The following is a 246,405-nucleotide window of genomic DNA, read 5'->3' as shown; positions in this document are numbered from 1 at the left end:
CACACGCCAACATCAGGTCTTGAGGAACAAGTTCCACCCGCCCCTCCCCCAGCCCCCTGGATGCCGAACCAGAGCGGCAATCACGAAGCATGAAGGCAAGTGACCAGCGCACGCTCACATCTGTTGTTTTTCTTAAGTGTGCTCCTTTGTCTCATCAGGGTGGAAAAAAAACAAACCGGAAAAGTCTTGAAAGCTGATTAGCTCCAAATCTACTTTCGGAAAGAAGGCCAAAGAGTTGTGATTTCAAATCTTCTTTGCTCCGTTGCCAAGCTGCTCTTTGACGTCTTCATTTAACTTGGACGATCATCTTTGCACACAGGCCCTTGGGTTTTCTGTGCTGCTGTTTTTTCCTGGAGTAGGGACCTGTTTCTTCACGTGTGCAAAGCTCTTGCCCTCACACACAAACTTACAGTACCTTGGGGGGGGTCTCCATCACTGTGCCCCACGCAAGTCCCTTCAGCAAGCTGCTTACTGATCTCCAGCCTCTGTGGAAGGAAGTGTGCCAGCATATGCATTTCCCTCCAGATTAATATGTTTGTCTAAAAAACTCAAAATTCTCGCCCAGTTTTCATATTTTAACACACACAGTTTTCCTGTACCTTTTTTTTTTTTTTTTTTTTTTTTTTTTGAGACAGGGTTTCTCTGTGTAGTCCTGGCTGTTCTTAAACTTTCTCCACAGTCCAGGCTGGCCTCGAACTCAGAGATTTGCCTTCCTCTGCCTCCCCACGTGCTGGGATCACAGGCGTGTGCCATCGCACCCGGCTACTCTCACATTAAAATGTTAGGAAGAAGTTCCTTCTGGGCTGCTGCTGTTTGCTTTTCAGACTCTTATGCCTTCCTTTACTTGCTTCTCCATGTTTTCACTCACTCACATGTTTTCACAACTGGGCGTTGTGTCCCAGCTAGAAGAGTGAACATGCACTCGGGTCTTTACTTTCCTGGAGTCTGCCATAGACCCCAGGCTGGCCCTGACCTGGTCTGGTGCCGCCCTGTGCCTGTCTGGTCTCATGGCCCCTGAGACTTTCCCGGATTGCTGTGTCAGTTCAGGGGATCTAAGGACTGGAAAGTCCCTTTTTGCTCAGTTCACAGTTGTGGATCTGGGGACAGGTCAGCTCTTAGTACTTTTTGAGCACCTACTGTATACCATGGCACAGTGTGCAGAAAGGAGCCCCGAGTGACTCTGCCTTCCTCTGCTGCGGAAGGTGGCTGGTTCCCCTTTCCTGGGCTTGCATTGTCGGGGGAGGGTGCAAGCTGGACCCCTCCTAGCTGCCTGCTGCATGTGTGGCACTGAGGCTGCTCTGCCTGTCTGACCCTGCCATGGCAGCCTTCAGGTCTCATCCTGCTTCTTGGGAAGGTGAGGAATCGATGCTGGGGCTCTGTTTACACAGGCCGAGAGTGGCCGGGCACTTCATCTGAGAGCGTCTGAGAGCGTGTGAGTGTGTGTGAGGCCACGGTGCTGTGCATCCGGGAGCACCCAGGAAGAGCCATGATCTCCCAGCAAGTCCTGTAAAGAAAGGTCAGAGGACGCTGCCTGATGCAGGATTTCAGTCAGCTTCTGCCTCCTTGTGGCTATTTCTGAGAAGCTCTGTCCATTTTAGCCATTTTATAAAGTGTCTTATATATGCAAAAAAATTATTTGTGTTTGTTAATTCATGCTTTTACTGTTAAGAGAAAGAATATTCTGTAAAGAAAACATCCTTCAGGATAGATTTGGGGGCATCCTTTTATGTTTTAGTCTGTTCTTTTCTGCCTTATTTGAATTTTCTAACTAACACCTAAGTGTAGAGGCTGGTTCTCTTAGGTCTAATACATGGAAACATAAGCAGATGGACTTTTGTGGGTTCAAGACTACCCCCCCCAAAAAAAAAACCCTTCACTGAGTGTGCGTGCTAGTACAGAGGTGATTCCACTTTCCTTCCACTGTCTCCCTTCACTTTCTAGGGCCAGGCGTTGTGGTGTGCTAGTTAACCAAAGCATTTAAGAAGCAGACAGGGGAATCTCTGAGTTGAGCCTGATCTACAGAGCCAGTTCCAGGAGAGCCAGGGCTACACAGAGAAACTGTTTCACACACACACACACACACACACACACAGACACACAGACACACACACCAACCCAACCCAACCAAAGAACTTTACAAGCATGTTATTGCCATGATAATGCTATTATAATATGCAATTAAACATTAATTTTTAAGGAATTGTATATAAAGATAGAAGAGGCTGGTAAAATGTCTTAAAAGGCATTTAGCTGCTGCTGAGTCTCATGACCTGAGTTCCATCCCTAGCAAATTTGTCTTTCCTCCACATTAGTACCACAACTAAATAAATGTAAACACACACACACACACACACACACACACACACACACACACTGTGTCTGGCTTATGTGGCACTGGGGGTGGAGCCCAGGGCTTTGTCAGACTTCGCAGTATTAAGCCTTGCTCTCAGATGGATCGCTTTAGAAGGGAATTGCTCTGTGAGCGGGGCGAGGTAAGCTGGGCTCCTGCCAGATGCTCAGATGATGGGGACCTGGCAGAGCACGCCCTCACCATCTGTCACCACGTCAGGCTCCAGCTCAAGCCTGCAACACTGGCTGGCCAGGATGTGGATGTCTCTGATGTCTGTGATGTAGAGGAACCCACACTTCTGCCTCACTGCTGTCCTTGGTCATATCTGAGATCTCTCACCAGGGAGAAACCAAACAGCCAGACGACATCGCTGTAAGCTGAGGCCGAAATGGGCTAAGAAAACTTGCAGAATGGAGTTCAGACACCCTACCCTGACAGCCTCAAGCCATCTGGTGATGTCAACCAATTCGGAAAGAAAATCTCCGGCAGCGCCAGCCACCCAAATGTGAAGATAAGCCTGCACGGGAGAGTGCAGTGGGTTTCTGGGAAATTCCTGGAACCGTGCAGCCTCTTCTAGTGGCTCACGTGCATTTTTCTAAGATGGCTTCTGACAACACCACAGGCGGCTGCTCCTGTGAGGTGCCAGCCTAAGCCACTGCCTGTCCTCTGGTGTGGCTGTTATCTGATGCTGTGTATCTGAGTGGGAAGCCGCCGCCTCCTCCCTGGCATTCACAGATGTGTCTTCACGCTGTGTACGCTATTTCCGGGGTTGAAGATAGATTACTCTTCTCTGATTCATTCAAGTTTATTTTATTTTAAAAAGGAGAAGACCTCCTTCAGATGGCTAAATTCCCCAGAATTGTCGAGGCCTTGCTCTTGTTCTGCTGAGGGTCTCTCTTACCCCAGCCCTACTCTGAGCTGGGAGTGCCTTGGGCTGTCTGTCTTTGCAGCTCTGAGAGTGCACCAGATGGACCTTTGAGGGATGAAGCTGCCTCTGATCACAAACCCAGTTTAGCTAGCACACTCCTACAGCTTCAGCTGGAGGCTGCCTGGATGAGAAGGGCCGGACTTCTACAGAGTTCAGGCTCCAGGAAGTCAACTCATCACCTGCCAGGCGTGCCTCTCACCACCACCTTGTCTCCACCCGTGTGGGACACAGCCTGGGGGTTTGCTGTGCAGGAAAATGCAGCCATACAAATGACTGGTTTATGTCCTATAGGTCTCACGACAGAGAGGTAACTAATTGTCATTATTGTCTTATTGTCTAGGTCAGATAGTGCGTCCTGCTGCCTGAGCACCTGCCGGCCTAATTGCCTGATAGACTAATTGCCTGGGTTCGAACCTCCATGTGACAGTGAGTGATCTGGAACCCAGGGCTACCAGGGGCATGAGCCTCGGGACAGAGGACTGCACCCGGAACACAGGGCGGGAAACAGAGACTGGGCCTGTGAGACAGCTCAGCTGGGAAAGGCACTTGCTGTCAGCCCAGATGTCAGGCACCTGTGCGGTAGAAGAGAGCTGACTCCTGAGAGCGCTGCCCTCTGACCTCCACGTGTGCGTTGTAGCGTGTGCATGCCTAACCCCCCCCACAAATAAAAAATACATATTAAATAAAGGGAAAAGAACAGAGGAAAGGAGAGGCAGCACACTCCCAGAGATGGGAGAGGGCCAGTGAACTGAGGAAAAGCCGCAGCCAAGACGCTCACGACCCTTCCTGGGTCATGCTTTCTCCACACATTCACGTATCACACTGTCTGCGCATGCTCTGTTTGCGTGCACGCAGCGTGCATGTGGCATGCAGCCAGGGAGCCCCACTCTTCTGTTATCAACTGGCTCCTTTCACATGCTCGGCTGCATTCTGTTTTCTCCGCTCCCTCTTTCCTGCCGCACCTGCTGCTGTGGCTCTGGGCTGCCACCTGAGCTGTCTGTAAGGGTGAAATAAAAACACGTTTAATCCCAGCAGCACGCAGCCAGCTTTTAGGAAGCATTCAGCAGCCTTCTTGTTACCTAATCAACCCCTAGGCGGGTCCTGTATCCCCCAACGTGACTTCTGAAACTCATCGTCTTGGAAAAAGTTTTCCGCTTTGTCCTCTGAGCTCCTAAAAGTTTTCCGCTTTGTCCTCTGAGCTCCTGGCTGCAGATGCACACCTGTAGATTTTAGCGTGCACACTACGTGTAAAGATGATGCGTGCATTTGTGTTTCTACACACAGAGCCACTGCAGATCCGGCCTGTGATGCTACAGGCTGGGGGCTGAGGCCTCAGGCGTCACCCTGTTCTAAGGCTGCCCCGTCATGAGGAAGAGCAAGACCTTTCCAGCAGTACTTAAATTATTGACAGAGCCATGATCTCCTTGCTGTACGCTCAGCGAGCCTTCGTGTGGAGACTTTACACACTCAGCATCCGGAAGGAGCATCAGGAGCGGAGGGAGCAGCTGGGCTCACAGCACCGTCCTCACCGTGAAGCTGCATTTTGGGATGGCTGTCCCTCACAGAGGCTCCTCCCCCCGTGCCGTCCTGCATCCCCGTGGCTGATCAGAGCCGGGGTGGCCAGAAGCAGGAATTCCCAGAAGAGCAGCGGTGACACGGATGCTGGGGCCTGTGGCTCCCTCGCTGCTCAGGCCGAGCACCAGCCCCATCCTGCTCCCCGACCTGTGAACTTCGTGGTTTCTCAGCACAACTCTGTGACTCTGTGCCCTTAATGTGAGTTATCCTGGTTGTGGTGGTTGCAGTTGAGAACCCTCACAGACACAGTCCCGGGGGGGGGGGCGGGCGGGGAGCATGGCGACACTGGCTGTCAGGGTGCGACAGCACGGAGACTGGATGCGTTACCAGCATCTCAAGATGAACAGGAGTGCCCCTCCGCTTCCCAGTCCACTTCTCGGCTCCTGGACCCAAGAATCCAGGCCGCCACGTTGGAGGCTGAGTTCCGGATCGTACAGATGACCCTTCCGGGCACCGTGCTTCCCTGGGCTGTAATGGAGACGGCAGAAGGCCATCATATGCCAGCCAAGGCCAGGGACTTAGCAGAATGTCATATGACAGACCATGCATAGCATCATTTTTTTTTTTTAAGATTTTATTTATATTACATATATGAGTGCTCTGTCTGCATGTACACCTGCGGGCCAGAAGAGGGCACCAGCTCTCATTATAGATGGTTGTGAGCCACCATGTGGGTGCTGGGAATTGAACTCAGGACCTCTGGAAGAGCAGCCAGTGCTCTTAGGCCCTGAGCCATCGTCCCAGCCCCAAGAGACCAGATTTTATTAAGCACACAGCTCTGCCCTTCTGCGGTGGAAGTGGTTTGAGGTCAGCAGGCAGCCACCAGGAAGCTGGCCGACCACCAGGGGGTAGTGCTGTGTGGGAGGCTGTGTTGTTTTTGGCTGGGCGGGCTTTGGTGACTAGAGATCTACCCCACTGAGCCCACCTCTATCCCACAGCCGCCATGCCACCCATTCGCGAACCCACGGGGTAACAACAGGGTGACTGGAGAGAGAGGCTGGCTGCTGTCCTCAGAGCGTGCCATCCATCTGCTTGGTCACTGAAGTCCTCTCTGAGGTCACCTCCCGGCAAGCACTTGCAGGACGCCTTTACACGGGAGTGCATATGTGAGCATGTGTGCGCACAGGTGCTCACGAACAAAGTGGCAACTGAGTTTTAAAGATCTGATTCTGGTAATATGGTAAGTTTTAATAATATTTATTTTCATTCTGTGCCTGTGTGTGTCTGTGTGCCTGTGTGTGTGTGGGGTGACAGTGATGGCCGGAGAGGCTTTCTGATCCGAGCTGGAGGTACACACGGTTGTGAGCTGCTCGGTGTGGATGCTGGGAAGGGGAACGCTGGTCCTCTGCAATAACAGCATGTGTTCTCAACTGCTGGGCCGCCTTTCCAGCCCCTCATTTAAGACAGTTTTTATTATATCCTGCCTGTACTTGGGTGTGGGTCGGGCATGCCTGAGAGTGTTCTATGGCAGGATGGCCATAGAACCATGTTTACTGGGAGTAGCTGCCGGGGAGGAAAGCGTTAAGTTGGCTCCAGATCACAGCCCGCGGTAGAGGGCGGGCAGCCAGGGCCCAAGGCAAGCCTGCTTGCTATTCCACGAAGCATTAACTCCAACCAAGAGCTGCCAAGGAGGTACAGCAGGAACCGCGGAGGGAGCGTGCCAGCTGGCTGGTGGATGGATGGGCTCCGGTACCTTTCCGGCAACCTCAAGGCCTGGGTGATGGTGCCGCCCACAGTGGGCTGGGCCTTCCTACACCGGTTCTCACAGACCTGTTTCAGGCCGGTCTGATCTAGGTAGCCATAGCGAGGCTCTCTTCACACATGGTTCTAGGCCGCAGCATGGACAGCTAGGACACTGGCAGTGCCTTTTCAACCCTGTTGACCGCTGCGCTAAGTCCACTGCTCATGTCTTCAGCAGCCTCAGTCCCACCCATCTGTGCTTCCCCACAGGCCCCTGCTGACCGGCCATGTACCCTGTCCCTCCTCTCTAGGGCCCTCTTCTAGCTGTCACAGGTTCCTCCTCTCCTGCAGAAATTCCCCTGCTGCTCCTGCTCCGCCCACAGCCAGGCCTCCAGGCCTCTGGCTGACTTCAGTTTGTGGCTTTGTTTTAGCCTCGGGGTCCAGAGGCGAGGTTATGAAGGGCCTGGCCCCTGACTGGCACGTCCTGTACCCGCTGTCCCGTAGCAGGTGCTTCGCGAAGGGGCCAAAGGGAAGGGAGGAGGGAGGTGGGCCAGCTGCGGGGCTTGGCACAGGTCGCTGGCTCTGCGCTGCCAGCGCTGTCCAAGTCACAAGTCAGGTTTGAGCAGCTGCTCCCCCGTCCCCCAACCCGTCATCTGCCGCTTTCCCTCCCTCTTTGCCGGACTTGGCGGGAAGGAGTTCCCCTCTCTTCTCCATCCTCCCTTCCCCAGGCTCCGGCAAGCGCCTGCCCCATCGCACTTCCCCTCTTGGTTTCGCCCAAGCGAAAAGCAAAACTTTCTGAGCCCTGCGGTCTGGGAGCCGCGAGGGGCGGCGCGCGCGTGCAGGGGGCCGGGGCTGGAGAGGAAGCACGTCCTGGCCCGGAGGAAGGAGCCTCCGCTCGGCTCGGGCCCCTCGCCCGTTTCCCACCGCCTCCCGCGGCAGCCGGCGGCACGATGCCGGGCGGCGGGGCCCGGGGCGCTCCCACCCACGGCCGCGGCGCAGGTAGGGCCCGGGGTCTCAGCGGGGCGGCCGCGGCCGGCCCAGGTCCGGGCGTGGCTCGGTGCGCTGGCGCAGGGGAGGGAAACCGAGGCAGGGGCGGGCGTGCGGGCGGGGGCGTCTCCAGCACGCCCCTGCTCTGGGCCCGCGGGTGTCTGGTGGCCCCGTGGGCGTGCGCTGCGCCCGCGTGCGGGTCGGTCCCGGGACTCCCTGCAGCTAGCCTCTGGTGGACGTCGCCCATCCTGGGGCACGCAGGGCGAGGTTGGGAGAGGAGTGGGGTACAGAGCAGGCCCATCTGCGGGGCTGCTTGCTGCTCGCTGCTCGCCGCCCACTCCCGACCGTGGACTGTGACGCGCAGGGCCGCGCAGGCCGAGGGCAGCCACTCCATTTCCCCTACGAGCTTGGGCCACCTGCCAACCCGCGGTGGTGACGCGAGTTAAGTGGGTGGCAACAAGACCTCAGCCACTCGCTGTCAGAAAACTGGCATGATGGCCCACGCCTCTAAAACCAGCGCTTGAGAGACAGAGACAGGAGGACTGCAGACAGTTGCTAGCACAGCCTGGGCCACTAATGAGACTGTCTCAAAAACTAAAATCAAAACTGAAAAACAACAACAACAACAAAAACAAAAACAAAAAACAAACAAACCCAAAACAACCCCAAACAAAAAACAAGCTTGGAACTTTGCAGTGCTGAGGGAGAGAAGGATTTAGCGCTTCTTTAAGACGCTAGAGCCTGAGTTTACTCCTCTGTGAAAGGGATGCTAACCGCCAGCCTCCCTCTCTCCTTAACTGGGTTCTACGAAAATGCAGGATTGGTGTGTGTGTGGGGGCGTGGGTTCGAGTCTCCTACACCCCCGTCCTAGATTGGGCATGCCTCAGTTTTCCGATATGTAAAATGGAGTTGATTTCCCTCCCTGATCAGCAGGGCTCGTAAGGGGCTTAATGTGGTTGGGGAACATGAAGCCCTGGACCCAATATCTGAGACACAGCAAATCTCAAAAATCTCTTAGTTGCCTAGGCTAGCCTTAAACTCACTGCATACCCCAGGCTGGCCTCCAACTTTCTGTCCTCGGACCCCCAAGCAGTGGGATTGCAGGTGTGCTCCACTCCACAGGGGCCCTTAATTGTTATTTTAGTTATTATTATTTAATTAGTTCATGGAGTCCTCCCTAAACCCGTGTGGGGCTGATGTTACAATTCTCATCGCCCCTTGGCCACACCAAGGCCCGTAGCCATCTGTGTAGTCACCTGCCTGCTTCCCCCACTGTTAAACAAGGGTGGAGGCTTCGAAGCCAGGTGCAGGGGTCTCCAATAAACGGAAGGCGCCAGGAGGAGCCGAGGCTGAAAGGAGGCCTATGTCAGATCAAAGGCAATACAGTATCATGTCTTTATTTCTGTCTTTTATATCTATCTTTATCATCTGTCTATCTCTGTGTCATCTGTCATCTATCATCGATCTATCTATCCATCCATCTATCTATCTCTCATCTAGGTCTCTAAACACGTTAAGGCAAGCAGGCAGACACTTTAGTACTAGAGATAGGATTATACCTCTAGTCTGCATTTTTCATTAATTATGGACCCCCCAAAAAAGAGTAAATCACAGAAAGAACTTTGTTTTTTCCTCAACATAATATTTTTATTGATTATTTGGAAATTTTATACAATGCACCGTCACCCTTGCTTCCCATCCTTCCCAGGTCCACCCTCCCACCCTTGTGCCCAAACAAATAAACAAACACACCTAGCCCAATGGTTTTGCTTCTCTACTCACTGGAGCATGGTCAGACTCCCGGTGGCCAGCCCCTTAAAGAAAACTGGGTCCCTGCACCCCCACAGAAAACTTTGTAAACATTTCAATTTCATCTTTACTTTTATAAGGTTTTATTTTGTGATATTTTCTTGCAGAACAATGAATATGAAAAATTATCAAGTAAAAAAGGTATTAAACTTTGAAAGAATGCATCATGAGATCTTCGTCCAAATCCCACTTAGGGTCTAGTGATTACTTTCTTTAACATTTGAACTTGCTGGGGACGGGAGGATGCCTGTGAGGTGGAGATTTTCGGGCAGTTACTGTGCAGGGCTGAGCCCTAGAGCATGGCTGCAGAGACCACAGTGCTACCCAAGATTCGGGGAGGGGTTTCAGAGAGGAGAGCCAAGGCTGGGGCTCTGTTACAAAATTAATTCCTCCTAACTCTGTTTCTGAAACGAAGTCTCTCCTGTTGATTTCTGTTGTTTTCAAAAGCAACATGCGCTCATTGGAGGAGGAGCAGAAAGCCTCTCAGTAGTACAACCCACCTTCCATTAAACCCTGGACTGTCAGCACAGCCTGAGGCCTCTACCCCTGCACTCTGCTTCTGTGCTGTGCACAGCGATTCACAAGTATTTAAAGATGATGGACACTGCCGCCGTTTTCAGTAAATGATGGAAGTGATACTTGCTCTTTGCTCAAACATGAAGATGTTTAAGTAGGAAAAAGCCAGTGTCCTGCACTCAATAAGACATCTTCATTAAAAACAATTTTGGTTAAAGTTTTTGCTGTGTGTATGCCTGTATGTGAGCACATGTCCAAGAAGGCACCAGGTCCCACAGAGCTGGAGTTGTAGGGTGATATTAGGGTGCTGGGAACTGAACTCGGGTCCTCTGGAAGAGCGGCACATTCTAACTGCTGAGCCACCTTTCCTGCCCCTAAAAACAAGGTGGTCATTTTGACTGAAGAATCGTTAGGGATTCAGTTGTAGATGGCAGGATTTATTTGTGGGTTCAACTTGATATTAGACCCTTGGAACAAAGAGATAACAGTAACGCTGACGTTGGAAGGTCTAAAGATTGGCCATGTGACTGTGTGAGTGAGAACAGATGATGTTCTAGGTTAGGGCACCAGACAAGAATTAGGTTCTTTCTTTTATAAGAACGACGATATCGATGTCACCCGCTCTGTTCTCATGCCACCCTGGCTCAGCCCATGCCACCCATATGCCTTGGGCAGCCACTCTGGGCTGGGAACAGTCCTCTCCTGGCATGGCTGGGCCACCTTTGGAGGTCATTTGTCCTTTTGCACCCTTTAGTAAGGATGGCTTTCATCTCGGGGGAGTCAGCCCTGCAGTCATTGGCTTGACTCCAGTGGCCCTGTGGGAATGGCTCCTGGAATGGCTTCGGGACAGTCCCTCTGCTTCGTTTTTAAAGTCCGGAGTCAGAGCCAGCCAGCTGCAGTTTTGCAGCCCGCTCTCCCCAGACACACTAAGCAGAGGAGGGAGGGAGCCGGGTGCCAACAAGTGAGAGACTAGTGTTTGGGAGGTGGTCAGGGGCTCACAGGAGTCTCTCTCCCTTTCTGCCTTCTCCGTGGGGGACTTGCCTTTTGTCACAGCTCAGGAAGTGGGGCTTCCTCCGGCCTGCAGGATCCCTGCTCACTGAGAGCAGGAAACAGAAGGCCGGGCCACTGCTGGGCAGAGTGTTAAGCTACCAAGTCAGGAGGTAGCTCACTCGGTAAAGTGATTGCTGTGTTTGTGAAAGGCCCTTTGTTGATTCCTTAGAAGGTGCGTTGACAGAAAAAAAAATAAGAAGCCAGGTGTGGAAGTGCATCCTTGCAACCCTCACACTGGTGACTCAGGGACGAGAGGATCCCTGGTGCTTGCTGCTCAGCTGAGCCAGTGGCTCCAAGTTCACCAAGAGGCCCTGGCTCAGAAAAGAGGTGGAGTGTGACTGTCACCTGGTGTCAACGGCTTGCCCCTGCACACACGCACGAACATTTGCACACACACTCGTGTATGCGTGTGCATGCACACATATGCAAACTCCATGAATTAGGTCAAGCTTCTTGTGTTCAGTGGTAGGTAAGACTCTGATGTCCCCATTCAACAAGTACAGCTACTGATAAAAGTGTGTGTGTCTGTGTGTGTGACTGTGAGTGTGTGACTGTGTGTGTCAACATCTTTCTATGTAAATCAAATCAATTTCTCTTGAACTCAAGATCTTCCCGACTTAGGTACCTGAGTGATGACAGTGTACTGAGTGAGCACAGCTGTGCCCCCCTGTGCCGTGCATTAGGAACTGTGCATCTAGATATCTGATTAGGGGAAGACCCAACATCCACACTGCATATATTAAATGCACTAGTGATTAACTCCAAGTCACTAATAACACATCAATATTGCACTAAGGAAAGAAATAAAAGCACCTCCCTTTGGAGTCATTTAGACAAGAGTGAGTCCAGATTTAAATTCTTTTTTTTAAAGATTTATTTATTATTCATACAGCACTCTGATTGCATGTGTGCCTGCAGCCAGAAGAGGGCACCGGATTTCACTATAGATGGTTGTGAGCCACCATGTGGCTGCTGGTTCAGGTCCTCTGGAAGAGCAGCCAGTGCTCTTAACAGCTGAGTCATCTCTCCAGATTTAAGTTCTTCACTTCATGTTTCCTGTCTCTTCGTCCTCTGTTTTATGAGTCTGAACTTCAGTCGGCCTGGAAGCTGCCTGTGGATCTGCTGTCTCTGTCTTTCCTCCCTTTGTCTGTCTGTCCCTAGCAAAGGACGTCACTTTGTCTTTATTGAAAGCAGGGAAAGCATCACATGGGGAGGAACATGATACTCTACAGAAATCTTAAACAGTTTTTTTTCCCCACAAGGATTAACTCATTGGCTCCACCCAGTCCCAGCTGACTTAGTCTGCAAGCGCCACCATTTGTCAATCAGCACGCAGAAACGTGCATTTTAGAATCTTGCTTTCCACCTCTGTACTTGCTGCTTCCAGCAAATGGCGCACTTGCGTTATCTGGGTCCTGGGCATGGAAGAGTGTGAAACTTAAGGTTTCGGCTGTGCACGAGCATGGGCTGGAAGAGCTGATTCCATGGGAAACCCGAGGCAAGTGCATTGACTGTTACGTGGCTCTCTAAAGAGCAGATTACCCTGTGCACAGTGGTGGCAGTCTGTTCTCGGTGACCCGAAGGTGTGCCCTAACTTCAGCTGCGGGTCCATCAAAGATCCGCCTGCCTCTGCCTCCCGGATGCTGGCATTGAGGGTGTGCCCACCACCATCCACTAGACGCTCTGTAGACCTGGCTGGCCTTGAACTCACAGAGATCCGCCTGCCTCTGCCTGCCAAGTGCTGGGATCACAGGCGTGCACAGGCATGTGCCGCGCCACTGCTGTTGTAGAGTTCATGCCGGGGATTAGACGTCAGGTTTGTTTTTTTTTGTGCTCTTATCTGCTGAACCACTTCACCCCCTCACCTCACATCACTCTGACATCGTGACGTTATCATCTACAAAGGCTGGAGAGAAACAGACCTGTGTGTTTTGTTGTTTGTTGTTTTGTTTTGTTTTCCCCAGAATCACTTCTCCTGCATTCATGGCCATTTCAGGGTGCATATTTGGATCAAACAGTCATTTCAATGAAAAAAAAAATGAACACAGTCTGCCGTTTTAACCTAATAGTCACATTTTCTGGATGTTACAATTTGGGATAATTTAAGCACGTTCTTTCATACATGTGCTGCATGTACATGCTTAAGACAGCTCAGATGATATATGACAAAGGTCCTCAGGAAGTGAAATGGAGTTATCCTCTATCGTAACTGCTCTGGCTGACTTTGGCATGAATGGGTGTTGATGGTGCCCTTCAGACTTTGTTTCTTTCTTTAGTGGGTATAGGGCCTTTCTCCCGACATTCCCTTTACTTCGAGTATGCGTGTTTAAGGTCAATCAAGGAGGCAGCAGTTTCCAACGGATCTGTGTGAGTGTTTCAGAAGAGGGAGCACGTTATTATGACATACAGAGGGGAGGAAGCATGGGTCAGAGAGGCACAGGGCGGCAGGGCAGAGCGTCCCAAGCCGGCTCTTACCTGCCAGTCTCCTGGCATCCTTGTCCCATCTCCCACCAAGTAGTTATTTACCAGGAAACACAAAGTTCCGGAATCTCAGGAGCTTCAGAGGACATGTGCGGAGTGAGTGTCATTCAATTGTCACCTAAGTCCTTGGATGCCTGGTTTTGTAGCCTAAGTTCCTGCTGGGATGAGCTGGGCCAGACATTGTGCCTCTGGGGGGTATATAAACTGATGACAGGACTGCCTCATGGTATGGCTAACGGAAGGTTTTTATTGTAGATACAAGGGAGAGAACAGCCAGAGGCAACCAGAAGAGTCCAGAGCCCAGAGAGAAAGAAATAGACTGAATATGGTTAGCTGAGAGATAGGGAGGAAGGAGAGAGAGACACATACACACAGAGCCATACATACAGAGCCATACATACATACATACATACAAACAGACAGAGGGAGACAGACAGATACACACAAAGAGATAGAGAGAAAGACATACACACATACATTCATACATACATATGTGCAGACAGACAGACAGACACAGAGAGTGAGACAGAGGAAACAAAGAGAGCACAGTGGAATAGCAGGGTTATAAGCCCAATGAGTGGCCGAGGGGCCGGAAGTACAGGAGCTGGAGAAGTTTAGGGTCGGGAAGGAGGTGGGAAGAGTGGGACGTTGCAATGCGGACGGAGCCTGGCGGTGCAAAGGTGCGAAGGTGTGTTAAGAGGAGAGTCACCACAGAGAGCCGTATGTCCCTTCTGCCAGTGAAAAGGGAAATGGGTCTTTCGGTAGAGGGGAGCGGAATTCACAAGTGCCCACGGAATGCTGGCTTTTGTCTGACCACCAGAATGTGGAGAGATGGAGTTTCCTTTGGACCCGGCAGAGCAGCCACGGTCAGGTGAAGAAGTCTTTGGCTGGCCGCCTCAGTGTTGCAAACAGTAGCTCAGGTGGGGATGGCAGGGGCTGATCACACTGACCAAGGGCTGTGGAGCAGCCTGCACTGGCCTTGTGGAGACCCCAGAACCAGCAGAGCTTTGCTGTTCTCTGTGTCGAATTTTGGTCTGGACGTCGTGTGGCTTTCGCCCCTGTGCGATGGAGTCCGTATAAAGCCCTCTACCAGGGTGCCCACTGTGTGGTGAGTGGGCTTCTCCGGGCAGGACATCTGCAGGTGCAACTTCATGCCTACAGAGGGCGCCCTGACACTGAAGACGGTCTGGTAGCCTGTCAAGTCTTTTTTTTTTTTTTTTTTTTTTTTTTTTTTTTTTTGGGCCTTTGGGCCACAGGATGGAAATGAGCACACTTGGAAGGTACTTAATAAAACCATCACTAACTGCTGCCAGCGCAACCCTGGCCCTGCCTTCCTGCAGGACCCACCGGCTCTGCATGCGTGTTTGGAGCTGGTGCTTGTGAGCTGTTAGCACTTCTGTGACCCTGGCAACGGGACAGCTGAGTTGGCCCGTGCTCAGGGTGTTCCTTCTGCCCTGTCAGAGGTCCCTCAGCGCAGAGAAGGCCAGCTTGCTTCCTGGAACCCCACAGGAGCCACAGTCAAAGGGCTTCTTGTCTCAGCCACAGAAAATCCACAGGAAATGCCAGCTTCAGGGCAGCTCTGCATTCTCATTGTGCCTTCAGATCTGGCCACGTTTCGCCCCTCCCCACCCCTTTTTGAATGAGGCAGCAACTAGCTTACAAACAAACAAACGGAACAGTGCTGTTTCAGGCGGCCAGGGGACTTCCGTCCAAGTTCTCCCAGCAATGAAAGGAAAGAGCCCTAGCTTCCGTGTGCCTCCAGGGACCATCATGGCATTTGCACAAAGCTGGCCTCACAGGAGGTGCTCACTGGCTGTGTGGGTGGGGAAGAGCAGTTTGATTCTCTCCCTCTGCATGCTGAACATGGCATGCCTGCTTCCTAGAACGGTCATGGGGATGACAGGAGACAAGATATGACAGCAGTCACACAGTAAAGGTGGGCTGCAGTTGGGGACTATGCCGAGGAGGTCTCACGTGATGGGGCAGTGGCCTGGGGACACCCTCTTCTGAGGGGCAGCTTTTGGGGTTTGACCAATGGTTCCTATGAGGCAGCAGTGCCGTGTTGACACGGGGAAGGCGGCATTGCTAGCTCAGCTGGCGTAGCCTCTTGCTGCCTCTGAGCTCACTGTGGTCCCAGATGGGTCACCACACTTGCACCTCTGCCATCTGACCGCCCACTCTGCAGAGCTCCCGTGGCTCTTCCATGATCACATAGGAAAATATCTGTGATGGTAAATGTTGGTTGACAACTTGGTGGTACCTAGACTCACTGGAGAGAAGAGACAAGCCTCTCGACACTTGTCAGGTCTGGACACTGTAGGAAGGTTCACGTGGACAGCACCATTCCATGGTTTGATAGGAGAAATTAGCTGAGCGCCAGCATCTCTCTCAGCTTCCTGACTGCAGATGCCATGTGACCAGCTGCCTGGATCCTGTCACCACACCTTGCTGTTTTCATGTACCGTGCCTGTCCTGGCTGACTTAAACTGTAGACTTATAGCCAGGCTTTTGGACACTTTATTTGGTTCTTTTTCCTCCCTCCCTCTACCACCCTATCCCTTCTAACTCCCCAAAACTATGTGGGAGAGAAAGAAGGGGGAAAGGAGTTTCAGTATCTGCTGATTGGGGACATCGAGTTCCTGGAGGCAAATTTGCTCTTTGTCTTTAATGTATCTCCAATGAGCGACCAGCGTTCCAGCATCCAGCAACAAGAGCAGCAGCAGCAGCAGCAGCAGCAGCAGCAGCAGCAGCAGGGAAACAGCAGTGGTCCCCTCTCTTGGGGCTCTGGCATCTGTGCACTCTCTGAAGAGTCCCCAGAATTCCAAACATAAACTAGTCTCAGCTGTCCAAATCACACCCTTGCTAGAGCATGTGGACAGCTTGAAGCCCCATACCCCACACCTGTGATCAAAACAAAAACATATTCACATGACATTTCTATGTTTAAAAAAAAAAAACCCAAAATTCTCACTGCATCAGCTTGACAGTCTAGAGTCACCTGAGAAGGGAGTCTCAGTCGAGAGACACTGCCCTCAGTCGAGGGGCCTGTGGTATGCCTGCGAAGGAGTGACATGCTTGTTAACTGATGTAGGCCCACTGTGGGTGAGGGCATCCCCTAGACAGACAGCCTTGCTTGTATAGGAAAGCTAGTTAAGGATGAGCCTGGGGACCAGCCCGCAAGCAACCCCCTCCACTGTGATTTCTGCTTCAGGTTTCTGTTTGATTTCCTGCCCTGATGGACTGTGAGCCTTAACCTGAACTCAGCCCTTCTTTCTCAGGGTTGCTTTTTGTTACAGCAACAGAAGAAAAACGAGAGCGCTGACCTTTCAACCCTTCAGTTTCGTCTTTCCTGTGGTCTGAGTTCCCTCATCCTTCTGCCTTCCCTCCCTCCTCCCCTAATGATAGTTTCAGGAGGCAGACTAACAGTTCCCCAAAGATGCTTGTTTCCGAACCCCTGGCATCTGTGCACAGGTTCGCTGCATGGCTTGAAGGAGCCTGGAGGGTAGATGTGGTTAAGTTTGAGACTATGGATTTTTGGATGTGTCTCAGATCACCTGGGTCCATCACCTGGGTTTACCAAAGCAACTGTGGGTGTTTAAAAGAAAGACAAGGCACAAGAAAAGGTCAGGGATTTGAAGATGCTGAATGGTGGTGTTGAGGCTGAAGGAAGCCCAGCACAGAGACGCCAGAGGCTGTCCCAGGCTTCCAGTGCGAGGCTTGCACTCTCAAACCCTGTCCTCTCTTAAGTTGTTCCTTGTCCGGTTTTGGTCACAGCAACGGGAAAGGCTGCTTGATAACTTCACCTGAGGGCACCCAAAGCCATCTCCTGCCAGGCCACCTTCTCTGCCAGCTGCAGGCCTCAGTCAAGCCCACCCAGAGAAGCCCTTTGTTATGTGAAGGACATGGCAGCCCTCTGTGGAGGGCCTGTCTGGGAGTCTCTAACCCCTGACAGAGTCTCCAGGTGCCAGGAGAGAGCCACATGTCACTCTCACTTCCCTAAGGAAGGTGGCAGGCCTCAGCTTGCCAAACCCTAGGGAGTCAGGGTGCAGCTGCTCACCTCCAAACCTGACCCCAGTTTCTAGAGAAGAGTCTGGGTAGCTGCAGACCCCACCTCCCTGCCCCAAATGCCGGCTCTTCAGCACAGACCAAGATCTGGCTTATGATTTGCCGCGAACGCTAAGCAGTCTCAGCTGAGTCATCACGGCCTCCAACCCCAGAGCTTTTCACAGCTCCTCAGGCCCAGGGCAGCGAGGCACTCTTGGTCCTGTAGAATGTCTGCCATCTTGTGTCATGCAGCCTCTGCCACAAGGAAGAGAACAAAAGCCTGCACCCCCTCATCTCTCCAGGGGGCTATTTTAAGGCTGGGCTAATCAGGAGAGACAGATGGAATGCTCAGAGAACGCCGGCGAATTTCAGAGTTAATCTGATTAAAGAGCATGGAATCTTCCCTGGTACACAAACAAAATATGACAATCAGTGTCCACCAAGAGACCTGCAGCTAGTTTTTGGCCTCGTCACTTGGTTTAGCATCTGCCAGCATGCTGCAGAGAAAACTGAGAGAAGATCCAAGAAGGAACCCCCACCATCGGTGCCCCACCTATGTGCTTTGCACACACGGGTGGGCCTCTGACAGTTGAGTCACCAGAGGCAGAGGCAGGAGACTGTCTCCAAGTAGAAGGAAGGAGGAAGACCGTTAGTCTCGCTTACTGTCTTAGGAGGTCTGTAGCCCACGGGGTCTAGGACAGGAGGCCGTGGCTACAGAGGCGTCTCAGGAAGACCTTTCTCTTTGACCCTAAGAACAGCTTCCTTGAGGAGGATTGCCATGCAGTCCTGTGTGTGGCTGGGATGATTCCTCAGTGGACAACACTGCCACACTTAATGTGCCAGGGTGAAGAGCGGAATTCAGGCCCTAAGCTCACCACGCCCACAGCGCAGCTCTTGGGAGATGGAGGCAGATGCTCCCTAGCTAGCCAAGGTGAGCTTGGGGATCAGCAAGCGGACCTTACTACGGAAAGTGGAGCATCTAGAATCCAGTGTACCTGGACCCCCATGTCCACACACCTGGACATGCACAGGCACATGAACACATGCCTTACACATTTGCTGCATACGTCTGATGAGCTGGGGCTGTTTACACACCTGTGCGGTCACCACCATCAAACCCACCTCCTCCCTGAGTTCCCAGTGGACTCCTTTATTGTTGTGTTAATTCCTTGGCCATTTATTTACTGGGAGAATGTGTGTGCATAGTTGCACATGCCACAGCCTGCATGTGGAGGGCAAAGGACGACTCCGAGGAATCGTTTCTCTTCTTTCTGTGGGCTCCAGGGAGTGAACTCCAGTGGTCAGGCTCGGCCGCAGCCCCTCCACCTGCTAAGCCATCTCACTGGCTGTCAGTGCTTTTTTCTTTTGGTGCACATTTATCACAAGGTCTACCCTCTGAGGAAACATTACATTTATGCTCGTGTTGTCAGCTGTGGGCGTGAGCTGTGTGCACAGTGCGGTGCTTCTGTTTTTGTTTATAAGCCTTATTGGTTGTCTTTTGGGGGTGGCTGGAATGACCTGTTATCTTGCTTCTTGTAAATACTGCTTGGGATGGTTCTATGCGTTATCTGAAAGCAATTTCACTTCCGGTGCTCACTGCTGTGTCAGTATGGGTGGGTGTGTCCCCTAGTACTCTAAGAGATGATCCCAGAGTCACACGTGTGACCTGAGCACCATCGTTGCTTTCTCATGCTCTCTCTCCTGCCAACGAGAAAGTCTCAGCTTCGTGACTAAACTGCTTTTGTGCTGCACATTGTGTAGTCTTTGTTACACTCTAAAGTAGTGAATGATTGTTCTTTCCCACTGATGGTATCATGCACGCACACACACACACACACACGTGCACACAAAGAAACCAGTGATTGACTTTATTATCTTCCCTCTCACTCTCCACTTTAGTTTTTGACATTATGCCTCTCCATGAACCCAAAACTATTGTTTCAGCTAGACTGGCTGCCCAGCAAGATCCGGGGTCCACCACCTCCGCCCTCCCATGCTGAACTTCAGGTGTGAGCTGCTGCACAGGGCTTTTTAGTGGGTTAGGGATCCATGCTCAGGTAGCCATGTTTTCGCAGTAAGCACTTTCTCCACTGGACCATCTCTTTGGCTCCAAACCATGAGAATAGTCTATGGGATGTATCTATCAGGAAGGAACCCATTTCAGCCAAGGCTGAAAATACTGTTGGGGGCGGTGCTCAGCTGTGAGAAGCGCCTGACGTGGCCAGGGGCAGATGCCACCCATGCCCAGGACACAGCTCGGCTTTGCCCCGAGGGACAGGTCGTCGATCCAGGCGCTGCCCTTTGAGGGGGAGGGCAGCCACTGTTCCTGTAGCCCTTCACTTCTCTGAGGATGGTACTCAGGTGCCCTGGGAGTCTTTCCTTTTCAGGATATGCCCTTCCAGGTCCTTCTCAGGGATCCCCAGCGATGCCCTGCACGGGGGCCTGACCCTCTTCTCTCTCATGACAGCCATTCCTCGTTGGTCATGCGGCAGGTCCTATCTTTTCTTCCATCAGGGAGCGATTTCTGAGACTGATAGATGGGGGCTGAGGGTCTGAGGAGACAGGAGTGGCCAGACCCCAGTGAGGCAGGCTCCTGGGAAGTCAGGACAGGTACACAGCGAGTGCTCAAAGCATCGTTTTCTCACAAAGCTGTGAGCACAGTTCCCAACGGGAGGCGGTGGGGAGGGGCCAGGTTGGAGAGTTGGCCCTGCGCCTTGAGGCTTGCCTTCTGCATCCTGCGGGCTGAAATAGTCTCCCTTACTAAGGAGAAGCTGTGTGCGGAAGGCTGTGTGGGTCCTCCACGGAGGCCAGCTGCACAAATACCGTGTCTTTTGTGAGCTGGTCCATGCTGTCACCATTACACCTTTCACAGAGAGGCCTGTCCTGTCTTTCACTATGACCTTGGGTCACTGCCTGATCTTCATACCCACAGGAGCCATGGAGAACGCCTGTGGTTGCCGCAGCTTCCAAAAGTAAAGAAAGCTTAGTGGCCTGGCCTGTCTGCCCGAGCCACAAGGACAGTGTCACCCAACACAGATGACCACTGTATCTTCAGAGTGAGGCTGGCTTCTGAGGCCCGGAAGGTGTGTGGTGAACGACCTTTGTGGCAGATGCCAGCTGGAGGGCTCTGAGCCGATTTAGTTAAGTTTAGTTTGTTTGTTTGTTTGTTTTTTCTAAACAGATTTCACTCTGCAGCCCAGGCGTCTTAGAACTGAGGTATCTAAGGCTGGCTTTAAACGTGTGGTGATCCTCCTGCCTCAGCTTCCCAACTGCTAAGATTACAAGCACAAGTGATCCAGTTTCAAATTTAGCTCTGACCCTGCCCACCTGGACGTGGTATCCGAGCCCCAAGCCGAGGGCCCTGTCCCCGGAACTGTCTTCAGATGCCACGGGCTGCCCTAACTCTTATCTGTGCAGTGACTGAGCGTCTTTAAGACAGAGCTCCCGAGAGAGCCTCATTGGTCAACTAATCTGCACCAGTGTTCAGAGCACTGGAGACATTTACGTTCACCTGTTTATAATAAAGGTCATTGAAGGACACATGAAAAGAGACACCCAGGGTGCCCTGTGCGGGGAGTGCCAGCCTTTCTCGCGCTCTTAGAGGGCCTGTTCTCTAGGAACCTCTGTCCTGTCTTTTAGGGCGTTTACAGATGGAGTGGGGGCTGGGGAGATGAGCACTCGCTGTGCTGGTGCAAGGACCACAGCTCAGCTCCCCAGAGTCTACCCAAATCCTGGGTATGCATGCTACAACCCGGGAACCCCTGCATGGGGGGGGGAGGTGGGGGGAGGGAGAGATGCGGAGCCCCGGGCAATCGGCTTCCCAGACTAGCTGACTGGCAGACTCCAGGTTTGGTGAGACATTCTGCCCCAATATATAAGGTGGTAAGCCATAGAAGGCACTCATCATTGGCTTTAAGTCTCCACATGAATGTGCGCACACACTCACACACACACACACACACACACACGCACACGCACACGCACATGTACACACATTGTCAGCATGCACAGAGAGAGTGTGTGTGTGTGTGCGTGGGCGCACGAACACGCGTGTCCGTGTACATGTGTGCGTTGGGGATCTGATCTGAACTCACGCACTTTATTGGCTCAGCCGTCTCCCACCTTCTGTTTGTGTCTTTTGAGACAGGGCTTATTCGATAGCCCAGGCTGGCCCTTGACCTCAGTGACCTCCTGCTCTGTTTCCACGCGCTGAGCCTGCAGCTATGCACGAGCCTGCTCCCCAGCTGTCCCTGATCCTCTCGTTGAAAGGGGCCTCTTGTCCAACCTTGCTTGTTCTGTCCCTGGCCTCTCGGAGCCTGCCACTCGGATGTCTGTGGTTGGGAGTTCTGCTCACGATGGGTCACGATGATAACTTGGGAGTCACAGTGGCCGCTGGTAAAGTGGCCTAAGGTTGGGCAGAGGTCTGAGGAGGGGGTGAGGATGCGCTAAGGACGGTAATGACGCACACCTGGGAGAACAGCAGGTGGCCAGCCATGAAGGACAGCTTGGGTTGCTGTGGCTTTCTTGGCTTGGATGTGAAAACTGCTTGTGGCCCAGGGTGGCATAAGTCTTAGGTGCGAATACTGCACCCTGTCTTCCCTAGCCAACTGAGGAAGCTGCCTCAGGTCCTCCCAGCTTGCTTTAACTGCTGCCGGCCAGAGGCTCTGTGGCCCCAAACTCAGGGTGGGCGTTTGAGGTGGTGGCTGCCGGCTGCGCCTACTGCTGGCATTGACCTGTCAAGCTTTTGCCAGCCTGGGGCTGCTCACAGGCGCAGCCGGGCTGTGTTCTGGTTTGTTTAGCTCAGCAGTTTGAGGCTCGCTTCAAGAAAGGCTGGCCTTAGTTGGTTCTAAGCCACTCCATGAGAACACGCTCCTCTTAGCTCTGTCTGCCCTCACACAACCCCGTCTGGGGACATGGTCACGTGAGGTGACCGTCGCTTCTCTCCCTATCTTTTTACGTCTTGGGTTTTGGTGTCTCCTTAGCTGAGCTACCATGTCCCTTTCAAGCCAAGGATCACTTTCTTTAGCAGAGACCAAGGCTGGGGATTCAAGCAGGCTGGTTCTGCCCTGCCTTCTCCATGGTCTGGTCCCCTTGCCCTACAGAGGGGGCTCTTCTGTCTGTCTGTCTTTCTTGTCCTGGTCTGCCCTCCTGTTTTAAGCAGAGATTTTTGCTGGCCTAAGATATTTATTGAGGAGAATCCCATTCTGGCCATTCACCGTCGTGACGTTTTCTCCTTCCGTGATCCTCGTGGTGATTTCCTTTCTCATCGCCGTGGTGGAGTTCAGGGAGGGAGGACTTATTTCAGCTCCCAGCCGTAGAGCACAGTCTAACCTGTCTGGACGGGAGGGCCAGGCATTGGTGTGAGCAGCTCCTGGCTGTGGCTGCAGGAGGGACAGGCCATTTGCTTACATCTAGGCGATCAGGAAGAGACTGGGGTGGGAGTGTGCAAACCCACACTCAGCTCAGCTTCTCGTCTCTGCCTTTTCCATTCAGCCCAGGCTCCCAGGGGCTGCTGCTCTCCTCCTCTCACTCAGTCCTCTTGGGAAGCCCTCATGGGCATCCAGGGCATGCTTATGAGGGGCGCAGACATCTTAATCTGCTCAGGTTGACATGAGGACCAGCCATCACCCCGAGTGAGGGTCCTGTGTCCACAGAAGGGAACTCGAGTCTCTTCCGGTAAGGACGTGTGGAGTAACTCACAGTTTCCGCCTCCAGCCATCGTGGCTGTTCCCCTGCGAGAAACACGTTGCTCAGCTCCTGCCCCGCCGTGCTTAACTTGGTTTGACTGGGTTGCTTTCTCCAGAAGTAGCCTTTTAAATCTCATTGCTAATTCTGTGTGGCTGTCGGATGACACCTGATGTCCTTAACCTAGAGGGACAGTTTGCCAGGGAGGGGCAGTCCATTAGGAGCCTCTGCTGGAAACTGAGCAGGCTTGAACACGTTTTCAAGCATCACCAGAGGTCCCTGTGCATTTGGACCCATGGCTGGCCTTCTCGTCCTCTGCTTTATTTATTTTGTTTTAGCATCTGAGCCTCAGCTTTTCCCCTTGTTCAAGCGGGACAGGAAGCAATGCAAACGCCCTGGAAACAAGTTCCACCCATGCTCCTGCCTCAGATGGACACTGAATCCTTTTTCTCTTTCCCCCTCCTGCCCCTCCCCCTCCCCTCATCTCCTTTGTCTCATAATGTAATCCAGGCCTGCTTCAAACTCACAATCCACCTGCCTCAGCCCTTGGCGAAGCTGTGGTTACGGATGTGTGCATCAGCACCTGGCTTCACACTGTTCTCGTTTTGGGCAGTCTGCTTGCTCTGGAATGTTCCACCCACTGGGCTGCCATGTCATTCAGCAGCCCAGCTCCTGGGGAGCCACTGGACCCCTGCAAAGACTCGCCCAGGCCATGGAGACTGCTCAGCGGCCACTGGCAGCCGAGCGAGAGCGCTGGTGGGAGAGCACCCCAGGCTCCAGACGCCTCAGATCCCGGAGCAGGAAGCAGGAAGCAGGGCAGCGGAGAGTACTTGGCCTTCCTCCGGGGTCCACATGGGAACTTCTGGTATCCCTTGAGCTTTGTTGCCAGGCTGGGTGTGGCCTCCAGTCTCTGTGGAGACCCCACTGGAGACAGGCCGGCCAGAGAGGATGCCGCCCCGTGCTGAGCCCCTCGAGGATGGCGCTTTACATGGCTGCCGCCAGCTGTGGCTGAGGCTGTGCAGGCACCGACGGCCCCAGGAAACAAACCTGCCTGCCAGCCCTGAGGCCGGCCTGCCTCGTGGGTCTGGGGACGGTGGGGCACCCCGAGTCCTGCTCCACCAGTCCCTGTCCCCATCCTCGCCCCTCCACTGTCACCTCTCTGGAGGGGAAAGGTTGGAGCCTTTCTGCTTCTCTCCCAAGATAAGCTAGGTAATTGAAAATGTGCCCACGAGCGTAATCTCCAAATTGGTGGGTTTAAGGCAAAGCTGATTAGAGGCTTCCGGCTGTCAGGGTGGGGACAGAAAATCCTTCTTTAAAAGATGCGGTCGATGCCGAAGAGCTGAGGACCTGGGTGGGCCTCATGTGGCGGTGTGGACTCTGTGCAAAGAGCATGCGTGGGGGCTGCGGGGATAGCGTGGTCGGTGGAGTGCAAGCACGAGGGCTTGAGCTCTGTCCCCGGAACCCGAGTAGTCAAGAGGCGTGCGCAGCCGTGTGCAGCTGTGGTCACAGCGCTGGAGAGGTGGGGCAGGAAGGTCCCTGGGGCTCGCTGGCCTGCTCGTTCCAGGCCAGTGACTGATGCAGTTTAAAATAAAAAGATGCTCAGCACCCGAGAACAGCAGCCAAGGTTAAAGATTCGTCTGACTTCCCCTTGGACGTGCAATATGTGAACCTGCACATGCACGTGCATACATACATGTGAACCTGCACATGCATACACACATGTGAATCTGAACATGCATGTATACACACATGTGAATCTGAACATGCATGCATACACACAGGTGAATCTGAACATGCATGTATACACACATGTGAATCTGAACATGCATGCATACACACAGGTGAATCTGAACATGCATGTATACACACAGGTGAATCTGAACATACATACACACAGGTGAATCTGAACATGTATACACACAGGTGAATCTGAACATACATACACACATAAATCTGAACATACACACACACACTGACTCTCAACATGTATGTATACACACATGTGAATCTGAACATACATGTATATACACACGTGTGAATCTGAACACACATGATGGTCACAACACAGTGAGGGCGTGGTGCCCCTGTGTTCATTTGCAGCAGCTGCCCTGTGTCTCACGGTGGACAGGCTGCACGTCTCTCCCTGGTATGCCTCCTCTGCCCCCCTGGCCTCCGACTGGGCTCTGAGATACACAGAGAGGTCCAGGAAGGCTGGAGGAGGATTTCAGCAAGAAACCTCCGCTGTGTGAACACGGAGGTCCCAGAGCATGACAAGTGGTGTGGAGCTGGATGCAGGATGCACAGAGAATGTGCATTCGTGGCCTTGGGAGCCAGAGGAAGGTGGCAGGAGAGGTGTGTGCAGAGGGACGGTGCCGCCTTCACGTCTGAAGCTTGCGTTTCCTAAGATCATGTGCACGCTGGGGGCGGCAGTGGGGACAGGCGCATCTTCCTAATCCTCTCCTGAGAGAAGTTAGTAAGATGAGTAAGTCGAGGCCCGGGCACGGGGCTTCATGAGGGGTCATGCTCTCGGGTCTCCTGGCGTCCTCCGGGGCTGTGTCTGCCCCTGGGGGCAGCAGCTCTGGCTCCCAGCCCACCCTGGCAGATGGCCCTGATCTGAGAGCGTATGTGATATCTGTCTGGTGGCAATGACTGCAAGAGCCACGGCGTCTCATTTAAATAATTTAACCATCACAAACTGCTCTGCCCTGGGTGCTGAAGCCTTTGGGATGAGCCTGGTGGAGCTGGTGGTGTTTCCATGGTGTGCAAAACAGACGGCTGTATCCAAGGCCCACTTCAGATGTGGACACGGAGGCATCCTCGCACACCTGCTCTGAGGGTAAAATTTAGTGCTTTCTTCAAGATGACAGCATATAGAAGCATCACAAAGGCAGGAAGAACCAAGAGCTCTTAGAACTAGTGCGCGCGGCTTGAATGTAAGGGAATTCCTGGGAAATTTGCCGGTGAACATCTTGAGTACTCCTGTTCTCTCATTCCTTAGGTCTCCATGGGAACAAACTCCTTATCTTCAAGCAGCATGCAGGTTAACTGAAGGCTAGTCCCCTGCCTCGGTATCTCTGTCTCCCAAAGCTGATGGTGTCCAGAACCAAGCTGTTCTGTCTACTGAGTTGTGCTTTCTTAACAATGGATGAACGTGGGAGTTAGGCATTGGCTGGGAGACATCACAGCTACTTGAGAAGCAGAGGCAGGGGGATTATGAGTTCAAGACCTGTCTGGGCTGCAGAGTAAGTTCAGCTTGAGCAGCTTGAGACATTGTCCCAAAGTTTCCAAAAGGTGGAAGGGTCTAGTGTGTAGGTCAGTGGTGGAGTGTTCGCCTGCACACACGGAGCTCTGAGGTCCACGCTTAGGCTTGCAAAGGCAACCAACAGAAGCACGGGCAGAGGGCAGACATGAGAGCGCGTGTGGTCTCACTGCCGGTGACCCTGGAGAGGGAGATTTCTTTTTTGCTACAGTTATTTATTTGTGTGTGTGCACCAACACACGCCTATTAGAGTCAGTCCTCTCCTTCCACGTGTGTGTCCCAGGGATCAAGCTCAGGCTGTCAGGTGGCAGCAAGTGCCTTTACACACTGAGCGATCCTGCCGGCCCTACACTGACAAGTTTCCACAGGCATGAAGAGGTTGTGTGTTCACTGCTCCAGTCGTTGGTGTGAACCTTCGAGAGCAGGGCCTGAAAGCGGCGGACTGAGGTCTCACGCCCCAGCCGACTTTCCTCAGAGCATCAGACGGTTTACATACGAGGGGTAAGACTGCACCTGGGTAAAGCCAGTCACCGGGACCAGCCACACGTGATGAGAACATGTTCTTCCAGAGGGGCACACAAACAACCACACCTAGGCGAGCCTGCTCCCGCCCGCACAAAACACACTCCAAGACCAATTCCATGCTTTGGAGAAATTGGGGTCACAAGACTCTTGTGTTTTGGGGGTTTTCTCACCGGCACTGAGAATTCCCCTCATACCACTCAGTTTGGGGCTGTGTTCTGACAGTCGGAGAAGACAGTTAATTGTGTTAGTTCATATCAGCCCAGCAGTCACAGCGCCCACCCAGTCACACCTCAGCAAGCTGCTGCAGCTCAGCACCTCGATGGCCCCACTTCAGCCTGGCCTCCCGCAGGCTGACTCTTCCTCTGTCCTCACACGCCTGCACCAGGGGCCAGAGCTGGCACGGGGAAAGGGCATCCAAACACCTGACAGACATATACATTCACACACACACACACACACACACACACACACACACACACAAGTCCTTTCCTGACAGGACCGATCCATGCTCTTGGCAAGCCATCTTTCGGGTCAGGCATTAAGACGGCCATGGGCCTTTGATGTGGACTTAGCTCTGAGCATTATGAAAATGAAGCACAGAGCAGGGGCTCGCTTGGAAGGCGCTGCAGCCTCCAGGGAAGAATTGACACGCGCCGCGCTGATGGTTTGTTATTTTGTTAATAAACACATCTCCAGGTTGCCGTGCAAAGCGGGGCATTTACCGAGCCCCGCAAAGGAGCTCTTGCACAAATCCTGGCCTTAGAGAGGGAGGGAGAACGTTGATGATGTCTAGTGCAGAGGTTCTTTTGTGAGCCCGGATGCTGGAGCGGGCTGCTCTTTGCTCAAGCGCAAACATATGGCCAGAAACCCAAGTTGCTGAGTTGTTGGGAGATAAGAGCAACAGAGAGGGCGCCTTCTGGCTCATCCATATTTCATTAGGCAGCAGTTAAAAGATTCATCAGAGACATCCATCTGCAGCCAGCAGCACTCTTGGGGGGCTCAGAGAGAGGCCGGATTTCCCGAGCAGCACTTTACACATGCGGCGGAAGGAGGCCATTTATGAGAATTAACAGCTCAGCAGAGGGGGGCTGCCTGGGTAAGGCCGGTGCAGCGCTCACTTGAGGAGTGCAAGCGTTTGTTCTGAACCTGATATATGTGGCATGGCTGGGGCACAGATGCCGGGGGCATGGATTTGGGTTGCCCCGAAGGGCGCATTTTTCATGGTCACACAGCGAAACATCAGAACAGCTGTCCATCCAGGCTGATGAGATGCTGTCGGGGTGTGAGGGAGGGGATCAATTTGGCTCTGGATCTGTAACCTTCCAACTCCTCACAGCCATGAAGGGCTCTAACAAGTCAGTCAGTCTTGCGGAATCTTCAATGTGGGTGTTGTTGTTTTCCAAGACAGAGTTTCTCTGTGTAGCCCTGGCTGTCCTGGATCTCTGTAGACCAGGCTGGCCTTGAACACACAGAGATCCTCCTGCCTTTGCCTCCTGAGTGCTGGGATTAAAGGCGTGCGCTACCGCGCCTGACAGGTGTTGCTCTTTTAAGGGAACTTGAACTGACCCCTGTCGAGCAGTTATAACCCTAACTCCAGTCAGTGCTCCAGGTCTGAAAGGGGAGGATGCCAGCCCCAGAGCTGGGTCAGAGCTGGGAGCTCTTTCTTGGTCAGGGGAGGGCAGGGACCAAGGGACCATGAGGTCATGCCACGGGACACTCTAATAATTATTTTGGAGGAGCAAAGATAATCTGAAGAGACACTTCTGCCCCTGTCCTGGGCTATTGGGACATGGTCTCCGGGGATTGGGATTTCCCTCCCGCTGGGAAAACAGGCTTCCAGATGGACTTCCAACTCTTGAGCAGACTTGGGCTCTGGCTGTGCAGAGAGAAAGCAGAACAGTGTTCACCAGAGTCTGGGGGAGGAGAGGGTGCCAGTCTGTTCACCAGAGTCTGGGGGAGGGGAGAGGGTGTCAGTCTTTGATGGAGACCATGTTTCAGTCTGGGAGATGACAGATGGTAGCAATGGCTGGACAGTACAGTGAATGCACCATTGGATTCAGCATTTATACATGGCAGGAATGGAAAACTTTGTTGTGTGTGTGTTAGCACAGTAAAAAGTCCTGAACACATCCTGTAGAAAGTTAACTGAAGCCTTGGAGTAGACTAGGAGAAGCAAAATTCCAAGATCATGCTCTGCAAAATGTTCTGTTAGGAGTTAGCAGGTAACAGTTAACTGGATTTGACTCTTACCCTTTTTGGTGGTCATCTCTGGGAGAAGAGAGGGAAGCGTGTGACAGCATCACTTCTCTCTCAGTTCTGGAACCTTCTTTTTGGTTATCGTATTAGTCAGGGTTCTCTAGAGAAACGGAACGATAGAATGACTTTCCCCTGTAAAAGCAGATTTATCTGAGTGGCCCACCGGCTGTGGTCTGACCGGCCCAGCAATGGTTGTCTCCTGGTTGAAGTCTAAGAACCCAGTAGTCGCTTAGCCCACAGTGCTGGTGTCTCAGAGGCCATCCGTGTGCTTCAGAATCCCGAAGAAACAGGCTCTTTCGCCAGTGAAGGACTGAAGCCGGCAGGGAGAGTGAGGGCACGAAGTCAAAGAGCAACAGCGTCTTCCGAGTCCTTTCTAGGACGCCACCAGAAGGGGCGGCCAGGTTAAAGGCGGAGCTTCCCAGCTGTAACAGTCCAGTCCTCGCAGGTGTACCCAGGATCTGGGGTTTGGTCCCCACAGTTCCCCATCCTGGTGAGCCAGGTTGAGGATGCACACGGTGCTCCTCTGCAGGCATGGGCGCTGGCAGAGCAGTTTGCCATTTTATTTGTAGCATTTCTGTGCTGTAACATTAAATACTTATATTCATTTTTAAAGTATGTATGTATGTGCTGTAGGGGGTTATGTGCACATGAGTCCCAGAGTCCAGGAGAGTCCAGGAAAGGGCATTGGATCTTCTGGGAATGAATTTACACAGTGAAAGCTGCTGTGAACAGGGCACTGAACCCAGGTCCTCTGGAAGAGCATCCAGTGCTCTGACCACTGAACCATCTCTCCCATCCCGCATTCTTAACTGCTGAGCCAGCTCTGTAGCACCTCTGTCTGTGATGTCGATAGCAAGGTAGGAGCAAGCTTTTAGACATGGCCTGATGTTTCCTGTCACTTCGGGTTCACGCTGAGTGCCCATCACCAAGGGCTGAATGTGCAATCCTCTCCCCAGAGCACGGCGAGCTCCATCCGTGTCCCCAGCAGACAGTAGACAGAGAGCTCCTCAGTCCTTGCTCCCCACAGGCTCAGCTCCTTCCTCTGCTCTGCTCCTGTGAGGTTTTTATTGCGGTAGCGTGGACACCACGCTCAGCCCACGATGAAGGGACCCTCTGGCACAGGTTCCAGTTCACCTTCTCAGGGCAACAGAGGGAGAAATAATTAACCTCTTTATGTTCTTAACGCTTTTAAATGTTGTGGTCAGGTAAAGGCTCCTCTGTGTGGCCACAAACTCAGTGGGTGTTGGAGATAAGAGAAAGCCACTGTGCTTAGCACCGAGGGCTGACAGTTCAGCTTTGGCCAGCTGTAGGCCAGGGAACACAGCCAACCCCATCTCTTGTCCTGTAGTTCTTTGGCCAGTTCGAAGCTCTTGCTGTCGTTGGTCTCAGCAGCACAGGCGCGGCCTGCTGCTTTCTGGGTCATTTTAACTGTGGCTCACTGTTTGCAGCATTAGTTCTTGGATTTCGAGCTGCCTCCCTGGGAACTCACCTCCTCCCCGAATCATCCACCTCCCTCTCCCAACGTCCTCTCAGCCAGGGGCTTCAGAGACTTGTTGGGCTGTTCAGAGAGGCCCTTTAATGTCAGGGTTGGTTTCAAGCACCTGTGTGTACCTTCTCTTCAGTCCGGAGCCACGGGCTGGGGGATGTGGCGGGAGATGGGTTCTGCCCGGTGGTTTGGTCTGGGAGTGGAGGCAAGGTTCTGCACTCTGCTCCCTGGAATCATCTCTTCTGGAGTGGGAGGCTGCAAAAGAGGCAGGTCCAGGCTGCCCTCCTGGCTCAGCCGTTCCCACCTGGACAGAACAAAGCTCTCTTTGGTTTCCACGGCAGGGTGAGCGCATCTGTTTCCTGGCTACCCCACGGAGAAGCCCGCACTTTGGGCCTCACTCTCACGGTGCCTCTCTCTCCTTCCTGTCAGGCTGAGCCTCTTTCCGGAGCTGACTGCTTAGAGTAAGGAGGAAGTGGCCTTCTCCAGCTGCCCTTCCTCAGCTGCAGGCCACAGCAACCAATGAGGTCATGTTTCAGGAAGGATGTATGAGTGAGAACTGATTTGTGGTCCCAGCAACTTCAAAGACTCCCTCAAAAAAAAAATGGCAAAAATGAAACAAATAAAAGCAGGAAACAAAAAGAAAATGTGTGCGTGTGTGAGAGAGAGAGAGAGACTGTGTGTGTATGTGTGTGTCACACTTTGGTTGTGGAAGCCTGGAGATCTTCCGAGGAACCTGACCTGGGCCCTGCGTAGGTTTTTTTTTTCTCCTTCTAGATCACTCCAGGATTTCCTTCCTCCATGTCAGTTGAATGAGCACCTGTGGCTCCTCAAAGGGGGATGGGGCAGATGAGCTTGCAGTTAGCTGCAGAAATGGGGTCTGCTTGTGCCCACTGTGTTTGAGAAGTGTGTGTGTGTGTGTGTGTGTGTGTGTGTGGCCTCTGGCATGATAGGTAGATGTGCTACCATGAAGCTATGTCCCTAGCCAGGCAGACACTTTCTATGGCTGGTCTTAACCTGTGGGCAGAGGAGCTGTGGCCCTCCAGACTTACACAGCCACGGCTAGAGCAGCTGCGGCCTTGGGACCCCAGGAGGGCCATGCTGATAAGACACCCGGCCTTTGGCAAGAGCCATCTTTGGTCAAGTTATTCTCCACCTAGTTCTGTTCTTTGAACGATGTGAGAGCTACGTAATCGAAGGTGTTTGGGCTACAAAATAAAGAGAAGTTCTTTAGCCCGGAAGTCGATGCTAAGCTGTCAGCCTTTTCCCCTGGCCCCTGTGGCCAGAGCTCAATATTCTCTGTAAAGTGGATTCCTGGCTCTCCAGTGAGTCTCTTGCCTGTTTTCCAGGCCGGGGGATGGACAGCTGTCCTTCCAGGGCCCCCTCTGCTCCCTCTCGAATTCTGTAGCCTGGTGGGTGCTCGAGGCTGGTGGCCTTCGAGACTGTGGTGAGCATCTTTCCAGGCGGGTGACAGTGAGCGACAGTTAGGGTCCCCAAATGATCAGCTATGTCAGCTACCCCTGGGCTTTAATGCCCCAAATATGCTGTCAGGAAGTAACGGGGAGCAGAAATCTGTGTCTTGATGGCCTGTGTTTGAAGTCATCTTGGGTACTGGAAAGGAGAAAGGAGGAGAAAGGGTGAGCTTGGAGGAGGACAGGGCTCAGGGCTGAGCTGGGCTCTGGGAAGTCAGATGTGTGATCTCAGGCATTAACAGAAACTTCTGATTTGATTTTTCCGTGTGTGTGTGTGTGTGTGTGTGTGTGTGTGTGTGTGACGGGATCTGTCTGGGACCTGGACCTTGCCAGTTCGGCTCGGCTGCCTGACTAGAGAACCCTCGCTCCCTCACTCTCCTGTTTCTCTCCACCTCCTGGGAGCTGGGGTTGCAGGTGTGCATCACCACACCCAGCTTTGTGTGTGTTTGTGACGTGCTGTTTGTGAGTGCGGTGTGTGTCCTCGTTAATGGGAATGCATCTCTGAGTGTGCCCATGACCGTGTGCACATGGGGATCAAAGGTCAACACTGAGTGTCTCTCCTCATCTTTAGTTTGTCTTTTTTATTTTATTTATTATTAATACTGTACTCTTCCTGCATGTGTGCCTACACACCAGAAGAGGGCACCAGATCTCACTATAGATGGTTGTAAGCCACCATGTGGTTGCTGGGAATTGAACTCAGGACCTCTGGAAGAGCAGACAGTGCTCTTAACCACTGAGCCATCTCTCCAGCCCTCCTCTTTAGTTTTTAAGAATGGTTTTTAGATTTACTTTATTGCTTGTGTGTGCTGTATTTTCTGCATTTATGTATGTGGACCACGGTAGTGCCTGGTGCTCGGGGAAGGCAGACTCGGGCATTGAACCCCTGGAACTGGAGTTACATACGAGTACAGGCTTCCATGTGGGTGCTGGGGACTGAATCCTGGTCCAATAAGTGGAGCAGAGGCTTGTTTACATCCTGAAGATGGTGTTGGGGGAGACCTGCCGTTGGCATTTCTGTTGGTGTAACATGTGGCTGAACAAGCCTGCTCTTCCATTCCATTCTCTGAAGTTGGCACCAGCGAGGACAGTCAGTACCTACGGCAGCCACGGCCGCCAAGCTGGCTCTCCAGCCAGCCAGGTCATGGCTGCGCTCTGGCCAAGCTCTGAGGAAACCAGTTCCTGTTCCAAACTGTTTACACGGATACTCACCAGACCCGTCTGCATGGGGTCCTTCTGATGACCCTTCACTGAGGAGGAAACTGACTACACAGGGAAACTGAGGCACAGGGAAGCTGAGTAGCCTGTGGTCGGTTATGCGGTCGGCAGGTGACAAGGGCAGGCTGGGACCAGACTGTGAGGGGGCAGCGTTAGCTGCAGTTGCTATTTCTGCAGGGTAGCTAGGTGAGGACATGGCCCCTGTCGTCCACACTGCACCAAGGCCACAGGAGTGCCCTGGGAACGTGGGGACATGGCTAGTTGGGTAACACAAATTCAGGTGTCATTCAGGAGGCTCGCTTTCCACGCCCTCCCCTGGAGGGACGTGTGGATGTGGCCTTGGCACTAGGACAGCTGCTGGGGAGATACCAAGATGGTGCCCAGGACCTGAGCGGATGCCTGTCAGACACGCAGTGGGCCGCAAGCTCTGCCAGCACAGGGCTGTCCCCTGGGCTGAGCTTGGCACCCGGGGAGGAGCCCCAGCCTTCTTTTAATTTTTTAAGACAGGTGTCTGTAGCTCAGGCTAGCTTTGAACTCCTCGCTCTCCTGATCTTTGGGCCTTCACGTCCCGACTCTTACGGGAGCGTCCCACGGTACCTGGCTTGGGAGTTTCCTGCTGCGTCTTTGATGGGTGTGCTCACGGATGGCCTGTGTGTCTGGCACGTTCTCCACACACACTTCTTATGGCGTCAATAACGGGCTGTTTTCTTCTCTCCCCCCAGACGGTGGGCATGGCTCAGTGCCCGCAGCGGCCCCTCAGAGACGGCGGCTGACGCGGAGGCCAGGCTACATGAGAAGCGCCGCCGGGGCCGGGATCGGGTTCCTCTCTCCAGCAGCGGGCACTTCATGCCAGACCTCAGCAGGGCCGTCGGGCCGGGAGTCTGGACACTGTGGCCTGGACCCCGACACCGGGTGCCAGGGCTCACTGGTGGGTGGCCCCTCTCTCAAGGGCTCACTTGCCCCTGCCGTGGCCTCTGCGGGCCCCCCGCACTCAGCCCAGCGCTCCATGAGAGGAGCGCCAGCGCGCTTTGCGGCTCATTCCAGAGATGACGGCAGTCTGCCCGGGAGGCTGACCGGGCCATGCAGGCCCGGGGACGGAGGGTGTTGGCAAGAGTGTTTACCTTCAGGCAGCTCCAGGTCCCTGGGCCCTGTCATCCACGCAGCCTGGAGCGAGGGATCGAGGGCCCCGAAGACCGAGAAACGTCCCCCATCACCGGGGTTGAATGGCCCCTCGGACACCCCAGGCCTTCCCGGCTCCCAAGACCCCTTCGCCTCCAGCTTCAGCTTCATCCGCCTCTCGCTCGGTGCCTCGGGACAGCGCGGAGAGGCAGAAGGGTGCCTGCCACCCAGAGAGGCCGAACTGCTTCACCAGAGCCCCCAAGGGATGGCAGCCGAGGCACCCGACTCGGGGCCCCACGAGGACCCCCGACCCCTCCGGACCTTCAGTCTTCAAGCTACCCCAGCCTCGGCGGACTCGGCTGAGGGGACAGGGAGCCCCAGCGAGCCGGAATGCCGCCTGGTCTCCTCCCGGGACACTGGCCTCTCTTCCCAGGATGCCAGTGGGGCGGACGCCCCGGGCGGCTGTGCCTGGGCTGCCCGTGGGTGGCACGCCTTGCTCAGGGACTGGGAGCCGGTGCTGCAGGGCTGCCTACGGAGCCACCGCCGGCAGCTGGAGGTGCGTGTCCCTCCGCAGTCTGTAACCCCAGCTGGGGGGGGGGGAGGCAGGGAGCGGGCCGCAGGGGGGGCAGGGAGCAGGGGCCGGTGCTGGTCCTGGGAGCCCTAGGGACTCCAGGGATGGCAGACTGAGCCGACATGGCAGGTCTGTCTCTCCAGGAGTTCGATCCCCCAGGACCCGGATGGTGGAAGGGGGGAGCTGATGGCTGTCACAGCCCCTTGACCCACAGTATAAATATGATAAGACACGGGAGGGGGTGAGGGACGGTCTGCTCAGGTTTGGAAAGGGTGAGAAGTTAGGGAGGGGGAACTCTGATTGGCCCCGACCTTCTCCGCCTCTTGCCCCATGGACTGTGTGGCTCCTCCTACCGAGAGACTGTGAATGTGTGTGTGTGTCTGTGAACATGTGTGTGTATGTGTGTGATATGTGTTTGTGTGATGTGTGTGTGTGTATGTGTATGTGTGTGTGTATGTACAGGCATCTGTGTATGTGGTGTGTGTCCATGTGAGGGTTTGTGTGTGTAGGCTGGAGGACAATCTTGGGTGTCATCCTCACTTGCTGTCACAGTGCTGGGGCACACTGGTTGGGCCAGCGGCTGCAGAGATCCTCCGGTCTCCTCTTCCTCGAGTGGGCACTAAAAGCGTGGGTCGCTGTGCCCAGCTTTGTGGGATCTGGCGTTGGGCTCAGGTTTTTGCTGCAAGTGCTTTGCGCGCCGGTCCACGTCCCGGCTGCCAGCGTCCGCGTTTGGAAGCGTCAGTGTTTAGTGCTGGCCACGGCCCTGTAGGAAGTTCTTGGGGGGGGGTGCTGGTGGCTCCCACTTCCTCATCCGTACCTCCAGCACTCCACCTTCCTTTCTGCTCCCCTTCCTACACTTCCTGTGCGGGGCACAGAACTAGGGCCTTGTGCACGCTAGGCACAAACCACTGAGCTACCTGCCCAGCCCAAGACAGCACCTTCAAGGAAGGAGGGCGCCGCCCTTCCTGGATGGCCAGGCTGGAGACAGCTGTGGCCCATGCGCAGCCCCCCGGGGGGCTTTGCGCTGAGGGGTAAGAGCAGAGGCCGTTGGCCTGTAGCCTGTTTCTTCTCCCTGTAGCTCTCATTCGGAGAGCATCGTGGGATTTGTAACATCCTAAGTCTTTCTGGTGGTTAATGATTAAATTATGCTTTTTGTTCAAGTAACTTTTTTTTAAAAAGGAAACATGCATTTGGCATTTGTGTGTGAGGTTTTTTCCTCTTCTTTTTTAATAAATAGTTTAAATAGAACTTTAATAGTTTAAATAGAACTATTTCACTTTTGAAATAGTTTTCTTTTTAAAAACTGGCATTGCTGGGCTGGAGAGATGGCTCAGTGGTTAAGAGCATTGGCTGCTCTTCCAGAGGACCCGGGTTCAATTCCCAGCACCCACATGGTGGCTCCCAACTTTCTGTGTCTGTAAGTCCAGGGGAATCTGTCACCCTCACTTAAACATACTTGCACTCAAATACCAATGTACATAAAATAAAAATAAATAAATTTAAAAAATGCTATTGCTTAGGGCTGAGAGCTGGCTCATTGGTGAAGGGCACTGGCCGCTCTTCCAGAGGACCTGAGTTCAATTCCCAGTTCTGAATTGGGCTCTGATGTTCTCTTCTGACATTCAAACACACATACAAATAGAGTGCCCATATGCATAAATCACATGAACAAACAAATCTTTAAAAATGGTATTACTTTTCAGGGTTTCGAATTTTTATTACATTTTGAAATCTGTGTGCATGTGTGGGTCGGTAGTGCCTTTGAGGTAGAAGTCAGAGACAAACTTGAGGAAGTTCTGTCAGTCCTGGCTCAGCAGCAAGGGTCTGTCCAACCATCTTGACAGACCACATTTGAAGCAGTTTTCAGGTGCTCTTAGATTTCACAAAATGAACTGGAATTTATTTGTAATGTATTTCTTATACGTAATTTCTGATATCTAATTTATTTTTTATATTTCCCCTTCAAACCAACACAGGTCACTTCCTTAAGCTTAAAACTGCAGAAACTTCAAGAAAAAGCCATCGAGGGTGGTGATTACGATGAAGGTGAGTTTGAATCTGTGTCTGCTCTCATCTTCCTCCCTACATCTGTCTGTCTGTCCCCTCTTCTCCTGGGTGCTGTGTGGTTGACTGCTCTGAGAGCCTGTGCCCTGGCACAGCTGGCTGGCCCGCCCGCCGCCCTGTTGGTCTACAGATTTCAAAGCGCATTGGAACATCAACCTCTCAGTGGCAGGTTGAACTTTCTTGATTGGCCGGAAATAGGTGGCGAATCTGCTGTGTAGGGGGCAAGCTGACTTGTCACCTGCCTGCCTATAACTCACAAACCCGTCAGGCACACGCCATCGCGGGTGCTGTGCTTAATGACATGGGGCAACGGGAGAGAAGAGAAAATGCCTGTTTGTGTTGGGATGTTGGTGATGACTCCATCATGGGCTTTCTTGTGTGTGTGTGTGTGTGGGTGTGGGTGTGTGTGTGTAACATCCTACTTGTTCTCTGTCTTGGAGAATGGTGTACAATAATTGTATGAGCCTGAGCACATGGGCGGAAGCTACAGGGCAGCCACATGCCCCTGATTTCTGTTTCTTTCTCCTTTTATTGTTGTCCCCAAGAGAAGGATGTGGTTGGCACAGAACAGAAAGCTCCATGCTTTATCTCATCAAAGTCACAGCAGGCTCCCCCTGTGATGCCTCCTGGGGAGACCCCTAAGGACTCTGATTTCATCTCTCCCTTGCCATATTTCTTTTCTCTGCCGCAGGCTGGGAAGGCCTTGGGGTGGGGAAGGAAAAATACCTTCAGTGTTTGTTTAGGGTCTTTTTTTCCGGAAGACACGTCCAGCTTCATTACGTCAATGCTTGCCCATGAGTGTGGGGGCCGAGGAGCAAGAATGAGATTTCAGGTGAGACCACTGCTCAGACCCAGGGGCATAGAGCAGAACTCTAGGACAGGGCCGAGAGGGAGGGTTGCCCACAAGCATCTTCCGTGTTGTTCCTGTGGGGATTTCTCCCCACAGTGCACTGTAACGGTGCTTGTCGCTTCACTAACAAAATGAGTATGAGACCAAGGAGCAAAAATACTTTAGGGTTTTATCTCCCCCCCCCCCGCCGTGTGTGTGTGTGTGTGTGTGTGTGTGTGTGTGTGTTTAGTCATGGGTGCACAAGTGTGTGGAGGCCAGAGGTTTTCTGGGAACTGAACTTGGACCCTTTATAAGAGCAGTAAGTCTCCTCATTGCTGAGCGGCTTCCCACCCCCCACACCTTAGGTAAAATGTGAATGTTAAGTGGCGATTACTCCAGTAATCCCAGCGCTCAGGGAGGCAGAGGCCGGAGGATCTTTGCGAGTTCAAGGCCAGCCTGGTCTACAAAGTGAGTCCAGGACAGCCAGGGTTACACAGAGAAACCCTTTCTCAAAAAACCAAAACCAAAACCAAACCAAACCAAACCAACAACAACAACAACAACAACGACAACAACAAAAACCTTGAATGCTGTGGCTCTCTAGTACTATTTCTACATTTAGATATATTTAGACGTGTAAACGCTTGTATTGCATCACAGTTGGTTCCGTATTTTTATCAAGTTGCCTACAGTGTTTAGCATAGTGGTCTGCTGCTCTTCAGGTGTGCACCTCGAAGCTGAGGGGTGAGGCAGGGCGCAGCATGGAGCAGAGGGGAGGGCAAGGCTCTGCAAAGGAGCCAAGAGGGCTCTGCAGGCTGCATTATAGGGCTGAGGAGCACAGCAGACTCCATGAAGGCTGCAGCACGGGGCTGAGGAGCACAGCAGACTCCATGAAGGCTGCAGCATGGGGCTGAGGAGCACAGCAGCCTGTGCAGGCTGCAGCATGGGGCTGAAGGGTGTATCAATCTCCACAGTGAAGCCGGGGCTGCTGCAGGCTGCTCTGCACAGAGGAGCCGAGGGCCACGGCCCAGGCCACTGTGCAGGTGAGGGGTGGCAGCTAGTGCCACCTGGGTTTGTGCTAACGTAGCCCATGGTGCCTGCACAGGGGAGCCATCCAGGATGCGTTCACACAAAAGTGTATCTCCAAGATCGCCTTTGGGCCGTGTGAAGCAGTGCACGCTTGTTCCAAGGTGCCTCGGGTGCTCATTTCCCAGACACTTTGTCCTGCTCTTCTCCAGAAAGCAAGATGCCACATGGTTTGAGTATGAATTGTTCCGGCAGGTTTGTGTGTGTAAGACTTGTTCCGCAGCTGGTGACACTGGCTTGTGGACTTTCACCAGGTGGAGCCTCACCGGAGCAAGTGGGTGGCTTGGGTCTGGAGGTTCTACCCTCGTCCTCCCTTCTGCTCCTCCTGACATTTTCCTGCTTGCAGCAGTAGTGCGACCTCACACTTTTCCGTTGCAGAGAAGAGCTGCCCCCCCGCACGCCTTCCATGAGGGATTGTCCCCTCCGACCTGAGGCCCAAGCAGCCCCCACTTTGCTGAGTCCTTTCTGTCTGTGTTTTTGTCACCCTAACTAGCTAATACACGAGGTAATCGTTGATTGGTGTCTGATGGTGGCAGTGTCGGGAGGGTTTGTGTGTGGGCTCTGGAAAAGCGCCCTCCATTAGCCGAGCCCCGCGCATATTGGAACAAGGAGCTGACGGGGCCGCAGCCTGCAATTGAAGTGATGGATTGGCAGCGTCTGCTGGCTCCACGTTCTAACTGCTAGTTTTGCACAAAGTGACAGAAACAATTAACTTATTCAATCCGAGATCCTTAAAAACCACCTCCATGAGCTGTGAAAACTTTGGTGATAATGGATGTATGTATTTGTTTTCATTTTCTGTGTGTTTTCAGTTGAGGATTGTGAAAATGAGTTCTGAAGTGTGTAGCGTCTCCCCTGTGTGTTTGGATGCAGAGGGCTCAGCAAGAGCAGTAGAGCCCTGGGGTTGGGAAGACTCAGGGTGGCGAGCAGCAGCTGCCCTTTGACCTGCCGTCTCCCCTTGGGTGCCTGTAGCTCTGGGATAAACAGGAATGATAAGCTTGTTCCTGGGCGTGGGAGGAGAGAAGGTGATGGCGCTGTGTGTGAGGGGCCTACAGCCCAGTACTGGGGAGGATTGGCTCCTTTCTTCTTTTGCCCCATCTGTGTTAGGGGCTTCTGAATAATCTAAGACGGCGCTTGGCACCAGGACCAAGGAGAAAGCAGGGCAGGATAATTCGGCCTCTTACCTTCCATGTGGCAATAAGAAGCTCATTGTACATGATCTGATTTCTTTCAAGATGCAAAAATAAAATTGTAAATGAGGTAAAGGCAACTATATCCTAAAGCATGCGAATTACAGTGAAGCGTTTGAAGTTTGAATGTTCTAAGCATCTTAGTGGATGGGGTTTTCTTCTATAGAGGGTGGACTTCAGGATCTTGTTTTTCTCATTATCTTGGTGGTGCTCTGTTAGATGACATTGGATGACACCGAGGAAATAAAATTGTACTCTGCTTGGGCTTAAGGAAAACCCAACATTAATTATTGACCTAGTTAGTTTTAGTTTTAATTGTCAGCCTAGCACAGACTAGACTCACCTCACAGGAGAGATTCAATTGAGGAGTTGCCTAGATCAGGCTAGCATATGGGCATGTGTGTAAGGAATTGTCTTGATCAAGTGTCTTGTTACATGATTCTGGAAGGTCCAGCTCACTATGGTTGTGGTTCTGGCATGTAAAAGAAAGGGAACTGAGTATGAGCCTCTGTGAGCGGGCAGCCGGCAGCATTCTTCCATTGTTTCTGCCTCAGGTCTTACTTTGACATCCCTCCACAAAGGACTGTGACCCGACAGCGTAAGCCACATAAATCTTTTTCTTCCCTGAGCTGATCTTTTTCTTCCCTGAGCTGACTCTAGTTAGAGTGTTTAGTTACAGCCACAGAAAGATACTACAAAATGATCGCATCTTTGTGTGTCTGAGATGGCGACTTACAGTGTAGTGAAGGCTGATTTTGAACTTCTGACCCTTTTGTCTCAGCTTGTGTCATAAAACAGCTGGGATTACACATGCAGTGCCATAGCAGGCTTGATTATCCTGGTTTGAAGCTAGAGGGAAAAGATGGAAAGGGACAGGATGAAGGTGGGACCCGGATGCAGATAGCACTGAGGGGGTGGTGGACAAGCTCTGTCCCGGGACACTTCCCAGGGACCTCTGCCATTCTGCACACTCTGGCCTAGTGAGCAGCGAGAGGATAATGAGCCATCCCCGAACCACCACTGTTCCCTTTAAAACTATGACAAACATGGCAGCCATTTCCTCTAAGGAAAGCGATGCTGCAGTGCTTTGCCACTGCCTTGGCTCTTTGTACTGTACCATGGCTCCCTGGGCAGCTTTGTTTGTAGGACTTGCCCAGGCATTTGTATCCCATCTAAAAAAAAAAAAAAGAATCAGCACCTTCGGAGCCAGCCCTCAGTGGTGCTCTCCCGTGTGTCAGTGACCATTTCCGCTGGGCTGGACATGGTCTGAAGGTCGTTTTCTGCTGTGCTCTCTCCCAGGTCTTTGGTGTGGGGATGTGGTTACGCTAAAGGCCCTGTCTGTGATGGTCAGCTTCATTGTCAACTTATTCCCAAGAAGTCCCAAGAACCACCTGGGACATGGGCCTCTGAGCAGTGCCAGCTGGCATGTCAGTGGCAACACACAGGAAAAGCCCTTTCCCTGATCTGCGTGGGTCCCTGGGCTGTAGGACTCCAGGCCCTGTGACGAGCTGTTCTGACTCGGGTGTGCAGCAGCCCTAGGGCCCAAGCCTGCCTGCCCCATGACTGTCTCGATACAATGTTACCGTGCGCCCTAGTCAATACAATGCTACCGTGTGCCCTTTTCACTACAATGTTACCAGGCACCCTAGTCAATACAGGGTTACTGTGCATCCTAGTCAATACAATGTTACCGTGTGCCCTTGGCTCAATACAATGTTACTATGTATCCTTTTCAATACAATGTTACCATGTATCCTTTGCGCAATACATTGTTACTGTGAACCCTTTGCTCAATACAATGTTACCGTGACCCCTTCCTTTGCTCTATACAATGTCACCGTGAACCCCTTACTCAATATAGGTGTTACTGAGTACCAAGAGGAAAGGCAGACCTAGCAGTCACGGTGGTAAGGCTCCTGTTCAGAGTCAGGACAGGTTGAGGAGTAAAATGAGAAGCAGCGAAGAAGGAACTGGTACAGTCGCTGACCATCTCTGAACCCCCAACCCCACGCCACACTGGAGACACTCACTGGACAGTTCTGTTACCTCCCTGCCTGGTTGCCCAAGAACTGTTTATATTGGACCCCAGTTCTTGACAGTTTCCATAAGTAAGACAAGATCTTAGGTTGGTGCACTACTTTTCTTTGTAAGCCTGGGGGCCAGGATGCCCATCCCAAGACCCCAAGGCTGTTTGTGCCTGCCATGATACTGTGGCTCCCCACCATCTTATCTGAGCTCATGTCTATATGCTGAGCTCCTGCTGCAGCCAAGACAAGCAGGGCTTCCCTGGGCCCTCCACCTTGCTGGCCTGTGAGATGAGACAGCTTGGAAGTTCATGTGTCTTCCTCCTCGTCTCTCTTATCTGTCCTTCAACCTCAGCATCCTTGGGTCTGCTGATTCACTGGTCTCCCCACAGGTCCCTGCCTGTCTCACCTTATCTTTTATTTTTGTGCCCTACCTTAACATCTTTTCCCCTTCCTGTCGCAGTTAGGCATTCTATTGCTGTGATGAAACACCATGACCAAAAACAATCTGGGGAAAGTGTTTGTTTGGCTTACACTTCTGCACCATAGTCCATCAGTAGAGGAGTCAGAGCAGGAGCTCAAGCAAGACAGGAGCTCACGCAGGGCAGGAACCTGGAGGCAGGAGCTGAGGCAGAGGCCACGGAGGGTGCAGCTCACTGGCTGGATGTTGTAACTGAGGTTTCCTCCCTGCCCCAGCTCCTGAAATAATGACTCTGAGACTTATTATTTATGAATAAGTGCCTAGGCCATGAACTTTGGCCTGTTCCCCGGGTAGCTCATAACTTAATTTACCTGTTTCTTCTGTGTAGTCCGCATAGCCGGTTACCTCTCCTCAATTTCAGGCATCTGATTCCTCAGAGCCCCGGTGGATCCTCTACCTCTCTATCCCAGAGTCCATCTCTCTCTACCAGAACTCTCGCCTCCTATTTCCTGGCACCAGCTTTTCATGGACAGGTGATACTTTCACAGAGTACACGGAAAGTTTTCTCTCTACACGGTTTCAGTACTTTCAGGTCAATATACTTAAAACCAAACAGCAGAATCTGGTTCTGGCCCCGCAGCAAGCTGTATGGACTGGTAGAGATATTTCAAGCTCCTTAGGCTTTGATTTTCCCAGGTGTCAACTGGGCAACAGGGTCATTTGGAGAGTTCTCTCATGCAGCATCTGGTGTGTCCGTAGCGCCTATTGGGATATTGTGGAGGGTTGAGTAGAAGGACTCCCACACTAACAGCAGCCAGCAGGTTCGAGTACACGGGAGTCAGGGAGTGGCATTACCTGAGAGGGATTAGGAGGTGTGGCCTTGCTGGAGGAAGTGTGTCACTGGGGCTGGGCTTGGTGGTTTCAAAAGCTCAAGCCGGGCCCAGTGCCTCTCTCTTCCTGATGCCTGTGGGTCTGGATGTGGAGCCCTCAGCTGCTGCTCCAGCACAGCGTCTTCCTGCCATGCTTCCTGCTAACCTCTGATGAAATGCTTTCCTTGGTAAGAGCAGCCATGGTCATGGAGTCCCTTCACAGCAATAGAACACTGTCGCCATGGTGACAGACTTTTGGGAATCTTTTTGGAAAGATTTAACTCTGCAGAGAAGGCTGCCCAGAATGGAGGAGGCGCCGTCCTGTGGACTAAATAAAAAGGAGAAAGCGAGCCGGGCACCAGTGTTCCCCTCCCCCGGCTTCCTGACTGTGGAGTGACAGTGGCGTGGCCAGCTCCTCACACTCCTGCTCCCCCCCCACGATGCAATTATCCCCTTGAACTGTAACCCAGAACAAACCCTTCCTTCCTTTCATTGTTTCTATCACCCCCACAACAAGAAACACCTACAACAGATTGAGTTAGACGTAGCCCAGGCCTAGAAGACCTCCGAGGCCTTAGGAGACTATGAAGAGAGTCTTGCCACCCTGCTTTTTTTTCTGCTCAGTTTTACTTGTGCCCAGTGGCCTGCCTCACATAAACCCAGAGAGCCTGGCCTGATGCTAGGGAGGAGGAAGAGAAACCAGGATGCTGTATGAAGGGGCCATTTCACATGTCACAGTAGACAAACAGGGTTATTTTCTGTCATGTCAATGGATTGGTGGGGTGACCTTTCGAGGCTCATGACAGCGGCGGGGCGGAAGGGACAGTTTTCCACTTGACCTTTATACAGTGTGCCAGCTTGTGCCGTGCTTTGGAATCCATTGTTATTGACAGGCTTGACAGAGCATGGACTTGACAGGAGCTTGCCGGAGGGAGCTGGCTACCAACGACAGCCCTGTCAGCCTGGGAGCGCAGGAAGGACCGCCTCGTGAAATGATGGCTTCCCCGACTCGCTGCACGCTTGGTGTAAATTAGTTCCTTGGGGAGTCTGTTTTGAAGTGAGATTTGCTCATAATGAGTTGTAATTGTCGAATGCTTGGTTCTTCGGTGTCACCCCCACTAGCGTTGGCTTGTCACCCCATCTGCCAGCTTTCCTCTTCCTTACCAGGGGCGTGGCGGGATGCTTTCTTCTCTTCCTCTGTATCCCTTTATTTTTGCTTTTTTTTCTGAGGTCTGCTCACTTCCTGTAGTTTCTACCACGGGGGATTTCCTGACAGCCCATGTGAGGGCCAGAGTGTGAATTCTGCTTCTCTTTTTGAACTGCTTCAGGGTGAAATAGGTTGTGGCCATGGACTGTGCTCTACTGCGCTCAGCAGTAGATCTGAACTCAGGTCTTCATGCTTGCAGTGTGATTTAGCAACGAGCCATCTCCCAAGCCTGTATTCTTCTCCAGCTTTTGATAGATACCGGCCAGCAAGGATGCTGCCTCTGCCCTGCGCGAATCTGGTGTGTAACTTAGCATGATTGCAGAAAAGAGTGCTACTTGGGAGAATCAAAGCAGGGACAGAGCTGCCCTCATAAATGCACGTGAGACCTGATCTCCAGCAACATAATTTCAACCGTGAAGCCCCAGCTCATGCACGCCTGCCGTCTGAAACAGAATAAAACACTTGAGCGTAACAAATGCTCAAGAAGAACAGGAAGAAAGCTTGGGGTTTCTACCCCACCCAGTGTTACAGAGCTGGTTTTCCTTGCTTTGAGGACACCTGGTGACCTTGGCCTTAATTCTACAGTGCTTAGCTGCCACTACCTCCTATTTTCTGTTGCTGACATTGTGCCAGTGCGTATGAAGAACCTAGTCAGGCATGGCTCTCACTGCCCCTTTAAGGACTCTTGACTTCCAGGTGGCTCAGGACCTAGGAGCCATGGAAACCCGTGCTGTACTCACCTATGTGGGCTGGAGGGGCTGGGAGCCGCAGGAGGGAGCACTTATTTTCCATATGAGAAACACAAGCACTCGGCAAGGCCAGCCATCCACCCCCCGCCGTGTGATGGTCCTCTGGGTGTTTGCCACATTGAATGGGTGCCAAATGTCAGAGGTGCCCCACAGAAACAACGTAGGGAGAAAGGATTAGTTCCCCTGGCCCAAGGCTTCTGGGGGTTTTGGCCCATGGTTGTCTATCCCCATCTGTGTGGGCAGAACATTACAGGGGTGGGAGCAGTGAGCAAGACAGAAAGGAGCTGGAGACAAGATCTTCATAAAGACCATCCCTGTGGCCTCCCCAAGTTCCTAAACCCCCAAAGCAGGGTCACCCGCTGGAGTCAAACCCCAGAGAGCTGTTCTTGGTTGTCAACTTGACTACAAACCCCCAAACGGAGGGCACACCCGTGAGTGTCCATTATTTGAAAGTTTTGCTTAATTTGAAGTAGGAGATCCACTTCTAAGCCGGATTTTTGAAGTAGGAAAACATACCTTTAATCTAGACTAGATTTAATCTAGGCTGGATTTGAGCTGTGAAAACTGAGCTCTAGTCTGGGGCACAGTTGGAAGCCTGTGTACTGACGTGGAAGAAGGAAGCTCTAACTCTTTGCCCACTTGCAAGTCTGTTCCTTCACTTCTTTGGGATTCTAGCATGTACTGAAGACCAGCTGAGATATCCAGCCTTGTGGACTGGGCAAGCCAGTGAGCCTCATTCCTTTATGACCTCTGCATCAGCTCCTGTGCCCAGGCTCCTGCCCAGTTCCTGTCCTGGCTAATAGCAACAGTAGCCCCAACTAAGGCAAAACCATAATGCCTCTGAGGGGAGTTAATCTGAGTCAAGAAGCAGGCCCACTAAACAGTCTCTTCACTCGTGCCTCTTTTGTTAGTTTATTTTTTACAATTTATTCATTATATATCCCAGTTGAGGCCCCTCCCTCACTTCCTCCCAGTCCGACCCACCCTTCTCCTTTCTTCCATCCCATTCTCCTAGTCCACTGAAAGGGGGAGTTCTCCTCCTCTGCCATCTGTCCATAGTTTGTTAAGTCTCTTCAGGACTGCCTGGATCTTCTTCCTCTGTGGCCTGGCAAGGCTGCATCACCAGGGGCCAGTGATAAAGAGCAGGCAACCGAGTTCATGACAGAGGCAGTCCCTACCCCCTTTATGCGGGAACCCACATGGAGACTGAGCTGCAAATCAGCCACATCTGAGCAGAAGGTCTAGGTCCTCTCCATGCATGGGCCTTGGTTGGTGCCTCAGTCTCTGCAGGGCCCCTGGGCTCAGAATTTTTAGCTTTGTTGATCTCCTTGTGGGGCTCCTGTTCCCTCCATGTCCCTCTATTGCACCCTCCCCCCTTCTTCCATACAACTCCCTGCACTCTGCCCCAAGTTTGGCCATGAGTGCAGCATCTGCTTCAATCTCCTGCTGGGTGGAGACTTTCGGAGGACCCTCTAGAGCAGACTCCATTCTGTTCCCTCTCTTCCACCGCTTCTGGCGTCTATCCTGTTTGTTGCTCACAACTCTGACACCTATGGTTTAAAAGGTGTCTGTCGGGAAGTTTGGGGCCATAGGTCACACGAGATGGATGAGTGTTGATAGTCTCATATGTGAGATGAGTACACTGAGCTTAGAGATAAGAAATCACCCAGAGATTGTGCACTCAGCGGTTTGGATCTAGGACTCAGCTCTGGGTCTGTTTGTTGAGGAGAAAAATCACCTTTATTTTCTATTTTTTCCCCATACCAGAAGACTCTCCACAGAGGCAGAGGAAACACACACTCACTTTCACCACTTGCTGGATCTCCAGTCTGAGGTCTAGTTCCGGAAGTACCTCTGGCTGTTCCTGCCATTGAGGCGTGAGGCCAGAGGCCTGGCTGCTGTCTCTCCTCATGGTTCAGGAGTCTTGTGGGTCTGTTCTTGGGGTGACATGAGCCCTAGGCCTGAGGGCCGGGGCTATGCCTCCCTGCCATGGGGGCCACTGGAGAGGGTACAACGAGCTCCAGAAAGGGCATTCAGGGTCCCTGCAGCTGCTTTTTCTCACGATGGCATTCCCCCCTGAAAAAAGTTCCCACAAACTTAGTTTAATTTATCCAACTGGTATGGGGCCCTGAGAAGCTGGGTGGGTATTTCTTAACTAATTTTCAGGGGTGTCTGTGCTGTTTGGCTTCTTCTGGCTGTTTACAGAGGCCCTGCTTAGAGTCAGCTCAGGTGCAGGCTCACAGCATGCTGAATCGTGGCCTTTGGTCTTTCTTGCTGTTGGCTGTCGTCCTGTGATTTCTATTAACATCGCTCTGGCACTGAAGGTCAGCGTTTTACTTGCACTGCGGTGCTTCCGCCCAGGGAGAGCAGCTTCCTCCTATGGTATTTCTAGAAAGTCCCAGTCTAGCATGCCTCCTTCCTTCTCATCGGATTTCATTCTAGCTGGAGAAGCTCAGGCTATGGAAGTCACTTAATCCTTTAAGGCCGTTTTATTTGGCCATTGTGTTAGTGTCAGCTCAGCACGAAGCAGAACATGGGTGTGCTCCGTTCTCTATCCCAGGAAGGGAGAGCCCTACCGAAGTGGCCCACGTTACACTTTACAGTGATGGTGGCGGAGGCTGGCTAGTGAACCCTGGTCTCTTCAGCTGGGTGAGAGATGACATGCTAAAAGCTACTCCACAGAAGGCAGTGGGATCTGGAGAGATTACAGGTTGTGAGGACCAGCCATTAAGCGGGTGGATGAGCCTGTGGTTTTCAAGCACTGATGACCAGATGTGTCTGCTAATTTCCTATGAAAACACCAGCGGAGCAGATTGCTCATGAAAAGTCTATTCATAGGAACTAATTGGATGCCATGCTCAGTTTAATAGGAAAAACAGTGCAGCCATAGCCCATGGAGGGAAATAATGAAGAGGACTTTGGCTTGTTCCAAAAATAACCCCAGGGCCAGGAGAGTTTCCGCTGTCAGCCCCAAGTCTGGAATGTTCACGGAAGGAAGCAAAGAAGCCAGAGAAGTGACACTTGAGCTTTCTACGGTGACATTTCCCAGGGTGATGGTGAATGCAGAAAGGGCCCATGAGGGACTGGCTAGCCTTGAACTCATGGCTGGGGTGATCACAGGACCTTGGGGAAGGTTGAAGGCAGGTCTAGTACTCAGGCTGTGGAGAACTCGTCACTTAACCTCATCCTTTGGGTGTACCTGGTAGGGGTCTAGATTCACCATGAAGAATAGGGGACCTGCTGCTCCATGTGGTGGTCAAGAGGCTGTGAGGGCTGGTGTGTCTTGCCTGCCTCTCTCCTCACTGTGACCAATACAAGTGACTTGGGGGGGGCTTGTCTGGCTCTCAGTTTAAGGGGACACAGTCCCTCCTGGCAAAGACAGCTTCATGGGAGATGGCTCCACGGCATTGGGAGTGTGCGTTTGTGACCCCTCAACTCCTCACATGCTGAGGGACACACCGAGGTGGCCTCCTCCCCAGTGACCCCCTTCCTCCAGCCCAGCCCCGAGTCCTAAAGGTTACACAACTTCCCAAAGCATTGTCAACAGCTGGAGGCCAAGAGTGACAGTGTGGTTGCTTTCCCGTTCCACGAGGAGATTTGTGTGTGCCCTGTCACGTGCTGCTGTGCCCGTAGATCGCTTACTGAGTCATTCACCACAGGTTTGCTGTCTGAGCAATGACGGGGTGTTTACCAAAGCACAACTAAAACCGAGACTACAAGATAAAGTTTGTGCCATGAAGGAAGGTCTGTTACTACATTTCAGGCGGGGGTGTCTCTTGCAGATTGACATAATTTGATGAGTGTGTGTGTGTTTGTGTATGTGTGTGTGCCTGTGTGTGAATGCTTCACATGAGCTCACCAAGTGGCCAGGCTGACTTCAGAAGGTAGTAATCCTCCTGCCTCAGCATCGTGAGTGCTCGGATCACAGATGTTGGGTACCATGCCGGGCTCCCATTTTACATGTCTACATGGCTGTGCAGAGTTTCCATCTTATGTCCTCTGTAATTTAGAAGAGGAGCCAGCTCTGGGTCACGGGCTTGTTTAGAATGTTCCCCATTCTAAGTTTAGGGATTAGGGGAGACTTCAGAAGTGCACTGTTGGAACCCAATTTTAAAACAGTATCAGCCCCCAGACTTGCTTTGCTTTTATTACCTGTCAAGGTTATGCTAATTTTGTGCATTCAGAGGGCTGTGACTTTCACAGAACTTTTGTTCACTAGCAGTTTCCTAAAGCTTCCACTTTAACAAGCATGGAGGGGCCACCAGAAGATACAGTCTGTTTGGTTTTTCCACAGACTACTTTCTTAGGTTATCTGCTGAATTTGGCATAATTTTAGTGAGTTTAGAAAGGCCCCAGCACTTTCAAGGCTGAGGTAGGAAGATCATGAGTTAAAGGCTAGCCTTAAGCCTGGTCCTAAAAACCCAAACTAATCGACGTCATAATCAACGATACCCATCAATGACAAAGGAGAGGGTCTTAAAGCTAAACTTCCTACCTCCTGCCCTACTTCAAGGCAATGGCCATGGTTCCACTGAGGGTGTCCACCCATGGCCTAGGACAAGGCTGGTCACCTCATACCCCAAGGCATCACGGTTGGAAGAGCCCATGGCAGAGCAAGGTTCTGAACAAGACCAGTCAGGACGGCCTCCTACATTAAATGGCCTCTTTAGAACTAGACTTCGGATTCATTATTCCACCACATGAGTGCCTCGGAGCCCTGATAAGCCATGATGTCTGCTCTTGCCACTGTGGTCCTGGGCTGCCCGGGGCATATGGACTTGACGCTCCATGAGGAGGTGTCTTCAGGGGTAACCATAGCAACACGGGTAGACTGGACTGATGATGGTGCAGCTGTTGGAAAGCAGCTCTGTGCGTGTGGCTTTCCAGAGGTCACATCTGCTTCCTCACGACCCACCTCTGGCATTTAGAGCACTCATAAATGTGCCGACCACCAACTTTGGCCTCTCCTGCAGAGATGTCTTTGTTAGCAGTGTGCCACGTGTCCTTCCTGGCTTGTTTCACTGTGTTGGCAAGTGACATTCTGTCTTTTCGCTTCTCTCTGTTATAATATTGGAAATTACCCAAAGAATGTTTCGGATTCTCTGGCAAGGTCTTTCGGCTCTTATGTATCACCAAACATAGGCAGAAATGAGGGCAGGTGCAGGCACACCATCTCGTGCTTCGTGGTGATGGGGCTGATGGTAGCACTGGCACAACCAACGGTAGTGATGGAGAGGTGGTGTGAATGACCTGACTGTGGTGGTGGTGATGGCGGGGTGATGTGGTGTGAATGACCTGACTGTGGTGGTGGTGATGGCGGGGTGATGTGGTGTGAATGACCTGACTGTGGTGGTGGTGATGGCGGGGTGATGTGGTGTGAATGACCTGACTGTGGTGGTGGTGACGGGGTGATGTGGTGTGAATGACCTGACTGTGGTGGTGGTGATGGCGGGGTGATGTGGTGTGAATGACCTGACTGTGGTGGTGGTGATGGCGGGGTGATGTGGTGTGAATGACCTGACTGTGGTGGTGGTGATGGCGGGGTGATGTGGTGTGAATGACCTGACTGTGGTGGTGGTGACGGGGTGATGTGGTGTGAATGACCTGACTGTGGTGGTGATGACGGGGTGATGTGGTGGTAATGGCGGGGTGATGTGGTGGTGATGACGGGGTGATGTGGTGGTGATGACGGGGTGATGTGGTGGTGATGACGGGGTGATGTGGTGGTGATGGCGGGGTGATGTGGTGGTGATGGCGGGGTGATGTGGTGGTGATGTGGTGGTGATGACGGGGTGATGTGGTGCTGATGACGGGGTGATGTGGTGGTGATGGCGGGGTGATGTGGTGGTGATGGCGGGGTGATGCGGTGCTGATGACGGGGTGATGCGGTGGTGATGACGGGGTGATGCGGTGGTGATGACGGGGTGATGCGGTGGTGATGACGGGGTGATGCGGTGGTGATGACGGGGTGATGCGGTGGTGATGACGGGGTGATGCGGTGGTGATGACGGGGTGATGCGGTGGTGATGACGGGGTGATGCGGTGCTGGTGACGGGGTGATGCGGTGCTGGTGACGGGGTGATGCGGTGCTGGTGACGGGGTGATGCGGTGCTGGTGACGGGGTGATGCGGTGGTGGTGACGGGGTGATGCGGTGGTGGTGACGGGGTGATGCGGTGGTGGTGACGGGGTGATGCGGTGGTGGTGACGGGGTGATGCGGTGGTGGTGACGGCGTGATGCGGTGGTGATGACGGGGTGATGCGGTGGTGATGACGGGGTGATGCGGTGGTGATGACGGGGTGATGTGGTGGTGATGGTGGTAGTGGTGGTGGTGGCGGTGGTGGTGGTGGCGGTGGTGGTGGTGGCGGTGGCGGTGGTGGCGGTGGCGGTGGCGGTGGTGTTGATGACGGGGTGATGTGGTGTTGATGACGGGGTGATGTGGTGGCGGTGGTGGCGGTGGTGATGACGGGGTGATGTGGTGGTGATGACGGGGTGATGTGGTGGTGGTGGTGGCGGTGGTGGTGATGACGGGGTGATGTGGTGGCGGTGGTGGCGGTGGTGGTGGTGGCGGTGGCGGTGGTGGTGATGGTGGCGGTGGTGGTGGTGGCGGTGGCGGTAGTGGCGGTGGCGGTGGTGGTGTGGTCATGGTAACACTGGTGATGGCGAAGCAGAACTGAGGTGCAGGGATGACAGAGTGTGGACACCGAGGAAACAGTGGAGAAAGCTGTCCTTCTGCCTCAGAAGGTTGCCACTGAAGACGCCTCCATTCCAAGCGTGAGCTCGACCCTGAACCACGTGTGCAAGTGACCAATGTTTCTAGCACCGGGTAAACATTCTTCAGAGATCACTTTATAGCTTTGAAAACCCGAGGGCTCGACAAGCTGCGGCCAGTCACCTCACCAGCGTCCTCAGTGCTTGGTATTTAGTGTAAGAATCTTGTCTTTGTTTGTTCCGTTTTTGTTTTTTTTTTTTTTTTTTTTTTTTGAGAGAGAGAAAGAGGGTTCTCTGTGTGGCTCTGGCTGTCCTGGACTCACATGTAGTTCAGGCTGGCCTCAGACAGAACCCAGTCTTTTATTTGCACTATAGAGGTGAGGGATGCTGCCGAGAGGCTCAGGAAAGCCGCTTTCCCAGAAGCGCTCTACCGGACTGATTTGTGTGTTTCCTGATCTCTGAAAACATCTGCTAGGTGTGTTGACAGCATGTGTACACACACACACACACACACACACACACACACACACCGCTTGCTAGCTTATGACATACCCAGGGGCATGTACCTAGGGGTCTCTTTAGTTCTACCATTTTGGTCACTCACAGTGTAATTGTTTTGCATGATTATATATATATATATATATTTTTTTTTTTCTGGGGGAGCACACATGCTTCACAGTACACATTCTGCTGAAATATGTCAGTGCAAATCAATGGCCATGCCTCAGGAATGAGAGAGGCATCGGGCATGGGGCTGAGTGAGAGAATGGCCGCCGCAGCCTCCCCAGAGGCCAGCTGCCCCCTCATACCCCGTTGAGATGATTTCCCAGGCCACTGCTCCGTGCCCTGAGCTTTGGAGAATACATTTCCCGAAATTCCCCTATCTGCTCACCAGAGGGATCTTTGACCCTCAGGAGCCAGGCTTACTGTAAGCAGCTTAGCGTTAAGAATTTGAGGAAACCAAATCTCCACACTTACGCAGAAATCAAAGACTAGTAGAAGAAAACCAGCAAGCTAATAACTCCCTGAAATAATAAGCAGCTTGGGATTTTACAGCTGATTTCATAAGTGGAGAAATTGAGATAAAAATCACTCAATCACACTCACTTCTGAGCTCTTAATTCTACTCAGGTTGAAAAAAACCATGGTTGTAATCACAGAGCACAGGGAATACAGACATATAATCTTGCATCCTGTTTTTATCCTGTAGTGTTAAACTATTTCCACACCGCTTTTTCTAATTGCTCTATATCACAAGTGGAAAGACCAAGGCTGCCTTCGCTTGGCCCCTAGAATTGGCTCCAAGGATGCTTTTGCTTTAATGAGTTTGTTTGTTTGCTTTGGCTGTTCAGGACGTTCTGTGAGAAAAAGGTACAAAGAGTAGGAGGACCGCCGTTGGAGTGGTAGGTGTTGGCACGGAGCTTTCAGACGGAGAGGTCAAGATTTGACATGGCCACGGGGCAGCAGCCCCCCAGAAAGAAAGATGAAGTGTGTGTGGGGGGGGCAGAGCATGGAGGTGGGAAGGTTCCTGGCTTTAGTTTTGAACCTCAAAGCTGTGCAGCTGGTCAGGAGACGGTTTCAAGTGTTCCTTGAGCGTCAGTCTTTCATTTGCAGAGCGGGACTCACACAGCTGCCTTGGGGTACTTGAAGAGTTAACTGTTACAACTCACATGTGGGTCTGCTTATGACATGGTGGCTGTCTTTCTGTCCTGTTCCAACAGAAACCCAGATTCATGTATTTATGGAGCGTTTATACAGCACCTGCTGTGTGCCTGGCTCCGAGCTAGGCACCAGTAAACAGGTGGTTATCACTCAGCCTGCCAGATCTGCCTGCCATGAGGGGCCAGACAGGTGAGCAGGGAGACGAGAGCCCTGTGTGGTGGGGGTTTAGGAACAGGTGACTCCAAGGAAGTTCGTGGGAAAAGCCTAGGGGCTCTGACACGTGAAATGACCAAGGTTCAAATCCACCATTGCTATACACCCACTTTGACACCTTGAGCAAATCATTCAGAGCTCTGAAACTGGCTTCCTGCATTTGTAGTCGTACTCTGCAAGCTGCGGAGTTCAGAAACAGCACACAGATGTCAGTGTGCATGCGTTAGACGTCCGGAAATGCCTACTGTGCCTGACATCTGCAGGGCCCCGGTGACCGCCAGTCTTTATGAAAATGACCCCAACAAACTCCAGTATTCTGAAACGTCAAAGACTGGCTCCATTGTGCTTGAGATGGTCGGAAATACATCTTATTACAGTCTAATCCTTGCAAACTGGCTATCTGCGTGTGATATGTATGCTAATGAGAGATAGAATATGCAGCTCTCAAATTGCATTTCTTGGCCATTATGTAAAAAGCAATGGAAAATGACTCCAGAAGATGTTGATGGCTGCAGCCTGAGAGGCCCCATTGGGTGGAGACTGGCCACCTGTCTCCAAGAATACTGTTCATATTATGTGTCCTGTCATTCCATGGACAGATACGTAACAGGAATCCAATCCACTTAGCCCAGTGTCTTCATGGAAGGTCTCTGCTTCCTAAACACTTGTTCTCATATTCATTCATCTGTTTTTTTGTCTTTCACGGTGTCTCTGCAGTGCGGCTTTAAAGCAGGTCCATATTTCGGATGGGCTGAGGGTAGCAGATGACCCTCATTAGAACTCATACATTCATGCATCTTGGGGTTAATCTTTCTTGTCCATTTAACGGGACCTAGAATCATTCTGTGAGGACATCTCCAGAAAGCTCTAACGGAGGATGGATGATCCACCTTCAGTGTGGGGAGCACTGGTCATGGTCTGGGGAGCTGGACTTCATTACAAAGAGAAAGCGCTCTGAGCTCGGGCATTCCCCCTTCTGCTTCCCGATTGTGGATGTCCTGTGGCCTCAGGGCCCTGCCACCTTTCCTCCCTGTAATCAATGAGTTATATAAACTTTTTTTTTGGGGGGGGGCAAGAGTCAGGTATTTATCACAGCAACAAAAAATTAACCATGATTATAAAATTAACAGCAATAAGAAAATTAACTGTTAACACTTCAGTGACACTAACAATTCTCTTCAGAGTGAGAGGATGGCTAGTGCATCTGACATGAAATCCTCTCTGTGGTGCTCGTAATATTCATGCCTGGGGCGGTTTTGTCAGCCAGCATGCATTCTTTAGTGCCTGATTTTTCTCACTGCTTCATGACACCTTTTTTGATTAATTTTGAATTTGATCATTTATTTTTGCTATTCAACTCTATTTTCAAAGTACAAACAATATTTCTTTTTTATTTTAAACTACATCATTCCTGTTAAATTCTTGGCCAGCTGCATTTATTTGGCACTTGTGTGTGCAGCATACTCCTTGAAATGATGCCCGGGAGCTACCAACTGAATTACATTTACCATGTCTACATGCTTCAGATAGCAGAGTTAAAGGAAAGAGGAGCCAAGGTGTCTTAGTGTTCTGTTGCTATGAAGAGGCACTCTCACAAAGGAGAGCATTTCATTGAGGCTGGCTCACAGTTCAGAGGTCTAGTCCGTGATCATCATGGCAGAAGCATGGCGGCACGCAGGCAGACGTGGTGCTGGAGAAGGAGCTGAGAGTTCTCCGTGCAGATGCAGCAGGAAGAGAGAGACACTGGGCCTGGCTTGAAGATTTGAAACTACAAACCCCACCCCCAGTGACATGCTTCCTCTAATAAGGCCACACTTACTCCAATAAGGCCACACCCCCAATCCCTGTCAAGTTTTGAAACTATTCAAATCTATGAGCCTATGGGGGCCTTTCCTATTCAAACCAGCACACAAGGGAAACAAGCTCCGTCTCCTTAACTGCTGGGCTAAATGAAGAGGAGGCTTCAGAAAGCCACAGCAGGAAGCTGGCTTGTCTATTTCTAGCAAAGATAACTTATTTTGAAATCCCTCTGCTTGTATACGGAAGTCACAAGTTGAACTCACATTTGCTCCTAGTTCCATGTCCCTGACTGGACACACAAGCCATTGTAAGTCTTTTCCTGGCCACTGGATGGCAAGCTATAACCATGATGCCTCATTACCCTCCAGGACCAAGACTGTGTGTCCTTAAATAAGAGTTATGTCCCCAGGCCACTGAGCTGTAGCCTCCAAGTCATAAGGCCAACTCTGACACAGTTCTGGTGTCCTTTAGGAAGGAATCTGGGCCTCTGGAGAAGAGTCTGCTTCACAGGTGTAGCTCCTGTTTCACTCCCAGCCCCAGAGACCCCTTTCTTCTCCTCCCTCCCCTTCTTCCCCTCCCTCCTCTCTGCCTCCCTCTCTCCCTTTCTTCTTCTCTTCCCTCCCTCCTTTTTCCTCCCTGTCCCTTCTTTCTCCCTTTTTTCTCTCATCCCTCCTTCCTTTTCTCCCACCCTCCCTCCCCCTCCTCCCTCTCCCTCCTCCCTCCTTCCCTTTAGGAGTGCAGTCGCCTGCAGCCTGACCTTGGGTACTCGGAGAAGAACTTGTCCTACCACCTTTAACTTAGGTGCATCCGATGCTCCCGCTCTGTCCGCAGGGGCCTGCTAGACTGATGCTGTGTGTTCTCTGTGTCCAGTCCTACCCTGCATGTCCACCATCATCGCTGACATGTGGGTTTTAGGCTTCACTACCTCAGATCTATCATTTCCTTTTGGAACCGATACATCTTGTAGCAGGATTACATTACCATTTCCGGGAACCTGCTCCCTGCTTCCTCTCACCACAAAGCACTTTGTCAGCGCCATGGCCACACCACAATTTGCTACAAGGGCATGAACCTGACCATCCTTACCATGTGTGCTTATTCTCAAGTTCTTGGTATCTGAGTTTCCTCAGGAGGCCCTTGTGTTCTGTTGACACATCCTCCATCTTCCAGTGCTTTCTAACGCCTGGTATAGGATGTTTTAGAACAGCCCATCGTGCTGCTGCCTCAGCCCCAGGCCAGCAAAATCTCCAGAGCTCCACTTCCTTCCTGGAGGATGATTCCTGCAAGCCAGAGGTGGGCCTGCTGTGCTCTTCACTCCTGGGCTGGTGTTTCTTCAGGCCTCTGAGCGGGACAGCTGGAGCAGACACGGGAATGTGTGCATGCGTCATCCGTGTGGTCTCCATATCTACTTCGAGTCCGAGTATTAGAGACGAGGGGCTCCTTATCTATGTGTATTAGAGATGAGGGGCTCCTTATCTATGTGTATTAGAGATGAGGGGCTCCTTTCTAGGTTTCTGTGATGGGTGCAGGGGGTTCGAGGTGTAGCAAGCATGAAGCCAGAATCGGCTCCACCCAAGAGGAAACAGCAGGGCGAGTCTGTAATACTGCCATGGGGGGGTCGGTTCTGAGCATGCTCAGACTAAGATCATGACTGGAAAAGAAAAGTGACAATGGATGTTGTGGTACCTGCCTTTAACCCCTACGCTCGGAAGGCAGACGGAGGTAGCCCTCTTGTGTGTTTGAGGCTAGCCTGGTCTACATACTGAGTTCCGGGACAGTCAGAGCTATGCAGAGAGACCCCAGAAAGAAAAGTCCCAAACCACATATGTGAAAGATTGAAGTGCCAGGCTGCCAGCCTCTGGGTATGCTCAGTTTGCCCAAATTTAGCTAACAACATGGGGAGGGATACGGTTCACTCACAAGCAGAGGATACCTGAACATGCCCGGCTTGTCAGGTCGCTAACTTGCCAGCACAGCGCAAGTCCTTTCTGCTCTTCTTCCCTCCCTTCACTGTGTAGCCCAGGCTAGCCTCAAACTCCCAGCAGCCTCCCTCCTCAGCCTCCTAACTGCTGCAGTTACAGTTGAGCAGCACTGCGCCGGCAACGCTGGCACAAGGCAGCTGGACATGGAGGGAGCTGGGAGTGTCAGCACTGTTAGGAGAGTGAGCAGGGAGTGAACACAGGCTGAGCACAAGGAAGGCTCCCACCAGAGACCCCCGTGGGAGAACACTCAGACCGAACGAGGCAGGAAAGCCTCAAATAGGGCTTGAAACACTTTCTTCTCTTGTGTTTGTATGTCTGTATGTAGACACGGTGTGTATGTGTGTTTGCATCGTGTGGGCACATGTTCCTGTTCATGGATGAGTGCGCTCACACACGTGGAGACTGAGGCTGAAGCAGGGACTCTTCCTCTATTGCTTTCCACCTGATCCATCGAGGCAGCATCTCTCAGTGGGACCCAGAGCTCAGCCACACAGCTAGACTGTCAGCTTGTTTGGGGACCCCCTCCCCCTGTCTCTGCTCACATGCTGTGTTACAGGCGGCCGGGTGTGCCCACTGGAGTTTATGTGGTCCTGGGGAATTGATGCTGTGGACCCATGCACTGTTAGTGGCTGCGACGTAAGGTGAATGAATGAACAGGCCGGGGCCTCCGGACTCCCCTTAACCAGATGCACTTGGTATGTGAGCCTTGCGGTGGCAGGTACAGTGACACGACATCGCTCCTATGGATGCAGAAAGCCTGCGGCCGGGAGAGGTGAGGCGCTGTGGCTGGTGAGGAACCTGGTTGTGTCCGGGAGTCTGCAATCCTCGATGGGCAGGGCAGGCTGACCTTGCCCAGTGGCTCAGGAACTAGCCAAGAGGGAGCTGGGGTATCAATAGAGGAGGGGGACACTTTCCTGTCTCTGTCAGAGCCTGACAGAGGACCACTCTGTCACCAGCACTGGGTCACCTCAGGGCTTGGCCTGAGAGCTGCAGTGACCTGGTTGGTCTCAGCTTCTTCCCATTTGGAGAAGCTCCCCACAGGGCAGTGGCCGGGCTGAGGAGTGTTAACTGCTTCATCACAGCCCGCCGCTGCTCATTCCTTGGCTCCTGCTTCCTTGAGGCCAGCAGCAGATTTCCTCCATAGGTTTATGTGGCTCTGGTGCCCAGGCCCCGTCTACCCTCATCCCCCTTGGTTTGCTCACTGTGAGTGCTGCTGAGACATCAAGGCGAGTGTCACCCAGGGCTTCTGCTTAGTACAGTTCATCGGTGAAAGGAGGGGCAAGCAGGGCAGTCAGCGAGCTAGCTGTCTATACAATTAGGTGCAGAATGCCAACCGGAGAGGATGCCAGCCAGGAAGTGGCACCTGATGGCACGGTTAGAGCCCAGGACACCTGAGAAGTTGAGAGAGTGGCCTAAGTTTTGATGCCAGAGCTGAGCACCCAGATTCCCTTTTCTAAACCCAGAAGAGAACGTCAGATGGTGGAGCCCTCCAGGGTGAGTGACGGCGTGGAGCAGAGCTGAGCCAGGACGTTCCTGCTGTGTCCCTGCATCTGCCTTTGAAATTCTTCACAACGTAACTGTTTTGCTGGATTAGCCTGTACCTTTTAGGGACCCCCACCTAGGACTAGGGGACAGTTTGGAACATGGCAGAGGACCAAGGGAGGCCAGGCTGGGGTTGTTAAACACAGCACGGGCCTCCCACAGCAGTGGGAGCTACAAATGCCAGCCAGGCCTTCGACATTACATTAACTGATGTACAGTCACGAAGCTTAATGCTCTGTTTAGATTATGTTGGTTAAATCCTAGGTCCTTAATGTAGAGATTATCATTAACCTCTTTTTTTTTTTTTTTTTAACAGCCAGGAAACTGGAGCTTAGAAAGGTTAAGTAATTTGAAGGTCAGACAGCTGGGAGCGGCTAAGCTGGGAGGTCAGCTCGGGTTTTCTCCCCTGCACAGCGGACCTCATCAGAACTGCATTAGCGTGTATTATTTTATAAGCACGTAACTTAAGAGTTTTATTGATTTTTATAGCACAACATACAAGGTATTGAGAAAAAGCCATGTCCTTCACATCCTTGCTAAAGGAGGGGGGCGTCTCGGTGTGGTCTGGGGGACCCTGCCCCGCCTGGGCCACAGAGAAACGAGTGCTGTGTCTCATGAACATACATTGAAAGGCGTGTAGGACCACACTGCTTGGAAGACGACACCAGTAGCCCCGGCAGGCAGTGGTGACGAGGGCGGTGTGGACGGAGCCCAGCTGCTTGGGACTTGGTCCTGGAGCCCCTTTTCGGTACCCTGTGACAGCAGGACCCTGGGCACATTCCTAGGATGGTTAGTCTTTGTCTGCTTGACTGGATTTAGGCTCACCAGGAGCTAAGACTCTGGGTGTGTCTATGAGGGTTTTCCAGAGAGGTTTAACTGAGGAGGCAAGATCTACCTGGGCGCGGGAGGTCCATCCCTAGGGCAGGGATTTTGGTTTGGATAAAAAGGGGAAAGAGCAGCATCTCTCTGCCTCCAGACTGAGGATGCCATGAGAGCCAAGCTCTAGACTGCACCCATCATCTCTGTGAGTCCAAATACGTCCTTTCTTCCTGTGTTGCTTCAGCCTCGTGTTTCAGCAACAAGTGATGGATTCTTCCGAAGGTCACGTGGTGCGTTTATGGGAAAGCCACTCACAGATGGGGACTTTCTCCAGATGCTTGCTCGTTCACTGCCTTCCCTTCACCTGGGCGTGTGTGGGCAGAGGAGCAGCAGGGAGAAGGCTGTATCTGCTGTGACTTAGTGTAACTTGGTCTGTGAGGAGAGGCTTGATTCACAGGCCGAGCTTCTAGCAACATATCAATGAATCAATCAACCAGTTCTATTAATGTAGAATGGACTTCATGGCAATGGTCTGCAGGGCCCTTCGGATATGCAGTGGCATCTTGTGAACTGTAGTGACCTAGGAGAAGTCTCTGGAATGTTCTTATCATGTCACAGCAAGAAACACGTGTACAGGACAGAGAAGCAGAACTCAGTAAATACAGCCAGTACCGACCGTCTGAGGTCCTTTCTTTCTATAATGGCCTGGTGGAGAGATTCAAGGTCACAGGCACCTGGTGAGGACACCGGGATGCGAGCCCTGAGGGATGGGACTCGTCACTCATTCATTTACTGACTCATTTATTCATTTAGAGACGCGCTGAAACTTTCTGTGTAGACCAGGTTGGCCTCAGACTCAGAGAGATCTGCCTACCTCTGCCTGCACCATGCCTAACTCCACTGTCTTATTGATTTTGCACACATACCACAGTGTGTGTGTGTGTGTGTGTGTGTGTGTGTTGTAGGACAATGTGTGTGGGTTGGTTCTCTTCTTCTACCATGGGGGCTGTGGGGGTTGGGCTCAGGTTTTCAGGTTTGGTGGCAAGCTCCTTTTTCTGCTGTGCCATCTTGGTGACCCCAGGATAGAGTTTAGATCAGTCTTACTTTTCCTCACATATAGCTTATTCATTTCATTTATTGTTTTGGAAGAGGCTCTTGCCGTCTAGCCTAGGCTATGCTTGAATTAAGGATTCCTGTGCCTCAACCTCCTAAGCATGGTATCCTGGTTCAAAGATGGCTTTATAGGAAACTTATTATTATTGTTATTTTAGGAATTGATTATAAGAGTAAGTTCTCACTAGAAGGGATTCTGATATGTGTGGCTTGTTTTTAAGTGGTTTTATCATGATCCCAATTCATAGCTTGTCTGAGGTGACCTGAGGCCATTAGAACAACCTTAAGACCTACAGAGGGTTCAGTCACCTTTGGCACCGGGATTATGAATACTGCTCTGTGTCTCCAGGGCCTGTGATGGCTACAACTTGATAAGCAGTTTTTATTTCTTTCTTTAAAACTGAAATTTTGTGTTTTTGAAAATGTTGACTTCGGGTGTTGATTTCTCCAAACCATATCTTTTAGTGCTAGGGATTGTAGCTCAGCTGGTGGAATGCTTTCTTAGCATACTGGAAGCCCTGGGTTCGATCCCTAGCACTGGGTAAATGGGAGTGCTGGCCCATGGCTATAACTGTGGAACTTGGGAGATGGAGGCAGGAGAATTAGAAGTTCCAAGCTGTTCTTAGCCACAAAGAGAATTCCAGGTTATCCTGGGCTCTATGTCACCCTTCCTGTAAAGCCAGCCAGCCAACCAACCAACCAACCAGCCAGCCAACCAACCAGCCAACCAACCGGCCACCCAATGAACTAGTCAAAACCTGCTCTTTTAGAGTCCTCAAGATTTGTAAATTTCCCCCAAATGATCACCACGATTTAGACAAAAACCTACCAGTTGCTCTCTTGGTGTGGGGCATAGTCACAACCATGAAGGCTGAATCACAGCTTTGCCAGCTGAGAAAGGAAGCCAGGGGAAGGTCTCTGGAGCCCTGGAGAAACCAACATGCCTGGAAAACAGCCCTCAGCATGGAGGGGCTCAGGCAGAGCTGGGCTTGGGCTGAGAAGAGATAGGGAATTACTTTCCTGAGTTTCACGGTCTCCTCACTCTTTCACCTCTTTGGGTTTCCAGCAGAGACACTGAGACAGAGATTGGAAGACCTGGAACAGGAGAAAGGCCGCCTGCCCTGGGCCCTGCCTTCACAGCAACCCGCCCTTTGCAGCTTCTTGAGCTACCTGGCAGCACAGACCCGGGCGGCCTTGCATGGAGCTACCAAAAGGTGAGTGCCTGTGGGTGCCACGCGTGGCCTCCTCTTTCCTGCTGCCATGCAGTCCAGAGCTGGGAGGTCCGGGCAGGAGTTCTTTGGATGCTGGGGTAGTGGTTCGATTCAGAAGGAGGTCTAGTGAGGCCTGCTCTCTGAGAAAGAAGCTTGCTTCACTGACGGGAAGAGACTAGACACGCAACGGACGAAGCACAAAGACTGTGGTCCTCCAGTCTGTATGCTGGTGTGTCTGGGGGAACTGGGAAGCCCGTGGCTGTCCAGGCTCTGCCCCATGTTAGCTGAGTCAGCCAGCAGCACGTGGGTCCCGGTGCTGGCACATCTGAAAAATCCTGAGACTCACTGCTCTGGCCTATCTGTGTCCCTGTCCCTTGGGTAGAGCCTGAGGGCGAGTTGGCATTTTTTGACGTGAGGATTTAGGTAGGCGTCTACACAGGCACAGGAAGTGGTCACACACTGCCCGTGGCTGCCCACTGCCAAGAGGCCTCAGCAGCCACAGCACTGCATGCCTGTTCCTGCCAGGTGCCCATGACATTGTACATCAGGTTTATCTTTGTGTCTCCCTGGAACCTGCTTTGGTGAAGAGGCAGTTACCTCTGTTTCTGGGGTGACTGAGCGTGTGGTTCCACTGTGTCCTTCTGTAGAGATACACGGACCTCACAGCATGCTCTCATGGGGAGGTCCTGCCTCCACACTTCCGTCATCTCATCCGACAGGAAGGCGTCACCTCAGTTCCCCTTCCTGCCTCACAGGGGGCCCTTCCAGCTCCTCTCTTCTCCTCGGGCTGTTTCTTGACCTAGACTCCCATCTGCTCTTCCAGGGTTTGGAGTTTCTATGTCCCAAACATTTGCACAACAGTTACTAGGTGTTTCATAAGTAACTCACTTCATTTTATCATTTTGGTTTTATTAGCTAGTGAGACAGAGCCTCATCTACAGCCCAAGCTGGCCTTGAACTTTCAGTCCTTCGGCCTCAGTTTACCAAGTGCTGGGATTATTGTGGTTAAGCTTGCACGGGCGCTGGCTCTGTTTGCTTTCTCGCTCTGTGTAACCGGTGCTGGGCTTCTGCCACTCCCCACTCTCTGGCTATCCTTCAGCTTGACCGTGTCTTCAGCTCTTGTTCTTTGTGTCCACGCTGTGTCCAGGCATCTGATCTCATCAGTTCTTAAGCCTCCACTCACGGTTCTGTTCTCTCTGTCCTGCCGTCAATGGCCATCCTCCTGCTGCTTCTGAGGATGGCCTCTCTCCTGTGTCCTTGCATGACATCTCCACCTCTGCTAGACCCCGCATACCCTCCGGTGTGTCTCAGACACGCTCACCAGGTATCATTTTGTGTGAGGATTCCTCTCTAGCCCTCCCTCTCTGTAGAGTGCTGGCCTGGGGCTTCCCGTGCTCAGCAATACATTCATTAGAGTCATCTTTTTGTCCTTGTAGAGGTACTGTGATTTCACCCTTACCTCAGTAAGCTTATTATTGGTGATGGTTGGTTTTGGCTGCATTAGGAGAGGTCTTGGGCTGGTGAAATACACCCTTGGAGTCTACGGGGGCATTTCCAGAGATGACTGACACTTGGGACAGTGATCAGGAGAAGGAAAGGCTGAGGACAGAGCTCACGCGTGTTCTTGCCTTCCCCATCTTCCTGCTGCTGCTGCTGCTGCTGACATCAGACTCCAGATTCTCTGGCCTTTTGACATGGACTCAATACCAGCAGCCCTCCAGGGAGCTTCCAGCCCTGATTCTGCTTTGTCCAGCTTTGTGGGCTGAGTGGTGACTGTGTTTTCTGCCTCTGCAGCATGCAGATAGCCATGCTTGGGTTAGCCAGCTCTGAATGTGTAAGACAATCTAATTCTGTTTTTATAGCACATGCATTCTCTTGGTTCTGTTCCCCTAGAAAAGCCTGCCCCAAACACTCTTCTAAACCTTGTGCCTATGTTTATGATGTGCAAATAGATATGTATTTTCATGTGTGTGGGCACTCACATGTTGTGTTTCGTGTGTGTGTTTGTGTGTGTGTGTGTGTGTGTAGAGTCTGAAGTTAACACTGAGTGTCTTTCTCGATCGCTCTCTACTTTGCTGAGGTGGGGTCTCTTGCTAAACTTGCATCTCATTGATTTTGGTTAGTCTAGCCAGCCAGACTGCTGGGGGACCCCATATCTTCACCTCCTGAATGCCGAGATTACAAGTGGGTCCTGGGATTTGAACTCTGCTCCTCCTGCTTGTGCAGTAAGCATTTTGTCCCCAAGCTGTCTCCCCAGACCCACTCTCTTCAAACGGGAACTCTACCGAAGCTGTTCTCCCTCTCCTGATGCCTCCCCCTCCTCATCCTCCCTCCTCCTCCCTCCTCATCCTTGTCTCCCAGATGCCTTGCTCATGATCTCCCCCTTCAGCTACCTCAGAAACACCCCCGTCCCCTGACCCGCTAACCCATCGGCTGCTGCTCTGGCCACACCTCTCCTCTCTGTCTTTCCCACTTTCCAGCCTCTGCCCCAAAGCCTTCCTCTGCTGGTTCTTGCTCAACCCTGCAGCAGCCTCTTGCCCTGCTGGCTTTTCTGACTCCACTCTTGGACCTCATCCATCTCCCACAACACAATGAAGAGAATCCTGTTGGAGGCAGTGTCTCCTGGGCCTTCTGGGTGGACCTTGTGCTCTGAGTGTGACTCTCCCAGCCTCTGCAATCCGGCCTTTTCGGCGCCTGACCTCTGATTGGTCCTCTCCAGCACCAGCTGTCCACACAGCAGGACCTGGCTCAAGTCCGCCATCTCCCAGGGGTCCTGCTGTGCATCCTTCAGGACAGGGAGGCCACCAGCTTCCCTACCTTCTACCAGTCAGTCCCACACCTTCCTGAGACCTCCAGCAGTGTCCTGAGTGACAGTGTCTTGGGCCTGAGCCTTCAATCTGCTACCTTGAAGGATGGCAGTCACCAGAGGAGGCCTGCACTGCTCCCGGCTCCAGCTGGCTGGTGCAGGAGTTTCCTGTGGACACATGTTTGCACAGTGTACAGACATGCATGTGAACATGGGGAAGGAGGAAGAGAGAGCCGGAGAAAGAAACTCCCTTCAGTCAGGGCTTCGTTCTGACGCCCCAGACCAGGGCTGGCGGCGGGAACTGGTGTCCCACCCATCTACTCCTCCTGACTGACACTGCCCTTCCTGCGCCTCATCAGGAAGTGAAGAACCTGTCTCCCTCACTTTATTTTTTATTCCAGGCTTTTCTTTCATCAAACTTACCTGTCTTGCCACTTCCATAGCTAGAAAATGACTTGACATCTGCTTTGTTGTCACAATTTTACAAAGCATGTGGGCGTGGCTACACAGCTAGTAACATTAGAGCCGGCCTTTGCCTGCGCGCTCTAGGGCCTGCCCAGTTTGTCCTCCTGGAGGCTCCCCAGGAGACCGCGGCTCCTGCAGTCCTCACGATGGCCACCAGGGCGAGCTGGCCCTCCTGATCCTGGTCCTGAGTCCAGGAGAGGAAGCTGTTCTGCGTGCTGGGGACTTTTCCTGCAGAAATAAACTAGTTTAGTTAACACGGCTGGCTTTCGACTCCAGTTAGTAACTCAAACCGGCACCTCTTCACTTTTTGGGGGTGGAGCGTTTCTTCGAGAATCTGGTGAAAGCAGCTCTGCCAGGGCTGTGTCATGAGCTGATCAGGACTGAGCCCTCTTAGTCACTCTGGCCGTGGGAGACAGGCCCTCAACCTTGTGGGTTATGAAAGTTTAGAGTAGTATTTAAGGGGATGCGAAGAGCCCCGGAGCCTACCAGCTTCTTAATTTTAATATCACATACTTTTAAAATTACTGTTCAACTTCTTCTCCTTCTCCTTTTTAATTTTTTGAAACAGGTTTTCTCTGTGTAGCCCTGGCTGTCCTGAACTCACTCTGTAGAACAGGCTGGCCTCGAACACACAGAGATCCTCCCGCCTCTGCCTCCCTGCGTGCTGGGATTAGAGGGGTGCATCACTGTGCCCCGACACTGCTCGGCTTCTTCAGCCCCACCCCTGCCATAGATCAGCAGCAGAGCCGCTGCGTGCTCGGCAGAGGCCCTCAGCCCTCCATTGCCTCTCTGCTGTCAAGCTGGCCGTCGGCTAAGGGCCTGTTCCTGGTGAGGCAGGGGCTTTGCGCTTTTTTGCAGGATTCTCCACCTGCGCGCTGCGACCTCTTTGGGGGCTGAGTGACTCTTCCACGGGGGCCGCATGTCGGGCGTCCGTCACGCCGGGTGCTCACACCACCATCCACAGTGGCAGCAACATCGCAGTTATGAGGTTGTGGTCGGGATCACCACAGCTTGAGGAGCTGTATTGGGCTCTCAGCTTCGGGAAGGCCGAGAAGCACTGCTTCCCGGTCTGCTAAGCCCGCTGTCCACTTTGCTACAGTGTCCGGGGTAGATGGCACAGACGCTGGGCCACTGCCACTGCCTTCCCCCCACAGCCCTGTCCCTCTGAGATGCCAACCACAGGCCACAGCCGCAGCCTTGCCTGCTGTCACACCCCTCCCCGGCTGCCGAGCCATGTCCCCGGCACGCAGGCGGCAGCACGCTCACTGTCCTCTGGTCCCGCCTCCCAGCTCACACTCTGGCTTGAGCCCACCTTGTGCCTCAGCAGCTGCTGCTTTCCTGTGAGGCCCCGCTTCTCTCACGGGTGTGAGCATCATGGTCAGGACACAGCCACGATGGACGCCCGTCAGCAGGAAGCCGACACAGCTCTGCTGGGAGCTCATGGGTGCTGAGACAACCCACCATGGGCCGTGTCCACGCGCCACGCTGCTCAGCTCCCCCATGTCTGTGTAGGAAAGCCGTGTCAGAAGGAAGGTCGAGGCAGGCAGATGCGGGTGGCACGGAGATCCCACCCCATCTCCCGGGTCTCTGCGGCTGAGGACAGTCACCTTTTCAGAGCTTTACCTGGCTTCCTCCACCAGGCATTCTCTGACACTCAGCTCTCAGTGTGACTGAAAATCACAGGGGAAAATTTCACCCTGATGAGGAGGAAGAGGAGAAGGGATATTTTTCTTTCCTGGGAAGGTGGGTGTGACTATAAGCCAGAGGCCGTGGCCACCAGCGTCCTGGCCTACAACCCTCTGGACAGTTTTGAACCATGTGGCTTTTTTCTTTTAGAAAGTTCCTGGCAGGGCCTCCTTTGCCCAGGAGTGATCTGGTAGATCATGCATTTTTTTTTCCCCTGGCTTTCCCCACTTTGTCTCCCATTCTCTGGTGTCTTTGGTGGTTTCTCTAAAAACAACAACTCAGATCTGTGCCTCAGGCCCAGCTGGCAGGAGAACCAAAAGGGAAGCAGGCCCCACTCTTCCCTCCTGAGGTGACCCCCACTCTTCCGTCCCGAGGTGCCGGATTTCTGAGCTCTTGAGGGAGCAGGACAGACTGCTTCCTCTTTGCTCCAGGAAGTGTCCTGTCTCACTCTGATGGGGGTGGCAGGCAGCGGAGGGTGGTGGCCCCGGGGCCTCTGTCTGTGCAATGGCTGGTGTAGGCTCCTACCCCCCAGTGGACTTAAGTGAAGAGCTTCTCGGCCTGTTGTCTTCAACTCTCATTTCTGACTCCAGAACAATGGGGAAAATTCTACTTCTTTGTCACACCACGGTTAGAAGTTGAAGGAAAAAAATTCTTTTCTCTTAAGAGTGCTCAGCAACTGTGGCAGCTGACTGGTAATTTTCTCATTTCTACCTGCTTCCCCCTAACTGCATAGCATGGGGCATCTCACTGGCTCTTCACAGCTATGGGCATCCACACTGGCCACTCTGGTCACCTAACTGCATGTGTGTGCGCGCGCACGAATGTGTATGCACAGAGTATCTTTTATCAGAGACCTTTCTCCAGAGGCTAACTTAAAACATTAGGGAGCAGTCTGACAAAGAGAAAACCGAGGGACAGGGAGGACTTCCAGTCTTGCCAGGACAGAACAGCCAGATGCCCAGCTGCTGCCTGTCTGTTCCCCTGAGGCGGGATGAGGGAGTTAAGTGTGGGCAGCTTGCTGCCTGCTGTTCCTCTCTTCTCCCTTGAGCACACAACACTTTGATTTCAAGTGGGTACCATGGCGGAATGCAGAGCCACAGGGCACGGTGACCCTCGGCTTGGAGTGAGCACACAGGCAAGAAGGGAAACTCGCAGGCCGTTCTGGGGGAATAAAGATGTTGTCTGTGCATTCTCCCGCTGTTCTCTGCGGCTCATTGTCAGATTTTACAGGTGCTTTTCATCCCTTCAAAGATTGATGGGGAAGAAACCAGATAGGAAGACCAAGATTTTCTCACTACTGGGCAGGTCCTACTGGGCACCAGTCTGAAACCCTGGGTCTGAGAGTGGGGTCTTAGACCACAGGCCCTCCCGTCCCGTCTGCCACCAAGCACTGATGATCACATACTGAGAACTAACACATATAAAGAAGAGTGTGTAGCAGAGAGAGAGTCCGGGGACCAGACATGGAAGATGGAACCTGTCCCTGCTTCATGCCTGATCGATGTGTCCCGGGCCACCCCGGCTCTCCCTGCACGTCGTTCCTGTCCCAGAAGTAGGAGCAAAGAGGCAGCATTGTTTAAGCCCAGGACCTCTTCTTACGGGTTAAGTGACGGCTGTGGTGAAGCATCCTGCACGGGTTCCTGGCTACGAACATGGAGCTTCTCCCCGCGGCTGATTTTTCAGTTCTGTGTTGACTTCCTACAACAGCTCTCACCTCAGCCCAGATGGCACCAACTCAGAAAATTCGAGGAACTGTAATACCAGCATCTGCCGAGCGAGTTGGGAAATGAGGAAGGGGAAGAAAGAAGAATCTAGCTGACGCAGCGGGAGACTCGATCGAGGCGACTCCTCTGTTTCCAAGCCTGTGGGTTCTTAATCCATCCAGCCGGCGCGGGGGGCATCAGCCCAGGACCAGGACAGCTGTCTCTGTCTCACACTCACTGCAGCCTGAAGAGCCGGCAGCAGCTGGGAGCCAGCCTGTGTGTTCTTTTCACAGCGTTGGGAGCCCAGGGCGCCTTACGACCGTGACAATGGGAGAGGGTCATCAAGCCTCCATGTCACAGCCACGTTCATCCGTGCAGCAGCGTGTCCATCAGACAGCGCCAACGTTCACTTTACTGGTGCGTGTGTTAGGATGTTGGAGGTCCCCGGCAAACACCTGAAGGACAGGGCGTCTTACCATATCCCCAGGTAGTCGGTGAGGTTCAGAGGGCAAAGTTCTCATGGTGGCCTTGACCTCTGTGAACTGTATCCTCCCTGTCTCCGCCCTGGGCCGTCCTGGGAAGAGCCCCGCAGGGGACTTTCCTATGGGAAGAGGCAAAGGGAACAGACAGGCCTGGGCTGTCTTGGAAAGTGCTGAAGTGTGGGTTTTTATGCCAACTGGACGCAGGCTAGAGTCATCAGAGGAAGCTTCAATCAAAAAATACCTCCATAAGCTCAGCTGTAGGCAAGCCTGGGAGGCATTCTCTTAATTAGTGATTGATGGGGGAGGGCCCAGCTCAGTGTGCGTGGGTCACTCCTGGGCTGGCGGTCCTGGGTTCTATAAGAAGGCAGCTGGGCAAGCCATGGAGAGCAAGGCTGCAAGCAGCACCCTCCATGGCCGCTGCCTCAGCTCCTGCCTGCAGGTTCCCACCCTGCGTGAGCTCCTGCCCTGACTCCATTGGTGAGGAGCAGTGCTGTGGAAGTGTGAGGCGAGTGGCCCCTTTCCTCCCTCCGTTGTTTCGAAGCTGCAGTAGGACTAAGTATGGCAGCTGTGCCGGTTAATTTTAACTGTCAACTTGACACAAGCTAGACTATCTCAAGGAACTGTCTAGACCAGGTTGGCCGGTGGGTGTGCCTGTGGGGGATTGTCTCGCCTGGCACTTGGCGTGGGCGGCACCATGCCCTGGTTGGGCCCTGGGCTGTGCAAGAGTAGAACGGGCTGGCTGAGTACTGAGCACACAGGCAGCATGCATGGAGCATTTCTTCCTTGTCTGTGGTGTGCTGCTGCAGCAGCTTGAGGCCCTGCCTTGACTTAAGCTGAAATAACCTGCCTCCTCCTTCTGTTGCTTTTTGGTCAGACTGTTCTGTCACAGAAGGAGAAAGGAAGCCAGGAGCCAGCCTGGTCCACATGATTCTCTCTGTGTGAACAGAGGTGTGATGGAAGTTTTGGTTTCTTTAAAAGCTCATTGTGTTAGGTAAATACATTTTGTTTGTTTTAATCTCAAGTGTGGGGTTTTAGTTTCGGCTTTAGTTTGTCCAGAGCTGATAACTGTCTCCTGCAGGGCTCCTTGGTCTTTGTCAGCTGGTAAGGGCCTGCCTCGTGCAGCACAGAGAGGGGCGTGGTCTAGGACTCTGAGGGATAAAATAAGGGAGCCCAGAAAGGTGTGGCAGTTTGAGAAGACCAAAGACAGATGATGTGGTGGCCGGGAGGAGACAGCCAGCCAGAAACATTCCAATGCAGGGGCTTGGAGGAGACTGCTCGCTGCATTTGCTGTTGATGGAGATTGGTATAGCCCCGAAAGAACCCATCGACACTGAACAGCAGTGAGAAGTAAAGGGGTCTACAACCCTTCTCCACTCTAACCTTCTCTCTCTTACCTAGGGTTAAGGGGTTGGTGGAAGAGAGGTGGAGGCTTAAATACCCCAAATAAAATAGAGTTTAAAAATTAGGGTAACCCGATCTCCCCAGACTTGGCATCTTTATTAGCAAGCTTAATGTAATGTCTTAGCATGAGACTACAATAAAACAGCAATATTTACTATAGAGAGTGTCACACACTCTTGTGGGCGCACACACACAAATACACTCTCCCATCATCATCAGTTTTGATTTCTTGTTAACATATTCTTTTTGTTTACTCTTAATCAGCACACACAGTCAAGGGGTTCCTTACGGCGTTTCCACACACATTCTAGTTGATCTCCCCATTTGCTCCTCCTCCCTCCCCACATCCCACCCTCATAGCCCCCTTTTGGTATCACATGTATTCCGTCTCCCCAGGACTCTTACCTCCTCTCTCTGGTTTCCGGGCTCTACCCACCCTTATGTCAGATGACCGTGGCTATCAAGGTCATTCAAGGCTGTGGGGTCTGGGTCAGACCCCTGGCTGCCGGTGAGGTCCTGTGCTGTGATGAGCTGAGGAGACACCATCCCAGTCTTGCTCTGGAAGTATCAGGCCAACTTTCTTGTTGGGACCCTCATTTCCTAAGTCTGGACGTGGGGCAGTCACCCGCTTTAGCGCTGAGGCCTTTCACTTGCTCCTCAAATGGAGTGCGCCTTCCTTGCCAGATCAACTTTCTGTTGATACTGCTTCTCCCCTGCTCTGTCTGTGTGTGTGTGTGTGTGTGTGTGTATGTGTGTGTGTGTGTGTGTGTAGAAAGAGCAAGCCAGCCTAGTGCTATGCTCTTGACAACAGTCTGTAGCTTGATGGATCTTTTCTTATGTGCACAGGTGTGTGTGTGTGTGTGTGTGTGTGTGTGTGTGTGAGAGAGAGAGAGAGAGAGAGAGAGAGCAGAATGACAGGAAGTAAGCTGCTCACAGCTTAGGGTCTGTACTCACTGCCTCCGTCCCTTGCCTGTTTTTGTAACAGAGCACCTGATTCTGGGCATAAAGTGGAGGAGAACTTGCTTGCCTCACAGTTTTGGTGTCTGGGAAGTCAGAACAGTGGGGTGTGAGCCAGGGACCTCCGGGCTGGATCCCATGGGAGGGGAGGAGAGAGGGAAGTAGGAATGTGCAGAAGACAGGAGCAGAGGAGCCTTCGGAGCTGCTGACAGCTCACTCTTGCAACCATTCAGTGCCCTGAGCGTAAGAACACACAACTCCATCATTTATTTATTTACATTTATTTAAAATCATCATAGAAAGTATTAGGCTTCATTATGGCATTTAAAAAAATTGCATTTGTTTCTCCCTCCTTCTCTTTTTTACACCCTCTCAGGCCTAAAGCACACATGAAGTTCCCATTCTGTCCCTCTGATCAGCATTGCATTGGCATGTGCCCCTGGCAGGTGACATGCAGGGCCAGCCTCACGGGGGAGGTCAGAAGCTGTGTCTGAGAGGCAGCCCCTCAGAGAAACTCTGCTGAAAGGCCATCCTGGACTTCTTGAAGCCAGGCCTGGTGGCACAGGCCCGTGACCTCTGAACAAAAAAAGCAAGAGGAGTGGATGAAATTGATGTTAGCAATGTATATCTGGGCATAAATATATGTATTTTACATACACACACACACACACACATGTATCACATTTATATTCAACCCTGCATTTCAAAATATCATTTCAACACATAAAAATCTCTCGAATGTATGACCTTCCACTCTTTGTTACTTGTTTTTGTGAGCCCCTGTAGCCCAAACTGTCTTTGAACTCACTATGTAACTAAGTGTGACCTTGAACTTCTGATCCTGCCTCCACCTCCCAAGTGCTGGGATTACTGACAAGCACCACCAAGTCCTGATTGCATGATGCCAGGGCGGAAGGAACCCAGGGCTTCTCCCATGCCAAAAGAGCACTTTCCCTGGCCACACACAGAGCTTCTAAGTTAGATGTGCAGTTGATGCTTCCGGCACAGTTTAGTCTGGCTAACTGTGTGCCAGGTGCCCACAGCCAGGTGCCCACAGCCAGGGTGGCCACAGCCAGGAAAGCACAGGCTCGACAGATGCAATCTGATTGGGGAGAAAAGGCCCAACAGCAGCTGAGACAGAAATGTCCGTTAGGGACCCATCCCTGCGAGCACCCGGACGGCCTGCGGCTGCATGCTCTGTGCAGTCTCTTTAAGTATGTGTGTGCCTGGGCACGCCTCTTTCCCCACACTGGTACCAATGCACATCTGTCACTTGAAGGTCCTGCAGCAGTGACCCAGCGGCCCTACCTGAAGGAGAGCCGAGGACCGCTGCCCAGGACAGCCTGCCTGCATCCGTCACCAGGCGGGACTGGCTTCTTGGACAGAAAGAGCAATTGCAGGTGAGTGGTATGGGGTCATCTGGGGAGGGTGTGGTCCCTTCTCACCGGAGGAAGTCGGAGGCAGCGAGCAGGTCCGCAGTGCAGGGACTCACAGCAGAGGTGGTGGAGGGGCGCAGGGCGTACAGGGCTGTCCTGCGCTGGGCAGGGCTGCAGCTGCGCAGCCTCCTGAGCTCGGGAGCGCCCAGCTCCGCTCTGTCTGTGGCACGCGGTGTCTCTCTGTGGGAGTTCTGGCTAGGGTGCACTCTGGGCAGCGACTGTGGAGGGGCATGGCTTTAAGTCTGGCCCAGCTCCGAGGCTGCATCTGTGACGGCAGCAGGTATATGGAGCCGTGCTTGGCCCACACAGCGCTGACATGGGGCCGGGGAGCGGCCAGGGTGAGCACTCTGAATGAGGCTCTGAGGTGAGACCAGAGCCAGAAAGGGGCTCCAGGAGTCCTCGGAGTCCTCCAGGGCAGGGACTGACCGGCGGCAGGATCTGGGACTGCTGGAGCCGGGCCGGAGCAGGAACTGTAGCAGCGAGACACACTGCAGCAGGGATTGGTGGGCTGAGCCTCGAGGTGGACAAGCCGGCAAGTCCGATTCTGAACATCAGCTTTGAGCCTCCACAGGAGTGCAAACATACACAGGAGTGCAAACATACTACACGCACGCTCGCTCTCGAGTACACACACACTCGCACACACACACACACGCACGCACGCACGCACACACACACACACACACACACACACACACACACACGGAAACAAAATTAACAAAAGAATAAGCTGTAGCATCACCGTGGGAAGGAACTTACAGTTCCTCAAACCTAAAGACAGACTCCTTAGGATCCCGAGACCCACCGTGGCCACACACCAGGAAGGCCTGGGCTAGCTGAGACAGCCCAGTGCCCAGCACTGGGTAGACGAGCAAAACGTGGGGTGTCCTGCCTCTCACCGACAGAGGGAGGACACTGCACCACAGGGCACAGCCGCGTGACTGCAGAGGACATGGTGTCGAGGAAGACAGACTGTCAAACCCTATGCAGAAGAGGTGTGTGAGTGTGCGTGTGGGTGTGAGCAGCTATGCGTGTGGCTGTGGGTGGGTGTGCAGGTGTGAGTGGCTATGCATGTGTGTGGGTGGGGGTGGGGGTGGGGACTGTGGGGGGTGGGGCTGCGGCAGAGCAGGAGGGGGAATGTGTGCCGTGGTGGAGAGAGCATGGGAGACTCCAGGAGCAGCGAGTGGCAGGGAGGGATATGGGGTGTGGGCGTGCTCACTCGCAGAGCCTGATGGTACAGACACACCCCTCCACATTAAAGTGGCTCTCCACCTCGCACCCTGTGTTCAAGCACCTGCTGCTTGTTTATTCATTGCTTGGGGACGGACGATGGTCAGGGATTAACATAGATGCTGGGTTAATAAAGCAGTGCAAATTATATGCTTGTGTGTGTGTGTGTGTATGTGTGTGTGAGCATGTGTGAGTGCTTGTTTGAATGTGTGTGTATATACACACATATATATGTGTATATATGTGTGTGCATGTATGTGAGAGTATGTATGTGTGTGTCTATATTTGCGTGCATGTGTGTGAGAGTGTTTGTGTGAGTGTGTGCATATGTAAGTGTGTGTATGTGTGCATGTCATTCACTGGGCTTTCTCCAAAGCCCTTGGCCAGCACCTGCTTGAGAGGCAGGCAATGTTTGCCTTCCTGCCAGCTCATCGGAAACACGAAGCTGGCATGGTTTTTGCAGTTCTGCAAACCCCTGGAATTTGCCTGCCTCAAAGGGTGCGGCGGGTGTGCCCGGACCGCGGTGCCTGTGGGCCTTTCTCATTTAACGGTCCTCATCATCGCAGAGCGGGGTCACCCTGAAATCTGTCCCTCTTCTCCGCAGAGGGAGATGGAAGGCCTCCAAGCGAGCATGTATGTGCTACAGGCGAAAGAGCAGCAGCTGAGCCGAGAGTTGGCGGAGCAGGAGTCGCTGCTCCGGTGGCACAGCCGTGACCGCGACGTGACGCCCCTGCTGGCCCGGCTGTCCCCCAGCCAGTTGCAGGAAGTCAGCCAGGCGCTGGGGGAGACCCTGGCCTCTGCTGGCCAGGCCCCTCCTTTCCCCGTGGAGCCGCTGGAAGCCCTCAGGAGGTACTGGGACTCAGGGAGTTTCCTACTCTACCTCTTCCACCTGTGGTGACATGACTTTGCTGTCCTTGGGTCGGCTTGCTGAGCGCAAGGGCTGGAGATGTTAGATGTTAGAGTCCCTGCAGGGTCAGTCCTGAGCACTGGGAGTGATTCAGTCCCCTCAATCCTGTCAGCACTGTCCCCGTCTCCAATAGACAGCTTCCATCATCTTGGGGGCTGGCTTGTCTCTCCCTCCCTTTCTCTCTCCCTCTCTACTTCTCTTCCTCCCTCCTTCCCTCCTTCCCTCCCTCTCTTCCTCTCCTCCTCTCTCCCTCCCACACTTAGGAGTCAGTCCTATAGAGATTGTGACACTGGCTTTTGCTGAAGACAGTCATCTGGAGAGAGACAGAGGCCATGTCAATCAAGGGAGAGGGCGTGACACTGAAAGAGTGTAACTTGGGTCGGGGAGCAGGGAGGTGCTCAGGATTCACCACACAGACATGAGGCCTGAGCGGGGAGCAGTGGTACAAACCTGGAGCCCCGATTCCGGGGCTGCACACTCAGGAGCCTCCCTAAGGCTTGCTGGCCAGCTAGCTGAGCTGACCCGATGAGCCTCAGGCTCGGTGAAATGAGATGAGTGTGATCAAGGGAGATTTCTCACCATCTCTCTCTCTTTTATGCTTGTATGTGCATTTGCATGTATGTGTGTGTGTGTGTGTGTGCGCGCGTGCGTGCATGTGTGCCCACACCCCAAGAACAAACAAACAAAGCAAGAGGGCACCTTAATCAGTGTTTCTGCAGGGACACAGGACGGGAGAGCATTCCCTGCTGGGTGAGGATGGCTGTTCGGCCACCGTGCGCCTTTTCGGGTTGTATCTATTATGCTGTCTGTTTTACGTCCGAGAAAGCTAATAACTTTAAAAAAGTTCGTAATTTGCCTAAAGTCTTAACAGGAAGGAAAAACAGATGCTCAGGGTTCTCAGATCTGGTCCAAAGTGAATCTTTCTTGTGTTTTACACTGTGGAGGGCTTGTGAAATGAATCTACGGGGTCTCACTATGTAGCCCAGGGTGGCTTCTAAATCTCCATGTAGTTCAGGCTAGCCTTGAACTCAGGATTCCCCTGCTTCTGCCTCCCAAGTGGTCAGATCTTCCTGTTGTTCCTTGGGGGTTCAGATGTCATTTTGGGGATGTATGGAACACGCTCCTACACATATGGAAAAAAGTGCTTCTGGGTGGGCGGGGACGATGTGGGGGGGGATCTGCGGGCCACTGTGCTCCCCCGTGAGGTCTTCATTCTGTGGTTCCTGGACGAGCTGGGGGGCACTCGTTAGTGTCAGCCAGCCTCGGGCTTGCGGCAGTCCTCCTGCTTCAGCTTCGAGACTTCCGGGATTCATCACCACACCGGGTACCTCAGCTGGCAACTCTTGTCACTCACAGGCCTGGCAGCATCCATGGAGGCCAGCTGCAGACCGGAAGTGCTTTCTGGCCTCAAGCAAGTGCAAGGCTGGGGAGGGTCCTTTCGGGGTGAACCTGAGCAAGTGCGAGAGTGAGGGGCCTTCTCCCATGGGTGAGTCATGCCTGGACTTGTGCACAGGCACTGAGAGTAGGGCCTCCTGTCACCCCAGCATGCTGCTCAGGAACCTGTGCTGGCCCGAGGCCAGGGCCTGATGGGCCTTACAAAATAGTCTTTGAGAATTTCACGATGGGTATGATGCATTTTGATTGTGCCCACCACTTCTTTGTCCCCTCCAACTCCTCCTGGAACTCTTCTTTCCAGCTTCATGTCCAGCTTTTTTTTAAAATAACTCCCTAAGTTCAGTAAGCTCTGCCTTAGACATGTGGGCATGAGGTCATCTGCCAGAGCATGGCAGCCTAAGGGAGGCCACACCCCTAAAGAAACAGACTCTTTCCTCTTGAGCACCCTCCAGTTGTCAGCAGCAAAAAGGGGACATCTGCAAAGCACCAGGAGGATGGGAGGTCACCAGCAGGAAGCTGACAGGACACGGAAACACGGAAGCCATGTGAAGTGCCGGGCTCACGGCAGACACAGCGACAAACACTGCTGAGGCCGTGGAGAAAACAGAGCCCTCATTCACTGTTGGCGGAAGGGCGGACTGTGCTGCCACCGTGGGAATTGGCGTGGAGGCTCTCAGGAAACTAAATAAACACTGCCCATATAACGCAGCTGAACTCCCCGAGGCATTGCCCCAAAAAGCGGCCTCCCGCCACAGAGGTACTCGCACATTCTTGGTCATTTCGGCTGTGTTGATGGTGGCGGGGCCATGGGGTAAGCCTGAGTGGCCAGCACCTCATGGGTGAATAAGGAGCAGGCGACACAGTGGTCGCTGTCTACTGCCATGTTAGCTGAACGTCCGTTGGCTTTTATTTGGCTGTAAAGAAAAGTTAAATTTCAAAACGTGTAGGAAAACGGAAGGAACTGGAAAAGGTTAAGAGGTGCTGCAGAAAGACAAACATGCCTTCTCTCCTGTTTGCTTCTAATTTTCATACGTTTGCATTTCTGTGGGAGTGAGGGGGCAGAGGCCAGGAGCCTGGGAAGGGGCCCATGGCAGGGGTTGGGTAAGGAAGGGCAGTAAAGTATGTGCACCGCAGGAAAGGTGGCTGTCCCCCAGGTAGATGTGTTAGGTATGGACAGACAGCAGCAGGAGGAGAGTGCGGCCCGCGAGGCTGTGGGTGTGCCCTTCTGTAGGCCTCAGAGAAGGTGTGGAGTAAGTGGCACGTGGCTGATGGGCAGTCTACAGCTCAGGCCTAGGCGGAGGCTAACTTCTGGGTGGTGGGGTGGCGAGGGTCCTGTGCTCCCAGAATGCATGAGCCTGGAACTGTGAGGATCAGGGCGTGCTTGGTTCGGATGTTATAGGGTGGGGATGTGCCACCTTTGGCTTTCTGAGATCCTGGAATCTGGTGGCCTCGCCCTGCAGATGTCCTTTGGGGAACAAGGATGGTGGCACCCGCCGTTCTCCAGGAGCCGAGGCTGTTAAGGGCTCCAGGTAGGGGCATTTCCTTCAGAGCAGTCCTGAAGAGGAAGCTGCTGGGTCTGAACAGACCCTTGCCCAAGTTAACTAATGGGGGTGGCTAAGGGAGTGTGGCAAGGAAGGGTTCCAGCAGGGGCTGAGGGAAGAGTGGGGGCGAGGACGTTGACAGGGCAGAGTGTGGGCCTTGGCAGACTAACAGACTAAGCTGGGCCTCTACCCTCAGTAAGGTAGTTACAGAGACAAATAATAATGAAAGCAGAGGAAGATTGATTCAGCGTGGTCCACTGGAAAGAGGAAGAGTGAGGAGCAGTGACCCCCAAGTCCATCTGGAGGGTCCTGACAGGAGGGAGCATGGCTGAGCAGGCTGGGCTGGTCAAGCCTGGGCCTGCCCATCACTGACCGCCATTCTCTCAGCTCCAGTCTGCCCTGCAGGGCGGGACTGTCAGGTTGTCAGAGCTGGGTGACGTCTTTCTAGGGGACAAGCTCCCTCTGGCTGCTTTCAGCCTTTTTCTTCCTCTCCCAGTGTGGAATTCCTGATAACGGAAATCTGATGGCCAAGGGAAGGGACGCAAATGCCTTCCTCAGCATGTTGTCATTCCTGCAGGGAGGTTGACAAGGTGGGGGACTTTGCGGAGCAGATAGGGGTGGGGAGAAGCCAGCAAAGCAGCCTGGATGAAAACACCACGTGCTGATTAAAAATTAAATTTCAGAAGAGTTAGGATCTGGCCTGAAACCTCAACAGCTGGGCTTGAAAACAAGCTCCAGTTGTCTTAAATAAAAAAATTTAAAGAGATTTATTCAGTTTATTTTATCTGTATGGACGTTGTGCCTGCACGTGTATCTGTGCTCCACACGCATGCCTGGTGCCCACAGAGGTCAGAAGAGGGCATTGGTCCAGGGAACTGGAGTTACAGGCAGTTGTGAGCTGCCATGTGAGTGCTGGGAACGGAACTCAGATCGTTTGCAAGAGCCGCAACGGCCCTGAACCACGAGTTGGCTGTCCAGCCTCAGCGCTGTCCTCATCCCGCAAGGCTTCCTTTGAGGCCGATACTGGGAGGAACTGGTGTTCACTGCATCCCAGACTGGCTCCATTCACGCTGCAGGTTATGGACTGTGAGGGTGGAGCAGGGTGGCGAGGGGTGAGGAAAGGAAGGGAACAGGAAGGAGGCGACAACTCCCACTGTCTTCTGAGGGCTACATCTCTGCATTCTGCCTATTTGGCCCACGAGGACGGTGTGCTGGTTCACGCTCACTGCTCTCCGGTGCTGCCTGCTGCCCCTCCCCAGCCTGGGGTCCCCGGTAGCATGCATCTGGCTCCCTACACAGCCCTCTGGGGGTGATGGCAGTGACAGCAACAGCAGGCTGGCGGGCTTTCTGGCATTCTCCAGGGCTGCCTGGCTGCTCGCGCCAGCCTGTGACTGAGTTCTTCGTCGCTCAGCTCCTGGGACGTTTCATGCTTCGTGTGAAATGTGTTCTGGCAGCTCACGGATGACCTGTCTCTGGTTGTGCGTTTGGAGGAAACATGTCGCGTCTTTTTACAAACTGTTGGCATAAACTGTGAAATGCTGCGATCCCGATTATAGCAAATCTGGCTGGGTTTCGCTTGGACAGTCTGGATGCTGTAGCACAGCTGGCGGGGGGAGGGGTCTGGGCAGAAGCCAGGCCTGCGGTGCCCCTCCCCCCTTAACTGGCTGCCCAGGGGCTCTGCTGTGAGAAGGCGGGCTGGGCTGGGGGTGGGCGATGCTCAGGGTACCTCGGGCATGGCCGTCATACTGAGTCAGAGCCGCACAGCTGGCCTGGGCCTTCTTGCTGGTGGGGTTTGAATCAGTAGAAGTCAGCATGTCCCAACTGCCTGGAAACCAGTTGGTCATCTCTGCCCCTCACGTACACACCGTGTTAGAACGGGGAGGCCTGGGGTGACAGTGAGGCTGGCGTTGGAGACAGGCCCCTCAATGGGGAGCTGTGGTGGAGAATTCCTAAGATGGGCAAGTGAAGCCAGTGGTGCAGGAACATTCCCCAGGGCTGGGGGAGGGGCACCCACCTAACGAACTGAGCAGTGTGTCGGGGCAGCCTCAGCCAAGGAGCAGTGTGCAATCTGTGTCCCCAATTCTGGAGGCAGCTGGTGGTGTTTAACCTTCACTTCCAGGCTCTTTTTGTGTTCCCTGCCTCTGCCGCCACCTGTCTGGCTTGTCAGGGACAAATGGCCTCTCCTCCCAAGCCTTCAAGCATCTGAAATCACTGGGAAGAAGATGAACTTTCTTGATACCATGACTATGTTCAAATAGAGTCTTCCTCCTTCCAATCTTCCTCTCTTCCTCCCTCCTCCTCCCTTCCTGTCTCCTTTGTTCCCTCCTCTCTCCCACTATTTTGTTCTTCCTTCCTCTCCTGCTCTCTCCCTCCTTCTCTCCTTCCCTTTGCTTGTCCCTTCTTTCCTCCCTCCCCTTCCTTCTTTCCTTCCTTTCTTTCTTCCTTCCATCTCTCTTTCCTTTCTTCTTTCACTCTTTCCTCATTTTCTCATACATGAGTTCTCTAAGAACTCGTGGGGTAGGTAAATACCTGCCAAGAAAGTAAATGTGGCAACACAGTCATGTACAGGAACATTAAGTCTCGTGAGATAAAACCTTTGGCATCGGGGGCTGTGGTAGCCACTTTTCTGTTGTGATAACAACAGAACACAAGCAACTTAAAGAAAAGGGGTTGATTTTAGCTCATCGGTCCAGCGGGTAGAGCCCATTGTGGTAGGGAAGATGCGGCAGCAGGCAGGGACAGGAAGCCGGCGGGTCACATTTCAGCCACGCACAGGAAGCCGAGAATGAGGACAGGAAGTAGGCGAGGCTATAAACCTGGAAGCCCTCCCCCATAGCAACGCACTTCCTCCAGCAACGCTCTACCTCCTGAAGGCTCTATAACCTTCCCAAACAGGAAGGGCGACAGGAAGAGGGAGGGAGGAAGAGGAGGAAAAACAAAGGAAATATAGGTTAAGCAAAAGAGACTAAGGCACATGACAGCAGGCTCCCCATGGGCGCCTGAAGGAGCCCTGACCTTCTGTCTGGCTCTAGTGCTCCCCAGCCGAGGGCAGGGGCAGCCACAGAGGGGTGGACGGTGATTGAGGAAGACAGTGCCAACCTCTGGCTTCTGAGGCGTCTGCGCACATGTGCACACGCATGTACACACACCACACTTACACACTCAAAGGAAACAAAGCTGTGATTTTGGTGAACATGGATCTAGAGAAAATCATGCCTGAGAAACGTTGAACCGTTTACTAGTGTGATGGCGGTACAGAGAGGCTACCTGGGTGTGTGCACACATGGCTGTATGTATGCTCATGTTGTGTATCTTTGTGCGTGTGTTTGTACATGTGTGTATATGTGTGTGCATGTGTGTATACATGTGTGTGCATGTGTGTATACATGTGTGTGCATGCATTTGTGGGTGTGTGCGTGTTTCCATGTGTTTGTGCGTGTGCTTGTGTAGTGCCTCCCTCCCCAGTTTGTTATTCCTTCAGGAGAGCTTATGTGTGTCTGTATCTTATTAAAAAAGGGTTCATGACCCAGCACTGAGAAGGCAGAGGCAGGCGGATCTCTGTGAGTTCGAGGCCAGCCTGGTCTACATCGTAAGTTTCAGGCCAGCCTGGTCTACATCGTAAGTTTCAGGCCAGCCAGGGCTACACAGAGAAACCCTGTCTCAAAAATTAAACCATAAGAAAGAAAACGAGGTCGTGGCCCCGCTTTGCTGTGTTGGCAGAGGCTTCATGAATGAACCCCAGGGTAACAGTGTGGCATCACCCTGGGTCAAGTTCAGACGCGAGGGCTTTGGAGTTCAGAGGAAGAGCAGGAAGGGGGCAGACAGCGAAGGCGCTCCAGAGCGCAGAGGAAACAGCCGTGGTTCTCAGCCGTCCTGACTCCGGGACCCTTCCTACCGTCACTCCTGCCGGGGGACCCCAACCATATTTTGTTGCTACTTCATTCCTGCAATTTTGTCTCTGTTACGATCTTAGTGTAAATATCTGCTGTGCGGCCCCACAGGGGTTGCAGCCCGCAGGCTGAGAACCGCTGGTCCAGAAGGAGGCTCAGGAGTCCCAGCAGTTCCCGGCCTGGTTCACCAGGACTCTCCTTTCTCCCCCCTCCCTGGCCAGCAAGGCCAACATGCCCTGGAATAAGCTGTCCCTTACTGTATGACTCTCTAGTTAGTGTGTGCTGATGATTTCCACCAGAGCCCCGTGAGGGGAGAGCTGCTGTCACACACACAGGCATGCTGGTGTCTGGTGGCGTGTGAGGAGCCCTCTCTGTGCTTCCATGGGTGGCTCCCCCGTCTCTGGGGGCACAGGTGGGCACGTCTGTCATTGCTGTCAGCAGTAAGGCAGCCCTGTCCCCCAAGGAACAGAGAGGACACAGTCGCCAAGGCTGCCCGTGGACACTGCAGACGCCTGCCCCAGGAGCAGGCCTCAGCCAACCAGCCCCTGACGAGACTGTTAGTAACAGCCCTGCTACCTCTGTGCCCCGCCCCGCCCCTCAGTGAGCTATCCCAAGTCTGGAGGAACTCAGGGCACCTTTGTCATCTGTGCCCCACAGACCTGCTGGTGACGTGTGACATTCTCAGCAGCGAGGACACAGGGTTTCGGGAGGGAAAAGGCCAAGTGGATAAATCCTGATTTCCTCCGGCCGTCTCTCCTGTCACTTTCTGACCCGCCTGTCCTCCGAGGAAGGCTGAAGGACCGAGCAGTAATTGGCAAGGTTGTTAATGCCAACAGAGTCCCATTTCTCTTCAGTTCCAGACCCAAGTAGCCTCCATGCTTAGCGGGGCTGTCCCTGTGCCCTTTCTGTCGTTTCTCATTTGCTTTGGGAACAAGCTGTCATTCTTAAACTAAATTTTGCTAAACAAGGACAGTTGTGGAATTGGGGCATGGGGAGAAAAAAGAGACAGGGAAGACTTGGGACAAGGACATTACACTCCCTGTGGCTTTGTGCAAAGTCAGACTTCTGCACAGGCGATTCTGGGGATGAAGCTGTGTGCTGGGTGTGTGGGGTGTGTGTGTGCTGGGTATGTGTGGGGTGTGTGCTGGGTGTGTATGGGGTGTGTGTGGGGTGTGTGGGGTGTGTGTGGGTTGTGTGCTGGGTGTGTGTGCTGGGTGTGTATGGGATGTGGGGGTGTGTGGGGTGTGTGTGGGGTGTGTGGAGTGTGTGCTGGGTATGTGGGGTGTGTGTGGGGTGTATGGGGTGTGTGTGGGTTGTGTGCTGGGTGTGTGTGGGGTGTGTGGGGTGTGTGTGGGGTGTGTGCTGGGTGTGTGTGAGGTGTGTGTGGGGTGTGTATGGGGTGTGTGTGGTGTGTTTATGCTGGGTGTGTGTGAGGTGTGTGTGGGGTGTGTATGGGGTGTGTGTGGGGTGTGTGTGGGGTGTGTGTATGCTGGGTGTGTATGGGGTGTGTGTGGGGTGTGTGTATGCTGGGTGTGTATGGGGTGTGTGTGGGGTGTGTGTATGCTGGGTGTGTATGGGGTGTGTGTGGGGTGTGTGTGGGGTGTGTGTGGGGTGTGTGTGGGGTGTGTGTGTGCTGGGTGTGTGTGAGGTGTGTGCTGGGTGTGTGTATGCTGGGTGTGTATGCTGGGTGTGTATGGGGTGTGTGTGGGGTGTGTGTGGGGTGTATATGCTGGGTGTGTATGGGGTGTGTGTGGTGTGTTTATGCTGGGTGTGTGTGCTGGGTGTGTGAGGTGTGTGTGAGGTGTGTGTGGGGTGTGTGTGGGGTGTGTGTGGGGTGTGTATGGGGTGTGTGTGGGGTGTGTGTGAGGTGTGTGTGGGGTGTGTATGGGGTGTGTGTGGGGTGTGTGTGGGGTGTGTGTGGGGTGTGTATGGGGTATGTGTGGGGTGTGTGTATGCTGGGTGTGTGTGCTGGGTGTGTGTGAGGTGTGTGTGGGGTGTGTGTATGCTGGGTGTGTGTGGGGTGTGTGTATGCTGGGTGTGTGTGCTGGGTGTGTGTGAGGTGTGTGGGGGGTGTGTGTATGCTGGGTGTGTATGCTGGGTGTGTGTGAGGTGTGTGCTGGGTGTGTGTATGCTGGTGTGAGTGGGGTGTGTGTGGGGTGTGAGTGGGTTGTGGGTAGGGTGTGTGCTGGGTGTGTGTGTGGGGGGGGTAGAACCACTGCACTGAAACACAACTCTCCCCTCCTTCCCTTTCTTATTCCTTCCTCCTGACTTCCATCCTTCCTTCTCCTTCATTCTCTTCCTCCTTCTTCCCTCTATCCCTCTCTCCCTCCCTCCCTTTCTTCCCTTCTTTTTTCTCCCTTGGCAAATCAGTGAGCAGATTCTGAATAACAGTCACGGTTAATCTTCACGGAAACTGAGGGTTCCGTGTGTATGCGTTCCCTGTGCTCCAGCAACAGCGGCGGTGGGAGGGCCTGGTGGGTCTCAAAGCAGCCTGGAGGACTCCGGTGTTGGAGGCCTCTGGCTTGCATCCTCACATGGGTTCCTCTGGGCCTGCTGCCTGCCCTCCTGCCCTTCTCTCCCCCTCACATTCTACCTTTCCTTTTCTTCTCTCCCCCTCTTCCTTCTTTCTTCTTCTTTATGAGCGTGCACACGCTCGCATTCGGAGGTCAGAGGTCAATCTCATGTGTTTTCCACAGTAGCCATCCACTTTGTTTTGTGAGCTCAGGCCCCTCACGGAAACTGCAGCATGTACTACCACACCTGGCTTAAAAAAATCTCATTTTATTTTTATTTTACTTTGGGGGTATAGGTGTTCTGACTATGTGTTTAAAGTACGACATACATGCAGTGCCCACGGGGGCAGAAGGGGGGGCCAGAGGCCCTGATCTGGAGTTACTGACTACTGTGAGCTGCTGAGTGGATACTGGGAATCAAACCGGGGTCCTCCAGAGAGCTGTCTCTCCAGCCCCGTGTTTGTAAACACCTGGTTCTGGGAGCTAAACCCGGGTTCTCACACTCGTGTGGCAAGCGCTTCAGCAGTATGCTGAATGTGTGGGGAGATGCTCAGGCCCCTCACCAGCCAGCCTGTGGCTGTTGTCTCCGGCTCAGCTGCTGTGAGTGAAGACATGCTTTCAGCACAGGAGAGGGCTCTGGGTGAGGGGCTCCTGAGCCTCCGAGGCGTCCTGTCTGATGGGGAAGTTCACGGTTCCTTTAGTGAGAGAAGGTCTCACGTGGCCCGGGCGGGCCTCAGATGTGTTGTGATGCCAAGGGTAATCTTGAACTTGTGCTCCCCTTCCTCCCCTTCCAGGTGCTGGGGTCACCGCGCCCAATCTGATGGGGCAGTTCCCGTCCGTGGGGATCCATATTCAGTGTCAGTGAAGCAGAGGGACAGGCTTTGGTCAAGCTCACCTGGCCTCGGTATCCTCAGCAGGTGTGACTGCTCCTGGGCCCACAGTGTGGCTCCCAGCGTCACGTGTGGGTGGAGTTAAGGTGACTCAGGTGACTCACGGAGCTTCAGATGCTCCTCTCAGCCCGGCTCCTCCGGTGTCTGCATTGCGCTTTGGGTGAAACGCTGGTATTAGAGCGTCTTACTACTAAAAATAGCTTGAGAACTGCTAGTGTAACACACATGAATGAGTCACAGCCTCCCCCTCCACACACACACTCCCCCTCCCCCCCGCTGCTTCCATTCCGAGTTCCCCTGGGGATACAAATATAATGTTAATATTAGCCTGAGCAACACATAATTAGGAAAATAAATCTACTGAAAAAAGTAACATAGCATAAATTAAATAAATTAAATATAAATCAGACCAGATATAAAACAATGCACTCAATTACCCGCATCACTGCCTCCTCCTTTCATGCAGATATTGGAGGTGAAGCTCATTCTCCTTCTAGGTCAGGGGCAGGTCAGGGCTCGGAGCGATGACCTGAGTCCACCCCTGGAAAGATGGCGCCTGGCCTGCTTTTCACTGGGGCTGTGGGACATTTGGCAAAGATGCCCTCCTTGAGGCCGCTCACTTTTAGACTCGGGAAGGGAGCCTGCTGTCCGTTTCAATATGTGAATCCATGAGCTAGTTTCTCAAGTGTTTGGGAACTCTTATATTGTGCTGGCAAATGCTCAAAGGTTCTGTTAGATCGAGATCCACTGACTAAGAGGGTGTGAGGGTGTGAGCTGAGGTGTGAGCTGAGGGTGTGTGTGAGGGTGTGAGCTGAGGGTGTGAGCTGAGGTGTGAGCTGAGGGTGTGTGTGAGGGTGTGAGCTGAGGGTGTGTGTGAGGGTGTGAGCTGAGGTGTGAGCTGAGGGTGTGTGTGAGGGTGTGAGCTGAGGGTGTGTGTGAGGGTGTGAGCTGAGGGTGTGTGTGAGGGTGTGTGTGAGGGTGTGAGCTGAGGGTGTGTGTGAGGGTGTGTGTGAGGGTGTGAGCTGAGATGTGAGCTGAGGGTATGTGTGAGGGTGTGAGCTGATGGCTGGGGTGCAGTTCAGTTGGTGGGGTGCCTGTAGAGTATGTAGCAAGCCCCAAGTCTGACCCCCGGCACCACAAAAATCGAGTGTTGTGGTGCTCTCTCGTAATCCCAGCACCCAGGATCAGGATTGCAAGGTCACCCTGAGTCATACGGTGAGCTCAAGGCTGGCCTGACGTAGTTGAAACCCTGCAGAAAAGGCAAACTGTTCTGCCCCTCTCTCCAGCACCAGGGGTCTGCCCTGTCTTGCTGTCCGCATAAGCTGAGAACCAGGCTCACCTTCCCTCACAGTGTCTCGTCTCCATCTAGCTGGAATGCTCCAGGCTCCCCCTGGGCCTGTCTGCACCCACATTTGCTGCATGATGACTCCTGCCTCACTCAGGGGAGGCTGTTGCCATGTGCCTCACGCCCGTCTATGCGCACTGTCTCTCTGGGCGATTTCACCCCCACCAGCGGCCCTCCCTCTGGTGTGAGTTAAAGCAGGAGTGCCCGGCAGGAGTGCACACCAGTCTCCGGGAGCGTGCAACCCCAGCTGGGCTGGGCTCCAGAAACCACAGATGTGAAGACGCTGACCTCCCCCAGCGGTTCTCATCGCTGGAGAAGAAGCCTGCCCCGCCTCTACTGATGGTAGCTTACCCCTTAATTATACTTCGCTTCCCCACTGTGGAAGATTTTTCTGGACCTCCCCACCCTGGCACACACGTGGAACCTGGACCCTGCCCTCCTGCAGGCCACCCTGTGTGGACTGAGCACACTCCTTGCATCTGTCACACTGTCTTGTCCTCCCAGCAGCTGAGAGCGGTTGAGAGCAGGAGTTGTGTCTTGAACTCTGGCTTCTGGATGTCCGGCTGCTCTGAGGTGTCGGGAGAGTGAACGGGGCACAAGCAAATGATGGCGGGCTCTGGGCAGGATGTTCTCATTCCCTCGGTGCCTACTCCCCGAGGCCTCTTCCTTCCTTTGTGATCCCCAGCTCTCTGCCGGCACCCGGATACCACAGTATCTTCCAATGGCACCTGCCTGATGTCGTCATAGTCAGACTTCCATCTTCCAAGCACTCTTGGGGCGTCACACCACTGAACTTAGAAAGCCCTGTGCAAAAGCCAAATGAGTTCCTGTTGCCAAAGCTGGAAGTGCCTTAGCTTGGGGCGTCATAGCAGCCATAGCTTCATAGTCCACCACAAACATTCTAAACATACATAGCCATGAATGTCCTCTACACGACTGACAGTCCCCTTCCACTGCTGCGGTCAAGCGAGCCCCGGCACATCGTCCTGTAGACTTGACCCTCGTCCTACTCATCTCTGGAGTAAGGGTGGCCTTACTCATCGCCCCCCCCCCCCCCACTCTCTGCTACCTGACACAACCTGGAGTCGCTGGAGAGGAGGTGGCTGCAACTGAGGAAATGCCTCCATAAGATCCGGCTGTAGCCAAAGCTGCAGGGCATTTTCTTAATGATGCTCGTCATAGTCTCACACGTACACACACACACACACACACACACACACAGGTTTGCCCGCTAAGGGTGCTTCTGAGCCCTTCTCCTGAGGGAGCGACCCAGCAGACGGATGCTGCCCACATGGAAATTATGCCCCGCCGTGTTTTAGGGAGGCATTGCCTGAAGAAAACAGTACGTGAGGAGAAGTTTGGAAAAAGAAGGCGCAGCGGAGACCCACAGCCGCTGTCCAGCCTTTGACCTTGTGGCAGATGTTGTATTCTATGGGTTCATGCAACAGACTCTGAAGACTATCCCGTAGTTTTAAATAGCTGGATGGTTTGCGTCGGGATGATCACTGCCCTGCTGGGCCTCAGGCTGGACACTCCTGGGAGAAGGATCACCGGCTGCCTCACGCAGCTTGAGAAGTGTGCCGTGTGTGTGTGTGTGTGTGTGTGTGTGTGTGTGTGTGTGTGTGTTACTTTCACTGAGGCTCGGCACAGGTGTGCTGGCATTACGTCTGGACTGGTTGACATGCCCGCTCAGATGCCAGCCTTTCCCTGCCAGTGTGGCCCACTCCTGTAGGTTGCAGGGCTCTGGGCTTTCTGTTCTGGGAATGAAGACAGACTGTGTTTGCGCAGGCTGGCAGGATGTCCTCTGTGTAGACCAGGCTGGTTTTGAACTCACAGAGATCCGACTGCCTCCGCCTCCCAAGGGCTGGGATTAAATGTGTGCTGCTGTGCCTGGCTTGCCTGTGTTTGTCACAGGCACAGAACTCACCAGGCAGGCTAGGCTGGCCGGCCGTGGGCCTCAGGGATCCTCCTGTCTTCACAGCCCCAGTGCTGGGTACAGGTGTGTACCGCTGTGCCCACTTTTTCATGTGTGTTCTGGGACTGAACTCAGGCCCTCATGCTTCTGTGGCATCCGTATACTGTTGGAGCCATGTCCCCAGCCCCTTAGAACAGAAAAAAAGAATTTATTTATTTTATGTACATTGGTGTTTTGACTGCATGTATATCTGTGTGAGGATGTCGGATCTCCTGGCCGAGGACTTACAGACATGAGGGTGAGCTGCCGTGTGGGTGCTGGGAATTGAGCCCTGGTCCTCTGGAAGAGCGGGGTGGGGGGTGGGGGATCTGCTTCCCAGCTGTGTGTCGGCCCAGCCAGGTGTCACCTGCTTCCTGCTCCTCCTCAGCTCTGTGGGTGATGGGAGGTCCACCTTGGTGCCGAGAAGACCAATGTTGTGCTTCTTCCAGCCTCCGGGAGCGGACAAAGTCACTGAGCCTGGCTGCTCGGGAGATCACTGCTCAGGTAGGCCCGCCCTCCCCCATTTCCTTCTGACCCAGTTTCACATCCGTGTCACCAAGGGCTTTAGAGGAAGCAGGCTTGGTGGAGCTGTTCCCCGGGCTGTGGCAGAGAATGGGAGCCGGATGGGGGGTGGGGGAAGCTGCTGCCTCCATGCCGCTCTGGCGGGCCTTGCATTCAGAGAGTTTGGTCCGGAGTCTGGGAAGGGGTGGTGCTGGTTGCATTGAGTGTTTTTGTTTTAAAAGGCTCTTAGAGCTGCCGCAGTGGCTCACAGCTGCAGCCTCAGCATCCCAGAGGCAGAGGTGGGAGGATCAAGGGTTCAAGGCCAGCCTGAGCTGTACAGCAAGCTGCTGTCACGAACAAATGAGTGAACAAACAGGAGTTTGGGGGTGGAAGTGCTGTGCTTCTCCTGGAGCTCCAGCTCAGGCTTCTCAGAAATGGAACTGGTTTAGCAGCTGGAGGGATTGCGTTGCTTTTAAGTTCTTCAGATCATCTTGCTAATATTATCTGTCACCTGTATGAGTTACTTTTCTCACCCTGTGATGAAATACTGGACAAAAGCAGCTTAATGCAAGAAGCACAGTTTTGGTTAGCAGTGTAAGGGCGGTGTGTCCCGGTGGGGAGACAGGGCTGCTGGGGCTTGGGTGCTGGTCACATGGTGTCCACACACAGAGGCAGGGAGTGAAGTGCTGGAGCTCAGCTTACCTTCCTTCACGTGGTCCAGGACCCCAGCTCATGTGGGGTCCACATTCAGGGTGTGTCTCCCGAATCTTTAGCCCAGGCACAAAGTCATGTTCAGAGATGGTCTCCTAGGTGATTCTAGGTCCTGACAGGTTAACATCACTCTTAGCCAGGCTCGGGAGGCAGAGACAAGCAGATCTCCGGTCTCCAGAGTGAGTGTCATGCAGTTGAAGGCTACATGCTGAGACCCTCTCCACAGACAAGCACCCCAGTAAATATTAACCACCGCACTGTCTGCACCTTCACAGCAGGCCCTCTCCTGTGAAGCACCTTGGTGCTCCCCAGGTGGAGTCGGCTGATGCCACCACTGTGTCCTGGCTGTCAGATTCAGTGGTTCACGCCTGGCAGAGCTGTGGGACCAGGTGTCCTGGGAGCTGCCCTGAGGCTCTCTGATGGACACCTTGACATGAGCGCACACCGTCCCGGGGAGCTGGAGTGTCCACGCCAGCCGAGAATGCAGAGCAATGGTTCCTGAGCAGAGCCTCTGACCTGGGAGGAGTTAGCTTGAGGACCAGAGAAGGGAGAACTGTGTGCTGTCAGCTGTGACACAGTCCCTGCACTGGGGAGGCGGGCAGAGGATCCCTGAGGCATGCTGGCCGTCAGCCTAGTGGAAACGCTGAGCTCAGGGTTCAGTGAGAGGCACTGTCAGAAAAATGTGGACAGCAACTGAGGAAGACACCCAAAATAGACCTCTGGCCTCCACACACATGCACACAGACACAAGAACATACGCACACACTCACACTCACACATGCACGCACACACTCAGAGAAGGCAAAGCTTGGACCCTTGCTGGGAAGCATGCTGAGTGTCTTAATCTGCACTTCTGCTGAGGCTGCCATGAGCTGTTAGTAAGGTTGTATGTTTTCTCCTTTTCTTGTTTGCCTTTTCTCTCCTCTTGTAGTAATTAAAAAGCATTGTTTGGCTATAATATGTTTATTATTATTAGCCCTAAGGTTATCATGGTGGTATTATTTAACCTGCTATCACAATAATAAGACCCAGACACCTGCTAGATTTTATAATTGCCTTATTTACCTTGGGCAGGGCAGATATTTCACCTATGATGCCTTAATATCCTCACCATCATCTCCCAGCCCCCATCCAATGCCATCCACCTTCATCCTCCTCAGCTGCTCTACCTTCCATCCATAATCCCAATATACTTGCTTGCATTTTTCATCTTGGTGTTTTTCCCATCCATGCCATCCTCAGAGTCCTTCCTTGTCACCTATGTGGTTCCTTCTCCACCTAACCCATCCTGGCGTCCTCCTACCTTCTCTGTCTGTCTGCTTCTCTGAGTCCCCTATCCTCAAAAGCTCAGGAACCTTAGCCACACCTACCCCATTCTGCCCTGCCCCTGTATGGACCTTTAATCAGCCAATCAGGTAGGTTTACACTACCAGGATAGCTGGACCCAGATCTCAAGGGCCGGCCTCCAACATCCTCTCTTTTTCTCTTTTCTTCCCTTACTTATTTCCAAAGCTGACACCTGACAGTTCTGGCCACATGGTTAGGGGTTAGGTGGATTCCTATCAGCGACAGTGATGTCTCTAAGATGACAGTGGGCTCAGGAATGCCTGACATCTACCGTGAGCTCTCTGGGTTGCTCACCCCGGTGAGAGCAATGGGATGTGTTTCTTGTTTTGCCAGGCTCAGAGGTGGGCTGGAAGGACCAGGGCCAGAGGCCTTGAGGACCCTGTGTTTTCCTAAATGCTGGAAGGGCTCTCTGTCTCTTTGTGCTTAGATTGCAAAGCACGGAGGCTGGGCAGCTGTCGGGGCTGGAGGGCTGTGGGCCAGGTGCCAGGATGGCCAGGTTCCGGAGCAGATCTGATCTGAGGCACAGATGGCACCACCCACGCTGTCTCCTTGCATGATGGAGAGAGAGAAAGAGAACAGGAGGGCTCTTTTAGGTCTCATTACTATTATTATTAAATTTATCTGTTTGTTTATTTTATTTTATTTTATTTTGAGACATGATTTCTCTGTGTAGCCCTGGCTGTCTTGGAACTCACTCTGTAGACCAAGCTGACCTTGAACACACAGACATCTGCCTATCTCTTCCTCATGAGTGCTGGGATTAAAGATGTATGCAACTACTGCCTGGCCATTATTATATTATTAATATTACTACTACTCTTAGTATCATTACTGTGTGTGCACATGATTGCACCTGGGTGTTGGACTCAGGAATGCCATGCACCTCTTTGAGAGGCTTTCTCATGGGCCTGGAGCTCACAGTTAGGCCACACTGGCTGCCAGCAAGCTCCAGGGACCCTCTGGTCTCCACTTCTCTGGCTCTAGGATTACACGTTTGTGCATGATGTGCAGCTTCTTACGTGGGTTCTGTGGACCCAGCTCTGGTGCCCACATTCGTAAATCAAGCACCTTTACTGACTGGGCCACCATCCCTGGGAGCACCAACGTTTCCACGAGGTTCTACCTTCAGGACCTGTTACTCCCCAGAGCCTCACCTTCTAATGCCAGCATCACACCGGGGCTGAAGATTTCAGCACAGGAAAATTTTAGGACACAAGCATTCACGCCCTTGCATATCCTATCACTAATATATTTATAGTCAACATATAATGACCTCACTTTTCTATCAAATTAAGGAGCCGTGCCTTAGATTTTAAAATGCAAATGTAAAACTTCTATTCATTAATGAGTTCCTCAGGGGCTAATTTTATTTGTAAATAAGGATGGCACGCAGATTTTTCTGGGGTGGGTATGTGCATTCTAGCACATGTGTGTGAGCATGGGAGGCCGTGTGGGAAATCTAACCTTGCCCCCAACCCCAACCCCTAACCCCACCCCTGTACACTGCTAAGTGACCGTGAGCCAAGAGGCTCAGCTCAGGGCAGGTTCCTTTCTTTAGTGTGCTTACACACACACACACACACACACTCAACCCCTGAAATTTTAAGAGTGAGTTGGAACCTTCCTTACTCTCATTACATTTCTTGACTCTCATGGGTTACTCAAACCAAAGGTAATTAAGGGATAAATGAGATGGAAATAGTTAGAAATAATTGGGATATCTTGAGGCTGGTAGATATTATGTTATATCCAGCAGAGACGGAAAGAGTGTGCAATTTAATCAGAAAATGTAGAAAGACGGCTTCTTATTAATAGCATAGCTCGAATGATGGGCTTTCTCAGTGAATGAGAGTCTGACCTGATTATGATTAAGAGACGCTGGTAACTAAAATCAGAAACGTGAGACATGGATTACACGAGGCCCGAGAACTCCAGCTACTGTCCCAGAATTAACCAGCCAGTCCTTGAACTCCCCAGGTGACAGTTGTAGCCAGAGGAGTGGCATGCCATGGAGCACTGGGCCAGCTGAGGCAGGGCCAGGGGAAGGTGGCCTGGACACTTTCCTTTCGGGCCTTGGCTCTAACGTCCCAACAGGTCTCAGGGTTTCCAGAAGAGCCTCGAGATGAATGACAGGACGTGTGCAGGCTCCAGTGCAGAGGCCGACCGGCTGGGCGGTGGGTTTCACCAAATGAGGCTGGGAAATCCAGGACGCAGAGGGCAGATTGACCGCAGCAGCCTGTGAGGAAAAGGTGGGGTGTTTCAGGACTGGGCAGTCAGGACTGGATTCTGACTGCAGCTCCTGTTCTCGGATAAGCCAGGTGTGTACAGCTGACTGCGTCCCTGGAGAGGCAGATTGCAGGCGAGCGCTAATTCCGGTTTCTGAATGGGATAAATAAATAAACGAATAAGTAAACAAACAAACAATAATTCTTTGGAGTTATATCCTTTGTGGACTTTCCCAAAATGCCCACTACAGAAACTGTGCTGTGCGCTTTTGATGAGCTGAAAATATAGGTATATCACTAATTAGAGTGTAGGTAACGGGTAAATATGAGCTTTTAACCTTGAATAAAAGAAAAAATGGGATGTCTCAATACAACCTACCGGAATTTGGGGGGTGAGACTGAGGTTGGAGTTTTGTTGTTTCGGGTGAGTGTGGAGTTGAGGGGACTTGACACCCACAGGTCTTCCCGACCCGGACTTGTCCATCTTTCAACTGGACTTTCCAGCAAGTCTCTACCCTCTTGGTTTCTCTAGAGTCTTCTAGCAAGGACATTTAGCTGGTTCTTCTGACCTTGATGTCAAAGCAACATCTTAGTTACCCACTGTGTGTTAGGGACAGAGTCCCTGCTCGTGGACAGCAGGTGTCTAGAGAGACGAGGACAGGACAGAGGGATAGAAACTGTCCACTGGAGAGGAAGCTGGAGAAGACTGGGGTGATGGGGACGGACAGAAAACCAGCAAGGCCTTTCCCCCAGGGGTGCCATGCCACAAACAGCCAGGCTGGAGGGCTTGGGCAGTAGCTGAATGCCAAGGCAGAGGCAGACAGCGAGAATGTTTCTCTCTGGATGTGGCTGCTCTATGAGCTCATGTTGGCCTGTGTGGGCCAGGCCTGTGCTGAGGTCATGCCATGCCCCTCTCCTCCTTTCTCCCCTCTTCCTCCCCTCTCTTCCTCCTTTCTCATCCCTTTCTCCCCTCCCCTCCTACTTCCTCTTTCCCCCTTCTTTTACCTTCCCTCCCTCTCCTTTCTTCCTCTCCCCTCCCCTCTTCTTCCCTCTTGTCTCCCTCTTCCTTCATTCCTTTCCTTCTAACCAGTTCCTTCCTAAAGCTTCCCCTTCTGCTTACTCTCCATCAATCCACTCGGCTACTCAGGAACCCAGCCCCCTCAGCCCCAGCCCCTCTGTCTCCTGCTTGGTAGACATGGATTCCCACCATTTCTCCTTGCAGGTGTGCTCTGCAGAGAGACTGTGCAGCTCTGTGAGGAGGAGGCTGGGTGACCTGGACACCAGGCTGCCTGCCCTGCTGGAAGCCAAGACGCTGGCCGTATCAGGTACCCACCAAGGCGCTCACATTCAGTCCTTGATTGCCATGTGAAGGTCATCCAGCTACCTGGGAGGCCGAGGGGGTGTGCTTCGAGGGCCTGGTCTGCATGGTGACTCTAAGCAAGCCTGAGAGTTAAGTTAGGATGGAGAGGGAGTTCAGTGGTAGAGACTTGCCTAGCATGTGTGAGGCTCAAGCTCAATGCTTAGCAACACACACGCACTCGTGCACATGTGCGCACGCACACACACCTGGTAGTAATGTCACCAGAGTTACCAGGCTCAGAGCCGAGGTTAGAGCTGCAGCCGGAACAAGCCTGGAGCAGGCACCGTCTCCAACAGGCCAGTTAGCAGACAAGCTGTGTGGAGATGTAGAGGCAGGAGATTTACTGCTTTGGGAGAAGGAACAGGGAGGTTCGGTGACAGCCTAGGCGGTCTCCAGCACCCTGGCAGGAGTTTAGGTCTGGACAGGGCAGCATGGTTCCCGTGGGCCCTGCGCTGATACCGCCTGCTCTCAGGGGCCGTGTCTTGGACTTGGGTTGCAGGTAGACCCACTTCAGGGCTCAGGTGGGCCTGCTGCTCCACGGGCCGTGATTCCAGCACCGTTGCAAGCTCTGTGTTTGCTGGGAGCGGCCTGACAGGGACCGCACGTGGGGCGCCCCTTTACACTTAGTTATGGGGCAGGGGAGGCGCGTCAGTTGGGGAAGTGTCTCTCTCCCCAGAGCCCGTGCCAACCCCCGAGGGGAGGCCCACACCTGTGACCCTGCACGGGCAGGTGGACACAAATGGGCCTCGCTGACCAGTCAGCTGGAGCAGTAAGAGACCTTGTCTCAGAGAGCAAGGGAGGCAGCAGCCGAGGAATGACGTGTGAGGTTGACCTCAGGCCTCATGTGTGGACATTCTTGTGCCCCTGCACACATGGATGTGAATACACATTCAAATGTGCGCGCGTAGCACACACGCACACGCACGCGCACACGCACGCGCACACACACACACACGCACACACACGAGAAAGCTGGACTTGGAACATGACAGAGTCTCAGCGCACACCCTTTTCTCGCCAGCGGTTCTTCATGGGTAGGTGTCTGCCCACGCTCAGCAGCTCGAGAACACGGTGTACACTGTCTTGCTGCCATTTGAGCGCTGTTTTCACTCCCCCCCCATTTGCTGGTTGAGTTGCTGTTTGTGATAGTGGCGTGAGGCAGGTGTGAGGTGACCAGGACCCCGGAGGGGGGGGTGACCAAGGCTGTGAGTGTGTCCTTCCAGCAAGCTCTTGAAGTTAGCCGAGCAATGGCAGGCCAGCAGCTGGAGCCAGACTCGTGTGTGTGTGTGTGTGTGTGTGTGTGTGTGTGTTGGAGCTTTAGCCCAGTTGCACAAACAACAGCCTTGAAGAGGTCTCTGAGATTCATAAGCTGGACGGATGTGCAGCCTGTCGGCTTCAAAGGCACCAGAGTTAAGCCGGAGGGTGGGTTTTCAGGGTGTTCTGAGAAGGAGCTCGGTGCCTGGCTGGTCTCTTCTCATGTCATTAACACTAACGCTGCAGCCAAGCGTGGCATTTACAACCTTAGAGCATGGTGGGTGAGAGTGGGGGTGAGCGTGGGTGTGAGCATTCAGCCCTCATCACCACCTCCTCTGCCCTTAGCTGGACTATGGCCTCGTTTGCGGAGGGAGGGAACAGGAAGATGGGGCGCAGGCCTACCTCTGAGTTAGGGTCTCACTCTAACAGGCAGATGAGCCTTGGGGGAGCCCAAGGGAGGAAGAGAGTGTGCGCCAAGAGGCAGAACTTCCCTCAACATCCTGTCTGCATGTGTGTGTCTGTGTGTGCATATATGTGTGCGTATGTGCACGTGTGTGAAACTGGAGAAGACTCTGAAGCCAGCACAAGCCAAGGAGCATGGTCGTGTGATTTGGTAACATCTGTATTTCAAATGTGTTTTTATTTCATCTTGTCACTTAAGACCACGCTTTCTATGTAGCCCAGGCTAGCCTAGACCTTGACATTCTCCTAATCTAACTGAGGTTTCAGGCCCGTGTCATCACACCTATCCTGGACAAATTCTCTTCACGCCTGTCTCAGCAAACCTGTGAAGAGCTGTGTTCAGCTGCCTCACTGAAGAGCAGGCAGCTCAGAGCCTGGTGATCCACTCCACCACCCGCCCCCAAAGCCAGGCTGGGGCCAGGGTCCCCTGTGAGACTTCCTCAGGCTTGGCACTGACCTTCTGAGTCTTTGGCACCCAACTCAGATTCGGCAAAGCCCACGACTTGGCAAAGCAAGGCTTGTCGCAGGTGCTTGGCTGTCAGATGCGTGCAAAACGCTCCCTGGGACAGGGTGGCTGTTTGCGAGGGCTCAACTGTGGGGCTTCCTGCCTCCCTGAGAGTCACCGGATTCTCTCCAGCCAAACATACGCTCTCTCTCTCCACACGTGTCCCCAAGCGCTCGGGTCAAGGGAAGGTCTGGGTTTAACGTCTCTGTGACACTTTGCTCAAGGCCCAGTACTGGAGCATTGGGACGGAGGCCGTTTATTTCCGGTGTTAGCCACCTCTCAGGGCCGTTCCTTCTCAGAGGTCTTCTCTTTGGGGATCCTCATAGCAGGAAGCCTCACTTTCTTTCTTTTTTTAAAGCATGAGTTCTAGGGATCTAACTCGGGGCCCCCACACACGCAAGGCAAGCTCTGCACAGGCCTCAGCCCCGGCTCACCTGTCCTGTGTGTTACGCTTTATCTTAGGGTCACTCCTCCGAGGCCGGGACACTGTCCAGTTCCCTCTAGTGCTGCCTTCATGGTTTCACTGCTGGGATGACGTGTGTCGGGCGCTCGGCCTGTGTCTGTGGTGGGTGAACATCCTTTACACAGTTTGCAACCAGCCTCTTAAATAACAGCAAAGACGCAAGCAGAGCAGCATTTAAGGGGAGGGGCTCCGTGGCTTATTCTCGTGTGACCGTCAGCAAGGGATGAATTTCTCTAGATTTCAGCTTTCCCAGCTCCAGGGGCAGATAACAATGTGTGTTTCAGCAAACACAAGAAGCCCCGTGTGTTACGCTGTGGGCACACTGCGGGGAAAGAAATGCTACAACGATGCCGTGCCTTCCGCTGGGAGTTCTCGTGTGCACTGGGAGAGTTCTTCCCAGTGCGTTTAGGCTTGAAGAAGACCTCCACCATTCCTCCGAAAGGACAATGTGTTGGTTAAGCTTTTACTCAGAGATCTTCTCTGTCAAAAGCTTCCGAGATATCCGTGGGTGTCAAGCTCTGAGTCTGGTTCCACCCAGACTCCGTCCTCCGAGTTGTCAAAGCCGAGGGCTGCAAAGTCCTCCAGGAACAAACGGTGATGTCTGTAGGGCTCTTTTGCTAGGCCGGTGCCGTGCTTCAGGTTTTTCTGTTTGCGGTGTGTGTATGTGTGCACACGCTCATGTGTGGGAGGTGGGGGGAATGGGGGCCAGAGAGCACTCTCAGGTGTTGCTCGGAGCCATCCTCATCCTCATCCTTATTATTAGTAATTTACTTTTGAGACAACATCTTTCACCGGGTCCCATGGCTTCACAGCTAGGTTAGGCTGGCTGGTCAGGGAGCCTCAGGGGTCTCCTGTCTCGGCCTCCACAGTTCTGGGATTCCAAAGTTCCACCAAACCCCCATTTCACCTGGATACCTGGGCTTGAGCTTAACTCGTTATGGGCATTTGGCCAGTGCTTTACTGGCCGAGCCGTCCCCCAGCCTCAGAGCTGATTTCTGTAGGGTTTTCTGCCAGGCTGCAGACACCAAGCCTTGTGGTTTTATTTTTTGACAATTTCACACACACACACACACACACACACACACACACACACACACACACACACACTTCATTTTGCTCACTCTCACTTCCCACTGTCCCCTCTTTCCGCTTCCATTCCCTGACCCTTCTCCTCAACAAGCCCCCCGACCTCCATATCTTTTTATTAATGATCCACTGAGTCTGATTAGAGCTGCTTGCTCCAGCATGGATCCCGGGCTACTAGCCTATCAATAGCTTAAAGTGGTGACGCGCTCGCAAAAACGGCTTCTGGAGAGCAGCTGTAACTCCCCTAGCTTCTCCACTAGGGGTGTCTTGAGCTCCCCACTATCCACGCTGGGAGCTGACCACCCTGGGCTCCAACACGTGAGCTGCTGTGAGTTCCTGAGTGCGGCAGCCACCTCACGTCCAGAAGACAGCTGTTTGCAGCCCCACTGCCCGCCCCTGACATCCTTTCTGCCCCCCTTCCCACACGGCCCAGGAGTCTTGTGGTGGGGTGGTGGGGTGGTGGGGTGGTGAGACAGAGAGACAGACTTAGCAAAAGCCTAGAGTGCAAGTTCCTTCTGCTCTCAGCGGAGCCATCAACTGGCTGTGCAGCAGGCGGCCGTGGTAGCCAGGTGCTTCCCATTCAGCCACGGGGAACAACCGATTCCTCACTTTCTCCTGGGTGCTGGCTGGGAGGAACGCCTTCTGTCTCAGGCAGTACTGTCAAAGACTGAGGCACCCTCAGAGTGGACGGTGTGGGGGGTCATCTCCTCCCAAGGAGTGAATGCGCAGAGGAAAAGCTGATCCCGTAACTTTCTTCTTAGAAAAGGTTTCCTATTGGCATACCTTAGTTGCACACAGTAATGGGTTTCTTCATGACACTTTCATACATGTATGTTTCGTGCATTTGGTCATGTTCACCTCCATGTCCTCTCACATCACCCAGTCCTGCTATGAACCCTTTGTAGAGTCCCTTTCTGATTTCATTTCCATTTATTATTATTTCAAGTGTGTGTGCTTTGCCTGCATGTGTGTTTGTGAACCACATTGTGCTGGTAGAGGCCAGGAGAATGGCAGATCCCTGGAACTGGAGTTACAGATGGTCGTGAGACACCGTGTAGGTGCTGGGACTTGAACCCAGGTCCTCTGCAGGAACAGCCGGTGCTCTTAACCACTGAGCCATGTTTCCAGTGTTCTCCCTTCCTCCCTCCCTTTCTTCCTCCCTCTTTTGTTTCCCTCCTTCCTTCCCTTTTCTCCTCTCCCTTCTTTTCCTTCTCCTTCTTTCCTCCCTCCCTCACTCCTTCCCTTCTTTCTTCCTTTCCTCTTTCCTTTTCATTCTTCCTCTGTCCTTTCCTTCCTTCCTTTCTTCTCTTCCTTCTCTCCCTCTCCCCTCCCCCTCCTTCTTTCCTTTTTCTTCCTTCTCTCCTTCCTTCCTTTATTGGCGACCAGTGAGTTTCATTACGATTGCTTACAGGAATCTGAGCACCTCCCTGAGGCCCCAGAGTAAAGCTGCTAGGAGCTGTCAAATGCGAGCGCTTTAGGAGGATGCCCTCGGTCCTCTGTGAACACCTCTATGTGGAGACTTGGGTAACCAAGTGTAGGGGTAGAGTTAACTTTAGGACGAACTGGCAGACGTGTTCTCTGTGGGGTTACACTGCTTTGCGTGTTTGAGAGTTGAGGGAATTTCATACACACACACACACACACACACACACACACACAACGCACTATGTTGACCATTTTCAGTTTAGCCTCTTTGTGCCATTTGAATGGGTTGGAATGGGCTCTGTGGCTTTATTTACATTCCCAGTGACTAATATTGTCTGTGTGTGTTGGCCATCTGCATATGGTCCTTTGAAAAAGGCCTGGTGAGTCTTTGTTCGCATTTAATGCTGTTATTTCTGTTAATTGTTGAGTTGTAAAACTGAATCCTTTGTCAGCTATCTGTAGCAAATGATCTGTCCCAGTTTGACTCGACTTTCCCTCTCCTCTCCTCCCTACTCTCTCCCTCCTTTCTTTCCCTCCCTCTCCTTTCTTTCCTCCCTCTCTTCCTCTCTCTCTCTCCCTCCTTTCTCTCCCTCTCTCCTTTGCTTCCCCTTACCCACCCTCCCCCTTTTCTTCCCTATTTTCTTTTCTCTTGACAGTTGTATGTAGTCCAGGCTGGCTGAAAACTTGCTGGATTGTCAAAGCTGGCCTTGAACTCCTGACCTTCCTGCCTCCCCCTTCCAAGTGCTGGGGTCACAGGCCCATGCCCAGCTTTCCTGCCTGTCCTGGTTTGAGGAACTGAAAGAGCCTTGTCACAGATGAAGACGGTTCATCAGGGCTTTTCTTTACTGCCCTGCTCTGCGTCCTCCGCACAGCTCTGCGGGATCCAGGGCCAGTCTGCTGCTCTTTCTTATCTCCCGCTTGTAGCTTCATTTCTTTAACTTTATTGAGCCCCGTGCTTCACTTGTGATGTAATTTGCACTTGGTCTGAGGTGTATAACAGGGTTCACATTGCCCCCTCATGGATAACCAGAATCTATTGGGGAATAATTTTTTCTTTTAGATTTGTCTTGCACTCAGTCGGCTCTTCAAGGACACACCCACTCTGGACTTGTGGTCCATCAGCCAACACCCACCTGCTCCCATATGCACTCTGTCTTGATTTATGGATGCCACTGCTGGGGCCTTAAATGCTGGCTGTTTGATTGCTCTGCTCTATCTAGGCCTTCGCATGTTCTTTTACATTTTAGAATGTGCCAATTCATTTCTACCAAAGGGCCTCATGAAATTTTGATAGGAATTGTATTAAATCTATGCATCAATCTGGGGCCAATTGAAACCCTAGGAGTACCACGTTTTCCAGTGGATGCTTATAGTTTATCTCCACAATTATTTAAGTCTTATTTCCTCTCAGTAGGTTTTCCAAAGCATTTCCACCTCTGCACAGGAGCCTTTAAATCCCCCCACATACTTTTAGTTCTAAGATGTGTTGTAAACTCTGTTTCAGAGAAACTGTGTCATAGTGGCCCGGTGCTGCTGTTCAGACACACTGCTGGTTCTTCCACCGGCCCTGCTCCCCACTGCTCTCTGCTTGGCCTACCTTTTATCTGGTGCTTTCCGGCTTTTCCCCTCACGCGCCCGGCCACCTGTGGCTCCTGCAGCCACCTGCATTCAGGTGTAATTACGATCGTATTTCACAGCGCATTTATGCCAAATGTGCTCATTCATTTTTCACATTGGTTTAATTAGGGTCCCTCAAGCTGTGATGAGGACACTGACCAAAAGCCGCTTGCTGGTGTGTGTGGGGGTGTAATTGGCTTCTGGGTCATGCTGAAGGGAGCCAGTGCGGGAGCTCAGGTGGGAACCTGGAGGCAGGAATGGAAGCGGACCACAGAGGAGTGCTGCTTCCTGGCTTGAGTGTCCAGCCACCCTGCTTATAGCGGAGCACCAGGCGCCCAGGGACGGCACCACCCCTCGTGGGCAAGGCCGGCCTCCATCAATTCACCCTCAAGAAAGTACCTGTAGCCATACCACAGGCCGATGGAGTAAATCCCTCCGCTGAGATGCCCCCTCTCAGCTGTGTTGAAATCGGCCGTCACATAGGTCATGCATTTTTGATGGGGGGGGGAGGAAAAGAGTTAATTTAGCTGCTGTCTAACTGCAAGGCCAGGGCCTTTTCCTCTGCTTGCTGTGTCAGTCCTTGGATGTTTGGGCTTTGGGTGCATGGTGCCTGGGATTTTCCCAGGTCCTCTTGCACATCTGTTCATTTTCCGAGGCCCTAAGCTTCCGGCGGCATCCCTTCCAGGTGTGCCCAGGTGACTGACAGCATGAGACGGTTGTCTCCAGTGCTCACATGTGAGAAAGGGGGAGGCGCTGGAAGGACCCTGTGGCTGCTGCGGGAGGGAGAAGCATTTTCCTTTGGGGACGTGGCTGCCTGGCTCATGCCCTGGTGGATGACCCCACACTCATGTGCACTCCAATCAGGGGCTGTTAGTAAGGAGACATGAGGTTAGGAAGAAGACGTGTAGGCACTGACAGAGCTGGAATGGGGAATGGTGGAGGGTTGTGGCCAGTATCATTGGGCAAATGCACAAAACTTTCACTGAATACAAACACTGAAAATCACACACACACACACACACATACACACACACACACACCCCTCCTCTCCTCCCCTTTCTCACCCCATGCTGCAGGAAGCCACTTCTGTACAGCCAAGGAGCTCACGGAGGAGGTCCGGGCCCTGTCAGCAGAGCGGGAAGGGCTGGAGTTGCTTCTGGGCAGGCTGCTGGCACTCAGCTCCAGGAGCGTCAGAAGGCTGCGCAGTGTCCAGGAGGACTTCGTCAGGAGCCAGCAGGACCTGGTGCTCCGGGAGGCCGCCCACAGTGAGTAGCCCCAGCTCAGGACGGGTGCATGCTGTCCCCTCACTGGGACACTCACGGAGTCAGTTCATGGAGGACATTTGCTTTGCTCTCCGCGTGGGACAATTTCCCTTTCTCTGCCCTTTCCCATCTTCTGCTCTGCATTTGCTGATGGACGTGGTGGGCTGTGGAGCTTCACACACGAGCACGCACGCGCACGCGAGCGCGCACACACACACACCAGTGCACACCCTGAGCTGAGGGTATCTCCACACCCTGAGCTGAGGGTGTCTCCCTCGGTCTTCCAGGAAGCAGGCCCCAGGCTGACTGGGGGGGACTGAGAAGGGACTCTTTTGTCAGGGCGTTCTCAGAGGTTAGATTTTCTCCTCAGGGGAAGCACACAGCTGGCACTGGAGCGGGCATGGCAGGGAGGAACAGCACGCTATATTCCCTGTGCTCTGACAGCCACCTGAACAGTCCACAAACTGATGTCAGGGAAGATCCGTGTCCAAAGTCCAAATAGGGAACTGTAACTCCAGCCAGCAGAGGGCAGACCTGTCATTTTGGGACGAACAAACTAGGTCTTAAAGTTCTGGTGGATTGTGTGACGTAGTGTTCCTTCCATGTTCGACACTGTATCCTGCCCATGAAGCCTCAGCAGGCTCAGTAGCCGGAGCTGAGCAATATTCCCTTTAACGCTTCTAACTTTCTTTTTCAAACACTTAATTTTTACTTTAAATTGTGTGTGTGTGTGTGTGTGTGTGTGTGTGTGTGTGCATGTTAGTGTGGTGCCTGTGGAGGCCAGAAGAGGGCGTCAGACCCCCTGGAGCTGGTGTTATAGTTATGGGTGCTGGAAACAGAGCTCAGGTCCTCTGCAGGAGCAGCCAGTGTTCTCAACCACTGAGCCATCTCTCTGCCTCCCCTACTCTCTTAAATTTCTTTAAAAAGCTTAAGAATTTTATTGTTATTTTGCATTGGCCACACAGAGGTCAGAGGTCCGGTTTCCCTGCGCTCTACATGGCTTACCAAGCTTGCACAGGCCTCTGCCCACTGAGCCATCTCACCCTCTTTCCGTTCACTCTCACAGGCCAAACCTTTTATTTATGTTTGGTTACTTTGCCCAGTGTGCAGCCCAGGGCTGTGTGGAGTGTGCGTGAGTTCAGCGCTGAGGGGCGCCAGGCTCCCCAGGCCCTGCAGGCTGGTTTTGTCGTGAGACTTGAGCAGGCGGCTCTCCAGCAGCCCTGTGCTGTTGATTAAAAACAACTCTATGAATAAGAAAAACTGAACTGCTTCATAGTGTCATCACTTAGTTTTGACACAAAATGGGGGAACGGATTATATCTAAGAACAAAGAAGATGTAAACAGATTCAAGCAAATCTAACCCAGTGGTTTCATCTGAATGGTGTGTGAGCTCTTGAAAGCCATTAATGTCTTTTTCAGAAGAGCACCGTGTGGTAGTGTTGAATCTCATCACATTACTTCACTAAATGCTTTCAAGATGGTCACTAAAACGTAACCGAGCGAACGGGGGTTGTTTGTTTCATGGGACAGCTCCAGCTGCAGACGGCTCGTGACGGGATCCTTGTGCTTCCCACTAGCGTGATGCTGGGCCAGCCACTCTCTCCCCGTGTGTTTGCTCACGTGTGCTCGAGGCTGAAGCTCATTTTTAACTGGTCTGGGGAAATGCAGATTTGGGTCACCCAAATTAACAATCTGGTGTTGGTAAGAATGTGGGTAACAAAGAAATAGAAAATGAGTTTCTGGGGGTGGGGAGATGGTCCAGTGGTCAAGAGTGGACGCTGCTCTTGCAGAGGACCCACGTTTGTTCCTTGGCTCCAGGGGACGGGACGCCCTCTCCTGACAGGTACTGCGCTCACGTGTACACACATACATTCACATAATTAAACTGGAAAGAGAATAAATTCCCGAGTAAATTGAAGCTTTCACCCACTGAAATGCAATAAACCAGGTGTTAATCTTGGCTCAGCTGCTTTTGGATCTTCAGAGTCAGCAATTCAGAGGGAGCTCTGTGGTCAAGGTCAAAAGTGCTGAAGCAAGAAAGGCAAATCTAGGTCTATACGGGTGTTCCACAGTCTCATTAGTCTTAAATAAAAACCTGTTTCCTAGGTCTTAAAAATAATAATAAAAAAAGATGTGTGTGTATTGGGGGAGGGGGTTGCACACGGCAAGGACAATGCCCCAAAAGCCAGAAGAGGCCCCTGGGTTCCCTGGAGCTGAAGTCACAGGCTGAACCACCAGATGTAGAGGCCGAGAGCAGAGTTCAGGTCAGAGCAGTGGATGCCTTAATTGCCGAGCCACCTACGTAGCCCGTTGGTCAAATATCTTCTGGGAAAACTGAGGCAGCACGTTTGCCCATGCGTGTGTTTGTGTGTGTGTGTGCCGGCCACGGGTGTGTGTCTCAGGCTCTTTTGACTTTGTTCTACTTTGAGATCCTCCCTAGCCTGGAACTCTCCAGTGCGGTTAGACTGGCTGTCCAGAAGGCCCCAGGGATGGCCCAGTCCTGGCCGCCACAGGCCTGGGGCACAGGTGTGCATCACCTCACCCAGCTTCTCTGCGGGTTCTGGAGACTGGACTTTAACTAAGTGCCGTGTCTCTACCCTGATATAGAGCATTGAAAGGAAAAGCCTGATTTCCGACAGGGGTCACAGGGGTGGAGAAAGTGGTGCTGGCATGGATGAGCAGTTCTGAAGTTCTTCTGAGCCTTCATGAGATGGTTCATGTGCAGGTGCTAGATCCAGCTGGGGGGCACAAAGACAGCATAGCTGTCCCTTCACACTCCCTGTAGGAACCTGCAGATGACGCCCTGATGTCACATTGTTCTGAACTTGACCTTGACACACGACAGGAGTAAACTGAAAGGGTGGTGGGAGCTGTCCTTACACTGGGCATCCAAGTGCCCCCTGAAGGTTCTGGCTTTTTTTTTTTTCTGTAGAGGAAAGCAAACATCATTTTGTGGTCCAAGGGCCAATCAGCAGTGTTGTTTATACAGAGAGCTCTTAGTGGCCGTCAGAGATGGACCAGCCTGTCTCACCATGGAGATGTGACCTCTGTCCCTGTCTAGCTTGTGAATCCACTGAGAACCAAATGCTGCCCTAAGCCTTACCTACTAGGTTATTTCAGGACGCAGCCCGGTGGCCTCACGCCACAAGTCTTGTTCGCTTTTGGGAACAGGAGAATGCTGGGAAGCGTTTGTTCTTTCTTCCTTGTTTGGGACTGTGGGCCCAGACCTTGGATCTTTTTTGCAGCATCATGAGAGCAGGGGCAAAGGTGACTTTCCTGAGGTTTATGGAGTGTCCCATTTGGATAGTTACTGTTTTGCTTTACTTTTGAGGTAGGTTCCTGTAGTTAAGACTTGTCTTGAGCAGATAGGTAGTTGAGGATGACCTTGAACTCTTGATTTTCCCGCATCTACTTCCTTGGCTGGTGTTAGAAGAGTGCGCCACCTAATAACCTAGTTTGTGCTACGCCGGAGTTGAACCCAGGGCGTTGCGCATACCAGGCAGGCACTCTACCAGCCAAGCTGCATCCTGAGCCCCGAGTTGGGTGTTCAGGTTGGGATAATGGGAAAGGGCCAGAAACATGACATTCTCAAGGGCAAAGAGGCTTCCGTTACAGTTACACACTCCTGTGGAGAGGAGGGGAAGAAAGATGTTAGGTCTGAGATTTAAGTCACACATGTGAATTCTGAGGAATGTTTAGGACAGTGGAGTAAAATGAAAAGCAAATTGGCTCCTGCATTTCTTGAACACTTGCAGAAATTAACCAGCAGCTTTTCATTAATATGCATTTCAATTTTTTAAATAAGGGAAAGTGGGGTGAAAAAATCAGTAACCAATTTTAGTTTGTTTTTGTTCCAGAAAAAGTGAGCCTTAAGATTTATACAGCTGTTTCTCCATCTCCTGTGTATAACTTGATAATATGTATTGTACTTTATTAACATTGTTGATTTCACACTAGAACTCAGATATAAAGAAACCAGTGTGGAGGGAAGAGATTTCATCACAGAGTAATCAGGGCCAGAATTTAAATAGGACATCATTAGCATGGTAATGCCTTTCTCCTAGCTCTGCAGCCTGCCTGAGAAGCTCTGGGTTTACAGCTGGCAAGCCGAGCCTTTGGGACTCCCTCGGGGAATCAGCAGGTTCATAAAACAGTTTCCAGGGAGAAGGCCAAAGGACAGGATTTCATATTTCTGGGCTGTCGGTCCACAGTGTCCTGCTTAGCCCCACTTCAAGTACTGGGGGGGGGGGGGTGGAAATCAGATGACAGAAGCACTGGGACTTGACAGTTTTCTACTGGTGGTTTGGGCTTGACCAGCTTGCCATATGGACAGGATCTGCATTTGGCTTGGGTTTCCTCCTCAGTTATGAGCTTGGATTAGCCAACAGAAGGAAGCATGCAGAACTAGCGGGGTGAGGGCTCTTCTTCCTGTGCTGTCCAGGGTGGAGCTCTCGCTCCTGTGCTGTCCAGGGTGGAGCTCTCGCAGAGGTGTGTTTGCATTTGCCGCTGTGGAATCTCACTCAGAGAGCCTGTGACTTACATGCTGTGCATATAGACCCTGTCCCTCCACACTGACCAGCATCTTCAGAAGAAACCTCCAATAGAATCAAGAACAAGAGTCAGATCCATCTTCTCTCAGGATAAGGGTGGGAAGAAACAGAAACCTGGGAAATTGGTCTACTAACGGCAAAGATGAAGATAAATAAAAATGAAAGAGACGGGAACAGTGCTAGCGCCAGGAGCTAATGAGATGTGATGAGCTCCTGAAAGAGCAGAAAGACAGTTGAGCATAGCATCCACCTGCCTCAGAGCTCCCTAAAACTCCCTCAGTTCTCCTTGTGTGTAACTTTCATGTGAGTTGGATTCAGTTGGTTAGTCCTACTTGAAATAGTCTTTATCCCACATGGGCACACTGTGTCCTAGGGTTTTATTTTTCTTTTTTAATTATTATTTTATTCAGAGACAGAGTTGCTCTGTGTAGTCCTGGCTGTCCTAGAAGTCACTCTGTAGGCCAGGGTGACCTCGAACTCAGAGATCCACTGGCTGCTGCCTCCTGGGTGTGGAGATTAAAGGTGTGTGCCACTACACATGGATCCATGTTCTAGTTTTAGCCCTATTTTATTTATGGTCCCTTTTATTCTCCTTCAACAGTACACAGTTTTCAGGAAATATAGAGGTAGGAAACATGGATCCCGGGAACACGGAATTAGGGAACATGGAGCAAAGAAACCCAGAGTCAGGAAACCTGGAACCAGGAACACAGAACCAGAGGACATGGAGTCAGGGGATACAGAATCAGAAAACATGGAGTCAAGGGGCACAGAGCCAGGGAACGTGGAGCCGGAACACAGAACCAGAGAACATAGAATTAGGGAACATACAGCCAGGGAACATGGAGCCAGGAACACAAAAGCAAGAAAAGATGTAGAAAGGCAAGGACCTCTCAAAGACTACAGAGTCAAAACTAGGTGAGGCTGCAGGTGATTGAGATGAACAAAACATGGTGATGGTCGATCCTCACTGTCGAGTCAGGGTCAGTTCTCTGCCTCCATGTTCTAGGAGTCTTGCTTCTTACCTCCATGTTCCTAGATGTGTGTTCCCTGGTTCCATGTCCCCTTGCTCTGTATTGCTTGGTTCTGTGTGCCCTAGTTGCATGTTCCCCCAGTCTGTGTTCCCTGGTTCCGTGTTCCCTGGTTGTCCCCCGTGGAAATGCAGGGTGGTTTCAGTGTGTGGCATAGCAAATTGAAGTGCGCAGCTCTGTGACAGCCACTTTGTTTAGAGGTGGCCTCAGCTCCGTGCTGCAGGCTGTCTTAGATTTTCAGTTTTGCAGCTTGCTCTTGGCAACCGCATTCCAGATGGCCTGGGCTGGGGAGCCTGCAGAGCTACCATTCTAGTAGCACGTACTGCAAATGTCTCACACTCTTTGGCCACTCTTAGCTTGAGATTATTTTTTCCAACCCTGAGTTCAAGGTGTGCCTAGTTTTGGGGTCACTGATGTCAGTCAACCAAACAGCTTCAAAACTGTTTTATATTTACAACAGGATTGAAAAGCGATTATGGTTTTTAGAATTTAGCTGGAGACAACCCTGATCTGTACTGTCTCCTATCCGGCTTCTCAGAGGTTTAAAAGTGTTCTCAGTTTACATTTCTTGGGTCCCTTGCTTGTGCACAGAGGAATTAGACCTAGTGTGGATTGACTTGTTCTTAGGAAAGGAACGCTCTCTGCCATGTCATCATCCCTTTCAGTAGCATCTCCTCTCTCCTCACGTCCCATGGGAAGCAGGCATTTTGCCAGCACTGGACACACATCTAACCCCTGGGCTCTGATGGGTGGGCTGTCTCACACACAGGGAAATGGAGACAAGGAAGGTGTGCCCTGAGTCCGCACAGGGCGAGGCTTGCATCTAAGGCTTCACTTGACACGGGGTTTTGTTTTGTCTGATTGGATTTCTAATATGGGAGGCTTATCCCTCAGCCTCAGTACCACAGCTGGGTACAAGCAGGATGATGTGGAAGCCAGTGATGGCCAGAAGCCCAGCGAAGGAGCAAGGGCTTTTCTCGTGCTCCTTCCACTCTTACAGCACAGGGAGGAGACATGCATGCGTCTCCTGGAGGTAAACACTGATCTTGCCTTTTCTGTTATCATCTCCTGCTCATTTCACTACAACCAGTAAAGCAACATTTCGTAGCCATGGGAATTTTTTTTCCCCCAGATTGTGCTGTGATCTCCTGGGCACATAAGTGGGCCTGGGAGCTGAAGGAGGGAGTCCAGAAAATGGTAGACCAAAATTCTCTTTGAGGACTGGAGGGCAGGACAGCCTGTGAAACTGTGAGGGGCTTTTCCATGGGCAAAGCAGGGGTCCAGCAGCTTTCCACCTATGCCCAGATGCAAAGACTGTTCAGCGTGGAGCTGAAGAGGCTTCCCGCTCTGTGGACACAGGCATGACATGAACGGACCACGATGCAGGAAGACAACTCTCACCATTGCTTTTCTTTTCCTCCACTGCCTCCTTCATGGCCCTTCCCTCACCTTCTGGAGTATTTTTCGTCCTTGGCCTCCATCAACCACTTCTTGTGCCCTTCTGTCTCCATCCTGATCACACCCCAGCTTCCAGTGCTGACAGCATCCTCTGTGCCTTTTCCTACCCCAGGAGTCTGTAAGGAACAGCCTTGTCCACATCCCCATCCTTCTTACCTACACTTGCAGCTCGTGTCTTCCTGCTTTCTGGCCTGATTCTGGAAGGGTGATCAGTATTCCTGCCCTAATGTGACTATTCATCCTGTTCTGCCATGTTTAATGGAATACATAATGGCAGCTGTGAAGAAGCCCACAGACTATAAACAACACTCTCTCTGGTATTAAAGAGGTTTATACAATATAAAATTTAGAGCACATTATTTTTGTCAAGAGCGCTGATATTAGTATTCATAGTGTGCCCCAAAGTGGAAGCCATTCTCTCTTCACATAATGAGTTTGTGGTGTGTTTCAACGTCATTTGCAATTGTGTTCTTTGCCATGACAATTAAAAAGGTCATCTTGTTTTGCAGGCTCCATTACAGCTGTAAACCTGCTGTGGCCGTCACTGTGAAATGTATTAGGGCACAAATACGTGGGGGAGACAGGCTTCTACCCCGGACTGCAGTTTTGACTGCAGTTATGACTAAACTTGAGCATGCCTTAGCTGGTGTACGGACAGAGAAGCTTCTAAGCTAAATCCTCCTGTCTTTTCATTGATTACATTGTTTGAGGCCTGTAAAGTTAGCTATAATGAGGTCCCTAGACAGTGGGTAGAGGAGTCTGACATTAAGACATCCATATTTCTGATCTCCCTATAGTTTTCTGTGTCACTTAGAAAATCACTTATGTAACATGTAGAAATGTTACTGTGTTTAATTCCCCATGGAGAAATTTGAGGTGGGGATGGGAAGGGATGGTTTCAGGAAAGTAGATTAGCTTATGGGGCCTACATGGAGGGGCTTATGGAGGGGCTGGTGTGGGGTGGGCTGGTGTGGGGTGGGCTGGTGTCAGTGGTGGGCTGGTGTTGGTGGTGGGCTGGTGTGGGGTGGGCTGGTGTGGGGTGGGCTGGTGTTGGTAGGCTGGTGTTGGTGGTGGGCTAGTATGGGGTGGTGGGCTGATGTGGGGTGATGGGCTGATGTGGGGTGGTGGGCTGGTGTGGGGTGGTAGGATTACGCACAGAGCTTCTAGAGGGCACGCTTATCCCCAGGCAGGTAACTTCTGGGGGAGGGGAAGGCAGCCAGTGGGATTGTGCCGGCACAGCAGGTGATGTGGGGAGGCATGGTTCTGGATCTGGTTTGCCAATGCACATTGACTGCCATGCTGAGTCAGGGTAGCGGAGCTCCCTTCTGTATTGGCTGCTTTTCTCTTGCTGTTACCAAATCTCTGACAAGAAAATACTGTAGGGTTTTAGAATATGGCGGCAGCATCCGGGCTCAGCCTGCCCAAGTCTCCAGGAAGTAAACCCGGCAAGGTCAGGTAAGGCTATCAGAAGAGGTGGGCGGTACCTAAGTCACACAGACAGAGAAAGCAGGAGAGAGCAGGCCCCAAGTCCATCCTGTGAGAGATGGGGAGGGGACAGCTTTCTGGCCTCTAAGAAGTTACAAAAGGACACTGAATTGGAATTGTTTCAGATATGGTAAAGAGGGGACCTTCTGTTCAAAAGGAGCACAGCAGGGTTGGAGATGGCTTCAGAGTGTCCTGAGATGCCTGCCTTCTGGAGTGAGCCGAGGCCTGGGCTCTCTGCTCTCTGTGCGTCAGCCTTCAAAGATGCAGGGCCTGCCCATAGCCCAGGGCTCCAGCGTTGTGTTTCTCAAGGCTGCCACTGTCACCTTGTCTCAGACACCCTGTCAGGGAAACTGGCTTTGGCAGCATGTGGAGGTCACGGGCAGGGCGGCAGTGTTTGCCGAGGATGCATGTCTGATGAGATCTGCCCTGACTCCCAGAGGCGCCCCCAACCAACCACAGGACCAGCCCTCACCAGCGTCCGTCAGCACTGTCTGCCTCCACACCAGCGCTGTCGCTGTAAACGCCCCTGCTTGTCTGTGGCACTGGATTACAGGAGCCTCAGAGTCTGCCTTGGATCTGTTGTCTTCCAAGGCGAGCTAAAGCCCCCGAGAAGCCGCCTGCAGTGGGTCCCAGTGGCCTCGGGTTCGCTGCAGTGTTCTGGGGCTGTGACTCGCTTCTCAGTGCAGTGTCCCAGCGACACTGGACACACAGGTGATCTCCGTACCCATCCTTTTGTGTCACTGTGACCAAATAGAAACTTGAGGGAAAAGGGTTTGTTTTGGCTCACGATTCGGGAAACTCTGTCCATCATGACGAAGAGGGTGAGGCAGAGAGGGGAACAGCTCACAGCATGGCTGCCAGGAATCATGAAGGGACACAGGAAGGGGCTGGCAACTGGAGCACCCAGGGACACACTCCATCAGTCCACTTCCGCCATTACAAAGGCTGAAAAACAATGATTAGGCGATTACTTTTGGAGCCAAGTAAAGCAGAGGATCCTGTGAAGAATTCGCTATCGCTTTTGTTGGGAAGGACGCGGTGGGGAGAGGTTGTCCTCCAAGCTTGAGGCCAGCCTGGGACGTTTCCCAGGGAGGATGCCGTGGCTCTGACTTTACAGCGGTAGAAATTAGTGATTCAGAAACTTTCCAGCTAGAAAGTGACAGGATATGGCCACCACCTGCTGACCTTCAAGGCCTCAGGAGAGGAAAATCCCCAATGATTTTACCCTTTTCTTCTCCTGTCTTTTTCTGGGTTTGAACTTGGGTCATCAGGCTTGGCAGCAAGTGACTCTACCTTCTTACCATCTCCCTAACCCCTTGTATGGTAAACTGACAGTCTCACAGGCTCCCTGACTACAAAATCCTTATTTCCATCACCAGGAGATTGTTTTCTGGGGCATGTGTTCCAGGGAAGTGACATTTGTTTTTCCCTTCCTCATTTGATCTAGTCACAGAGGGCAGTGAGGCTTCAGTGTGTGGTTCCATCTGAGGTATGACGAATCTAGTCCTGCCTGTTCTCACTGAACATTTTCACACATACGGTCAGTAAGGATTGTGGATGCTAGGTCAGCTCTTAATTTGCTGAAATGTCCCAAATCACCACAGTACTGTGTGAATCCAGATCTGAAACTGTGCTTAGTGGGCGAATGTTCTGCCTTTTGGGCAGCCCTGCTCCCATGGTGCTCTGCTCTCTGGCTTTTTGTATTCAAAGCTTTGTCTGTGGCTTCGCTCACACATGCTGAGGCTCCAGGGAAAATAAACTCATACAAATAAATGTTGGGCTGAGTGAGCAAGTGTGGGAGGGGAGGATGTATGTGGAAATCTCTGAGCTCTGGGCTGGACTGCCTGTTCACCTGAGCCAGAGCGCTGAAACCAGAGAGTCTCTGTGATGTGTGGGGTAAGGCAGGGCAGCCCTGTGTGGAGGGGGTGGGGAAGGAGCACGGGGAGGGGGAACACGAGGGGGGGAGGGGGAGGAGTACCGGGAGGGAGCATGGGGAGAAGGAGCTTGGGGGGGGGAGAAGGAGCATGGGGGGGAAGGAGCATGGGGAGGAGGAGGAGCACGGGGTGGGAAGGAGCATGCGGGGTGGCTCACTCTCTCTTTCACGCACTCTGCATCTCTCTGAGGCTGGGATGCCAGCTTCGATGCTGCGGAAAGACCACAATTTGAAAGCTGCAGTTGCTGATCTTGTGCTCTTCCAGCTCCGGCATCCCAGCTAAGTGTCATGAGTTCGTGTCCCCTGCTCAGGGGTTGGGAAGGTTAGGTGAAGCCCTTGCTGTAGCGTGGCTGGAAAGGGCTGTCCCCTGGGAGCAGGCGCTGGCTCCGCCCAGGATGGAAATGAAGTCACAGGTTCTTCTTGGACGTCTGTTCTTGGACTCTGTGTCAGGCCTCCCATGTCTCTGACAAATATCCGAGAGAAACGGCTTCAGGCAGAGGAGCTTGTTTTGGCTCAGGATTTGCCATGTCAGGTTCCACTGTCCCTGGGCCTGTAGGGAGGCAGAACACCATGGAGGAAGGAGGCAGAGAGAAGCATAGGAGCCAGAGCCCCGCCCCTAGGGAGGTACCGCCTCCACCCAGGCCGGACTTTCTGAGTCCCTGTGATCTAATCACCTCTGTAGTCAGTACTCTGGTAATGGCTTAGGCGTCTCTCCTTACAATGGCGTCAACAATAAGATTAAATAAGACAAAGCCCTGGAGACTGTGTCATGTTTGATGCCTCAGAATGAAAGCACAGCTCCGCCCCCGTCTCCCGTGTGGACCCGGGCCACGCTGCGCAGAGCCAGGAAGGGAAGGAAACCTAACGCCCTGCACGGAGCACACCTCACTTTGGAGTCTGGGTCCGGGAAGGCTGCGGGGATGCAGAGGAGGCAGTTCTGCCTCGGCTGCCGCCTGGTCAAGCCCAGGCAAAATGAACCCAGCGACCTGCAGCACTGAAGGCAGATGTTACACAAACCTGAAGGAAGTCAGCGCAAGTGTGTGTCAATTGTGTTCTTTAAATAACTCTGTGGTTCAGTTTCCCTGAAAAGTGTGGCCCCGCCGGCCGACATCTGTTGTGTGTGACTGTGGACAAGGATGTGAGCTGAGCAGGTGCGGGGTCAAGGGTGAGACCTGCCGATTCTGTAAGCTGGAAGAGGCTGGTGATCAGACATGAGGGTGGGAAAGGGTTCACACCTGTACGCAGATATGTGAAAATCAACAGGCGAGGGCTTTGGAGAAACATCCAGCTGTCTCTCAAGCCATTTCACGTTCACAGAATGGCTGGGCTTTTCACAGCTCCAGGTCTCACAGCAGAGGTCTCCCAACACTGGAAAAGATCCGGAGTCCCAGAGGTCCTTCTAGTTTACGAAAAGGGCTAAGGACTTTGGTAGCCACAGCCATGTTCAGCATGGCACCCAGAACAGAGGTGGAGAGGGGCGTTTCCAGATTCCTCAAGGTTGAGCAGACAGAGGGGACAGGTCCTCCAGAAAGACAGAGAAAACAAAGGCCCCGTTTCTGTCCCTCATTGCTTTCCACTGTCGTAATTTTGCCCAGCGAGGACTCGGTACTCACCTGCACTGTTAGGTCCATCGCTGTCCCTGTTTCCCTCCCCGCTCATCCACATTTGTGTCATCTTTAGGAGACCGTTTTCCACCCTGCCCCTCTCGCTACGTCACTCTTTGAAGTAGGTTCTGTCTCTCTAAACCAAGACAGCTTCTTCCACCCGAGCCAGGGGCATTTCTGCACAAGAGTCAGGCAAGTCATGCCTGACCTTGTTCCAGGTGCTTCTTGGGCCAAACATCTGAAGAGAATTCTGAGCCTCACTCACTGTCTGTGCCTTTAAGCGAAATAAAGTTTCCCAGAAAGCTGTCAGGTTAATCTGCCCCTGCAAATGTGATGCTGGCGTTCCTGTCATTCGCCAAAGCCCGCCCAGTCACAGGGGTGCTTGGAGGGCTGTACGAATATTGTTCAGCTTATGTCCCACCTGGGAGGTCTCTCTGTGGGGAAACTGAGGCCATGCAGGTGAAACACACCCATGCATGGAGTGGTGAGTGACAGTGGTATTTGCAGCTTTTCCCACCTGCAGTGGATACGGGGTTGGCCATGATAGAGGCTGTGGGCCCGCTTGGTGGGGGTGTAACACAAGCACCCACCTGGTTAGGGTTAGAAAGAGAAAATACCTCTTCATCAGCTACGGAAGATCGTCCTACCATTACAGTGTGAACTGAACAACCCTCCCCCCCCCCCCCATCGGCAGGCTCATTGCCAGAAAGAACACCAGGCTAATAAGAATCCCGTTATGATTGACACAGTTTATAAAACTTTTTAATGAAAATATAGCTTCACCTCAAACTCAGAGAAGTTGGGCCCTGAGTTTTAATAAGATCGTAGGTCTCCTGCAGACCCTGCGGGTAGATTGAACTCGTAAAGCTGTCGGGAGGTGTGTCACCATCTTTCCAGCACCAGGGCCTTTGCCATATCATCCGAGATTTTTGTAATGAGTCTTTTGGTCCTCGTCTTCAGAAGAGTGAAGGACTAAGCAGCCGAGCCCCAGGATGCAGCGCAGACAGCATGGGCCTGGATGAGGAGGCTGAGAAACACACGCCTGAGTCCCTTTGTGGGACAGGAAAGAGGGTCTTGAGTTCCAGCCTGAGCTCCATAGTGAGACAGATAGACAGACAGACAGACAGACAGACAGACAGACACACACACACACACACACACACACACACACACACGGCTGGAGTGTGTGGGCAAAGTGGGCAAAGGGCTTGTTGCACAAACGTTTTATTAACGTTTTTAATGCTAACACTGGGGAAATCTCAAGGCAGATCCGTGAGTTGCTGGCCAACTAGCCCAGCCTACTTTTCACATTCAAGGCCAGTGAGAACTCCAAATCAAAAATCAAGGTGGGCCTTTGTATGCAGGCACACGAGTGTGCACCACCCACAAACACACATGTACACACACGTGTGTGTTCACTCACTCATACTGCATAAGGATATTTGCATCAGCAAACAATGCCACTGTTCCTAAAGCAATGCACAAGATAAAAAGGTGAGAATTATTCAGATAAAAATAGAAAAGAAGGAGTGGGAGTTAAGGTTACCGTATTCAAAAGTCTGGTGTGTTTTCACACGTGAGGTACTGTATCTGGTCCCGCCTTTGGAGCCTGCAGGTTATTCCTGAAACAAAGCCGTGTTTAATTATCTTAGGGCAGACGTATTATTTCTGAAATTTACATCTATTTTTTACTGATCGTAAAAGCATAAAATATCGCACATTCGTAGGGTACCATGTGGTGTTCCAACACACATGGAATGCTTAAGTCAGACGACTGTTCTCTCCTGCAGCGCGCACTCTTCCTTTTCCTGTGTTAGTGTTGGGCCTTGAACACGCTGGACAAGCACTGTCCACTGAGCCACAGCCATAGTCACATGCTGTTTCTGTTGGTTTATTTGTTTATCTGCTTCTTTGTTTCATGTGTGCACACACATGCCATGGTGCCTGTGTGGTCAGAGGATAGCCTGTAGGATCTGGCTCTCTCCTCTCTCAGTGTGTCTTAGGGCTTAAACTTGGGCTGTCAGGCTGGTCAGCGAGGGCCTTTCTCCGATGAGCCATCTCACTGGGACAACCCTACATTTTGGTGAAAACACCCAAACTCCTTTCTTTCAGCATTTGAAATAGTCTATTCTTATTCTTGTTATATAGTTAGTTCATTTATAGAAATTTGGCCATTAGGACTGTGATCTTGGTCTGAGCTAGCCTCTCCTGGAAGTGTTCCAGAGTCTCTGGTTGAGGACCATGCCATGTGTGGGGCCATGGCTAGCCCGGTCCAGTGTCCACCCATGTCCCCAGGACCATCACCGAGGCCCTGAAACACCTGCACCGTGCTGTCCCAGAAAACAGACGAGGTTAGAGAAGGTCTGTGGACCCGGATAGCGAGCGCACCAGGCCACAGAGCGGTCCCGTCCGGGCCCAGCGTGGTGAGCCGGTGACTGTACTGGGGTTTCAGGCACAGAGGCTCAGAATGGCTGAGCACCTGAAGAAGCCTCGTCATGGACGAGGGCTCGCAAAAGCTACACTGGCAGAGTCCCTTGAGCACCTTGCAGGCGTGCGCCCCACGGAGGGTGGTACAGACAGAAGGCAAGGCTGTGTACAACCTTGAGAAGGGGCCCGAAGTCCTGCGGCTCCGCGGGTTTCCCTGCTCCTCGTAGGAGGAAGTTCTAAAATAGGTTAATTTTAATCTTAAGTGTGTGTGTGTGCACATGTGTGCATGCATGGGCGTGTGCATGGGTGCGTGCATGTGACTTCAGGCATCACGGAAGCCAGGAGAAGGCACCAGAAACCCTGGAGCTGGAGTTTCAGATGGTGGTGACTTCCTGGGGTGGGTGCTGGGAACAGAGCTGGCGTCCTCTGGAAGAGCTGTGAGTGCTCTAACCTGAGGCGGCTCCCAGCGCAGAGGGCACACTTTAGTAACCCGTGTATGCGTGCCCAGTGGGCTCTGCCCAGAACTGAGCCTATGCCGGTGCGTCTGTCTGCCCGTGAAGCACATTTTCCACCCTAAGTCTTCGTGTTTGGGAAGACCACTGAGTACACGGCCAGTCATGGCATCTACAGCTGTGTGTGGCAGTATCTACGGTTGGGTGTGTCAGTGTTTCAGTATCTACAGCTGTGTGTGTGTCAGTATGCTCACACACAGGACAGTGCTGAGCCTTGGTCCTGGTATGCATTGCTTTGAGGCAAGGTCTTCTGCATAGCCTTGGCTGTCTTGGAGCTTGCTCTGTAGACCAGGCTGGACTTGAACTCACAGCCATCCGCCTGCCTCTGCCTCCCCAGTGCCGGGATCACAGGTGTGCACCACCACGCTCAGATCTATCATGAAATCTTAACCTGAGATCAAGGTGAACAGTGGGATGTGTAAAAAGCCCGATACCGTTAAGAAGTGATGAACCTTTGGGGAGAAGGTTATCTTTTCACTAATTTAAACATACTCCTGCTGGACTGGCACACAGAACTAGAACACAGCCTGGCACGCCTGCCTGGTACCCTGCCTTGCCCGGAGGCCACACACACTGACCGTCCCCTGACCCTCCCCACAGTGGTGGGCAAGCTCAGTTCCTCCTTCACCTTCAGGGGCCTCAGGTGTGTTCTCTCCAGGTCCAGTCTCTCTTTTACAAACAGCACAGATCCTGTAGGGGAGGAGCAGCTCGGGGCACCCTCTGGACCTGGAGGTGCGATTGTCGTGGTCTTCTGAGAGTGAGCAGGGTCCACATCCAGCTCCTCCCGTCCTGCTGCGTGCCTTGGGCTGCACACCTGCAGTGGTGCCATCTCTGGGACGACAGGGCACCCAGAATTCTAGACCTCCGGGCTCAGCCACACGCCCACGCTGTCCTGCCACCGCAGCCTCTCTGCTGCTCTGGACTGGGCGTTTGTCAGCTGTGGGTTCATCATGTGTGGCACCAACTGGAAACAGAAGTTTAGATTTACTTTAGGAAAAGTATCAAAATGATAAAGGAATGACAGAAAACCCATCTTCGAAGCATCCAGGTGTGTTCCAAGTCCCGGACACGGAATCTGTACACCCATCTTAGTTCGTGAGTGCTGGTCCCCATTTGTGACCCTGGGGAGTCTGACCTCCATGCCTGCTTCTCAGCCAGGGCTAAGAGGGTGCATGGAGGGATGGAGGCATGCTAGCAAGAGAGACAGACAGACAGAGACAGAGAGACAGCAAGAGAGAGAGGGAGCGAGGGAGGGGGAGAGAGACAAGAAGGAGAGACAGAGACAGAGACAGCAAGAGAGAGGGAGTGAGGGGGAAAGAGGGAGAGAGAGGGATGGGGAGAGAGACAGAGAGGGAGAGAGACAGCGACAGAGACAGCAAGAGAGAGAGGGAGCGAGGGGGAGAGATCAAGCAAGCACATTTCTGCCTCAGCTGCCTTGCTCGCACTGGCTGGACTCCCCTTGTGATGAAGGGTTGTGATTAATTTGTGATTACAGCTAGAAGTGAGTTCTCACCTGCAGCGCCACTAGGACTGCGGCCACAAGAGGGCGCCGTGGCGAAACTCATCAGCCAAGGCGCGAGCCAGTTTAAGAGACACTCCGGGGAGAGAGAGAGGCATTCTGGGACGGCGCCTGTCACCTTGAGAGGCCCAGGCTTTCCTCTGTAGAACACTGGGTGATGGGACACATACATCGGCACAGTGGCATGCCGAGGGAGCGCCACCGCCGTGGTGGCTCTTGGCTCTGAGGAGCTGAGCCGGGTCCTGGACCGCTTGCTTTGCCGCTTCGGGCGTCCATCCTCTGAACGGGAGATGGAGTTAGGCCGGGGGCTTCTTCCATTAAAACCCTTTTAGAAACACATTTGGAAACGTGTCTTTTCCCGTGTCTGGCTGGGAGTCAGCTGGCCTGTCGGTGTGGCCGGAAGTGAGCATTTAAAGAATGATGGATTAAGGCGCCGCTGACACACCTGTCTGGCACAGACCTGGGCCGACACCTTTGAGGGTCCCACAGCTCCTCACTGGGGTTGGAGCTGTGTTTAAAAGGTAAAAAGAGAGGGATGAGCAAGGCCCCAGGAGAGGCTGAAGCTCCCGCGCCAGCCGCAGGGAAGCGTGCGCTGGCTGTTCTTGGGCTGCCGGTAGGGCTGCCGGTAAGGCTGCCGGCAGAGCTGCCGGGGAGGAGTCCTCTTCAAGCCTGGCAGAAGCTTAGGAAGCCGAGCCTCAGGCGCAGTCCTTAGCTCACCGTTACTGTTGTGTGGCCCGCTGGTGGCCTGGTTTCATCTTGCTATACTGTTAGATTTTCTTAGAAAAAGTTACTTATTTATTTGATATTTATGTAACTTTCGTGTGTCTACATGGGGGGGTTCTGTGTCATGACACACATGTGTGACAGTTGGGGGACAGTTTGTGGGAGTCTGTTGTCTCATTCTACAATGGGTGTCCCAGGGACCAACCGCAGAAGACTGTCAGGCTTGGCCATAGCAGAGCATCCTGCTGGGAATGGAAGTTTTAAGCCCTCACAAATGATCATTGCTACTGAAGTGGGGACCCAGGTGAGGGAGTCCTCAGAAATAGGGGTGTGGCTTAACAGAAGGACCCATCTTTGTGGCCACCGGTCCTCAAATCGCCAATGTGGCTCAGACATCTTTGCAAGGGGCAACAGGAGGCTCAGAAGTACCCCCCGCAGGGCGGGCTCACTGTGTTCTGAAGGCCCTGCTTAGGTGGCTTAAGGCAGGGCCAAACCAGACTGCAGAGGTCTCACAGCTGCAACTGAGTGGCTGAGCTCCGGGATGGGCGGAGAAGGGTCTTCCTAAACCCAGATCCTCTGCTCCCCCGCCCTCTATGCGGGGCTCCTTCCCTCCTCATGGGGCTGTCACTGCTGGCACCCACTCCCTCTCTATTTTAGTCAGCATGGTGTGTGTGTTGGGCGAGGTCAGAGGAGAACTTTCTGGAGTTGGTTCTCCTACCATGTGAGATCTGGGAGTGGCATTGAGGCCCCACGCTCTGTGGCAGGTGCCCTTAGCTGCTGGCTCCCATTCCCTCTTTTTCCTCTTCAGCCCTTTTCAGTTACTCCTCAGGGTGAACCCTGAGCTTGTCCGGCTGTGCTGAGTTCCAAACCTGCAGCTTTGGAACAATCGGAGCCTCCCCATGCAGTGGAGGGATTGTCCGCTGACCCTGGTGGTGCTTGCCCTGCTCCAGAGCAGCTGGGAGCAGAGTCCAGCTCTGTCTTGCTCTTTGCAAAGGAGGTGAAGGAGAGAGTAGCACGAGATCAAACTCGGGGCTACAGGAGTTCCAGGAACGTGTTATTGAAATGAGCAAAGGCGATATCACAGTTATTACTGTTAATTGCGATGATCAATTACCATTAATGATAAAGATGAGGACTGAGGCGGCGGCACAGCTTGCATTCCTGAGTGGAAAGAGAATTTCTGGAGCCATCGTGGCCGCTCTGTGGAACACTGAGAAGGAGAAATGCTGACTTTGGGGACCTGGTGTGGGGCACGGGGCACTGCTAATGCCAGGCTGCTTAAATGGGTGTGTGTCTGAGTGTGCTGTGTACAGAGTGTTTGTGTTGTGTGTGGTGTGTGGTGTGTGTGTGTGTGTGTGTGTGTGTGTGTGTGTGTGTGGTGTGGGGCCAAGGGTTTGGCAAGCAATTCTAGAATGTTTAGGTCACTCAATGGTATTTATTTCCTTCTAGCCAGGTAATCCACTCCAGCAGGTTCCATAGCTGCCTGGTCCCTAAGCATTCCTGGGGGGGCTACCTGGGATCCCCGCTTATTTTAGGCCTTACAGTAAGGGGCTGCGTGGGTAGCCCAAGGGAGTGGGGCATGCAAAGCAGAAACTGGTGGCTACTGCCTGTCTCATACCAATTTCAGGGCCCCTTGGAGTTGAGAGCGAACTAATATTTGCTTTCCCCATGAGCGTTCTGTATTTGAGGAGGGACCGTCGCCTGTGACCTACATTCTGTTGGTAATGATACAATGCCACCGCCGAGTTATGAAGAGAAGTTTATTTGGGTGCACAGTTCTTCAGGCGCAGGTGTGCGGCCCGAGGTGGGAACAGCAAGCATTTCGTGCAGAAGCACGTAAGAGAAGCAGGATCACTGTGAGCTAGAAGGCAGAGAGACACCAGGAGACCAAGCCCACAGTCACCTGGAAGGGCTCACCACCAATGACCTAAAGGCCACTCAAGAGCACCAAAGTTTTACCACCTCCCAGTAGCACCCAGGGACAGGCAGACCTGTGGGGAAGGCTGCTGAGAGGGCAGCTTCCGGGGACAGTCAGTGTGGGAGGGTAGGAGGGTGGGAGGGGCTCTTGGTGGCTCAGGGGCTTTCAGGCACCTTTTGCACAGTTGCCAGAGCTGATACCTCACTGACACCTCGCAGTCACAGTCGGCTGTTGTCAGGGCCCCCAGCTGGGGAGGCCATGATCTCTGGTTGACCCCACAGCCATCAGGAGGGCTGGGTAGAGGAAGGATCTCTCTCTCCCCATTCTCCCTTCGCTCCCCCTTCTCTCCTTCCCCTTCTGTCCCTCCTCCTTTTCCTCCTTCCTATCTATGTTTTAAGTCAGCAGTTGTCACTTATTAGAGATTAGAAAGACAGACCACAAGTTGACTTTGTACCGTGTAATTAATCAGGGAGAGGGGAGGCAGAGACCAGCTCTGAAATCAGGGCACGAGACAGCGTGATGTCTGTGGCTGATGACTCCATGTTATCCTGAATCTGAGCTGCTTCTCTTTTCTTCTTTTCTCTGTTCTTTTCTTTCGAGACAGGGTTTCTCTGTATAGCCCTGGCTGTCCTGAAACTCATTCTGTAGACCAGGCTGGCCTCGAACTCACAGAGATCCACCTGCCTCTGCCTCCCAAATGCTGGGATTACAGGTGTGCGCCAACGTGCCCAGATTTGAATCTGAGTTTCTTATGGGGACATTTTTCATTATACTTGTCAATTGAATTAGAAAAAAAACAATTATTCCACCACTGCACTTATTAAATAGCGGCAGATTGTTCCTATGATATCTACCCTATCATACAGGACAGAGAACTAACATTTTATTAAAAAAAAAAAACACCTAATATTAATGAGTATGTCAGACTGTTGTTTGTTCTGGGACAAGGTTTCCTGTAGCCCAGGCTGGCCTTGAACTCACTCAGCAGCCAAGGGTGACCCGAAGCTCCTGATCTTCCCATGCCCAGAGGGAAGGCTCCACTTCTTTGTGCTGTGTGCCCTGCTTACTGCCACCTCACAGGGCTTGGTGCTCAGGGTCTCTTCATTCAGGGGAGGAAGGGATGATGAAGAAAGAGGGTGCGGAAGAGGGTAGAGGGTGAAAGAGAGTGGGAGAGGGAAGGAGGGAGGAAGGGAGATAGGAACACACACACACACACACACACACACACACACACACACAAAGTGACGGGGGGAGATCTCACAGGGACAAGTAGCCCACACTTTAGTGCTGAAGGACAGGGTTGGTGTGGGCGGGAAGAGACCAAACTGAGGTAGTGATGTGCTGTTGGAGATTAAGAAGTAGATCAAGAAGTGCTCTTAGAAAAAGTGACCCCATAGGCTCAATAGGCACTCGCTCCCTCCCTCAGTCACTGACATGCTCTCTCACTCACTCACTCTCACACTCACTCACTCCTCACTCACTCACTCACTGCTGCTCTGCTTCATGATCTCCTGAGTCGTGAGCGTACAAGCCCTCACTGCGGCTGCCACGGACACGAGACGCCTCTGCCGCTGTGTCTTTGCCCGTCTGACGGGCTGTGCCCGGCGAGGGCGCAGCAAAACAGAGCCTTCCTTTCTGCTCCGTGTCGGGTGTTTGGTCACAGCGTCTGGAAAGGCAACGAATGCAGGAAAACGTGGAAAGAGAACATTGGGGTACGCTTGTCCCTTCACCGTGAGCCCCTCCTGAGAGAGCTCACTCCGCCTTCGGTGGCAGCCTTGTCCGACTCCCACAGCCACGTCCACCACGCTGCACTGCGGGAGGGCACATGCCCACAGCGATCGCAGTGGCACTGGGTTGTTCCACACGCTCAGGGGTGTTGGCAAAATTCCTCATCGTTTGCTCATGGTTCGTTGTCAAAATTTTTGGTAGTTTCCATGGGCTTGAGGTTCTAGGTGAGGCAACGGTGAAGAGAAGGATTTCTGTGAAGGATGTGTCTGAGTTTGGGGTTTGAAAATGGAACAGAAAGGAAGCCTAGTGGCTGGGGACATCGGTTAGTTGGTAGAGTGCCGGCTTGTGGACAAATGGAATGGCTTTTTCTTGCTCTTCTCCCAGAAGCCCTACATGGCAGAGCTGGGCCAGCCTGTGGGTGGCTGGATTTCCTCACACCTGTGAGCTTCTTGTGTAATTCCTTGCCCTTGCCTGAGCTCTGCAGAGTGCTTTTACTCTCTGTGCTCAACTACAAAAGCCAACAGAGTAGGAGGAAGATCCTGAACGGGATTTGGAAGATGGCGACATAGCTTAGACATGGCTGCTTTTGGGTATAATTGCATTCTAAGTGCCTCCAAGATCAGACAGCTGGCTCTTCTTGAGGCGACTCTGGAAGGCAGATAGACCAACTGTGTCTCAAAGCATTGGCTTTTCTCGGGCTCTGACTTCCGTCTATCTCAGGGCTCTGACTCCTCCAAGTGCCAACTGTAAGGTCCCCGGCGCCAAGATGTTATCTGGAGCTGACTTGCTGCCTTCCATTTGAAGTGGGAAGGGTGAGGTTGGCTGCCAACAGGGTCACTTTGTTCATCCGAAGATGGATCTGAACCATCATGTGGACTTTTTCTTCTCTGCTGGAATCTCCAGGTCCTGTGGACTATGTGGTGGCTTGTTTCTCTCCCCCCTTGAACACTTCTGGCATTTATGTAGGTAGCTTGTTTATCTTCCCCCTTGAACACTTCTGGCACTCTTCTATAGCACGAAGCCTATTGCTACATCTAGGGGACCAAGTGCTCGTTCACTCATCAGTGAGATCAGTTATTCTGTATTCTACTCCAAATGTCTTGTCTCTTATTTGGAACAGGGGCTTTGGGGCCTGGGGAGATGCCTCAGTCTGCAAAGCGCTTGCTATGGGAGTCTGGGCTTCCAGCGTGCAGATACAAAGCTGAGCGTGGCCATGTGTGTCTGAAACCTCAGCCCTCAGGGCTGGAAGGCAGAGGCAGGGGGATGATTAGGGCTTGCTGGTCAGCTAGTCTAGCCAAATCAGGGAGCTCAGGGTTCAGCCAGAAATCCTGGCTACAAAATAACGTGGAGAGCCATTGAGGGAGACTCCTGACATCAGTCTCTGGCCTCCACGTGCACCCCTGCACTTGCACACATATGCACACATGAATATGAACACACATGCAAAACACAAACACACACACACACACATACGTGCACACATGCAAGGGCTTATTTGTAAAATTTCACTTAAGGAATAATCGGAACTGACTTTGCTGGTCATTTAGACTAATTATAGACATGAAAGCAGCCCAAGGGAGTGGGGCATGCAGGGCAGGAACTGGTGGCTGCTGCCCGTCTCAGCAGTTTCTGGGGCCCTTGGAGTCCAGAGCGAACTATTATGTGCTTTCCCCGTGAGCGTTCCCTATTTGAGAAGGACCGTCGCCTGTGGCTGCCTTTCTGTTGGGGATGATACAATGCCACCGGCCGAGCTTAAAGAGAAGATCACAGGAAGAGAGAGCCTGCACAGCTTTCCTCCGTGTCTTATAGGGCCACGAGGATTCGGTTGTGAGTCTTTACCCTGGTGACAGGTGCTCAGTACTGCTCTCCTCCCTGGGCTCACCTCCAAACGCTGTAGCCAGTGTTCCCACTCCCCCCTGCTTCACCCAGGGATTAAGTTTCAACAGGAGCCTCTGGGGACACCCTTTCCACGCTCAGCCTCAGCCAAGAAGACTCTCCCCAGACCCCAGAGTCGTGTTCGACTCCGGCTGACTGCAGACAGCAGATTTACACACCTAGTGCACGGCCCTCATTCCCCAGGCTGGGATGCTGACCTGGGGAAGAGGAGGCAGACAGGTAGGTAGTGGTGCCCCTGGCTCATTTTATCTTGAATCAGTTTCTGCCATCACCCAAGCTGATTCCTGATTAGACTGAAACCCTTCGGATTGCTTTCCCCCATTAAACACAAAACACAAGGGACTCTGGGTGGACGCACTCAGGAGCATCTCTATGGAGGCAGTGTTGTGCGTGCAAGGGCTGAGGGCCTGAAGTGAGGACCCAAGTTCTTCAGGGAGCCCCCCAGTCCTGGAGGAACTGTCCTTTCCTGCCCATGAGGCCCCAGCAGCCTCTACAGTGAAAACAGAGGGTGTCAAACCCACAGGCTCCTTCAGAGGACTTGAAGCACCTGCCAAAAGGTCATTGCAGGCCGTTGTTACATTAGTGAGGATGGTAAAGTAGTAATTGCATTAGCTACTTTTCTTGTTGCTGTGACAAATTACTTGACAAAAGCAACTGAAGGAAGGGAGTTGGAGAGTCCATCTGGGTGGGGAAGACAGGGTAGCCGGATCCTGGGAGCTGGTCACATTGCACCCACAGAAGCAGAGGCAGGTGAATGAACGCTGGTGCTCAGCTCATGTCTTCATCCAGTCTGGAAAGCCAGCCCACAGGATGGTGTCACCCGCATTCCGGCAGTCTTCCCACCACAGATTACAGAATCCAGAAATTCCCTCCAGATGTGCCTGGACTGTTCTAGATCCTGCCAAACCCACACTCAGTATTGACCCTCACAGTAACGTGTGCTTTGTGTGAATATAGAGCAGGCGATCTTCCAAGCCTGCTGTGTGTGTGTGTGTGTGTGTGTGTGTGTGTGTGTGTGTTTTCTGGTTGGTTAACTGTCAACTTGTCTCAATCTAGAATCACCTAGAAAAGGTCTTTTTTTTTCTTTTTCTCTCTCTCTTTTTAACTTTTTATTGATTATTTGTGAATGTCACATCAGTCATAATCTCACTCAATCCCTGCTCCTTTGTATCTGCCCTCTACCCTTGCAACTCTCCCCCAAAAGAAAACAAACAAACAAAAGGAAAAATATATCAGTGTCACACAGTAAGTGCCTTTGCCCAAACAGCTTTTCTTGCAAATGTTCATTGTAGTGAGTCATTGGTCTGGGTCCAGGTCATGGAGATCCGGCAGCTTTGGTTCTCTAGCCCTTCACTCGTTCCAGCAGTTTCTATAGATGAGGTAGATGCTGGGGTGGACCAACTCCAAGCCATGGATCTGGCCCCTGGATGGTAGCTGAGGTGGTCTGCCTTCGGGGTCAGCTCTCCTACACTGCCCGGGTGAGGGGCAGGGCCAGCTCTCCTGCTCTCAGGGCAAGCTCTCTCCCTGGCAAGGGTCTTAGTGAGCAATTATCCAGAGTGGCCTATGAGTGTGACTTTGGGGAATTATCTTGATGGCTAACTGAGTAGGGTGACCTCATCTAGTGTGGGCAGCACCATTCCCTAGGCAGGAGGTCCTGAATACTCTAAGAGAGGAGAAAACTAGCTGACAGCAAGCAAGTGACTAGTCAGGCAGGCGGCATGGGCTTGTTTCTCTGTGCTCTTGACTGTCGGTGTGATATGATTAGCTGTTCAGTTCCTGCCTTGAGCTCTCTTCAACAGTGGGCTGTGTGTTGTGACTTTTCTGTTTCTGTGATAGAATACGACCACTAAGGTTACCCATGGAAGAAAGACTCTGTTTTGTCTTATAGCTCCAGAGAGTTAAGAGTCCATTAAGGCAGGGAGGCATGGCAGCAGGCATGGGCGGTGGCTGGAAGAGAAAGCTAAGGGCTCGCACCCTCAACTGCAAGCCTGAGGCACAGGGTAGGACGTGGAAGTGGGTTGAGCCCTCCACCCCATAACGTGCTTTCTCCATGGAGGCACCACAGCGTAAAACCTCCAGAAACCTCCATAACTGGAGCCGGTATTCAAATGTGTGAGCTGCAGGGGCAGTTCTCACCCAGACTCAGTAGCCCGGAACTCCCCAGTTTTCTGAGCAGGAATTTGAGTTTTTCAGAAGCTTCTATGTGGCTTGGGGGAAAATGTCCTTCATGGCCAGGCTAGGCCTGCACTAAGGGCTATGGTGTCATGGCTGCCACCACCATTTTCCTCACCACTTTGGTGTGAGTGACAGGAAACATGAAGCGTGACACTGGACTGAGGCACTGTCTCACGGCTGAGCTGGCTGTAGAAAACTTTCTGCACGGAGTCGGGATGTGCCCGGTGTTTTCTCAGGTTCTGGGAGGGGCGAGGGCCGTGCCCGCCCTTAGGGCATCACTGCTCAATGTAGGACTCAGGACCTCACAGGATCAGCTTGTGAAACACAGGGTGTGCAAGGGGGAGCCTAGAGAGTGAATGGGTGTTCTTCCATACTTCAGAGAGGCAGGGAGGTTGGAGGTAAATCTTGAAAGCTTAGGGAACTCCCAGAGTGGTGAGGTGCTGATAACAGGTCGGCTGCTGCCAGCATTTCAGCAGGGCTTGGACTGGCAGTGTCCTTGCCGCGTCTTTCCCTTGTGAGGGGGGACCCCTTTCATCTCTCATCCTCCTCCTGCGTGACAGGAGTGGTGGTTATTTTGCTCTGTAGATCTGACCAGCCCAGACAGTGCTGCCCATAAGCACTGTAGAGCATGGCTGATCTCCTTCTCCCACATCCACGACCTGGCTAAAGCTTTTCCTTTTGCTCTTTTCTGTGACTACCTTTGGCCTTTTTCACAGCATCTGAAAGTTGGTTTTTGCAAGATGTGTTCAGTCATTTGCTGTGTGTGTGCTTCTGTGGAGCCTGGGTGCTCTGAGGATAAATTAAAGAGGGGTAGGGCGTGGAAGTGGTCATGGGGCAGCCTGGGGCACTGCACTTAGGGATGGCCACAGCTCAGCCTGCCTGTCCATCTTTAGAGCTAACTTGAGTGGGATGCTCAGGTTTTTCTCCCTTAAAATCAGAGGAGGAGCAAAGTTCTCTTCCTCTGGAGCCATCTTCCTTGCCTTTTCAAGCTAGCGTTTCTTGCTAGTCTGGACTTCACCAGGTAGGGTAGCTGGCTCAGCAGCAACTGGGCTTGCTCTGTCTCTGTGCCCATTGCTAGAGTCGCAAATGGTCACCACCGTACCTCACTGCTTTTCTTTTATAAAGTGCGGGTTCTAGAGAGCAAACTCATGTCTTCCTGCTGGCATGGTGTTTTAGTTAGGACGGCTATTGCTGTGAGGAAGTACACGACTCAGGGAGGAGAGGGTTAATCTGGCTTACACTGCCACATTGCTGTCCATCACTGAAGGAAGGAAGTCAGGGCAGGAGCTCAAGCAGGGCAGGAACCCAGAGGCAGGAGCTGATGCAGCGGCCATGGAGGGTGCTGCTTGCAGCCTTGCTCTCCATGGCTTGCTCAGCCTGCTTTCTTGTAGAACCCAGGACCACCCAGAGGTGGCCCCACCCACAATGTGCTGGGCCCTCCCCCATCAATAACTAATTAAGAAAAGAAAAGAAAAGAAAAAACTCTACAGGCTTGCCTACACCCTGATCTAATAGAGACATTTTCTCAGTTAGGTTCTCTCGTCTCAGATAACCTCAATTTGTATCAAGTCGACATAAAACTAGCTAGTTACATGGCAAACATTTTTTACCAACTGAGCCATCCCCCAGTGCTGCAGTGGGTTTGCTGTAGAGAGGTCTCTGGGGACAAGGTGAGGGAGGGTGGTGTGGACTGTGTGGGGCCAGGTTGTTCCGGCTCACTTAGAGGACTCTGATTTGCCCTGGAGCACGGCCTCCTCCCCTCTCTCCCCGAGGAACCCTGGTCCCAGCACTGCAGGGCAGAAGCCCCTGTCAGCCTGAGGAGCAGACACACTCATCACTCTAACCCCAGTCTCCGCCTTTGACATCTGGTGATGCATCCTGTGGTGACCTCCTCACCTGGGCTGTCTTTGGAGGCAGGTGCTGAAGGCTGGCGCGGCTCCCACCAGGGTCTCCTGGCTTCATGGTGGCGACAGTGTAGCTGTTGACTGGTTGCTCTGAGGAGCCTCGCCGAGATGCCTTCGTGCTGTAGAGGAGGTCAGACAAGACGACCTCAGAGGGTCTTTTCACCCCGAGGTCACCCGCACACAGCATCTTTGAAGCCTGCAGCGCAGAAGGTTGTGTCCTCAGCAGATATCCACGTGCCTATCGTGGTCCTTGTGAGCGTGAACCTAGTCTTAGGGATCTTGAGATAAGACTCCCCTGGCCTGAGCTAAAAGAACTTAAAGCTAAGTTCTTTAAGAGGAGAGAGAGGTGGTCTGAGACTCACATGGGCACATGAGAGAGGGCCGGGTACCCTCCAGGTAGAGGGGTGACATGCTGGCAGCCCTCGAGGCAGGTGGGAGGCTGGGGGCAGGCACGCCTGACCCTCCTTGAGGAACTGTTTACAGCACCTTGACTGTGGGTTCTGGGAGAATGAATTTGTTCTTTGTTTGTTTGACACAGCATAGTTTTGGCCTCCTTAGAAGTCATTATGTAGATCAGGCTGGCTTTGAACTCATAGAGATCTGCCTGCCTCTGCCTTCCAAGTTCTAGAAAAAAAGGTATGTGCCACCATGCCCTGAGAATTTATGCTGTTTTAAAGCCATGATACCTTGTGCATGTGTGTGCACAAACGTGTGTGTATATGTTGTACATATACATGTGAGTGCATGTAATATGTATCTGTACCTGTAGAGGCCAGAGGTCAGGGTGTCATTCCTCAGGATGCTGTCTACCTTGCTTACCAAACAGGCCATTCACTAACCTGTAATTCACTAACTATGCAAGGCTGGCTTTGAACTCACCAACTATGGAAGGCTGGCTTTGAACCCTAGGGAACCATTGGTCTCTGCCCCCACAGTGCAGGGATCACAAGCACCCACTGTCACTCCTGGCTTGTCTGTTTAAATTTAGATGCTTAGGGCAGACTTAGGGGAGACTTAGGGGAGCGGGGAGCACTTTTCACAAGAAGCAAGCTAGTGCCTAAGATGCCATAGGCTGCCCCAGTGCAACCTGTGTCAAGAGCACGTGTGCACAGGGACACTGGTGTGTCACTGTGGGAAAGGCTGAATGCAGGCCTCAGGGTGGACTTGGGCAGACACAGAAGACCAGTTAGACGTAAGAGCAGCAGCTTGGCCAGGGTGCGGCTGCTCTCCAAGATCCCATAATGTTCAAGGAGGCGAGCGAGGGTTGCACAGCCTCTGATGATTGGCCCAGCATGTGGGTGCGCTGGGGTGTCACCAGCGAGGCTTTGGGATGCAGGAAGGGCTGGGCCGGAAGGGCTGGCTAGCGGAGCCAGCCGGGAAGAGGGCTTAGAGAACAAAAGGAAAGGAAGGTCCTGGGACCAGACTGCAGCCAGAGATTTATTCCTCCACTGAACTGCCTGAGGACATTTGCATGTGGAGGAGCAAGGGCAAACTCAGCTCTCAGACCCTGGCCATGACCTCCTTCAGCAAGGCCTGAGAAACGCTCCCAGGGGGCTGTGCCATTGTTTGCAGGGCTTCACTCATCTTCTCAGGAGTCTGTCTGCTTCCTGGAATTCTTCCTTGGGATCCCAGAGGGCCACAGTGCTCTGGCGTTTCCCCATAAGCAGGCGCTAGACTGGAGTGTGACTCCAGCCAAACCCCGGCTTTGGAGACGCTGGTGAATGGAGGCTCCTTCCAACTTGGTTTTTCTCCAGCTGCAGAGGGACCTTCTCCTTTTGGACACACAAGTCTGGCATTTTTCTCCCCTGCCTGCTTTCCAGCCTTTACTATAGTGGGCTCCACGCGGTTGCTGTTCGCAGCCATTTGCATTGGTAGTGGCAACCCTGGTCCTGGGGAGCACGCAGCCCTGCACAGAGCTAGCTTAGGAGCGTTCGGGGCGCAGCTGGTAGTTTGTTCTTGTTTTGTAGACAGGTATTCATGCAGCATGCGCCTTCCGAGTTCGTGCGCAGTAGTTGAAATGGCTGGAACTGTGTCATGTCCTGAATACAGATCCTGTCCTGGCATTGTGTCTGATGCCACAGGGACTAGTGGCCCAGTGTTGCTTCTTGGTGGCATAGACTAGTTCTTTGTGACGCTGACCCTGGGACTCACTGTGCAATCGCGGTCGTCACCCTTCCTCTGCCCCCACCCCTGCTTCAGACCAAAGATGGAGATCCTGTGTCTAAGTCATCTCTGTCACATACAGCCCGAGGATGCCCGTATTCCTCCAGGTTGTGAGGTGGCCGCACAGCAGGCGTTGTGGTCCCCGCTTGCCACAGAGCTGAGCTCCCAGGCTCTGTGGGCACCTGCACTGCCTACTCTGCAAATGTGCAGGTGCCAGCTTGTTGGAGGCTCCCGGGAAACTGCAGGAGCAAGCAGGTAGATGGGGCTGGAGGCCGTTCACAGCTGATTTGGCCCAGGAAGCTCGAGAGGCTCAAGGAAGCCAGCGGAGCACAGGGCTCAGAAGGCTAATTGCCCAGGGAAGATGGAAGTGACTGGAGGGCGAGCCGGGGTTTTCTCTTGAATCTGGCAGCACTGTCTGGGAGGCAGACTCTCTTCCACGTTCCCTTTGACAGAGCGCTGCCGGTTCCCGGGTCTCACTGTGTCTTGGCCTTTGGGCTAAGTTCATGTGCTATCCTCAGGGCTTGTTCTACACAAGGACGCAGCCCTCCGTGGTGAGGAGGACAGAGCGGCTGGAACGGCTGCTGACCTGGCTGGGTACCTGAAGGAGACAGAGAGGTGATAGCTGTGGAAGCTGGCTGGAGTCCGAAGTCGTTAGGCACCCCTGGTTCCAGGGCCAGCTGGGCATCTGAGACCAGCTTGCCTGTCCCCATCACTGTCCCTGGAGAAGAACGAAGGGGGAGGGGACTTTTAGTAAATTGGCTGGTGGCAGTTCCCACAATGGCCCCGCCCCTCAGCCCATGGGTACCTCTCATTGCGTGATTTCATTCTCCCAAACAACAGATCAGAGGTTAGAAAGGCTTTGCTCACGTTGGGGGTCACTCAGGGCGCTCACGGGAGCCTGTGGCAGCAGGCGGATTGCCTCGGCCCGCTCTGACACTCCCTCTGCTCCCGCCTCATCTGTGTGCATGTGTGTGCCCACATGAGCTGGGTGCTTGCCCCAGCGCTGGTCACGCCTGGGCATATGTAACTTCCCCACACAGGTAAGAAAGCCAGTGACATACCTGCCCGGCGGGGCTGCGCGTGGGGCTCTCCGTCCGTCTCACTTCGAAGGCTCCAGCCTCCTCTGTAACTTGGTAGTACCATCTGGCTTGCAGCCGGGCTGCATGGCACAGCCAGGCCTGTGTGCTGAGCACCCCCCCAGCCCCCAGCTCAGGTCAAGCCCAGAGGAATCCCAGTAGTCACTTTCCTTACTTAACCAAAACGGCTCAGCTGGTAGAGAGCTTGCCAGGCATACATGGAGCCCCGGATTGACCCCAGCCCAAGCACTGTGCTGCCCGCGTGTAATCCTACACCTGTGAGGTGGAGGCAGGGGGACCGGGAGTTCAAATTCAAGGCCGGCTGGGCTATGCAACGCTGTTTTAAAAACAAGATAACTCGGAAGCTAAAGCAGTAAACTGCCACAGTCTCTTGGCATGCGCAGCCCTTCAGAGCGCAGGGCTCTGAGGCGGCCCCAGCACCTTCCCAGCCCTCTGCGGAGTCAGAACTCAACTCGATGCCCCTGTACCTCCCCTTGTTGGTCAAAGGCATCACCAGTTAGCCCCGCATTTATCTCGTGTTCCTGTGATAAGCAGAAATGGCACACTTATCTCCAGGCCCTTCAGCGAAGGGACATCAGCCAACAGACATTGCCCTGAAATGGCAAAGTCAGGCAGAAATTGCACCTTAATCTGCAATCTAACGGGCTCCATCTTCCATTAAGCTTGTATCCCCATTTTATTATATAGTCAAGCCGGTTATATATGGCTCACTGAGAAAATGCATTTTATGATCTTGTTAGAAGAAATGGTTTCAGTGGGATCATTTTAAGCCAATAATTTCATACTTAGCTTTCCCTCAGTACCTGGGACATTAACTTATTAGCCACTCTGGTGTCAAGCCTGATGTGTTTTAAATACTTAAAACAAACACCAGGCACTGTGGGGCCGCCGTCTGGATTTCCTGTCGGCATCGAGAGCTTTGGGTTACCGGGGGAATCTGTCTCAGTGGACTGTGAGGTTAGGCCTGGCTGTCTGCTTCTGGTGCACGGGAGGCCAGACCTCCCCAGCAGGAGGGCGATCACGCCTGCTGGGCTACGGAAGCCCCAATGCCCTGCTGGGGCAACTGTGTGGAAATGTCCCCTTAGCTCGCCTGCGGCTCTCTGAGAGGTGGGTGGGTGTGGCCATTGGGGCTCTGCTTGTAGACTGTGACAGAGGGGGAGCCCCGGTTCCAGGGCGAGGACGTGACCAGGGCGGAAGCTCACAGCCTGTTAGGAATCCCTGAACATGTGTGTGCTGTGGATCATCAATAGTCTTGTGTGCTGCTTACATGTGCTTCCGTGTACTTACATGTAGACGTGCAGAGATCGTGTCAGGTGGCCTCAGTCCCCATTTACCTTTATTATTATTATTATTAATTATTTTGAGATAGGATCTCACCAGTTTGGCTGGCTGGTTGGCCAGTGAGTGCCAGGGATCCACCTGCCTCTGCCCCTCACAGATGTGTGCTCTGTACCTGGCTTTTCTGTGAGCGCCGAGGAGCCAAACACAGGTTCTCACGCTTGTGTGGCTCCTTCTCTACCTATGCTCAGCCGTGCCTTCCTTTCATGGTGGACACTACCCTCTTAATCCATAAGCCGAGCTAAATTTTTCCTCTCAGACGCACGCTTTGTCACGATTTTGGTCGGAGCAATGAGCCACTAGTACGATGCCTGAGTTGCATTCAATAGCAGCTTCCTCCATTAGGGGCTTCTCTGCCCTTCAACTGGAATTTGGCCACGGCAAAGAGAGGGGCCTGCCTCTCTTTCCATCCTTCCTGTCTGTCTGTCTGTCTGTCAGGTCTCACCTCCACTTGCTCAGGGTGTGTCCTTCCTGTCTGTCTGTCTGTCTGTCAGGTCTCACCTCCACTTGCTCAGGGTGTGTCCTTCCTGTCTGTCTGTCTGTCTGTCTGTCAGGTCTCACCTCCACTTGCTCAGGATGTGTCCCTGCCGCTCACACCCGTGCAGTCTCTTGGTATCCACCCCGGGTGAATCGTTAACTTACCTTGTTCCCTGTGTCCTCTCCTGGACTGCCAGCTCCTCCCTACCTTGCAGACACGTTCTGTTTGGCACGCAGTAACAGCACAGGTGACAGGCTTCGACCTTCCCACAGGCTCTCATCACTGCTGTGACTGCCGAGTGCGTGCCCCAATCCAGTCTCCAGCCACCCTCTGCCAGTTCTACTCCCAGCTAGCTTTGGAAATGCAGCCACCTGTTCTGGGCGGCCTGAAACCCATGTGCGACAGACCCTCTCTTGGTGCCGTGAGACTGAAGACAGACAGACAGATCCGGGATTGCAGCATGTAGCATGCTGGGCACCCAGTGGCACATGCGAGATCCTGAAGATGGCATGGAACCCGTGGGTCCTGGGACGTGGTCAGACAGTGACCAAAGTGGCTGCACCCAGGGTGGAACGCACCCACCTTGCCTCAGAGCTCCCCACCCCAGGGAGGGTGGCAAAGCTCCAGGAATCTCTGCCAGGGTTTCTTGTTTACAACTGGCTGGTAAGCCGTGGGGAACACCGACAGAGTCCCTCAGGTGGGGGTTACCGCCTGAGGCAGCTGCATTCATGTCACTGAACCAGACCAGGGCCTTCCTCACACTGTCCAGACTGCAGTGCTCAGGGGATGCAACCCGCCCGGCCACAAGCTGCTGTGCCCTTCGCTGGCCAGCAGCAGACAGGCCAAACTCCTGCGGTAAGGCCTTGAATGACAGTCACGCTCCCACGGGAGGCGTAACAGACGTGCCTGCTGCCGGCCTTGCTGTCCCTGGCCCTCACTGGACTAGGTTAGCCAAAGCTCACCTTCCTTTGCCTGTGCCTTCTCACGTAGCATTCCGTTCATCTTGTCCCCTCGTGTGCCCTCGTCCTCCATGACAGCTGTTCTCCTAGGTGCTTGCCGACTTGACTTTCTCATCCCAGCTCTTTCCCTCCCCTTCTCCCCCACGTGGTAAAGACCCTTATGCCAGGCAATTCCCTCTACAGTTCACAAGGTCCTCGGGGGGCCTTGAACTTCCAGCACAGGGACAATGGGGACACCAGGCAAGTCACCTGGCACCTCGCAGGGCTGGCAGACACCTGCTGAGCGAGTGAATTGGTTTCTGTGGCTTGGTGAGTTCGGGCTGCGAGGCTAGCGGGCACTGCTCCGCCAGTGTCGATTTGCAGGCGCGGCTCTGTGTGTGAATGCGTTTCACTGTTCTGCCTTAGGACCCGATTTTTGAAAATTAGATTTTAAATGTCGTGTCCCCCCTGCTCACACCATGTGCTTCCCGACAACCAGCGCTTAATGTAAAATGAAAGGCGTGGAAAATGGGCCCGTTTAGTGTGCTCTATTTGAAATCTGGTAGGCTATTTTTAAATTCTCATGGACCTTGTGCTCCTCAGGGTAGGCAGGAGAGAGGGAAGGGGGGAGGAGGGAGGACAAGCCTTGCAGTAAGTTAGTGGGATGCCGCAGACTGTTGTGTGTTCATTTTCCATTTTAGTAGAGCCCCAAATGTGATTTCTGAACTGAGAGGCTGAAAATGAGATTCTGCCTCTCTGCTCCCCTCCGCTCTCGCGCTGGGGCCCAGGGCTCTTGCGTGCAATGAGGCGAGCACGCTCACTCCATCCTGCCTCCCAGCCGAGCTGCTCCTCTGGCTCTGCCACAGGTGTGAAGCGGGTCCGGACAGGGCCACCAGAGGGTGCACAGACCCCCTTGAGGTATGATCTTTGTAAGGTGTATGTGGAATATTTTATTAGTTTAGTCTTTGCGTGTGTGTGTGTGTGTGTGTGTGTGTGTGTGTGCGCGCGCGCGCGCACGGGCACGCATGTACCTGGGTGATGTATGTCTTTGTGTGAGTATACATGCGCTTGTGTGTTGACATCAGATGTCTTCCGCAATCAGATGTCACCATTTCTGATTGTTTTTGAGGCAGGGTCTGTCGCTGACTCTGGAGCTGGCTGGCCAGGAGCCCCGGGAACCCGCTGTCCCTGCCTTCCCAGAACTGGGATCGCAACTGCGTGTTCCGTGCCCAGCTTCTTTCCTGGGTGGGATCTGAGCTCGGAGTCCCATGCTTGCCGTCCAGACACCGTCACTGTCACTGTCCCAGCCCCTGTCTTTGCTTTTTGCTAAAGCGTGTGTGTTCAGCTCAGAGGTGTTTTAACTGTCACTTTGGGAGTTTTCTTTTCTTTTTTCATTAATTAATTTATTTAATCACTTTACAGCCGGATTGCTGCTCCTCCCTCCTCTCCTCCCAGTCCCTCGTACCTTCTCCTTATCCCTCATTTTTGGGGGGAGGTTGGATTGGTGTCCCCCTCTCTCTATTGGAGATCCCGCCTGGCCTCAGGAGGTGGCAACTTCAGGCTCCACATTTTGGGGTTTTCCTTAGTCACATTCCTGAGCATTGTGGAGTGAAATGCTGTGAGCCTGCTGTCCATGTGACCTGGGACGGGTGATATCCAGGGGCTGGGAGGGGCCCAGCATTCTCTTAGCATCCAGGTGCTTGCTGGCCTCACCTTCCCCCCACTTCTGTGGAGGTGGCCCTGGCTGATTCCTTTGCTCTTTGTCACAGCCTGGTGGCCGTGGGGAGGGTCTGCGCCTCTCACATAGAAGGGGGGTTCCTTCTGATTTCTGAGTGTCCGGAAACCAACAATGTGATGGCCACTTTCTGTCGCTGTGACTCGTGCCTCTGTGGATGGAGAAAAGAATTCTACTTGATTCATGGTTTTGGAGGCTGGAAGTCCAAGATTGAGCAGCCCATGGGTTCAGCCATTAGTGAGAACTTTGTGACCCCGGCCTGGAAATGGCAAGAGTCCCTGGGGAAGAGATTGACAGGGAGGGACTGGGGGCCAGGTTGCTATTTATAACACGCCATTCCTGGAAGAACAGACTCTGGGAAGGCTCCCTCACCCTCAGAGAGCAGCAATGTTCCCATCTGAGGTGGCACTGTCAACACCCCAGACTGTGGGTCCGGCTTCTGGTACACACGTTGCAGACAGGGGACAACGCTTGCGCCGGTTTTGATGGGTGTCTGATGACATGAGTTTGCGCTCACTTTGGTTCTGCCATACCTCGCCCGGTGCTCCTCCTTCAGTCTCGTTTCGTGTGTACAGCTGACTCTCCACACCCACGGTTTCTGCCTCCATGGATTCAAACCACTTTAGGTGAAAGAAATGTTGAGCAGATCCCCTTTGTTGTTCTCCCTTCCACGACACAGTAGAACAGCAGTTCCTGTGTGAGGGCTGAGGTAAAGCAGAGGTGCTTTAAGTGGCCAGGAGGGGGTGTGTGCAGGCATCTCACTGGTTTGGTTCGCTTGAGTCTGCAGCGTCCTGGAGGAGTCGTGAAGGCAGCCTGCTGCAGACACCGAGGGGCAGATGCAGTCTAAGCTGAGGTACCTCCCTGCTCCTGCCTTGTCTCTCCTGTGTTCTTCTAGAACTGAAGGGCCCGGGGGAGCCGGGGGCGAGGGGCAGAGCAGTGTGGGGGGTGTGCACCTGTAGTGCTGTTGGGAGGGCAGCAGGATTCCCCCTGCAAGTTAGAAGAATTCGGCCATTGTGCTTCTTGGCAGACGGGCGGTGACCCCACAGCAAAGCCTGGGCTTTGGTGTGTCACTGAGCTGAGGCGGGAATTTTTTATTTTTTATTTTTCATTTTCTCCTCAAAACAGCTCCCCTGGGCTTTAAATCCCTATCCTCAAAGGGCTTTAGCGCAGCACCGTGAGAATTCACCACAATAATGATGCGCAGGAAATGTCCCGCCAGCGCGGGGGTGGGGTGGGGAGGGTGCTTGCTTTCCTGAGCCTAAGAGGATCAAATGTGGATTTGATTTTCCACAGCAAACATTTCAAGACAGTTTTCCATTTCAAAAGAAAGGTGCGGATTGCATTCCTCCATCTGTCTGTCAAAAGAGAATGAAGAGAATTATATCTGTGTGTGCACATGCCTGCACACTCATGAGCACCCGTGTACACATGCCAGCATATGGGTGCATATGTGAGTCTGAACTTACAAGTGTACAAGCACCTATGTGTGCACAAAGCCTGTATTCCATGTGCAAGCACATGAGCATGCATTCATGCGGTCATGTGTGCATGCATGTGGCTGGCAGAGAAGGGAGATCGGAGCGTGCGTATTCCCAGACATATGCTGCATGGCCAGGTAAACACATCAGCATTGTCAGCAACTCTCGGAATACTGGACTTTAGTCTCCAGGTCACAGCTACTCTCCTTTGAAATGCACTAGGAAGCAGAAAGCGGTGCAGGAAGCTGCCGCTGTCAGCAGGGATGGCGGGCCCATCAGGTGAGGCCTGGGAGTGAGGGCGCTCACTGCTGAGGGAGCCTTAGCGCTTCCTGACCTGTTCTGCAGTCTGAGCACTTGGTTTTGGTTTGCCCATTGACCCCTGCTGGCATCAGGCTGTGTGCCTGAAAGGGTATGGGGGGGACTGGCATGTAGGAGGCTGAGTGTGTCTGGGAGAGTGGGATTACCATGTCACGTGATGCCCATGTTGCCGGTGGCAAGCCGGGCAGGTGGAGCTTGGCTTTATCACTGCTCACCGCAGCTCCCTGACCTCCGGAGGCTGCTCTCCTTCCTGCCAGCTCCCCTTCCACCCAAAGGCCAGCGCTGTCCCGAGGTGCACACTGGGCTCAGGGACCATCTAGCATGTCAGCGCTCAGCCTCCGCCATTACACAGGGTAGGTTGGAAGCTGATGTGAGCGTTTGTTGCTCTTCCTTCCCACAGGAAGGTGCCAGGGTAACGTGGCCCAGCCTACCCTGAGGATGTCTTCCTCAGCTGGTCTTTGGTGTCGCTTACAGCACGAGGTCATACGCAGGGCGCCTCTCATGGGGTCAGGGAAACCTGCAAGGGTGAATCCAGCCTTCCCCGACGGCAGCAAAGGGCACACAGAGCCTGTCCTGCCAGACGGATCAAGTCCTCTAGGGACCCCATGGTCCTTGTGTGGGGGGTCACATGCTCCACAGTGTAACCCCAGTGCAAGCGGGGGAAGGCAAAGTGAGCTGGCAATGTCCTCTGTTGGAGAAAACACATCTCAGTGCATGAGCAATGGCGGGTCCTAATTGCCCATGCCCAGTCACGCACCAGGAAAACTTCTCGCTCAGCTTGGTCCCTTCCTCCAAGTCATTCATCCCCCTTGGAGGTAGGGCACAGGCCCCCCTCTCTCCCTGAGGAAGCCGGAAGGACTGCTGCCTGGAGTGGGTCCCTTGGAGGCTCGCTCTTGCCTTTGCGGTCACTGTGTGATGCTCCCGTCACTAGCTTGCTTTGCTTTCTTTTCTTTTGTAGCAGCATTTAAAAAATTCTGTGAACACTCTATACATTTCTACAATGTACAAGGACCATAGCCGCCCTCCCTGACATCCCTTCAGACCCCTTTGGTGCCGTGATGGTCTCTTTCACGGGTGGATATGTGGCCGTCCACTCTAGCATAAGCAGCCGAGCGGTGGTTAGTGGCCGAATCCCCAGAGGGTGGAGACCCGTCTCTTCCTCCCTCAGCAGTCAACTTGACCACAGCTCCCCCAGGGTGGGTGGGGCCACCAAGGCTTCCTGTCCACACTGGAAGGTTGTCTGCCTTGATCTTGCATGTGTGCTGTGTAGGTCACAGTAGACACTGCGAGCTGCTGTGCCGTGTGCAGGTTCGGTATCTTGCGGTCTCCTCCTGTCTTTCATATTCTTCTACCTTATATATGCACTTCTGTGGAGCTTGTAGCTTCTGTGTTGATGGCCACAGCTGATCGATGGCTCAGGTATCTAGCCTCTGCACCTTGGCCAGTTCTGAGCAGCCTGATTCCTCGAGCCCAGGCTGATGTGGTGTCCTTGGTGCTGACACAGGCTGGGGTGGGGGGCAGATGTGTTAGCTGGAACCCCACAGAGAAGCCGATTCTGCTAATGTGTCTTCATTCCTCTGGGGCCCACATCCAGTTGTTTCCTTTCTCTCTGCAATGCCGGCACCGGAGAAAAAGAGGTCATTAGCGGCCCGCGAGCAGCCCTCGGCCTTGCAGGGCTCAGTGGCCCTCTTTGGTGGTGTTGAGCTCATTTGCTTCCGGCTCTGGAGACTCTGGAAGCAGCATGTAGCAGTCAGGAAGGGTGGTATCTTCCAGCTCCAGGGCCCAGTCCAGCCAGAGCCTTCGCTACCACCGCAGCATTCAGCCTGGCTAAATGGGCGTGAAGGCGCCCTTGAACATCCATGAAACCGCAGGCCCGGTACGCTTAGCCTGGAAGAGTGACCCAAGATGAACATGAGCAGTAAAAAGCTGAGGCTGGGGCATGGCTTTTGATGGCGCTGACTTCCTGCCTTTGGGTGTGAAATTAGATGCATACAGAATGGCTTTGTAGAGGGACTCTTGGTGCAGCCTTGTTCCGTTTCATTTGCCGAGACTGAACGGCTGTAAGATTGTCTCTCTCAGTTCCTCCGTCCCCGGGGCTTTGGAGTTGCTGGGTCCACACTACATTTTTGTGCACGGTTTAATTTCCCAAGCAAACCCGGAGGGTTCCTAGTGCCTTGGATATTCGAAATTTGTCAGGGTTCCAGTTTTCCTTTCCCCCCCCATCTTCCTTCTGAATTTTCTTTTTTTAAAATACTAGTTAATTTTGGCTAAATTGGTGATTGAGTGTTGATCTTTGAAATCTGATGACTTGTTTTTGTAAAAGTAGGCCTAGTATCACTTCTGTCATTGTGTGTGTGTGTATGTTTGTGTGTGGCTGCATCCAAAGAAAAGGTCTTCCAGCTTTCAAAAAAATGTACTAGCATGGACATGGTACACATATGTACACACAGCAAACATACACATAAAATAAAAATATATTTTTAGAAGATGTCATAATAGCTGGGCAGAGTGGCATATGTCTCTAATCCCTAAGGAGGCAGAGGCAGGAGGATCTCTGTGAGCTTGAGGCCAGCCCGGCATCTGCGCAGTAAGACCTGCATTAAAAGGAAAAAAGGAACCGTTCCTAGCTTGTTGGCTACACGAAAGTCACTGTTAGCGTTGGCCCCCCTGGCTCAGTGATGCTAAGTGGCTCAGTGGGTAAAGAGCGGCCGGGAACACAGGAAGAGCTGAGCTCAGCCCCAGCACACACAAGCTTGATGTGTGACACATGCTTATGTTCCTAGCCCGGGAAAGGTGTGAGCACAGAGGCTGGCTGTCACCAGGCCATCCAAATGAAGACGCTCTCCCCAAGGGTAAGCCGCTGAGGAAGACACCTGATGTCTACACACGCGCACATGCACGCACGCGCACACACACACACACACACACACACACACACACACACTCACACTCCAGCACCTGGCATGAAATGGGACCCGTGTCAAACACCTGTAGCACTGACCTATGCTGTGGCGTTCACTCTGCTAAATATTTTCACGAATTTAGCGTATTCAATTACTAGTTTCCACCTAATTTGGATTATTAGCCTAATTATTTGAGTTCCATTCTAATAGCAGTGTAATCTGGATGCCGGGTTCTGTTGGCAAGCAGGGAAGTACTGTTTCACGCCCTCCCCTGTGAAGAGCCTGAGGTCCCACTGCTGGTTCCCTCGGCATCTCCTGAGCACCCTCCCTCACCAGCTCCTCACAGGCCCCTCTACAGTAGACTCCGGGTGGAGAAGCAGGAGGAGCAGGGGTGTGAGGAAAGACGATGGCCCCGTCCTCAGATGCTGTGTTGATGGGTATATTGTTTTGGAAGTTAAGCGTCTAAATCCCATGCCACATTCTGGCCTGTTCTGAGGGTTGTGAGCTGACTCAGTGCGTGTGCTCTTAGACTGCCTGTCTTGGTGTGGGGGGCGCTCAGGGTCAGCAAACTCTTATTCCAGCCATGTTCTGTCTGGGTGTCAGCGTCCAGGCTGGCCGGAAAGCACAGGAAGTTGCTGGAACATTCTGGGGAAAGCCACCAGGCTACCAGGCTGCAGAAGCCTAGAGGGGTAAATCAGCTACTTCCCTGCAAGCAGAAGCGACTTCAGAGAGAAGAGTCTTTTTTTTTTTCATGTTTTTATATGATAGTTTCATTCAACCTTTTGAGAATCTCAGTGTATTTTGATCATATTCATCCTTGCTTTGCCCAGAGCCACCTCCCTTTGGATTAAAATAGATCAGACAATTTTATTTTGACTCATGGTTTCAGAGAGAAAACCCTATCATGCTTCCCCAGGCCCGGCCAGTGGGGCAGTTCTGTTTACAGTCATGGCCAGTGGGCGGCTCTGTCTACAGTGATCCCAGCTGAGCAGGAAGGGAAGGCCATGGCAGAAGATAACTTCCGCCAAGGCCCACCTTTGTTAACATCCTCCTGTTCACGCACACGCGGTAGCAGTGTGAGTGTGCAGAATCTTCACACCTTGGTGGGTCAGGAGAAAGAAATGTGGAATGGAAGCAGCTGGACTTCAGAGCTGGCTGGGACTCACTTCTGATGGCTGGAGGCCACACCCTCCAAACACAGTGTCCCTCCAGAGGGGCTTTCACACCTAAACCGCAATAGGGATCCAGCATTGAGTATTTAATTTGTTTGGTGAAGTCTTCGTCCGACAGCCCAAGTTATTTACAAATGCATGTGCAAACCCATCTTCATTCACGAGGCCGTCTGTTTGGAAGGAAGCTGTGGCCACACGGGGTGATGGGCTGACCTTGAGCCACCTGTGAAAGCAGCAGGTCAGAGCTGCAGAGACCGTTGAGCTTCTGCATCCCTCCAGCGCAGGGCTCCAGGCAGCACCTAGACGGTCTTGAGGGCTTTCCAAACACGACATGCCTTATTAGAGCCTTGACCGCAGCCCTTTGTTTGGGCGACGGTCATGCTCATGCTGGGTTTTGCCTTGCAGAAGCAACTGTGGAGGCGAACACCGCCAGGCGGATGGAAGCACTGGAGGGTCGGCTGCGCAGGTAAGGAGGGGCGCCGCCCTGCAGAACGGGGCTCTGCTTGCTGTTAGCATTCAGGGGAGGCCGGGGGAGGGCCCGCCGATCTTTGTGCTACACTAACAAAGAAAAGCAGGAAAACACCGTCTCGTCCTCAGGGGAAGGAGCAGGTGCTGTTCCAGCGCCTCCGAGCCCAGCTCCCCCTCGACAGAGCAAATAGATTAGAGTGTTTAAAAGCATCTTGGCGAGAACACGGGGCGTATTCGCGTCTCGGAATAAGAAAAGCCTCTCTGGGCTACTGGGTTGAGGATTCCCGACGCAGCTTGCTTCTCTCCTCTGAAGGGTCTGGAGGACTGTGAACTGGTTTACGCACAGAACAATGCAGGAATGAATGCTGCAGGTTCTGTTTTGAATCCCGTATCAAAACCAGCATGAAAATTCCTGGTTGCTTGCTTTTTTTTTTTTTTTTTTTTTTCTTTTTAAACCCAATTAGGAATTCAGATTGGAGAAGCATTAGCGACGCTGCAGCATGTCAAGCTGTTTCTGGTTTTCTGGGATGCCGACTTCTGGAAATAAACCCCAGCCAGCGGGATCTGGTCCTAATTAAGGGAACAAGTTTGACAATGTAGTCTGTGCTTTTCCTCCCTGGCAGCCAGTTTGGTTTTATGGAAACATCTTGCTACTATTTTGGAAATTGTTAAGTGGCTCTGCAACAGATTTGCCTTAAACCTTTGTCTGCCGGGACAGTGCCAAAGCTTCTCCCTTCAGCGTCCTGGGCCAGGCATTCATCCTGAGGGCACGGCTTAGCCGCAGGGAATAAGTCAAGCCCTTCCACCCACCGACTGATGGCGCTGCCTTAGCTGGGGGGGACACTGTGGCACAGCCGCTCAGCGGAGAGTGCTGTCACGAGTATAAGCAGCTCGGGGCTCCGATCTGGGGCTGGGCTGGGAGGGGCGTTCCGACAGGCCTCTTTCCAGCTTAGTCTTGCCACCCTCTCTTTCAGGCATGCAGGCCACCTGAGCGGGTGACTGACAGTACAGTAGGCTTTTGCACATCACCCTGCTGCCCCAGAGCAAAGCGCTGACAGGCAGGAGAGCCCAAGGGTAGCTCTGCACCCATGACCCACAGCCCTCAGGAAGAATCGGCCACCTTCCCCTTATCTATCCATCTATTTATTTACGGTTCCTGCGTGTGGGTTGGCACGCACTTGCGGTGGCACTCATGCGGAGCACAGGTTAACTTCCAGGGTTCAACTCTCTCCTTTCACTGTGCAGGCTCCAGGGTCAGAGATGAACTCAGGCGTCCAGGCTGGCTGCCCAGCGCCTTTCCTCGCTGAGCCACCTCTGGAGCCCATTCTGTGTCTTTTGCCATAGACGGGAGGCAGGTCTTTGGGGAGAGCAGGGAGGCACCATGTTGGCCCCTTGCTCCGAGCTGACCTGCATAGTGTCAGGACTGTGTGCACGGTTGTACCCAGGGCCTATCCTCCTGTGTGTGGCCATCAGGAGGGGCAGGGGGACTCTTCAGGGCTGCCCTCCTGCCGCCTCCCTCACCCCCATACCCAGAGCCACAGCCACAGTTTGCTCTGGGAACTATGTCCAAGTTGGGTGAACCCAGCTCCCGAGAAGGAGCCTGCGCCTCAGAAGCCTCGTGTCCCAGGGGCGAGCGTGCTGTTTACCAGGTGGCAAATCCTCTCTTAGGCTCTGTTTAAGGCTCAGTGGGTAAGTGGCAGTTACTTCTGGAAACTCTCTTTTCTCCTTGTTTGTTTTTACGTGTATGGGTGTTTGGCCTGCATGCCTGTCTGCCCGCCACATGTATCCAAGGCCCTTGGAGGCCAGAAGCGGGCATTGGGTTCCCTGGGACTGGATTTACAGACAGTTGTGAGCTGCCGTATGGGTGCTGGGAATCGAACCTGGGTCCTCTGGAAGAGCACGCAGTGCTCTTAACCATTGAACCATCTCTCAAGTCCCTGAAACTTTATTCTTAATTTCTTAAGATTAAAATTCAAAGCATCCCAGGAAGGTGTAATGTCTAAACATATTTGCTCTGGCATCCAATCGTTGTGACTCACCGCCACAGGAGAGTATTACAAAACAACAAAACAACCAAACAAAGCCTCACGCACCCATGGTTGCCCTTCAGGCTGTTTCCGGGTGACAGCAAGGAAGGATGTGTTGGTTTAGCGCTTTCCCCTCAGGGCTGAATTCTGCTTTATTTCCATCTCCTCAATTATCACATATTCTCTGTTAGCTTTCTGAGTGAGTCAAAAGAATATTTGTAAAATCTTCCCTCTCTACCTGTGTTTTTTGGAGAGTCTCTTTCTATAGGCTAGGTTTGCATGACACTCAGGGGCCTCGCACTCCAGGCTCCCAGGGCTGGCGTTACAAGTGTTCACCACAGCTTTTCCGGGTTTTTATTACGGGACAAGAAAGACGGCTCCGTTGGTGGAGTGCTTGCGCTGACCCCACCCACCCAACGTGTTTGGTCCCTAGGCTGCAGGCTGAAAAGAGGAGCCTGCTGTGGTGCTGTGTGCTGGTGCTTTCTCCTAGGCAGGTAGGGACAGTTGAGTCCTGGGGGCCAGTGGCCAGCCAGCTTAGACTAATTGGTGAGTTTCAGGCTAGTGAGACACACATCAAACTCAAAAAAGATGGATGGCACCCAAAGATTGACCCAGAAGTCTCTCTGTCTCTCCTTCTTTTTCCCTCTTTTCTCTCTTCTTCTCCCTTTTCCCCTCCCTCCCTCTTTCTCCTTGCTCTTCCCCCTCCCCCTCTCTACTCCTCCCCTTTGTAGATGAAGTATATTTATCATCTCTTAAAACCACTGTGGAGGAGAAATCCTTATTGTCCAGTGAAAAGCCGGGCACCTCTGGTTGACAGGGGCCAATTCTCCCCTGCCCCCAACCCCAGGATGCATACACTGGCTTTGTATTCACCCATGGAACCCGCTGTATGTGTGGTTAGGGGAACATTTCTTTACCTTTCTGGGCTGTCTGAGCTGCCTCTCTGCCTTTTTCCTGCAGCTGAATCTCGCTGCAAACCGTGAATGCAGTTTAGTGGCTGCTGGTTTACACTTGTGTCCTTGCCCTGTACTTCAGTTTTCAAGTGTTTACTTGAGGGTAAAGCAGACTTTCAGAATCGAAGCAGAGAAGACACGGTTCTTCTCTGGATGTGGGGCTGCTCAGAGTCCTGGTGGGTGCCCCTGGGAGGGATGAACATGCAGGAACTCGGGGGTCTTACTTGAATTTTATCTTAAAATTACGAGCTTGAGAACCTTTTCTAAAGGAGAGCCTTTTTAAAAATCTGATTTTTACCTACTGGTCATCCTGAAGTCTCTGCATGAACACCGTCACAGGCAATGGTTCTGAGGTAGGGTACTCAGGTAACAAATCCCACAGGGCTTCAGTGGAGGTGAGCGAGGCCAGAGGAAGCCGTGGACTCTCTTCCAGGGCTCCCAACACACCTCAGCCTGCTCGCACCAACAGTCTGCCTTCAGGCTCAGGACCAGCAGTGTGGGAAAGCAGCAGAATGAGAGCAATGGCCTGTACCTCATGTGCCACTTCAGAGAAAAAGGCCTGTTGTGCACCACAAGGCTCCCAGGGTCTGTCACTCCCTGCAGGTTGCCTGTTCTCAAGAGCCATGAGGACAGATCAGAGAGAGAGCTCCCAGCTCTGGTCACTGGTCACTCAGTTCTCCTGCTAGATTGCCTCAAAAGCCTCATCTCAGTGACAGGCAGGATCAACCCTGAATTCTCAGTACTGTGAGCCAAGCAGCAGGCACAGGGAGTGTCCTGAGGGGTTGTTTCGTCTGAGGCCTCCCCTTGAACAGGAGTTAGAAAACCTTCAAGCACAGCTGTGCTCTGCGCGCTCCCATCCTTGAAGCTGGAGAACAGTGTGAACCCCAAATCTGGGGTCAGGTGGGAGGCAGACCTACAGGGAGCCTCGTGGAGCATCTCTCGTGGCTGCTGTGGGGGAGCAGGGTAGACAGAGGGCACAGGGGGATACATTCTGGGTTTGGGAGAAGACTGTCTGATCCCCACTTCTGAGCAGTGGCTGTTCACTAGACAATAGATCTCTTCAAGCCTCCTCCTTCTATCATAAAAATGAGACAATTACAGAAAAGAGAATAGGTGCTTCTTATATACAGTAATGACTGAATAAATGAGAGCTATTATTCATCAGCAGCAGAATAAACCCACAGAAATGATGGAATGAAAAGAATCTCCTTTGCGAGGTTGGGCCAGCAAAGTGCTTGATGTATAAACAGAAGGACCTGAATCCAGCCCTTGGGACCCACATCTTAAAAAGCCAGGTGTGGTGGCACACGTGAGTCCCAGCACTGGGCAGGAGGAGACGTGAGGGTTATGGGGCTCGCTGAGCTCCCCTGCTTCTCAGCGAGAGAAAATAAGGTGGCTGGCACCCGGGGTCGTCCTTTCGCCTCTCCACGTACACACAAGAACACTCACACAATTCGACATTGAAAAACAGCCCTTAGTTCCCGAGAGCAGGAGAGACTCCGCTGTCTCCGTAGCAAGGCTCAAGGTCACGGCAAGTTCTCAACCTCCGTTATGGAAGAGTTGGCTCTTCGCGCCGCTGCCCTCTGGCCAGATGCCGACAGCTCCTGCAGGGGGCAGAAGAAGGGACATGTGGCAGTTGAGTCCTTGCCACTGACGGAGACTCGGAGCCAGCGTGGTTCCCACACGTAGCCTTGGCTGGCTGAGGTCTTCACAGCCACACGCCTGGCAGTGGTGCTTGTGGCCCTGAGCTTGTGCATGCCAGGCCCGGGAACCAGCCGGTGGGGTCCCTGAGCTCCGCCTCTGCATAGTGACCCTTTGTGGGCCTCCATCTCTGGGGTGGAGACCCCCCCCCGAAAGCTGCCTCTCTTTTACTAGTTCTCAGAGACAGTGGAAACGTCCCTGGAGAAGAGAGCGGATAAGGAAACTGAGACCTGAATTACCCCTGGCATGATGCCAGGAGGACCGGCCGACCTGGGGTCAGCACTGAGTTCCTGTGAGGAGGGGTAACACCCCTCGTTGTTTTCCTTGTCCTTGATGTTTGTAACAACTGAGGGGCATGAGGCTGTTTTTAGAGACAGCCCATGTTGCTTGGCTTTTCCTGGGGAGGTGTGAACACACCCCAGAAGGTCCCAGGACAGATGAAGGAAGCAATTCCACCCAAGTCCACCCTGGTGGAGCAATGAGCTCATTGGGCTGACTGACAGGGGCACCGTGGGGGCTCCCCACAAGGGCACAGAAGCCTCCAGGCAGCTACGTCAGCAGTGTGCACCACAGCTGCTGACCCATAGATACTCCTCGGAAGGTGTGAAGGGCCCGTTCTCACGGAGCCTGGTAAGGTTCAGCACAGGAGCGCCAGTTCTAGGCGGCAAAGCAGACACTTCCCCAAACTGCTTCGCATTTCAGCCTCCTCATTCCAGAGCGACTTTCACACATTTAAGGACAACATTCCCGGGTGCAACTGTAACTCAGGCACTTGCAAAAGAGTTAGGAGTTCAAAGTCAGCCTTAGCTATGTATTGAACATAGTGAGTTTGAGGTTAGCCTGGAGTACGTGAGGTCCTGTCTCAAGAAAGGCACACACACACACACACACACACACACACACACACACACAGTTACTAATTAGCAGGGAGTGTCCAATCTCAGATGAGTTTAACACACTCAAGTTGAAAGTCTTTTTGATGTGTTTGGCCATGAACTAAAAATTCTTGAGGAGCCATCAAAGCTGAGTCAATACATCAGTGGCAGAGATCCAATTTGTCCTTAATGAAATGAGAGGACCTTTTAATGATCCAAGGAAGTGTGGAGAACACGTGACGGTTTAATTTGACAACGTGCCACAAACCTGTGACCTTCAGACATGTGGGTTCTGAAATCTTCGCTGCTGGGGAGGCTCTTGGACACTCGCTGTAGATAGAGGGTGGGCGTTTCAAGGCAGTCGGCTGCATCTCCACCTCTGTGGGCAGCCTGTGCCTCGGTCATGGCAAGCACGGGGTTGACACAGGGTCACCCACAGGGCTATGTCAGTCCAGCTGCTCCCACTTCCCCCTGCCTGTCCCTGCTGCCTGCCTGTGCCACGCAGCCGCTGAGAGTCCAGGGTCACAGATACCAGGCCCCACACGATTGCCCTCACACCAGTGTGGGTGAACACGCATCATCACGGCGACCTTGGGTGGAAACCAGCATTCCTCCACTGTTGCTGCTGCAAAGATGATGTTTCTGGACTTACGTGATCTTATTTTGTGCTGAGCCCCAGAGGAGAACTAACTCCCCAGCCTCACTCGGCACAACACTGCTATGCTTCTGCGGGTGAGCGTACGGGCACGCATCAGCGCTCCTGGCTTCTGCACGGGCACTGCGGAGCTGACCTCAGGCCCTCACACTCGTGTGGCACGGGCTTTGCCCACTGAGCTGCTTCTCCGGCCCCTTAGCTATGCGTCTTTAAGAAAAGAAGATGGCTTTTCCAGCACAAGCGTCTGCCCGCCCGCCCAGTGCTAAGCCTGGGGACCTGCGTCTGACCCTGGGGACCTGCGTCTGACCCTGGGGACCTGCATCTGACCCTGGGGCCCTGCGTCTGACCCTGGGGCCCACACGGCAGAAGGAGAGATGGCTTTCTTCACGTTGTCCTCCGATCTCCGCAGGTAAACCGTGGCACGCGTGGGCGTGTGTGTACATGTGCTCAGGTACACATAAACACACACACACAAATAAACGTAATTAAAAATTCAAAGTCTCCAACAGAAGCCCTACAGTTGTTTCCTGGGGAGTCACAGGCCGCCAGCCGGAGCTCTTTCCTCGACCATGCTGTAAACTTGGCAGCACGCGGTGCCCTGGTTTCCTGGGGGCTCTGGCGTGGTCGCACCACCCCGTGCAGGCCGCAGGGTGCTGCAGCCCGACCTCTGTGTCATGGATTTCTGCATTCATTGCTGCCAGTGGACCTGCCCTTGTTCCGATGTTCACTGTCACCGGATGGAAGGCCCTGGAGGCTGGTGGGTACGGGTGTGTTCACCTGTGTGGCTCACTGAGTGTGAAGGAGAGCTGCCTTTTGAAGGATGTCTCCTCCTGCTTGTCAGAAGGGTGAGGTCTCCCCTGGAAACCTTGTCATCGCTACATGACCGTGGGTCCTTTCAGCAAGCGGAAGGGGCTAGTCGAGTCTAGAGAACAGTCTCAGAGCGAGCGTGGTCCTGTCCAGGCTTCCTAGGGCATCGGCACCTGAGCGAGAGGCCAGGCTTTTGAGATCATGACGTAACATTTTCATCCAGAGGACCCTGCCAAAAGTCCCGTCCCGATCCCTCTGTGTTTTAAAGTTGGGCCATGCTCTGTGCCATCTGTGTCGAGTGCAGCGTGCAGGTGGCAGGTTGGGCACACCTGGTGGGCTTTTGCCTGGAACCTGGTTCTCACCGGAAGCTCCTTCAGTCTGAGTCTCTTCTGACAGCCCCTGGACTTCAGTCCAGACAGTCGAAGCCAGAGAAAGATGGTGCTAGTTTCAGGTGGGGCTCACGAGTGTCCCGCGTGTCTTGACTTCTGGCAGTGCCTATGCTGCTGGATTTTGAGCCACTGGCCCTCTGACACTGAGCACCGTCAGGCCATCTCCTTGCTGTTATCGGCTGGGCTGTATTGGGGGTGCCCCCTCTGCCCTGGCCCTTGCATTCAAATTCGGGGAGCAGACTGCTTGCTGTGGGAAGGGAGAGAGGCCGGTGAGTGCAGTGACAAGAGTATTTCCAGTACAGTGTGATGGACTCTGGGGTCCTTCGCTCTGCCGACCTCAGACAAGGACAAACTTCAGGACTGCGGCTGAGGCGTGGAGAGAAAGCGCTGAGAAGCCTTCTTAAGACCTTTGTCTTAACAGCGGAACACGGAACAAAGCCTGGGTCCAGCTCTGGGCTCCGTGGTGCTGGATGTGCAGTTGCCACAGGCAAACGGACACTGAGACACCTAGCCACACCCAAGGAGCTTGAGATCTCCTAGCTGAGACTCAGAGACTCCCAGCATCCTCTGGCGGGAGAGCTTGATGGTGGCTCATGCACCATCTGGATTAAGGTCCACGTGCTCCACATCAGTGGAAGACACACAGGGAGGTAAATATTGGCCTGAAGAATGCCTTTCTGATACTTCAAGGTACGTTTCCTGCCTCTGAAAAGCCAGCCGCTGGCTCTACCAGTCCCGCGTTCTCTTAGGATCCCCGCAGCAAGACACCGCGGCTTGGTACATCCAGCGGAGATAATGTGACTGGCTTACAGCAGCACTGAATACTGATAAGGACGTGACAGGCCACGCTTGGACTTGATGTCACATTCAGATGGTAGCTGAGAGATGAAAAGCAAACAGAAATTAATCCCCCTCCAGGAACCTGCTACATTCACTTAGTGCTTGCCTGCCGCTCAGCGGTCTGCTCCTGTTCCCCCATTAATAACTATAATCAAATGGCCGTGATCGGCTTCCTCCAACCGGGTAATTGCTCTTGCTTCCTCGTTTTCTGGGAATGGGCGATGTGTTCGCAAGATGGGGCAGTTGTGTAAGCGTTCCGTCCACATGAACTCTGGAAGTTAGCCGTGCCCCGCAGCTGCGGATGTCAGCCCGCTTGCTCTCTGTGGAGCGAGGGAAGGAAGTAATTTTATTGTGCTATTTTTAGACTTCAATTTAGATTTCAGCTGTTATGATACTCTGTGCGCCTGGGTGGACAGAGCTGTCTGCACACAGCTCCTCAGTACCGTTCTTAGAGTGCCCTGGGCTCCGGCAGGCCCCAGGGCGATTCCCAGCCTGTGTCGTAGCACTGCTGTCCCCCGGCCTCTGGGGCCTGCCAGGTCTCAGGGTGCTGGTGCAGCTCTGCAGCCGCAGAGCTCTGTCATGTCTGATGTCTCCTTTTACCTGAGAAGGTTCCAGCTGCTCTTTCCTTCATGTGTGTAACGGTCGCCCCTCAATCCTGTGCGGGTAGACCTTCTCACAATCAGAAGGATGCCAGCACTGGGCCACCTTTGCCTGGCCTGGGTAGAAGGCTCTGCGCCTGAGCAGATTTTCCAGGTCTTCAGCATTAGTAATGAGCCTGTCCGAAACACTGGGGGGTTCTCGGGAGCGTTCCAGGTGTACCCGCCTGAGCCCTTTGGCGTCATGTGTGCATGTTGGCACCTGTGCCAGCTCAGGCCTCTTTGTGTTTGAACCTTGCAGATGTTAGAACACAGTGGCCATTGACCCACAACCTGTTTGTCACTGTCACACTTTGCACCACAGAGCGCCAACACTCACGTCACACACCGCCACCTTGAACTATACAGGCCAGGAAACAGGACTTTAACAGCCTTTCCCAAGTGACCTTATAAAATGATCTGTGCACAAATCCACCCTCTCCCGTGTTCTCCTGTCTCTTTCTTCTGCTGCTGCTTTCTCTTTTCCTCTTCCTTTCTTCTTCTTCTCCCTCATCCACCTCCTCTTTCTCTTGCTCCTTCTTCAGACTGCAGAACTCTTAAATAGTCTGCGGTGGTCTGGATATCTATGCCCCGTTTTAGTTAAAATACCGATCCTTAATGCCCAGTGCAGCGGTCGCCAGGGTGTGTCCTCCTCAGGGATGGCCAACACGAGCATCACATGACGGCGGCCTTAGCGTCTCCCGCCGTGTGAGGACGCAGCACATACCGTCTGTGGTACAGGAGATCTGGTGCCTACTGAGGGCCCAACGCCCTATACTTCAATATGCGCAATCACACATATATTTCACACTTACCTAGATATTTCAGTTTTGTCCCTTTAGTTGCTTAGGAAGGTTCCTCCCACTTCAACACTGTACAGATAATTTGAAGTTTGTGATTGTTTCTTGAGCAGCCAAGAAGCCAACTAGAATGGCCATGTCATGTTTACTCTGAGACTTTAATTTTTAAAAATTTTTATGAATTCTTTGTGAATTTCACATCATTCAACCCCAGTGCCCCTCATCTCTGTCCTTTTGTACCCACTCTTCGCCCTTGCAAACTCTCTCCCAAAAGAAAATAAATTAAAATTAAAAAAAATCTCATCCTAAAGGTGGTAGTGTGTCACAGCGTGTCTCACAGTGTGCCCTTTGTCCATACATCCTGCAAATGTTCATCGCAAGGTGTCACTGGCCTGGTTTGGGGCCTCTGGCTTCTGCTGCAGTGCCCATACTGGGTCCTCACTGAGCAGGAGCTTATCCTGCTGTAGCCCTGTGTGGTGGAGATCCTGCAGCTTGGATCTGCAGGACCAGCCCCTTCATGTGCTCCAGCTAGCCCACCTTCCAGAAGCAGTGAGGGGAGAGGGAAGGGAAGAAAGGAGAGAGGAGGGCACCCTTCCCTCTCCAATGCCACCCCATGGCAAAGTAGGGTGGAGCCAGCCTTTCTGTGTGGTGGCCAGTGAGGGAGGGCCCAGCTCAGCACAGCTCCTCAGGCAGCAGTCCAGACCAAAGACAGCTGCATGGCCTTTGATGGTGACGTGACCCTGGGACATCAAACCAGACCCTGGAAGCCATTGGGTCATGGACACAGCCGTGGTCACCAGCCGCAGCCTGTGCCCAGATGTCCCTATTATGATTGTTGGCAGCAGCCGAGCCAGGACCCACCATGGCCTCCTCATGTCTGCCTGTTCCTCACTGCCCTGGACTCTCCAGTTTCATCTTTCTCCACAGTGGACAAACCCCTCGGCATTCCTTTCTCTTCCATCTCTCCACTGCGCACTCCACCTTTCCCAGCTCTCCATCACCCACTCACCCATTGTAGTGGTGCCCGAGACAAGCACTGGCTGCCTTTCTCTGAGACTTTAATTTTTAATGTAGCAATCCCACAGCAATTACTTATTGGGAAGGCTTCCCTCTGTTAATCTTTATTAGGATGGATATTTTCCCAGCCTCCCCGGTGCTCACTCACCAGGGGAGGTTCATTAGGTTGTTCCTGAGTGGCCACATGAGTGACATCTTGCCAGTCTACATGCTTCCTGGGATTTACAGACACGGGCGTGAAATTCGGTGTCCTCTTTAAATATGGCGAGGAAGGCCTGCGCCTGACCTACAGAGTCAGAGCGTGGCTGTGTCAGAGCTCATGGTTCAGAGGAAGGGGCACTGATGGGGGTGGGGTTGGGAAGACATGCATGGTATGGTTTCTATATTGGCCCCGAAGAGCTGGTCAGATTTTAAAACAGCAGCAGCACTGATGATGGAAACAGCAGTAAGAGTCAGTGGACTGCCCGGCGACCACGTAGAGGGCAGGACAGATTCTGAGAGTCAGTTCTCTCCTGTCTCTGCGGCTCTCGGATCAAACTTGGATCCTTGCACTGGCACAGTCCTCTTCCACCTGCTGACCACGTATGGTTGGAATTTAACGAGTGGCAATTTGAGGGAGTAAAGGGGCTGAGAAATAGACGCCTGTGTCTTTTCTGACCGAGAAGGCCACTCTGATGGCAACTGAGGAAGACACCAGAAGCCATGCAGAAGAGTCCAGAGCAAGCCAAAACTTCCCAGCTGCCTGGGCCAGCAATTGCCTCCTGGGTGACCCTAGAGCCTGCCCAGCTCACTGTCAGCACTAACTCTTACAAGCTGGTGGAAAGGGGGTGCCTGAGGCATTGGTTTATATCCAAAACCAGAACTCTAAGGCCTTCTTCTTGTAATCGTCCATCTAATTATTCCTGTGGTGTTCCCTTTCCCACTTCACGGTGGTAAAACAGGACAAGCAAATGCCTAGACGCCTGTTGTCTTAGGTGGCTGTAGCTGTCCACTTTACCTGAGAAGCAAGCCTACACTGAGGAATTGCCCAGATCAGGTTGGGCCATGGCATGTTTTTTCTGAGGTGTTGACTTGATTAATTAATGCAGGGAGGCCCAGCCCACTCCAGGCAGCACAATTCCCCAGGCCAGTGGCCCTGAGCTAGCTAAAAAAGTGAAGAGAGCCAGCAAACAAGCATCGTCAACGGTTCCTCTGTGTTTCCCCGGCTGTGAGTGACTTTCCTGGATGGAGGTAACACTGTGTGAAGCAGCAAGCAGGCCTGTGTTTGAGTTCCTGCCCAGCCTTTCCTCAGTGAGTGGGAGCCAAATAAATACTCTCTTCCCATAAGTTGCTTTTGCTCAGTGTTTTATCGAAACAACAGAAAGGGAAGTGGAGCAGCTGTTTCTGTGAGTTGTTGAAAATCCACAGCCCGTGGCTGGCTGGCTTCACTGTAATAAGAAAGGGAAGCTGGCTGTGCTTGTGATATTTCTGAGATCCCAGACGCCTTCAGCTGCGCCAGAGAGCTCAGCCCCGGCACAGCCACACGAAGCTCACAGTCAGTGAGTCATAATAGGGGAGACTGACCCCCACCCCAGGAGGGTGACTGCAGACCCTCGCTGACAGTTGCCGTTGGCTGAGGTTGAGGGCCATTGCCTGCCCAGCCCGGTGACTCCAGCATGGACAGCCACCCCACAGGACAAAAGAACAAGGTTCTTGGAAGCCGTGTGGCCTTGCTGTATTGGCAGCTCTGGACCTTGTTCCACCCACACTGTCATTTGATCAGTGGACAAGGCTAGCCCAGCTGGTCTCATGTGGAAGTGCAGAGGTGAAGGTGTGTTTGGAAGCCTCTGCCATGTAGTGCCAACTACTACACGGTGAGGCTATGTGGGACGTGACACACCCGAGGCACCTGTCCAGCGCCTGTGGACTTCGTCTTGATTGTCAGTTTCATAGGACTGAGAAGTGGCTTCGAGCGACAGTCTGCCTCTGGGTGCATCTGTGAGGGTGTTTCCAGAGCGACAAGCTCCGCCTTGAACGTAAGCAGCGCCAACCCATACGGGGGCATGTTGGAAACCCCAGCGCTTCTAGCCAGCCACGATAGCTGAACCCACAAACTCCAGACTCAGTGAGACTCTCAAAAACCGAGATGAACAGTGACTGAGGAAGACACCCAAGATTGACCTCTGGCCTTTACATGTGTGTACACATACATACAAAACAAAGCAAGGCGAAGTGTCTTCCTTAGGATGTGAGTGACAGGCTGGAGAGATGGCTCAGGGGTTAAGAGCGCTGGCTGTTCAGTAATGGACCGTGTTCAATTCCCAGCGCCCACCAGATAGCTCACAACATCTGTAACTCTCCCCAAGGGAGTTGGATGTCTTTGTGTAGCCTTTGCTGACACCAGGCCCACACTGGACTCACGAATACACAAGCAGACAAAGCACCCCATCACATAAAATACATCTACATTTGTAATGAATAAAAAAGAAAGCAAATCAATGAATAAAATGTAAACATTTATAACAGTGATATCTTCTCTCTTTTGGGGGTGAAGTTGCCCAGGGAACAGAAAGAACACAGACACAATGTGGCAGGGCCCCACTGAGAATTTAGAACCGTCACCTTTCCCCTCTCCAGGCTGCTGTTTTCCTCCCTCGTGAGTCTGGAAAAGGACCTGAAGATTTTAAAGCTTCCAGAGAATCCTTTAAACAAGAATAGATGGGTTGGTGCCAAAGGCTGAAACTACAGACTCTGTTAGAACTCGGGGTTTCCGGCGGTTTGGCGTTTTGTTTGCTTGTTTTGAGACCATGTCTCACTCTAGCCCCTGCTGGTCTGGAAGTTCACTATATACATAGTCAAGCCTGGCACCGAGTTCACGATACCCTGTCGGCCTCAGCCTCACGAGCACTTGGGTTACACCCATGAGCCACTACATCCGGATGTTCCTACTTCTTCAGTGGAGAAGCAGGCTCCCCCCAATTCCCTCACGCTCAGCCCTCCAAGGCCGTGGCTGTTGATCTCCTAGGCCTCCTCTAACTTTTGATGCAGTTGTAGCAGGGCTGGTTCTCAGTTCTCTACCCAGGAGCATGCGCTGAGATCACACCTCTAAGCCACTTCACCCCACTCAAAGCACCACCCTGCTCTTCTGGGGCTTGTCGGCTCTGAGTCATCAGTGAAGCAAGTTTTGTTAATGACCCAGTTACTTTCTTGGGCAGGAAGAGAGGACATCTCACCACAGAACCGCCGGCCATGACCTACACACCAGCCATGATGAACAGATGCAAGGAACAGATGTCTCAGAAACGCAGCCCTTGAGGAAACGGTCCTGCGGCCTACAAGCAAAGCTGCCACCTGATACCCACATATCTGATTTGCCACGTGCTTGCACCCTGAAATCTGGACGTTGGCGAGTGTGTTCTAGGGACAGCTTGGAACTAGTCCCACTTTCACTCACACGGAAGATGTGCTGTAGTTCACTGATTCTCGTGACATTCCAGGAATTAAAATGTGGAAAGTCATTGACCCCTTTCCCTGGGAGCCGTAAGCTGCTTGGGGCTGGGCCTGCCCTGCTCTCCCCGTGGCTTAGAGGGTGTAGGCCCACGGGGAAGCCTTGGCCATACTGGGCCCCACACTGGCAAACCAGCAAGCATCTTCAGCTTAAAGAGGAGAGCAAGAGGGAAAGCAAAGGCGCAGCATTAAGTCTGTCGCTGATGAAGTCATACACTCCGGAAGTTAGTTTCAGGTCAGCCCGGGGAACGTGAGATCAGCGAGCTCGTAGCAAGGGCAGAAGGCCTGTGAAATAAATTTCCAGGTTTTTGTACATTTAAAGTATTTAGTATTTGAGGACTTAAATGTACATTTGTGGATATGGCTAGAGAATTTCTCAGACAAGAGTATAGACTCTCAAGTACCTTTATTAGAACATAAGGAGAGCAAAAACAGAAAAAGGATCCAGAAAGGAAAAAAAAAATGAGGCAGGAGCTGAAAAGAATCGGTAAAAAGTAAGATAATAAATCCACAGGAAGTAGGAAAAGAAGATAAAGGTAAGGGCAAAAGCCAATGAAATGGAGAGTAAAAATCAGTCCCAAGGATCGATGAACAAAGTGTGTGTCTTAGAACTAATAACACAATGAAGCAGTGTCTTAGCTACGCTTTGGTTGCTGGGAAAAGACACCACAGCAACTTACAGAAGATGCTGTTGGCTCACAGTTTGAGGGGGTGAGTCCGTGGCCATCATGGCGTGGAGCATGGCGGCGGCGGGCAGCCAGGCTGAAGAAACGGCCTCGAGCTTACGTCTGTCCACAAGCAGGGGTCACAGAGAGAAAGCTGGCGTGGAACGCATCCGAACCCTCAGAGCCCCCACCCACCCACACACTGCAAAGCAAATCTGTGACATCAGAAATCAAAATAGGAGGCAATTGGGGGAAAGGGTGTCACAGCAAGGAGGGCTCTGGGGCCCTTGGTGCTGTGGGCCCATCTGCGTCCCATATGTGTGTGCTTTGTGTGAAAACCTGTCAGGGATGACTTGGTGAGGCCTTCCCTGTGCTCTGTGCGAATCCAGCGTAACCAAAAGGAAGAGGAGGAGGTGTTTTCTGAGCTCCTGTGCTGTGGGTCACAGGGATCCTTAGCCACCCTGGCTTTGGTCAGCTCCCAGTTCCTGGTTTTGGCCAATTCAGTAGCTGGAAGGCAGAGCCTCGGGGACTGGATTCGAGTTTCTCCTCAAGGTTCTCGTCTGGCTCCCGAGACATCTGTTGGTGCCCGCTGCCCAGCTGCTCTTTTCCTGGGTCCCTTCTGCCCCAAGGCACGTGATGGAGACTTTCTAGTCAGTCTCTGTCAGCTTTATCACCAACTCAACTCTTTCCACTTCTCAAGATTAATTTTTTAGTGATATGTGTGTGTGCGCCTGTGCGCACGGGTGTGCACTGGGAGCTGCAGTCACAGGCAGCCGTGGGCCTCCTGACACGGCTCTGGCACCGAGGACACGGCATCGGTCCTCTGTAAGAGCGGCCGTGCCCTCAACCGCCGAGCCGTCACTCCAGCACCAGCTCTCCGTTTCTGTGTCAGGTTTACGTTTTCTGTCCTCTGTGGAAATCAGCCCATTTTTTGGCACGGATTTGAAATGTAGTGTTGCATGCTTGCTCATTTTGTCTTTTCAAACATTTTACTCAGTGTGTGTGCGCACCTGTATGTATGTGAATGTGTGTGTATGTATGTGTGTGTGTGTGTGCATTTATGTGTGTGTGCATTTATGTGTGTGTGCATTTATGTGTGTGTGTGCCTGTGTGTGTATGTGTGTGCATAAATGTGTATCTGTGTGTATGTGCATGTTGTATATGTGTATCTATGTGTATGTGCACACATGTATGTATGTGCGTATATACGTATATGTGTATGTATGTGAGTGTATGTGTGCGTGTGTACATGTGTATATGTGTTTATGTGCATGTATGTATGTATGTGTGTGTGTGCATGTGCATGCATGCATGGAAGTCAGAAGAGAAGACTTGGGAGTTGACACAATTTGGCCATAGGCATTTTCCTTCCTTTCTTTCCACTTATTCACTCAACTTGGAGCTCGCCATTTCCATGAGACTCTGGGCTTGCAGGCACATGCCCCATAGTGCCAAAGACCTGCCCTCACTCCAGCTCTGGGCATGGGTGCTCCGCCCGTGAGCAGCTGTGTAAACTGAGTCTGAGCACTGTGGGTTTTGAGGCGGGGGCAGGTGACAGCAGGTCCTTGGAGCCGGGCACAGGTTCCAGGTGTGTCAGCGGGGACATGGGACACATTAGCTGTGGTAGGATGGCGGGACGACATTTCAGGTGTAGAACAGTGCGTGCACAAGCCGTGGCTGGGCAGAGCTGGCAGGAGTGTTGACTCCAGCGTGGGCATAGGGCAGGACGGGCCGCACTCTGCAGCTGTTCTTGGAAGCACTGGCGGGATTCTGGGTGTCCTTGGCGGCCAGACCCACGTGAATAACACCGTGAGCAGAGACACGTAGATTTGGTCCCTCTGTGTCCCCAGGTGGATAAGTTTGGTCTCTGTGAAATGGTGTGGGTGTGAGATGGCCCCTGCCGCCAGGGCGCCGCTGCTGGTGGCATGGAGCACCATCACTGGGCTGACGGCTGTGCCTGTCCCTCTGCCTTAGCTGCAGGTGCCCACTGCTTGGGCGAGTGTGGAGCGCAGACCTGGAGGCCTGCCAGCTGCTGATGCAGAGCCTGAGGCTCCAGGAAGCAGACGGCGAGATGCAGGCAGACAGCGTCGGAGAGGCCTCCCTGGCCGTTCACCCCAGACCCCACCCTGGAGAGGAGGACACCCCCTCGAAGGTGCTCCAAGAGTGGAGCGCCCGCCCGGCTCCGTCAGCTCACCACGCTGTTGGCCAGCAGAGAGAGGTGTGTCCTTTGTGTGCGGCGTGTCCAGGGGTCCACCAGATGGAGCTTAGGAACCAACAGAACTGGGAGGGCTTCCGTACACTCTCACAGGGTCCTTAAAATGTATATAATGCTCAAGTATGATAGCAAAGCACTAGATCGCTTTCTGAAGCTTAAAATGTAGAACAAAGAGAAAAGCTTGGCACATTAGCTTTCTTTTTAATCCTGGTTTAGGTGGCCCCATTATTCTAACTTATTCTAGAATAAGGCCGTTATTTTATTTATATATATATACATATATATCCATACATATATAAATATACATATATGTATATGTATATATATATTACATATAGGATTATGTGTAGCACGCACTAAACATTCTAATGCACGGATGCATGCTGTCATTTTCACCAAGAACAGATCATGACTGACGTTTGTGGTTCCTGTTTTCATGAAGTCAAAACAAAACAAAGTAGGAAGGATAGGAAGTGTGATGAATTAGGCCTGATGAATGAATGTGTACTTCCATCGGGACTTGCTTTACTTAGTGTTTAATATCAGAGGCTGTCCCCAACAAGTGGAGAAGGCTTACCCCCGTTTCCCTACTTTCCACCCCTCCCCTTCCCTGCATCCAGAGGGGCTTCCCCCACTCCTTGCCTTCCCTCTGAACCTTCAGAGCCCCTTGTCTGGTGCCTCCCGGGGATGCTGCCAGCTCTCGCACATTCTAACAGGGACGAGGTCGGTCATAAATTGGCTATTTCACCTGGACTTCCAGGTCTTGTTGTGCCCTTTGTCTTTGTCAAGACTCAGTGCGACGGGAGGGTGGGTGGGAGAGCACCCAGGCAGTCCACTGGGCCTCCTGCCCCTGAGTGGGCCCAGAGCTGCAGAGCCATTACATCATAGACCCTGAGCCCTGCACTCAGCTTAACATCTGGTCGCTGTGCCTGTGCTATCTGAGGACTGGCCCTGCTCCTGGGTTTGAATGTGTGTCCCCCATGGGCAGTGTCAGTCACTCTGGGTCCCTGCTGGTCTCAGCTGAGTAGGCTTCAGGTAGGACCCGTGGGCTCCCCAGTGCTCTATCTGGAATAGCAGTGGAGTTTGCCAAATCCATGAAAGCTCCTCAGGGAGCCAGTGGTGCAGTGGAAGACACAGGCCATACTTAACCATGAGCCCATTCCAGGAGCCAGCGGCCAGCAGAACCTCTCAAAGGTGCGAGGACAGGATTCTGTTATAACTGTCTTATTTTAAAGTGTTTGCTGCTGTTCATCGCTGACCATGCCTAACCTATAAATCAAGCTTTGTCACAGGTAGGTATACATATAGGAAATTTTGTTCTACTTGGGTGTGATGCCCTCTGTGTGCAGAGGGGTCCTGGAACATTGTCCTATGGAGAAGCTCTGCTTGTTTTGTATAGTGAGACCAGCCAGAGTCTTTTGGATTCTCGAGTATGATAGATCTTAGGGTGACAGATGTGTTTGTGGGACACGATGGGACCAGAGAGTAGATTTCACTGCCTGGAAGCGGGGAGAAAGAATCTAAGAGGCGAGGCCGATGAATCTGTCCCGTGGTTCAGTCTCCTGACCGTGTACGTTTCTGAATCATGGCTTTACCAGAAAAAAAAAAAAAAAAAAGAGTGGGTTTTATTGCACTCCCTAAGTGTGACTAAAAACAATGCCTGCCTGCTCACAATTGGGCTGTGTGTGAAGCAGGTGGCCTTGGCTCAGCACCCAGAGCCCTTGGAGAGGCCTGAACGGAGTCTCTGCTCAGGTTTCTGCTCCTGCTGGGCTGCATCTCCTCACCCCCAGCACGGGCTGGAGAGATGGCTCAGGGGGCAAAGTGCTTGCTGGGTAAGCGTGAGGACCAGAGCTAAATTCCCAGCACCCACACACAAGCCAGGGCATGGCAGTGTAGGTGTGTAATCCCAGCACGGAGGAGGTGGAGGCAGGAGGATCCCTGGGTTTGCCCAGCTTGCAGTGACAGGCCCTGTCTTAAAAGGATACCTGAAGCTGACTTCCGGTCTCCGTATGCACATACACATACGTGAAGGGTCTCCCTGTGCACACACATACACCCATGCATACCCTTCTCACACTCATGAACATGCATACAAACCCATACACACATACCTGCATATACACACTCAGACACATACAAAAATCACAACGGCCATAAAAACAAAGAGAGGGTAGTCAGAAATAAGTTTTATTGTGTTTATTACCTTTCCTGTTATCATGACCAAATTCCTGACAGAAACAAGAGAGAAACGACCATCTTTGCTCACTGTTTCGGAGGTCTCAGCCTGTTGTGCGTGGTGAGGCGTGTGTGAGCAGAGCAGCCTACATCACATTGGGCCATCTCTGTGGTCTTGTCAGAGCCTGCACACATGGTAAAGCCCAGCCAGCGCTAATCTCTGTGTCTCTGGCTTTCTGGAGGACAGAAAGCACTTTTTGATAATCTAGTTTGCTCCTGCTATCAGGGAGAAAGGGCGAGGAGAGAGAGAGAGAGAGAGAGAGAGAGAGAGAGAGAGAGAGAGAGAGGGAGAGAGAGAGAGAGAGAGAGAGAGAGAGGCCTAAGGAGAGAAAAGCTTGACAAAGGGGAGTCTTGCTTGTGTTTTCTGGGTTTCAGACCCCTGGGGCTCTGCGCTGCGATGGTTGGGAGTCGCCTGGTGAAGGTGGTTTTGCCTTCCTGTCTTGTTTTCCAGGGGCTGCTGCAGTCTGGGGAATGGTGTTTATCTTGAGGCAAAATGTCCTTTGCTTTTCGGCTCCAGGTGTGTTTAGCTTTGCACGGCTCTGCTGTGCCGGGCACCCCACACTGGTTTTCCTATTGAAGCGTGACACCCTGGGGGCAGGCAATTGCTTTTCAATCCAAATCTTCCATGGCAAATCACGGGCTTCTTAAAGAGGGCCACGGGGAGATGGTTTCAAAGCTTTTCCTGTGCTTATCTGGCCAGCACAGCGATATGCATTCCAGAGGCACATTGCAGAGAACCATCGCCAGCCCTGTGGCTGAAGGGCCCGCCAGGTTTCAGCTGGTCCCTCATTCTGCAGCTGAGTCCATGAGGGCAAAGCGCCTGGCTTGAAGCTTTGTTCCAGAGGAAGCCAGCAGCCCAGCCAAGGCTGCATGCGCGTGCACAGATTAGGAGAGCCCTTTCTTTTCCAGTGTCCCAGGAGCTCTCCGCCTAGCCTTCAGCTGTTGTTAGCCTTGGTTTATGGATGACACCAACGCTGCCCAGGGCCAGGTAGAGGGGGGAGAAATCACTGTGCCAGGCACCGGTTCTGAGGGGTGCTGCAGTGTGGGCTGTTTGACCCTGGCTCCTTTGGGATTCTTTCTTTCCTGACATTAGCCTGCCCCCACCGCTGGCTGCTTTCTGTTCTAATGAGCTCCCCTCCTGCCTAGATCCCTGGACATTATGACTCCCTCTGATATCCCTCCCAGCCATGTCCTTTCCAAGCCAGAAGCTGCCACCAAGCAAGCTAAAATAAGCCCGAGAGGAGCTGGCCTCATGGCGGCTCACACACAGCACTGAAAGTGGCTACTGATTCCTGCAGGCAAGGAAGTCAGCAACGAAGACGCCAGCTTTGTCTCCTCAGGGGCTGACGTCCAGAGTGTTAGGGTGGGAAGCTGGGTCCCCTTCCCCTGCCATCACAGAATCATGGCCAATACTCTTCTTTTAGAAGACAGGCTGACAAGGGGGGGAAAGTGTGACAAATTTATTTAATCAAAGCTTTATGAGACACAGGAGCCTAGAAATAGCCTAGTGGCTCAGGGAAAGCTCTGGGTTTTGTCCTTTCTGCCTTCCTTCCTTCCTTCCTTCCTTCCTTCCTTCCTTCCTTCCTTCCTTCCTTCTTTCTTTCCTTCTTCCTTCCTTCCTTCCTTCCTTCCTTCCTTCCTTCCTTCCTTCCTTCTTTCCTTCTCTCTCTCTCTCTCTCTCTTTCAATGCTGGTGTTTGAGGGAAAATGGGCAGTGTTATGGTTTGGACAAGAAATGTCCCTCTGAAAGTTCATGTGTTAGGGCTTGAACCTCAGCTGGTGATGTATTTTGAGAAGCTGAGGGAGTTTTAGGAGGTACATCTCGCAGGAGGCCTCTGGGATGGGGGTGGCCTTTGGAGGGCATTGTCCCAGTTCTGGTCTTGCTCTCTGCCATTGTGCTTTGCATGTGTAATGCTCCGTGTAGGCTCATGGGGTTGAACATTTGATTCCCCATGGGTGGCGCTGTTTGGGAAGGTTGGACCCTTTAGGTGTCACAGCCTCCTTGAGGACGAGCATCCCTGGGAACAAACCTGGAGGTGTGTGGCCTGGCCTTGGTTCTTCACTCTCTGCTTCCTGGTTAGAGCTTCAGTGTGACTTCCCAGCCTCCCAGCCCTTCCACTGTGTCTTCTCACTTGGGGGAGGGAGCAGTACCAGCCAGTGGCTATGGTCCTGGAGTGTGTGAGCAGAGAAAGGGGACTGAGCCATAGGTACTAGGTTGTCACTGCTCTTTGCTTGCTGACTGGGATTTGACCTAACACCCTAGCACAAGCTCCTGCCTCTGTGGCTACCTCAGCATGATAGACTGGAACCTTGACCCGTGATGCAAAACAAGCCTTGCTCCCTTTAGAGGCTTTCCCCAACATGTTTTTATCACAACAACAGACAAGACACAATGCACAGAGGTGAACAGGTCCTCTTGTCTGCCAGTCCTTGGCCGCCAAGCTCTGCCCAAGCGCACCGGGCCAACCAACCGTGTGTAGAATCCTCTGACCGATGAGCCCAGACAAACCTTCACCTCTTTGCCCTGTGTGTGACAGGCGCTTTGGTCACAGTGCTGAAGAGTTACAATCATGAAGTTGCTGTGGGGACTCAGTGACTCAGCGATTGGTTGCTGTGAATAACCTGATTCTGTGGCTCCTAAAACTTTAGAAGTAGCTTGTTGGATAAGTTGGGAAGAGTTTGCAAGTGTAGGATGCTGAAAGCAGAGCTGAGAGGCCAGCCCTGGCATAAGTTCAGGAAACTAGGCCGTATTCCCGAGCCTCAGATGGGAATGGTGTCTGTTAGGAGACTATACTCGTGTTTCCTTTTGGAAAACCGTTTGTCTGAACCCAGGAGCTGAACTAAATCCCTGTCTCTTCAGCTAATTTCAAGTATCTTGGCCACAGCTCAGACAGGTACAGGGAGCTGTGTAAGGACCACAGGGTAGACCCAGGATGCCAGCCCAGCAGGGATGTGTCAGTGCTGTCTGCTCAGACCATCTCCTGTGTGAGATTGTATCCTCCTGCAATGAACACCTCTCAGTCTTCTTTTTCAGACCCTAAAAACACAAACATTCAGCCGCTGATCACTCAGTGGAGGTCAGGGTCCTTTGAGGGGTCTGCCAAGTGTCGATCAAGGGGCCTTCTTGCCTATGCTTTACCTACAAGCTGGAGGTGTGTGGCCTGGCCCTGCTTCCTGGTTAGAGCTTTGTGTGCAGTTGTGGCATCTTTAAAGTGGACAGAACACTTAAGAAGCACGTGCAACCCAGTCTGCAGTCTCCTTTCTCCCTCTCTTTAATATTGTTGTATTAAAAATGTAGATAAGAACTTTGTTTTCACACTAATATTGCAGTTTTATATGGTACATATTTACATTATATAATTAGGAATTTATGTGCAAGGGGCATAAATAGGTTTAGAAACCATTCAGCCAATAAGAATGCAAGTTTTCTGCCCTCCGGCCTGGCCTTGGCCCCTGGGTGTGATGGAGGGAGCAGGTGGGTGAGGAGGGCGGGCCTTCGTCCGGAGCCAGTGAGTGGTTCCTGCTGGCCTTTCTCTGTTAATTAATGCCCCTGCCTGCTGCCAGCCTCCTTCACCCACCCCAGGGAGGGAAGCTGGTCCCTCTGATCTGCCTGCTTCCTGTGCTTTTGGAAAAATGTGGGATCAGGGTCTGTGCTCCCTGGCCGGGCTGGGCCTCCGCACTTGTTCCATTAATTAACCACAGCTCAGTGCTTCTGAGAAAACCACCTCAGGCCCCTGGAGTCTTCCGCCGTGGAAACTCTTCTCACCGGCTGGCAAGGGCTGAGGGACAGGCAGACGGCAGGGTGGTCACAGCCACCAAGGGTGGCAAGGGTGCACTCACACCGGCAGCGCCGGCTTCACTGACAAGCGCACGCGGTATCCTTTGAGCACCTGAGAGGCCCCCCACCCCGGGGCTCCCTGTTTCTGTAAATGGACTTATACTATCCTTCATCACCTAGGACAGGACAGTTAGGGACAGGGTTTTCCTGCCCCCAGAGGCTAGTGTGAGCAGGACTGGCTGACAGGAACAGGCAAGCAGACTGGCTGCGTGGGGTGGGCCTGTCTCACTGCACGCCAGGCTTGCTCCCCTCCTTTTCAGTTACTAGTTTAATGTCTTTCTGTCTGTCTACACTGGTCATCTGTCTTTCCAGCCACCGGCTGCTTCTCCTCTTAATGCGTCTGTGAGGGACACTGTTTATAACAAACTGGGCCTCCCCTCTCTGACAAGTTAGGCCCTCACTGCTCTCCACCTAGGGTACCAGCGTCTCACGAGGGCTAGGTCCTGCCAAGCCTAAGTGGCCGTCATCGCCCAGCAGCCTGCAGGGGCTGTGACTACAGAGTGAAGCAGCACTGGCCGGGACGGCAGATTCAGAATCCAGGACAGTCTTGCCTTTGAAAGCAGGCACTCTCTGGGTCTCATTGTCAAGCAGGTTTGTTTGGTTTTTGTTTGTTTGTTTGTTTTACACTCAGAAGTTCAAGTGTTTCAGACTTGGAGCACACATGGGTGCCATGTGGCATTTGTTCTTGTTCTCTCAGGTCTGTGTCACTCTGATAATCTGTGTCCTTGGCCACAGATGTCCTGGTGCCCCATGCAGGAGTCCCCAGCCGTGCTCTGTCTGCACATCCTTCTTTTAGAGTAATGTAAGAAGATTTATTTTTCTTTATGTGTCTGTGTATGCCACACACATGGTGCGGGATGTACACAGAAGCCGGAAGAATGTGTCGGCTCCACTGGAGCTGGAGTTCAGGCTGTTGGGAATGGCTTGATGTGAGTGCCCATCTCTGGTGGTCCGGAAGAGCAGTGAGCAGTCCTGACTGCCGAGCAGTCTCTCCAGCCCCTGTCTGCACTTTCCTATACAGAGGGGTCCTGGTGTGGCCCCGTCACTGTTTCCAGACTCTTAACATTCATGGAAGGGAGATGAAGGTCCTATTGGAATCTGGTCTGCTCAGTTTTGTTTTGGGGGGTTTCTAGTGTGTGTGTGTGTGTGTGTGTGTGTGTGTGTGTGTGTGTGCTTGTGTACAAGTGTGTGTGCATGCACCGAGGCTAGAGGTAAACTTTGGGAGTCATTTGTCAGGTACTGTATATCTTGTTTTTTGAGAGAAGAGAACTGGGCTGGGACTTACCACAACCTCTGGACTCAGGGACCTGTGTGCCTCAGCCTCCCCAGTGTGCCGTCACAGCTGGCCTTTCACATGAGCCTTTTCCGGCCCCTGCTTTATGTGGCTTTGATGTCCAAGCCCGGCATGCTGAACGGAAGCAGTGCAAACCCTCCTGAATAATCCTGTCAGTTTCCCCAAACATCCCTGTACACTGGAAAGAAAGACCCATCCTCACTGTTCGGTCAGGCTGTTTCTGCTGCCATCAAAGGTTCTGGTTCTGTTAATTAGTTCTAAATAACTAAATAAAACAGAACATGCTTGTCATGAACTCACTTTTCAAAGCCTGCTTTGAACGAACGTACAGTACTTGAAGACAGCCCACGCCTTGCTCAGACGTGAAGAGGTCTGGATGATTCAGATGCCTTCTGCCCTTCAGACATCTGGATGCTTTTAAGAGAGAAGCCCACCCATTCTGGGTGTGACCATGCAATTCCGAATTCAGATGAATATTTCTATTCCCCAGTATAATAAAGACGCACCCTTGCAGTCCTACTGTGTGTTTCTCTGCTTAACGGAATTTACACAGTGAGTGTAGCTCTCCGCATAGATGTGGAAAGTGAAGCTTATCACAGAATCTATTTCAAATAGATGCAAGAGATAGTCTGTGTGACGGACAGGCATTTGTCTGAGACAAAGATTCTTTATGAAGACTGTTTTTGAAGGGAAGAAACAGACCATAGAGCATTCCTGGAATACATTTGCAAAGAAACAATTCTGGGAAACAGCCCGGAGGCTGTGATTGCAACAGTGAGCTGAAGAAAAGCATCACTGCATCCACTAAGCTCCTGCATGCTTGTAGTCCATCTGGTCTACCTCAAGCTGTAGGAGAGGGAGACTTAGCCACAGAAAAAGACATCAGATTGAATTGTGTATGTGTGTGTTTGTGTTTGTGTTTGTGTTTGGGAGGGGGGGTTGGGTAGTGTTGTAGCTTTGCAATCCTTACTGAAGAAAACTGCTCAGTTACCTTTTTTCCTGACTATACGAAGATGTTTTTGTGGATAGATGGCTATTGCAGAAATCTAAGGAAAATAGGAGCCTGGGTGAGCTGGCTGATTTACGGCAGGGGACAGTAAGCAAGATGGCAGCTCAGACAAGAGTTTGTGGTCTTGGCTATCACTCTCACCCCACCACCACCACCACCAGAACAGTAGAGGTTGTCAGTGGTGTTGGAATCCAGCCCTAGGTCAGCCTACTTCCTGCATGAGAGACCTACTAAATCCTGTGATAGTAGCTGTCCACTTGACATTTCCCAAACCATGTGTTCTGTGGGCCCAGGGGGCCTTTCCTACACAGCACTGGCAAGTACAGAGCAAACCCCACATAGCAAAGATTTCGGTGGGCTTCCTATTCCAAATTGTCACACATTCATTATAACAATAACACACAAGACTTTCTTGCTCTAGGTGCAGCTGGGCCCTGCTAATAAATGCTCATCAAAACAACCATGATTGTGCACTCCCTGACAGCCAAATATGAGATCCACTTCAAAACTTCTAAATGTTGGTATTTCCCAAATGTCTTATCCAAGGACATATCCATCCTTATGGGAGATGTGGCTTAATAAAAGTCCTCAAAGATGCTGGCTGTGGAGTGAGTGATGGTCCCACCATGCTGTGGGTTAGCATCATGCCAGCCATTGCAGGTTTGTGGTTTTGGAAAGCTGTTGTCATAAGAATGTTCTCATAATCGAGGGGAATCCTGCTTTCTGTTTTAAACCAGTCTCCTTGAGATGGGAGAGCAGGACAGAAATCTAACACTAGCGTTAATTCAACACAGCTAAAAAGGTTTCACACTGGCATTCAGGCCTGAAGGTTTGATCATGAGGTGACTTGCAGATATGTTAGAAATGATGCTGGCTTTACTGAACTGCATCCATGGAGGGGCCACCTGTGAGGTTTCAGGGCTTCCTCTGAGGCCAACAAAAGGTGTGTGTGTGTGTGTGTGTGTGTGTGTGTGTGTGTGTGTGCATGTGTGTGCATGAGTATATGCATTTGTGTGTGCGTGTGTCACATGATGCTGTCTAGAAGTACAGGAAAGGGATCTTCTGATTACAGAATTACAAGGTAGGAAAGCAGTGTTTATCAGGTATCATGGGCATCCCAGAAAAGCCATTACAGTCCTCGAGAAATAGGAGTTCTGTCTTGGAGTTTTTAGTCTCATTAAACAGACAGACAGACACAAACATGCTTGGGGACAAAGAATGCCCAAGAACAATCTGTTAGCCTTTAAAATAAACACTGCAGGGCAGGTGAGCTGTCAGTCTTGTAGGAAGGAAAATGGAGAAGAGGCACAGCATGGAAGGGATGTGGAGGTCAGCCAGTGGGGAAGGGGAGCTTCAGGAAAAGTGAAGGGAGTCCAGAGCATTCATTGGTCAGGGAGCTTTAAAGCATGGGTAGGCTCTGGCCAGCAACTACAAGAAAAGGACAGGAGAGGCGAAATAGCTCGACTCAGAAAGGCCTGCAGACGCAGTGGAGCCTCAAGGGCGCTGTGCTAGGACACAGGAATTCTGGGAAGGAAAAGGTACATTATCTTAACGTGAACCCATCGTCCACACGGTGGCCCCAGCCAGGCCCCTGACCTGCCCATGAGATTAACCCTAAGTAGGAGACAAGGACCTGCCCCCACCTAGAGGCAGATTCCATTTCAAAACATATGTGCATGCATGTGTGCATGCACACATACATGTGTTCATAGAATGCTGCTGTGGGCATTCAAGGCCAGCACCGGAGGCAGGGCAGCTACCCTGACAGGTTATTCTGAGCTGCATTGAGGCACGGACGAGCATTAGGTATTTGGAAAAGACTTCTCTCTCGGCCTCTGCCCACCATCTTGAAAGCATGTCTGGCGAGTCCAGTTTAATATACTGCAAAGATTCTTGAGGTCTTTCTGCATTTGATTATATTTTATTGCTGTCACCAACTGCCTATGGCTGGTTAGTTTATAAAGTAGAGAGGTATATTGAGTTCACAGTGGGTCTAAGAGCTCCTGGTCAGACAGCCCCATCTTTTGGCCTCTGGTGACAGCCCCTGTGTCTCTGTCACTCACTGGAAGGGGTATTACATCACGCAGAACAGATCACATGGTGAGGCAAGAAGCCAGAGCGTCTTGGGCCTGCTCTTTGAAAGGAGTCTCCCCAGTAGTACAGTAACATAGTCCTCTGAGGGCAGTGTCTGGTGGCCTCATTACCTAACGGCCATGCTGGGGCCCGAGTCCTCCCCACAGCGGCCTTGCCGGGATGAAACAGCTCTGCTCCTGGCACCTGGGAGGGGAAGGCCTCAACAGCCGTGGCCGGGGACCTCCTTTAAGGGAGGCAGGGGCTTCTGGGGCTGTGGCGGTGTCAGGACCCCTGGTTCATTGCAGCCTGGCAGAGAGAGACAGGGCTGTGTGGGCAGCACGTCCTGATAGACTCGGTCCCAGAAGGGGGTTACGGGGGTTTGAGAACTGAGGGTGTGAGCCAGGCCCAGGAGGGGAAGAGCAGGCCAAGGAGGTGGTTTACCTTCATTCTGACCCACGTGGAAAAACAGTCACCCCTCTGAGCAAATGAGAGGTGGAGCATCTAAAACAGAAAAAACAAACAAACAATTAGAATTGCTGAAAAGATTGCTCAAGGGTTAAATTACAGGAGGGCTTACAGGACGGCTTTCAGAGACATACAACCCATACTGAATTATCCTCAGAACTGCCGATCCTGGGAAAGCCCAACTTGGCCAAGATTCTGAAAGGGGGGAGGGATAAGTGGTGATAATTTTTAATTATCAAATAGCAATCATCCAGGTTACCTTTGCCACTGAAGAATTGCAGGCACTGCGGGGGTGCTGGACTCAACCTTGTCCTGTAGACCTTGCCGCTGCTGGTCCTCACAGACTTTGGGCGTGGAAGGGGTGCCCCACCATCTCCCTCCCGGCTGAGCTGTGCCGAGGTGGGAGAGGAGAGGGCAGTCGGTGCCCAGGCCATCTGATACTTTGAGGCATTTTCCTTAGTTGGAATGATACGGGGTAGTTCCTGAGACCCAGTGGCTGGAGCGCTGTCCGGACAGTTAGAACTCTCCGGGAGGCCTGGGCCCCTCGGAGCCAGCTGTTTGTGGATATTTAACAGTTTCAGAGGGCTTGGGCCCAGGTACTTCCCTCCCCAGGTGAGACCTTCAGCTGACACATGTGTTTTATAATTCACCATTTTGACTTACAGGGGATCTTCAATGTTTCTGGGGCTTTTCATGAAGGACAACTTACTTGGAAAAAAAAAGATTTCCTTTATTTTAAGGGAAGGAGACAAAAATCTTCAAAGTTTCTGTCTGCTTTACTCTTAACTAAATCTCACCACCACCACCCCGAGTTTTAAGAAGGGTTTCTCTGTGTAGCCTTGGTTGTCCTGGACTTGCTTTGTACACCAGACTGACCTTGAACTCACAGAGATCCACCTGCCTCTGCCTCCCGAGCACTGGGACTAAAGGTGTGCACCACCACACCCGGCTTATTGATGAATTCTTAACAGCGAAAGAAATGTGTAAAAGAAGCCTGTATGTGGCCCTCAGTAAAGCCGAATTCCTTCCTGCTGGACAACCCCTCAGAGTGGAGAGACCATGGCAGATCCAGAAACCCATGAGCTGGAGAGAACAGCCTCAGGCAAACTACTGTAGAGAGAAACTAGCCATGGTGGGCTTGCACACACACACACACACACACACACACAAAACACCTCCCTCTAACCATTCTCATTATGGCTGGGCTTTTTTCTCCACTTTGCTGGACTCATAACACTTCTATCTCTTATCTTTGTATCGTTCAAATCTTAGATTTCAGGTTGGCATGTGCACACACAGGTATGGTTTTCCATGCTTATTACAAAGTTTTAATTGAAATAATTAAATTTAGATATGTAAATTATTTCTCTGTGATAGATTCCGGGAAGTGGAATGGCTGGGTCACAGGACAGGGACAACCCGTGCCATCTGAGATTGCTCTCCAGAGTTCACACCAGCACTGTCAGTCTGCGTGACGTTTTTCAGAGATGGCCCATTTGGGGGAAGTATAAGTCTTCAGTTTTAGTTTGCTCAGTGTGATGCTGACGTCACCTTACTGGATCCCCGTGGATGGAGATTGAGCTGTTGGCTTGCTTCAGAGTGTTGGGTTCCTTCCTGTCCACTGGTGTGACTAGGGGTCTCTGGCCACTGTCAGTCATTGCTGTCTGTTCCTTCTTCTTGCTGATTCTGTGACTGTTAGTCATGGCGGCCGTCCTCAAGTGTGTGAGTCCTCTCCTCTCTGCCTGCATGTCTGCGGACAATGCTGTGACTTAGGATCAGTGAATCTCATGGCTACCCATGGTTGTCTTGTGTCCTCTCCTCCGTGCTGAAGCCCAGCAAGCCAGCCCTTGTGTCTCACATTCAAGCCTGAACAGTGTCCGTGTGTCCTCCACGCTGCGTGCAGATTTCCTTTCCCTTGTGTAGTCAAATGCTCGCATCACACAAGGCTGCTCCAGCATTTACATTAGATGTTTATAGCTTCCATCAGCACTGTTTTATTAAAGAATCGTCGGTCGTTGGGCACGTGAACTGTGAAGTGTCCCAGAGTGAATGGATGGAGCAGACGACAAGGCGTGTGTCTGGGTTTGATTGGTGTTCCTGGGTTCTGAGGCACACACACACACACACACACACACACACACACACACACCCCATATAGTTCTCTAAGGACCTGGAACAGCCTGCCAGGCCTGAGCACTTCATGTGATAGGTAGACATTAATTGTAGTTTTTGCAGTAGCCTGGCCATTTTATCTGAATTTAAAACCTTAATTTCTATGCAGAATTCCTTTAACGGGCTTTCTCAGTCTTTCACACTTCTCTGGGGGAATATTTCCTCCATATTGTGGTTTTAATTCTAAGCTGCCTTTTGCTTATTTTCTCCTTTTTCTTGGATCCTCTATTTTAGCTCTTCATTTTCTTGATTTTGTTAATTATTTTTAAGACTCTGTGACTTTCTATAGGCCACTCACGGTGGCCTGGGATGAATGGCCAGCCAGTGGCCCTTAGTGTAAGTGGGCTCACATCTCTTAGGGACATAACTCAAGTGTGGACTGATGCTCCACAGTGTGAGTTTGTGTGGGGCCTTGAAGGAGAGGGGTTTAGAGGAGGAGGGGAGAGGGTGTGCCCTCAGGAGGAACAGGGAGAAGGTGATATCAGGCTAACCTGGTTATCATCAATTTGTGGGGCCGTCAAGAGGGACAACTGAAGTACAGCTTAGAGCAGCTGGTGCCACAGTGACCTTCAGGCGCTGCTGTGCAGTGGCTCTGTGTAAAAACTGTGACATAGAGATAGCTCATGTGTGGGATGCACTTTGAAAGAGAAATACTACAGGACCAGGGGCCTTCAAGACCCAGCTGTTTGTTGACTGAACCATGCTTGTTACAAGCATGATGCCCAGCGTCAACCTAGCACCATGCCACACACCATCATGTCTGCCCTAATGGAGTGGACCCACATAAGAGTCAGGTGTGGTGGCACATGCTTGTAATTCCAGAGCTGGGGGGCAGAGCTAGGTGAGTTCCCGGGCTCTCTGGACAGCCAGCCTTGTCTAATGAGTGATCACCAGGCCAATGAGAGACCCTGCCTCAAAAAACCCAAGGGGCATAGTACCTGAGGAATGACAGCTGAGGTTGCCCTCTGGCTTCCACACACAAGGACACACGGGTATGCACACGCTCAAACGCATACAAGAATGAAGCAATAGACGTAAACAAACAACTCTCCCTCAGAGTCTGGCTGTCAGGGGCTGCGTCTTGCTGGCAGACATGCTCAGTGCCCCACTAACCTCCTGCGTCCTTGAGGAGATTTCCCTCTGTCCTTGTATGTTAGCTCAGTCTCCCTGGTGACACCTCTGCCCTTTTGTTACCGTCTCTATCGAGTTGTGACTTGTCTGAGAATTCGGCTAGAAGACTCGGGCTCCCTCAAATAAATCCATCGGGGGAGCGTCCATGCTGAAATCAGGCTTTGAATAGACCAGGTAAGGCTGGGCCTGTGGATTTGTGTGGGCACAGCTTCTCTTTCACTTAGGACTTGAGCTCGGCTCCTGTGCTCTCGGGAACAACCTCCCAGGGTTCCCACCAGGGCATGGAAGCCAGGAGAGCTGTCCACACACCCTGACCGGACACAGAGCCCTCAGCCTCCTGTAGCTGACTCATGGCCCTTTTCTTGTTTTCTGACCAGGAATCTCACATCATTACTGCTGAAGTCGGAGAAAAGTGTGAAGCCATAGGCGTGAGGCTCCTGCACCTGGAAGACCAGCTTCATAGGGCAAGCCACAGTCACGATGAAGCTCTCTTTCATATCCTTTCCACCTTTCAGAAATCCCTTTGCAAAAGAAAGCCTAAAAATATGCGGCGCTTCCCCACGCCTCCGCAGATGCTGGTTTGTGGTCCAGCTCCTCCTGGATGTGAGCTGACTGTGGATAGAGCATTTCCCCTGTGTGGTCGTAGCGGACAGCCAGAAAGAAATGTCACTGGCTTCCCTCCTTAAGGTCCTTTTCCATGCCAAGGGTCCCAAAGCCTTCTGTGGGCTCCTGTGCCCCACCTTCTGTGTGCAGTAGATAGAGGGCACCCTCGTTCTGACGGCCAACACACTCTCACGGTGAAGGGTCACATGGTCCTTCCTGGTTCTGTTTTCTTGCACTCACAATCTTAGTGCCACATCTACAGACAACCACATCAAAGCTAGCTGCCCTCGTCAGGCGGCAAGAGGACACACGGGCTCAGCCGTGTATGCAAGGGCAGCACAGATCCCTGGACATGTGTGCATGCCATGTGTCATCAGTGAGCCCTGTGGAAGAGCGTGATGGCATCTGTCCCAGTTTCCTGTCCAGTTGCCGGGATAAAAACACTGGGACCAAAAGCAGCTCGGGGCAGGACAGGGTTCACTGCCTCACACTTCCTGGTTAAATGTCAAGGTGGGAACTGAAGGGGCCGCTCTCGTCATGCACATCCGCAGCCAAGGGCAGAGAGGAACAAACGCTCCCACGCTGCCTACTTGCTTTCCTCTCTTGTACAGCTCAGGGTCTAGCCTAGGGAACGTGCCACCCACAGTGGGCTTTCCTGTTTCAATTAACAACCAAGACAGCCTCCGACAGACCAACCCGATGTAGACAAGTCTTCAACTGAGGCTCCCTTCTGGGACGTCAGTTAAAGAGCCACTTCAGGACCCCGGATGGGCGCTTTGCCCACTCTGAATCTTGCACTTACAAGTGGCCCCAGCTTGGCGATAGCTGCTTCCTTGGGTGATGCTCTCTGTTCAGTAGCCTGGCTTACACGTGTGGGAAACTTAGGCATTCTGGTCTTTGCTTCTCAATGCCTGACTTTTTAGAACTTTATTCCTATTTTACTTTACCTCCGTGCATATAGTTACACAGCTTTGAGCCGTCAAATATTGGTCTTATTCAGAGGAACTCGATGTTTGGCTAATGGTGATGTCTTTGCCCTTGCATATTGACTCAGCAGGAAATGGCTTGAATGCCCACATTTTAAAAACACTCTGTTCTGCACAGCTCTTTGCCTCTTCCAATTCCAGATGTAACCTGCCCGGTTGGCCCAGGAAGCAGGAGGAGACACGTTAGTTGATCACACAGACTTGAAGTCTTCTGGGGACGTGGTGTCTATGACAGGACAGTGACCAGAGACTGAGGGGTGCCCCAGGCCTGCTGGGGTGTGGAGTGCTTGGGACAGCTGAGAGGGACATGGCTCCTGATGCAGGCTGCCACCGTGGGAGAGCACGGTAGCTGGTGATGTCTGTCATGCATGGTGACGGGAGTTTGTGGTGTGACTTCTCCATCTGCTCGGGAAGCGGAGATCCCCACCAGAGGTGGGGGTTGGGCAGGCCAGGATGAGGACTCTCAAGGCCCATCTTCTGGGACCTGCTTATACCAGCCAGGAGCCGCCTTTTAAAAGGGCCACAGCCCTGCCACACAGCACTACCTGAGGCAGAGCAAGCGTTCAAGCATCTGAGCCTGTCCAGGACGGCTCGTGCCCCGAGGAGCAGGAAGCACTGGGCTGGGTAGTAAGTCAGCCCTCCTGGGATAACATCTCCAGCATGACACAGTTCACCCCAGCTTTCCTCTGAAGCCTAGGCCCTGCTCTGTGTCACTGAGCGAGAATAACAGACAGGATGTGTCTTCAAACCCCATGAAGCAGCACTTGGATTTGAATGTGACAATGGGCCCAAGACAGGAAGCCGTGTTCACAGTGCCCTGTGGGATTCCGTAACAAACAAAAGCTGTTGTTTCAAATCAGAGTTTATCAAGGCATCAGAAGAGGCTGCAGGACTCCCCCAGCCAGACTCCGGCTGTGTGTGTTCTCACTTGTGATCAAAGGCATGACGCAGAGTGAGGCTGACATGAAAGCTTGCCACCAGTAACACAGAAGAGCAGCGCGCAAGGGCGTGGTCTCGCTTGATTCCATTAAGCATGCTGCCAGGACCCACTGTGTGCAAGGAGCAGGTCCACGCTGGAATGTGCGGATGTGAGCCCACGCCAATACCTCTCGGGAGGACTCGGGCCCCAGATGCCGTGGCTATCCATCCTTGCTTGAGCAGGTCCTTATCGCCAGCAGGCCACAGAGCGCAGATGGAGGTGGTGTGCCAGTGTGACACACACAGAGGGGGCGGGCGGGGAACATGCTCCTGAGCCTTCTGAACAGTTCTTGTGCAGTCTGTCAGCACCACAGCAGCCTGGCGGGTGGGAGGAGGGCTGGGTTGGCAGATTTGGGGACAGGGGAGACAGAGAGGCTGTTTCATTGCCATCCTGGTGGGCTGCCTCAGGTATGGGCATTGCAAACACTTCAGACCAGCACCCCGGGTGACCCCAAGCATCTGCTCCGTTAACTGGCTGAGCAGCGGTGGGGAGGGGCGCGTGATGCCTGGGGGGGGCGGCAGAACTGGGATGGGCCATCGCTGCTAGGCATGCTGGGTAGCCATCAGCTGCGGCCTGAACCTGTCACAGATTCTGGGTTCTAATGAGCAGCTCCAGTCCAAAAACCCCTTAAAGTCTGTGCAACTGCTCTTCCACGGTCAGGATGCTTTAACTGGAGAGCTTTTAGGCTCGGTGAATTCTTAAGCAGCTTTTTTCCTTTCTCCTTTGACTTCCATAGCTCACTAGAGGAGGAAAGGAAGCATGGCATAACCTGGTACCCTTCAGAGCCCGAGGCAGTTCTGCCAGCCTCTGCTGAGTCATGGATGCGCAAGGACCAGGCTGATTCTATTTGCATGGCATTTGCATCCCTGTCCAGAAGCCCTCTTGGGAGCCCATTCTCTCCGCTCATTGGGAATGCACGGGTGCCCAATTGATTCGTTTTGCTGGCCTTGATGGCATGCAGAGAATAAATGTATGCAGGCTCATGCATAAACTCCACAGCCCCAAAGGGCTCCTGTCTGGTTCCACTTTCCAGTGTGTAGCCTGAAGAGGCCAAGGTGACAGAGCTGAGGGATGATTGCCCTGCCTCCTTGGAAATGTTCTTTTGCCTCCGAAACCAAAGAGCAGAAAGGACGTCTGCGAAGATCTTCAGTGACTCATAGCGGGAGAGTGAAGAGCCGGGCAGGCTGCTCTCTGAGGCCGTGCATGACCCGCTGAGGAGGGTGATGGGCCTGTGACTCCTTCTGCCTCCTGCTGAGGCTTGGAGCACACAGTGTGTGCATACCAGGATGGCTCTGCTGCCAGGGGCATGCAGGGCGGACTTAGCACGAGCTCGGTGACACAATCTCTCTGTGCAAGTGGCGTGTCCTTTTGTCACCAGTGGACAGGGGCTGGGTCAGGTGTCGCCAGGCTCTTGGTGTCTTATTCAGAGCATCAAAATTACTATACACAAGTTTGGGGAAGGAGCAAACCTTCTTCACAGAAAAGTGTTAGTCCAGTTCAGAAAACACAGAAGACAGAAAGTACAGTTCCGGGCAGCAGTGCCAGCACTCCAGAACCCTGATTGTCATCTCAGGCTTCTTCTCGTGGGGTTCAAGAGGGGTTATTTGGTTTCTAAGAATGTGATTTGTGTAGTTCTCTATTATAACTGACGTATTTTAAGTTGAATAACCATTTCTCTCATCCCTTCCCATAATGCATCTGATGTTAATCATATGCATGCCAGATTATGCAAAGGCATAAGATGGAAAATAGGGGATCCTCCCTTAAAAGTTCACTCTGAGGACAAGTTTTCCTTATTGTATGTGTATCTAAAACCAGTCCGGGCCTGATCAGCACTCCTGCCCTGCTTCTGCCATAGTTGCTCAGAGCTGGGTGTGCCTGCAGCTGCGTGAGGTGAGGCTGCCCGTAGGGGCATTATCTGCAGGGATGGATGTACGTACCCCCACTTGCAGGTGAGAGCCAGCATGGTGACCCTAGAAGACAAAGGCGGAAGCAGGAAGGTCAGAAGCTCAAGGGCAGCCTCAGCTTCCTAGTGAGTTTGAAGCCAGAGATACAAGAGATCCTGTGTCAAAGAAAAGAAGGAAAGGAGGAAGAGAAGGGGAAAAGGCAAAGGATAGAGGGAGAAGGAGAAAGAGGAGATGACCTTGCTGAGATTATACAGTTTAATTTTTTCTGTATATCCGTGAGACAGTATTACAAAAATGTGTTTCAGATGCGCGGTTTGGTGTGGCCCTGAGTGCACAGTGCTAGCCTGGACCTCTGAAGAGTAACGGAGCCCATTTCCCTTCCCTGGCCTCATAGCTTCTCCTTCACTGTGTCCCAAGTTGAGTCCTTAGGCTCAGCTTAGCGGCACAACCCTGCGAGGCCAACCTGAGCTACACTGCAAGAGACAGACAAAACAGGAGCTGAGTCCTCAACTCCTCTCCCTCCCCACGCACATCTCCGGCGGTTTTCTCACGCACTACAACCTGTTTTCTCTAGTCTTTGTTCAGATCAGTTATCAGGGAGATCTTCTCAGTACCTTTCCCATTCAGAGTCCTGAGTCTTTCTCCCCCTCACAGCCACTGCCCTGAGCCCCTCGTTAGCCTCCTCCCCTCAGTGCATCCTCTGCGGGTGTGCTGACTCCCAGGCTGCCATCTGCCTGGAGATCTCCACACAGCCAGCCTCCCTCCCACATGCCTTCATGTTTGCAGTCTGCTCCTCACAGGCACTCACCCCCACCAAAAGCCAGTTCTGGGTTGCTGGAGGGTCGGGCGACACCCCCACTCCACAGAGGCAAAGCAACAGCCAACCCTATGAATGAGAGAAGAGAGAACTCTGTGTGCATATTCCTTTCTCCCCGGGTAGAGCGAGGGACAGTTGTGAGCGTGAGAGAAAGGCAGGTGCACGGAGCTTTGAGAGGCATGGGCAGGATTTAGACATCCCCCCACCAGGCACTGTCTGGAAGGTTTCACCACTGCGTTCTCCTGGGACAGGTTTCTAGCCATAAGTGGCTTATGTCTGGACATTTCTTCCAGAATTAGCCGATAGAACTGCCTCCCTTCATGCTTTATGCTGGACTCCTCCATCTCAGCGCACACCAACTGTTTTACACCTCCACCCCACTCCCTCACACACATAAGGCGAGGCTGAGGCATGGTATTTTGTAAATATAAACATGATTTCTTAAAATATTTGAGTGTGTTAAAATATTGGGTATATTTTTAAAAATAATTGTGTGTATGTGTCTGTCTGTCTCTGTCTCTCTCTGTGTCTATTTGTGTGTATGTGTGCCTGTCTGTCTCTGTGTCTGTCTGTGTGTGTATGTGTATGTGTCTGCCTATCTGTGTCTGTGAGAGTGAGCGCAGGTACCTGTAGAGGTCGGGAAAGGGTGTCTAATCCCTGGACCTGGAGTTCTGTCTTTGTGGGCCCCATGATGTCGGTGCTGGGAACTGAAGTGGGGAGTCTTCTGCAAGAGCAGGAAATGTTCCCAACTGCTGGGCGAGGTCTCCAGCCCCTGCGGATGGGATTTTAACTGTATTAGTGATTCATGTGCCAAAGGCTTTGTGAGGTGTTCAGGCTTTGTGCTGGGAAATAAGCCGTAAACCTCATGGTACCTCACACAAGTCTGTCTCTCTGTCTGTCTGTCTGTCTGTCTGTCTCTCTCTCACACACACAAACACACACACGTGCAACCTTAGGCCCTGCTCTGTGACTAAGCTGTGAGACTCTATATTTTACAGATGGGACAATTAAATACACATGAGGTGATTTCCATCATCCCAGGGGTCTTGCATTCTCAGATCCCATCTCACTGACTCTCTGGTGCAATAATGGAAATTATTATGTGTGAAGTTGATGTGTTAATTTAATTTTATAATTTAGTCTTTTCCTCTGGTGGCTTTTCTCTGTCTTCAGGCTTTTTAGTTTGCTCTGTGGTCCCAGAAGTTTTCTGAGCATCCCTTTTTGGAGTCATTTCTCTCTGTCAGGCCCCGACCATCACTTAGCAGAGTACAGAGAGCACCAAATATGCCCAGAGACAACCCCAGGACACCGTCAGGATCCAGAGCCCTCTGCATACTTCTACTTACCTCTCACAAGAGACCAGAGCTTGCGACAAACTGCAGCTTGGCGGTCAGTCTGGGACACAGGCTTGTGTGAAGTCATGTGACTCCTCCCAGTTAGCAGAGCCGTCCAGGGGGATGGGGTAAACAGAACTTCTTACAACAAACCCAAAGGCATTTTAGCGGATCCCTTCCTCCCTGCCCTGCCTGTCCTGCTCTTCTTCCCTTCAAGTTTAAGCCCAGATCATGGACCATCCTGGGAGAGTGAGCACCTGACACAACAGTGAAACCTGCTGACACTCCCAGGAGACAAAAAAAATTGTCCCAGAACTTTCCAGGGTGGATTAGCAATTCTGTTTGGGAAGGCTCATTTGCATAATTCCCAAGATCCTCTGGAGCTTCTCATTGTAAAAAATAGGGAGAATTTTATTAGTTATGCCCTAAGGGTGTGGCTTTCTTAGGACTGTGTTGACACTGAGCCAGAGGCAAACAGCAGTGCATGTGGCCTGTGGCCTGTGGCCTGTGGCCTGTGGCCTGTGGGGCCTGCACTATCCCCAAACTCAGCTTCCTCCATGGCTGTCCTCATGTTGGCTTGCCCTCACCTGAAGAATTCTGCATAGTTAGGGGCTATCAACTTGTTTTGCCTTTCCCTTCATCTCTATGGGATGAGGTTGCACTCATTTGCAGCACCATCCAACTCTTAGAGTTCTGACCGAAGCACAGAGAACCTGGTTACGCAGGAACAGAAAGCTCCTGCTGGCTAAGCGTTTTGTTTGAATGCCCAGGGAGCCGATTTCTTGGGGCAGCACTTGTCTGTCCCGTGTTACCATTTGCTGAGGTCTTTGTGGCTGTTCTCCTTTACAGATCAGGAAATCGGCAGCTCATGCATTCAAATCAATGGCCCAGTCTCCCAACCCAGACAGCAGATGAGCCTTTCACTTCACACTGAATGAGTGGCCGCAGGCTAGAGCCCAGGATGGAGTGGAGTCTTTGTTCCAGGGCCTGGACCGGCTCTCGGCTCTCGTGAGCAGGGACCGCAGTCCCTGGCACTGAGCTGGCTGGCTGCTAATGCCAAGTGTGCCCTCTGTGCACATGGCTGATGTCTCGGGTTCCCCTCTCGGTGGCCCTAACTCCCCTTCCCACTGTCAGAGCAGTTGGATGTGACAGTTGCCCCCCCCCCAGGGTAGGGCCTGGCAGCTCTGTGGCCACTGTCAAGGTCACTGAGTGGCTGAGTTGGACGTCTATCTCAGGTCGGCCGCTGAGTCTTTCCTCAAAGTTTGAAAGTTAATGACCTTGGCCCTGCAGAAGTCACGGTGGTTTTCTTAGAAGGGAAATAGAAAACTGACATCAATATTTAATCTCTGGAGTTTGGAAGAGCGTGGAGCTGAGATTCAGTGTCGGGGCCCACCTGCTCTGGGCAGGCTGGCTTGCTCGCACAGGCCCTGTGGGGGGTGTGCAGAGCCGGGTCCTCCTCCTTGTGTGCTCCTTAACAACATCCACAGTCCCTCCAGGGGCAGCTCCAGATGGTGAAGGAAACGCTGCAGGCCATGATGCTGCAGCTCCAGCCAACAAAGGAGGCAGGTGGGGAGGCCGCACCTTCCCAGCGGACAGCTGGTGCTCAGGGAGCGGAGGCCTGAGGTGTGAGCCCGGAGCAGGGACGGGGCCAGCCACATGGCATTCGTGTGGAGTGGGGGCTGGGAAGGAGACAGGCCACATGCTGTCTGTGTAGAGTTCTGGGGCATGGAGAGAGCCCACTGCGCTCAGTGCCGCTGTGGCATAGCCACACCCCGTGCCCATGTGTCTGGACCGATTCCAAAACACAGACCTTGCTGTCCCCCGGTGGGAAAGTGGCCCGTGCTTAGCACAGACTGAGACGGGAAGAGGCTTGCTACTCACTCTCCCGATTGTCCCCCGGCGTGAGGAGAGCATCTAGCACAGGAGCCAATCAACTTTCCATCGTGGCCCCAACTAAATTCTCCTGGAATTTGTCCCTTTTCTTACCACCATGTTTGCTTTCCCTGCAGCCTGGTCTTTCTCCGTTCGAAACCAAACCTGAGATGGCTGCTGCACTTATCTTCACAGGAACTCCGACGCCTGTGGCCCTCGAACCTCATGTCTGTGCAGGTGCATAGCTCCCAGGCCACTCCTCTGCTCAGCCTCAGGAGATGCCCACCGGTGCCCCCTCAGCGCCTCTGTGTTCTCTGACAGTGGCTGCAGCTCAGAGAGCCTACAGAACAACCTGGGTTCCCTGAGGCAATGTGGACTCAGGCAGCTCGCTGCTCCCTGACAGCGGATTGCAGCAGGTTCCTGTGGATTGCTCCTGGGGATCAACTGAGATGCCTGCTGAGGAAACTACAGGCAGGTTGTTCAAGTGGGCTCAAGAGGTGTGGAAAAACTACCTGGCCAAAGCAACTTGGTACAATAGAGAGCAGGGAGGGAGGAAGGAAGAAGGAAGGAAGGAAGGAAGGAAGGAAGGAGGAAGGAAGGAAGGAGGAAGGAGGAAGGAAGGAAGGAAGGAAGGAAGGAAGGAAGGAGGAAGGAGGAAGGAAGGAAGGAAGGAAGGAAGGAAGGAGGAAGGAAGGAAGGAAGGAAGGAAGGAAGGAAGGAGGAAGGAAGGAAGGAGGAAGGAGGAAGGAGGAAGGAAGGAAGGAAGGAAGGAAGGAAGGAGGAAGGAAGGAAGGAAGGAAGGAAGGAAGGAAGGAGGAAGGAAGGAAGGAGGAAGGAGGAAGGAAGGAAGGAAGGAAGGAAGGAAGGAAGGAAGGAGGAAGGAAGGAAGGAAGGAAGGAAGGAAGGAAGGAGGAAGGAAGGAAGGAGGAAGGAAGGAAGGAGGAAGGAGGAAGGAAGGAAGGAAGGAAGGAGGAAGGAAGGAAGGGTGATCGTGAGGCAGCTAGCTATTCGCACTGTGTCCTTGGTCAGGAAGTAGAGAGAGCGATTCATGTTGCTTTAATCTCTTCCTCCTTTTGATTCAGTACAAAATCTGAGCCCATGTGCTCCTGACACCCACATTTGCAGTGAGTTTTTCCTCAGTCAAATCTCTTTGGAAACATCCTTATGGACATGCTCAGAGTGTTGCCTCCTGGGTGACTGAGCACAGTCATGATGACGACCGTGAACTACCACAGGAGGGCACCTCAGAGATACAAGTCTGTCTGGTGAGACCCTGGCGTCATTACTCCTGCTCCAGAGCCATAGATGAACTCGGTTAGCCTCCCTGCAAGAGGGCTGGCCTGATAAGCCCACCAGCTTCCGTCCAGCCCAGCATTCCCAACCCTAATGGACTTTGCATTTCCTCACACAACCTGCTCATCCTGGAAGTCTTGGGATACCTTGTGTTGCACACTCTGGGATGACCTGAATCTCGGAGACCAAGACCAGCATTCTCAGCTCTTGAGCTTAGTGCGGTCCCACACACCTGGCCACAGCGTTTCACCCTTCCTACACACTCTGCTGTTTCTGGACGGCGCCTGGTGCTTCTCCAAGCCTTCCAGGATGAGGATCACTTTGCCCGGAGCTGAAGAAAAGCTTGTTCACCGATTTTCCGCAGTGTCATCTGAACAATTTAGAAGCCACATTTTGCATATTCGAATGAGAATTATGTTTAATTTGTTCCCAGACTGATGTTTTGATAATGAATCAAGTTCCTGAATCGTTTGTAACTGTGTCTCTAATGGTCTGGTGAACCAGTCACATGGCCCCTGAAGCCCCCAAATCCTTGGCATAATTCTAATAAAGCAAACTGGAAGCCAGGATCACTCCCTGTTACCAAGGACATTCTTTGTTACTTTCAAAAGGAGCTTCCCAGCGTGAGTCACCTAACACTGCTAGCCTGGGCATTTATGTTATTCTGATGCCATTCTGTGAGGTCATGAAGCATTGGAAAGCTTAAGGGGCTGAGGGACCACTGGGCTCTGTGGTACGGGGCCGAGACCCTGGGACTCATGGGCCTTGGAGCGCCATCCAGCTTCAGTGATGAAGGCTGGTGTCTCCTGTGACCTCACGACCTTCTCATGACAACCTTCCCCAGGTTGGCCTAGGAGATCCAGGACCTGTGCACCCTCAGTGATAGGACAGGAAGGGTTTGATAGGCCACATAAAATGCTCAAGGGAGGTTGGGACTTGGGTTTACACTGTTATGAGATGACCAAGACCCCAGCAAAGCTGTGAGTTGAAAGGGGCAGCTTATCCTTTTTGTAACAAATGACACAATCTCATTCTTCATTATTATATGTGTATATATATATATATATGTTATAAATATGCTATATTGTCCTATCAACTCATATGCTGACGGACTGAGTTCATAACCCATCTGTCATGAGCAGCCTCTGGTCTCACTGTGATGTTCAGCAAGGGAGGAAATGGTACCTGGCACCTTGATGCGGAGCTGGGCCTCAGAGGTCACCAGCTTGAGCATCTCCGTTACCTCATCATCGCCAGGTCTAGACCCTGAAACTTCAGAGAATTGACCATTCCCTGAATCGGGTTAATACGCCACCATGGATTCCAGTCTTGCTTTTCTTGGTGATCAGGTGTGCTCCTGCCGCAGGAATGAGTGTGGGTGGGCACCACGCTGAGCCCTTCACCGCAGTGCCTCATCTTGAGGAGTGGGCCCTACAGATGGTGCTCGTAGGCCTCAGGAAGAGAAAGCCCCTTCCCAGCGTTCAGCGTTGGCTGCAGAGAAGGGCGCCGGGGCGTCCTGAGCACCATAGGCTGTGCTCCTAACCAGGGTCCTTTCTAAAGTGCCTCTGATGTCCTCGCTGCATTTTGGACTATGAAATGCATTCACCAGCAAAACCCCATGCCTGCCCTGTGAATTTCTCCCGAGGGTCACTGAACTCGGGGCAACTGCAACCCCCCCAGCAAACCCCACCATGTAGCCTGGGTCATATTGGCTACAGCAGCTCCAACCTCTATCTACCGTCCTGACCCAGCTTTTCCCAGTCACTGCAAGGACTATTCCAGGAACCGCCACTCAGAGCCTCATACTGGGCGGGTTTCTGGTAGCCTTCTGTGTAAGCGGGGCTCCTTACATGTCCATCACTGTGGGCCCCATGTCCATGTTCTGTGGACGACAGCAACCACACAGACACTGCTCAGCATTCTCTTGTGTACACAACTGACCTTTGTTTTTAATGCCACCACTTTATTTGATCTTTGAATTTTTTCATGTAAGTTATTGCTTTATTCAGTGTCCTGCTTGTTATGTGAAATAAAAACTGATGCTGGAGCCATGGTGCTCCTTGTGGTCATTGTGTTCTGGAGCAGAGGTGATAGAAGTGGGTCACGCCGGTTCCTCTCAACAATCTGTGACAAGAGAGTTAATCAGCTGTGTGTTTACTTACACGAACCCAAGGATTTGCAATAAAGTTATGGTGTAAAATCATGTGTTTATATATTCAGATGTCCACAAATAGAAAAACCTGTCCCAGACTCCTTGACTGAGCTGAAAACAAAAGTGGCCTTGCAACACTTGCTCAGCCATGTTTGTAGCAGCTTTATTTGTAATGGCCGGAACCTGGAAACAACCTAGATGTCCATCAATGGAGGAACGGATACAGAAATTGTGGTATTTTTACACAATGGAACACTACTCAGCAATCAAAAACAAGGAAATCATGAAATTTGCAGGCAAATGGTGGGACCTAGAAAAGATCATTCTGAGTGAAGTATCCCAGAGGGAGAAAGACACACATGGTATATACTCACTTATATAGACCTATAAGATATAATAAACATAATGAAATCTATACACCTAAAGAAGATAAACAAGAAAGAAGACCTGGAGTAAAATGATCAATCCTCACTTAGAAAGACAAATGGGATGTGCATTGGATATAGGAGAAAACAAGTAACAGGACAGGAGCCTACCACAGAAGGCCCCTGAAAGACTCTACCTAGCAGTGTATCAAAGCAGATACTAAGACTCATAACCAAACATTTGGCAGAGTGCAGGGAATCATATGAAAGAAGGGGGGGTTAGTATGATGTGGAAAGGATAGGAGCTCCACAAGGACCAAATCTGTCTGGACACAGGGGTCTTTTCTGAGACCGACATTCCACCAAGGACTATGTATGGATATAACCTGGAACCTCTGCTCAGATGTAGCCTGTGGTAGCTCAGTAACCAATTCATTTTCGCTAGTAAGGGGAACAGGGACTATTTCTGACAGGAACTCAATGGCAGGCTCTTTGACCTCCCCATCCCCCAAGGGAGGAGCAGTCCTGCTAGGCCACAGAGGAGGACTTTGCAGCCAGTCCTGAAGATACCTGATAAAACACAAACACAGTTAGATGAAAGGGGAGGAGGTCCTCCCCAATCAGTGGTCTTGGAAAGGGGCAGGGAAGAGATGAGGAAGGGAAGGAATGAGGGAGTGGGATACAGCTGGGATACAGAGTTAATAAAAATGTAACTAAAAAAAAAAAGTGGCCTTGGCTCATGGGAACAAGGCAAGAGCCCGGTGAACACCAGCCGGAGAAGCAAGCTGATTCAGTGAAATCTGAGAAGTACGTGAGGGCCGGGACTGGGAAGGAAGAAATGTGAGCTCAACAGCACTGTGAGTGGACGGCTTAATGGAAAGCTTCACCGTTAACCGGCCAGAATTAACCTTCCTCTACAGTAAGAGCAGACTCCTTCTCAGGAACAATAAAATAGAAGCAGCATGAAATGTGGGACGAGGAGAGAGTGTCTGCAGTCCAGTGCTTGGGATGTGGAAGCAGGAAATAAAAGTCAGTCTTGGCTATGAGACACACAGAGAGAGAGAGAGAGAGAGAGAAAGAGAGAGCGAGAGGCAAGTCTTGAATGACGGACATATAAAGATGAGAAATGTTGGGCCAAGGAGCTGCTTTCTGCCTCCCACAGCCCCTTCAGAGCCTCTCACAGCCAGCGCTCGGTTAATTTCTAGGCGTGCTTTGAGCTGTCCTGTCACACACACTTTCCTACCGTGGAGAAGAGGTTACGATCAACAGCCACACTCAGGACAGCCCAGAAAATTTCTTGACAGTGCTGGTTGGCTTCTGCCACCTGGACACGCAGGCCTTTGTGATGAAGGCAGCTCAGCTAAGCCCCCACAAGAGCAGCCTGCAGGCACACTGGGTGCATGTTCTTGCGTCGTGACTGATGTGGGAGACTCCAATTCTCATGGCCTGTGCTGCCCCAGGCTGTGTAAGAAAGTGGGCTGAGCAAGGCAGGAGGAGCAGGCTAGCGAGCAGCATTCCTCCCTCCGCTTCCATTTCCACATCACCTCCCTGACCTGTCTCCCTCGGGCGGAGTGTGACCTGAGAATGGTAAGCTGGTAAAACCCTCCCTCCCCGTTTCTTTTGGTCTTTACCACAGCGACAGAAGCCTGAAGACACTGACTTCCCTTGTATCTCCAGGGCAGAATGATTCCTTGAGTCCAGTAGAGCCGTCTTTGTAGTGGGGATGAGCCTGCCCCGGGCTACTCTCTCTCACTCACGGAAACATTGAGTGCTCACTTCTGGAACTTCTGGTTTTAAATCTGTGTGTAAACACTGACTCTAACACAACGGAGAGACACAGAAATGACTTTCCACAGAGCTATGACAGTGTGTTTTATTTGTTTTGAGAGAGGGTCTCACGTCTCCCTGAATTCATTATGTTTTAGAGGATGACCCTGAACCTCCGATCCTCTGGCCTTCATCTCCACAGTACTCGTTACAGGCGCGAACCACCGCTGTGCGGCTTCACACGGGACTTCAGCATGTCCGCAGCTCTCTGCTCCACTCAGCGTGCTCTAACCCCTGCCAGCTGCTTTTCGCTCTTTTCGGTGTGCGTATTTCCAGTGTGCTGTGGAAGCATTGTTAGGGTTGTTTTTACCGTACACAGCGTTTCGCCAACTTGGTCAGGTGTAACTTAAATGTTCTCATGCAACTGGCATTGCGTTTTCCGCATTACAGTCAGTGCGGCCTGTGGCAGGGACAGCACCCTGCAGCCTTCCTTGCCTTTGAACTGGGCCCTGACCCCCCACCCCCACCCCTGTCAGGCAGGACTGCCGACTCAAGCCCCTGTAGTTCCCACAATGCATTTCAACACCAGACCTCTTCTTGGCGGTTTCCCTTCATCTCCACCCAACCTCAGTGAACTCTTTTTCCTAATTTTGGAAATATCCTGCACTTGACAATTTTGTTACCTGTATGTCATTTTCTCTCCTTCTTCTTTGCCCATCCTCTGTAGAGGAAGAGGACAGAGTGGCTGGTCCTGTTCACGGAGCTCAGCTTCATGTGGGGAGCTCAACATGGCTTGAAAGCTGAGCTGCACACACCTGGCTGCTTCATGCCCAGAAAGACCACAGGCCTTCCGCACTGTGGGCAGGCGCTGCTGGAGTGGCTGCTGTGACTTTGACCTCAGCTCATCCCTGACATCCTGGGACACTTGTCCCTTGAACATTCTGGGGGAGTTTCACGGGTCTGTCCCCTCAGCAGGCCTGGGGCACAGCCACCAGACCCATCCCCAGGGGCAGGCTGAGCCAGGCAGTGGGGCAGGAGCACACATATCGGGTACACTGCTGTTGGGCCTGATGTTCAGCCTGCACCTCTGTGCCAGCTTCGAGAGGCCAAATTAAACCACTCTCCTCCGGCCATCACTACCACCATCTCTCATCACCACCGCTATCTCTCCTCTTGAGCCTCTTTCTTCTTGTACCATCTATTAAAGTGTGATAAGTGTGGGAAATTTGGAAATCACAGCCATTAATTCGGTCTCAAGCTTCCCTGAGATCCATTTTCACTTTGATGTGCTAGCAACAACAACAACAAACAAACAAACAAACAAAAACCATGAGTCTCTCTTCCCTTGGTCATGGTGAAGTCCTTCTCTCCTGAAGGCAGGAAAGATTCCCTCACGTTACTGAAAGGCTCAGAGAGACACTGACAGAGATACACTCGACAAATGCTATTCTTCCGCAGACATGGCTGGGAGGTGCCCAAAGTGTGTGCTTGGGTGCAACCGACAGTTTTGTTTTGAACCACGGTGGAGGGGTGAGTGGGATTTTAATACCGGATTTATCCCTCAGTCTCCCAGAATGGCCTCACGGGTAGACAGAAGGACGGAAGGGCTGACGGAAGGACTGAGCAGCCCTGGCACCACTCCTGAGGACAGCGAGTGTGGCTGTGTGGCCTCTCAGGCGTTTTATGAGCACCTGTAGTGTGAGGCACCCACGCGTCTGGGCTGTCAAACCTCTCCGTGTAGACTCGACTGGTGCCTTCTGCTTCCGTCTCTTTTCTAAAGGAAACTTTCATTCCGTTTTTACTTATTTGATGTGGGGGCTTGCATATGCCACAGCACATGTGGGGGTCAGTCTTTTCCTCCTGCTATGCAGGCCCTGGGGATTCAGCTCAGGTCGTGAGACTTGCGGCAGATGCCTTTACCCGCTGAGCCATCTTGCCTGCCCGCACCTACTCACTGACACTCTCCTGACGCTGGAGTGGCCAAATCCAACAGTGTTTCCTGGCCTCACTTGCTCGGCTCTGGAAAGGACTCTGCAGTGTTGCAGCTGACCTCCTGCTGGCCGTCCCTGCTGTCCAGGGCTTGCCCTGCACGCCTCCTTCCACTACTGTTTCTGTCCTGTGGCTGCTGGGCTCTCTCATAGCACCTGTTCCATTGTTTTCCTGACACCAGGGACAGTCTTCCAGCTCCGCTGCTCTCACAATGGTGGGATCAGGGTTCTAGTCTCCCGAGCCTAGGGCTACTCTGGATTCTCGCCATCTCCAACTGTTATAAAGGGATTCTCATGTTTTCTGTGCTTCTACTTTTTCACACTTCAAGTTCCCAGTCAAAATTATCTTTCTCGCAACATTATAGCAAAATTATGAAGCAAGCACTCACAGACAAACATGCTGGAATCAGAGCATCTCAGTGACAGTGAAGCCCAGCACTGGCAGTAAAGTACAAGCATAGAAAAGGGGCTGTGCTCAGACCTGTGGCTGGGGTTTTTCAGTCTGACAAGCATCTATTGGGCTCCACGAAGGGCTGAGTGCTGGAGTTACAAAGGCTCCCAGTGCCACAGAGTTACGGCCATGCACCTATCTCGTGGTCTCCACTCTGCACTCGAGGGCCTCAGAGACCTGCTTCATGCTGTAAGACCCTCTCCCGTACTTTATTGATTATCCTTGATCAGAAACTGGTGGACTGGATTTCGGTGTGCTCAGGAGACACACCTGCGTTTGCCAGACTGGAGTGTTCCCAGAGAAGTTTAACTAAAAGGTGAAGAAGTGCCTGGGCTTCTGGCTTGAAGGAAAAAAGGCGGAAAGGAGACGGCGAGGTGACCATTAGTGCTCATCTCTCTCTGCTTCCTGACTGGACACAACACCAACAGCCATCCGGGGAGGCTTTAGGGGGGCTGCAGAGGATCTCTCTGCTCTCCTGACAGGGCTGTGGGCTGTGGACAGGAGGGAGTGACACTAAGAAGCTAGTGTCCCTCGAGTGGACTCACTCACCAGAGCTCCTACGGGCTGCACGGGCAAAGTCTCAAGAATTGGCGTCCTTCCCAAACTTCATGCCATGCCCCTCCTTGGCCATCGTCGTTCTGTCCCTTTCCCGTCATGAGTCATTGCTCTGTGTTGGCTTGCTGTTTGTGAAAAGTCTGGACTAATCTCAAACTCATGGTCCTCCTGCCTCAGCCTCCCCAGTGCTGAGATTAGAGGCGCATATCACCATGTCCATCTTGACACACTTTAGAGAGTCCTAGTTTGCCTCTCTGCTGCTGTGATACAGCACTGACCAAGAGGAAGTCGGGTGGAATTATTACACGTTGCTGGCCATAGTCCATCACCAGGGAAGACATGGGAGGAGCCGTGCCCAGGAGCCTGGAGGCGGAGCCGAAGCAGGCATGCCCACAGGCCAATCTGAGGGAGGCAAGGCTTCAGCTGAGGTTTCTTCCCAGGTGTAGAAAGTTTTTCGTCAAGTTGGTAAAAACTCACTAGTATGCACAGACACACACACACACACACACACACACGTTACCTTACCATATCAGCATTAAAGGCTTCTTCACACAGTTGTATCAATTCTATGCACAGTTGTGCCTTACAAGAATAACGGCATATTTGCAAACAACTTGCAGGTTAGAGAGTCTGACTTACAAACCCTTCTGCTGGCTCAGTGATAACACACGGCTGGTCCTCCACTAAAGGCGTGAGCGTCCAACCTCCCAATGCTGACAGCAGTTTCTCCCATTCGGTTCTCATTGATGGATCAAGCAGGGCATTGCTTTAGAAGCCAGGGTTTAACCTTGAACAAAAAATACAAGTTTTGCTGCCATAGAAATATTCACTCAATGTTAGAAAAACATAACCTAGTGTGACTGTCTAGTACTGTTTGCCGTGGTGTGAGTGGGCTCAACAGTGAATACACAAAGGACAGCCAGTGACTTCTCATCTCCCAATCTCCCCACGGCCAGTAGCCCTCTGTGAAGGGTCAGGCTCTAGTGGCCCCTCTGCCTTCCAGCTCGGGAGGCCGAGGCAGTGGCTGCAGTGGTGGCATTGACAGGACACTGGGAGCTTCCAGCACTGTCTGGCTGCTGCTGCACATCTCAGGGATGCCGTGCTTCTCTCTGAGCCTGGCTGTCCTTGCCCGTTCTCCTTCAGCCTCCTCCTATGGCTCGCACCTGCTCTGTGCTATTCTGACTCTCCCTTCTCAGCGCCAGCCAGCTGTCCACACCAGGTGTGGCCCGGGAACGAGTGGGCCCAAGTAGCCTCACACGTATGTGGGGGATATATCTGGGTGTGTTCACATAGGAGGACACGAGGGCTAAGGTGACTCCTTGTCCAGCCTGCTGGGCCCTCTGACCTTGGGCCCTGGGCCCTGCGGTGCTCTGCTCCATCTTCAGCAGCAGACCGTGGGAGGATGCTCAAAGACCAGGGCTCTGCAGGCACAGTGCCCTCTGATGGCCGGGTCAGGAGGGCTGGCACTATTGAGCTGGCACTTGGGTCTAGAGCCTCAGACACTGTGCTTTCCCTCGCCCTCCTCACACAGACACACACACAAGTAGCTTTGAAAATGTGAAGGCTCCATTAGCTGTGTAAGGTGGCCTGTGATCTGGGAAGGGTTTCCATGGTCATTTCACATGTATACAAATGACACACACTCATACACACAGACATCACACACACACACACACACACACACACACACACACAGGCTCAAAAAGGCACTTTCAACCAAAAAAAAAAGAAAAAAAAACAAACCAAAAAAAAAAAAAAACAACAAAAAAAACCACTTAACAATCCACCAACATTTTCTGAGGTTACTGTGCTGAGCTTTTATTTGTGAATGCCAGGCTACCCTCTTCTTCCCAACCATCCCCCCTTTCCTCCACCTGAACTATGCTCCTTCCCCCAGCATTGTTTCTTCTAACCTAGAAGACTGATTTATGCTTCTGACGCCAGAAACAAGAAGCAGTGCTAGGCCTCTGAAATATCCAGCCTGTCACAGGATTTTACTTCAATGCAAAGAGAGATAGGGAATGAAATGAAGAAACAGCACACATAGCAATGACCAACTGAACTCATGGCAATTGTTTCCTGTCAGCTCTTCTTGCTTAATCCTCACAAGCCACTGTGCCGGGGCTGTCAGAAACCGAGATAAACCCTCCTTCCTTCACACTGCTTTCACGGTACTTGCCACAGCGATGAAAAACCTAGTGTGAAGCCAAACAATCAGCATCATGGTCAATTGAGAAAATCACAACACCGCCCCACCCCCGAAAGGGTAAAGGAACAAGAAACAGCGGCACAGAGCTGGAGGGGTTGGGCTATCACCCTTGGCATGGCTACCTAAGCCCTCGACAGCCCTTCCTTCCTAACCAGCAATCCACCATTGGGTGAATGCGTGACTGCACGGACAAAAGCAGCTGCAACCATGTTTGTGACTGCACTGTTTTGAATGGGTCAAACCCGCACGTAGGCTTGGGAAACGCAGCCGAGTCAACGGATTTCGGGGCTTATGAGCTGTGTAAGGTTCACTATCAGGACCTGGGAAGAGTCAAAAGCTGTCAGGTGTAGAGTGAGTCCGGCACAGTTTAGAGGATGAATCTCTTCAGGCACAGTAGTGTGCAGGGATTTCACCAGCATGCCATTGATGGAGCGAGGTGAGGTGTGCTGTAAGGCACCTGGCCTACACCAAGCCTGAAGTAAGTCAAATCTGGTGTGTGTGGTGGGAGCTGGGAAACAGCGCTTTTGTGCTCGGGAGACATGAATGACCACACACTCGTGGTCACGCACCTCTCTATGCGAACGTTACACTTCAATTAAAATTGTGTTTGAAGGAAGCTTTTCCATGGTGATCCGCCCCCTTGTTTTCATCTCTGAATTGATGAGCAATCAGCACTAGGCCACATCATCAAACAAACCCCGACTCCTCCATCTGCCTCTTCTCCTGGGAGTGGGATCCCCCCTCAGTTGCTTCTATGCATGAATGATAATGTTAGGTGTTTCATTTACATTGGATAGCGTGGCTCTCTCTTTTGAAAGTTTACATCCAAACTTCTGCTAGTGTGTGGTATGGAAAGAGCCTTAGCTAAAGCTGTCCCGCCAATGACTAACTTGCTAATCTCGTTTATTAACCAGCAGTGTCCTCCCCATAGGACTCAGCGTGCAGAGAAGGCCCTGCCTGGGGTCTGTGTGGTCCCGCCTCTAAACTTCCGTTGTGATTACATTTCTCATGTTTGCTGCTGGATAGCCTCTGCCTTCGGAGCCTCTTCTCCCACACCGTCTTAATTTCGCTCCCATTGACTGCTCCGAGGGTGTTCAATAGTCCTTGACCTCTGTCCAGGTAACAGAATCTGTCCACAGCCAGTCCACCATTTGGAGCGTGTTAGTGTCACCATAGCGCCGCATCTTGACGTGCCTGGAATGGTTTCCATGTTTGCTAACCTCAGTGGCTGCTCTGTTTCTGCCTGGCTCCCGTGTGCTGACCGCAAGTAAACTGCACTGCTGGGGTCTCACAGCTGGTGTTCCAACAAACTTCCCGGCACACAGGCCACGTGTAGGTGAGAGCCAGTCCAGGGCAGGCTGAAGTAGCAAGCTGAGCAGGCACTGCTCCTGGTCAGGCGAACCAGATGGGGCTGTAGGAGTGTCCCAGAGCCTGGGGGTGCAGGTGGCTGGGCATGCGTGTGGTGTCAGGAAGTCTAATTTCTTCGTATTCCTCAGGGGAATAACCACGTGCCTTTGGGAAGCCTCCGCTATGGAAGAATACATGTTTTCTTCAGTAATTTTGTATCTTTCTCACTTCTCTTCTGAAATGGTATTTTGTATTGATTTTCAATATCTATAATCATTAGGGATATCGTTCATAACTCTTAAATGTATGCAGACATTTAAACTGTGTAACCAATTTTTATTTTTAAGTTGATTCTCCCAGGAATTCGCTCTTTAGGGTCAGGGTTGCGCAGATGTGGAATTATCCCTGTCTTTGACCATGTCACCATGCTCTAATTTAATAAACCATTAGCTCAATATTTCTTGTTGTGGAGGAAGGACGATGTTGAATGTCTTAGTTACTTTTCTTTTGCCATGACAAAACACCATGACCAATGCAACTTATAAAAGAAAGTGTTTGATTTGGGGCTCACAACTGCAGACTATTGTGGCAGGGAGCATGGCAGGCAGCAGGCAGCAGGCAGCAGGCAGCAGGCAGCAGGCAGCAGGCAGCAGGCAGCAGGCAGAAAGCAGGCAGCTTCTAAACCCTCAAATCCCTCCTCCAAGAAGGCCACACCTCTTAATCCTTCCCAAACAATTGTACCAATTGGACACCAACATTCAAACATGAGCTTATTTTCACCACCACATCGAGTTTTCTATTTTTGTGGTTTTACTAAAACTTAGTATATTCCAGGTACAGGTCCTATGTCAACTGATAAGTAAACTGATAAGATCTCTCGGTCTTCTTCTCCTTGTCTTTTTTTTTTTTATGTGTGGGTGTTTTGTCCACATGTATGTGCACCTTACATGTGTAGTACCCACAGAGTCCACAAGACAACAGTGGCGTCTCTGGAAAGTACTTGTCTGTGTGTGCCCTACACCCCCGACACACACACACACACACACACACACACACACACACACTGCTGTGACCTAACAACCACCAGCAGTATGACCGTGTTCTGTTGTAACACGCATCATGCCGTCACTGTGGCTGTTCTTGGGCTTCCTTCTGTCATTCTGTGTGTCTATGTTTTCTTCTTTTAAAATGATTCATTCATTCATTTACCTTATCATGCATGTGTGTGTGTGTGTGTGTGTGTGTGTGTGTGTGCACCATCTGCATGAAGGTAACCTGTTCCACTCCCCCAGACTCCCCCTCTACATCAGAAGGGGCCACAGATGGAGTTCCCCGGGGCAGGGGCCAGCACCTCTCTGTCTTCCCCCACCACTTCCCATTTCCCTAGTCACAAAGGAATTAGTTGGTTAATCAAGTAATTAATTACGACAGAGTCTTACTCTGCAGCTCAGGCTGGCCTGGAAATATGTAGCCCAGACTGGCCTCAGAGTCAGTTCTTCAGTTTCCCGGGCACTGGGCTTCCAGATAAGTGTGAGCCCAACTGGACGGGGCTGATGTATTAGGACTATGATTCCCATTAATCAACAAAGTCAGTTGGGATTTTATCTCTCCCCATTCCGGGGCTGAAAGCTCCATGTTGGAGACAGAATTCAAGAGACGAATTTGCTATCTCGTTCCCTCTACGACTCTTTGGGGAAAGCTGCCCAGAAGCACACCAGCTCTCAGTGGTCACAGAGTTGTTCGCAGGCCACATGACAGGAAACAGTTGAGCTTTGTCTCAGAAGGAGCTTTGTCACGTTGTCTGGCTTGCGTGTGGAAAGGCTCAGGCAGCAGAGCTGATTTGGGAGCGATGCTGGGATTCTGGTGATGGTGTCTTTGCACACGGGATTTCTGCTCCTGGATCCCTCTTTCCCCAAGAGGGTGCTTTCTTAAAGCTCCTCCAGCAGGAGGGTTCAGTATTTGTTATGATCTCGTATTATCTGTTGAGTGGTATTACTATTTTTCCCTTGACACTGGAATCTAGAAAGAAAGGACCACATGGCTGCAAGGGCAGAGGCCACACTGGGGTCACTGGCACAAGTGTATTGATTTCTGCCACTAATTGAAAGGCACGGAGCTCGTGGCTGGGATCAGATGGCCCTCCGTCTTGGGAGGCAGTTTGCTACCAGATGCTGGGGATGTAAAGGGATTATCGAGATTCTGTGGGCCAACGAGCTCTTGCTCCACAGAAACTCTCTGACGGGTAGAGGGAGTCCCAGAGACAGGCTGCTGATTTCAGTCTGAGCAGGAAGGGGATGGGACGGAGAGGCCCTGATGGTCTCCTGAGCTCTGGTTGTTCCTGCACCTCAGCTTTCTTCTTCCTTTCTCTTTATCCCTGCTCCTTCAGAGTGCTTTCTTCCACACTTTTAGCTCACAATTATCTTCCAGTTCCCCACACCCCTGCTGCTCATCCTTCTCAACCTTCTTCTCTTCCTTCTTCCCTTCCCCTCCCATCCTTCTGCTCCATCATCCCCCTCCTTCACCTTCCTTCCCCCCACTCTGTGTAGTGCTATACTGGAGATGACTCCAGCGCCTTGGTAGGCAAGTGTTCCACCACTAAGCTACACCCCCAGCCCACTCTACTTTATAGAAAGACCTTTTATTCTTTTATTTACAGTCTCGCTGATCCCAGAGTGGCCTTGATAGCTGAGGATGATCTTGAGTTTTTGACGGCTCTCCCCCACCTCCTGAGTGCTGAGGGTATATATGCAGGCCCTTCACTTGGAATTTCAACTGATGTTTTCCTTGTAGTCTTTAGATTATTGCCTGACGTTTCTTCTTCTATCTGAGAAGGCAGGGGTTTTGCCTTGCTCACCACCTAATTTCCACTTAAGGATGCCACTGGCTCGGTTGCTGCTCAGTAAATATTAGTCACATATGCGAATTTGAAAATGAAAAGCTCTGAACTCTCGCGGTTGGTCCTGGGCGACGGAGTCATCCGACGGCCTGCTGCTGCACCATGTCACCTATCCCGGGCCTGACCTCGCTCTCCGTGACCGAGGCTGCACCTCTCCCTGGCCTGGTGGCCTGCTGCTGCACCATGTCACCTATCCCGGGCCTGACCTAGCTCTGCGTGACCGAGGCTGCGCCTCTCCCCAGCCTGATGCCTTGGAAGACATTCTCACCTCCTGTAGCGTCATTACCCTGAGGTGGAATGAGGGAAAGCTGCCCTTCTCCTCAGCACTTTGGGCTATGCATGAGACCCACACTCAGCAGGGGTTGGCAGATGTTAGGTCACCCTCTCCATTCTCGGGGACTCTCCCCAGGCACTTAATTTGGGAGCTTGGGCTGGGGTTCTGCTTGCTTCTCTGAGGATGTTTGCAAAGGCTTATGGGCTCATCTCCATAATTCCAACACCATCTGCTCTCCGCCTGCAGGATGCTCAGATGGCCTTTGTTCCCTGGTATCTCCGACTTGCTAAAGTCATCTTCCCAACACTAAGTTATATGTCAGTGGCTTTCTGTGGTGTGGCTTCCTGTGATGACCCTATCCAGCCAACTCTGGCTCATTCTCCTCTTCCCACGGGGCTTTGGGGATCTTCCATCCACTCTCCCGTCCCAGGAGCTCACCCGAGGTGTTCTTAGGCTCAGTCCTTCTCAGCACATGGCTGGCATTGTGTGTGGGGTGTGTGTCTCTTCCGCTTAGGGAATTTTCCTGTGCATTTTGTTGATGGAGGAAGGTCTGGTTTCTTGGCAATGCCTCGGTAGTGCTCTCGCTAGGATGGACTGAGTCATCTCTGCATCCCCATATCTTTTCTTCTGTTCGCTCTGGATAGTTTGGTCTATATTCTGGCACTTCTGTTGACAATCTCTGCAACTCTTGTACTGCACTTTTCTTTTTTGGCTGTCATTTTCAACTAAACTGTGAAGTTTTCTCCTTCTCTGATTGCATTTTCCCCCCCTCTCATTTCCAAACACTGTGACTCATGTAATCCCTGGAAATGACACATATTTTTGTTCTTTTTTTTCTTTGTTTTGTTTTTGACAGGTCTCATGTATCCCAGGCTGGCTTTGAGTAAGCCGTATTAAAAAAAAACAAAACAAAACTGTGTGTTCCTGCTTCACCTCCTGCATCGCCACCTGAGTGCTGGGACTTGAGCTATGCGCCTTCACACTGGCTTATTTTGCTTATATTTTTCTGCTCCTTTTATTAACCTATTTTCTCCAAAGTCTCTTTGTTTCTCTGGGTACTGAAATCTTCTTTCATTCTTGACTTTTTGGACTCTCTTGTGAGCCTTAGTCATCTGGCATCTGGTCCTGAAGTGTGGCATAGAAAAGCGGGCCTACTTTTGAAGCCATGACTTCAGGCAGCTACCAGAATGCCAAGGAGGCTTCTGTGGATGCCAGGGCACCCAGCAAGCTTTTCTGCACACTAGTTTTCCCCCTCCTCTTCCCTTGAAGCTGATTCTCCAAGAAGCCACTCAGAAGGGGGGCCACGCACAGAATGGAGCCAACTGTTCTCTCCATGAGGTGTCTGTCTTCAGGGCACCTGAATGGGGAATGATGGGGAGGAGGACCAGGCCATGGACAGGCAGGGTTCTAGGGGAGGCCTGAGCTTGGAGAATTATCAAAGATGTGCACATAGGCAGGTATGACTTCAAGGTTTGCCCTTCATCCAGAAGCAAAGATGCTGAGCTTCTGAGCCATGGTACAGTCCATCCTGTAGATACACAGCTACACAACTGAGTGCCCTGGCATGCTGGCCATGTGCGTGTAGCCACCTGCTTCTAATTTTTCACATTTGACAGAATCCTTTATTTTTTTTTCAAGCTATCCAAAATAACTGTAACTACAATCAAACTGAGGGGGGTAGGGTAGAAGGGGGAGGGAGAGGGCGGAAGGGAGAGGGGAAGCGTAGAAGGGGAGGGGATAATAGCCATCAAGGCACAAAGCTGACCAAGGCACGACACTGACTGTTGGTGGCTTCTCATCAGTGCATGACCAAAGGCCAACTGTGCTTGTTCGAACAAGATAGAGCACGGTTGCGCCAGGACTATTTGTTAGGATATGAGGCTTTATTCTTAAACATTTAATGGTTCATGAGAATGTTAGGTAAAGCTAGTAAGATGAACTGAAACCATGCAAAGAAGCCCAGCCTCTTTCAAGTCATAAAGAGAACCAGGCACAGGGGAGCCACAAGCTGAGGGAGGAAGCTTGGACCTCATAGTGAGTAGCAAGCTTGCCAGGGCTATGTAACAAGACCTTGTCTCAGAAGCTCCCAAAACAAGCAAGCAGGCAGAACGTTTGTAGGGTCTCAAGAACATAATGCTTGAAGTAACCATCCAATAGGCTGGAGAGGTGGCTCAGGGGTGAGAATGGCTGAGGCTCCCACAGAGGAAGACCCCAGCTCCATGGGATTCAGTGCCCTGTGAACTTTGTGGGCACCTGTATACACATACACACACACACACACACACACACTAAAAACTAGGCAACTCAAGGCAGGCCAGCTCTTCAGGATCAGGCAACTAGGCAGAGAAAGTCTGGGTTGTATTTGGTTGTCATTGATGCAGTAAAATTCCTGACAAAAACTCTGGGCAAAGGGTTTATTTTGGCTTGAAGTTCGTGGACATAGCCCATCAGGTGGAGAAAGGCAGCCAGCGAGTGAGGCAGCTCGCTGCACCCATCTGCAGGAGGCAGAGAGAGCTGACGCCGGTGCCCCGCTCACCTCCTCGTTATTCAGTCTGGACTCAGCCTGTGGCATGGTGACTTTGGCACTTAGGGTGGACCTTCCCATCCCAGTAGACCTAATCTAGAAAATGCAGAGGTGTGTTTCCATGGTGATTCTAAATCCTGTTTAACTGAAGGCAAAGCTTAACCATCACACCAACTCTTTCCTCTGTGGGAAATAAAGCGCCGGTTTTATTATGGAGACACAAAGCCTCACTAGTCTGAGAGCATTTGTGCTCGTGACACCCCAAAGAAGGGAGCACGCAAACCAGGATACGGTCAGAAGGCAGGGGTGTGCAGCAGCTTCCCGGGGAGTTTGGCAGACCCAGCTCGTGGGGGCCTCTAGGGGTGAGTGCAGCGAGTCTGGGGGCATCGGCCCGCGGGCCTGGATTTCAAGTGTTCTTTTGTTTTCTGTACTGAAGCCTTTGCTGGGCATATTTAAACCATCAGAATCTTATTCCGGTGTCTCTGACAAGAAGCATTTAGATGTATCAGAGTGTTCTGAAGCCGAGACCAATCCTCTTTTCATGTTTGCAGACCTCCTAATTCCAACCACCCTCCCCTGCCCATATTGAAGTGGTTTGCTGACTCCAGAAGGGGACCCCGCTAACCAGCACAGCCCTGTCCATCACTGCTTTTCTCATCTTTCTTAGAAGAAACATACAAAAACCTCAATTTAGGTAGAATCCCAGATGTTTTCAGTCAAACCTAATCTAGAAAATGCAGAGGCGTGTTTCCATGGCGACTCTAAATCCAACCCCCATCTCGTCTACCAAGTCTACCAACCCTGCTCTCTAGCAAAGAGGGAAACTGAGCCACGGAGATGAATGGACTTGTCCAGGGTCACCCAGATAGTGACAGATGCTGAGACAAAGTCAGGAGAAGGTGACCTTGAAAAGACCCAAGAATCAAAACCTTTGTGTCCCACACAAAGAGAGCTTCCAGCTATCTCAAGAACAGGTGGAAGCAGGCAAAACTGTAAAATAAGCTGAAATACAGATTTTTTTCCTATGATAATAATTTTGAGTCTTTTGTTTGTTTTTGCTGTGACTTTCAGTTACCAATAATGATAAACTTTGATCTCGACTTGAGAGTGAAGTCAGCCAACCTGGGGACTGCCAAACGGCAATCAGAAACCACGTCCTTGGTCCTTTGACTGGTGATGCCTGGCTCTGCCATCCACAGGTGCCACAGGTCCTACATCTCCCTGATTGCTCTGGGCCTCAGCTTCGGATCTGACTGTGGAGCGCCCTGTGGTGCTGTTTCTTGCAGAGGAGGCTGGGGCACTTTCCACAACCCAGAGCAGCCTTCTTCTGGGTGGGTGTGCCAGGCCTCCAGGACTGACCGCCTCTGTAAGTCCAGTGGCCACCCCGTTCATCATGCTTGCTAAGACCCTGAAATAGCACCTGAACTCTGTTTTCATTGGTTAGATTCCCCCTCCCCAAGTTTCATTATGGCTGTCCCCTTCATCAAGGGAGACATCAGAGACCCTGGGAGAGGAACTGGCTTCTTAGCCTGTTGAAACAAAAGTAGTGAACAAGGGAAAGGGATATCAGAGTGCGTTCTCTGCTCAAATTGGCCAGGCCTCTGGACTGGAGGGTGTCGTGAGGGGCAGGTGCTGAGGCTGACCTGGGGCCAGACTGGGGCCGCAGCTGTGGGGAGCAAAGATAATCCATTCATGCTTGCCATGACACCGAGAACCAGAGGAGGAGAGGCAGGAGGCAGCTTTGGGTCCAGGCTTCAGAGGACAGTGCCCTTTAAGGAACCTTTCAAGTCTGAAGCTCAGGGGCTTTGGTGAGTGTCACAGAGGCAGTGAAATAAATGTCTTTAGACACACACCAGCTGGGCCGGGTACCCCACAGCTCTTCCAGCCCCAGCTCCAACCTCAAAGCATAAAACCCCAAAGAAATAACTCCCCTGCAGCCTTGCCTGCCACTTCCAGACTCACTTTTGCTCCTGGGCAGCACAGGCAAACTTCTGGACAGTCAAGCAAATGTGCTTGAAGGTTGGCCTGCTGGCAATTCAGGGTCTCTCAAAGCTGCCTTTCCTCTTCTGCTTTCTCCAGGGGCCCGGTGTCTGCTAGCTTTTTCAAGCAATTAGCCATGGCAGACGACCAGTTACAGCCAGGATGATCTTGGGTCAGCCATGTAAAACATTTCTGAAGCTCACTGTCCTTCCGTGGAGCTGGGGCTGTACGTGTGCTTGCCGTGGGACTTATTGAGGATGGCAGTGGGGCTGATGACGAGCAGGGACCAAGCCTGGGAACGGATTCTTACGGCTAAAACTTGGTGTTACAATCTGCTTTCTTCCCTTCGAATCCAATGACATTGATTAAATCAGTGTCAACAAGATGACTTAACAGCCTATTGATTTGGGCTAGTCAGTAAAAGCAATCTATCAAGCTCGTTGCTTGACATTTAGCTGATGAAAACTGACCTTTTCCTCCTCGAATTTTAGGCAATGATATCATCCAACTAATCCCAAGCCCGTGGCTTCTGCTGGGATCAGAAAGAATAATTTATGAGAGGTTCACTGTGGGTGGCAGGGGCTGTTCAAGCCCAGCCCAAGGCTCTGTGTGAGCCAGAGGCGTGGCCTGAGAGACAGAGGTGCTAGAAGCACTTCCCGTGTACACACGAGTTCCTGGGCCACGGGTTCAAGGCCTCCAAAGGCAGCGTGTTGAAACAGTCTGTGTGTTTTCTTGGTCATGGCATCCCCCTGCCCATGTACTAAGCCAGCCCTGCTCCATCCTTGGGCTGCCTAAGTTAGGGTAAGATTGCTCTTCATGGAGGGCTAGCTACAGACAGTCTAAAGGCTTAGCTACAAAGACCCTTGCCCACCTGAGACAACTCTCTCGGGGGAGGGGGGTAGCTTGTAAGACTTTAAAGTGTTTCCAGCTGCAGAATCCCAGGAACCCTTCTGGGAAGGGCTCATCCAATGGCTCGGCTTGGAAGGCTGCATCGATGTGAGCCCGACATGGCTGTCAGTGGCTTCAGGCAAGGGAGCTGGTCCAGACAACCTTGTTTTCCTACGTGTGTTAAGGATGACGAGCAGTTAACTGACTCAGGGGATGCCTGTTAAGTCCTGCTAGGGGTGGCCCTGGTCAGATGGCATGGTGCGAAGTGAGGGAGAGCAGGGGCCAGCGGAAGCAGATTTCGGATTTCAGGAGCTGTTTTCACTCTGAGCTGAACCAGGCAGGAGCTGTTGGAATGCTCTGAGCAGAAGCAAAACGTGGTTTGAATTATGTTTTCAAGCAGTACACTGGCCGCTGACTGCCATTCAGATAGAAGGAAGGCAGAGGATGAAAGGGGAGCCTGGTCAGGAGGCCACTGTCAGCAGCTTAGGCCAACCACATGGTGGCATTCACACACAGATGTGTGCACATACCTGCAAACACATGTGTACCCTCCCGCACACACTCATACCTGCAAATGTGTATACGCACTGACACATGTACACACACATACGTACAATCACAAAATAAAATCAGCATTTGGGCTTGGTGTTTGGAGTTGTGCGTGACATGGGAAAACTCTCTCCCTATACAAAGGTTAGACGCCAATAGAGACCCCGTCCTGACCACCAGAGCAAGCTTCTTTAAGAACCATCCGACAGAAACGTGGCTGCGTGCTGCTTCCACAAGCCTCACAGTCTTCTGAACCCTTGGTGGGGATGGAGATGGCCAAAGAGGACAGAGAAGCCAGAGGGAACCCTCGGGACAAAGAGCACTCTGCAGAGCCGGGAAGCTGGCACTGTTGTTGGCACCCGTGCCATGAGAACAAGGGCTGGAAATTTCCATGACAGAGTGGAAAGAACCTTTCCTCCTCCTGTCTCCAGCTGCCTGGACTCCTCCCATCAACGCTGGTGGTGCAGAGGGCTGACCAGCCACAGGTGTTCCCACACTGGCCTTGGACCCCTTGCTTGCCTTCACCTACCACGCCCCCAGAATGCTCTCCCGTCTTCTTTCATCACTACGTCTAGCTTGAGTCTGCTCGACTCCTTCAGAAGCTCTGCTCCCCATTCTCCAGCCTTGTTCTCAGTCACCTCTCGCGGGGTGGGAAGAACACTTCTAAATATGCTGGCATTGCCCAAAGTGCCCCTGACAGACTAAAAAGTCCCTTGCGCTCAGTTACACCTGGGCCCCGCACGGACTGAAATGGCAACACCCAAGCTCACATTGAGGCACAAGAGATGTGACACCCAGCCAGACCACCCAGCAGCTCCTGTTTTAACCCCTGTACCTCCCAGGGGATCAGGGTGAGCATCCCTACAGCTCAGACACACGGCTCCTCTGGGAAGAGTGAGCTTCCGGGCTTACTGACTGTGCTTGGCATTGGTGATGACCCGGGACAGCTAAGGAGGAGGAAGAGAAGGGGAAGGGTGTTGTCTCAGGACCTGAGGGGACACTGGCTTGATTGGTCTGCTCTTGGCCATCTAAGCACCCCCACCCCCAGCTATGAGTCACCGCCCACTGCAGTGCATGGTGGGCAAAGAGCCAGAACCCTGAAGACCGGGGTGTGAGAGGGGCAAGCCCCCATCGAGAGCTCCACACCCACGTGGGCTCGGCCCCTGAAGAGTCGTCCAGGACATCCAGGGCCTGGTGGGCTGGCTGTGGGGTTTCAGAGGCTCTGGAACTCGGCCCATGCTTTTCGCTGACCCAGCACAAGGCCCCAAACATGGGAGGCCACGGAGGGATTCAGTTGTTAATGAAGGGGTGCAAGAAACTGGACTTGGTCCTGCGGGGCCAACAGGGCAGAAAGGGCAACAACCGTGGGGGCTGAGGGAGTGGGGTGTACCAGGCCTGGCTGTACGTCTGCCCAGTTTGCGGGGCGGGGGGATGTTCTGCCCGGAATCCATCACACAGAGCTCTGGAAGGTGAACAGAGAGATTACAGTCCACATGCAGGGGAGGGGAAGAGCGTCCCCTTCTGCCGTAACCCCAGCGCTCACGCCTCTAGCTCGAAAGCTGGACGCAGGCCTTCCTTCCTCTTGGGCATCTGGAAAGAGTGTTTCCTGGTTAGTGCCTTTGTCACGTGAGCTCAGGGTTCATGCTGTCCCAGAAGCAGGCTCTGATTTCTCTCTTGACCTTCCGGCATTCCCCCTGTAGACATCTGGGTGGAGCAACCCGGAAGTGCTCTCCACTCTCCGCATGGAAGATCCTACTTCTGGATCCTGTGTGTCTCTCTTGGGTGTTGAATTTGCTTCCTGTTGCTTCAGGAAAGGAACTTTCCAATCCTCTGCGCTGCTGGCTTGAGGCAGCCACCATTGCTAAAGTACCTTACCAAGCCAGAGGCTATTTATCCAGGAAAGAGCTGCTTGTTTTCTGATGCTAATTGTCCCTAATTGTCACTGTAAAACTAGTCCTAGTAATGAGGAAGCTGTGGTTGAGCCCTGACACCCCAGGGGATGTGACCCTCTTGGCCAGTATCAGCACCAGCCACCGCCATTAGGCACAGTGTGGTAATTACAGTTTGGAAGGGCTTCGGACAGATGGATGATGTGTTCCTGTTTATAATCGAATCCTGCTCCATAAAACATGAATTTATTTGCTATCAGCCTAAGCATATTGACATGAGCTGCCTGTTCTTTTCTTTCTCTCCCCTCCCCCTTTTTTTTTTTGCCCTGATTTCTGTTACAAAAACATTCTAAGATGAAAGGCCAGAAAGCCAGCTTTTAAATCTGGCCATAAACCCAATAAACCAACCAACATCAAGAGGCAGGACACCAGAGCTCTGTCCCCCGTGACGAGATAACCCCAGAAACAAATCCTGCCCTAGTGCACGCTCTGTGCAGACAGGGTTTATAAATAGCATGGGCTGGAGCATAGCTTCCTTGACCTAACTCCAAAGCAAGACGTATGATCTGGCCTGAATTTTAAAAATAGAAGACTGTCCAAGAATAATAGTACCTCCCTGGGAAAGACTTTTTATCTTAGAGAGTCATAAAAAAATAGAAAATAACATTTCTGCCAATCTCTCCATTGCACGCTGGGAGTGGTAAGGTTTTATTGTCCATCTGTAAACCATGAGCAGAGAGGAGCAGCCATTGGTCAAGCAGGCTCAGGAGAAGCCGTGGGAAGGTAGGGACATGGAGGCAGAGAGGAGGATGAGCACTGAGATTCAAGGGTCTTCGGCAGCCCTGCTCTCTCCCGCCTTCCATGAGCTAGCCTGCTGACATGGTCCTCTTCCCCAGCCATGATAAAATGTCCCTCAAGCCCAGCTTGGGGTGGGCTATGTCTTCTCTGAGACCCCACTTTTCTTCCTGGTCCAGTCTGACTATCTTCTCTTTTGTGTATGTGGCTTCCTCAGCTCACCTCCCGGGCTAGAGCACTCCTAACTCTCTTTCTCTAACTCTCTCTCTTCCTCTCTCCCTCCCCTTCTGTGTGTCTGTGTGTCTGTCTGTCTCTGTCTCTCTGTCACACGCACACACACACACACACACACACACACACACACACACACGCTCGCGCACGCCTGTGCAGATTTAGCAGGGCACACCAGGAATCACCTAGGAGTCATGGCTTGGCCGTGCCTGTGGGGGATGTGTTTGTTAGGTTAACTGGGGTAGGAGGCCCACACCGAGGGCCTGGTTCCTAGGCCTTGGGTCCTGCTGGGTGACAGAAAACCGGCTGAGCACCCGTGCTCTTCTTGTGGTATGACCATGTCGCTCCTTGTCCTTGACTTCCCTGACACAGGGCCCTGAACCTCGAACCCTAGCCAAAGGAGACCTTTGGTTTAATTGCCTTATTAGAATATTTTGTCACCGCAACAGTGAAAGCAATGAAAACAGTGCCCAAGCCTCGAGCACCCAACCACAAGTCTAGAGCCCTGCCCCAGCCCTCCTCCCCCTTTTCCATTTCCCTCCCCTCACTACTCCCTCCCTAGGTCAGAGATGTTTCCACCTTATCTTTACCTTTCCACCTTATCTTTTCAGACAGTGTACCTCAGTGCACCCTGACGGCCAGGCAGTGAACTCCAGCGTTTTCCTGTCTCTTCCTCCCAGGGCGCGAGGTGCAGGCACGGCCGCTGAGCCCAGCCTTCCTCTGCATCCGGGATCAGCTCTCGGCTCTTCATGCCTGTGCACTGTCTTAGCTGGGGTCTGTGAAGAGACACCAAGGCCACAGCAATGCTTACGAAGGGGAAAGGTAAGGAGGCTGACTTAAAGTTTCAGAGCTTCAGTCCATCATCGTCACGGTGGGAAGCATGCTGCCATGCGGCAGACACGGTGCTAGAGGAGATCTGCAGCTTGACCCACAGGCAGCCGAAGGGGACTGTGTACAACACGGGGGTAGTGTGAGCATGGGAGTCAAAGCCCCCCCACTGACACACTTCCTCTAGGAGACCACACCCACTCCAACAAGGCCACACCGCCTAACAGTGCAGCTGCCTACGGTCAAGTATTCAAAGCCATGAATCTACGGCAGCCATTCCTATCCAAGCTGCCACAGCAGCAAGCATTTCACCTGCTGGGCCCCAACCATCACTCTGCTGCTGCTAACCTGGTGACAGCAAACCAAGGGCCTTTCTCCATGGTGATCAGCATGCAGCAAGAACACACTTTTATGCTATGAGGTTGAGAGAGAGCCAAGAAGATGAGGAAGACACTAACTCACAAAAGACACCAGAATGGCTGGCGCGTTCCCCTGGTTTGGGTAGTCATTTTGAATTGTTTTGGTATTCTCAGGTTACTGACTCGGACCTCAGAGAGAGTACAGTGAGGTGCTGGCTGCCAGAGTGAATTAGGCAAGGGTTGTCAGAAAATCAAAACCGTCCATCGGGATCGCCAACGACAGTGGGGGAGTTACCCCCCCAATGTGGGCTGAAGCAGCCGTGCTCACTGGGCGCGTGCTGACACTCACCAGCTGACGGCGGCAGTGCTGATTTCTTCTGTCGGTTGTGTGTGTGGCTGGCTGGACGCAGGTGGCACGGTGGCAGCCCAAGCACTCACCGCCCTGCGCCACCAGCTGCGCTGTGTGGTTCTGAACCCTTCGTCACACACAGGCAGCCCCTGACTAACAAGCAGTGCCCTGGCCAGCAGCTACAAACATCTATGCGTCCTCTCTTTCTTTTAAACACACATAACGTTTTCTTTTCTTGTTTGTTTTCTTTTTAAACACACATAACGCCCAGGGTGTTATGTGTGTTTAACGCGTGGAGTCATACGACGTGGGAACTTACGAGCCCAGAAACTGTCATTCAGCATAGATTTTTTTTGTGTGGTTCGTCTACTTGGTAGGGTGCACTGGTACCTTTATTCACTCTCAAACGTCCATCCACTGTGTGTGTAATTTCTTCATTGGTCCTTCGATAGCTGGTCCTCCTTTGGGCCTGTCGTGAACAGTGCTGGCAGGACGGACATGTGTCTCCAGGTGTTTGTGTCACTCCATGTGTAATGACCCCTGTTTAACTGTGCTGGGGAGGATGCTGTGCCTGGGTATGGGTGTGTGGGGAGTGTGTGTGGTTTGTGTGGGTGTGCAAACACCACCTTGCATTTGCGTGTACACGTGTAGAAACCAGAGGTCCGAGTGGGTGTCTTTCTGTCACTCTCCACTGTAATTTCAGGTAATTTCCCTTCGGTGACCTGGAGCTCATCACCTCAGGTAGATCAGCGGGTCAGGAAGGCTCAGGGTGCGCCTGCCTCCGCCCCCAGCACAGGGACACGTGCGCACACTGCTGTGCCTGGCTGTGTACAGGGTGGAGGGTCTGAGCACAGGTCCTTGTGTCTGCCCGGCAGCTACCTTCCTGAGTCACTGTGGAAGTGTTGAGGGTAAAGCTTCATCGTGTCCCACGGCCGCTGCTCCGTTTCACCTTATCCGGGAGCACAGAAGCATCCTGTTTCTCCGGGTGTCCACGCCAACAGCCTTGTTCCGCTTTGTTTGGTTTTGGTAATTCTGGCTTGTGGGATTCCCCAGTTTTGACATGCATACATCCAGTGACTGACAGCTCTGAGAATCTTATTGGCCACTCTCAGATGTAATTTTTTGGGGAAATGTCTCCCAAGACTGTTACCCATCTTTTCAAATTAAGTCACTCTTTTCTTAAGTTCTGTTTTTTATACATTCTGGATATCAAGCTCTTAATTTTCATTACATTTACTTATTTATTGTGTGTGTGCAAAGGTGTAGACACGTGTTTCACAGCATATGTGTGGCAGTCTGAGAACAAGTTTTAGGAGTTGGTTCTCTTCCTCCACCGTGTAGGTGCCAGAGACTGAATCCAGGTCCTCAGGCTTGGCAAAAGGCTCCTTTACCTGTTAGCTGTCTCACTAGCCCCTGGACACAAAATTCTTATCCCATACAAAATCTGCAAATATTTTCTTCCATTCTTTATGGTACTTTTTTCCACTTTTTTGATTACTTCTGCTGTGCACTGAGTTTTCATTTTGACCAGTCTTTCTTGGGAAGCCCGTGCTTCTAAAGGGTATGCTGGAGTGTTCAGCCCTAGCCAGGGATGGAAGGCCCTGCTTTGGCCACTAGGATGTGTTCATTCCTCCTAGAACACCATGCTTCTGCTCCCCACACCAGCCTAGAACAAGGGGCCTGTTGTTTGGTTCTGTTGTTCTCAGCCTCCTGGGGAGCCCAGCCCTGAGCCAAAGCTGGGAAAAGAAAGTGCAGGCCAGGCCCAGCCCCCACGGGAGCACGTTCAAACTCTGTGGAGGTCAGAAGGGAGCCTCCTCATGCCCTCGGCCTCTCCTTCCCACAGTTAAGAGTTAGGACATTGGTTGCAGAGAATCCGAGTGAGGAATGACCACTTTCCCACACAGTCTGCGGGAGGCTCCGATCCCCGGGCCCTCTAGACCAGCATCAGGAGTGGCTCGGGACCCACTTCCTTTGCAGACTGCAGTGCTTGGAGATTGTCCCTGTGAGGCAAAAGAGCCTGTGCCTGTACCACGTCGCTTCATCTTGTCACTTTCCACGGTGCTCCCTCTATGGTGTGCACATATATGTATGCATGTAGATGTATGTGTACTCACGTGTACACATATCTGCATGCCCCTGTGTCACTCAGCATGACTGCTCTTAACTGCTTTAGCTTCCCAGGAGTCAGAGGCAGGAGGGGTCATCTCTAGAGTGACGGGAGGGAAGAGGCCGCTCTGCTCTCTGTTCTCTGCTCTGGATAGTAACCGACGCCTCCCAGTCTGCCCTGTCCTGTGCTCTGCCCCTCTCCCCACCAGGTCTCATTCACTTGGAGGCTTCTGGCCAGCCTTATGGCACACTGCATCGTCAGCTGGCCACTGGCTCCTTGTCTCTGATATTTGACAGCCCGTTTCCCGGAACTCTCTTTACTTCCTGCCTCAAGTTGGTCTCTCAAGACCCTCAAACCAGACTCACAATTTCTGGATTTATTTCCCACCCATGAGCCTGGTTAAGTACTTCTAATTTTAGTCAGGAAGTTTTTAATTTCCCCTTTAAAAAAGAATAGGTTGCACTTTGTTCGTTTCCCTGAAAGGAAGGCCCTGGTGCTTTCTAGGAAACTTTATAATGAAGGATTAAAATGGTATCTAGAAAACAAAGCAGAAACAACCCAGGAAATCCTCCAAGGGAAATTCCACGCTCCCTGGGGGCTCTGAAATGCTGCTTTTCTGAGAACGCCATGGAACCCACGGTATGCAATGTCTGACGGCCCTGGGAAGGCCGTCCTTGAAGCTCCTTTACAAGTTGGTTTCCACGGAGTTGCCAGGCTGCTGCAGGGGCTGGCCGAGTAAACTGTACACACAGAGAAGATCTCCCAGACAGCAGCAGGGTGAAGGGAGTTTGTTGTTGAATCTGACTTCTTACGAATTCCAGTCTCATTTCCAGAAAACATGTATCTGGCTCCTGCCAGGGCCACAGCTCAGGCGGGGGGTCACTCTGAGAAGTCCAAAGTGAGTGTCCAAAAATTCCACAGCCCAAGGAAAGGAGTCAGCACTTGGCTGGTTCTGGATCAAGTACTCTAGCCTTGCTCAGTGTGGGAAGCAGACAGCAGGAAGCTGAACATTGTGTTGAAGATGCATGCTAGCCTTTGGGCTGTGCGCGCAGAAGTAGTTTAGAGAGAGGTTGGTACAGGGGGACACACCTGTGCCTATAATCCCAGACAAGGAAAGTAGAGGCAAGAGAACAGAAGGTCAAGGATCTCCGAAGGTACATGAAGAGTTCAAGGCCACCGTTTGCTACTTGTGTCTAAACATATTTTAAACATGCACAAAAGAAGAGCGGTCAGTGCTGATGTGAATGTCCCTGGGGTGAAGGTGAAGCATATCTCGTTGTTTGCAGATGTATCCATTTAATAAGGGCAACAAATCAATTCTCATGTTTCCATCAAAGAAAACCTGCAATTTGGTCATCAAGGTAACTGAGTCAAGGTGAGAAAAAGAATGTTAAAGGGGAGCCAGCTAAAAGGAGGCGCAGGAGTTGGTGTCCATCATATACCACACAGAGTGGCCTAAGTGAGACGATAGATGTGCACACGCTGCTATGCTCAGTTCGTGAGAACCCCAAAACCACCAGGAATCTACTCTGCTGCAAAACACGTGAGGATCCTTTTATTACAAGCTCGAGCCCGGATCACAACAACCTCCCTGGTTGAAGAGGAGGAGTGAGGCCCCGAAGTCTCAGGGGACAAGGTTTTTGAAGGGAAACACGCAAGTGGGGAAGCCTGAGCCTTGGCGTTACAGGATTGGGTTAGAGGGTCTTTGGGGAAGTTGACCTTTAAAATAATAGGTCTGTTTTAGGCACCAAGGCTGAGTGGTCCGGCCCTGGCCATCTGGGGAATATCTGATCATGAGCGGTGCCTGGAGTGTCCTGTTACGTGCTGATTAGGCAGGACTATCTGGGTGGAGGACTGCTGGCCTTCTGGTCTGGTTGCCAAGCAACGATATCTTTTAAGGCCCTCAAGGCTGGGTAGGCAGATCTGGCTTAACTTGTCTGCTTCTTTGTCTAAACTTGTACCCAGGACCATGGTCATGTTGCCCCAGGAATTAAATTTCAAAATTTGGGCCTCTCAACATGTGTATGGAACTTCCTGGAAGCACACCTAATGAGATGGTCGTCGTGGTTACCTTATCTGTCTTAAGGTCCATCTACCCTGATGAGTTTCCATATTTAAAAGTGGGGCCTGGGGAACTGGCTCAGCAGTTAAGAATGTGTACTGCTCCTCCAGAGGGCCCCAGTTCACTTCCCAGCACCCCATAACAGGCAGCTCACAGGCTGTGGTAACTCCAGCTCCAGGGGATCCAACACCCTCTTCTGGTCTCCACACTCTTGTGAACACACATGTGAACAGAAGTCAAGATAACAGTTTTTTAAAAGTTTAAGTAATATGAGGTACAGATGGAGTATAGCTTGGAGGTGGAATGCTTGCGGAGGACATTTGTAGGCCTTAGGGAAATGAGGCCAGAAAGCAATGGTGGGCTCAGAAAAGGAAGAGGACCGCACGGCTGATTGGTGCTTTCTTTTTTTCATAGTTTGTTTAAAATGCTTTTATACCAAATATGAAAATAATTACAAAATTCAAAAAAGTTACAGCTACTTTACTGTTTTCTAGAATATTTCCATCAGCAAAAGAAAAGAAAGTAATAATTAAATCATACATGGAAACAAAGACATTGTAAGATCCCAGCTGCAAGGACCTGGTGGCCAGCAGGCTGGGGTCAGTCCCAAGACCTTGTGGCTTCAGGTTGCTGCTGTCTGATTCCCACACTGGACAAGGCCAGAGCTCTTGACCCATGACCAGCTGAATGCTGGCTCTTGTTTCCCACTGGCTGTGGAATTTGCAGACTCTCTCTCTTCTGGCTTCCCAGAGGGGCTGGGGAGCCTCCAGCATGAGCTGTGACATTTATAACTCCTGATGGAATTTCCGTGTCCCCAGCCCTCCTCGCCTAGCCCAGGGATGAATCACAGCTTCTTAGAATGGTGAGGCCATTTTGAAACAGCTGCCAAGGAGCAAATGCACTTAAAAATAGCTCTCACTCCCTGAAAAATGGATTGCTTATTTTGAGAAGAAAGAGTGGCTTGAATCTGTCCTGCTTGCATCTTTATCTCCTGGGCACAGTGCCAGGACAGGCAGAAAGACCTGCCTGTCAGATGCGAATACCATCTGCAGTGACATAGTAATGCCCATGATGGGGCCAGAGCCAAGGGGTGAAGTTTGGCTCATCCTCCTGAAACCTGTGTCCTAGGAGGCCTGGACTGTGGGGTATGATGCTCTGTGTCCTCAATAGACCTGGCATGCTTTGCTTTCTTCTTGTTGTAACCAAACATCCAATGAGACACCATTGTGACCGGAATTCCAGGGAGTAGCTTTCACTTGGGGCAGCAGCAAGAGACTACCAGAAGTGGGAAGCCTTAGGCAGGAAGTGGGAAGCCTCAGGCAGGAAGTGGGAAGCCTCAGGCAGGAAGTGGCTTGCTATTACTCACAAGCCCAATACCTGTGTCCTTGTACCTACCAGGTAGTCTTCAAGTCTAGAAGGTTCCACAGCATCCCTTAAATGTCACCATCAGGACCAAGTTGTTCAAACATTTCACATCCAAACAGTTCAGACCACTGAGGATCATGGGCTTGTGGGGTGGGCACATAGGCCAGAGGCATGAAGGAGAAAGGAACTGTGCTTTCTTCTGTTCTTAAAAGGGAAGTTAAGCTCTCCTGCCACAGATGAGTGGAAGGTGGTGTCTCAGCTCAATCTGCCAGGCAAGAAACTCTCTTTGGCATTGGGGCGATGGCCTCTCTCTGTCTGTGTTTTTTCTTCTGTTCTGAGGCTCTGTCATCAAGCCACAGTGTCAAAGGCATGAAGGGCTGATGCCGGTCCTGCTGGGCTGTGTACTATGTGAGTGATGATGATGATGACGATGAAAATGAAAGGAGATGGCTTGTCCAGGTATGGTGGAGGAGAATGATGATCATAGATATGTGGGAGAGCATAGTCAGAGGTGGGGGCATCTGGGAGAGTCCAGAGTGGACATGACCAGACTTCACCAAAGCCATGGGAGGAGAGGAGAGAGGGGAAAGGAGAGGGGAGAGAGGAGAACCAGGTACAGCAGCCAAAAAGCCCAAATGTACAAAGAGGGTAGTAACCAAAATGGTTAATTACATAGGGAAGAGCAGCCCTGTCCCCTGGGTAACGGTGGCGACTGAGGGATGCTGGGAGAGCCTGGTGGCCAGGTCTACTTTGCTGTGTTAAGTAGGAAGCTCGGCCTTTTCCCAGGTTTGAAGCCTAACACTGCAGTGGTGTGACCTCCAGCCTGCACTGGAGTCTGACCACCGCAAAGAGAGCTGGTGTCGTAGAAGGACAGTGCGGTTCCGTGGGGTCAGAAAGGGGAAGCTGACCCGTGGGAAGGAATCTGTGGACGCCGTGTGGAGGGCCCTCTTCACTGCGGATGGAATAAAGCACACGTCCTCGAATGGCCTTGCGCACTCTTGAGCAAGCATGTTCAGGGCCAGAGTCACCCTGAGCTGTGAGAAATGGTGTTGATGCCAGTGTTTGCTCCTGTCTTTAGAAGGCAAAAACAAGCCCAAGTGGGCCAGTGTGCCCAGGGACCTAGCTGAGGTTTAGCCAAGCAAGCAATCTTGGTCTTTTTTCTTTTCTTCTTTTTTTTCTTAACTTTGATTTTTTTTCTTGCTTTTCGTGCTTGCATCTCCCCTCATCCCTTTTCTCCCTCCTCCCCTTTACACATGGAGGCTTACACATGCCAGGTTGCTATCAAATTTCACTGGGAAGTGGAGGATGCCCTCCCTTGAATTCCCCCTGCCTCAGTCTCCCCACTGCTGAGATTACATGCACCACCAGGCCCGTTTTATGCAACAGTGCAGAAAGGACCTAGAGCCTAGTGCACACTAGACCTGAGATAGCCCCAGCTCGTGTTAATTCTTTGTAAAGAGATGGGGACATGACCTTGAAAATAGTCTAAAAAGCACTAGAAAGTTTAATAGATGTGCTTTGTGTACAGAGACGAACACTCAGTACCTGGAGAATCTCTGGCTTTGCAGAATTCTGATGGTTTCAGAAATGAAGCAAAGCTTCCACAGGACCAGCCAGTCCACACACTGGATGACTTGAGAAGTTGGCAGAAGGGCAGATCTTTCAGAGCAGAGAGAGCACTGTGGGAGGGTCCTGTCAGAACTGTCACCTGCAGCTTTCACAAAGAGAAAAACGAGGCAGCAAACTGTGCTGTGAACTATTCGGTGTAACTGATTTTTTTTTTTAATTTTAATATCCTATATGAAACACACACACATACATGCACACACAAACACAAACACATATACAGAGACACACACACAAACACATACACACACACAGAGAGACACATACACAGACATAAACACACCCTTTGGTCCGCTCTGAGCATGGCTCTAGCTGCCCTTGGTTCAAGAAGCACAGGCTTTCCTTGCTGCTGTCACCAAGTAAGAGCCGAAGCTGCCAAGGGTGGAGTGGCCTGGGTTCAGGGCACCACATGTGTTCTCTGACGGCACCACCCACACCCTGGCTCTGTTTCTTCCTAGGCCAGGCGAGGCTTGCTGCAGCTCTGGCACTTTATCACCCTGTGTGCTTCCCTCTGTGACTTGGCCTGGATGTTCACGCACTAAGGGCTCTGTGAGGACATCAGGACACCAGGACAACTGAGGACATGGTGACTGTCACCATCGGTGTGAGCTTGAGCAGGTGCTCCTGTTCCTTCGTTGGGAGTGGTAATGACTTGCTCCTCTCCCTGGCTGCCAATTGCACTGACGAGGTCTCTGCCCCATACGGTCACAGACAGTAGCGTAGTGACTGCTGTCTTCTCTCCCTTCATACTAAGATGTGGACTAAATTACACCCACACGCTGGAGCCAGTAATTAATGAATGAGATACTGAGAAGCTGCAGACACGTGTGTGTGCCGGCCTAATGAGCACGCAGTCTGCTTGCACGGCCACTCAGAGACACGCCACCACTTCCCTGATGATGGGACAGACGACGCTTCTGCACTGGAAGGCGAGCTGTGGGAGAGAGTTGTTTCACTGAGTGAACTGAGGTAGAGAACACACTTCAGTTTGGGCTGCAGAGAAAGAGGAACAACGAGCCAGGGTGTGGCTGGCCTAGCAAGTGCAAGGTCCCAACGCCAGAACAGAAAGGGAAAAAGAAAAATTCAATAAAAAGAATGCAGAGTCTCACTCCCAGGCCCAGAGGGATGGTTCAGCAGTGAAGGCTGAGAACTTGAAGAGGCCTGGGTTCCATTCCCAGCATCCATGGTGGCTTTATAACCACTAATAATGACAGTTCCAGGAAACCCAGTGCCCTCTTCTGGTCTCCGTTGCCACCAGGCATGCACACGGCACACGGACATATGTGGGAGCAAAACACTCATACAAATAAATAAAAATGAAAAAAAAAACTGGAAACAAGAAAGAAAGAAAGAAAGAAAGAAAGAAAGAAAGAAAGAAAGAAAGAAAGATGTTGTAGCCATGTGTATAACCCAGGGGGATACACAGAATCCAGAATCCAGAACCAGCTCATGGTTCCGAGTCGGTCCACTCATGCTGACATGGCATGTCAGGGCCAGGGCTGGAGACAGGAGACATGGCTTGAGTGAGTTTCAGCTCTTTTCCAGCTCGGCTGTCTCACCAACATGATGAGCCACAATTCTCCTCCAATGGCGATGGCCATGCCCTCTTACTTTGTACCTAGGCACCCTGGCAGCCACATGAGGCAGAAGCACGTGCCCTAAGCTTGTCAGCTCTCCAGCTCAAAGAATAGGCACCCAGAGAACTGAGATTCTGGCAGAGATGGCAGGGTGGAAGGATGCAGCTTTCATCAAGCTCCTGAGCGTCAGTCCTATGTGGTCAGTGTCCTGTGCATTTCGCCTTTAAAGCAAGCATTTCCAAGTGTTTCCTTTAGGCTTTCCTCAGTTTTAAAATGTCCCATCTCCTTCATAAACCTCCCCAGGAGTAGAAGAAAGGAAGAGGTTAAGAGCTTTTGTTGGTGGAGTGGCAAGGGGAAAGTGAAGAAGGTAAGGAGGAGGAGGAGAAGGAAGAGGAGGAAAGATGTAGACTGTATCCTCAGGCGTGATTCCTTTGAGATGCTCTGCCTCAAGGCTTGATCCCTCTGTGGAAGCTCTTATGTGACATCTTTGGGATCTTTTGAGAAAAGAAGGAGGAAGAGGAGGAGGAGAAGACAATGCTGGGAGATGGAGAACTTGAGAGATGACTGAGCAGTTAAGAGGATTTGCTATGTGACCATAAGGACTAGAATTTGGATCCTAGCATCCAGAAAGCAAGCTGAACATTCTGTACACCTGGAACCCAGGCTCCAGAGTAGGCAAGGGTAGGAGGATCTTGTGAGGTTGCCAGCTTCCAGAACAACTGAGAAAATACAGGCCACGGTGTTGAGGGAGAGACCCTGTTTCCAAGGAATGGATGGAGAGTGAGCGAGGTGAACACCTGGTGCTCTTTCTAGCCCTCTCTGTGTGCGTTCACTCACGTACACACATGGCTGTGGCAGCAAGCCAAATAAAGAGGAAGAAGGAGGGAGAGAGGGAGGGAAGGAAGGAAGGAAGGAAGGAAGGAAGGAAGGAAGGAAGGAAGGAAAGAAGGAAGGAAGGAAGAAGGGAGGGAGGGAAGGAGGGAGGGAGGGAGGAAGGAAGGAAGGAAGGAAGGAAGGAAGGAAGGAAGGAAGAAAGAAGGGAGGGAGAGAGGGAGGGAAGGAAGGAAGGAAGGAAGGAAGGAAGAAGGGAGGGAGGGAGGGAGGAAGGAAGGAAGAAGTTGAATATTTTTAAATGGAAAAAACATCTAAGTGCTGTGACATTGGTTACCAAGGACGAAAAAGAACCAGGCGTTCAAAGCTGGTGGCGGCCACTGGCACCATCTTGGAAGTGCAGAGCAGCTCCGTCGTGCCTGAGAGACCCAGGGAGGTTCCAAAGGGAGATGCCTCGGTAGCAAAGGAGTCTACAAAGCCCGCAGTGTCCCCAGAACAACTAAAAAACACCCACAGGCCTGATGGGAAGATGCTTTTAAAAAGTGGACTCGTGAAATTGCAAGGAAAGACGGCAGAGCAGAGCCTCACTGCATGGAGAACAGAGAAACTATGGATGCCACCACGAAGGACATGGGCGCAGGGCCGCAGCCGGGGAGGTGGGCTGCTGACTGCGGCTCCCCGGACCCTCCCCAGGACACCCCCTTAGATGCAAGCTCGCCCTGAGTCTGGGCAACAGCAGGATATCCGAGATGAGTGTCAGAGATGGTCCAGCATTTACGGTGCTTCGGGAACAAGACATCTTGAGCCCAACGAGAATCTGCACATGAAGCTGTTGGGCCTATGTGCACTGTGACACACTGCAGTTCGCAATGCTGCTGTGATACGCAATGGAGAAGTGGGGAAGATGAGGGACAGAGCTCACGTGCAGTGGGAGAGGCACACGGAGGCGCAGAGGCAACGCCTGCTGTGCGTGAAGGCTGTGGTGGCCGACTGGCAGGGTGGGCGGCAGCCGGCAGCTTGGGCAGGCTCTGCCCCTGAATGCTCTGCCCGGCCACATGATTGCCCTGGCTCTGAGCAACAGCAGGAAGGTCCCAGAATGCATCATTCTTTGGAACAGGCATCCTTGAAAGACCCCCAGGGTGGATTGGGAAGGACCGGAAGTGAGCGTCTTGGGATATGTTGTCCTCAGAGGCCACGCTGGTTCAGGCTACAGCTGGGGGATACGCTGGTGTCCGCCATCCGTGTGGCCAGCCTTGTGCTGATACCTGAGGTTTTTGTGCTAGTGCAGCCAGATGGACGTCCGTGCTCTGTGCCACTGGAGGCCGTGCTGATGCTCCTGGCCTGGGCGACTGCCTGAGGCTGTGTTGGCATATGTGGTCCTGCTGTGGTTAGAGGTTTGTGCTGCCACCAAGGCCCGTGACGATGTCCGTGGTCCACAGTGCCCCTGAGGGCCACGCTGATGTCCGTGGATCATGCTGCCCCTGAGGGCGACATTGATGTCTGTGCTGCCACGGAGGACCACGATAATGTCTATGGTCCATGCTGCAGCCAAGGGCCGCGTGGACGCACATGTCTATCCTGCCACTGGAGACCCCGGTGATGTGCCTCTGTTGCCAGCAAAACCCCGTGGAGGTCCACAGTCCACACTGCCGCTGACTGTAAAGCTCCAGGAAGCTCCTGCTGTCGTGGGGTCAGTGTGTGTGGACCCACATTTGGGAAGGAGAGACACAGAGGGCTTCGGTGACAACCTCCCCAGCCCCCCAAAACAGTCTAGACAGGAAATCATAGAAGAGACTAAAAAGTGTGATAAGGATGCTGAGGTGTAGCTCTTCAGAGTGATGGCTCCTGGTGGGGGCGGGGTGGGAAGTTTCAAGACTCAGTTTTAAGGGGCTGGCAACTGGGAGAATATGGACAGCACATGTGGACTTGTATATTTTTTCTTGTTCTTTCTTTGGGGGGGAGGATCATGAGGGAGAGGAGTGGGCCTGGAGGACTGGGAAGTGAGCATGATTGGTTTACATTGTGTGAAATTCTAAATAATCAACAAAAATACTATGTTGGGAAAAAAATTAAATGATCAAAAATTTGGGGGGAAAAAGGAGAGATAAAATGAGAAAGAAGAGGAGGGGACAGCTGAAAGGGAAGGAACATAAAGAGAAAAAGAAAGGAGAGAGAGGAGAGGAAAGGAGAGGGAAGGGAAGAGAGGAGAGAAAGGGAAGGGGAAGAAGAGCGAAGAGAAGCAAAGGTGGGAGGGACTAGGGAGAGGAAAGGAGGGAGGAGGGAGAGGAAAAGAGGGAGAGGGAAGAAGGAGAGGAAAAGAGGGAGGGGGAAGAGGGAGAGGAAAAGAGGGAGGAGGCAGAGGAAAGAAGGGAAAAGGGATCAGAGAGGAGGCAGGAGGGAGGAGGGACGAGGGAGGAGGCCCCTTGGCGGCAATTCAAGCTGAGGAACACTAATAAGGAGCAGATTGGAAGGCTTTGTGCCGTTTACATTTGTAGACGTTCCATAACCACTTGTCAAACACAAGACTGTCCCCACAGCCAAGTTTTGCACATTCCCCAAACACATTTCCTTTCCTGGAGACGAAGGGGACTGTGGGCAGGTGTGTGGTGCGATAACTCTGTGGACTGTTCACAAGCTTTTTATTTGTTGCCAAACATCAATCTGTCCAAGTTGGAGCTCTTTCCTTACAAAACCCAAAATTTGAGGTGAAACTGTTTCCTGTCTTGGGATCATTTCCCTTCAACCTTCCTCAACTAAATCCTCTTCTCCCTTCTTGTTTTTCTTTTAGTTGTGTTTATTTGTGGGTCTGTGTTGTTTTGAAACAGTGTCTCCCCGAGTGGCCTCACTGGCCTCTAACTGGGGATCCTCCTACCTCAGCCTTCCGGTGGGTACTGTGATGCTGCTGCCTTTTGCCTCCTCTTCTGGGTGTGCTCAGCCAGCCCTTCTTGCTTTCTGTACAGGGTAGGGCACGATGGGAAAACCAGCCCCAAAGCCGCTGCCCTTGGCCTGCGGGACAGAGGCGAAGACAAGGTGAGGCGTGAGCTTGCCATATGCCCCGTGTGACACAGCATCAGCCTGGAGGCCGTGCTCGTGGGTACAGGGACAGGATCATGTGCGCCCAGTCACCAAAGGCAAGACAGATGTCTAAGAAGCCAGGGTGTGAACGCAGAGGCTGCTCCGGGAGTGAAATCATGGGCCTGGGAACTCAGGAACTTCTACCTGGAGCAGGGCCCTCCCCCTGGACTTTACTCACCGTCCTGCTGTGCTCTCCCCTCCTCCCTCACTACGGTCAGCTTTAGAGGGAGCTGCCTGTGGCCCACACAGTGATGGTGCCTGTCATCACACATTTGTCAAGCTCCGCCAAGTGTGCGACCCTAAGCATGAACTCTAAGGTACACTGCAGAGTTGGGGAGATCATGTTGTGACTATGTGATCCACTGACAGCCATACACGACCTCTCTGGGGAGAGTTATCAGTACTGAGTGTGGCTGTGTGCATGCAGACGGGCCGGGAGCATATGGTAACTCTCCATATTCTCAGCTTGAAGCTAAAATTGCTTTGAAAAGTAGATATATTAAAAGCCTCACACAGAGGTTCTCATTGTAGTTGGTGTCAGTGCCTGTGTGGATGAGGTTCTGAGCCCCAGGTACCTGGTTCAGCTTCCTTTGCTTGGGATGGTCTCTTCTCACACTTGTACTCCCCTCAGCTCAGCCTGTACCAGTCCCAGAAGCTTTCCCACTTCTCCATTAAGATTTCAGAATTGGGCTAGGGAGATGGTTTGGTGGATAAAGTGTAAGGATGAAGACCTGAGTTCGGATCTCCAGCATCACAGCATCACCACCATCCCCAGCATCCTCAGCACCCTCAGCACCCTCAGCACCCTCAGCATCCTCAGCATCACAGCATCCCCAGCATCCCTAGCATCCTCAGCATCACAGCATCACCACCATCCCCAGCATCACAGCACCCTCAGCACCACCCTCAGCATCCTCAGCATCACAGCATCCTCAGCATCACAGCATCCCCAGCATCCCTAGCATCCTCAGCATCACAGCATCACAGCATCCTCAGCATCCTCAGCATCACAGCATCCCCATAAAGCTAGACATGGTGATGCCCCAGGGTAACCCCATGGTCCTTTAGGATAAATGGGAGGTGGGGATAAGGGAATCTTTGAAAAGCCAAAGGCCAGCTAGCTTGGTGCACATAGCAGTAAAACAAAAGAGATTTACCTCAGGCAGGGTGGGGACTGAGGAACAGCAGTCAAGGCTGGCCTCTGACCTCCTTGTACATGCTGTGGCACCCCTCCCCCCACACACACTGAAAAAAGAGGCTTCAGAGTCAACCAAACTATATACACTGTGCAATTAACTGTTGCGTGTCCGCCTTCCATCGTGATGGCTGTGTTCCCAGAAGTTAATGCAGAGACACTGAGTAGGCCTGTGAGGAATGCCTGAATACAGGAGCTCAGTAGTTACAAAGAACGACCACAGTAATTTCCTCTTTAATCCAGTCAGTCACACTCAAAAGACAGGCATGTTGACTTTCTTTCATGAAGAAAGCTAAGTGAGGCTGTGAAAGGTGGTGGATCCAGGATTAAAGTCTGTGTGGAAAACTCAATCCCTCCCACTCTGCGGTAGTGTCACCACTCCCGATTCGCCTGGCACTCAGCCACAGTCTCTACCCTCGTACTGGGGCACCTGCGGTGGGCGGGGCCTACAAGCCACACTGTCAGTGAGGACACCCCGCAAAGTGTCCACGTCTTCTGTGCAAGCCTCGGGCACTTCATTGTAAGGTTTGGCTGCAGATGCAGTGGGCACCTGCATGAGTGAAGACACGTGGAGCACTGTCTGTGGTTTCTAATCTGTAGAGATACCAGAAGCGTCCCGTGCATGTCCTGTGGCTTCACGGCTGGCTTGCAGACTTCACTAAGCGTGCTCCATGGACAGGGACCCTTCTTCACAAGGTTAAAAATGAGCGTGTTTAACGCGCTGGGGTGGGAGGGGAGGTACGGAGCCCTCATCTCACCCCAGGGTTCAAGCAAAGGCCAGGGCGGCAGTGTTACACATGGCCTTCATGGAGGTGGACAGAGCCGATGAAAGCGAGCCGCAGAGACAGTCACCATCACGAGGACATTCTGAAGATGGTGTGCGCTGAGTACTGTTTGTTCTTTTTCACAATGGCCATTGAATAAATCTCTTTTCCTCCTTTTACCTTTGCCTTTCTCTCCTGGGTAGCTGTTTCGCTCAGGGGCTCACCCCTCAAGAAAGCAGCGGAGTGGGCAGGAGGACGTGTTTGTCCCCTTAGGTTCCTGAGGGCTCCCCTGCAGAGTCACCCCGACTGACATTCAGCCACCTCCTCCTTGATGCTACAAACACATAAAGAAGTCTAGGACTATCAAAGAAATGTCTTAGAGTCTATGATCCTATATTAGTCAGGGCATAACAAATTATCCTAAACTAGTAGCTTAAATTAAAATGTTTTGTTTAAGCATCTCGTAGTTTTTCTAGGAAGCTAAGGGTAGATTAACCATGTGCCTTTGACTCTGTCATGAGTTATGCTATCCACCTAACTCTGGTTTCATTCAGACAGGAGGTAGGGCTATTTCCAACCCATCATTTTCTCACTGAACCTCACCTCCTCAGACAGACATGATGTGATGGTTGGCAAGACCTGGAATCCAACCACATGGCCCTCCACAAGCTAACAGGTCACATGGCTCCAGGACAATCACTCAAGCAAGGATGAGAATCAAACAGAACAGGAGTCACGGTGATTCACGACCTATACTCTCGTCAGGTTCCACGCATCAGAAGTCAGTTAACCAATCTAGTTTTCACTCAAGGGGAGAGCTAGCTAGGGTGGACTAGGGTAGGCGTGCAGGCATGAGCAGGACTGGGTGTGGATGTGAGGGATGGAAGTGTGCACATCAGGTGCTGGGGTGGAGGACTAGGGTGATGGCCTGCAGGGCCATCTTGAGGTGCGCCTGCCAATCCCGCCTTTAGCTGAGAGCTGTCTCTGTTCTCTGCATCAGGCTCTTTAGCAGTGAGAAGCAAACAGGCCACAGAAGTTCTGACATGTGTGTGTGTGTGTGTGTGTGTGTGTGTGTGTGTGTGTGTGTGTGTGTGTATTCGAAAGGCAAGCGCTTTGGTGACTGAGCCATCTCCTCATCCCATGAGCTCTGCACTCATGGTGCCTTCCTGTCGGCCTGTACCAGAAGCTGCCCTGTTCTGTGCTCTCCATGAGCCAAACTCGACTCTCACCTCTGTGGCCCACATACTGCCTCACCTTCAGGTATTGGCTGGTCCCTAGCTAGTCAACCCCAAAATCCCATCCACCTCAGCCTCTCTATCTGCAGCCTGCTTTATGTTTCAACTGCAGAGAGTCAGCTTAAGCAAAAGGAGAGTACGTGTTAGGGTTGAGGATTTCCAGGAATACCAGAGAAACACACCCATCAGGTGAGTGCCCAACACAGCCCAGGACTGCCCAACACACACAGGACTGCCCAACATGGCCCAGGCCTGACCAACATGGCCCAGGCCTGACCAGCACAGCCCATGCCTGACCTACCGAAAGCCTGGTTGGCATCAACACAGTGGCGCAGTATGGCATTGGCTCCAGGAAATCCTGCTGTGCCCACCTTGGAGGTGAGGAAGCATATGGCCTCACTGAGGTAACTGGCTTGAGCAGCTCACAAAACATTTTGTTTGTTTTAAGAGAAGATCCTATGAGCCTCAGTATCCACTTTAATATACTGCAGGGCAGAGTGTTTCAGAGGCCCTCTGTGGTAGGTTCCTGTCCTTTTTCCTGTTTTCTCCTTCCAATGTCCATCCCATTTGCCTTTCTGAATGAAAACTGAGCATCTCACCCAGGGTCCTCCTTCTTGCTTAGTTTCTTTGGTGTACAGATTTTAGTATGTTTATCCTGTATTATATGTTTAATATCCACTTATAAGTGAGTATATACCATGTGTGTCTTTCAGCTTCTGGGATAACTCAATTAGGATGATCTTTTCTAGTCCCCCCCCCCATTTGCCTGCAAATTTCATGATTTCCTAGTTTTTAATTGCTGAGTAGTATTCCATTGTGATTTCTGTATCCATATAGCCAAACTTTGGGCAGAGTGCAGGGAATCTTATGAAAGAAGGAGGAGATAGAAAGACCTGGAGGGAACAGGAGCTCCACAAGGAGAGCAACAGGACCAAAAACTCTGAGCATAAGAGTCTTTTCTGAGACTGACACCGCAACCAAGGACCATGCATGGAGATAACCTAGAGCCCCTGCTCAGATGTAGCCCATGGCAGCTCAGTCTCCAAATGGGTTCCCTAGTAAGGGGAACAGGGGCTGTCGCTGGCATGAACTCAGGGGCTGCTCTTTGATCACCTCCCCCTGAGGGGGGAAGCAGACTTACCAGGCCACAGAGGAAGACTATGCAGCTAGTCCTGATGAGTCCTGATAGGCTAGGGTCAGAGGGAAGGGGTAGAGGACCTCCTCTATCAGTGGACTGGGGAAGGGACATGGGAAGAGAAGAGGGAGGGATTGGGAAAGAGTGAGGGAGGGGGCTACAGCTGGGATACAAAATGAATAAATTGAAATTAATAAAAATATTTAAAAAATAAAAAAAGAAGATCCCATAGAAAGGTAAATGACAGTTGGGGAAATCTACTTGTAGGGTGAAGGTCTGAGTGTTTGTTGCTTCCTGCCTCTGTTAGGACAGGCCACCTGCAACCCACACTACCTCCCTGGACACTTTGGGTGGTCCTTGACTAAGTGAATGCTCTCCGACTTTTACTGTGGGAATCAAGAAGGCAGCCACCTGTCTCCCTTCTCCCAAACGGGTTAATCACCCACTTCTAGCCTGTCATCCTGACACTCCAAGGTCACTGAGAATACTAAAACATTCAGATCAGTAGGCTCGGAGTCTTACAGTACGTGACTTCACCGCTCGGCTCTGCTAGAGTGGCGGTCAGGCTTACGCCCCAGTCAGGTTTTAGATCACCAGCTACGGACACTCAGGGAACACAAAAGAAATTATACCAGGCTTGCCTCCGTGAGCTGGGACTCAGAGACAGTCCCTCAAAGACGTGTCTTGGGGTGCTGCCTCAGAGATATGTCTCAGGTGACCCCACAGTTTTAGTTTGGGTTGACTCCCAGAGTTGTGTATTGTATTGGAGTGACCCCTCAGAGCTATGTCTTGGGATAACTCCAAAGTTGTATATTGCGGTGGCCTCCCAAAGGTATATTAGGGGGACCCCCATAGTTGTGTATTGGGGTGACCCCTCAGAGCTTGGCTTCAGAGGCCGAGGTACCTTCTAGCAGAGCTAGACCTGAGCTATCCAAACCTTATTTTGGAAACAGGAACAGATGTTCTAGGAAACAGATCCCTGAGGTCCTTAGGTCTACCACATGGCCACCTGGATGCCCAGCATCCACAGAACCAACCTCCCAAAGCCATGGCAACCTCGTCAGCCGCCTAGGCCACCACAGGAAGCAGCTGGGTGGCAGGTGATGCAGGAGAGCAGAAGGCCCGGCTGTAGGACTTACCATGCGTTCCCACACACGGCCAGCCTCAGGCTTGCTCCTTCCTTCTGTGGGAGTCCCCAGAGATGTTGCCAAATTGGGTACTGCGTGGTCTGGTTGGCTGGGAGAATCCAGGCAGAGAGGGGCGTGTGCTTCACACAGACACCCTTTTACAGGAAGGTTGACTAAAAACCGCCTGTTGTAGTTTAAATTCGAACTGTCCCCACAGTCCCATGTTTTTGAACACTCGGTTCCCCAGCCGGTGGCACTGTTTTGGGGGACTGTGTGACCTTCGGGACAGGAAGTGGGTCGCTGAGGGTGGACCTTGAGGTTTTATAGCCTGGACCCATTTCCTGTCTCTCTCTGCTTCCTGACTGTTGGTACCCTGTGGCCAGCCACCTCAGCTCCTGCTGTGATGACTAACAGCGATAACGGACTCCATCTCCCTGGAACTGGGAGCCAAAATAAGCCTTTCTGTGCGTAACATTTTTTCATCAGAACAACAGGTCAACTTCCTTAATTACCTTGATCTCTTACGATAAACACACCAATAAAGTTAGTCTATTTTCTAGACATAGTTTTCCTAAAAGGTGTGATATTTCCATGGCTCTCAGTGTCCAGCTTAACACATGCCGTAGTTAACCAAGGAAGTTTCAGCTGGGCGAATGCCTTGATCAGAATGGCCTATGAGAATGTCTCTGGACCATTTTCTTGATTGCTAATTGATGCGGGAGGTTGCCTGCTGCATGGTGGGGTGGGCAGGGCCACTCCTGGTCCAGTGGGTCTGCTTTGTGTAAGATAGTGGGCCAAGCAAGCCAGTTCCTGCCCTGACTTCCCTCAGCGCTGGCTTGCAACCTGGAAGAGAAAGCCAGATAAATGTTTCTCCTCAGGTTGGTGTTGGTCATGATGTTCAGCCTAGGTCACTGCACTGTCTCCCACTGTCCTCTGCGCCTGAGTACTTCATGACAGTTTCTTCTGCCTCCTTGTCTGCAACAGCTGTTGGGCAGAGGCCCACTAATGGCGACCTCTGTTTCAAAGCATCTAGGAATTCACAAGAAAGCTTAGGAGGTCAGCCATACTGGAACTGGAGACAGAGCAGTGCTTTTCAGAATGTACCTATGGGCTCGAATTGAAGTTGTTGACTTTAATAGGAGCAAATGACATTCTTGAAGGAAATTGTGGCTCTCTGCTTCGCTCAAGCATGGTAATCCTACTAGAATTCTTAATCTGTTCCTGCGACTTCCTCCTTGAACAGTGTGCGGAATTGTGGGCTCACTTCCTCATCCCACCTCGTTGATGGCATTATTCATTGTGTATTTAGCATCTAAATTAAATGAACGTGTTATCACTGGCAAATGCATTTGTTTTACATCTCGGGCAACACACTGTGGCATTATAAAACATAACGAGCTGTGGCATCCCTGTTCGTTTTGTTGAGTTCAGGAGGAGGCAGAGGAAATGAAATGGGATTGTCAGGCAGAGCCTGGCTGCCGGCAGCAAGACCAACTGGGAGTGCTGGAACCCTGATAATATGAACCATGTGGTGGAGTTTAATAAGAGGACAGGGACATGAGCAGTCAGGAGCTGTCCCGCTAGCTAGTGAGCGGACCACAGCATGCTCCTAGAACATACTGCAGTGGAAAGGGGTTCCAGACTGAAGATCTAAGCCCTGCCCATGCACCGTCTACCTTCAGGACCCTGGGAGATGATCCTGTCAGCAAATGCACCCAGTGTGCACCTACGGAACCTGAACTTGATCTCCAGAACTCATGCTTAGAGAACAAAGAGGCAAACCAGGCCTGGCAACATGCATTGGCAACTCTGGGGAGGCAGAGGCAGGTGATCCCCAGGGATGGCTGTGCAGCCAGCCAGCCTGGTTTGCTTGGTGAGTCCCAAGTGGACAGCAGAGCCTGTTCCGACCACAAGACAGGAAGTGCCTGAGGAACCACAGCCAGAGTTGACCTCTGTTTACACACACCTAGGCACACACGATGCAGTGAGAAGGGGACCCCCGGGGGTACTCACACTTAAGCCCCTCCCCATCATTGTATTGACTGCTAGTCCCTCCTCAAAGACACTGAACAGTGTATTCATGGTGGGAAAACATTTCTTCTACCAGCTGCCCTTGTCTGGCATCTGATTTCTGTCTATTCATGAAGCAGTCTCCCCTAGACAAGCTGTGGACGAGGCGGATGGAAAAGGCAGGAGTAGGGAGACTGGCAAGTTGCAGCCACCTCACCCATCCAGGCTTCCTCGCTGCCTGGCATTCGCTCCAGCGGAGACGATGGTGGGAAGCAGGTACCCAGGAGTGCAGCTGTGCAGCGCCTTGCTCCCCCAGCCCCTCAGCTATGGTCCCCTCCCAGAGAGGAAATGAGGGGGTGGGTGAGGGGAGCAGGTGTGCAATTTATCGCATGGGTGGCTGCGGGGGAGCCAAAGCCCCTGCAACCCCGCTTCCTCGCTGCCCTGCGTCTGCTGGTGATGTCCACTTCAGCTCTGAGGAGTGTAGAGGCTGGGCCGGGCAGCCGTACAGTCCAGATGTCACGTGGAGAATAAACATCTCTGAGGAAATCATAAACAGAGCAGGGACCCTCCAGGGTACACTGTGGGAAATCTTCCCGTCCATCTTTTGAGGTCATTTGGAACACATGTTCCCTGACTACTTACCAATTCTTCAGCTTCCGCAATGGCCACTCTCGGACTGGGATGCTTCAGCCCTGAGAGGAGGATGCCATCATGTCTTGGCAAGGAGAGGGAGACAAAGATGACAAAAGAGTCGACGAGAGTCAAGCTCCCGCACTGTTGTGTGATTTTCTGCTTTGCCAGCATCTTCTGTGAAGCCTTGGCAACAGCATCTGTTCATGTGCCCTAGGGAGGCTAACCCGGACAAACACTGAGAGGCACACTTGCCGCTGAGGGCAGGGAGCACAGGGTGCTGGGAGCTGTGCTCCCACCCCTCTGTCCCTCGTGGACACACTCTGTGGTGGGGAGTGTGAGGCGGCACTGCTTTCGGAAGAGCAGTTTGCTGAAGCCTGACCCTGCAGCGTGACATTCTGCTCTTCTCCAGGCTTGCTTGTGCCTAGGCTTTGGTTCCTGAAACTGTTCATTGCTTTGTCCTCTGAGACTCTAGCAAGGGAAAGAGAGGCATGGGTGCTATATGGGAGGACCGGGAGGGAGGGAGGAAGAAAAGCGTCAAGGTACATGGCAGCGGGCTGGTCCCTCCTGTGTCTGAAGGACTCTGGCTTGGCCACTGTGGAAAACTAGGTCAGATCCTCAAAAGGTGGAGGAGAAGCTCTGCAGGCTCCTGAAGGCCCACATCCGGGTCTCCATCCCCTGAGGCAGGAAGCAGTCTGTGCTCCTGCATTCACAGAAGCGTGGCTCCCCGGAGCACCTGGGAAGCCAACATGGGTCCAACAGACAACAGCACAGTGTGAGTGCAATATCATAGGATGCACAGTGGCATTCCACCCGAAGAAGCTCTGGCAGAAAGATGACGTACAAAGATGTCATGACGCTAAGTGGTACAAACCAGACATAGAAGGACAGATATTGAGCGCACACACACACACACACACACACACACACAACTATAGACCCAAATCAAATCATTATAAGGGCAACCCTTCCTTCCTTCCTTCTTTCCTTCCTTCCTTCCTTCCTTCCTTCCTTCCTTCCTTCCTTCCTTCCTTCCTTCCTTCCATCTTTTCTTTTTTCTTTCTTTCTTTCTTTCTTTCTTTCTTTCTTAACATGGTTTTTCTGTGTAGCCTTGATCATACTCTCTTTGTAGACCAGACCTACTTCAAACTCACAGAGATCCACCTGCCTCCGCCTCCCCGAGGGCTGGGATTACAGGCGTGTGCCGCTGTGCCTGGCTGTCGTGGTGGCTCTTACTAAAACCTCTCATGCAATAAATACACCTTGGCTGGTGGCACAGTGCTTGACAAGCATTAATACACACTGCTGTTCCAGCTTCTCGACACTATCACTTACTTTATCTGTTATTATTTGTGGGGGGGAGGGTACCCCGGCTTTGGGACAGCCTTTCACTTGTTCTTTCGGTTGCTGAGCTGTGTCGTTCGGGGTAATTGACCACAAGCTTCTCCCATCCTCACCTCAGGAGGGCTGAGATCACAGTCAACACGCGTGTGGCCCTTCTACAAGGGTTCCAGAGCCTGAACATGGGGCTTCCGGCTTGCGTGGCAAATGCTTTCACCTACCTCCCCACACACAACTGGGTTATTATTTCTATGTAGGGAGTGAACTGCGTTTTATCTTTTATGCCTAGAACATTCATTTGAAAGTAAACTGCTCTTCAGGAAAAAAACAAAGTTCATGGTTAGAGCAAAGCCAGAGAACATAGGTAAGCAAAAAGAAAGACGCCAATACCACCCAAAATATGATTAAGCAGCCATAACCCTTGTAATATTTGGTATCATTCTCAACTCCATCTACTGTATGTGTATCTAGAAAATAAAACTATAATTTGTACTGCTTTACAATTGATTTCTTCCAGTTAATCTCATCATTTAGCACTCATCTGTTGAGCAGTTGCCATGTCAGGTTTTCCAGGCAGAAAGAGCAGAAAAAGCGAAGGCCCTGCGTCGGGGGAGCGTTATAAACACCTCTTCACATTTCGGCGCATTTAGAAGCTTCTGTTTCCGCCCTTGGAGTCAGCACTTTATTCCCCTTTACAGTCGTAGCGTAATTTATTTAACTAGTCTCTTCCTTGGAGACATCGGGTTGTTCCCAAGTGTATCCTGTCACAAACAATATGGCCTGGAAATCCTTGTTTACACACCCTTAGTCACACCAGTGTTTTGCTGGTTCGCTGCGTGTGGAGCAGCACGCCCGGCAGATGGTCAGAGCCCCAACCATGCTTGTCGAGAGAGTAAATAAACCAATGATCAGCACCCAGAAAACACTGGCATCACTCACAGCACCTCCCGCCTGGCTCTGCTCCCAGGGCTGCAGGAATACCAACCCACATTGCCCTCCACCCACCCCAAGGAGTACCCATTGCGTGGGTGGGGACCAGAGGGACAGAGGGACTGGGGCCTTGCTCAAAGCCACATGTCTGGTATGTAGCAGAGGCCTTCAAGCTCCAACAGTCCATCCTGAAGGCTGCACTCCTGCGGGCAAGGAGCAGGGCCTGGAAGGACTTACACTCCGAGACCCGCCTCCTCTCGCTCGTGCTGGTCTCGCTTCCCAACAGTGCTTTCCAGGTATGACTCCACAGGGGATGACTCTGCTGATCACACAGCAGGGACTGGACCCGCCGGCTGGGCGAGGCTTGAGCAGAAACTCTTTGGAGTGTTTCATGCTCACACTTCCCAGTTGTTGAAGCCCTGGAACTCTCGGCGTTGAGCTCTTTCAGGGCTTTCCGTGCTTCCTCCGTGATTCCCATGCAAGTTGTCTGCTGCCGCCTGTGGCCTATGCAGTATGGACGAGGCTCAGCAGAACACCATAGCCTTCTGTCCATTCACAGCGGCTGTCCAGGCCGCAGGCTGCAGCTAGAGCTGGAGAGTTCCGAGACCCATGTGTGCCCTAGCCAGCTTCTATTACTGTGACAGGATATCTGAGAAGGGTTAATGTCTAAGGAAGGGCTTAGTCAGTAAGAAAGAATTAAAGATGGGCTTGCAAATGAACACCGGGCCCGAGTGGTCTGTTCTCTTTAGGACTGGCTGCCCCTGCAGAGTCATCAGGGCCCCTAGCCGGCGAAGCCTCAGAGTATAGAAGATAAAAACACAGTTGCCACATGGAGATGCCCACACTCTTGACCACTCAGATTTGGGGGCAAAGGGGTCATGTCTTTGTGCACACACCAATGGCCCCTGTTCTGAACTTCTTGTTTCTCTGACACTGTACTTCTCTGAAGCAGATGGCAGGTTCTTACTGACTGCCTCAGTCACCCCTGCTGAGCAGCCTCACTGAAGACCTTCCCTAGCAGGGAGGGCCACCAAGGCCCTCTCGGTGTCTCTGTGCTTGACGCCAGACTGAAGACTTGGTGACTGGATCAGAGGACAAGCCAAATCTCTAACTTGGAAGACTAAACAGCCATTGCTTGGCTTACTGCTCATTATCTGGAGTTCCTAACTTTCTTCTTCTTCTTTTTTTAACAAATAAAATAAATATTCATAAGTTATTTATTTGCAAAGTATACATTATGCAAATCCAGTGGGCCGTGTTTCAAGAAATGCATTTAAGAAGCAGAATAAGCCCATCAATTGGCAGTTTTTGCTTTGCACAGTACTGTTAACTCTGCTGGAAAATCCAAATGCTATCATTGTTCAAATACCATGATGTCAGGGAAGCAGCGCTTTCAGGAGAGAATATTAAGTGTGAGAGGAGTGTGAAAGGGAAGAGAAAGAAGCACACGGACCTCGGACACAGACTGCTGCTTCCTGTTTGCAGCTTGCCTCTGTGTTTGACTTTGTTGTGTAGCCCGCCTCCAAGGGCTTTCATTTGAGGGCTTTCTTCTTCCAACATCTTTGTAAAGATCTGGCCAGTTGTTAGCAGAGCTTCTCTCTTGATGCTTCCCTGAAGTTATTCCCAGTAGGGTCAGCGGGTCACTTAGGTGCTAGACCACACTCCTGGAGCTGGGGCACAGAAAGCAAGGCTTCACCAAATGTTTGCCAGCAGGGCTCACGAATGACCCAGCTACAACCCGACTGACCCACCCTAACCCTCACCTACCCTAGCCCTGACCCACCCTAACCTTCACCTGCCCTAGCCCTGACCCGCCCTAACCTTCACCTACCCTAGCCCTGACCCACCCTAACCCTCACCTACCCTAGCCCTGACCCACCCTAACCCTCACCTACCCTAGCCCTGACCCACCCTAACCCTCACCTACCCTAGCCCTGACCCACCCTAACCCTCACCTACCCTAGCCCTGACCCACCCTAACCCTCACCTACCCTAGCCCTGACCCACCCTAACCCTCACCTACCCTAGCCCTGACCCACCCTAACCCTCACCTACCCTAGCCCTGACCCACCCTAACCCTCACCTACCCTAGCCCTGACCCACCCTAACCCTCACCTACCCTAACCCTCACCTACCCTAGCCCTGACCCACCCTAACCCTCACCTACCCAAGCCCTGACCCCTCTGTTTCCTTCCACCCAGTCAAAGAGTCATTGTCTCATTTTTTCCCTTACAGCAACATTCATTTCCTAGTTCTGGTTCTTAAGACCTCTCACAATTAATGCTTGCTAGCTGCTTGGCAGATGAGGCTCCATCCTGGGTGGTTTTAAACAATTTCATTTCTTATCCATGAAGAATATACACACGGAGAGAGAAAAAAAAGTTGAGGAAAAATAATCCAAATTTCAGTGTTTATAAAATAGGAATGAGATTACTTATATATTCACAACAGGCCATCTATCTTGAATATCATTAACATTTTAACGCCATCCTACAAATGCATGCGTCAACTCAACAATCACTGAACAAAAGTCTGCCTGGATCTCTCTCCTCTTATCTGGAACACCATTTCAAAAGCCCTGGGAGATCAGCGGACTGGGTTCCCCTCCTGCTCTGAGGCCTATTCCCAGTGCTCCTCCGAGAGGGTCAGCTGGAGCTGGTCCCTGAAGACCGCCTTTGCGTAGCTACCGTCCCTGCTGTAGAGAAAGCTGACATCCTGTACCAAGCACTACGGGTGAAGTGACTCTTCACTGGGAATGCAGATTCACACACTTCGGGTGTGGTTTTGAGCTTCTTTGCTACAGAGCCTCTTCCTAGCCGTCATACCCTTGATTTGGGTCTGAGGAGATGCTAAAAGCTGAGATAGTCAATGTGGGGAGCAGATGGAGAAGAGACCTGTGGATCATCACAGCCAGGCTTTTTCACGCCATGAAAATACACGGCAAACAGCTTCAGGAAGGACAGGGCAGGGAGGTTGCTGAACGTGTGGTTTGAGGGTACCACCAGGGCAGGGAAGGTGGGCAACGGCGGCGTGAGGCAGTGTCACAGTGTGTCCGCAGGAGGGAGACAGATGCTGGCACCTGGCTTGCCTTCTCCTTTTCATTCGTCCAGCACTCTAGCCCAGGAGTGGTGCTCCCTACCTTCAGACGAGTCTTCCCTCTTAGGAAATACCAGTGCTCTCAGGGGCACAATGAGCAGTGTGTTTCCTAGCGGTCAAGCTGACAATGGAGACGAACCACCACAGAGCAAGAATTTCACTCTGTGGAAAGATGATGGTTTTAATGGAGACGAACCACCACAGAGCAAGAATTTCACTCTGTGGAAAGATGATGGTTTTTAAACACCAGGCAAGGTGGAAACATGCATGTAGTCCCAGGACTCAGATGGCTGATGTGGAAGAATTAGTTAGGTCCAGGGTTCCAGGGTAGTCTAGGCAACTTGCAGGAGGGAAGGCAGGAGGGAGAGGGAGAGAGAGATAAAGAGAAAGGGGGGAGGAAGGGAGAGGGAGGGGAGGGGAGAGAGAGAGAGCGGGCACAGGGTATACCTGCCCAACAACCCATTTTCTCGTAGTCAGCCCACTTCCTAAAACAGCCCCACCAACCGAGACCAAGTGAACAAGCGCATGAACCCGAGGCTGACATTGCACGTTCAGCCTTCGACCTGAAGTACCAAGATGTTAGTGTTACGTCAAGAAAGAAATCAAAGGAGCCTTCTCGGATACCTAGATGCTTGCCTTTTTTCCGCTGACTTCATGATTGCCACACACAGTGGTTTCTGTAAATTCAACATCTTGATTCTATGTTAGGATAATTCCAAAAGCAGATTCCTATACGGCGGCAGTTACCACCAGCCCCGAAGTTACAAACAGGACTTTTCCATATTCTTAAGGCGAAAAAGTCTTTGCATATAAAAGTGATGTGTAGCCGATGGCCTTCAGAAAAGGTCAGTTGGAAAAATGAAGAATTGGGCTAAAGGGCTCAGGCTGCTGCAGGAATTGCAGTTAAATCTATAAAGATGGAGTTCTCCCTTTTCAGACCTCACAGAACCACCAATTCTATCCAGAGCAGTCTGCCAGGCCTCCCCAGGGCTGGGCAAAACAAGATTAAAATAAGAAAAGCAGCTTGCAGAGGCCAGAGCAGGAAGCTGGTCACGTCTCAGATTTCCACAGCTCCCACCCTATCCTGCTCTGACGTTAATGACAGGGACACAGGGCTTGACAGATGAGTCTGGTATCTCGGCCATTTCACACCCACCATTAATTTCCTGTCCAGACTGATTAGCGGCTCTGCCTTCCCAGCCCCATCTCTCTCCTCTGCCAGAGACTTGACCATTCTTCTCTCTCCTCTGACCAGCTTTATCTTGACAAGCACCATGTGTCTCTGTTCAGCTCATTGTTCTTTCCTCCGCCTCCAGGCGTCAGCGTGCGGCTCCCTTACCAGGAAACACACAGAATCACTCCCCAAATCTACTGTGTGACTCTTCCTGGGGAGACGTGCAAACAGAAGTCTACTCACCCGGATGGGGCACCGACAACAGACCTAGGAAACCCTTTCATCCTTGTCCAGCTTTGCGAAGCAATGGTTTACCTCGGTTATTTACAGGAGCGAGGCTAAAGGTTACAGGAGCGTGGGTCTGCCAGAGGCCAGCATGTCAGTGAGAAGCCCACCCCAGCACGGTGGCATTGCACACAAACCGTGTCCCGGGAGAACCTGCTCTCACCTCCACTAGGGTCTCCCTCTCCCTAGCGGCCATTGGCTGCTTTTGTAGCGCAGGGGAGGGGCTTCCTGTGCCTTGCAACTCTCCAAGCTTCCCAAGCCTTCCAACTTCTCTGGCTCCCTGAGTTTTCTGAGCTGGTCTCTCTTCTGGGAGAGCATGTTCTGATTTGGGAGTAACAGCTCCACAGCAGGACTCTCCAAGGGCCAAGTTTCCTCCGGTTAGCAAGGTTGTAGAGCTTCTGACTGAATTGGTCCAGAGCTGTGCCAGTCCATGGCCCTTGGCTTCTTACTTTGCTGGCTTCAGGGTGGCTCCCATGAGAACTGGTTGGTGTTCATTCCAAAGAGGCCGCATGGGGAGGGAGACTGCAGGAGCAACGGGCTGTGGACAGGGCATGGCCGGGGCTGGAGTTGAGGCAAAGCTGTCTTCCCTTTGTATTCCACAAGCCTGCAGGCCCAGCCCATCTGCCGCTGTAAGTTGCCGTAGCCAGAGAGGACACACAGGAGACACTGGTACCCTTCCAGAGTCTCCATTCCAGAACAAACTCTGAGGAGATTCAGAGGCGCTGAAAAGGCAGGGAGAGCAGGTGGGTGAAGGACTTGCTGAGCTCAGGATCAGGGTGGGCGCTTCAGTGTTGCTGTTGGCAAGGCACTGGTCCAATACAGTGAGGTGGCCTTTGTGCAAGGCTTCTGTGCTGGCAAGCCTTGTTTTCTCTCAGCAGCCTCACGAGGGAGGGCCTTCCTTCGGTCAAGGCCACTCTGTGGTAGAGGGGATGGCATCCACCGATGTGAGCACCTTGCTCTAGGGCCCAGGATTGGAGAGAGAAGCAGAGACAGCCGCCAGCAGATGCCTGACCCCAGAGCCCTGCATCCAACTGTGAGGTCCCAACCTTGAAGGGCACCTTGAAGGGCACGCCCACTCCACCAAAGAAGCAGCTTTGCCACAAGTGCTGCTGTGACCTTGTCCCCAGTATCAGCACCAGGAGGAGCTATAGTGACTCGCTTTATGACTATAGAGGACAAGAGCCGCTGGCTCTGAGGCTGGGGGATGGCTCAGTCGGCAAATGCAAGGACTTGAGTTCAATCTGAAGAACCCAAGTAAAAAAAGTCTGTGTGTGATTGTGCCGGAGAGGTGAAGACAGAATTCCTGTGACCCAAACATGCACGAAAATACACATACTCACAGAGAGAGAAAGAGAGAGAGGAGGAGGGAGGGAGGAAGGGAGAGAGAGAGAGAGGAGGGAGCCAGTTTCTGATATCTCCCTACCTTACAGATGTGTGTGACTGAGTGAGCCACTCTTTGGGGTACACTGTAGCTCTCTGGGGGTGCTGCTGTGATGTGTTCCAGAGCCCCTTCTGGAGCGTAGTGCCACTCCCAGGAGGCCTTGGCACCGGGGAAGGCAGGAAACCTGCCTTTCTTCTGTGGCCCCCAGGGCCTCCCCAGGGGTCATAGAGCTCCAGCACTTAGTGGTTTCAGAGGCCTCGTGATTCGGCTGGCCACTAGAAGGCATGCTTTTCTGCGAACTCTCTAGTTAGGAGGCGTCCTTCCACACGGATGGAAAGCCCTGGGAAGATGAAGAGTGCCAGGGCCCCAGCTGGCATGCCAGCAGCAGACATTGGCAATGGCTAGGTAAGGCCACATAAGTGATCACAGGGAGATAAAAACACAGAGCCGTCCTACTTCTGTGAGGTCAAAAGGCTGTGTTTGTCTAGCTTGGCAAGGTGGGGAGTGAGGGATGGAGCCAGGGCCATCTGGACTGGCTCAGTGTGCACTGCCTGTCCCCGAGAATACCTCAGGGTGTCAGGGAGGCAGGCGGGCGCAGCCGTGCCAGCAAGTCCTGGAAGGTGTCATTCATAAAATATTGAATGACCAAGGAGGAGGCACACAGGCTACATGGCAAGGACAGGTTCTAGGGGGAACGGGGTGGGGAGGGGACCGCCATTCATTCCTGGCTCATCCGGCTTGGGCTGCATGCCCAAGGGCTCCCGCCAGTGTGGACATGAGCCATGACACCAATACAGCAATTCAGATGGCAGAAGCAAGCTCTGGCCCAGGGTGGCCACTCTGCGGACCATTGGCCTCTGTACAACAATGTTCCACGTTACATCAGGACAAGCTCGGTGGATCTTAGCCAAAAGCAGGATGATAGAGAGACCTACAGATTTTGTCAGGGTCTTCTAAGCTTATGGAAGACATCAGGGTCATAGCATAATCTTACAGGGAGAGCTGAGCGGGAGGGGTGAACAAGAGGCAGATGTCAATTCTGTGAAGAAAGGCGCGTCATGTTTGTGAGAACCACGGAGCAGACTCTCTTCCGTATAGGACACAGCCACGACTGGACTATTGTAAATTCCATGCAGGATTGTAGCCCTCTGACGACGTCCCTGACATGCCACTGACCGGCTCTGCAGCCGACTCCCAGCTCTGATGCTGTCTGTCTTGTTCTAGAACCTTCCAGAGAGCTTGTCTGTGTGTCCTCTGTAGCCGTAGCCAGAAGAACACAGGTCAAAGACAGCTAGAGCCAGAAGCCCCTGGCTTCCTTGACCATAGCCCCCTTGGTGTCTTCCTTGCAGCCTGACACCGGAGCTTGTGACTCCCTCTGGGTGGATTTTTACCCCTGTGGGATCTCAGCACACAGAGAAACAAGGACAGATGGCAGCCTAGGGGTAAAGAAGGTGGGCAGGGATGCCACGGAGGTTAAACAGCTCTTGAAGGTGTATCAGGCTCCCCCGTTCCTGAAGGCTCAGCTTTGTTCCCTATCCCTGTGGCTCGTGTTATGCCCTCCCTCTGGGTTTGGCGAAGCAGCTTGGCAGCTGCCACTGAACACGCTGTGGCTGAGTGAGAACATTTCCCAGGCTGAGCTACGCCAGGCACGGATGGAAGGCTGAGCTCGAGTGTGCATCCTATAGGTGCCGTGAGATCCCAGGCTCTGTTGATCTAAGCTTCCCTCCCACCCTCACCTGTCACATGTTTCAAGTCCTTCTACGTGTCACACACTCGGATGGGACACCTAAGCGTTCTTGCACACATGCACCAGCACGCTTCATCTCAGGGCCATGATGCCCACCTTAGAGGTCACCCCAGCTCCCCAAACAGTATCAGCAGCTGCCAATCAAGTGTCCAAACACATGAGCATTCGGGGGATAGTCCACACCCAAACTGCAACAGAAATATTGCTTAATGTTCTACAAACATAACCGTCCGTTTTAGGGGGAGGCCTGGATTAGCATGCCACGCACGCTTGACCCTGAACTCGGGGGCAGGGGGTGCCCCGCGTGCTCTGAGAACCTCTGCTGCAGGCTGAACAGGACTTGGTGTGTGCTGGCACGGTCAGCGCACGCAGAGGGGAGGACATTACATCTGCAGCCTTCCCGCTGAGTGAGTGTTGGGGTGTCTCAAGAGATGACCAGACAATGGAAGGACGAGGCTGCAGTAAGAAATCCCATCGGGGCGGCTCTCGGTGGAGAGAAGGCTCAGCAGCTAAGAGAACCTGCTGCTCTTCCAGGACCTGCGTTGGTCCTTAGAACGGTGGGGAGTCCAACCACGGGGGCTGTGCTGCCCTTTTGTCTAGCCTCCTGGGGCACCTGAACTCACGCGCACATGCACAGAGACATGGGATTTAAAAGACAAACTTTAAGGAGAGGCTCTGGCTCTGGGCTGAGAAATCAGAGCCACATAAGCTGGTTTCTAGGGCCCAGCATTCCCTAAACCAAGTTCTGCGCCATGACTGGGTCAGAAAAGCCACAGTCTAAGCTAAGATCATTCACCAACCAAACACTCTGCCCCAGAATTCCCCACTTAGGCTGAGCGTTTTAAGCGTTTTGGTCTTCAGGAGCAAAGCTGACATTTTCGGCCAGGCAGGTAAGGTCTTCCCCGTTTGAGAGCAATTTTTCCAGTCAGTACAAAAGTAGGGGTGTTGATGCAGCTATCAGTTCAACTTCGATTTCCCGAAGTGTGGGAAGGGGAGGTAGGCAGGGGCACTGGGGGGGGGGCAGCAATTAGGCAGGTGGAGGACAGACGGGCTAAAGTGAGGGAGTGGACCCGGCGGGAGCCCTGGTTCGTGCGGAGATTTGAGAAGCAAACTGGAAGCTAACGGGATTCCATTCCCTAAGCCGCACGCTGAGCGACCGATAAGAGAAAGCCCTGGGCACCTGTTGGCACAACCGGAATTTTCCAGCTCTCAGGGTCTAGAATTTTCCACGTCGTGGAGAACTTTCACTTCCCATTGTGCACATGCTGCATGGGTGTGTAATGTGTCCCTAGGTTCAAACTACATACAAGCCCTATTTCCTCTTTGTCACGGAGGGATGGACCCAGGGACGCGGAGTCTCCAAAGAGCTGCTCAGCAGACCCTGGTTACGGAGCCACTGCCTTAAAGACCAGGATGTCGCCTCAGGAGTAAAGAGTGAACCCTCTCCCCCGCCCCCCCCATGCCCTCCAGACTCCATGCATGCTTGCAGTCGTCTCTGGTGTGGATGTGGGAGGTGACAACAACCTTCAGGAGTTGGTTCTCTCGACCATGTGGCTCTTGGGGACGGAGTCTGGCCGTCAGGCTTGGTGGCCAGAGTCTTCACCCATCCCGTCATGTCACTAGCCCTCACAATAGAGTCTAATTAAGAGGCCAGCTGAAGTACTAAGGAAGGAAGCTGGAGGGGCAGGGATCTGAGGCCAGCCTGGGCTGCGTGAGGCCTGTCTCCCACCGACAAAACTAATCACTAGAAACATATCGGTTGACTGTATTTAAGCAGGGCTACCACTTTGTCAAAGGATGAGAAGGGAGAAAGGGAAAGGAGCTGATTGTGAGGGGACCCCTCAGGGAGTGTTCTCACAGGGAGATGGTAATCTCACAGGTGGAAAGAGGACTCAGGCCTCGGCTGCCACCTGGCAGCTGTGCTTCCGTCGCCCGCGCCCTGACTGCCAGGACTGCCAGGATGGGAAGCTACCAGGCAGTGGCGTGTGTCCAGAGACTAAAGGCGCCCATCGCTCTAAGGACATGCCTACTGCAGGGACCCTCACACGCGACCATGCGCACCTGAGCTTTCTCCACTACCACTGACATTTCAGAGCATCTCAGAGCATGCTGCTGCATTGGTACTGCTCGCCGGGTAAGCACCCACTTTTCCTATTACCTTTGGAGCGGTTACTTACTCCCTGGAGAATATGAATCAGTGTCTCCTGCATCACAGTTTCTAAGACCCCAGAAAAGGCTCTTGTACAGTTTCTGAGTCTGAGTAGAGTTGGGAAACACAACAAAAAGACCTCCTCTTTGTCCTTTGCTAACTGTCGCTCTGGTTGCTGACTGGCCTTCCTTTTCCCACATTCTCTTCTTCCCAGAAAATGGTCCAGAGAATTAAAATGAAAAAAAAAAATGGCCAATCCAAGTGTTACTGCTCTGATTCTGTGTCCTTCCTGAGCCGAGGTGGTATGTTCGTCACTGCCCCGCCCATCTCTGAAGCTCTTTGGGGTCAGCTGGGTGTAACAATGGCGTGCATTTAAGCCAAGAACAGCAGTGTTATTCTGTGTTTGGTCTTCAACAATAACTCACTAATTAGGGGGGACTGTTTTAACATTTAGAAGGAAAACCTCTCCCTGCTGATAATAGTCACAAACCTACTCTCAGCAGCTCATTGTACACAGGTCTAATTGTCCCCTCAAAAGAAATCAGATGGTGAGAACCCGCTTTTCAAGGGACGTCAATAGTTCTCATTATAACATAATAGTGTGGTCAAATGCTAGTAACAAAGTGCTATTTATCTATGAAAGCAAACTAGATCCAGACTGCGCCGAGAGAATTGTGCTTTTCCTACGGGGCGGGCACAATGGCGGGGCTCTTGTTGTGGAGTGGGCTGGGACCTACAGCTCAGGATCTGAACACGGTCAGCAACAATAGTGCAGGGTTTGGTGCCAGGACTGGAGAGCACTGGGTGAAGAGCCAGAGGGTAAGCACAGCAGCTCCCTGTGCTCTGAGCCCTCACTTCTGCTGACGCTGTAGCAAAAACTGTGCTCCCCAGCAGTCCTGACACAGTGTGGCCAGGAGCCAAGAAGACTATTTGGAGAACATAAAAGTTGAATTCCACACAGTTTCTGAGCACCATCAACTATTGTTCTTCCCTGGTTTTTCTTCATGGACCCCTTAAGGATGAGTGGCAGGCTGGCTTGGCCCAGGAAGCTAACTGCTGCTGTGCAGACCCGGAGAAAACCTGTTAAACGCCTCTGTCTCCAGAGGAAAGCCAACGAGTGTTCTAGCTTCGTTCTGCTACTGTGTTTAAACACCCGGCCAAAAGCATCATGGGGAAGAAAGGGTTTATTTGGCTGATAGTCCCCGGTTACAGTCCATTACTGGGGACCAGGGATGCGGATGGATTCAAGACAGAAACTTAAACCACATCACATTCACAGAAGAAAAAGATTCTTCCCCCCCACCCCCACCCCTACCCCAAGCTCCTGGCTTCTTCGCAGCTTCTGCTTGCTAGCCTCTTCACTCTCACTCTCACACAGCGAAGGGCCAGCCCATCCAATGATGTCTCCCAGCTTCAGGGTGGGTCTCCCACCTGAATTAACAGTCAGGGCAACCCCACAGGTGTGCCCATAGGCCGCACAATTGTATCTCTGCACTCTCCCACACCGGCTTTCTTCCCAATGAGTCTAGACTAGGGAGGAAAGTTGACATTTGAAAGTGACCCTCTCAGGGGTTAACTGTAACTGTCTTAACATGGAGTAGTCACAGAAAAATATATTGGCCCCCCAACACACACACACACACACACGCATCCATGCACGCACACACGCACAAACCTGACAAGAAACATTTGTAGATACAGGAAGAAGAGCTGGAAGGGAGGCCTGTTTGTGTGTGCAAGCATGACACCTTGCATGAACAACACACAAAAGGTGGCGTGCAGCCAGGCTGGCAGCGTGTTCCTCATGCGCGGCTCACGGAGCCCGACACCTCATGAAACAGGCGGTGGCGTAAGGAATCCACCTGCCTCCCAGCAGCGGGGAGAGATGGTGAGTTAGCTGCCATGCCAGCTTCCTGTTCCAGCAGGCGGGATGTGTGTCCCAGCATCCTCTGCGCTGTCAGCTGTGGGCTCCCGGAGAGGCTGTGATGGAGTCACAGGGAACAGTCGCACTCTCTTCACGATCTTGTCACTTCCCTGGGGGACTCTGTCTGTTTATCCAGCTCCTATCAGGTGCTTTCAAGCCAAGTTTGGGCTTCATTAGAGGCTCAGAGATGACAGCTGCTCACCCCTTCCAGGAAGTGTCAGAGCCCCACCTGGGACTTGTCAAGAAATACCGGTGATTCTAGTTTAAGAGAAAGCCTCTGGTAGTCTTCAAAGCCGCCTGTCATTTTGTCCTGTTGGTACTGAGCGTCTGGCCACTCATTTCTCTGATGGGCATCTGGCTCTTCCTGGTCGTGGCTCTTGTGAGCAGCGCAGCCCTGAAGGCGGGTATGCAGGCATCTCTGTGGCATGCTGGTGAGATGTCACTGGTGAGCTGGGCACAGCTATCCTGAGATGACCCCAGCGGTGTGAACGCTGACCTTTGTCTTTGTCAGCACAGAGGGGGCTATGCCCTTCCTGGTCTGGCCACACCGGGACAATCCCTTCCTGTTTCCAGCACACTTGTCTGCAGTTGCAGCAGTGGGGTGAATGAGTGGCTGACCCTGCTTCACTGAGCTCTGGTCAGGACTCCCCGAGCAGCAGCTGACAGCGCATGGCCGGTTCTTCCAAGGCTACATTCCATTTGTTTTCCTTTTCTCTCTTCACTCTCTCCCAGTTTTCTGCATGGCCACAAGGGACAAGAATTCTGAACACAGTCATCAATTTCTCAGTATTCTGGAGAGGTAACTGGACTTCATTTGTACGTTTCCAACAGGAATCTGGAGGGCCCTGGGGAGGCTAGGAAACGCACGCCGGGGCTGGCCTACCAGGCAATCCCGAGTGCAGTGGCCTTTACCCCGTCGCCGTGCAAACTCAGTGTGCCACGGCTTGTCTTGTGTTTGCACAGGAACGCTCCTCATCATGGGTGATGCAGCAAGTCTAGGAAGCTTTAGCAGGATGTGGGAGCCCATCAAGACAGCCACCGTCTTCAGTGGATCAACTGTGGCCGCTTGAGAGTCAGCCATCAGGCGCTGGTCCTCGGCCTTCCTAACGCTGCGGCCCCTTAATGCAGCTCCTCGTGGTGTGGCGACCGCAGCCGTAAACTTATTTTGTTGCCACTTCGGAAGTGTGATTTTGCTGTTGTTGCGAATCGTGATGTTCGTATCTTATTCCAGATATCTGATATGCAACCCCTGGGAATCGTCAGTCCCGAACGGGGCTCCGCCCACATGATGAAAGCCGCTGAAATGGGCCTGTGGCCTGTTGACATGTTCTCTTAGAGGGGTAAGGAGGGTCGTCGGCCCTCCACCTCTGCATGTACCTCTGTTGTGATTGCGCGCAGCCTCGGGGCTCAGAGCAGGGCTGGAGGATAGTCAGGGGAAAACTAGAGGCAGAGGCCCCCGGTGCGTCACGGCAACTCTATCACCCACGCCGATGGTGACATCACACGGCTGCCTTGGGTCGCGGATGTTCTCCGTGTAACTCCTCATGCGCTTCTGCTTGTGGGAGCGCTGGGCCGTGGCGTGCACGCGGCCTGAGAGACTGGGACCCTGTTCGCTTGCTGAGCGCCTGGTTGCTCTACCCCAAATCAAGGTGCACCTGGTGCTGCTCAACAAGGGGGTGGCGACCCCGCCCCTTAGCCAAACTTGGGAACACTGTGGGCCGCGACCACTCAGCTGCCGGCTGAGGCTCTTTCTGCGCATGTGCTGAGTAAACTCCGGCTTCTCTGCGGCTCCTCCTCCTCCCCGCTCTATTCCCAGCGAACTTTCCTTCTGGAAGTGTCCACGTGCCATCTCTTCCCAGAGAGCAAAGTTGAATCAAGCGGCTGTGTTCACACAAGCTGGT

The 246,405-nt window shown here is 52.3% G+C and overlaps 1 protein-coding gene across 2 annotated transcripts; it reads left to right on the top strand.

Annotated features, from left to right (window-relative positions):
• Positions 1 to 7,306: 7,306 nt before the first annotated feature.
• Disc1 (DISC1 scaffold protein) lies at positions 7,307 to 184,633 on the top strand. Of its 2 annotated transcripts, XM_060391796.1 has the most exons (14): positions 7,309 to 7,532; positions 34,041 to 34,993; positions 36,985 to 37,054; positions 62,355 to 62,502; positions 73,279 to 73,399; positions 75,270 to 75,514; positions 89,550 to 89,604; positions 95,107 to 95,209; positions 103,133 to 103,321; positions 144,208 to 144,268; positions 161,095 to 161,338; positions 175,929 to 176,046; positions 183,663 to 183,800; positions 184,187 to 184,633. In XM_060391796.1, exons 1-13 carry the CDS (start codon positions 7,484 to 7,486, stop codon positions 183,797 to 183,799), a joined length of 2,493 nt encoding a protein of 830 aa, XP_060247779.1. In that variant the 5' UTR covers positions 7,309 to 7,483; the 3' UTR covers position 183,800; positions 184,187 to 184,633. The 2 variants fall into 2 exon arrangements, with proteins under 2 accessions (XP_060247778.1, XP_060247779.1); XM_060391795.1 differs by lacking the exons at positions 161,095 to 161,338; positions 175,929 to 176,046; positions 183,663 to 183,800; positions 184,187 to 184,633 and adding an exon at positions 158,164 to 158,401 and having other exon boundaries at positions 7,307 to 7,532.
• The last annotated feature ends 61,772 nt before the right edge of the window (positions 184,634 to 246,405 follow it).

The sequence above is a fragment of the Meriones unguiculatus genome, chromosome 10, assembly GCF_030254825.1.
Source record: "Meriones unguiculatus strain TT.TT164.6M chromosome 10, Bangor_MerUng_6.1, whole genome shotgun sequence".
NCBI classification, from domain to species: Eukaryota; Metazoa; Chordata; class Mammalia; order Rodentia; family Muridae; genus Meriones; species Meriones unguiculatus.
Note: the sequence above shows the minus strand (reverse complement) of the source record. Positions and strands in the feature narration are given on the sequence as shown.

Bases quoted from the DNA above. Each gene is read 5' to 3' on its own strand.
- Disc1 (XM_060391796.1), top strand. From the start codon at position 7,484: ATGCCGGGCGGCGGGGCCCGGGGCGCTCCCACCCACGGCCGCGGCGCA. The intron at 37,055-62,354 runs GTGAGTTTGAAT...TTGGGTTTCCAG, and splicing joins GGGTGGTGATTACGATGAAG to CAGAGACACTGAGACAGAGA. The intron at 62,503-73,278 runs GTGAGTGCCTGT...TGTCACTTGAAG, and splicing joins TTGCATGGAGCTACCAAAAG to GTCCTGCAGCAGTGACCCAG.